This window comes from Falco peregrinus, chromosome Z (assembly GCF_023634155.1).
Source record: "Falco peregrinus isolate bFalPer1 chromosome Z, bFalPer1.pri, whole genome shotgun sequence".
In the NCBI taxonomy this organism is placed as follows: Eukaryota; Metazoa; Chordata; class Aves; order Falconiformes; family Falconidae; genus Falco; species Falco peregrinus.
This window is the reverse complement of record NC_073739.1, coordinates 54,807,477-55,095,834: the sequence shown is the minus strand read 5'-3', so window position 1 is coordinate 55,095,834 and position 288,358 is coordinate 54,807,477. Positions and strand designations below refer to the sequence as shown.

The 288,358-nt window shown below is 40.7% G+C and overlaps 8 protein-coding genes across 36 annotated transcripts; 5 read left to right on the top strand and 3 right to left on the bottom strand.

Annotated features, from left to right (window-relative positions):
- Positions 1 to 13,235: 13,235 nt before the first annotated feature.
- Positions 13,236 to 22,256, top strand: CDC37L1 (cell division cycle 37 like 1, HSP90 cochaperone). 2 transcript variants are annotated; one of them, XM_055791143.1, is made up of 7 exons: positions 13,236 to 13,455; positions 15,274 to 15,555; positions 16,947 to 17,037; positions 19,100 to 19,215; positions 19,520 to 19,642; positions 20,538 to 20,693; positions 21,526 to 22,256. In XM_055791143.1, the coding sequence occupies exons 1-7, from the start codon at positions 13,252 to 13,254 to the stop codon at positions 21,625 to 21,627; spliced, it is 1,074 nt and encodes a 357-aa protein (XP_055647118.1). In that variant the 5' UTR covers positions 13,236 to 13,251; the 3' UTR covers positions 21,628 to 22,256. The 2 variants fall into 2 exon arrangements, with proteins under 2 accessions (XP_055647118.1, XP_055647119.1); XM_055791144.1 differs by lacking the exon at positions 13,236 to 13,455 and adding an exon at positions 13,505 to 13,877.
- Positions 22,257 to 24,043: 1,787 nt separating this feature from the next.
- AK3 (adenylate kinase 3) lies at positions 24,044 to 36,573 on the bottom strand. Its single transcript, XM_005241599.3, has 5 exons — positions 36,345 to 36,573; positions 32,023 to 32,142; positions 28,968 to 29,140; positions 26,501 to 26,619; positions 24,044 to 25,127 (listed from the first exon to the last, which is right to left on the bottom strand). The coding sequence occupies exons 1-5, from the start codon at positions 36,490 to 36,492 to the stop codon at positions 25,004 to 25,006; spliced, it is 684 nt and encodes a 227-aa protein (XP_005241656.1). The 5' UTR covers positions 36,493 to 36,573; the 3' UTR covers positions 24,044 to 25,003.
- Positions 36,574 to 55,519: 18,946 nt separating this feature from the next.
- Positions 55,520 to 88,133, top strand: RCL1 (RNA terminal phosphate cyclase like 1). The gene is made up of 9 exons (XM_055791264.1): positions 55,520 to 55,708; positions 58,179 to 58,250; positions 59,059 to 59,234; positions 64,886 to 64,960; positions 66,224 to 66,348; positions 68,858 to 68,983; positions 75,773 to 75,929; positions 81,949 to 82,052; positions 86,611 to 88,133. Exons 1-9 carry the CDS (start codon positions 55,561 to 55,563, stop codon positions 86,759 to 86,761), a joined length of 1,134 nt encoding a protein of 377 aa, XP_055647239.1. The 5' UTR covers positions 55,520 to 55,560; the 3' UTR covers positions 86,762 to 88,133.
- A 14,113-nt stretch (positions 88,134 to 102,246) lies between these two features.
- On the top strand, positions 102,247 to 193,945 carry JAK2 (Janus kinase 2). Of its 14 annotated transcripts, none has more exons than XR_008744708.1 (28): positions 102,248 to 102,406; positions 103,130 to 103,196; positions 114,699 to 114,781; positions 137,647 to 137,791; positions 142,502 to 142,752; positions 151,958 to 152,081; positions 152,857 to 152,974; positions 153,543 to 153,688; positions 155,034 to 155,355; positions 157,674 to 157,793; positions 161,217 to 161,374; positions 162,755 to 162,866; positions 164,572 to 164,758; positions 166,210 to 166,337; positions 166,885 to 167,019; positions 168,520 to 168,607; positions 170,662 to 170,789; positions 171,601 to 171,739; positions 173,038 to 173,189; positions 174,237 to 174,387; positions 175,074 to 175,210; positions 176,387 to 176,576; positions 177,499 to 177,623; positions 182,017 to 182,189; positions 183,376 to 183,493; positions 185,282 to 185,395; positions 189,815 to 190,030; positions 193,219 to 193,945. XR_008744708.1 is itself a non-coding variant. In XM_055790254.1 (28 exons), exons 6-28 carry the CDS (start codon positions 142,533 to 142,535, stop codon positions 189,920 to 189,922), a joined length of 3,393 nt encoding a protein of 1,130 aa, XP_055646229.1. In that variant the 5' UTR covers positions 102,248 to 102,406; positions 103,130 to 103,196; positions 108,291 to 110,337; positions 114,699 to 114,781; positions 137,647 to 137,791; positions 142,502 to 142,532; the 3' UTR covers positions 189,923 to 193,945. The 14 variants fall into 14 exon arrangements, 13 of the variants coding, with proteins under 13 accessions (XP_055646230.1, XP_055646231.1, XP_055646229.1 ...); XM_055790254.1 differs by adding an exon at positions 108,291 to 110,337 and having other exon boundaries at positions 189,815 to 193,945; XM_055790255.1 differs by having other exon boundaries at positions 102,247 to 102,406; positions 137,647 to 137,695; positions 189,815 to 193,945.
- A 14,589-nt stretch (positions 193,946 to 208,534) lies between these two features.
- LOC129782774 (relaxin-3-like) lies at positions 208,535 to 211,451 on the bottom strand. Its single transcript, XM_055791464.1, has 2 exons — positions 211,199 to 211,451; positions 208,535 to 209,033 (listed from the first exon to the last, which is right to left on the bottom strand). The coding sequence occupies exons 1-2, from the start codon at positions 211,428 to 211,430 to the stop codon at positions 208,666 to 208,668; spliced, it is 600 nt and encodes a 199-aa protein (XP_055647439.1). The 5' UTR covers positions 211,431 to 211,451; the 3' UTR covers positions 208,535 to 208,665.
- Positions 211,452 to 218,031: 6,580 nt separating this feature from the next.
- Positions 218,032 to 245,899, bottom strand: PLGRKT (plasminogen receptor with a C-terminal lysine). The gene is given in 5 exon segments (XM_013302542.2): positions 218,032 to 218,193; positions 222,895 to 223,004; positions 224,020 to 224,055; positions 224,057 to 224,148; positions 245,801 to 245,899. Coding segments are annotated over 5 exon segments (459 nt in total). The 3' UTR covers positions 218,032 to 218,071.
- Positions 245,900 to 254,120: 8,221 nt separating this feature from the next.
- LOC101921755 (programmed cell death 1 ligand 1) lies at positions 254,121 to 266,803 on the top strand. Of its 11 annotated transcripts, none has more exons than XM_013302587.3 (10): positions 254,742 to 254,976; positions 256,635 to 256,681; positions 256,829 to 256,888; positions 258,804 to 258,872; positions 259,523 to 259,873; positions 260,360 to 260,641; positions 261,866 to 261,976; positions 264,184 to 264,234; positions 265,196 to 265,258; positions 266,463 to 266,803. In XM_013302587.3, the coding sequence occupies exons 4-10, from the start codon at positions 258,818 to 258,820 to the stop codon at positions 266,636 to 266,638; spliced, it is 1,089 nt and encodes a 362-aa protein (XP_013158041.1). In that variant the 5' UTR covers positions 254,742 to 254,976; positions 256,635 to 256,681; positions 256,829 to 256,888; positions 258,804 to 258,817; the 3' UTR covers positions 266,639 to 266,803. The 11 variants fall into 11 exon arrangements, with proteins under 11 accessions (XP_055646582.1, XP_013158041.1, XP_055646586.1 ...); XM_055790611.1 differs by having other exon boundaries at positions 254,742 to 254,980; XM_013302589.3 differs by lacking the exon at positions 256,829 to 256,888 and having other exon boundaries at positions 254,743 to 254,976.
- Positions 266,804 to 266,915: 112 nt separating this feature from the next.
- LOC101921924 (programmed cell death 1 ligand 2) lies at positions 266,916 to 287,821 on the top strand. Of its 5 annotated transcripts, none has more exons than XM_055790612.1 (7): positions 266,916 to 267,690; positions 278,709 to 278,777; positions 280,081 to 280,443; positions 281,510 to 281,794; positions 282,356 to 282,496; positions 283,241 to 283,282; positions 285,438 to 287,821. In XM_055790612.1, exons 1-7 carry the CDS (start codon positions 267,597 to 267,599, stop codon positions 285,518 to 285,520), a joined length of 1,077 nt encoding a protein of 358 aa, XP_055646587.1. In that variant the 5' UTR covers positions 266,916 to 267,596; the 3' UTR covers positions 285,521 to 287,821. The 5 variants fall into 5 exon arrangements, with proteins under 5 accessions (XP_055646587.1, XP_055646588.1, XP_055646589.1 ...); XM_055790613.1 differs by lacking the exon at positions 285,438 to 287,821 and adding an exon at positions 284,998 to 285,383; XM_013302543.3 differs by lacking the exon at positions 266,916 to 267,690 and adding an exon at positions 270,210 to 271,097.
- The last annotated feature ends 537 nt before the right edge of the window (positions 287,822 to 288,358 follow it).

Below are 288,358 nucleotides of genomic sequence, written 5' to 3'. Positions count from 1 at the left end.
ATTCATAGCCCTTCCCTTGGCTGTGAAGTACGTACCTCAGGCTTGGATCCGTCACTGAAATAAAAATCAGCGACAGGCTGAGATACCCTTCTGTATGCCAGTGCGCAACAGCAGGGTTGCGGGAGCCTTTTTGGAAGACAGGGCGGAAAGAGACACGTGGACTGTAGGGAAAGGCAATGTCCTATGGGCCCAACCGTTACTACTGTAGCCAGAAAATGAGAACAAGCGCAGTGATTCACCCGTTCTCTTGTCCATGACAGTGAGCTCATACAGACGCAGCTGCTTAGTCCTTTGAAGTCACAAGCGCTATTTAAACGTGTACTTTAAAATCAGACAAAATGTGTTCTTCTGATGCTGCGGACACCGCTGCTGTGCTCGTTCACAAGCAGAAATCCAAGGCACCCCCTCGAGGCTCGCTCTGTGGCACTCCGTAGCAACGGAGCGTCCTGGGCTCGGCCAGCCTTGTCAGGCAGACAACTGGTACCAGAAACGCAACAGGCGTATGGACGGCCCAAAGGCAGAACAGTAGCTGACGTGCCGGGAAGGGTGGGTAAGCAGGAGACACTGTCAGGTCAGCAGCAGTGGCCCTTGGCCTGTAATATTAATACTCAACAGAAGCAAGCCACTGCCTGGCCTGCACTGAGGTGAGAAGCCTCCACACCCTCTCGCTGATGTTCTCCCAGCTGAGAGCCAAACTGGAATTTAACCTGCCAAAAGAGATCCAGCAGCCCCATTTCAGTTCCCCTCTGGAGTGAATAACTGGATCCTTTTGGGTGCGTTACTTCTAATGCCTCGTTTGCCACATCCTCCCCAACCATCACACAAATTCACGATGATCCCCTCATCCCCTCATACCACGTCTCACGATCGGGACACACAGAAATAATTCCTCTTCTGTCCCCTTTCCCCCTTCAGGCTGCTGATTTCTTCCTGCCATTTTCTTTAGGGTTCATACTCCCAGTGGAGCTCTTGCACCCTCCCCTTTATCCCCAGTTCCAGTTCCATGACTGCCCTCCAGGCCTGTTGTTCTCCACTGCGTTCAATGCTCCCTTCCCTGTACAGCCATGCTTCCTTACTTTATCCTTTCCTCGGGTCCTCTCTGCTTCTCCGCGTCTTCCGTAAAGTCTCTTCCCCCACTCGTCCACCTCCCTTTCCTCTCTTCCTCCTTTGACACTCTTTTCACCTCCCCTCCTCTCTTCCCTGCCAGCTGCGCCTGCCCAAAGCAGAGGTTCCAGGGGCGCACCCAGTTGCTTCCACCCCACCAGCCCCGACCGTCCTGCACCAGCGGCAGGCCCTACACCTTTGAAAGGGCACGAGACAGACAAGCCTGCCAGGCATCTTAATGCATGCAGCCAAGTTAATGGGAGTGCCATCATCTCCATGCAGTCTGGGCAGGACACTGCCACGGGAACAAGTACCAGCGTAAAAACAGGAAAGAAATTAAGACACGGGTTAAGGCCAAACTGCATTACCTTCCTGCTGGGAGGTTAAGATTCCGGTGCCTAAATACAGGCAGCTTTTCTGGTGTTTCAGGCACAAAAGAGCACCCAAACGCCCATGCAAAGTAGGGATATAGGAAAGGACACCAACAGGAGGCTCCTGGACTCTGGAGACGGCAGCAGCAGCCACCCACACAGAATAACGCAGGGCATCCCAAAGGGTATCAAGCTCTGGTGCTCAGCACCTGAATCCCTCAACGGGTTTCCTGCCTGTTCTGCCATCACCTTAATGCCCAGCTGGGATGAAGATGAAGCATTTCCCTCTGGTTCAGCAATTTCTTTCTAAGGTGGACGTGATGCCTCTTATAACCCATCTCACAGAAATACCATGTGGTTTACTCAAAGCGCCACAAAGCCCAAGCAAAAGGTAAGCACCAGGACCCAGGGAAAAAACACAGGGCACGTGGACCAGGTGACCTCCCAAGGCCCCTTCCAACCTCAACCATTCTGTCATTCTGTGATTCCAAATGCAGTTGTGAAAAGGCTGACTAATGCATTTGCTTAGAGATAGGAGAAAGCAGGTTCCCAGACAACATCCACGCAGGTGAAGTATTGTCACGTGGCAGGAGTGTGCTCATATTTTTTAATAAAGGGCATCACATTTACAAAAGAAGACCCCTTCATTAAAAAAAAAACAAAAACAAAACACAAAAAACCCAACACAAAACCAAACAAACAAACAAAACCAACAAAAGAGAACCCCACAATTCTTACCACTCTTCTGCACTTGCCCTTGCAAGTTATGGATTAATGGAAATCTGTTCTCAGTGTCTGTAAAATTGGCATGAAAAGGCCACTCGTAAGGCTGAACAGTAACATTATATTCTTGGGGCTTCTCCATGCGAGAGAATTTCCCTAAGCTGCTAAAGGCACCCCGGCCCAGTCTAGTCTAGCCATCATTTTCACCGGTTCCCAGTCAGCCCTCATGTCCAACGGACTGTACTCAGGACGTGGAAATCAGGTCCCAGTCAGGCACAGAATGGTCAGCAAGAAATCATTCCTGGCCCAGGGACTCCTCCAGCAAAGCACTTCTTGGGAGCAGTCCCATGAGCCGTCTAGTTACTCCACCGCAGCGAAACTCGGATAACTTGTGTTTCGGTGCTGGGCTGAGGTCTCAAGGAGTAGTGATAAAAGAATTGCTTTACTTGGTAGAAGAAGTACTCTGTCCCGGTACGCCTGTGTGCGTGTTTGTACACAGATGCATGGCGGGTGCCGAAGGAAATGCGCACTGCCAGGACGCTTGGTACATAAAGGGAAACAGAACGGTCCCTTCAAGTCGTTGGTACGTGGGGCAAAGCTCTGTCACTCAGAGCCTAGCACAAGCAGATCCCGCTTCAGCATAATGGAGGCACAGCAAGACCCTTCCTCACGCAAAGCAGCGGCAAGATGAGGGGTTTATATGGGTGCAGCTCCTGCAGCACTTTTTCAAACGGTATCCTCCAGGGTCAGGCTACACTTGGGGCTGTTTATGTGGCCTGCCTAGAAGCTGACCTTGTCTGTGCAGTTGCTGTTTTCTTCTCTGGGGGAGCGAGTAACTTTTAGATCAGACCCAAGCCATTCTGCGGGTAGATGGCAGGTGCTGAACTGGAAGGAAGAAAACACAGCTGCAGAAAGTCAGCAACGTTATTTTATCTGTCTGTCTATTAAGCAAGACCTGCGAGCGTGGAAAGCGCTCTCTCACTCAGTAGCACTGGTAGAGGATGGATGCCTAACCTGAACCTTTGCTCAGAGAAATTGGTGTAAGCTTGCATTCCACAGCATACCACTGCACATTGATCTCCAAAGGTCCTGCGAGGAAACAGCGAAACAGAATTGCCCTGCTTCCATGAGAAGGAAGCGACCGTGTGTAGGAGGGAGAGGCTACCTGCTTTTCCTCCCCAAAGCTGACGGCCAGTCGTGTCTGAGCAATTCCACTGCTCAGGGTGGCCCTGTCTGGCTGGAGAGCTGGGCCTGAAGGAGGACGCGAGATAGATGCTGCACGTTCTGCAGCACAAAGCGAGACAACACTCCTCCAGATGCCCAGAATGGTGGCTCACGGTCCTCAGAAACTAATCCTAACCCCGTATGCACATCCCACAAAAACATTCCTGACCCAAACAAGCCTTCACGAATGGAGCGCGTGGCGTTCTTCCTACACAAATTAAAGGGGAAGGCCACCCAGTTCAAACAGAAGGACACAGGCAGCCGTATGCTAGAGGGGAGGGCAAGTGAATCGCGGTTCCTCTCCAGACGAGGATCCCGAGCACACACTGTGACATTCAGCAGCAATAAATGTGAAACCAAGGGAAGGGAATGCACCCATTGTGTTTGTCTACCTGAGGCATCATTCAGCTGGGGAACTCTCCAGGGAACTGCAGGACATTATTTCATGATAATGAAAGCGTATCATAAGGAGAAATAAAGAATTTGCATGGGACATAAATAGCAGTTTCAGGGCGTAAAGGAAACTGCCACTTGGCAGGGGTGACAGAAACTTTCTTTGGGGTGCTTCTTCACGCAGTTGTGTTCTATGTGGGTTTGCACACCCCCTTCTGAAATGTCTAGTCCCAGCCACTGAAGGAGACTTGCTAGGCGAGCCATGGCTTTTCCATGTATTCGTACAAAGAAAGTGTTTCCTCAGGAGTTGTCACAATTTTTCTACTGAAGTTTCTTTGAGAATCGTTGAGTTCAATTTGCCCAGGAAGTCAGAAAGCAAATCTTCCCAGTCATCCAGCTGGTGTTCTCACTGCACAAAGTCACGCAGGTAACCGATTCGATTCAGGTTTGGAAAGCTGTTTGGAAACACAGAGGGACTGCCAACTGGACTAGGTGACTTGAAGTGCTGGCAGGAAGCTGTTGAAGCTGCACAGTGAAAACCTGAATCCCTCTCGACTGGAAGGATAATGCATGCAACGCACAGGTCCACCTGTTGCAAGAGGTGATGACTCACGTCCAGAAGCAGCCTGTTCAGATGGTTCCTTGATCACCTGGGGAACAAAGAAGCAGCTTTCCATAACTAGAATTGACACATGAGATAACAAAAGAAAGTGACGGGGGGAAAGAAAAGGAGGGAGAAAGTTGTCATCCGCTTTATGGAGAGGAAGAATGAGGGGGATATTAGAGGTAAGCTGGCAAGACATAAACCAGGTACGCAGACCCACTGTGAGGCACATGGAATGGAAATCCTTAAAACTACGGCCCATAATTAAGAAAAAAGCCACAGATTTCCTCATGCTGACGAGGGGCTGACTAAAGCTAATCAAACTCATTATTTTAGCCAGATACTGCCTCATTAGCGGAAGGCTATGACACCACAGGAAACATGAGCAAGCTGCTCCTGTCTTTGCCTACAAAAGCTTACTTTTTTGCCACATCAGGCTAATGAGCACCCCTTCCAGCCAGCTGTGCTGGCCCTTGACACGTGAGGGAATCAGGAAAAACACGCCACACAGAAGGGCCCTGGCAGAGGTTTTTACAAAACCTGCATTTGCGTCTTCATTTGCAAAGTGGGAGTTCAACTGGATTGTGACTAAACAATGCAAAAGGCACAGAGCAGCAGCCCACGCTGTGATGAAAGCGGTTTACTTCAGTGAAAGCCAGGAGATACTGAAAGACCGTTTGATCTCATTTTTGATATCGGACATCATTAGCAGCACGCCTGATGTTTGAGAGAAAAACAACAGCCTGAACTGATAGGGCCTAAAACTGTGTGTCCAAAACTACTTTTGCTCATCAGACACCTACCTTACGCCTTTCAAGGATCCTTTACTCAGAGGACGATGAAGAAAACGGATGAGGGCAAGTTCTAGGGTCTAGAACAGGTGATGAGATGTGCTGTGCTTCACTTCAAAATTAATCTGGCCCCTCGACACTACTGACTGCAGGTTAGTACTTCTGCCGTTCATCTCGCTTGACACTGGCCACATGAAAGCTTGGCATCCACTTTTGACCGGTCGTCCATTTTAGATAATCGGTGAAGACAGGTAAGAACTGAGAGTGCATGATAAACGCCAGTTGCCTTAGGTGGTGATCTTGTGAAAGAACAAGTCACCGTCTTCCCACTGCCTACGGAAAGAGCTGAGACGTTTAGCTCAGGCTAGGCGTCAAACCTCATGCTGGCTGTGATTACCTTAGATGATCGCTACTCCGCTGTTGTCTGCTCAGTGTTCTTTCTGATGGTACAGCAGATACCAGTTCAATTATTCATGGACAGCCATTAAAAACAGATGAAATACCGTTACATTTGGACCTACCAGTCCCTTGCTACGAAGGCTGGAGTCTGACTGAACCTAGAGGATAGTTGATGAATGACAGGCGGAGAATGACCAAGAATAATGCACGTGAAGAGCAGACATTGTTTTCTGCCACAAGCCTGGTGGTTTGGTTGAGCAGTCCTTGGTAGAGATGGTCAGGACACAAAACCTTTCAGCACGTGGCTGTACCTGCAGATGCTGAGCAATGGCTCTAGAGCCTTTTCTCATCAATACTGATCACTTTCTGCTACGGCTAATCTGAGGCAGGTTTGAATTCACGACTGAGAGCAAAGCTGCCCTCGATCACATCACCGTAACGATATGCCCCAAAGCTACAGCTTTTGTCTGAAAGCCTTCTGCACATTTGACGCAGCGACCACTTCTTGGGTCCCACTGCCGTGCAGTCCGACGTAGCAATGCAGCATATGACAAAACACTGACCCGGTCTCAAGTTAGTTCAGGTCTTTTATCGCGCTGGCAGTGACTTTCTTTAGCAACTGGACAAGGAATCCTACACCAAAGGTTGCATTTGCACAAGAAACTCTCATTCAAGACCACACTAGGTTAGTTTTGCTGCTGCTAATAGTCAGGCAAGTCAGACTAGCGCCGACACGAGTGTGTTTTTACTTACTACGCCCCCAGGTGAAATGCAGGCATTGGCAAAGAGCCGTTTGGTCTTCTCCATTTCAGACTGGTTGTAGGGCACTTAGAAGCTAGACCTGTCTACAGTTTCTATTAAAACGTCATCTGTAAAGTTGTAAACAGTCGTGAACAGTAGCGTGGGGCAGGGAAACTTCAGTACAGTCTATCGCTGCCTTTTGCAAAATCAAGGACTTGGGGTGAAGTATTATTATTACTTCTTGTTAAATGCCTCTGCTTACTTCTGTGGGGCTTTCATCTTCTCTACGCCAAAATGCCATGCCCCTGACATTTTCTCCATGACAGGTAACCAGAACTACCCATTACTGTCTTCTGAATCATCAGCCTTCCCCCTGGAACTGCTCTGTTAGAATACGTGGTAACAGAAGAGACAGAATTTTCCACTTGTTATTTTTTAATTACCCTAACTGAGGTATTTGGTGCTTTGCAGTTATCAAAAGATGAAGCTAAAAAAAAGAAGAACAAAGTAGTTCAGCGGCTGTTATTGGCAATTAATCTTACAATGGTACTTTCAATACATTAGCACTAAAGTAGACAAGATAACGCATGGAATGTTTCTTGCAGGAAGTGCTCTGTGTAATCTCAAATACGTTACATACTTGTGGTACGGTCTTTCCACCTGGAGAAACTACTACTGGGAAAGTGCCTCCACTAGACAACGCCTCTTGAATTTCTGGGTGCTCCAAAGAAATATGCATGAGTAAGCAGGGACAATTTGCACCAAGCTGTTTCTCAGAACAGAAGTGCACAAATTTTCCTGGACTGTAGGACTTCTTTGCCATTTCCCAATATGCTGATTGGATTGTGAACAGTTTGCGTGTGACAAGGGGCAGAACAGATGCCACGCCACAAGCACGACAACGTCATACTGACGCAGGGATTTGGCTATCCCCCCCCAAGTATTTGTATTCATGTGAATGAACTGTGGGTGGGGACCCTGAGAGGTACTCGCTGAAACAACAAACAACTGAGGCAAGACATACAGCCTCAGTCAGTGAAGAAGACAGACATCGGGATCCCTTTTTCCTGGAATTACTTCAGGATTGGTTTTCTTCAGAGGCACATTGCTGCTTAACACAGGGGACTTGCTGGAACTCCCACCTATGTGTTCATGTTCCACCCCTCCTGGCCAGGTATTGCTACCTGTCCGTCCCAAACAGGTTTTTTCTTTTGTGGACAATTCATCTGAACCAAAAAACAACACAAGCCTGCATAGAGTTTTTAAAAGATTTGTTTGCAGCAGGCAGTAGTATCAACAGCGGTAGTAGCCCCGTTCTGTCGCTACTAGCAGCGAATCACAAGAACCTCATTTCACACGGAACCCAAGAGACGCTCTTGCTGGTCTGACGCTTTGCTTCACCTCACGATAAGGTAAGGGCGAGGTGACTTTGCTGAATCATTTAGAACTGTCCACCTAAAAATGGACAAGTGAGAAGAAGACGCACTGCTTAACATACAAACACTTGCTCTAATGTGAAGCATCTCCAGCCTGCCCAGACAACAGTGAACTCACCGGTTGTCCCTCTCATCTTCTTTTGTTTTTCTCCTCCAAAGCGCTAAAGTACGTACACGGCACGATGCAAGAGCTTTTTGTAAAATCGTCTCCTCTAAGAACCCAGTTTGCTCTGATTTTTAGATTTAATTTTTAGAACTGGAGACGTCTCACACAACGTCAAGTTTCAGGACAAAATGCACAGCAAGAAACACACACAAGTTTTAGGAATATAAAGTGACACATTGTTTCTGGAAGCGACAGCAACTCTTCTGCTCTCTGCTTCCTGCACCGGCCCTCAGCTCTGCGCAGTGAAAAGCATTCAAAAGCAAGGTGCCCTCTTTCAACAGTTCAGAAATGCTGCTGTGGAAGAAACAACCAAGAGCTGTCACTGTAAGAGGCATGTTCTCTCTTCCTCAGAGAAACACACCCTTGGCTCCCAGTTCCTGTCCTCTTGATCCCCGCTCCCAGGCAGGAAAAAGACTCCTCCTTGCCTTCTTCCAAGCACTGATTACATCAACAGGCAGCCCCTTGGCGCTAGACCAATAGTCCCGGTAGCCAGTCAGTGCGCTTTCTTGGCCTCCCGCGCTAAAATATAAATCCCCTCAAAGGTCTGGCAGCATTGCCCAGTGCCAGATACGGGCTGGAGCTTTTGTGTGATCTCAGCAGGTCTCACTGCTCACTTCCTCACTGGGGGCAGTGGAGAGGACAGCGCTGATCTCCTCTCTCTGGTGACCAGTGGTAAGTCACGAGGAAACGCCATGAAGCAGCATCTTTAAGGTCCCTTCCCACCCAAACCATTCGATGATCCTATGATACCACTCTAGGCATCAGGGGAAGTTCATGAGGACATTAGGAAAAGGCTCTTCACTGAGAGGGTGGTGGGTCACCAAAAAGGGCTCCCCAGGCAAGTGGTCACGGCACCAAGCCTCTCAGAGTTCAAGGAGCGTCAGGACGATGCTCTTAGTCATATAGTTTCGTTTTAGGTAGTCCTGCGAGGAGCTGGACTTGACGATCCTTATGGGTCCCTTTCAACTTGAGATACCCTGTGTTCCTATGGGTATGGCAAAGAGTATGAGGACAATAGTCAGGCCAGCAGCATTAGGTCTGATTCTGTTGCTAAATGGTGCGCAGATGTTTCAATAAGGTTGTGGCATGCCACGTTACTGCTCAGTTTCCATGGCAGGAAGAACTGGTCGTGGATGCGAAGGCCAGGGCCAGCCTCGGCTGCAGTGACCATGAGACACTGGAGTTCAGGACCCTGAGAGGCAGGATCGAGGCAAAAACCAGGAACGCAGGCCTGGATTTCAGGAGAGCAGACTTGGGCCTCTTCAGGAATCTGCTTTGAAAAACCCATGGAAGATGGTGCAGGAAAGAAGAGGCTTCTGTGACAGCTGGTTGATATTCAAGGATTACCTCCCCCGAGATCAAGAAAGCTCCATTCCAACAAGCAGGAAATCAGGCAGCAGGAAACTGGCACGAGTGCGTAAGGAGCTCCTAACTGAACTCAGACTTAAAAAGGTGGTGTATAAGGAGTGGGTGCTGGGGCGGGTGACCCAGGGGTACTATAGACTTGCCGTCCGATCTTGCAGCGATAGCACCAGGAAACCCAGGGCCGACCTGTAGCTGAATCTGGCAAGGTTTCCAGATGTGAGCACACGGAGGCAACTTCTTGTTCCTGATAGTTTTTCCCTGACAGTTTTTATAAAGAGAATCTTTACAAAGAGAAGCAGGGTCTTCATGGGAAACTAATCCTTGTGGGTTTTGATTTAGATTTCCTCTGAAAAAGCAGAAAGTGGCATCACCGTCTAATTATTTCTCATTTAATAATAAATTACCAAGGTATAGTGAGTGACCTGGAAACCCATGGAGCAGTCAATTGCTTTTATAATTTTAGCTCATATTTCTGCAGCATATTGACAGTTTCCTTATTTGAATTGGATTCCTGACTTGTTTTCTTGATTTGCCTTTGAATGGTGTGGTTGATGACACGGTTTCACAGGGTTTTGATCCCTAATGGTAATACCAGGGGATAAAGAGAAGATACAAATCCCATGTCTGCCTTTATTATAGAAGATAGCGGGTAACAATGTTCTTGCGCCATTCCGTTACACCAAGTCCCTACTGCCCCCTAAAGCATGCAGTCACTGCATTTTATATCAAAGGATTTTGGGTGAATGAAGGTCAGTGCCCTTCCCGCTAATGTGCACTGCAGTTCTTGAGTTTGCTGAACAGGAGGAGAGCCGTATTTTTGCCTAATACTGCCAGTGGTCTGGGATACACTGTCTGCAACAATGCCAATGAAGAAAAAAAATTGACAGATGTGAAAGGGAACAAAATAGGATTCTACAAGCACACAAACAACAAAAGTAAAAGTATAGAAAATATGGGGCCTTTCTGAATGGGGTAGAGAGGGGCTGATAACGAAAGATATGGAAAAGTCTGAGATATTCAATGCCTTCTTTGCTCAGTGTTCACCAACAAATTTTCTATGAGGAATCCCAAGCCTTAGAAACCAGAAGGAAATTCAGGAACAAGACCTAGCCTCTATGGATTGAAGACCAGATTAAAGAGAACTCAAACAAACTGGACATACTTAAGTTCATGGGGCATAAGAAGTTTCACCCAGTAGTGCTGAGGGAGCTCCATGAGGCCATTGCCTGTTCAGTCTTGATTATCGTTGAAATGTCATGGCAACTGGGAGAAGTCCTTATGACTGGAGGAAAGCAAATGTCATTCTTATGTTCAAGAAGGGCCAGAAAAAGATCCAGGTAACTACAGGATGGCCACCACAATCCCTGGGAAGATAATGGAGCAACTAATTCTGGAAGCCATTTTTCCACATACGTCACAAGACAATAGTCACAAATAGTCAGCATCGATTTATGAAGAGGAAGCCATGCATAACCAACCTGGTAACTTTCTACAATGAGATGGCTGGCTTGGTGGATGAGTGGAGAGCAGTGAATTTTGTTTAACTCGACTTCAGTAAGGCTTTTGACACTGGCACTGTGACATGTGACATGTTTCCCCTGATAAAAATGTGTTGCTTCATGCTAGTTAACACTAATAATGAAGGTCAAAGGCACAAAAACACAGTACTGTAAGGTAAGACAAAAGATGAACTTATCTAACAACATCTACTTCATGATAATTACTTTGATACTCCTTTAAAGACTCAGTAAACGTACAAGAAACTATTCTTCTACAGAAGTGGAATATATTACCCACTTCTGGACAGAACACAGCTATGGGCTTTTATTGCAGAGAGACAGAGCAGTCATGTTTTCAGAGCTCTGTGGATCTTGAGAAAAGGTAAAGGCCTTAATTAAAATTGTACTTTGTACCTTTCAGCTGTATTAACTATGTAGCTTTTCACTTGTGTAGATAATAAGCACTGGGAGGAAAGGGAAAGTAATCATGTCCCTCAAAGGAAAGCTTTTAGTGAGCCAGATGCAAAGAATTTTAGAGAAACAGACAGGTAGAGTCAGTCATTTGAAAAAGAAAGAGTCTGAAAGAAATGGATGAGAAAGATAACGTTTCTCTAAACTTCATGTATTGATGTTTTGCAATGCTTCAGCACAGTTTTGCTTGCCAATAGACATAGCCGTTCTGTCTTACACCACGCTTTAGAAACCTGTTTTCAAACACAAAATACCTTTCACCAGAACCGTAGCCAATGAACATACAGTGGATTACAGGAACAAAACATTGAAGACTCCTGTTCTCAGTAGTTCCAGGTGTTAGGTGTGGCATGTAAAACAGCAGCAAAGCCATGTTTATCATTTATTTGCAATTTCATTTAAATTACATCTGCTGTATTGACAAAAATCTTGAATAGATGACAGCCATATCAGAACTGAGGTATCATATTGCTTCCAGAACAATCATATCTGAAACAGAATAAATTAAATTAACCTCATATACACTGTTGCCATTCCTGAGATTAGGAAAGAACTGTCCATGTGAGAGATGACCTCTCATAACAATTGCTGTCAAAACTCCAGACCATAAAATCCTAAAGAAATGCTGAAGTCTACTCCATTACAGGAACGGGCCTAATAGTTCATCTTATTATGTTGAAATACATGTGAAACAAGAATAATCTATCAGTTGTAAAGAAAAACAAGATTACACACAAATTACAGCTTGTACACGGCTTAAGACGTTAGACTTTCTAGCCCGAGGCATCTAACAAGTGAAGTTACCTTTTCAGAGCACATCTCATGAAACAAGAGAGGGAAAACAGGAAGAAGGCACTCTGTCTCTTTGTGTTGACGCAAGATGCACACACTGAGAAAATGTTGCATTTCCCAGGCAGAAACAAACCAGGACCTGTAACCTTGGGAAATAAAAAAATATGTTCACATGAGACTACTTAGTCCAGTCTCACACACATGCATTCAGTGCAAGTCTGCAGGACTCTGTCTCAGAATGGGCTCAGTAGGCCCTTGGCTTTACTACTGATAATCTCAAGCGGGTGCCAGTTTAAGGCCTGTCATTGGGAGTTTGCTTGTTCTGTATTTTGGACTTCTTTTTAATCATGTCATGTAACAGGGTCTGATTTCATAGACCTTAGTGTAAGAGAAACACTTGATACCTACAAGGAAATGAAGGAGTGAAAACCAGTTTCTTTTCTTACATCTGATGAGAAGACCTGTTATGAGCCACGTATTAGCATCACCCATTGCACAACAGCAGTAATCCCCATAATTAAATAAATGTCACACAGCAAGGGAAACCCCACATTTAATGTAACCATTTCCTCACACACTCTTCCTAGCGGACTTTATACCTGCAGCCCCAAAGAACCAGTCAGTGCCTCCTGTTTGGAGGAAGAGCTAAACAACCCGTGGATGAGAAACCATGGCTACAAGGAGGGCTCGTTTTACCCTTCGCGGGGGTATTACACCGCAGAGGCATGGCCCACTGCAGGTTAACTTACACCCCAGCTGAGCCTCAGCCGTTACCCAGCAGACAGCTCCCCAGGAGCTCTGGGAGCTGAAGGCGCGTTCGCGGGTGTACGCGCACAAGCACCCACATGCAGCATACGCGTACACACCGCACCCCCGCGGAAGCGTGCTGCACAGCCCGGGCGCACACCCCGCGGGTACGCGCACCTTTCCTTTACGGCGCGGCACCGCGGGGTCCGGAGCGGCCGCGGTGGCAGGGTGCTGGCCCCCCGCGCCCCCCGTTCGGCGACCACCTCCCGCCGCAACGGGCTGGGCGGGACGGCGGCACGGCACGGCCCGAGCCGCGTTGTCACGGCGACCGCGGCGCCTCAACGGCCGCGGCGCGCGGCCCCGCCCCGCCCCCTCGCGCGGTGGCGCCCTCGGTCGCCGCGCGCCCGGCGGCGCCCCTTACGGCGATGCCCGGCAGCGCTGGGCGCGCACCGGCTCCCGCGCACGCACCCGCAGGCGCGCCGTCTTTATTTTTCTTTTTAGATACGTCTGGTTTTATAGATCGACAGACACAGACTTGCGTACGCACATACGTTTATTTTGCCAGCGTCCTGCGGCAGCCCCCAGGGAGGCGGCGGGCCCCCCGCCGGCACGGAAGAGCCCGACACACGGTACTCCGAGCAGGGGGGCGCGGGGGCGCCTCGCCGCCACAGCCGCTGGCCGCCGCGCGCCACCAGCGGCCGGGCCTCGCGGGGGCTGCGGCGCTCCCCGGGGGGCGGCCGGGGCCGGGCCGGGGCCGGGGCCGGGGCGGGGGCGGGGGCCGAGGCCGGGGCAGGCGGACGCGGCCCTGCCCGCCCCCGTCCGCTGCGGCTGACGCAGGCCCCGCCCACTTAGGCTGCCGGAACTGGTGCGCTGCCTCATTTCCGGTGAGGTGTGTGCGCGCCGCGGGTGGCGGGGGACGGCGATCGTCGGGGGCTCGGCGGTGGGGATGGCGCTGTGGCTCCCGCGCTCACGGGACGGCGGCCCTCCGTCGGCGGAGGACGAGGAGTGGGGTCAGGGTCCCGCCTCCCGCCCGCGCCTGCCGGAAGTGCAGGTACATCCGTGTCCCCCACCCCTCGCCGCCTCCCGCCCCCGCTGGCGCAGCTCCCCCGGCCCGGCCGGCGCGGAGCGGGTGCGGGCCGGTGCTGCGGGCGCCCCGCCTCCCCCGCGCCCGTCGCCCGACGCCGCTGCGCGGAAGTGGCCGCGGAGGGACGTGGGTCACGGCGGAGCCCGGTGCGTCTCGGGGCGGGGGGTGTGCGGAGCGCCCGTCCCCCCGCGGGGCCCGGGAGGGGCAGATGTGCCGCCGCCGCGGGGGGGGGTCTGGTGTCTGCCGCCACCCGGAGCAGCTCCGCGTTTGGCAAGCGGTGCGGAAGGAGCTGCGTGGAAGTTATTCCAGCGTCCTTACGTCTAAAAAGCAGATAAATAGGCGGTGTGTTTCTCTGTTGGCTGGGGCGAGGTGGCGTCTTACAAATTCGTTGTCAGGAATTCTGTGGGTTCTTGCAGGAAGCTGCCATGGCGCTAGTTTTCCAAACAGCGAAATCTTCATCTTGTTGTGAAAGAAGTAAAAATGCTGAAATTCCCAAACAGAAGTTGGCACAACTTTGATGTACCTGCGTTAAGGTTTCCTTCAAATAATCTTTCACAACTTGTGCTGTCCTTAACACCCCTCTGCCAGATGTTATCAGCACCACGAGTTTCATAATATGGCACAGCAAGGCTGAGGAACTAATGCGTATGGGTGTTTTTTCTCCGCTCTTGGTGAGAAGGCTTGGCATACACTTTAGAGGATAATTTCTTAAGTTACCCAGTATGAATGCCCAGCAGACACCTGGAAGCAATAGAAACACTGTTGCTAAGAGATCACTTTTCTGTCCCAGCTGTGAGTGGTGACCTCCTCAATAGATTTGACCAAAGGGAACATACGCTTCTACTGGGCCTCAGCCCACTTCATAACTTAAATTCCACTTTCACTGTCAGATCAGGGGAAGATGTTGGCCATCTGTTAAGTACTAATCCATATTGGAATGCAGGCAGCAGCAGTTCCTTTACTGTTGTGATCTGACCACAGAACCGATACTTTGTTTCAGAGGTACATGTTCAGGGTATTCTCACCCTTGGCTGTGGCTAGCAATGCAGCCCAAAGATAGGCAGAGGGGTTTCAGCTGTGTCAGAAATATTTTTACAGTCTGGAGGCTATTACTGATAGCAGTACATGATCCAGGATTTTGCAAATGCATTTAACAAAGTTCAGACAGCTTGAATTAGAAATGTTTTTCTAAAAAAAAACCAGCTGTACCATACCGTGCTTTGTCACTGCTGCAAATATAATGCTGCATATCAAAGGTGCCTTCCAGGCATGTTGGATATGGGACTTAGGCCTGTCTGCTCCTGTGCGAACTGTAAACTGTCAATTTTCCCTCCATAAATAGCATGTCTGATTTTTCTCACAGACATACAGCCAAAGGGTTGACTTAGCCTGCCAAAAAGAAAGGGAGTTCATGAAGCACTCTGTAGAATGCACGTGGAACCTAGCAGAAGCCCAGCAAAAACTTGGTAGCTTGGCACTGCATAATTCAGAATCCTGTGATCAGGAATTCGCTAAAGCAGAGACTGAAGCTGCAGAGTTGAGACAGAGAGAGGAAGAGTGGAGAAGAAAAGAAGAAGCACTAAACCAGAGGGAAAGACAGAATCTATGGAACACAGATCCTCTTAGTAAGGAGGTATTTAATAAGGTATGACCCATATCAGTGCATGAAAACAAGTGTTAGCCTCTTTTTTTTTTTTTTTTTTTATTCCCCTTGTTACTAGTCTTGAATGTCTTCTGTGTTCAGTATAGCACAAAACCACAGCATGTGTTAAATGGAAGATAATTTTTTTCTTACTTTGCCTCATGAAAGAGAGCAAGCCGTGCTCATACTACATACAGGATGACATTTCTCTACCAGCAGTGCGAATCAGAACTTTAGTGGGTCATCTAGGTATTACCAGCTGGCTATGTGCACTTGCAGCCCAGAAATCCTGTTGTATCCTGAGATGCATAAAAAAAACCATGGCCAGCAGGTCAAGGGAGGTGATTCTCCTGCTCTGCTCTACTCTTATGAGACCCCGCTTGGAGTACTGCATGCAGCAATCGGGTCCTCAGTACAGGAAAGACATGGGCCTATTAAAGCCGGTCCAGAGGAGGGCCATGAAAATGGTCAGAGGGATGAAACACCTCTCCTATGAAGAGAGGCTGAGAGACTTGAGGTTGTTCAGCATGGAGAAGGTGTTAGGGAGCCCTTATGGGCCCAACTGTCGCCTTTCAGTACACTTAGAAAGGGCTTATAAGAAAGATGGAGAGAGTTGGGGTTTTTATTATGGCCTGTAGTGACAGCACAAGGTGCAATGGTTTTAAACTGAAAGAGGGTAGATTCAGATTGGGTATAAGGAAGACATGTTTTATGATGCGGGTGGTGAAACACTGGAACAGATTGCCCAGAAAAGTTGCGGATGCCCGATCCCTAGAAGGGTTCATGGTCAGGTTAGATGGGGCTTTAAGCAACTTGATGTAGTGAAAGATGTCCCTGCCCATGGCAGGGAGGTGTGGAACTACGTGAGCTTAATGTCCTTTCCAACACAAACCAGACGCTGGCAAATGTGCTGAACAATAGTTCCTTTGCATGCAGAGTGTGCTTCTCTGCTGTGCCAAATTCTTAAAATGTGGAACTATGAGTTTGCCTGTAGTAATGACTACTATAATACATATTATTTAGCACAAACTTTTTTTTTTTTAATAGTAGAATCTCAGCTGTAATTTCGAAGTTTAATTTGAACAGCTAGCACATCTCCTAAGCTCACTGATTTAGCTGCATTCAGGCTGCAGTGTACATGATTCACACTGTTGACAGATCAGTAAGTTCCCACCTAAGGACAGAAGTTTCTCCGAGTTCTTTGGTCGGTAGGCTATAATGAGACGTTTAAACTCTTAGTCTGATTTTTAAAAGAAAACCTTCTCAAGAATATGACATGACTCTAAAACTAGAGCATACCATTTAAACAGTAATATATTAAAATACAATACTCCTTTATATAACAAAAAGTATGTCTGGAGTTTCTGTGATAGTACAATTTTTCTCTTCCTCAGAGTTTAATTAATCAAAAAAGAAAAGAAATAGAAGATGAAGATGTGTCTGAACCACTTATGCAAAAACATGAACAGAAGATTAGACACTTTGGTGAGTGTGCTTTTTCCAGTATTTTGCAGTTCACATTTCTACAGAATTTGTGTGGGTTTGCTCCTTAGTGTACTGAATGCTAACAAATGAAAGGCATGGCTAACAGACTGTTCAGATTTATTTTATCAGGGCAGATAATAATTTCAAAGAAAAATAAGGTCTAAACCGTAGAAGCTTGTTAGTTCTTGTGACCAATAAGAACTTAAATTTAAAATGGAAAAAAAATTATTACTGAAATGAGCTTAAGCCCCGGAAACTGAAGTTCTCACAAGTTTTTCTGCTGTTCAGTGGGAAAAAGGCATTCATGGAAATAAAAGTTGTGTGTGCGAAAGTGCATGGGATTATCCACAGCTGTCTCCTTTGAATCTATGTTTTTCTGGTAGTTGCTAAGCTACAGGGGTAATCATTGATTAAAGGGGAATGTAAATGCCTACTGAGCGTATGTGTGCATGAAATTGTGCATTTCTTAAAATTATATTTTATTATCCACTAGGTGTCACTTCAGCTCTCATAATTGTTGAACCCAGTTAAGCACAAAGCTGATCTTGTAATCTGAAATTTTGATGGTTCTCTGAAGTGCTTTCCATTCTTAGTTACGGTCTGGTTTCAGACTATGGTATAGTATGGCCGTATTTGGAATTCCAGAACAATAAAGAACAAGAGTGACTTGGGAAAATTCAGTTCTTCACACAAACTTGTTTCTACTGAGCTATTTGGCTTCTAAGGATCTTAAACTGTTTTAAAGAAAGGGTTCCTAGCCCTGTTAGCTGTAGCAGGCCTTGTGAGTACCAGGTACCAAGGTAAGGTACAACAGTGTCAGAGCATGCGAACAGCAGTGAGAGGCACAGGTACCTTAACTGCTAAGTGTAATGATAGTGGAATCAGAGGACATCTCCCCTGCTGTGTATTTCAGCAGAAAAAAAAAGAGGCTTTCTTGTAGGCTTCCTAGCTAAGAGTTGGGCAGAATACTTTTTTGTCTAAATTCAGATTAAGCTGTTACAGAAGCAACCTTATTACAGAAGGTCACAATTTTTTTCCTTACCTCCTAAATTCAAAGCCATGTTATTTTAATTCAAAATGCCCGTGTCCATTGTAAAAAGGGACAGTACATCAATGCTCTTTCAAGTCTCTTGTTCTGTGCTAGCTGCTGCCAAGGGGCACTGTGGACTTCGCTAGCCATATTGCATGAGTCCTGTTTCTGGATCCTGCTCTGGCTTCCAAGCAATAAAACTTATGCAGAATAGCTCTTAAAAACAGCCAAAAGAAATACTAGCCATTGCTTTCTCTTTAGGCATTTGTTTGCTGGAATTAAGATTAGCTTAGGTCATTACCACTGAATTATCTTTAGCCTAGTTATAATTATACGCTGATGGACGGGTAAAGCTGTACTTCTGGTACCTGTTGCCAGTAATGACTCAGTGATACACGAAGGACAATTTTAAGAAGTGGTCTGAGTGTCAAGTTCTGATTTTTAAACTCAGCTCTTTACATGAAGATAGCTTCATGCTATCACAATTCAGTCTTCTAGTTAATTTTCTGATACTGATGTGGCTGCTTCTTGAGTTCAAGCTGTTCCTGTAATTAAATTCAAATTTCCTAAAAACCTAGCAAATCATGTTAGAAGCACTTTCATTTTTGACAGATCACACATTCTTTTCTTTGCATTTTTATTTACAAACATTTAGAGAATTTGTGGTTGTGAGGATCACTGAATGTAAATCTCTATCCACAAACTTTTTAAACTATTTGATGATTTAACTAATAGATACCTACACCACTTTGTTAGTTTGTATGAGAACTGATTAAAAAAACTTGTCGACAATGCTAGAGATGCATTAAATATAGGAAATTGACTGTTAAAATCACTTTTAATATCTTCAAAGTCTGATTATACCTTCTGGTAATGTATAAATAAACCCCCAATATTTAGCTGCATGCTGTCATTCTGAGGTTAGCACATTGCAAAGGTGTTATATATACTGGGGTATCAATGCAAGTAACTTCCTTGCTGCATTAAATAATTTATCCATTTAGGATATCTTAACTATGTTTCTCTTACTAGGTATGCTGAGTAGATGGGATGATAGTCAAAGATTTTTGTCTGATCACCCATATCTTGTATGTGAAGAAACTTCTAGATATCTCATGTTGTGGTGTTTTCATCTGGAAGCTGAACAGGTATGAAGATTTTTGAAGTCTTGAAAGCATACAGTTTCCCACCTGCACTACAGAAGAAAGAACTCTATTTTAGCTGTTCTTCCCACCCTCTAGTTTTTTTAAGAAATACTCTGTAGTGCATTGTCAGATACATATTTCTACCTATGGCTAATTGTCACTCCTCTTGCCTCTGTGAGCATCAGTTCTCACCTACTTAGGAACAAGAGCAAAAGGAAATTATGCTGAATTTTGTAAATATCATCACAGGAAGTATCTTCAAATCATAACTTAATTTTTTTTTTGTTTGTTTTTGGGTTTTTTTCAGAAAAGAGCTCTGATGGAGCAAGTAGCACACCAAGCAGTTGTAATGCAGTTTATAATAGAAATTGCCAGAAGCTGCAATGTGGATCCAAGAGGCTGTTTTCGTCTCTTTTTCCAGAAAGCCAAAGTAAGTCAACCTGGGTAATGATGGGAGAAACCCTTGATGCTACACAAAGGACCAGTGTTATAGAGGAGGTTTCTTCCTAACCATAAGAGGCTAAATGTTTTTTGACTGACTTAGGCTTATGGGAAAGTGATTTGTTAGCAATTCTTTTCTAGACAGAGTATTTTGCTGTCATTCCAATTCTGAAAATGAAAGTTTAGTGGATTTTTGGTTATCCCAGAGGGAAAGCAAGATACAGCAGGGGAGCAACAGGATTGTTGCAGACTAATAACTAAGTAACAAAAGCGTGCACCAGTTGAAGGACTGATTTTGGCTAATTACAACTGTGTTTTCACAGTGTACCTGTGTATGTATTATCACAACTTCCCATGTCATTTGCAGTTTGGTGTGGTCCAAAATAGTGTCCCTTTCACATTACTGAAATAGAGCAATCCAGAACTATGCAGCAGAAATGTGGGAAGACTGAAACTGTGGTTTGCTGTAGACTATTCAGTTATTCAAGACTGATGGATTTCAATATTGCCTAAAGGAGTTCAGTTAAAGTGTGAATCAACTTGTCCTTTACTTTTGAACAGAGTGCTACAGCGAGCACCTGTTCTTCTAAGGGTACTGGCTTCTGAGTTGGAGTAAAGGAAAGGCTAAAATTAAATTTATTTTTACATGTCCTTAGATAAATCAGTTAATTTGCTTCTACGTATGAATACTACAGATTGTCTTAAAAAGAAATCTACCTGAAATTTTATTTTTAATTGACTAACATTATTCTTGAGTTGTTTGCAGTTGTTATTCCCAAAAGGGTGTAACATGCATTACTGTGTGGCTTTTTTCAGTGCTGTGTATGTTACAGCTGAAAAGTAAATGTGGCTGAAGTGAAGGCGTTTCATTTCTCTTTTTGCAGACAGGAGAAGGCTATTTTGAGGCTTTTAAAAATGAACTTGAGGCGTTCAAGACCAGAGTGAGAATTTGGTCACAATCACATGGCTTTCAAACTATGTTACTACATGACCTCAGTGTCAATCCTGGTCTTGTAGCAGAGCTGACATCCTTTTCACAGGTAGGTTTATTACTTTTAGAAATTAATTTAACTAAAGTAGCATTAGGTGCTGCCTTGAAAAGCTGTACCTTTCTGAAATACAAAGAAGATTATTCCTAGAACTGCTAATGCTCGGCATATAATGTGCAGTATTATCAATATGCAAGGCGTATATGGGCTTTCTTTTTACTTGCTGGAACTGACAAAGCATCAGCATAAGGTCAAAAGCATACGTTAGTTCAGTGCCCTTACATTTTCATGCTTAAATAAACACTGCATCATAAAACTGGTCAGATGCTAGAATTGTATTCAGAGTCTTTACCACAGGCAGTGAAATGAGCTTTCAGTGTAAAATGACTAATCCTGTTCATGCGATTGTTAAGGTAAGGGAAGCCTGCTGTTGTAAAAAAGGAAACTGAGGGTACTCTAGGTCTTTTGTTACAGTACCAGAGATGGCCACCATCCTGGAATGAAGAAGTGACTTAAAAGACTGTCAAAATTAGGTATTAGGGAAGCAGTCACAATGGAAACTACTTATTTGAAATAATTTGATTAAAATGTCTCTCAAGATCAAACAGCTTAATTTTAAGTAAATGTGCAGTCAAGTGCTAGAAATACTGAGACTAAATACAAGCTGTGACAGCAAATTTAAAGAATCCTTGACACAGTGAGATGATATTCATTGATTCATTTTTCAGACCTGACTTCCTTACTATTGCAAATCTATCTCCTCTTAAGATGGACAACACAAAGAATCCAACTTAAGCTAAAATCTCTAAATCTCTGTTTCCCTCTATCCCTCCCCCATATATGGTTATAGAGAATTAAGCTGTCAATTTTTCATGTTTTGCAGAACATAGGTGATCTACAAGGTTCCATAAACACAGGTGTCTACAGTTTAAACTCTGTGATACAAAACGATGAAGAAGAATCCAAAATGATGGACACAGTATAGTACTCTTTAAGACTGACGCCAAGTACTTTTTTTTTTTTTTTTAAACTCTTTTCTCCCCCCAAAGAAACAAACATGGCTATTTTCTTGACACTTATTTTTCTGGGTACTGCACTTTATTTTTAATGTCAGATTTTTGTTGTTGTTGTTTGGTTTTCAGGGGGAAGGGTGGGTAATTCAGAAAAACTTGTAATATCGTTTGAAAATGTGCTGCTAGGTTTTTGGTTGTTCTTGAAGAGCAGGGTTCTCATTGCCGAATGTGAAACTGGATGTGTTTTCTGCTACTAACCTTGCCTTTCATTACTTTAGAAATTAAAAGTATGAAAAAAAAATCTGCACAAATAAAATGTTTACAAGAAGCAGTAGATTCTTGGTAGAATCTACTATTATCTTACTACAGATGTGGACATGTTTCACTCTATGAATATTGGAGATCACAACTGTATCCATGCTACCTTGCTGACATTATAAGCTCTCAAATTTGATTCTCACTAATAGCAATAAATCAGTATCTGGTATCAGTATTTCAGATCTGAATGGATTAGATTAAAACACTGGCTTTCTACCTCTACTAAGGGGATTTAAATGTTACATTGTGCTTTCATTAAATGTAACTTGTTTTTGACCTAAAATGCAAGCATTGCTCGTCTCCATATGAGTGCTGGGTTGTGTGATTTCTGAAAGTCTGAGTCTCTTCGAGTTCATAAGGCTAACTTCAGATTTTTTTTTTAAACCAAGTTTAATTATACAAAGAAGAATTGATGGAGGGAACCTGAGGTACAAGGGTTAGGCTAAGACTTCCGTTTAAACAGAAAGCTTTGTTGCAGTTCATGTGGGGCAAGGTGTCATGCAGGGTTTGAAAGGCATTTCATATGCTGCTAAACTAAACAGGGTTTCTGACATCGCCAACGCAAAGTGGAAAATCATTAAAAACTTCTTGTTTGAGGAGCTGGAAATCCAAATAATTCTTCTAGACAAGGCCTTCCACTAAACCTGTGCAGTGTTCTACCTTGCCACTATTACAGCGGTTCTGTCTATAAAAATGTATGCTTCAGTTGAAAGACTCCAGTGAAGACAGGTTGTATCTCAGATAATGACATTGTCATTACATTGTCAATGTACCAACACTTTAGGTCCTTTACTGCATAGCTCTGATTGTATGTAAGGTCTGGAATGTATCTAGATTTCAATAGTTTGATGCACAGTCTACATGCAGTTGCTGATTTGGGCAAAAGCTGTGCTGATAATCCAGTAATTTTCAGCTTTGGCTATAGCAGAGGTAAGGAAACGTCTTAAGTCTGCAGTACATATGAGTATAAATGCAGCAGCAAAAGTAGGAACTCCAGATCCACTGACAAAAGTAGCTTTTCATGTGCCTTGTGTTCTGTAGCAGTTCTGCAGGCAGACTGAGGATGTAGGAGGCAAGCAGCAGCTCTGTCCCAGATGCAAATTAGAGATAACCAGCTTCAGTAGTCTTTTTTTTTTTTTTTTTTTTTTTAACGTTTGACAGATACTCCGGAGAGGATAACTAAATACTGCTTTCTCTTTAATAATTAGTTAATTATTAAGGGAAACTAATAACTTCAGGCTTTTTACCTGAATGTTACGTACAAGTGATGCAATTGCTACCATTAGCAGTAGAGCCACAACACAGAGCAACCTGTGATATACTGAAACTTATTTTTTAAGTTTTTAAGAGGCTAAAGCTGGATGGTGTGGGAATAAATAATAAGGACATTTCCTCCTCCTCCTCCTCGCTAACTGAAACTTATGTAGGTTGGCCATAAAACAAGCATAGCTGTTTTTTATTGAAATGAATGCATAAATAGAAGTGAGCAGCACATCAGGGTTTCTTATTGTCATGTAGCAGCTACTGTTTTCTAACCGTGACTCTTTCAAGGAAGTGTATGTCTAAACTCACTCAGACTACAGCCTCCATATAGACATTTTTGAATATGAAAGTACAGGTGGTCAGCCCTTCTTTAAAAGGTAAGGAGAGCTGCTTGCAGTGACAGCTGCTGCCTATACTGCTTATTTACTGTAACAGGAAAGCTTTAAAAATTCTACAACAACCACCTTTTTTAGGCTCAAATGTGTCTCAATATCGATAATGTGCTAAAACTAGACATGGAAATGTAGCCCAAGGTACATCAACACCACAGCTCTGCAGTTGTTCAGAGTCAGTGTGAAAGGAGGTTGGGACCTGCATTAGTAGGACACAGCTACTTCAGACTACGCCTAAGCGGAGTTGTTTGTTCCTCAGGTTTTGCTGACTCTTCTTGAAATTCTCAAATATGATGAGCATGAAAAAAAGGGGTTAGAGAGTTCACTTTAAAACAGCAGTGTCTGCATTACCGGGACTACTAGAAAGTGTGGCCTGTGTAACTCCAGTTATGTAGTGAATAAATACAAGAGCTGGTCAGAGACATGAATTAGTATGAACTCATGAAAACCAGTCAAACTCACACAATAAAACTTGGTACAGTAGTAAGATGAAGTTAATAATTTGACCACTGGAAATCTTGGCACATGCATCAACAATCAGTTGGTTTTTTGAAGACAGTTTTCACTAGTCAAGATCATCTAGCTACAAGCTTACCAGATTACACTTAATCTATTCAGTATCTGCTGTCTTTTTACTAATAGTCTTAAACAGCTGCACAAAGACAGAGGCTTTAGCAAACATGTTACACGTAATTGAAACTCCCATTTCTTGTGCCTACAAGATAGCTGCTCTGAGAGCAGAAATATAAACATAGTAATAAAGCAAATCATCCAAGCAAGTGTTAAGGGTAATTTAAACCCAGCAAAATCAACGAATATCTGTGCAAGCAAAGCTAAAAGAAGGTGACTGTCTTCCATGACATATATATATGTATCTATCTATATACCTATATATCAGTTCTGGTCTGAAATGACTTTTTGCAGGATGGCAGTAATGGTTCTGCACAGCTTCTGGCTGGCCCCAACCAATCGCACATGCAAGAAACATGCTTTCATATCCTTATCATTGCTTTGCACTACATTTCATAAGTGAGTAAATCAATGAACATGCTTTCTAATTAAGCTGTATTCTGAAATGCGTTTCCTTCACCAGAAAGTATTTGCAAACAAGTATTTTCTGAACAAAAGACAGAAGAGTAGCTGCTTTTGATAAATCAGTTACTATATTATAAAAACTAGGTATATTTAATACATAAAAAATACAGCATTAAAGTGAGAACCACAGGCAACAAAGTTTTATCATAGTATAAGTTAAGGACAACATTAGATTTTAGTTATTTATCAGTCTGGTAGACTACTTAGAGAAATCCTTGATTGCTGCTTCTTATGTAATCAAGTGTGAGCTATGACAGATGAGCAGAGGTTAGACCTGTTTTCACCTGGGTGTGGCAGCATCTTGCTGGCTCACATCTGGCAACTTTGTTTGGAGGAAAGCATAGATATGTGGCCAGATCTTATTGGTTTCTGTTCCAGAGAAGGATTTCAATAACCCTTTTTCCCTAAGAAAGAAAAAAAATAAAGCATTACAGAGGTCCAGCTGTTTAATTGTTCCAAGATCTGCACCTCACTTTAAGATTGCCCTGGCAGGAGTGTGTGAATACGCGTGTGATCTAACACCAAGAACAGCCATAACGTTGTTGTGGTTGTAACACTGCAGGCTGGGCATGCATCCTCAAACAGTGAGCTGTTGGCCACATCAGTTCATAAAACTGGCAGCTGTCCACAGAGTACTTAATAACAATGAAAGGCAAAAATAAGAAGCGATGCAGTTGTATAGCACATGCTACAGGGCACTCATCCAAACAACTGTGACTAACCCAGGTGTTGTAAAGTTACACCTCAAGGATTAAAGAAGATACATCAGAACAAGCAAGTAAACCAGGCCCAACCAATTATTCTGAATTAGTTCCAGTAGCTAGTTTTATCTGTGAAGTATGCTATTATCAGTAATAGTAATAGCTTAGGCCCATGTCTTACTGTGGTGCTTTGAGGCATTTTCACTTCAGAAAAGCCACCAGTCAGGAAACCCATTGTCAATCCAGAAAAACTCCTTTAAAACTTAACCACCCCAAAGATGGAGCTTCTAGTCTTCCACTCAACAGTTTCAGTAGAGCATAATGAAGGGTGGTAGATATGGAGACTGAGGAAGGACAGTCACTTCAGGATGTTGTCAAAGGCAGTCTTGTTTCTTTGTCTAGGCACGGCAAGACTACAAAGCTCTACATGGTGACCTACTATTATCTATATAGATTAGCAATGTGATATTTGCAGCTTTACATTAAGAGAAACTTTGTGTATAATTCTGGCTATTAAAAGAACTAATAATGTGCTATAGTTCGACAGTGCAAATGGCTGTATTCTTAAATAGCTACTTACTGCCAAAGAGTCTTGCTAGCTGTGCCCATCACAGTCCTGTTCTTAGAACAGCCAATTTTAAATCCCTATTAACAGTTCTTCTATTTATGTATTGCTTCTTGACCCCTTGCCCTTGTTAAGAGGGCTTCTACTTACACACCCAGAAGAGAAAGGACTGTTAAAATCTTCCAAAAAAAGGAACTGTCTGCTACCTTACTAACCAGAGCTATGTTGCTCGGAACAGTACTATAATGGACTGAATAATGCAGAGCACTCTTTTTAAAGCTAAATATGGCTACGGGGAAAAGGTCTTTTGCTAAGCAGGCTCGTGAAGAGGTTTCCTGCAACAATGGAAAACTACTAATTTTACTAGGTTGTTTTCTTACTGAGTTGATGAAAGATCCACTGCTACTCACCGCATTCACCGTTGCAGTATCTCTGTAACTGAAGAGATCTGTTCCTTGCTATGCTAATGGAGAAGCTTTTAGAGTGTGGAAGAATAGATTTTACTACTTACCGATAATATTCTAGAACAGGTTTTGTTTGCGCATCATAAGCCTGCAGCCTCTTGGTAACCGTCTCTGGTTTATCATCATCACGCTGAACAAGTGGCTCTCCGGTAATATCATCAATGCCCTAATTATGGTTAAAAGCAAACACTGGTATATATTTCTTATTTCTATTCTTCCTTTTCTATTTAAATTACTATCAGTTTCCAGTTAGTCAAGATGTAGATTTCTGCTTTTAAAGAGAAAAGCTATTGCCTATATCTCATCTGGAAATAAAGATGGACTGTTTTACTGGAAAGTCAACATCAGTTAAAAATATTTTCTCGGTATTGGCAATGAACACCAGGTCATAGTAACTTGACTAATTTGTCCTCTGGAACTTTCATTGAATATGGGAAATACGTAGAAAAAAGCCCTGCATATGAGGGAAAACAATATTGTTGGTAACGCGTTCCTGTAACAGGAAACAAGCAAGAGACCAACTGGTCCTTTGTTTGACAAGACTGAAATGGGGAAAGGAGTTAATGACCCTTTGATTTTAAGTTGCAAAACAGAACAACAGCTGTACAAAAAATGGCATAAAAGCCAGCTGAAGTTTTTCTAGCATTCAGTGAACAGTAAATATAGTCCTGTGGACTATGACAGCTTCTACTTTACTGCACCTCTCACCTCCAATTTACTGAAGTGCTTTAAGTGATCACAGAGCTTTTAAGCCTTGAAAGCAGCAGTGACCAATTTACTGAAGTGCTTTAAGTGATCACAGAGCTTTTAAGCCTTGAAAGCAGCAGTGACTGAAGAAATTACTGACCACTGGCATATCTTATGAATGACTAGCTAGTGACATAAAAATTGGTTCCTTCTTAGGGGCACTGAATCATCATGCATCTAAGGACAGGACATGACCCACCACAGATAGGAGGCTTTTTGGCCCTTTGTACATATTAACTAAATCCTCAAGAATTTTGATTTTCCCTAAAGACAAGTTTAATCTGACATTTGGAGTGAAAACATGAGTGATCTTGTAAGTGCAAAGCCAATTACACCACAAAAAGTTTTTCTTTCCTGCTTGCATTCTGGCAGTCAGTTTCAGAAAATCAGTAGCCATCAGTGTTCGGTAAGCTGCTCAGTTCATGAAGGTGTGAAGAAAACCTGTTCCAGAACATCTGTATCATACTAGAGATGGATTTATATGGTCAAACTTACCTTGTTTACATAATACAATCATTTAAAATACTCAAGTGTTTCTTTCTAGGATCTGTGCAGACAGCCATACCAGTGCCCTCACTGCCTATCAAATACTGAGCCTTCAGCCTTGCATTAACTCTAAAACCATAATCTTTTGGTTCTGTGCAGTAAGTAAACATTTTGCAGGTCTATTAGATAAGAGTCAATGGTGTTTCAGCTGTTCAGCTCCATTCCATGGTTTCAATTAAACACTGCAGTCTACTTTACTGTGTTGTGATACGCCTGCCAATTACTGGAAGGTAGAGTCAAGTGTTCCTAATGGCAAAGCTGTTGCAGCTGAAGCCTGCTCTTTGGTAGGTCTGGTAATTCTCTGTTGCAGCTTGCCTATGCTCTTCTGCAATTAAAAATAACCATGTCTTAAACCACCACATTTTAAACAATGCAAAGGCAGTGTTTCCAGTTACTCGCTTCCAGTGCCTACCTGCTATTTCAGCTTGCCTCTTTTCCTTCAACACCGAAATCCAAAAACTAGAGGGCCTGCTATGCTTCCCATGTAACTTAATAGAGCTTCCAGGTGAAATGTGATGCTGCAACAGGTAAGTTACGTAGAATTACGGATGAAGTACTGCTTAAGATGAGATACACTAAAGCTAATCCAAGTTCCTCAAAAATCTTAAGGTAACAATGTACAATCATTATCTTCAAGTTTACTATTCTTATTCAGGATATCTCGAGCCATAACCTCATTGATCCGTTTAGAAGGTTCCCTGGCTGGCAGGCTTCCACATTGAATTCCTTTGAAAATACCCACCCTGGTTAAATATAAACACAGGGAAAGCATTAAGTGGATTCTTCTAACTGATGATTCAGTGTGCTTCCTAGATACAAAAAATGAGTCCTCAGGAGGAAGGAAAAGGAGACTACGTTTTGGACTGCACAGGCTGCAAACTTGCAGAACAGGCTAAGAACATGTCCAACTCCTACAGCAGCATGCAAGACACAGAGCATTCCAGATCAGTGAACAGCTTTAACAAGAGCTTAGAAAACACCATGGTGTTTCATTCTGCAAGGGACAAAACACACTGTCCATCAGCTTGAGCTTCTACCACGTCACTAACACACCCTCAGATGCAGGATGTTACCAGAAAGGTTCCGCGCTCCTAAGGGATAAAATGAGGCTTTTTCTTCTGAGCTACTGTGTTTGCAACAACACAGGCAACAATATTTTACTGCAATTACCAAATGCAATGCAATGTTTATTTAGCACCAACGCCAACGTGTATTGCTTACCTGCACTTTGGGAGGACTGAATTCAAGATTGTATACTCTGCCACTGGCAGGGTGGATCCAACGTGCTGTGAGCCGACATTTTATGGTCTCAAATGGCACATCTAGGTCAATCACAGTGTCTATTTGACATTCTTTATCCAGGGCTTCTGCCTGAGCAACCGTTCTGGGGAAACCTTTTTAAAGGAAACAATTCCATAAAAATCCAAAGGCAGAGTTATAGCAAGAACTACCTGGATTCAGTCATTAAAAGAAAATAACTGTCAGAGAAAAAAAAAAAAAAAGCATCATTATACTGTAAAGGTTGAAGAGCTATCAGAGTTTCCAAGTATTTTTCAGTGTGTCATGGCATTTCAACTTGTTTAATGCCTCACAGCTTCCATTTCCTCATTTCAGTTAACCATCTTCCCAAAAGTATAACAAATAAATGCAAAAAGACCCTATACTCATATGTACTACATACCACTATATATATCGAATAAAAGCACTGTATACACATTTTGAACAGTAGAAGCTACAGGCAGATCACTCAGAGGTCTGCAACAACCTAGAAATGTTTATGATAACTCCTATTTCCACAGTTGTGCAAGTCTGGCTTAAGGAGATGACCATTACAAACCTATTTTATTCAGTTGCAGTAAGCCTAGTTTTCTACCTCAGGCAGTCCAGGATTAATTTTACATAAAAGAACAGCTTTAGAAAGAGTTCTGGAAATTCTTTTGTATTAAACCGTCCACAGGAATGATGACTGAGAACACTTCAGGCTGAACAGGAATCTCTCTTCATTAAAAGACACTGCATTTTGCCCCATGAACTCTATGGCTCTGATAGTGTGCCTTTAAAGGCCTGTGTTAGGAGGAATCAGGGGAACTTAAAGGAAACAGTGAACAAGAAGGGCAACTTAAGGGGGAAACAGTGAACAAGAAAGCTCTCCACAAATAATTTAAAATGAAAAATGCACAAGATTTTAGTAGTCAAAGCTACTGCAGAAAATGCTATAGCACCATAAATTCACTGAAGCAACACCTCTACCCACAAAGTTCTTGCACTGTCTCACATTCTTCAGGGCTTGTAATTTTCATCGTACTATACAAGTAAACTTCCCCATAAAGGCAAGGACTTATAAGTACATACTTGAGAAACTCTTATTTGCATAACATTGGTTGATGGGTGTTCCTGAGCAAGGAACCAGCCAAGAACTAGACTTACAACAGAAAAAAAAGAATACTTTATGATTTAAGGCTACTGTGTCTTGTCTAGCACATTGCAAAAGGAAAGATTTGATTAACTCAGACCAAGCTCTTGCTTGTGCATTAATGATGCACCTGCTTCGCACCACAGTCATCAACTGCCCTCGTCCTATTTCTCTCATGTTCACCTTATCTCATGGAAGTGCTTCTAAATGTTAAGAGAAGACTTCCTCAAGAAATCAATGTGCCTTTACAAAAGCATTTCATTGAAACGAAACCAGCATTTTCTGCATACAGTGTTTTCTCAATAGAGAAAAAATAATATACCAAATGCAATGAATAATGAATTCAGGAACAGAGAATAGTGCCCTAATTATACAGCACTAAAATCTAGGCAGATCATACCCACACACATGACTCAGACTGCTACATTCTGCTATGACTAGGAGCCACCAACCTATTGTAAGGTAGTGGAAATGAGTATTTGGCTAAGTGAGCACACAAGCAGCTCAGTGACTATTTAGTTTGACCTAACTGACCTCAACTGTTTGTTCTGAGTTGCAGTTACCAAACTAAAGACTTCTGGTTAACATATTTCAATAGAACAGTATTGTTTCTACAGAGCTGATTACGCCAGAGCTACCACTAGTTTAATTCACTAAGTCTTATTACAAATGCCGATGCAGACAAAATTTCTGCTCTAGAAGTTTAGAGAAGGCAGCACATTAGCATGCAGCAAAAATTGATTTATTCTCTTACAGTCTCCACACCGTCCTCCTGTTAAGAGTTGCCAGTATGCCCAGCTATACTGCTACACATCCAGATCCACAAGGCTTGGAACTGTGTGTACACAGGACCTGGAACTAAAGAAAAAAAAAACAAACCACATCTGCAGCTCTTTCCTTTACTGATTAAGTTTCATTGTGCTGTTCGCTGTGGGAATTAAGCCTTTGTCTTCACTAAAGAGGAACACAACTGTGACTAAAGCCACCAGAACCGATCACAGTACTAGAAGCAATTATAATAAACCACTAAGGGACAGAGAGTACTGTGGATTTTTCACTCCCTCTAAATAAAAAGGCACACCAACAACTTTTTACTTTTATCTACTGAGACAGGTTATGACAAGAATCCAAAAACACACGCATCCACCCTAGACATTATCTCTGTACTGCGCATCCAACTGTTCTCCCATGGGCTGCAGTAACAAGAGCCATTCAGTTCATGAAGACAACAGCAAATGCATTTTCTCTACCATGAATGCTGAAGCAATGAACTTATACTGCGGAATTCCAGAAGAATTCACTCTAGAGAACAGAACCACAGAGCAAATGAAAGAGCCCTTTTGGAGCACTTAAGCAGTGTTTTTCTTAGTGATTTAATACACCCTGCACTGCTGCAATTCTTGCTTTCCATGCTTACTTTGTTCCTGCATCACGTACCTACCTTTCTATTTAAATAATTCCTCAGCCCCATTCTTCTAAAGTGTTCCATTCCCCAAGGACTTTTAACAAGAAAAGGCTTTAAAAAAAAGAAACTTCTCAATGCATATTTTAAAGGGGAACTAGAGCATAAGAATGACCAGAATTGAAATTTTACTGGAGTGTTGAACTACCCTTTTCAACAAGAATTAAACATAACTGTTAATGCTCTGAAGGTGGGGTGCACCCAAAGCATTTTACAGCCAAAGAAACTGGGGCAGACTAGCTGCTGAAGGTTTCATAACAAGCTGGCAACAAATACTGTCCAGTTACTATGACTCGAGGATGGCTACTGGATTGTAGCTAACCACAGGTGACCAAAACACTCCAAGCTTTCCAGTGCAGATTTTCTGGCCATACGTTGTGATACCAGATATACTAACTTACCATCCAACAGCCAGTTGTACTGATCTAGACCTTTTAGTTCATTCAGCATTAGTCGTGTCATGATGTCGTCTGGAATAAGCTGCCCTTGATCAATGTAGGACTTGGCAAGGATTCCAACTTCTGCAAAAGTAAAAGAAGTTGCATTACACTATCTCTGACTGCCGGCAAGCAAAAAAAAAAACCCAACCCCACAAAAAAAACGAGCCTGCAAAAAAATTGTTTTGATCAGGATGGTACAGAACAGTAAAGCTGTAAACAAGACAGACAGTATGCTTGCTGTATCAGAATATGTATCAGATTGATTTGATCAGTCTGTAGTTCCACAGATGGCAACAGGGTATTCAGCACACCTCTATCCCTACACCCTCCAAATAATAACTAGTAAATATTTGAAATATTAGGTTCCAAAAACTAAAATCAGGAAAAGCCATTAGGTAAAAAGAGTCTTCAACAGGAGAAATGTAAATGATAACACGTTCGTTAAAATATCAGCCTGATAACCTTGAAAAAAATCCTGTCAAGAAAGCTATTTTCTCAGTTTTGTGGCTAGTACTAACTTAGAGCTTCACTACAAAGAGGAACACCTTTGGTATTTAAGAAAGCAGTATGCAGTGGGGCACACTTGCCAGATATGTATCTTTATGGCTACTAGAGTTACAAGAGGATGTTTATAGATATTGTACGCTATTTATGGGAGTGTGCCGACACTAGTATTTTCCCATGGAACTGACTAACCTTTAATACCAGTCATTTAGCCCACTGGCTCACTAAAATGCCATCCACACATCACAATTCCAGATATCAGACCATGCTCCTACATGACAGGCAGTAGCATGCTGTAGTTCACCCAAATCATGGTATAGCCACGAGGAAATTAATTTGCCTGGGCTGTGTCTCAGACACAAAGTCTTTGTGGCCTTTGTTTATAAAACAATTGCCCAATTATCTAAGTTACCCAGAACAGCAGCTAGATTGATTTTATTGTGTACCTCCAGAAGCCTTTACTTGCAGCCAATTCGTATCTAGTTACAGTAAACTAACCAGAAAACAGGATGGACTGACATACCAACACAAGATACAACCGCTTTCAGCAGAGAGCAATGAAGAATGCCAGGCCCATCACTGGATGCAGTACTGGCACATGTCAGAGTACAGGGGCCCTTCTTCAGACAAAGCAACTGAAAAGCAATATATGCCCTCAAGTAATACAAACAGTAGCTCTGGTACTGGGAGAAAAAAAAAAGTAATACAGGGACGATTTCCCCTTATTGAGTGTTCACGTCTACAGTCAGGATTTGAAAGGTTTGCAGACCATTGTGGAAAACAGTCAGACTCTCGTGCTTGAGTCCTCCAGCCCATCACAAACTGGAAGAAGGTCACAGTCTGCCTGGGTACAAAGTGTCTATTCTTTTCTGTACTTCCTTTCTTTGAGGTCAGCAAGTCATACTTCTTTTATTATTCTAGTGCACTTTGAACTATATGCCCTGAAAAAGCAGGCTGACAGAAGGAATAAATGACAACTAGATAGTTTAATGTGTACTTGACGCTTGGATGTGTTACTGAGCTGGGCTGCAGCATTGCTTTAGCCACAGTGATCTAAGAATAAGTACAAGGCAAGGCTGATAAGAGATTGGTACTAATATACTTTGGAAAGACAGGTGAGCTTTTGGGCCCAGAGAGCTTTAGAGTACAGCATGCTGTAAGGGCCTATTATTAGACCAACAGATCTGGAAACATGCTGCCTCTCTCTACAAACCTCAGTTTTTTTAAAAAGTCAGTATTACATAAGAAAAAGACAGGCACAACTGCACCCAAACAGTTACATATTAGGACAAAAGGTTTGTACACCAGACCATAGCTGCTTTTTTTTTGCTTTTTTTTTTCCCCCCCCTATTGCTGGGTGTGGGATTTTGTGACGGTTTTGTTGTTTTTATTTTGTTCTGTTTTTTTCAGCTTGAGCCTGAAACCATTACAGGCATGGCAATCTTTGGAATTAAAGGCAACACAGGTTTCCTTCCTGTCTAGGTGATAACAGGTATCCACGTTTCATGGTTTCTCAAAAGACTGGCATGTATTAACCACGGTACAGCAAACCAGCCCTAACCATATTCAGACAAGAGGTTGCTTAGCACTAGAGAGATGGTCATAGACTCTCCACTCTCCAAAGCAGCAGAGCGTGGTAGTAACTGCAAATCGCTAAGGATGCTCACATGTTCAACAGGACTTTTCAATAAAGTCCATTTTCAGAAGACAGCAAATGCCAAAAAATGGCACCATATAACTATTGTTAATTATATTTAATTTTCCAAGGGTTTTAACCACTCAACTTAGCCTAACATAGTTCCTGAAGAACTGGCAATTGCAGGACTCTTCGATGATAATCAAAACTCACAAACTCTTTGCCTTGACCAAACTTGTCAAAGCTCTCTGAGTGGCCTCTCAGTCCCTCTCCTTCCTTCACCACACTACTTAACTCCTGCTACCTCACTATTTGTCTCAATCCTTTGGAGACTTTTCCTGCAATGAGTGGCTCACTTTCAATAAAATTAAAACAGAGCTTCATCCAGGTTAATTAGTGAATGAAAAACTGCAGCAGATCCTGTAAGTTCTACGCTAGCTTATTCAGAGCAAACTTCATCATCTCTTACACCCTCCACTGGCTTCTCTCCTCATATTCAGGGTTTTAATGTGTCTGCTACACTTTCATTTCACATCTTGGTTCTCATTCTTTCATCTGTCAAACCCACCTAGAACACTTAGCCAAATCACTTTTCTTTCTACTGCTTCATAACTCCCTCCTTAAATCAAGCAGTGGGGTATTTTCCACTTCCAGTTTCCTCTTCTCACACACCCTTCAGCTCAATGGTGCTGCACTTTGATCTTGCTTCCGAGACGTATTAAAAGAGCACAAAACCTTAAGTATTTATTAAACAACCTATTTCCTTCATCTTCTGGGACACCTGCCATTCTCATTAGGTCTTACTTACACTGGAAGCTTGTAATAGCAACAATTTTGGTTCTCTCATCCTCTGTAAATAAAAACTTAAGCTTATGCAGCCAGACAGACAGAAAAAGCATGAATGTGATCAGACATGCCCGTGCAGGTGGTGCTCCTAGCAAATGTTTAACTTGTAGATATCAATTGTAGTGAAGTCAGTCAACTAAGCCGAAGTCATCGTTCTTACAGAGCAAACAGAATTTGTGTGAAAAGAGATGTAGAAATCACATCACAACTGATTTCATAATACAGATAATTTTTCACCTTCCAGCATGCTTATAAGCTTCCAAAACCAAGACTGCCAGTTCCCTGATCATAACACTGCAGTGATGCTTACAGGTCAGTGTGGTCCTCTGCAGCTTCAAAGTCCTGGAAGTAACAACACCCTCACTTCATGACATGCAACCTGAAACAGATCTGACAAGGCTTTCGACCCCATCACGTAGAAAAGTGGATATGGAAGTCAGGAGGGGACCTTTCATCACTGCAGCAATCCACTGGAGCTGTGGCATCTCCACAGAGCCAGGGGTCGAGCCTGGCTCAACCCAGCGAGTGTAACACACATCATCCCCTGACACAAGCAAGTGCGCGCATGCACAGGCCGTGCTGAAACCTAGGCACTGCAGGAGCTTGTGGCAATGTAATAATAATTTCAAAAACACAAGGCAAGCAGTTTGGAGATTCTGCCCATTGCTTTTTGAAAGCACCACCACTGTTATGCCAGTCACGTTGGGACTAGGCTGCCTAATTTTGGAATAGCTGGTAATGCCAGGCACCTCCACCTCCAGCCATCTAATGGAGATCCAAAAAGGTCCCATTGCCCAGAACTCCTCCTCTTTGCCCCATCTGTTAAAAACACGAGTATTTTCCCCTTTCAAGACGTTCCAGCTGGACGGCCGTCAGAAACATCTGCAAAGAACCTGGGTGCTTACGGCGGGGCGGTGGTGAGGTGTTACAGCGCAAGGAAAAGGGCATAAACCGCTGGGATGGCCGGCTGGGCTCGCAGCGAGGATGCCAAGGAACAGCCTTCAGAGGAGCCCCAGCCCGAGCCCGGAGGCTCACCGCCGGGGCCCCCCGCAGAGCTGTGTGACAACGCCCAGCCTGGGGGGGTGGGCACACAGGGCGGCCCGGGAGCGGCGCGGGGCGGGGGGCAGGGCAGGGCAGGGCAGGGCGGGTGGGGGAGGCCCGTCCCCCGGCCGGAGCGGGGCTGTGTCAGGCGGGAGCTGCCCGCCGGCCTGCGCGGGGCCGGTGTCTTGGCGGCCCGAATCCTCCCCACAGACACACATGCCCCCGCTCCCCGGCTCTGGAGCCTGCCCATTCCCACCTGTCTTCTTCTGCATGTTGTCTCTCAGCAGGTCGCCGCTGGAGAGGTGCTTCATCCCGAAGTGTTTGATGATCCGAGCGGAGACGGTGCCTTTCCCGGAGCCCGGCGGCCCCATGATGACGGCGCGCAGCAGCGGCGGCACCACCATGCTGTGCTACGGGCCGCGGCCGGGCGGGGCGGGCGGGGGGAGCGCCGCCTTCCCGATCCGCCGCCCTCCGCCCAGGGGCAGGCGGCGGCGTCTCCCCCGGCTGCCAGTCAGGGGCGGGAGGGAGGGAGGGAGGGAGAGAGGGAGCCCTGACGTCGCCGCGCCGGGGCGGGGGCGGGCCAGGGCGCCGATCGCCAGTTGAAGGGAGGCGAAGCGCCGCAGGGCGCTGGAGTCGCGGCGCCGAGCTCCCGAGCGGCCCCCTCGCCCCGCGGCCCCGTGCCGGCCGCCTCGGTCCCCGCCGCTGCTCCCGCCCTGAGCGGCCGTGCGGGCTGGCCGGCACAGCGCGCGTTGCCTGGCGCTCACCCGAAGGCTGCTGGGGCTGGCGGCACGTCCCGTCGCCCTCGCTGCCCTGCCCGGGCACGGCGGGGCTGCGGGTGCGGGCGCGGGCTGCGCTGGGCCCCGCTGCCGGCTCCGCCGCCCGCTGCCGCAGCCCCGTGGCCAATAACCTCCGACCGTGCGGTGCGGTGCGGGCAGCTACGCCAGCAGAATGCGGGGTCTGCGCTTTCGTTAAGGCGCTGGAATGTGAGCTGCTGCCGCAGCTGGCCTCGCGTTGGGCGGCGCGGCGCCCTCCCCGGGGACACCCGCAGGACCCTTGCTACAGGCGCCCAGCGGAGCGGCAGCTCGCGGTGCGTGCGCGCCCGCCCGCCCGCAGGCCGGGGCAGCGAGCCTGCCTGCCGCTCCGCTGGGTGCTGCTGGGCCGCCGCCGCCGGGAGCCGGGAGGGCGGCGGTGGGCAACTCCTGTCACAGAAAAGCAGAACTAAAGCCGAAACACGGATTAAATTCGGCTTTGCGTTTTACAACCTCGTCGAATTGCAATGGTTTCACAAAGATACCCGCTACAGCGATAAGAAAGCGTCCAAATGGACATGTGGAGCTTAACAACAGGATGGAAATGGGAATACAGCCCAAAAACTGCCCAGTCGGTGAAATAAATTGCCTTAACGATTAAGTAGGAAGGCACTGGCTTAGCATGGAAATCTTGGCACGACCATAAGCCTTAACTAGGCTGAGCACCGTGAAACTCTTAACTGCACCTAGTAGCACCTTCATTCTCGAGTGCAGTACGGTAGGAAGAAGGAAAACGTTCAGAGCTTTATGAATGTTCCCAGGGCAACACCCCAGTCTGCAAAAGCACCACAGTCTTAAACAAAATTTGACAGCAGAAAGCCATTTAAATGCTAGGAGCCATGCTGTTTGTTTCAAGCTTCACACTTCACAGACGTCTGAAAGGTGTAATTCCACAAAAGTGTAGACAACATCTGAGTGTTCCTAAAGCAAATCTGTGGAAAAATGGAAGGTCTTATATGAAAAAAATATGCAAGAAATAATTATACTTGTCAGAGAGATCATTAACCCTTATCTCCAAAATCACCATGTATAAAAAGAAGAAATAATTTATCTGCCTATAAAAAGGGAACCTGAGGTTCAGCCTCTTTACAGGCACTACTTGAGCAGCTGAGAAAAACCCCACAGACGACTGCTGAAATAAACCCACTATTGAAGACTGCTTAGAAGCCTGTCTGAATTTCATAAAGGATACCCAAAGAAGGGGTGGAAGTGGATAGAAAGGTCTCTCTTGCTCTCACTCTCACTCTCTGTGTCACACATAGGGCCCTCACAGGATGGAAGTGGGTACTTCTGTATACATAAATAAATAAATATTACATAGTAAAGTAAATTATAGTTCCCCTCTCCTTGGCTGTCTCTGCTGGAGTCCAAACCATGTCCTAGTGCTGTTGTGCAATACTTTTGACATATTCAGAAATGGAAAAACAAATCATGGGAGGAACTGTAGTACTGAAATATGTTTTACACAGCTATTCAAAAACATGCACATGATTTTTCCTCAGCAACCACTTTAACATTTGGAATAGGACATCTGATTAGCCTCATTCAGACTTAATTATTCCTATCTTAGCACAGTAACCAATGCTTCATTAACACAACCTGCACTGTGTACTGAATTAACCTTTTTCTGCTTACACACCAGATACCTTATTCACACATGTAGCATATAGGTATAAGTTAAAATCCTGACTCTTACTGAGCTTGCTGAAGTTGCCTTCATGCTGGCTGAACAGGAATTGAAATCTTGTTTCAAACATGTCCAAATGTTCTTTCCAATAGAAAGTCTTTCAGATTTCTCGGCATTTTTTTTCAAGCATAAGAAATTCTTTACAGAGGCTTGTTAAGACTTAAATTGTCAAAAGAGTTCCTGCCGTATCTTCTCCTTGGAGATCTAAACCTTCATTTGAGTTTGATAGAGAATTTGTTTAGTACTCTCAGGTATCTACTTCCCAAGTGTTCTATTTTATACCAAAATTGTTTCCTATATAAGATGTTAATATTGACTTTGGTAGGGCTTCTGACATGGTATCCTACATCATTCTGTACCTCATCTGAGTGTATCACTGAACAATTAGAGGGGTGAAAAACTGGCTGGAATCAAGGTCAAAGGGTAGCGGTTGAAGTTTTGTACCCTACAAAGAAGCTGTTAACAGGTGTAGTTTGTCAAGGTCTGCCCCGGGACCTTGGTCTGTTTATTATCTGTAAATAACCCCAAGAAGGAGACAGAGTGCACCCTCATCAACCTTGCAGGTAACACTAGACCATGAGACCTTGCTGGACAAGCCCAGGGGCAGGGCTGCAGTTCAGCAGGATTGATGTCTAGCTATGCCTTACTGTTGTCAACACGAAATTCTTTTCTTCTAGTGAAGTTAGGTTAGTCACATCTCTGTAGCTCTGTATTGATGGCTGTGCCCTGGAAGGAGAACTACAAGCCTGGTACGGGGAACATTCTGCCCCAGGAGGTGCCAACAGCCAGCCGGCTGCAACAAGGACAAGAAGTCGGCAGAATGGAACTGTAACTAGGGGAAAGGCAAAGGCCGGGGGGGGGGGGGGGGGGGGCGGGGGGTGGGGAGAGACTGTGACCACTGACTCAATTCAGGACTACAAGACCCACCCCCCACCTCCCTCGGATGTGTAGTGAATTAAAAATACACTGTAACTTTAAACTGAAGTGTGAGATATACAGACCAATAGAAAGCTACAGTGAAAAACTAATTACCAATAAATAGTATCTTTTAAGCAAAGATTCAAAAATATGTATGTATAACTAGACTGTATAAATATTATTCTTGTTCTTCTGAGTTTTGGGCTTGCTTTGTGGAATACCACCTAGCTCCCAGCTTTGCACAAATCTGTAATAAAGAAATACCTCAACTCTCTGTGTCAATTGATTGGGTGAATTATTCCACTTTTTTGGACAACAGGATCAGGCGGGAAATTGGCCAAGCAGGAGCCCGCCACCTGTTTGACAAAGGCAGGCGCGAAGTCCTGCACCAGGATGAAACCTACTTGAAACAGTACAGGCTGGAGAATGGCCAGTGAGGTAGCATCTCTGCTGAAAAAGTCTGGGAAGCACTGGTGGACAGCAAGCTAAGCACAGCCCAGCACATGACCTGGCAGCAAAGGAGGCCAGTTAACATCCTGGGCTATCCTAACAGGAGGGTAGTCACTACATCAGGGGAAACAGTTATCCCCCTTTAGTCTTCTGAGGTGCTCCTTAGACCACATCTGGATACTGTGGCCAGTTTTGGGCCCTCTGGTACAAGACAGACATTGATTAGTTGGAGCAGGTTTAGCAGCAAGTGACCAGCATGGTCAGGGGCTGGAGAAGAGGCATGCCAGAGGCTGAGGGAACCACACTTGCTCAGCCTGGAGAGGAGAAGGGTCCAGGGGTACCTAATAGCAGCCTTCTAGCACCTGTGGGGAGGCTACTGAGCAGCCAGGGCCAGGCTCTTTACTAAGGTGTGTGGCAGGACTCATGGAGTCAGGCAGTGGAGCCAAAGTAGCAGCAGTCTCAGCCTTTCAAGGTTTTTAAGACCCAGCTGGATAAAGCCCTGAGCAACCTAGTCTGACCCTGCTTTGGGCCACAGTTTGGACTAGAGATCTGGATCCCAACCTGAATTAGGTTGGGATGTTATATTTTTTAAACAAGATACCCCATTAATCATGATTTTTAAAAAAGGCTTCAAATACTTATCCAATGAAGGGTAGCACACATACGTAACAAAGCTGCAAATTGTCCCTCAAAAATGTGTACCATCAAAAACATTTGAGGGGCAAATTTTTCTTTTTTAATTAGATATAGGATGAAATATGTAGTGTGAAAAGTTGTTAGCTTTAATTATTTGCCCATACTTAAAGTAGCAAATGTACCCTGACAAGTGTTCCAGCTGGAATTGCTATAGGAAGAGGGTACCGGAGAGAAGGGAAGGAGCAGAGGAAGGGGCAGGTTGCCTCCTTTCACACAATCTATGCAACCGCGGCTGGCAGAAGACTGATGTGCAATCTGTAAGGAAAAGGGACACTGGAAGAAAGAATGCCCTCAAGGCGGGAACTTGGATTCTGCTTTGCAGGCCATTAAGTTGATGACATTAGAGGAGACCTGAAGGAGACCAGGGGAGTCATCCCCAGCTGAATCCCTGGTTATATTAAAGCTGGGGAACGATGAGATAGAATTTTTGGTAGATACAGGAGCTACTTACTTTGTACTCAATACTTGTAAAGGAGATCTTAGTCAAGAAACTGTAAATGTTGTTGGTACCACAGGGAAAATCGACCTTTCCTGCAAACCTTAACATTTAAGTTAGGAAATCAATGGGTAACTCGCCAATTTTTATATATTCCTATATGCCCAATGCCTTTGGTGGGAAGAGATTTATTGAGTAAACTAGATGCACAGATAGTCTTCAGTTATGGAGAAGCACAATTGTTAATACCTGAATCAAAAGCTGTGGAGGCAAAGATTTTTATGTTACAGAATACACAAAGATCAAAGGAAGAAATCCCTGAAGAAGCAGAAGATGTACTTAACCCCTTTGGTACAGGCTAATGAACTGTCAGGACAATACAGGTTGACCATGCCAGTAAGAATCATTTTAAAGTCTAAAACTAAACTTGTAAGACAAAACCAGTATCCTGCTAAGTGGGAGGATAGGAAGGGATTGGAAAAGTTAATACTGAATTTTTAAATTATGGATTATTAGAAGAACATGAATCAGAATATAACACTCCAATAGTGCCAGTAAAGAAACTGAATGGGGAATAGAGATTAGTTCAAGACTTAAAAGCTATACATCAGCTTGTTCAAGATATTCATCCAGTGGTAGCTAACCCATACACCTTGCTGACATCCTTAAAGGAAAAATGTAACTACTTGGTCTTAAGGATGCTTTCTACTGTGTACCTCTAGACAGAAGTAGCCAGGCAATATTTGCCTTGGAATAGGAAAGCCCCACCACTGGATGCAAAACTCAACTTACTTGGACAGTATTGCCACAAGGGTTCAAAAATAGTTCAACAATATTTGGCAGTCAGCTGGTGAAAGAATTGGAATTGTGGAAAAAGGAAAATCCAGAAGGAACAATATTACAGTATGTAGATGATCTTTTATTGGCTGCAGAAACCTGGGGAGAATGTTTGCAGATGACTATAAGCTTGTTGAATTTCTTAGAACAAGAAGGCTATCACATATTGAAGGGCAAAGTCCAAATAGGAAAAGAAACTGTGCTCCATCTGGGATTTGAGATTTCCAAGGACAATGGAAACTGGGAACTGACAGGAAAGAAGCAATCTGGCAAAGACCAGAACCAAAAACTGGGCGGGAGCTGAGAGCATTCCTGGTCATGGTTGGATGGTGCAGACTGTGGATCCTCAGCTATGGACTAGTGGTATGAAACCCTGAAAAGGTCAAAAGAGAACCACTTACTATGGACTCCCAAATGCCAAATAGCCTTAAAGAATTTAAAAAGAGCTCTGATGTCGGCATCTGCATTGATACTACCCGGTTTGTCTAAGCCTTTTGAGTTACTTATATATATGAATGACTACACCTGGCCTTGGGCATGCAAAAGACTGGGAACACGGAGAAGAGCTGTGGGATACTTCTACAAATGATTGCACGATGTGCATAAAGGATGGCCAGGATGTTTGCATGCCATGGCCACAATTGTTCTCTTAATTCAAAAAGCAAGAAAATTAACAATGGGACAGAGAATTATGGTGCATGTTCCACATATGGTGGTTTCTGTTTTAGGACAAAGCGGGGGGGCATTGGTTGTCTCCAAGCCACATACTTAAATATCAAGTTATCTTGTTGGAGCAGGATGACATGGAACTTAAAACCACCACAGCAGTTAATCCAAAAATGTTTTTGAATTCAGAAGTAAAGGACTCCGAATCCTTGTATCATGATTGCCTGCAAACTACAGAATTTGAACATACTAATTATATATTCAAGTAGACATGATCTGATCTGAGAGATGAACCATTAACTGATCCTGATTTGGAACTGTTGCCTGATGGTAGTAGCTTTGTACAAGATGGGGACAGATGGCTGGATATGCAGTGGTTACAGCTACACAGGTGACAGAGGCCAGGGCTCTACCCGTCAACACATCAGCCCAGAGGTCAGAACTGATAGCGCTATGACAAGCCTTGAAAGTAGCTGAAAGAGAAAGAGTAAGTATTTGGACTGATTCAAAATAAGCATTTGGGATAGTCCATGTGCATGGAGCTATATGGAATGAAAAAGGACTATTGTCGGCCCAAGGATCACCTATTAAATGCAAGGAAGAAATTCTTCAACTTCTACAGAATATCAAAAAACCTAAGGAAGTGGTGATAATGCATTACAAAGCACAGCAATTCAGACAAACCACAGTGAACATTGGTAATGGATTGGCTGTGCTGAAAAGGTGGCTGAACAAAGCACCCTTGCATTAGTGCCAGTGAAGCAGATACAGCTCCCAATTCAGAAGCCCAGTTATAGCGAGGCAGATCAACAACTGGCATCACTGTCAAAAGCAACCACTAAGAGAGGGATGATTAATAACCCCCACAAAAAAATATCAATCTTTTGCCACAAATAATGACTGAAATTGTGGAAAAGAGACATGAAGAAACACACTGGGTTAGTGAGGCCATGATCTCTAGTCTTCAAAATGTGATTATGTGTGTAGGAATGACTGGAATAGTGAAGTCTATAATAGCAAAGTGTCCCATTTTGTTTAAAAAATAATCCCATGAACAGGAAAAGACCACCCCCAGGGACCACTAACTAGGGAAATTTGCCTGGAGATTACTGGCAAGTTGATTTTTGTGAACCACCAAGGCAGAATGGGCACAGATATCTCTTCGTATTAATTGATACCTTCTCGGGATGGCCAGAGGCTTTCCTCTGTCACACCAGCAAAGCCAGAGGAGTAACTCAGGCATTACTCAAAGAAATAATACCAAGGTTTGGGGTGCTGATAGGAATGCCCTCTGATCAGGGTCCACAGTTTGTAGTAGACATTGTTCAACAGTTAAGTAAAATTCTTGGTGTCAAATGGGATTTACATACCCAATGGAGGCCCCAATCAAGTGGAAAAGTAGAAAGAATGAATCAAACTTTGAAATGACAGATCAGTAAAATACATCAGGAAACATCTTTAAAATGGCCACAGGCCCTCCCACTAGATCTTTTGAGAATTAGGACACAACCACGACCTAAAAGTAGAGTGAGATACTATATGGAAAACTGTATCAAATGCCATTAATTCCAGGAGAAATACATGTACAGGGCAAGACAGATTTAAAGTTATACTTGATTTCTCTAGGAAAGATCCTTGTGGCTCTCTGATGATAACATTGTTCTAAAAGGACCACTTGCATTGGACACCTACGCTTTGTGTATATATATATATATATAGACTTGGAACTCTGAGCATTCACAAGAGAAGTGGAAAGGACACTACGTTAGAAGGAACTGATCCCTGGATCCATTATACTGGAATTAAGAAAATTCCATCCAAGGTGTTGACTGCAACACCGACAGAACCACTGAAGTTGGTTTTGAAATGGTGCAACCGCACAGCCATCACTGAATAATTTTCTCCCAAAGAACACCAACTATGGAAAGGAGTGAGATGGAACAATGGATTGGAATAATTTTATTTGTACTTTCAAATAAAATTCAAATAGATAGTGAGAATGGTCAAATTTTTATGCCTAAATGGAATAGAAACCATGACATCTGGGAACTTTTAGCCAGAGAGGTAACCAACACATCATCCTTTTGCATTTTAGTTGAAAATTTGGTGGAAAGGATATATAGCTCTTGCCTAATAGGAAAACCAACCCCATTAGAATTACTCAAGAATTATACTACACTACAGAACTTTGACTTTGCTTTAACCTATACAACAATTAAAGGAATTAGCAGCAGAGATTAAGGAAAAAGAAGGATTAGACTTTTCTTGGTTACTGTCTTGGCTTCCGAACTTGAATTGGTTAAAACAAGTATTTCTGTTTGTATTGTTACTAATAATATTGATCATTGTCGCTTGCTCTGTGACACAATGTGTTCCCTTGTGTAGACTCTGGATTTATAGGGCAATAATGTGAGAATGGTGCTGTGAATAACATCATAATTCTCAAAGGGGGGAATTGTCACCATGTACCGTTTGTTTCAGTATAATGGATAATTACCATCAAACAGTAGTTGTGCAACATTATATTGTTAAGGAAATGTTAATTAATAATTCCAAGGAGGAACTAAAACAAAAGATCTTCTTGCAAAGCTGGATCTGAAACCAAACTTGCCAACAGAAGTTGAACTGTGGTCAAGACAAGTCCCTGTAGGGAAAGGTTGAGGTTCAGTTCTTGGTCAGCTGTAACTACAGGGTCAACTACTGTTTGAGACCCCCAGAAGTTTTCTAAAATACCTGTAAGGAGCATGCATGACAATTAATATAGTGTCCTTTACTGAGTGAATATGTATGATTTTTCCAAGAAATGTAATGCATAAACATATGTATGATCTATATAATCTTGCCTGAATGTAACATACATTAGGTGGAGCAATCCCCCTTGTACCCAGTGCTGCAATAAAGGAATGTCTGCTTCTTAATGCTGTGTTGGTGTTAAGGAGTTTTCTTATTCCCAGTTTCAGTGACAGTTGCACTAAATTGAATTTCTCGTGTCTAATTGAACTTTGCAAGTAGAACAGAGCTGGCATGTTCACATGTGCAGATTTACTGCTAACATTTCCAGACACCCTGGCCTGTCAAGTATCTGGAGTCTTGACAGACCAGAACCCAGAGCATGAGAATCTGCGGCCAGTCAGTAGTGTTGACAGGCCTGTGTTCCCCTCCATTAAGCAATCCTGCTCTGGAGCCCAGAATACTGTCTAAATAACTGAAGATGCCTCTTTACAGGCCAGTGCTATTTTCCTAGCTGTTTGAACGCCCACTTCTCACGTCACCGGTACTGTCTCCTTAAACCCAGACCAGAATAACAACCTTCTTGGCAGAGAATGTCAAGCACTTTGTATCTCCTACCATTCTTGAGCTTTCTTATAAAAATGATACAGAATTACAGTGTTAAGACATGCTCTTGTAGAGAGACGAGGGCTTTACCTCATTTCAAAGCACTTTACGACAGTTATGACCTTCTCTCCATTAATGCCTTGGGTGGAATTAGACTGTTCTGATTCAGGGGCTTTAAGAAATATGAACTGGAACTGCAGGAGAAATTTTGGCTGGTGCAACTTACACTTTTTGTATCATCCTAGAAGTACAGCACAGTTTGTAATAACAGGTCTGGATGAGATGCTGATGAAAGCCAAGGTATCAACCTCTAAGATATATATACATAGATGCCCCAGATCTTTTAAACTACACTTTATTATTTCAACCTGTAACAAAGCACAGAATGTCGGGAATAATTTGTGACTGTCAACTACATGAAAACTGTACCTCTGAATCCTATCCTTAATAAGAATGCAATTTTTCCAGGAATTTTTTAACCTATACAGTTAAGTCCCTTTTAGAATGCATGTTTCATAAGTTACAAAACTGAGGGAAATCAAGATAATTTAGTACTTCAGACTGGGAATTACATAGATTCTCCAGGATCATCCGCTTATATTTTGGGGAAACTTTTAAACTTAAACTTTGGGTAAGTGTTTTATCTTCAGTATATCCTAGTTCAAGACAAACAGTGGTCCCTTCTTTTTCATAAAGATACGCATTTTTACACATATTTCTGGATTTTCTGCTGACCAAGATGTCCTTCCTTTGTGCTTCCCTGGAGTTTTTTACTGTAAGTAACAAATACATGGAGCATTGCGCAGGTGTTCCTCTGAGGATCACACAGCAAGGGTCAGCATACATGTGAGGATGCACATGACTAGTTTAAGCAGTTTGCACTAGTATATGACTTTTTTTGTACAAAAATCTAAAACCTGTATTTATAGCATTCCTCCCTTACATGTTAATGACTTCAAACATTTTGACAGACTGCTACATAAAACTCTCCCAAATTCCCAAATGTTCATGTAATGTGTTTTACATTACTTGATACTTATTTCAAAAGACAACTATACAGTTGAACAGCTGATTCAAACTTGTCCTCTCCTCAGTGCTGGTGAGGCCACACCTGGACTGATGTGTCGAGTTCTGGGCTCCCCAGTACAAGAGAGACATGGACATATGCCAGTGAAGGGCCAGGAAGGTGTTGAAGGGACTGGAGCATCTCTGCTGTGAGGAAAGGCTGAGAGAGCCGGGACAGCTCAGACTAGGGAAGAGAAGGCTCAGGGAGGACCTCATCCATGCATATCAATACCCGAGGGAGGGTGCAAAGAAGGCAGAGCCAGGCTTTTCTCAGTGGTGCCCGGTGACAGGACCAGAGGCAATGGTCTTATGGTTCATTTGGAGCTCTAATATTTACGAAACCACATCCTCTGTAAATTAAACCTTCTATTATGCACTCATTAGGAAAGAAAAGGAACAAGGGTTCAGTCCCCTTCATACAGACTAGTATCGCATGTTAATTGACTAATTTATCACTTAAGTCATGAGGTTTCTAACTCACAATTTCTCTAATTCGTAACTCACTACTCATAATCTGTGCAACTACAAGCAAAACAGTTACCTAGCCAACGGTGACAGTGCTTATCCTTTGTTGTCTGTCATGATGCAGGCATCCCCTCTACCAGGAAGCACAAAAACCTCACCAGTCCAGCTGCTGTTGGATCTGCTTCAAATACTTCTTGGGCAAGCTGGCATATTTACACCTGCCAGCTTGGAAGTTTGGTCTGCAACATTTCCATGAGTTAGCAGATCCTGAAGAAAGTACCAGACAACCAATGCAAAAGGATTATGGCTGTAGGAGACAGCAAATTGCAGGTGACAGATTGCATAATGACCTTTAGCCCTTTCTGGCCACCGTGTGCTGCCTACATGTTGCCCACACTTTGACTTAACGGCACTGATCCCAGTGTGCATCAAGCCTTAGCATGAACTGTGTGTTAACCAAAACCTGAGTGGGAGAGTGAACATTCACACAACGGGTGCAGACTGAAACACAGAAGGTTCCTCCTGAACATCAGGAAACAGTTTTTTACTGTAAAGGTGACCACTTGTCCAGCAAGGCTGTGAAGTCCCCCTTCTTGGAGATACTCAAAAGCCATCTGGACATAGTCCTGAGCAACTGGCTCTGGGTGGCCCTGCCTGAGCAGGGGGGTTGGACCAAGTGACCTCCAGAGGTTCCTGCCAACCTCAGCGACTCCGTGACTCGGTGCTATACAAAAGGGGATAGGGAAAAAGAAGAGGAAGGGGAAAAAAAAAAAAAAGAAGAAGAAAAGAAAGGAACAGGATAAAAAGAACACTACAACAAAGTCATTCCAATCACTAAATTTGATTCATTCTCCATCTCCCACAGGAGAAAAAGCCATTTACTCCTAAAAAATATGGTGATATCAGTCTAACCTCCATGTTTATATCATACATTGTCTAGCAAGCAACCAGAATGCAGACATATGACAGACAGCAGGCTTAAAGAATGAGATATTTTACTACAGTTTGGTTTATAGCATGCCTCCAAGTATTTAAACAAACTCAAATGGCAATATTCTAAATGTTGCCCTGTCTATTCTCAGTTGGTCCAAAATATCACATCTGACAGTCCAGGTTGCCTCGTAAGTTTACCAAAAGAATGAGTATCACTTCATATCTCCAGCCTGAAAAGACATTATTCATTGGGATAAGCATGCAGTGCAAAACTATAGTCACATTTGAGGTGTAAGAATATTTCCTTCTGCCCATCAATTGCTGTCATATGCTTTCTATCCCCATCTCCATATAATTGGTAATGCAATCAGGTGGTTTAATTTTTTCCCCTTGGTGATATTAGAACAAGCAGCCTTGACAAAGGAACTCTGTGACTGTGGACACTCAAGGCATAAAGCCTGGGGCAGGTGTTTGGTCAAGTTGGCATTTATTACACTGGTAGTCTGCAGAACATTTACCTTGGAGGTCAATACAGCAGTTAATGAAACTAATCAACAGTGAGGAGAGGTTTTTCAGCTGGTATAAACAGGAACTCATCAGAGATGAACTGCATTGCAGGGGAGATAAGATGGTGTAGGGAGGATGTCTCTGAGAAGTCACATGTGCAAAGACTCCTGAAGTGTCTCGAATTTACCAGATGAAACATGCCCATTTGTAAATGAAGTCACTATGTTCCCATTAACAAGTTCAACTGGCAAGACGTTCGCCATCAAGACCAGGTCTGTCAATTGCTTTTAGGCAGTTCTACCTGGTACATTGGAGGTACATTGCTTCAAGGCTAGATTTGCCTCCCTATAAGAGTTCCTATTCCAAATTCATCATATTTACTTCTCTCAAACAAGCAACTGCTGTAATACCCAGAAGACTGAGCTTGTAAATGCCATATTGCCTATTAACACTGTAGACAAGAAGTTTCCTGTCCAGCCATGCCTGGGGTTATTCTGCATTGGTTCTGCATTAGAGCACACTTACGTCAGTAAACTCAAATGTCACCAAATGGCTTACCAATTATTTATGCATAGCACCACCCCATGTCTGCACTGACAGGCAACAGAGGTTTCCTTTAGGTTAGAGGCATACCAGGAAGGAGGTTTTCTAATGTTTGGACCAACTGCTGAATCAGTTGTGTCACTTCAGGTCTACTTGTGCTGCCACAGGTCTGGGAGGAAGCGAAAAGCCCGTTATTGGCTCTGCAAAGCATAGGTACAGTCATTCCTGGCTTCCTAGGAAGCACTGTTATACCTCCACCAGCACTGTTAGCCTTTCACAACCTTATAGACATCACCCTGGGGCAACATACACTCTGACACTCACAGCTTTTGCCTCTTTCTTTTTGCCCAGCTTGCATTTATTTACTGTAGGAACTTCCTGTTCTCCCTTCCTTGATCCCAGCTAGATAGTTACTTTTTCCTAAAGAAAACAGAGAGTCTTCCCCTACATTGTGTAAACTCTGCCCCAAAATAGATAGCCATTGATGTCTTCTAGGAATTTCACAAAGCCAGGCCACCAGTTTACTGAAGTGAAAATGCACACTGACTCCTCTGCTGCGCTACCCAGTCTTCAGCTTTCCTCATCCCACTCTGGAAACATATCGTGCTCTTCCAAAACTGCTTTCCCAACTAATTCCTGGGAAGATCCACCTACCCTTCCCTCTGCCACTTATTTCTTAATTTATGCCCATTCCACACACCCCACCTGTAGAGGGATTTTTAAAGGACTGAGGACATATGTTACCATTGTGCGGGTTGGACAACCCAGGCCTGTTAGTTGAAGCTGCAGAGCAACTTTAAATTGCCCTTGGAACAAGCGGTGTGAGAAAGAAAACAAGCTATGCACAAACAGGAAGCCAGGTGCGGAGCAAGTCCTGGGAACCATGGAATCAACACACTCTGATCAGGCGCCTGCAGCATGCTCACCAGTCAGCGACACGGACACCCGCGTGGCCAAAGACTTTTATCCAATCACCTGTGTAAAGTCGTGTGAGTGGTTGGTTTAAGTTATAAACATGACCTGTTTGTTTAATAAAGTGAGCACAGCATGTAGCCATGTTGGTGTGATTGTCATGACTTGGCCAACTCTCCACGGTGGAGCCTCTTCGCCCACCCTCTTCTAAACAGATCCAGCTGAAGAATGCAGGACCTTATCTTAATCCTCCTTTGCTTGACTAGAAAGCCTGACAGTTGTAAGATTTGACCTGTGGCAGCTATCGATGTTGGCTTTTCTCATATTTCTTTCATCATGTCTCTCTGCTAGAATTCAGGGGAGAACACGTAGTCGCTCAGGATGTGCACAGAGCACAGATCAAGATCAGGGTTTGTTTGGGGCCTTAAAACTGCTAGGAACAGAAGTAATAGGACAAACAGCTGTCTGTACTATTGCACTACCACCCTTGCTCAGCCAAGGAATTTCAGTTTGCTGTTTTCTTGCCTCAGCCAGCTGAGGAGGAAACAGAGTGGGCTAGTGTAGGACAGTGCTCCAGTTTATTTAAAACAAACGAACAAACAAAATGCAGCAACTTTATTCACAGTTCTTGTGGGAACTATTGTGTCACAGGGGATATGAAGAGCTTGTGAACCTCTCATGGGTTAGCACCAATTATCTGCTGTGGACTCTCACTGCTAAAAAGCCTGCACAACTATAGTAGTATTGATCTTATTTCAAAAAAGACCTTTGTGAAACAGATGGAAGTTCTCACTGAGTGACTACTATGATGTCCTGGTGCCTATAGCCTTGAAACACTACTCACTACCACAATAAATATGTGACTAAGCAGGCAAAATATCATGTAGGCTGCAGCCAACCTAAAGGACAGAACAAAACCTTAACACCACAGAAATCTCATTTCAAACTTCTTCTGTGCTTTTATCTGCCATAGCAGCTTACAGAAAGGCAAAATTGGCTTGTTATAAGCTAGTGTGTGATTCAAAGGCATCACGTGTGTTTCAAAGGCATATTTTATCTGCAATCCAGAACAAAACACAAAAAATATAAACACAGATGTATGAAAAACATTTGTAGGCTTAAAAGCAGAATACGGCATATAGCTAAAAAATACAGAAGTTACCCATTTAAAATTGTCACAGCACGTTTAGCCAGGGACAAGTCCTGGTTTGGGATACATGCTTACTGCAAGATCCAGTAATAATCTAAGTGTAACTAGATGAAATCACTCATTTCACAACAGGAAACTGTACAGGAAGGTAACTGTCAGGCAATTTCCATAGCTACTAGTAAAGACAAAGTTTCTTTCTTGAGAACCGTACTAGTCAAATTGTGACAGACACCACTATACTAAATTTGGCAAGGGATGCAAAGAAGAATAAGAATGGCTTTTATAGGTACGTCGGCCAGATGAAGAAGATTAAAGAAAAGGCACCCCCTGTGGTAAATAAGACAGAAGAGCTGATGACAACCCACATGCAGAAGGCTGAGGTACTCAACAATATTTTTGCCTGTTTCCAATGGCAATCTCTCTTCCCACTCCTCTCAAACTGCTGAACTTCAAGACAGAGACTGGAGCAATAAAGCCCCTCCCATTGTAGGAGAAGATCAGGTTCACAACCACCAGAGGAACCTGAACATACACACATCTATGTGAGATGCAGAGAGATACATCCCATGGTCCTGAGGGAACTGGCTGGTGTAGTTGCCAAGCCACTCTCCATCATATCTGAAAAGTCATGGCAGACAGAGAAAGTCCTCAGTGACTGGAAAAAGGGAAACATCACATCCACTTTTCAAAAAGGTAAAAAGGAAGACCATGGGAACTACTGAGCAGTCACCCTCACCTCTGTGCCAGGTAAAGTCATGGAGGAGATCCACCTGAAAGACATGTTGAAACATATGGAAGAGAAGGAGGTGGTTTGAAACAGTCAACATGGCTTTACCAAGGGCAAATCCTGTCTGACTAATCTAGTGGCCTTTTACGACGGAGTAACTGCATCAGTGGACAAGGGAAGAACTACAGATGTCATCTACCCAGATATAAGGCCTTTGATACAGTCCCCCATAACATTCTTGCCACTAAATTGGACAGATACGGTTTTGTCAGATGGCCTGTAAGATGGATAAGGAACTGGCTGCTTGGCTTTCTCCAACAAATTAAAGTCAATGACTCAGTGTCAAAGCGGAAACAGGTAATGAGTGGTGCCCACAGTGGTCCGTACTGCAACCAACAATATTTAATATCTTCACCAACAACATAGATACTGGGATTGAGGACACCCTCAGCAAGTTTGCAGATGACACCAATCTCAGTGGTGCAGTTGATTCACTTGAGGGAAGAGATGCCATCCAGAGGGACCCTGAAAGGCTTGGGAAGTGGGCCTGTGTAAGCCTCATGAAGTTCAACAAGGCCAAGTGCAAGGTCCCACACCTGAGTCGTTGAGATCCCCGGTATCACTACAGACTGAGGGATGAATGAACTGACAGCAACCCTGCAGAGGAGGATCTGGGGATACTGGTGGATGAAAAACTGGACACAAGCCACCAGTGCGTACTTGCAGCCCAGAACCTGGACTGCACAAAGAGCAGCATGGCCATCAGGCTGAGGGACATGATTGTCTCCCTCTGCTCTGGTGACACCCCACCTGGAGTAATGTAACTGGCTGCTCAGGGGTCCCCAGCTCAAGAAAGGCAAGGACCTGAGACAGCCAGTCCAGAGGAATGTCACAAAAAAGCTCAGAGGGCCGGAACACCTCTCCTGTGAAGACAGTCTGAGACATTTGGGCTTGTTCAGCCTAGAGATGAGAAGGCTATGGGGAGACCTTATTGTGGCATTTCAATATATAAAGGGGCCTTATGTTGGAAAAGTTCACAGTGAGTGGCAGAGAACAAAGGGATGCAGCACAGCTTATATACACTTGTCAAATCATTAGTCAATGTCCAAAGTTCTTCGAAGTTTCCTTTAGTCTTGTCAGTTCTGCAAATCCATGACCTGACTCTGTCCCAGGTGATTCATCTATTCGGTTCCAGTCTCTGCCTTGGTTCCAAGGTCCTTCTTGGATCACGATCTTCTTTCTGCTTCCTTTAACTCACACAATCCTTCAAGCACACTTAGTCTTTGAACAAGCAATTCCTATTCACATATATTAATTTTTCTAAAAACACCTGTGTTTCTGAGAGCACCTGTGTATACAAATTGATCATCTATTGTTTCTCTATTCTCCTACTGATTAACTTGACTAAATTTTAAACCAGCCTTGGATTAGGGCTATACAAGGGACAAGGCCTGGTTCTGCCATTTAGCAGCTTCAGCACTTTAAATTGCTTAATTCAAAATACATTTTCTTTAACACTTATAAAAAATATGGAGAGAGAAGAGTCTGTAGTGGCAGAACAAGGGGCAACAGTTTTAAACTGAAAGAGGGTAGGTTTATTCTGGATATAAGGAAAAGAGATTTTATGATGACGATGCTAAGCCACTGTATCAGGTTGCCCAGGGAAGTTTGAATGCCCCATTCCTGGAAGTGTTCAAAGTCAGGTTGAACAGGGCTTTGAGCAGCCTGGTCTAGTGGAAGGTGTCCCTGCCCATGGCAATGGGGTTGGAAATGGATGATCTTTAAAGGTCACTTCCAACACAAACCATTCTATGATTATATGATGCATAGCTTGTAGATTGATTTATCAAAATAACAAATGATCCTTATGCACACCGATCAGAAAAGCTGAGTCAGCAAGCAGCTAACCGAAGGAGGTCTAATTCCTGCACAGTTCCTATAAAGCATCCCTATCGTGATTAAAGAAAGGGTGGTTTAGTCTCTGGGAAACAACACTGAGGGGGAAAAAAAAAAGTGTTGTTATTTGTAAGGAAGATTATCAGACTTTTTCTGTTCGTGGGTGATGATACCAAACTGGAGATCCTGTTGACTCTCTTGAGGGAGGAGAGGCCTTGCAGAGGGATCTGGATAAACTGGAGCACTGGACAGCCAACAGTGACATGAAAGTGACAACTCAAAACGCTGGATTCCACACCTGGGACAGAGAAATGCCAGGCACAAGTTCAAACTGGGAGAGGAGTGGCTGGCGAGCAGCCCTGGGGAGAGGGCTCTGGGGGTGCTGGGTGGCAGCAGGCTCCGTGTGAGTCGGCCACGTGCCCTGGCAGCCCAGGGGCAAACGGCACCTGGGGGACACCAAACACAGCGTGACCAGCAGTGGAAGAGGCGACCAGCCTGCTGCGCTCAGCGGTGGCGCAGCTGCACGCGGGGTACTGTGTGCACGCAGCTCTGGGCCCTCCACTTCAGCAGGACGTGAATTCAGGCCCTTGAGCGCATCCAGAGGGCAACAAAGCTGGTGACAGGGCTGGGAGGAATGTCCCGTGAGGGGAGCCTAAGGCTTCGGGCTTGTCCAGTCTGGAGAGAAGGAGGCTGAGGGGTGACCTCGTGGCTCTCTGCAGCTCCCTGAGGAGGGGAAGTGGCGGGAGGCGCTGAGCTCTTCTCCCTGGGACCCAGCGACAGGACAGGTGGGAATGGCGCAAAGCTGCGCCGGGGGAGGCTCAGGCTGGGCATTGGGAAGCATTGCTTTACCGAGGGGGTGGTCACACCCTGGAACAGGCGTCCTAGAGAGGTGGTCAGTGCCCCGAGCCCGTCCGTGTTTATGAGGCGCTTGGGCAATGCCCTTAACAATGTGCTTTAACTCCTGGTCAGCCCTGAAGCGGCCAGGCAGCTGGGCTAGGTGACAGTTTTAAGTCCCTTCCAACTGAAATATTTGATTCTATTCTATGAAACTTCTGTGTACACGAGAGTGGCCTAGCAGTTGGCACTGTCACACCACTCCTGTAAATCCATATTTCTTTTAAAATGCAGAAGGAAAGCTTCGCTCAGCCTCTCCTTTAGGGACAGCCGGGCGCTGCCACGGCCGTGGGGCAACGGCAGGCCCGGAGGCTGGGCACACTCGCCTCTCCGTTCACTTTCCCCTACCACAGCCCGCGGTAACGGGCCAAGGCGGCGGACGGGCAGCACCGGGCCGGCTGGACACGCCGCGGAGCAGCACCCCAGCGCCGCCCGCCCGCCGCCCTGCCCCGCCCCGCCCCGCCCCCCCCCCCTGCCCCTTGACCCCGCCGCTGTCGCCGCGCTTCCTGTTCCCAACCACGTGGGCGCGGCGGGGCGGCGGCGGCATGGCGGGAAGCGTGGCCGGCCAGGCGCAGTGCCTCAGCTACGCGGGCTGCAACTTCCTGCGGCAGCGGCTGGTGCTGGCCACGCTCAGCGGGCGGCCACTGAAAATCCGCAAGATCCGCACCAGGGAGGAGGACCCCGGCCTCCGCGGTGAGCGAGGGGGCACCGGCATCGGCGGGGGGGGGGGGGGAGAGAGGTCAGGGGTGGGGGGAGGCGGAGCCCCGGCGGCGGCCGTGCCGGGGGCTGCTGCCGGGCAGGGCAGGGGCGGTCTCGCACGGGGAGCGGGGGCAGCCCCAGACGCTTCCCGACGGGTCCTGTCAGGGATGCGGGGGTCCCGACTGCATGCCGGTACCCCCGTGGAGCAGCCGTCTCCCCGGGGCAACCGCACAGCCGGTGCGGGCGGCGGGCCGCCGGTCGGGCTGGCACACGTGGGCGGCGTGGGAGCGGCGTGGGAGCGGCGCGGGGCGGTGACAGGCCGAAGCGAGGAGCGCGTCCCCAGCCCGCCGGGCTCCCGCTCGTCGCTCAGGCGCGGAGCCGGCGGGGGAGCGGTGCCCGCTCGGCCCCGCAGCGGTGCCCCCGCGCTGGGTCACCCCCGCCGGCCGGCCGGCAGCGGGGCGCACCGGGGACCGGCGTGTGTGCCAGCCCGTCCCCGCCCGCCGCCGGGCGGGGCTGCCCCGGTCCCCGCCCCCTTGCCGGCACTGCTCGGTTCGCTCCGCGGCGCCCCGGGGCGTGCGGGTGGGGGAGCGGGGGGCCGAGGGGTGCCGGGCACGGACCCGCTGGCCGGGCTGCGGGCGGGCGGCGCTGCGAGCCCCGGCGGCTGCGGGAGCGGGCTGGCAGCTCCGGCCGCCCCGTCCCGGGAACGCGGGTTCCCGCGGGCGCGGTGGGTCAGCTTCTGTGCCTTGAGGTTCATCGGTGTCTCGCCCGAGCCGCGGTGAAGGTGAACGACGTGAGCTCCTTCTGCGGCCCCTTTCCGCAGGCTCCCAGCGTGCGGGTCCTCTGCGGGAAGCCTTGCCCAGGGGCACCCGCGCCGTTCCCAAGCGGGACCTATGGCGCCCAGAGTAAATGGAGCAGAGGCGAGAGGATGGGGACTGAGGAAGAAACATCACTGTGGTCTTCAGTTACTTTCAGGGCGAGGTGTGAAGTTCAGAACAGGGCGGGAGCAGGACCAGCACAGATGCTGCTCTCCTTCTGAGGGAGCTTCAGTCTATAGCTAGAAATTCTCCTCTGAAACTGTAAAAACATTCTTGTCGACTTGACTTGATACTTACCATGACCCAAAGTATTTATTACCACCACGGGATGATTATTGGTGGTGAAGTTTGTAGCTTTTGTCTTGGCTTTTTTTTAAAAGGTGTTTGAAGTACCTTTTTCAAGTAGGGGTTAAAATGTAGACTGTGACTGTAACAGAAAAGTAACAACAACAAACACTCATCTCTGTTGGTGATTAAACATGCAATTCTCACTGCTTTTCATGACTGGAACATTTGCAATGAAAATGTTCTACAGGTTTGTTCTCCTAGAGGGAAATGTTTATTTGCAAGGATGCACTCTTGCACTGGAAGAGGTCCCTGTCCTGTATTAGAAACTTTTAAGTTTAGGGATTATAACAGAGAGCAGAACCAGCATTGTGTGACTGGGGCATCAACCATCTAACAATAGGTAGCCCTTCAGTTTATATATTTATTGCTTCCTGGAAGCTTACATGGAAAGAAAAATCTGATTACTGTTGAAGAAGTAACACACAGTTATTGTTAAGGAAGCGCTGCAGCTTACCAACTGTTACACAGGTGGTTTGTCCTTAAAACTACCTGGGTTTTGAACTCTGCATATGTTCACATATTTTCCTTGATACTGAGTCAGTACCATCTTGGGATACCTGAATGCTAGAATACTAGCATATTATTATTATTTTTTTTTGGTTAGGTTTTTTGTTGTTGTTTTTTTGTTGGGTTGGGTTGGCAGAGGGTGGTGTTAGATACACTTGTCTTTTCCCTTGTCTCTGAGCAAGAGTACACACAAACAATAGGAACTGAGCAGTGTCAATGATAGTTTTGGAAATGTAAAATTTGAAAGTCTGTGGATAGCTAATTGTGTTTGTGGACAGCTGTGCAGCAGCAGCACTTCACATTTGAATGTCCCCTTCTTTTAATGAAGACCTTTACAGAGGATAATGGGAAGCCATTACTAGCTTGTCATGCTTAAATATAAAGGGCCTTTTTGGCTAGGATTTGTATGTTTTGCTTCATACTGAGCAAAGTGTAAGTTGTCAAAGGTATTATCCCGGGCTTGAGTGATCCTTCAGGTCACTGTGGTCAGAATTGTCAACTTGTATCACTCACTGTGTGCTGGGGAGAGGAGTCTGGCTAACCCAGGGGTCACATCTGGGGGCATCTTGACTGATTTGAGATGCCTGTAGGCTCAATTTAACATCTCTGGTTTTTTTATAGTGAATTGCCTTTTCTTGTGTGGTAGAATGACACAGGTTGGAGAGTGAAGGTAGCCCTACTGTCATGAAAGGCAGGAAAGGGAAAATGTATGAGTATGGTGTTGAAGTTTTGTATTTTTTTCCAGGGGAAAAATTAAAGGAACGTTAAAATTCTGTCGCTGTTCTACCCCTTAGATTTTGAAGCAAGTTTTATTCGCCTGATTGACAAAGTGACCAATGGCTCTCGGATTGAAATAAACCAAACAGGTGAGGTCTCTTTTCTCTTCTTCCTCTGTTCTGGTCTTCTGGGCTCTACCAGTTGCTGCTATAAAGTCACAGTTTTGGCTTGATGGAGATAGGTGTTCAGATATCATTTGCTGAGAAGTTTGTAGTAACTGATTGCATGCAAGAAGAGCAGTGCCTCACCATAATGCAGAGAGTTGAGGAAACTGTATTGCTCAAGAGTTGGAGTTAGTATTTTGTTGGTATGCAGGATTTTGTGGTGGGGGAAGGTCCCATTGAGCCACAGTGCTTTTTTGTAGAAGGCAAAGTTGGTCTTCTACAAAGGCAAATTTCTGAACAGGACTGCTTGCCTAGTCATGCTCAGAAAAGAGGTTGGTTTGAGCAAGAAACACCCCACATGAAAATCGCATCTGGTTCTTGTCTTTTTTTTTTTTTTTTTTTTTTCCCCCCAAGTGGTTATGGTTGGTCAGTAAAGCAGATGAACTACCACCAGATATGTCCAGACAACAATGACCCAATGGTCTGGTGAAGATTAGCTGCTGTGGAGGACGATAATTCTTTGTATCAGCATTTTGGAGATTGCTAAGAGATCCTTTATTTTTGGAGAGAAGGGGAAAGGAGGAGAAATTATGTGCAAGACAGACAGCCAGCCACTCATATGTGTTTTTATTTATTACTGCAGACATGGAAATGGCATGCTGGAAATGCTACCGTAAATTCTTCTGCCTCCAGTTTGCCTGTATACATCATTGCGAAGTGTCTTTATGTTGTAGTAATGGGCAGTATGCTGAAAGCACTCTCATTTGGTTTGGTCCCCTGGCATCTTCCGCAGGTACTACCTTGTATTATCAGCCTGGTCTTCTCTACGGAGGCTCGTTGGAACATGACTGCAGTCCCAGTCGTAGTATTGGCTACTGTTTGGAAGGTCTGCTCTGCTTGGCACCTTTCATGAAACATCCATTGAAGATTGTCCTGAGGGGAGTAACAAATGATCAAGTAGATCCTTCGGTAAGTAGTAAGATTTAAGTACCAGAGGAGGGTTATTTAAATAAACCCAAAATATTAGGAAGAAGTGTCTAAAACATGTTGCATTTTTATCATCTCTCACATCCAGAAATATCCAATGTTACTGCATGTCAGAAAACTCTCTGAACAAAATAAGCATCTGCTAAACTGTTCCCTTTCTGCACCACACTCTAAACTGCAGTTTATAATCTACCTTTTGGCTTCAAGTTTTGTACTACTTCTGTCTTCTTCCCTGGAAACTCCCTTTAAATGCAGTGTCAGGCCCTGCCACTGGTTTGCTTCTTCTGTTCTCTATGAAATTAGATGAGTTGTTTCTCCTTCCCCACATAAGTCTTTACTGTAAGAAAGGGAAATTGAATTCAAGATTTGAGTGTGACAAGGAAGGAATCTTTCTTTTCTGTTGGAAGATGTTAGAAATAGAAGTCACATGAGAATTACAAAATTACAGTAGCAAAAATTTGTAATAACTTATTCCTCAGTAAAATAGTAGAAGGTTTGGTAGATCACATGACTATGAAATGCTTGCCTTTTGTTACTGCTCATTTACAGTCCTTTGTTTTAACAGTGTTTTTACAAAAATGAGCTATGGATAACACGGGATTAAAACACTGAAATAATGGTTAGTGGTTATGCTGGTTGGTTTGTTGTGGGTTTGTTGTTTTTTTTCCTCCCCCCCCCAAACATAACGGCTTTTGGAGGGCAGCGCCACTGTTTACCTTTTGAATGGTGACTGGAAAGTGCCTGAGTAGGTTAAGGAACCATTGTCATCTGAAAACTTAACCAGTTTGAATTAATACAAATGCTATGAATTATAAGTGCAGATATTACATGAACCTTTGAGTCCTGCTGGTATTTGCGGCTTGTCAACTGCTTCTCTTGTAATTTAGAAAACTTGTTCTCTCATGTGTGGACATGAGTCAAAGCATGGTTCAAGTGGGTTATACACAGAACTGTCAAAAAAAACCCAAAAAACAAGTAAAATGGGAAGCATGTTATGCTAACCTTTCAGTGGCCATGATTAAAAGTACTTAAAAGTACGATGGCAAGTAGTAAGAATCAAAGAAGTCTCTTTTGGTTGATTGCATGTTTTCAATCACAGTGCAGAAATTCTTGAACAATTTGGAGATGAAGACAGTCCAATCTTAACATTGCTTTGCAGTAAGTTTGGACACTCATCTAAGCAACTGACTTGATTCTGGGAATTACCCCTTTTCAGGCATCAGCCATATGAACCAGTAAAGATGAAAAAATCTTAGTTGAAACAGGTGCAAGAATTTGAGCCCATTAGTTTGTGCTCGGAAGAGGGCTTGTACTGACTGAAGCTTAGACACAGATGGGTGTTGGTGTACATCAGCTGAATCACCATAACTGACACTTAAGTGTAAATAAAATGCAGATGTGCAACTAAGGAGTTACACCTTAAGTTCATTGTGCTGTAGAAGCACAACTCTAATTACTGTGACTTAACTTGTGTAGTAATTTTTTAAGTGATGATAACTGAATACCAATTCCTAAACCTGGTTTATGTCTGTTTAACTTGCCTGAGTAAACATTAAGCCTGGTGCACACTAATAAACTACTTCAATTAATTTTACAAGATAAAGCATGTATAGCATGTAGCTCTGCTGAGACTAAAAGCACAAGTTTAAGTGCTACCCTAAGTGATTATTATGTGCTCAAGTAGAAATTTGGTTTTAAATTGATCTGAGCTTTTATTTTTCGGTAGGCAGAAGGTGTTTAGAAACTGGGTGAACATTTGTTACCTGTGCTTGCCCAAAAAGGGATGCTTAGATTTGTCTGTCAATCCGTACACTTTCTGGCTTTCCAAGGAGAAGGGGGAAAGGCAAACCAGTGTAAATATATTTTGGGTAGTTTAAAATGGGCAAGGAGTTTTCCTTGCTGATGTGCACGTAAGAACCTCCCCATCTCAACTTAGTAGGTACAATAGGCAAGGCCTGCTCATTTGCTGTGGAGTCTTTTTATTGTTTTTCTTTGTAAAAGGGATACCGTGTGTTGTAAACATGTGTCTTTTATGTTGGATGAACTCTGTGGGATGTAGCCTTGCATGAGTGCATTCAACATCTGCAGATAAATGTACAAATCCACATATGTGTGTGTGAAAATACGTATTTGCATACACACACGATCCTATAGCACGCTGTTTGTGCTTGAAAGAAGGTAGTCCTGCCCATCCTCCTTCCATACCTCCTGCTTTCAGCTGCACAGTCCTGTGTACTCCAGCACGCTGGACACTTATCAGAGCCTCCTCTAAGCCAGTTCAACTGACTGGCAAAATGGCAGAGAGCTGTACCCCAGCATTTTCTGGTGGAGGCATCCATAAGCCAAGTAGCAGGAATGCGTGTGCAGCCAGAGAAGGCAAACCTTTCCCTTGTCGTAGCAGTAAGCATGTGGGCTGACTCACCGGGCTTTCTGAAATGCACTTTCAGCACTGAACTCTCAGCTTTTACACAGCCTCAAAAATACCTGTTGGATGTGATTTTTGTGTTGTGGGTTTGAGATTGTTCTTTGCCAGAGAGCCCCTTGTCAGGAGGACAAAGGGGAACATGGCAGGTCTGCTGTGGGGAGAATGGAAATGGTCAAGGCAAGAGGAAGGGTGATTTCTAGAGGATGGGTTGTGGAAGAAAAGACCAGCTGAGTTCAGTGAGGCATGGGTCGGGCAGACTTCCTGGAGTATAAATAGTATGTCGTTATGCTAGCATTTTTTTATATACGTAATAGTCCTTCAGTGGGGTGCAGTGGAAAGCTCTTTGACAGCTGGGACCATTCTGAGAGAATACTGTGGCCACTGAAATACAGGGTAACGTGCACTTGCTCCAGGTTGGACTGTGGTGATAATAGTGTGTGATACATCCTAAATGAGTAAGAAAGGTTCTGCTTTGATCGTGCTTGTCAGGAAGAGATGTGACTTTGGAATACTAACCTGAACTGTTCACTGGCAGCCTGCATTTGCATTATGTTTTTCTGCACACTGATGAGACCTGACCATGTAGCTTGTGAGTCTAGCATACAGTGTTGAGGTAGTTTCAAGCTTCTCTGTATAGAGAGTATGTATGCAGTGGGTATCTTTGCAAAGTGCCTTTTTGAAGGGAATGGAGGTGGCACACAAATAATAGCTCTTATTTTGCTTTCCTTCTCTGCGTCTTGTTGGTCTGACAGACACATAGCTGATTTTAGAGTAATGGTTCTTAATGTTTGGGTTTGCAAGTGTTGAATTTTTTTTTTACAGCTGTGCTGTGGGGCTTTCAACTGAAATAATTTTGATGCTGCCATGAGACTCACATGTGAAGTTTTGGCTTGGGAGCAATAATCAATCTGCAATGTTAATAAAAAATCAGCAGGTGTCTCTAAACAAGCAGTTTTTCCTACTAACTTTTCTGTCTCTCCCTGCCCGCCCCAATTTGCTGAACTCTTGTTTCACTCTTCCCTTCCCAAGTCTAGGTCCTTCTCCCCAGAACATAGTACTGTATGTATGGCAGGGATAAATGCTGTTCTGTGCAGTGCTAATGCCTATGCAGGCCAGGTAGCACCTGCCTCTTTCCTAGGCAGCCATTTGTTGTAGGGTCTGTGTCTGGGTTTTTGCAGCTTTGGACTATCTAAAGGATTCTGCAAACCACTAGAAGTTACTTTTTTTGTTGTTTAATCATTGTAGATTTCCTTAAAGGAAGGAGGTTTGTATTTATGTTAGTTCGTAAGCAAGCAAGCAATGTCTATGGTATTTAGGAAGTTGCTGGCATTTGTGGTAAGGTATGCCCTCAGTTGTATGATGCATTTGCTTTAGTACAACTTGGTGTTGTGTTCTTTGCTCTGGGAATGGAATAACTGGCCTTCAAGGGGAGCTGAAGGATGGTTTTATGACTGAGTATTGGCAAGAGACTGGAAAATATGGTGTTAAGTCTCAGTTCTGCTACCATCTTGTGATTTCCAGTGAAGTACTTAACCTCCCCGGCCTGACATCCCATTTGTCTGCTAAGCAAAGCAATCTTTTCCACTTCTTCAAATACTGCTTATTACCTTCTCTATTGAGGCTGCAAATCTGGAACAGGCAGTCTCTTACTATATGTCTGTCTGGTACCTGGTAAGTATTGTGCCTGGAAGTTGGGGACTAAAAACTATGGCAAGGCTTGACATTTTTGGGAACAGACGAACCAGACTCAAAGTTGATGCAGCTTCCTAGTGCTGGTGTAACATGCTTTCTCCAGAGTTACAGACTTCAGTCCAAAGAATTGCAAAAGTGGAAGTGGAGGCAGAAAAGGGAGTTCCTAAGCTACACAGAGAAGCTCTTTTTTTTTTTTACTGGTATATTTTGTTTCATAAGAAAGGATAAATATTGTGTGACTTTAATGTGAACCACATCAGCTTGTTGGAACTTCTGCTGGTGGTATTCACCTGTGTCTGGGTATGTGCACATGCATGTTAGTAAAGGTTTTTGCTCTAAAAAGTCAGTTTTGTGTGATTAATGAATACTACTGAGGGGCTGAATTAAGGTAGCCTGGCTGTAAAAAATATAGAATATATAAATATAAAAAATTAATCTTTGACTTAACAGGGTTTTTTTAATGAAAATGTTCAAATATTGATAATACCATTAAAACCAACAGCAAATGCCTCCCTGTAAAGGAGAAAGTTTGTTGGCCAGCAGGATTTAAAGAATGAGAGTTGCACTCGTAGCTACTCAGGTAGCTCTTTAACAGGTTGTTCACAGTTTGTATTTGACGTATGTGCTAGTACTTCCTCAGTGGCTCACATCCTATGCAAAACAGAGAGAATGAGACTCGGGAATTGTGGTTCCTGGCTGAAGGCAGGGGAAGGAAGGTGCTTTTTTTCCTGCCTCCTCAGCTGCTGTCTACCACATGCCGGTTTCCTTCACCTGAATTTAGTTCCGCTTTGGTCATGCTGTTCTGGTCCTGTCTCTCCCAAGCTGCCTGTCTTGGGTAACTGTGTGTGCTTTTGCACTGCTAAATATTTTTTGTCACCTTTGGCGATACTACTGAAGTTTCAACAGGGGAAGATGATGACAGTCACTGTTGTCTTGGGTCAGCAGCTGGGAGGGTCAGCAATTAGGAGGAGCAATGGCAAGGAAAAACCTGTTCAGACCTGGATCTGACAAGGATCTGCCTCAAAGGGAGTACACGGGTGATGTGTCACCCAGTTCAATCTTCTAAGTATTTCCACAGATGTTAACCTAGAAGTTTTTCAGAAACATGAAGCTCTTGACAGAAGGGTGAGGTTCTTCTTGCCACATCAAGGGTCTGCTCCAAAATGCAAAGGTTATTGTAATCATCATTTACTTAGCTGTAGGAATTTTTTAGCAGTGACAGAAGATTATAATTTTTTCAATAGCTGTGTCCAGAGAAACAAATGGTTTAGCTGAACCATAATAGAAGTAAAAATCAGGCCGAGGAAGAAATCCAGGATAGGAAATTCCATCTGCCAGTAATTTGTTCTAGCAAATTTTTTGAGTAGTGAGACACTGGTGGCCTAAGAGTAGCCAAAGGTTTCTTTTACATCGTTATGTCTTCCCACAGAATACCTAGTATGGAGGAGCCTTTTTTTAAATTAGTGACTTAAGTAACTTCCAGTAAAGAGTCTGCTTTTAATTCTGTGTTCTATAGGTAGATGTCCTTAAGGCAACAGCTCTACCCCTACTGAAGAAGTTTGGAATTGATGGTGAAAGTCTGGAAATCAAGGTAAGACAATTTGTTGCTTTCTTTTCTAGCACGTGCTGAAATGATACTTTTGCACTGCTTCACAGGGCCACGTGCTTGCTGCTGGTGTCTGTCTCTAGCAGATACCCAGTTGTAGCTACACACGTTTATAAAACTGCCTTTTGTTCTTGACGTGTTTTGGCACACCAGCCACACAGTGATTGAAGTTATCGTAAGAGACATGCAAAGGCTATGGCTAGAAAGGGTAAGGAGAAAGTAGTGACTTTTCCTAGTCTCCTAGATCTCCACAAACTAAGAAACATTTTTGCTTTCTTGTTCCTCTTCAGTTAATTGAATTTCTTTTTCTTTCCGCTTGCTCTTCCTGCCCTGTGCTTAGGCTTAGGGAGTGATAGTAAAATCTTTTGCCTCCTTCACCGATAGAGGAGCTGGATCCGTGTTTGGGTGATTGAGGCTTGCTTCCAGTATGGAAAATACAGGAAAGAAAGTTAGAAAGACTAACTTTTCACAGGCCCAGTAAGTCTGGATGTAGAATAGATTTCTTTTTTTTTTCTAGGCTGGAGGAAGAAACTATAGCTTTTCAAAGTTAAAGAGTGCTCATTTGAAACACTTGAAGGCCCTAGCTGCACTGCCAGTCTTCGCTTGCTCTGCCAAGCGCCGTGCAGGTGCCTCCCTCCACCCTGCCTGTGGCCCTGGGGCTGTCAGCCCCTGCTCCAGCAACCCTGTGGCAGGGACAGTCTCCACAGCCCGGCCCGGCTCAGCCGTGGACCCCCTGAGCCAGACCCACCCACAGGCCCATGTACCACCCCCGTCCTCGTGGATGTTGGCTGGGGTGGTGGGACAGGGTTGGGCTGGCCAGGCCTTTTTGTGGGACTGGTCTGGTCCCCCATGTATATACTTCATATATACATCAAACACTTCCAGACATCCTTCAGCAGTGAGGTACAGACTGTACCGTTGGAGTTGAACAGTCTTAAGGCGAGGCTGCCTTCCTGGAAAAGGTGGTGGGGTTTGGTTTTTTTGGGTTTTTTTTGTTTTGTTGTCTAGTGAGAAGCCATGTCCTACTGTACTTGAAAGAGAGGAGGGAAAAAGAAATCAATTTTTGCTTATAGGTTTGGTGCAAAATCGGTTTCTGTCTTTAGGATGTCTTTCTCACCTGTGTTCAGGTAACACCCCTACTGATAACATTTTATTATATGTGAAATAAATGCTGTCACTTTTGAGCATGTAAATACATTCATTTTGCTCGTTACTAACCTGCTTTTGTCCCTCCGTTATTGTTTCTAGATCAACCGGAGAGGAATGCCTCCCAAAGGGGGTGGAGAGATACTGTTTGCTTGCCCAGTGAAAAAGGTCTTGCAGCCTATTCAGTTCACAGACCCTGGCAAAATCAAGCGCATCAGAGGAACTGCGTATCCTTTATCTGTTTGTTTTTTCTTCTTTTAAACAAATTTGCCTTTAAAAAAAAGTGTCCCAACTTGAAATTACAGAAGTACACCCATGTTGCTGAGCATGTGTCCAGGTAATACGGCGTGACACGAGGATCACACAACTAGGTTTTAGGACCATTTCTCAAAACTGCTGTGCTCACAACACTGCTGTTCAAAAAGCTATTAGTAGATAAGTAAATAGATTAAAAACTGAACACTACTATTTAAAATATTTCCAATAGCAAGAAAACATTAAAACACCTTCCATGACATAATGTAGCAGCACCAAAAGGGATCTTACCTGTGTGTAAATCCAGTAATTACAAATGCAGTTTTGTTATACATGGCATAGGTAGCATCTTGGCTGTTAATGAGTCCAGCAGGATGTCAGATGGGAGCTTAAATCTTAGTTCAGTTTACACCTCACTGCACGCATGTGAACTGAGCTATTTGTTGTGTTAATGAAAATAAGTTTGTTAGCTCTTCACCTTCAGTAGTACCATTGGAGATGGAAGTGGTGGAAGTTGTATTTCTGCACAAAAAGCACAAAATAGTGTTGTGAAGTACTCACTTTTGCAAACGGAACTGCACATCTAGTTAACGTTTTTGTTGGTGGGGATTTTTACTTTTTTTTTTTTCTTGTGGTTTTTTTTATGGTATCTGTCATGAATCTGCTGTCACTGTAGGAAGAAAGCAGGTACCTTACAAGTAAGATACTAAATGTTGTATTTCATGAGGTCCTGCTCTCTTGAGCATTGGCCAATTTGTAGTTTAATTTGTGATTATGAGAGTCCCAAACATGATCTGGCTTTGATTACCCAAAAGGAAAGCAGGAATGGGAACAGTTTTCCTGCCAGGGGTGCAGACTAGCAGCCTGTTCTCCTTTTACTTTACGGCATACCATCATAATTGTGTGTGAGAACAGGACACTTTGACCTCTGTTTCCAGTTGCAGCATTTGGATGAGTACAGCATTGCCAAGTGAGAGCAATTTTACTGAGTGCATATGCTGTAGAATGAAAACAAGGCAGCTCTTTGTGCTTTTGCTGGTGTTTGTCATGGTCTTTCCATGAAGTAAGTAATTTCTCTGTGCCCCTGTCCACCTCTGTAGTAAGTGGCGCTATCCTGTTTCTGTGTGAAGGAGGAAGCAATGATCACGGCTTTAGTGCCATCTTTCTAAATCTGTGTTAGTACACAGCACCATTCTGGGCCACTTTGACTGGATTTGGTCAATGTATGTCAACTACAGGTTTTTGAAATTCCACTTTTCATTAGGTTTTTCTGTGGTTTTTTTTCTCAGGGATGAAGGTTTGCCTTTAGTAAGCCTGGTGAGAGGCAGTCTCAGTTTAGCCATTAAGTGGTCCTTCAAGCCAGCAGAAAACAAAACATCAGGAAGGATAAGTTGTTAGGTCTTTTATGTGGGGGTTTTGTCCCTTCAAGATTCACCTGGGCAAATCAGCTTCCTTCACAGCTGAGGAGTTTGTGTTGCAGCAATCTTTTATAGTCATCCAAAACACTGAGTGTACCAGCCATGCAGAACAATCAGTTTTCTGATTATTATTTACTGGGTTTGCCCTTAAGATCTTAAAGCCTTTGGTTTACCTACTCCACAAGAGAATGCAATAGAAAATTGTAGAAGAGGAAATTCCTTTCTGCTAGCTGGGAGGTTTGCTTCATTGCTGTGTGCATGTAGGTGCAGATGGGTTGTTAAATGTGCAGAGCCCGAGTCTGAATTATAATCGGGGTGGAATTTGGAGTACAGTGTACATTGGAAGATCTGTTGGGAATACCACCGAAGCAGCACCTGAGTAAAAAGGCAGAAAGTGAGTTCGTCTCTTGTGTTCTGCAAGAAGGTGGGTTGGGGTAAGCAGGAAGGTGGTAATTTCCTCTTCCCTGGAACTATTACCTTCAGATGTTGAGTGACTAGAGGACCAGTGAACTTGATAGCCTCACAGCACTGCCAAATACTTGGAAAGAGCAAATATTTTTTTCATCATTATTATTTTCAAATTAATTTCTTTTTTTTTTTTTGTTAAAACATTTTACCTACCCAACTTCTGTTTGATAGAAATGGGAAGACAGAATTTCTTGCTGATAATTCAGAGAAACTTCACCCATCACTGTCTTTTGATAGTATATGAAGAGCAGAGCATGCAGGACTTCTTCCATCACAAGAAAGCACAGGATGACAGAAGAGCAGTTTAGAATTATTGAAGTGCGTTTTTAAATAGATATTTACCTAGTCATAATAAGCTGTTCTGCACATGTTCTGTCTACCTCGCTTCAAGGTATACCAGTGAAAAGACTGTAGAAAGCACTTATACACACATACTTCTCTAAGTACAGGAAAATGGACCAGTACTCATGAATGGTTGTATAGGACAAACCCACATTTTCCAAAATAGCATGTTGGAACCTCTTGGCCACTTTTGTCAGTCTCTGGTTTAAATTTCTTTTGTGACCACAATGAATTCCTTAGCTCAGAAATGTAGATACTCTGTCAGAGTGTCACCACAGATGGCAAACAGAATGGTGGAATCTGCAAGGAGTATCCTGAATAAATTCCTACCAGACATTTATATCTACACGGATCATATGAAAGGGGTCAGCTCTGGAAAGTGAGTATCCACTAGTCACAGGGAACAGAAATGTAATTCTGTATTTGTTCATCTGCTAGGGTATTCTGATCTGTAATTAAATACAATAAAACTGAGTATTAGACCATAATCTTATATTTTGCTGACTTGAAATAAATATTCCTCACAGGGAAAAAATGGAATTATTAACTAGATAAGTTTGTTTTACTCTTGGTGCAAGGATAAAACTTGTGTGTTTTCTTAAACAAAAAATGTAATATGTTACTGCCACTAAAGACAACTTGAGCTCTCCTCAGTTTTAAACCTGTTCCTCCGAAATGAGATTAAGATGAGAGGTGCCATGGTATGTTGTGAAAACCAGCGTTGAAACTTGACTGTACACCTTCTGATGGAAAAGGTAGTAGGGACAAAACTGTTTCAGAAACTGAGCTGTATGGGTTGTCCTCTGCTTTACATAAATAGCTGAAGGAGTGTCCAGCGAGGACTGGAAAATAGAGACATTCATTTACTTCCACAGATTTTGTTCACCAGCAGAACACAGAAGTGGTGGATGTACGTCAGACAATTGTACCGATAATCTGTCAACTTTGTTGGCCTCTTACCACTTTTCATTGAGATTGAAGGAGGTTTGGGTAACTAATTTTTGTCTTCTGTCTGTATGCTCAAATCCAAGCATGAACATTTTCTTTCACTGTTGCTGCTTTTTGAATTACTACCTTAAGTAAAACTGATTAGGTTTCAAAGTTAAACAAATCTAAAACTCATTGACTCATTCTTTTTAAGTATTTTTCTTCTTTTCCAGTCCTTCACCATATTTAATATCCCAGGTTAGTAAGCTGTCTTGTTCCCCAAAAAGTGGAATCATTCACCTGGTGTGCAGGAGCCAGTTGACACAGAGAGTAGAGTTATTTCTTTATTACAGATTTGTGCAAAGCTGGGAGCTAGGTGGTATTACACAAAGCAAGCCAAAAACTCAGAAGAACAAGAATAATATTTATACAGTCTAGTTATACATACATATTTTTGAATCTTTGCTTAAAAGATACTATTTATTGGTAATTAGTTTTTCACTGTAGCTTTCTATTGGTCTGTATATCTCACACTTCAGTTTAAAGTTACAATGTATTTTTAATTCACTACACATCCGAGGGAGGTGGGGGGTGGGTCTTGTAGTCCTGAATTGAGTCAGTGGTCACAGTCTCCCCCGGCCGCCTTTGCCTTTCCCCTAGTTACAGTTCCATTCTGCCGACTTCTTGTCCTTGTTGCAGCCGGCTGGCTGTTGGCACCTCCTGGGGCAGAATGTTCCCCGTACCAGGCTTGTAGTTCTCCTTCCAGGGCACAGCCATCAATACAGAGCTACAGAGATGTGACTAACCTAACTTCACTAGAAGAAGAGATTAATTTCATGTTGACAACAGTAAGATAACGGGGATGGAATGCATAGCTAGACATCATTGTGGATCCAGACTCTTAACAGTGATCAGAATTGTGAAAACTTTTCTGAGATTTTGGGATGATATTTTGGTTTTTATGCATGTTTAAAGTGAAAAAGTCAAATTGGGGTGGCAGCATTGAATTTACTACTTGCAAGGATAGCCCTTGCAGAGGGATAAATAATGGCATGGGAAAAGGAGCTCAATCCCTTTTTGCACTGCTGGTGCGTGTGGCTTTCTGATGCTGCTGTGCTGTCACATCCAGTGTGTTTTAACCCTGATGGAAATGGGTAACTGGTGTATCATCAGGAAAGTGGCGTTTTAATGCAGATACCAGTGTAGTGAAGGCAAAGTCTGTGAAAGAAAGATCAAATACCCTTTAATATCCCCCTGTCATCCTTTTATATACATTTGGTTTCCTCTAGTAACCAAAAGAGTTGGGATGGGGAGGGGGTATGGGCTTTTCCATACACAATAGCCGTATAATTTTCATGTTAGTAATGTCAAATTGATACTACGTTGTTAGGAATGCTAACATTTTGAGTAATAATCTACTCTTCTAAATGAACAAAAATACAATTAGCTGTAAAATTAATAATCTTAAAAGGTAAACTGTCCTTGAGGACAGTTTAATTCTCTGTAGGTATATTCAGAGTATCAGGCAATTTTTATGGATTAAATTTACAGGATACTTGATATTAAAATCCTTTTGAAAATATCAGTTTCAAATCTCCTGCAGGCCTAACGGTCCACTTTTTTTTTGGAGGTTCTTTCTTCACTCTTGTGTAATGTATCCAAGACTTCATTCCATTGGTCTTTATCACTGTAGGGGTAGTTGCAAGAACGGTGTATGGTCCCTTCCAGGTTTCTTCTAATGGTTCTTTTTTCCAAATTAGAACGTAGACAGAATCTCCAGGTTTGAATCCATGTGCGGTAGTATCTACAGGCAGTGGTCCTTGTTTCTTTAGATACCTGTGCAGGGGTGACAATACCTTAGAAAGAGATACCATATAAATTATATAACTACTTCCTGTTACACACATCTGGTCACCTTTTCCCCAAAACAGAATTAACTGGGTATGGTTTCCCGTAAAGGGTCTCAAGATGGCTTAATCTTTCTATACTTCTAGGAGTAATTCTGATTCTCATTAATGCTATTGTTAATACCTTCACCCACTTCAAATGGGTCTCTAGCAATTTGTGATTTGAGAGTTTTGTTCATTCTTTTTACTTTCCCATTTGACCGAGGTCTCCAGGATGTATGCAGTTCCCATTTAATCTGAAGGAACTTGCGTATTTCTTGCACTGTATCAGCAATAAAATGGGGTCCATTATCTGATGATAGTACATCTGGTATTCTAAATCGGTGAATTACTTCTTTTAACAATACCTAAACTACCTCCCTTGCCCGACTGTTGTGACGCAGGACAGCTTCTGGCCAGCCTGAAAAGGTATCAGCCAGAGCAAGAAGGTATTTATGCCTGTTGTGATTGGGCAACTTGTAAAAATCTATTTGCCAATGTTCTCCAGGAGTGATTCCCCTTTTTAGGTTGCCACGTGCTGGCCTTTGCTTAATTTTTTTATTATTTTCACAACAAAAGAGGTATTTCCTAGTAATAATGTCCACCAAAAATAATGTCTGTATTTTTGGTCCTGTTGCATATTGTTTAACACTATTGACCATTGCCTCTGCTCCCATATGAGTTTCTTTATGCAGGTTAGCAAGGATAGAGTTCATTAAGTGGGGAGTGACTAGGACTTGGTGGGTTGGCATCACCCACCACCTTTCTTTGTTTTTACTGCAGTGTAATATTTCAGCCTGTTAATTGTCTTTTTTCTGAATACTGGGGCAGTTCTATCTCCAAATTCCTTGCAGGTATTAATGCTCCTTGGATCTCTTCTGTAAGGCTGCCTTTTTTGCTGATGAATCTGCCTTGCAATTGCCTTGAATTATATTCCCTGGACCCTTTGCTTATTTTGGTTCCAATACTGCTTGCAAGAGATCCAAAATCTCACATCCATACCTAATGGGAGCTCAGCAGCCCTTTCTCCTTCAAGGTGGCTCCATGAGTGCACACCACTCTAAATGCGTATTTGGAGTCTGTATATATATTGATGCTCTGACTACGTCTAATGCTTAAAGCTCAGGGAAGAGCTATCAGCTCTGCCTTTTGGGCCAGAGTGTTTCAGGGCAAAGGCTGTGTTTCAGTTTCTTCATCAGTGATCATTACAGCATACGCAGCCTTTCTTGCTCCTTCCTGCACAGAACTGCTGCCATCAGTGTGTAATTCTACATCTCTGTCCTCCAAGGGTTGATCCTTCAGGTCTGCCCTACTGGTGCAAATTTGTTCAGTTGTAGCCATGTCAGAAAACTTTTTTGTTCAGCTATAGATAATAAGGTAGCAGGATTTGAAGATAACATTGTAGAGTTGTGTCATCCTGCTCAGACAGTAAGGCTTGTTATTTATCTAACCGGCTGGGAGAAATCCAGTGATGTCCTTTATGTTCCAGTAGTGCTGTCACAGTATGTGGGACCAATGCTGTGATGGGCTGACCCAGGGTGAGTTTGTGAGCTTCTTTGATTAGCACAGATGTAGCTGCTACTGCTCGCAAACACAGTGGCCAGCCTTTACTTACCTCATCCAGCTGTTGTGAAAAATAGGCCACTGGCTTTTTCCAGACCCCAGGGGAACGGGCAAGTGCTCCCAAGGCCATGTGTTGCCTGTCGTGCATGTGAAGTTGAAAGGTTTACTTAGATCTGGTAAGCCTGGGGCTGGGGCCCACATTAATTCTTCCCTGTCCTCATCAAAACCCTTTTGGCATTCTGGTGTCCATTCAAGGAGAATACCTGGGCCTTTAATAGCTGAATGTAAGGGTTTTGCTATCATTCCCTAATTTAGAATCATATTCTACACCAGCCAGCCATTCCAAGAAACCCCCTCAATTCTTGTTTGACCTTGGAACCATGATTCTACAGATTGCTGCTTCTTGTTCCGTCCTCAGTTCTCTCTGGCTTCTAGGAACTCCGTATCCCAAATACTGGGCTCATTCTGGTACTGTCTGTGCCTTTCCCTTGGACACCCAATCTCCAGCTAGAGCCAAAACGTTCAGTAAATCAACAGTGGCTTTCAGACAGTCATCTTTCCCCTCCACCCCGATTAAGATATTATCTACGTATTGCACCAACGTAATGCTCCATTGGTTACCTTGCCATTGTTCCATCTCTTTTGCTAGAACATTACCAAATAGCGTAGGCCTGTTCTTGAATCTCTGTGGTAGCACAGTCCAGCAAAACTGATTTTTCTCCCCGTCTTTGGGTTCTCACATAGGAAGGCAAACTGCATCTGACTCTGTTCACTCAATGGATTGCCAAAGAAGGCATCTTTTAAATCTAATACAGTAAAATATATGTTAGTCTCTGGAACCACATTCAACAAAAGGTGTAAGGATTAGGTACCACTGCATGAACATCAGCTATAACCTGATAATTGCCCACAGACCTTGCACTAATCGGAGTTGTTGGGAATTAGGCTTTCTCCTGGCAAAATTAGGGTATCATATTCTGATTGACATTCCTGAAAAAGTCCAGGTTCTAGAAGGGAGGCAATTAGGTATTCTAATCCCTTCCTAGCCTCCCACATTATTGGATATTGCCTCTTTCTTATTGGCCAGGCTCTGGGCTTCAGTCCTAGTTTTATGGGACTCACGTTTTTCATTCTTCTCTTCTTGTGGCAGCAGTACGATTGCAGTATATCTGATGCTAACAATGTGCCACTTTGGCAAAGCTTTTTTGATTACTTGGTTCCCAGTACTTGTGTGTGTATCTTAACAGGATAAGGAAAGAACACAGTATGCCTCTATTCTAGTGCTGCTTCTGGTGGTGATTAAGACCTGCAAAGACTAGTCCAGCCCATCTGCATCCAGTGCAAACCAAGTCCTGATTTCAGAATATAAAGTGTTGAACTATACCCCTTCCACAGTACCAAAAGCTTGAGGAAATACATTGAGTGTCTTCTGCCATCTAGAATGTATCTCTGTTTTGAGATCTGCTGCTATCTAACACTTAACAAAATCTGCCAGGGGATATAGGTATTGAAGGATACTTGTCCAAAGAATAACATCTTTGATACTGTGCTTATCTTGCTGTTTAGATCTCTTTCTTACAGGAAAGGAGAAGAAAAGAATCTTTAACATACCTTTTGTGCTACTCAGCAAGTGCAGGCAGTTAAATATGGGTGGGAACCACCGATACCTTTCTGTTCCTGCCCTACTGAAATGCCTCTGGAGGAACTGTTGTTTTTCTGGCACTGGCAGAGTTTATTTGTATTGGAGTTTGGGGCTTGGTTTTGTGGTTTGATGTTGGTGACATTCCATTTTGGGTCAGTAGGACTATTTTAATTTAAAATTTTGGGTGGTGGAGGCAGCAGGAGTGCAGAACTGTGGAAGATGCTCTATGTGGAGTATGTTTAAGTTAACCTTATTTTGAACGGCTAGCTGTTCCAGAGCCTATAAATAAGAGGACTGTTTTTTTTTTATTTTTCCTATTCTTGCAACTTTCTGTTTTCTCAGCAAGCTGTACTCTGCCATTTGTGACTTCCCTGGAGCAAAAGTTTTTCTTAACTCTCACAATAGCATTTTGTAGGAATCTTACGGTCTAAGTAAAATAGGGGGAAGTTGTTTCTTCCTTCAAGTCATATGTTCAGAATTCTTATCTGGTTGTAATGATTTGAATGGTAATGAACTGAAAGTGAAAAGAAGCTATTAGAAATAAAAGTAATGTGGATCAAACTTTCCTTTTTTTGTTCTCCTTCTTGGTGCCATGGCTGCAGTCTAATCTTGCTAAATATTGAAGCTTCCAGGAAAGAGCTCAATCCTAAAGAAAGTTTTGGTTTTGAATGTCACAGAGAAGAAACTCCGGATACCTTTGAAATGCTTATCAAATGTGAATTAAATAAATAGAAAGGATAGTGGTTTGTTTTTTTAGTAGAGAAGAGTATTTCTGATGTTTAAATGGTGGGGGGTTTTTGCTAGGGCTTTGGGTTTGGTGTTGTTTGGTTTTTTTGTTATGGGTTTGGGTTTTTTGGGGGTTCTTTTTTTCTCCTTTTTTTCATTTTTAAAGAGTTTCTGCTAGGAATAGCCGGCACAGTGGATTTGGGGCAACTGGTACAGGGTGCAACTTTTAAATCCTGTTGTTAAAGTTTTTTTGTGGGGCGAATCAAACGTACAGAACAGGAAATTTGTCAGCAAGTCCAGATTCCCAGTATTGTCCTATGACAGGAGCTGTTTGTGACTTGAGGAGGAGGTTGGCTGGGAGTAGTTCTTGGCTCGTTGCTTGGTTCTTGTCTTTAAATCATACACACTTTTCCCTTTCTTTCAGATCACCAGGTTTTGGCTTGTGCCTTACTGCAGAAACCATCAACGGTACTATTCTCAGTGCTGAACTAGCCTCAGACCCTCAGGGCCAGGGAAAAGCTGTTTTTCCCGAGGAACTTGGCCAGAATTGTGCTAAACTGTTGCTTGAGGAGATCTACAGGGTAAGCAGCCAATATGTTTCATCTGTATAGCTGTAGGGGAAGAAGATGATGACCTTTTGCTAGTGGAAGAGGTTGTTTGGGGGCACCCTCAGACAGACTCAGATCCAAACATAAAAGTGATCTGATGCTGCCAGTGTCGTCTTGATCCAGGTAGGGAGTGCTTTGGAATGGTTGTTAATAGTGTAATGATTTACTGGGCCATGTTGGTTCCTACGTCTGGTATCATAGCAGTGGCAGATTTTTCTCCTGTTGCTTTCTGTCTGCAGCTGAATTCAATTGGCTTCACATGGGCTGTTTTGGGGGGTTTTTTTAATAGTAAGTTGCAGGGGTGATAGTCAGTGCTCTTAAACTAGTGTTTGGAATGTTGCATTATGAGTGGGAGAACATATGAGGAAGAAGGGGGAAAAAAAGCAGCTAGCCTCAATACTGGCCGCTCTGTGGTGATGATGACAAAGTCAGATGTGCTGAGATCTGTTTGGTTGTATGAGGAATCTGCTGAATGGTTTGTTGGAAAGGAACTAGGACAGTGTTTGCATAAGAATCTTAAATACATTGCAGTCTTTTGCAGTGTAATTAATTTGTTTTAGTTATTAAAACGTTTTTTTATGTGGTGAGACTTAGTGGATAGAGCAGTTTTCAGTCTTACAAATGATTTGGCAATTAGCATCATAGTATGTTTCTGATTTGATAAAGAACCTACCTGCTTTTGTGGTGTATTTCCACAGACATTAAGAATTGACGAAACACATTTGGCCTTTAGGAGGCAGTCACCTACAAAGTGTACTCACTTTAAAAACAAGTCATTGCTCTGAACTTGGAACAACCTGCTAGGATTTTGCAAAGTATTAAAAGTGCCATTAATGAGATTCTGTATTAGGTAATGTAGTAAATTATAAAAATACCCCTTAACCTCATAAATCACATCCATGCCTGTAGTAGATTGTTTACCTGTGCTCATGTCATCTTTTCCTTTCCCTGCTGCCAACTCTTTGTCAGTCTGAATTACCAGTTTGCCCACTTGTTTCAGTCTTCCATTAATATTTTGTCTTTATTAAGTATATGCACCATGTTGCTAGAGGATTTTCCCTTTCTAGTCCAGGGTTCTTATTGCATAGGAACTCCACAAACAAATATTGTTCCTAGGTACAGTCCAGACGACCCCTTGCATTTGAAAGTTCAGCATGCATGGAGTTCAGTCATGACAAGTGACTGAAACATCTGCCCGTTTCTACAATTATGTAGTGACAGGTAGCTGTTTTTGAGGGGTGAACTGTTAAAATCTTCCAGCTCCCCCACCCCCAAACCAGATAAAAACCAAGCAACAAAACAAAATAATCACATGTAATTTGGTACATTTGTTGCTTTGTGTAAACCTCTTGGAAAATATCTTCAAGTAGTCAGATGTTTGGAGGCATCAAAAATCCAATTTCCACATACTTTTTATGAGCAGCAATAGATATTTTTTTCCTTTGAAAACCACCTTGACAGATTGAAACCAGTGAGGGAATTTGTCCAGATAATACACTTTTTTCAGAGTTGGATGTTGGAGAACTACTGAAATGAAGAGGGGTAGAAAGGCCTGAACCAGGTAATATTCTGCTTTTAGTGTACTGCAGCCATGTGAATGTGATGAGTCAAATTCTGCAGAGCACCAGGAGAGTGAGGTTCTTGGGACAACAGGGAAAAAAAAAAAAAAGCATTTGAGGAGGAAACAGGATCAGGCAAGTCTTTGAATGATAAAGGCCATGAAGTTTCAATGTCTTCAAAGATCAGATTCTGAGCGAGTGAAGTTGTTGGCTGTGGCCTGCTATGGTACTGCTGGTACTCCTGGAAGGCTCTTTTACATGTGGGCGGCTTCAGTCCAAGAGTAACTGACAGGTGCTGAGCAGTGAGTGTTCAGACTACTAGCGGTCCTCCACTGCAGCAGCTCATGGTGGAAAAGTTCTTGTTTGTTTCCATTTTTGGTTGTTGTACTGCTTATCCACGGGAGTGCTCAGTCCTTGCTGTTCATCAGTTCCCTGCCCCATCTGTCATAGGCAATGTGGTGGGTTTGTTCTGTAGCTTTCGGAATGCACACTTGGAATTTGTGTGTGACTGACACACACGCTCACACAGTGCTAGCCAGGAATTTGGAAAGATGGGCTCATTTTCTCTCTCTTGTTTTTTGGGGGTTTGTTTGAGTTTTTTTGAGCTTAGGTCAGTTTGATCTAGTGTTGACCCAGACAGGACATAAAAACATGTTGCAAAATGTGCAGTGTTTGTTTAGTTTGAAGATACTGGTGGGTTTTTTTTAAGTCTCTTTGCCTAGATAAGATGGCTAGTGAAACAGTAAAGATTTGGGAAAGCTGTGCATGGAGCAATAATAGGTTGCTCTGAACAGGCACTCTTTAAGTCCCACTGTCTTTACACCAGCTAGTCACAGAATACAGAGCTCAAGGGAGAATTTCTCACCTGGTGTTTAGATCCTTTCTTTATGAGACTGTTTCTTCACCTGTTGCTTTGCTTGTAGGTACTGTGCTGCAGGAGCCAAGGAGGGTTGACCCGAAAAGGGCATCCTGGGAGCACTGGAGATAATTCTATATAGAAGGGCTTTAGCTATCAGGATCACCCACAAATCTGCTGGAGTTCATTACTGTTTGAAGGGGCCTCCTTATTGTATTTGTTTAATTCTTGCTATTATGCAAACTTTACCACCTAGGTAATCTAAGGATTTGAGTCTTGCTATGTTAAGTGCTAAATGATCTCTTTTACTAAGCCTTCAAAAAGAAATGAAAGGGATCGTATGATTCTTGGAATCAGTGGACCTTTTTTTAATGTACCTTTGTTGATGGAAAGATGTGGGAGCTAATTGACTAATAAGTAGGCACAGTGATAATTACAGTGGCTCTGAAAGAGGGGGCATGGAGTGACTGGCTAGCATTGTCTTTTATAAATCCATAAGCAGTTCTTACCTAAGCTTATTGTAGAATGCCAATAAGGATTTTCCTTTTGTCTTTGAAAGGCGTTGATTATGGGAGCTTTATATAGCAGGTGATTGGCATAATGGAAAGGCCTGGAAGAACTGCAAAAGGATCGAATGTTTCTGTTCCTTGTGATCATGAAAAATAGGGGAGGATGCAATATCTGTTTAAGGCTGAGTTCTTTAATGCAGAAAGGTTGAGTTGTTAGGGGGCTTGAAGGTGCAGGAGGAGTAAGGCTGAGTTTTTTTATTTAACTAGAAGTAAAAAGAGTAAAGCATTTCACTGAAGGCTTAATTTTAGAGATGGTCTTTCTACAGTATGACAAGACTGCTCCATTCTTCTAAGGAAAACCCAGAACACCCAAAACCAACCAACCAAACAACAACACCCCCCCCACCCCCACCCCACCCCAAACCCTCTGTACTTCACGTAACAAATTATTGAGTTAAGCAAGTATGTACTGCACAGGTAAGAGAGGAAATTGTGTGAGTATATGCCAAAACATAACCAAGACTAAATCAAAGCTGGGGTCAAACTTAGAAGAATAATCCTCTCCAAAACAGTGTTATCCAGTACCCAGTACTGTGATATTTGTACGTGCGTATCAGCTGTGGTATTTGTATAACGGCATTTCAAAATGGAGTGATTAAGTGATCCGTGTATCTAATTTTCACATCCAGCTGGATCTGGCTCTGTTGTCAATGGAAACGATAATGGAGAAACTGCAATGAAGTGAATTAATATAGACTAGAAGATGCATCCTGGGTTGGTAACAAGTGCCAGCTATTTTTGGAATAAATGTCAGTACTTTGGCTCTGACTTTGCCCATCTCACTTCTCATGGGGACGTTGGTTTTTATTTTGTACTCTTGAGTAAGTGGCAGGGGGACTGAGAGAAAAAAGTTGGCTTCCTTAAGAGTGGCATGTCCTTCCTTTGACACATTACTGTTCTGTCATCATTAAATTACAAGCAAATTACTTAATTTGTCTGCCTGGCAACTGCCTCTGTGGGAATGGGCATAACAGCACATTGTTAATGCACAGCAGTAGTAAGGACAACTGACTCACTGCAGCAAGAGAGTTCACGTAAGCATCTAGGATGTGATGGATGCATCATGGGTTGCTATATTGTTAAGGACGTGGTTATCTCCATGCTGATTGGAGCTTTTGTCATAAAAATAGATGTTTTCTGATTTTTTTTTTTCAGCTTTAGAAAAACAAAAAGAAGCTCAGAAAATTTAAAGTTTTCATCCAAGTGTTTAAAACCATTTTGAATTATTAACAGAACTACAAATACAGGAAGTCCTGTGTCAGGAATACTCCTTACCAAACTCTTATCTGCTTCTTATACATGTTTCAGATTGGCAAATGTTGCTGGTGAGAGCTGTGGCTCTAGATCACATCAGCCAATTCTGCAGGTACCCTGTTTGCTCAAGATAAAGCACAATTTTTATCAGCTTCATAGACGGCATTAGGTTGAGTGCATTAACTTCACTTTTGGTATGTCAGGTTCACACAGTTAAAAGGGCAAGGGCTGCTGTAAGAGCATGTTGCTAGGAGTTAGGTCATGGTAGTGAATGTAATGGAAAGATGTTCATTCACTGTGGTGTATCTTTTGTTGCATGAAGTGCAGAGGCTTTTTTCAGAAGAGTGGAGCTGAGATGTGTTACACTGAAGCAAGGCTATCTTGAAGATTACACCTTCAGTAACTCTTCTTGGAAAGGTCCTCCTTTCTGCCCTCGCACCAAGTAAATGTGATGAGGTTGTCACATCATTGCGTTTTCTTAATCTGTGTAGTCCAAAAGTTACTTTGCCCCTCCTTTGCCTTTTTGGGTTATGGTTTTATCTCTTAAAGCAGAGGTCCTCAAACTTTTTAACCAGGGGGCCGGTACGCGGATGCAGTGGCAGGCAGCCATCTGCGGCTGCTTGGTTTCCCCCCCCAACCCCCGGCGGGGGGGGTCTGTAAATACCAGGGGCCGGATTGAGGACCCTGGGGGGCCATATCTGGCCCGCGGGCCATAGTTTGAGGACCCCTGTCTTAAAATGATGGCAGGTTACTCCTTGCCCACAAAGGTAACTGTCAGTTTAACTCGCTAGAGAATTTGGTTTTATAAGAATGAATTTTTAGTTTTGCTCTCTCAAGAGAGCCTATTCAGAGGGCCTAGCATTAGGCCTGATCCAGCAGGAAACTGTTGACAGATTTCACCTGCCTGTGGATCAGGATGAATAAGAGGACAGGCTGAAATCGTGTTATGCCAAATATTTTTTTCTATTTGCAATACATTTGCATAGTAAATAATTAAAGGTAAATTCTCTCTAAAGCAGTTTTGGCTGAAATTATCCCTTTTAATTTATGCTCAAGCTTTGTAAACAGAGAAAGCCTTCCAGTTCTGATTTATGTATGCATCATAGTTAACATGTTCCACATACAAAACAATTTACCATGCACATGTGACTTACTGCAGTCAAATATGTACAGAAGTGTGTAGTTCTACATAATTTTATGAATGGCTCTTTCACATAGCAATAACAGAAAAATATTCCCAATTTAAATATGGGAGGGGAAATGTTTTAAAATGTAATACCACAAAAGTTAGCAGCAAGGGCTTAAGTGGATATATGTGAAACAACTTTCAACTTGCTGGTTTGCACCGCTCGTGCTAAACTATTTGTCCAAATGTAACTTTATAGTTTCCATAAAGTGCTGCAATTCATGGTATCTTCAAATGTACACAAACTATAATTAATATCTGTTTTCAATTTACTGCAAACAAATTATTTAGTGCTTACAGTCTGTGATGTTAGAAGAGAACAGGTTGGGAGAGATGGGAGGGATCTTTAATGTGACCTTGTTACAGGGTTTTCTTTTAGTTCTGTTCTTTCCCAGCCTGCCATGTGAAATCAATTTGTCATTGTTACAAAATCTGGATTTTTATCTTTCTGGCCCTTGAAAATTGGGAGCGGTAATTCAGCTTTTTAAGTATATCTTTCTCCTTCATTACTCCCATCCCAAGTTCTAGTTTGTACAGAGATTAATTATTAAAACATTTTTGTTTGCAGGGAGGCTGTGTAGATTCAACAAATCAGAGCCTTGCTCTGCTCCTCATGACCCTTGGACAACGAGATGTTTCCAAAGTCCTGTTAGGACCTCTGTCTCCATACACGTAAGTTGTTTTGTTCTGTTTAATTACCCATCTTGTTTAATTCGCTAGTTTTATTGCACAGCTGTTTTTTGTATATGGAAGACCTTTGCCTGTGGCTATGAACAGAACAACTTGTACCCATCTTCAAATGAGACAGGTGGTGTAAGTTACCTAGTGTTTATTTCTACATGTTAGAAGATGATTCCCTTACTGTTCTCTGTTATGCCGGGTTCTGAGAATTGCAGAGCTGGGGTTTATTGTTGGTTCCTGGATTGTAAGTGTACATCAGTTTGCTTTTTGTTGCCTAGCGTACACTACTGTGTTTTCCTAGTGATCTTTCTGTAACTGTGGCCCCAAACAGCACATTTCAAATGGCTAGCCAAATGCTAAAACTGTGATTGTCCATCAGTAAGGAAACAGCTTAAGAGTTCAAATCATGGAGGTATGTGCAACCCCTAAGCTTTAGTCCTACCAGGCAGTGGACTGCTACTTAGTCCTTCAGTCTCAATTTTTGTTAAAGCTTTGTCTGTGGGTGGTAGTGGTTCAGAGGATAGAAAAAGACTAAATTTCTTATGTTGCTAGTTGCAGCACACAGGTTAGGGGAAGGGCATCCAGTACCAAAAATCTCATTTATCTGATTTTTGATATCTGACCAAAAATCTGTCAGACTGACAAGTAATTGACTAGATCACGATTGTTCCTAGATACTGAGCAGTTTTCCTTTAATAAAATGGAGGGAGGGTTGTTTAGCTGACAATGGCATCAAAAAATAAGACTATGAACTGTCCTTTTTCGGTTATCATGGTACCGGTGCTGTATATGTGAAAGGTACAGTACTGTGATAACTGAAGAATGGTGGTGCCATCACATAAGAGCTAGAAATTGCCTAACTGCTACTCTCAACCCCTGATACCTTGGAAACAACATTGATCAGATTTTGTAGGTAGCCTGCAGTTGCACAGGGGTAATCCCCTGTAAAGTAAGTATCCATGTGAAAGGCTTACAAAAAGCAGGTATTGGTGTCTGAAGTGCGCAGTTAAGCATGTGAAACAAAGCAGTCACTTCTCATTGTCCAGTGGGGTGTTTTGGGTTTTTTTTTTTTTTGTAATGCTGTGAAAATCATGCAAACATACTAGCTTATTTTGTAAGCAGGCTGATTTCAAGTGAGTGGGTTGTAACTTCTTCCAAATTAAGAGTGGCTGGCAGGGATGAAGGTCAGGAGCATACATCCTGAGGCAGCATGTGTTACAGGAGATCATACAATCTGTGATTTCTGTGATTCATTGGTCCTATGAGGGTCTGTTCAGAGATCACACAGCTCTGTCTGGAGCACCCCTATGCCCTCACCAAGGCTGCTTATAAACGGTGGGGAAATTTGCCTCCTGAGCAACTCACTGGATGCACAGGCTTTTGAAGTGCAACTGTAGCTCTGTCAAGTTCCACTTCGTTGTCTCCTTTTCTCTCTTGGCTATGAGATCCCTGCATTTAACTCTTTCACCCTGTGGAATCTGAAGCTATTTATAAGCCCTGTTAAACTAGATTGACTTCCCTGCCTAGCACCGTGCAGCGCACGTGCGTCAGTTCAGCTGGCAGATGGGAGCGCTGTGTGGGGACATGGTGCTTTGGAACACGTCCATCAGAATGAGGAAACATCTCCCAGACGGGTGCATTTTCACAGGAGACATCCTTTGCCCCCGCTAACGCCGGGTGGGGTGGGGGCAGGGCTTTCCTGAGCGGCCTCGGGGCGCCAGTCCCAGAGACCACCTGGCCCGCGGCCACCTGGATTAGCGCCTCCTGCCTTACCCTCCCGATTTCGCAGCGGTAAGCGCCGCTGTCAGGCCGAGCTTAAAATCAAAGGCAGGGTGCTGGCGGCGGCGGCGGCTGGCAGAGCGGGCTGGGCTGCGCGCCGGTGTGTCGGCGGGGGCCGGGCCTGCGGGAAGCCTGAGCGCCCCGCGCCTTGGTGCGCTGGGTTTGGGGGCCGCTAGCCGGGGGCGGGTAGGGCGCCTCTGCCCGCCCGCCGGGCCCAGGGCCTCCCCGCGGCGTGGCGCCCCCTGGCGGGCGCGGGGCCCTTCCGCCGCGGGGGCGGGCGCTGTGCCCTGACAGCGAGCTGGGGCGGCGCAGTGGTCGTGTACCTTTTGGTGTTGCTTACCAGGCTCCTGCGAAAAGGTAGCGCTTAGGTAAACCAGGCTTTTTAGTCTTTTTCTTACCCCCCCCCCCTTTTTTTCTTCCTTTTTGTTTATTACAATGCTTTTTTATTTGAAGGGAGCGGTCCCTGAGGAACACCTCCAGTGTGGCTCGTGTGGCTGTCCCTCAACCTGAGAAAGAGTGTTCAGCTCTGCCTTGTTCTTGCATGAACACACTAAATTTCCAGCAAAATAAGATGTCCTTGTACCTCACGCCCCCCTCAGTCCCCGGGTCCATACAGCCTCCTGTTCCCTGAGGCGCAGACTGCCACATGCAAACCGCTCAGCCCTGAGCTAATTCCAGCTTGCTCTCTGCTGCGCTGCCGGCTCACACCCTGCCTTCCCCCCTCTTTTTTCTCCTATTTCCAGGGCTCTTGCCACTTGTGCTACTGCTGCTGCAAGACCGAGCTGGCTTCTTGCTGCTCCCAGGTTCTCCCCGACGTCCCAAGGCAGCCTCCCCCTCGCTCCCACTCCCCCTGAGGCCCTCGGGTGGACCCCGGGGCTGCAGCAAAGCCCTCTGGCTTTTCCTCACTCAGCCCTTATTCAGAAGGGAGAAGAGATGGGAGAAGCACAGTGTGGTCCACATACATGTGAAGGGAGGTACAGGCTGAACTGATCCCACTAACGTGTTGCAGAGTTTGCTGACCAGCTGTTATGATTCTCCCTGAGTCCCTGGCTCCATGCTGCCTCTGGCATTTGTACGTTTTATGCTCTGCCCTCTTTGCAGTTCGGCATGCCACTCCTGCTGTTTTGGGCTTGGCTGCTTTCTTGTCACACTGCCAGAGGTCTGGGAAAGGACCCAGCTAAGGAGAAGGCTGGTACAGAGCTTGTTGCCCATCAGCTTTACTGAAGCATTTGTGCCAACATATGCCGATTTGCCTAACAGCAGAAATCAGAAACCTTGCAGTTGAAGAGGCATGGAAGAAAAGGGGCTTTTCAGTTCTCTCTTCCCACTGTTAATCCATTTTGACATGAGACAGCTGGTGTTTGTGCAGAGGCCAGTTACCACCCCAGGAAGGTGAGATAGATGTACATAGAGCATGGGGTGCCATGTGCCTGCATTCACCCTGTAGAGGTGTTGACTGCTCCAGAGATAACTCAGATCCTGCTAAGTACAGTGTAGGTAATGGCAGCCTCTCTTCATGCTCATACCCGAGCACAGAGTATCAGCACTTACCCACTGGAGTGGGTAAGGCAATTCTTGCTCCTGCAACTTTTGTTGTGCTTATTGACAATTTCTGTGAATAGGAGCTGCCAGGAGGATTTCAGAGGCCTCATGATGTTGCAGTGGGGACAGTCCTGTCCTCTTGGTCCTCTGATTCCCATTTTGTGGGTACTTCGCCTTGATTTGGTGTGATGATATAAGTGTGATTAGCTTGTGATTATTGCTGTCAGCATGCAGAGCAGAGTTTTTTTCCAGATTGCCAGCAAACTAATGTGTGGACTGGACATGCACATGCACAATCCCTTTCTTTAAAAGTTAAATTTAACCTGAGAAGGGCACATACCAATTGCTGCAGGATTTTAAACCTTAGTTTAATACTGCAGGCTTGCTTGTGGCCCTGCTTAGAAGAGACCAGACTTCTGTCAGGAGCAGTTGCCAATTTTGTATTTGTAGCCTTTTGGTATAATTGCTTGTTCCGTGTTTTGGGGAAGCCAGTAGGAATGTTTTCTTAGCTGTTTTTGGTTTTGTTTGTTTAATACTTTTTAGTAGCTTTTCCTGTCACCCTCTAGTCAGTGTGCATTGAGGAGCACTGTGTCTGTTTAGTCTCTTCATGCCTCTCATTCTAAAATTATAAAAGGAAAATTACCTTTTTTCCCCCTAAAAATAAAGAGAGAAAACAGGAAGAATTCTGTATCTGAATGTGATTGTAATAAAATATTTAAGAAGTGGACAAGTTAGTAATACAAATCAAACATGTTATAGTATCTGACATGTCTCTCTCGAAGTATGCACCCAAGGCCAACCTTTTGCTATCCCTGTTTATCTTTTATTTCTGCTTTAAAAATGGGGAGTGGGGGTTGGGCTACAGCACGTCAGTATGGGGTTCATATAGCCCTGATGGACAGTCAGCAGCACCATGAGTAAGTGACCTTGCCTGGCTACATCTCTTCTTTCTCTGTTCTTTCTTCTCTTACCAGTTTGTCTTGCTATGTTACCAGGCTTCCCTTCTCTTTCTGCTCATACAGAGGGTGCAGTGGTTTCAGTAGGGGTCACTAGCCACATTCTACAACACGAGGGAGGAGAGGGCAAACACCGTTTGGAGCCGTTTCTCTGTACTAAGCAATTGTTTTCATGTTCTATTCACTGTGCTTATTGCTAGAATCTTCATTAGTACATACTGTAATGGGCTTTCTGTTCTGTTTTTAAAACTTTGTTGTTTTCTCTCCTTTAGAATTGAGTTTCTGCGACACCTGAGAAGCTTCTTCCAGATCATGTTTAAAATTGAAACAAAGACCCCTGAGGAAGAGCACATGGGTGGGGAGAAAGTCTTAATGACATGTGTTGGCATTGGATTTTCCAACCTTAGCAAAACTATCAGATAAGAAACATCTGTAGGCTTCATGAAATAGGATGACAGAAAACACTGCAAAGATCTGATAAAACCTGCCTTTCCCTGTGCCTTTTCTGGCACAGGGAAACAAATGATGATTCCAGTGCAGAGGTACCCAAGCTTGCTGCATGTAAACAATCAAGCTGACTTTAGGCTATCTAAACAGACCTGTGCTGTTTATAAATGCAATGCCAGTATTCTGTGCTGCATAGAATGCCCAGCTGGAGCCTCAGCTGGCTTGGGACTCTTTGCACTGTATTCCACTGAATGGGACACAAATGCCTCTTCTGTCCCTGTGCTCTCAAGCCTTATTGCAGTGGGTGCTCTAGTTTTGTGTAACCAGGCTTCAGTCATAGCTTTTTCTGAAAGGTTTAGATAGAGATGGAAAACAAGGTTGACCAAAACGAGCTTTGCAGTGCAAAACAAATGATCACAACAGAAACATTAGCTTCTTGAGGTAGTTGCAGAGACAATATTGGCATGGAATTGAAAGTAATAAAGGTGTGTCAGTAATTTTCTTTGTTTATGCATTGCATATGTATAGAATTTGTCAGATGCTTCACTCCTGACTAAATTACATTGATTAAATTACAGTTTCACAGGAAGAAAAAAAAACCAACTGTATTATAATTTTCCTGGATGTGAGAATACTGCAGAAGAGATCACAGCCTGTACCAACTTGTTTTAGCCTCCTCTGCAAAGACAGGCATGGGAGGAGAAACCTCCTTAACAGTTTTTAACATATTACATGTATTTTTTTAGGTTTGTTTGGCATGCCACACTGTAGTTCACAATGAGTTGTGAAAGGTAGCAAAAAAAGCTGTAGGCTTGGAGGGACAAAATTAAATTCAGTAATGCCATCACATGTTGTGCAGCTGCTTCCTTTTGAAAGAGAGGATAATGGTGTATGGGCGCTGCTTGGATTGACAGGTGCAAAAAGTTTCTACCAGGATATAAATATTTACCTAAGAAAGGCTTTTGGTAGATTCCAGGCAAACCTGCTGAAGTTAATACTGAGCTCCTGACAGAAGGAAATAAATTCATACTTGACTTCAGACTACACTCAGTGTATCTACAGTAGAATAAAACAATGTCGAAAGCTGGTATATATATAGACCAAATACTAGTGACTGTGTTATAATGGTCTTAGAAACTTTATCTGATGCCACCGTAAAGTGGGCATTACCTCTGTAATAGGAAAAATGTATATTGGACCCAAAAGGACTTTGGAAAAAAGTTAGGTATTTTGATTAGTGTTTTACTAATATTGCAGGCCGTGTGAGTCATTTTTGTACTGTACTTTGTTCTTGTTGCAATCTATCTAAACATGTTTTGGAAAAATAAAAGTATTTTTTCCTAAATAAGTTTTTATTTCCCTTCAAAACAAAGCAAACAACAACCAAAAAAAAACAACCCTGAACCTTTTCTCCAGCCCTATAAGATGGCAATTCAAAAGATAAATGGCTATTTTGTACTGATACATCTAAAGAACAGCTTTGGGAGTTGCCAGGGTGGGAGGGAGAGGGAGAGGCCCTTCTTAGAATTTACTAGCTTTCCAAAATTTTATTTGCAGCTAAGGGAACCCTAAATAAGATGGTAGAATGTGAAATAAAACTCTTTTACTGTATGTTTTAAATTTCAAGTTACATTAGGAAAAATGCAGGCAAGGAAAAATTTACCTTGCTTACCTCTGTCACCTGTGCAATCAAAAAGCTAGAAACTCTCCCAGTCAAAATTACCCTAAACACAGGGAGCCACTGATCCAGAAAGTAAAATGTACAAGTTAAGAGTAATAGCCACTGAAATAAAAATATAAAGCTGATGCTAATTAAAGATACAAGTTTGTAGCGCAGCTCAGATTTCTAAAATCAGTGTAAGTAAAAATTTGTAAGTGTTGTCACAACTTCAAAAATCAAAAGCTTTATTGTTTTTAAACTTTTAAAACTCAAACTTTGAAGCTATGACAGCTTTTGCAAATGTTCCATTTGCACCAAACTGAAAGAGCAATGTGTTACCCAGGTAGAAGATTGTTCAGCAATTGTGTAAGGTAAGACTATGGTTCTGAATGGTTATCCCTCAGCACTTTCAGGGCTGACAATTCTCTTCCATGTGTCTGGAAAGGTGCTTCTGATTTCATACAAAATACTATGCATCTGCAAGTTGGGTCTAGATCAAAATATGCATGAGTTTTGATTATTCTCTTTTTGTCTTAACATCACAGAAGTGAAAAACAGGGGGAAAAAAAGGATTGTTTGTGTGTCAGCATTCAGAAGGCACCTGATTCAGTAAGGCTTCCTGAGAGGTTTATTTAAGTATGTGTATTTAGAAACACATCTACAGATTCAGAATGTCTGTGCAGGAAGGGGTTTCTACTGCAGAATGTTTCTGAGCACTGACTGTAAAAATCTTCATAATTTACAGCACGAGTGTATTATCCAATATTTTCACCTTGTTCCTTGTGACTTAAATAATGTATGTAATGTACTTTCAGAGGAAACATCCACAATAAATCAGGGCTAAATAAGGCAGCCTAGAAAACATTCCCATTTCTTTTGTATGCATGTTTGTCAGGTTTTTAATAAAAATACTGTTTCCTCATGCTTCACTATTAATGTCAGTAGCAAGTTTACCTCTAAAACAGTGTCAAGATTTTGTTCTAGGCTTTTCTAAAGGAATAATATATGAATTCAAAGTGAAGAAGAGCTGATTTGGAAGGATCTGGCTGTTTCCACCTTAGAAGAACCAGCTATTACAGAATGCACAGGCTCCTTAACAGCTTCTTACTTAACAAAAGCAGGGGGCTAATCTAAAGCTACACCATCTGGGGCTGGCCTTATCACAGGAAGAATGTGGCAGCTCCCTAAATAGTTTTTCTTAATTTTCAGTTTCAAAGTACAAATAAGGAATGAACATCTGTTTCAGCCTGCAGAGTTAAATAAGCATTGTAAGCAGATGGTTTTTAAGACTTGAAAATTATGGTAAGAAGTATTAATGAAAAACCAAGGAGGTGGGTATTACAGAATTCTATTACCCTTCTTTTCCCTCCCCTGTCCCACAGATTTACACAGAAGAGATCGATTTGGTCAGAAATGGCTGAATAGCTGTTGAGACATTGTAGGAAAAATACAGGAAATTATCAAAATCCTCACTCACCTGACTAAAACACAGAGTAAAAACTTAACCATGCTTATTAAGTTCATGGCATTTTCTTCACTGACCTAGCTTTCAAAGAAAGAGCTGCTATGAGAGAACTTGACTGAAACTTCTGTTTTCACACCTTTTCAGATTTCAGTAAAATCTCTCATTGATATCCTTTGCCTTATATCTTCTCCAAGCAAGAACAATGCGATTAATTAACTATTTGAATTGGTTTTGCCAAGTCATAAGCACATAAATTTTAAAAAGATGCATTGTTTGCATTCATGTAATGAAATTCTTGGCTTTACGGATTTTTATCCTCTGTTCCAAAGTCTGTGTTTTGGAGAACTGCCTTTGTGCCTGTGGTGCAGAAGAATGAAGTGACTCATTTGTATCCCACAAGGAGCTGGACTAGAAAATATCAAGATCCACAGATTCTCAGGTCTGTGCAAACATTTATCTCACCTTACAAGTGCTATAAGCACATTGTGGCACTACAAGCCTGTCATGAATGCGTGGTTTAGGTTGAGTCACTTAAAAGCATTACCATGAAATGTATGAGCAAAAAAGTTTTAATAGGAGTTTGTGGGAGTGTGACTTCAGAAAGTTTGATGGCAAGGTTCGCTCTATTACTTACTACTTAGATAAATCACAAAAAGAATTAAGTTAAAATTAAGCTGGAATGGTTTACACAGACTAAAACTGTGAAAGGCTAAGGGAGACCTTCCCACTGAGTCACAAGGTTCGGAGTGGACCCCCTTGCTTTCTAAACTCTTAACAGAGCTTAGGTGCGGCTGGATCCACTCTTAGTCTCAGACCTGGACAATGGTTTATGTCTAAAGAATATAAGGAATATTCACAGTTTAATGCTGGTCATAGGATGTTAGCAGTGCTTGGTCATAGACTAATTTACCATTTACAAAGTGAATTGAATGGGATTTATGTAAATTATAGAAATGGCTTAAATATGGATTCAGAACAATGCACTTCTTATTATGAAGTTACTAAATCAGTTCACACACACATGCACACAGACACGAATGAATAGAAGTGCAGAGATATATGTACAAAGATACACCTGTTGCGACTTCCCCTCAAGTTCAGTGCATACTCACGTCTGCTGCCTTCGCATTTCTCCACAGATGAAGGGCTGAGCCTTGAGGCAGAGGAAAATTAGCCCAGGTGTTGTCCTCAGCTTTCTGTGGTGGTCCCTCTTGTACCACAGACTTGGGAGACTGAGTTCTGAGAAGCGTCCTGCTCAGAAGGAGATGCTGCTTGCACTCTGCTGTGGTCCAGGAGAGCTCAAAAGGCCTCACTGAGGGCCTCTTTATAGGGTTGGAGATGATTTGCTTTAGTCATCAGTAAACTTCTATCCTGACCGTGATCTGACGTAATTAATGGCGTTTTCCCCAAAATTCCATTGACTGTGGTATCATACCACTTGGAGTCATAATAAAGAGTGTTCCCAGGCTTGTTAGGGATGTTATAGTCCAGATAAGGAATGCTCTAAGGATGTCAGGTGGTGGTGGTGTTCAGATAAGGGATGTTTCTAGTACAGCCAGTGCTGTTTCCCACTTCGGTCCTGCAAGAGTTGCCAGTACGGTCAAGGGACTCTTAAACAACTGCCGAGCTCATGACACAGAGGCTAAGGCCTAATGGATTCCAGAGTTTGTGGAGCAGCCCAGGGGAGGGAGGGAGATGTACCACCACAAAGCCTAAATCTCCCTGGCTTATTTCTGCTCTTTTTTTCTGTTTTTGTTTGTTTGTTTGTCTGTTTTGTTCATAGGAGTTGTTTGGGTTATTTTGTCTACAGTCAGTTCTTGCAAAGACCAGATCCTGCCATTTTTACTTAATAAAGATTTCTTTTGTGATACGTCCCTTTCTCTGCTGATCTGTTCTCCAGCCTCCTGTTAGCTCCATAGCTTTTCCTATGTTGTACAAGCTGCTGTGGGGTTCTGAGTTGCTGGATCATTTCCCTGCTCTGTCCCCTGGTATGTACATGGATTTCTCTGCGAGCGAGCTCTCTGGCCACTCACCCAGACAGCTTCCCTCTCTTTTGTCCAGCTGTCACTCCTGTGACTCACTGCAGGGACTTTCATCCAGGGTTTATAAAACAGAGAAGTGAATAGATAACTTGGAGTTCTTCTAATGTGCCCTAGTAGTCCCCAGCTGTGGAAACAAAGCATTGCCCTTGTCTCTTCCATCTCAGATGTCCCCTTGAAGGCTTGCCATCTTGAAGTCGGAGAGTTTAGGACCAAGAGGGGTTGCTAATTACACCAAGTCTGACCTGTGTGTTAGTACAGTCTTCCTCCTTCGAGGGAAATGACAGTTTTCAGAAGGGCCTCCACTCTTCACCAGGAAAACTGAGGCATGGTATTTCCATTACACAGTTCTGTGAATTTGTTCTAGCATTTAATCACTTGCTGTTTAAAAACAAGTACTTATTTTACCTGGTCAGCTTTCAGGTCCTGGTTCTTAGAGTACTCAAGAGCCTTGTGTGATCCAATATGTTTTCACCCCATGAAAGACCTCAAAGGACAAAAATTTTTGCTTTGGGATCAGAAAGCCTTATCTGACACACAGACAAAAGGTCTTCTGGCTGAATCCCCTGAGTTTTGAGGTGAAGCAAGAAAGCAAACTACTTACTAACACTCAAAGTTTCTTGCTGATTAGCATTAAAAGATATGGGCTGCTTTAAAACCAGTGGCACATCATGTTACTAGACAACAGGCTCATTCTTACAAAGTCCTGGGCCTAAGGGTTGCACAAGAGAAAATCTTGACATTCAGCTCCACTCTTATGAAGCTAAAAGACTGTACTCTTTCAGGACCCTCTGTTAAGTAAGCAGACCTAGAGTTGCATTTACTTAGCAATATTGTGGGGGTTTCTCCCTTTAACTTCCACTGGTGAAAGTCCTGACTGTATTTCACTATATAAGGTGTCTACCACTGCTACTACAAAGACTATTTCTGACACAAAGACAGCATTGGCTGAAGAGTTGGAGATCTGGGGACTTGATACTACTTTTTATCTCCTTGCTTTTCACAGAAGCAGGGCAGGGAATACAAATTACCTTCTTACATTTAAAATATTATAAAATATTGTTCTTTATGCCACTAACATTTTATAGGGAATAAAAAAATATATTCACAACCCTTGTGTACATGCCAGAATATTTTTGCAGCACTAGCTCACATAACAAATCAAGAAATGCAGATGCTAAGGATTTCAGTAACTGTGTGTCAGCTACCCCTCTCATGACAATCCACTCCTGCCGGTGTTCCTGCAGCTGCTAGCCAAATATTAAACTCTGCAAGCTGTGTGTGGCATGATATGTTAGTTTCACTTTTGGGGGGAAGCAGAAAAGTGGCGATTCCAAGTAAAATCAGCCTCCTTTGCAATCTTTTCAGCTTGCTTCCTCTACCATTTACTGAATGGTAGCCCATTCATAGATCAGTAGAGTATTTATTTAAGTTGCCTGCTGCAGCATCTCTTCTACACAAACTAGCTGCCATTTTCACAATTTCTGCTGACTAAAAATATCTCCAGCTGCGTTTGCTGGTAGTTGTAGGCTTTTCACCTATGGCTGACTCAATTGCATAGCAGCAGAGCAGGCAGAAGAGAAGACATTAAAAAAAAAACCTGGAGGGATGGATTCAGGTGGCTCACCTCAGGGGACCAGGTTTGCCCCCCTGGTCTAGTTGTGCCAAAGGTGGTTCCAGGGCTGCAGGGCATTTTTGTGGCTTCTCTGGCCCCAGGAATGCCAGGTTCAACTGTGCTCGACACTGGATATGGCATTTAGCAAAAATAATGAAAAACAGCTTTCCTTCATTTCTGTGGATGAGAACTAGTTGTACTCATTCAAGCAGTTAGGTAAACACTTCTAATTTTTTTTTTTGGTCCTCCACATGAAATTTAGCTTGGAAATTACATATTTTGAAGCTACTCTCTGTGAGGGCCAAACTGAGTTAATTACTGTTTCTGCCTCACATACAACTACCTCAGCAACATCTGTTACATCAACACAGAAGGCAGGCTAGGAAGCTTGATAGCTAGCGATGTATTTCCCTTTAATTAAGGGAGAACTTTCAGGCCTTGTTTTTCATGTTTGCCTACGTGTGAGGAACACTTGCTGGAACTGCTTATCGAAAAATCTTCCTCCTCCAAGAAGAGGAGTTTGTGGAAGCTGTTTCTGGGTCCTATGATGTTCTCTCTGAAAGCTCAAACATTTCCATTACGCTACAAAGAGTGGAATGGGGAACCAATGTTTTTAAACATAATAGTTGCTGGGTGCATTTTTTTTTAAATAGGAAATGAAAACAGTTGGATTTAATTTACTGTTTTAATTACAAAGAAAAGACCTAATCAACGTGACTGGAGTTCAAAAGCAAAGGAGAAAAATAAGAGCGACTGACACAGGTTTGATGTTATTTGTGCCGATGTAATTCCAGAGCAGCACTGACAGTTACTAGTTAATTAAAATTATGTACAGTCTGACCCCACAATTAACTAATTAAAGCAGTGTTACCAAAGTGGTGTCCTGTGGGACAGACCTCTCTCTTTACAAGTGCTTCTTAGCTGGTTTGCACAGATATTTAGCAGGGTACCTTTCTGAATTCAGACAGGGAAATTTACTTCTCTGTGAAAACCCTGTGCTTCTGCTAGTTTTAACTGGAATTGGTCAAAAGGTTCAAAAGCAAAACAGCTATGCTGAAGATACTTAATAATTTATTTTTAACCTAAAATGTTTTGATGTTACAGTTTTGCCAGTGTGCATATTTGATATCAACATTGATATCTAGATGCTTCCTGGAGTAAATTACTTTTTCAGAAATACTGATAAAGCAAAGCATCTCATACTGACTCTCACTTCAGCAATAATTACTTAGGACTTCTGAAAAATCAGCACAATGCATATTTTTATAATTTCATTTCAAACTGAAATGTGTTTCTGATTTTAAATTAAACTCTGCTCATTCTTTTTGAGGACTGACTGTGAACGGTAACACAACTTGTTATTACTTTGTACTATCAACCCAACCAGAAATAAAACTGAGTAGAAGCAAAAGTGAAACTCAGTGTCTTTGCTTCACTCTCTAGTACTAAGATGAGAATATCAAAGTGGAAAAAATTACTACAAACAACTGAAATGTTTCACTTTGAATTTACAGTACGCAATTTAAAGAGTTTTAGAATCTTCATAAAAGGTTCTTGCTTGTATATTTATGTGTGTACCAAAGATCTTGCTCTTCAAGGTCTCTGGTGATAGATGTGAATATAGTAGGCAGTTTGGAAAATGTCCAAGATAAACTTGGTTCAGTGTTACAACATTAAATTCCATACTGCATTAAAGTAGCCTTGTAATTGTATCTTAATCATACACAAAAGTGCAAAAAAAATTTTCAGAAATATCATTACGGTTGAGATCTCTAGAGGAAGATCCCAGAATTTCAACAGCAGACCTTGAAGGGATTTAGTTCTCTGTTCTGTTGTCTTCTGTTCTTTTAGTTTCTAGCTGTATCACACTCACATCCTGTCACACTGGCTAAAGTGGATTAAATTACATTAACAGATTAAATCATAATTAAAAAACCCAACAGGATAAGAAATTACTGACCAAAATGAATTTATATAAACATTAACTTTTGAAGCTTCCTGACTTTCACAGATAGTTGGTGCTGCTAAACAAGTTCAGGAAGGGTAACTTTCTGTAACAATGCAAAGCAAAAGCACCTTGACAGAGCTGCAGTCCCTTGCACTTAAAATCAGATATCAATAATTAGTACATCTTTAACTTCTAGAAACCTTAATTTGAAAAATCCTTAAGAGAGGGTTCCACCTCAATGTCCACAGTTATCTTGAAACATAAAAAATTCCAATATATGTGCACATGTGAAAATATCTGTTTCAAATAACAAACGTACTTTCCACAGACAGATGCCTGGTCATTATACAGTCCTGAACACTGCACAGGGTGAAGCTATTTACATGAACCTGGGCTGGAAACTTTTAATCTTGCATTTCTCAGATTAATCTCAATTTCTGAGTCCTCTAAGGGTTTGGAAACTCCAAGGCTGAAAGAAGAAATACTAGTTTGTTTAGTATGAGGGAATTGGGCTGCTTCCCATGTTTGACTAATGTAAGAAAGGCTGAGGTGATTCTGCTTAGATTTTTCAAAAGAAAAAAAAAATAAGCCCGGTCCCCTCAAAATATGTTACAAGAGGTTTTCAATTTAGTAGACTTCCTGACTCCCAAGGGATTTTCAAATACATTTTTTGTGTGAGTTATGAACTATTTTCCTGGTGTTAGACAGACTCAGGAAGGCACAACTTTAGCTCCTCTTTATTATTGAATATAAATACATTCGATTTGCATAACAGTGTAACCAAAACCCATATGAAATCACATATCATTGTGTTTAGGAACCATTTAAACATAGAGGATATACTGCTCTAAAGATGAAATAGTCTTGGGGGAAAACACAACAAAATGAAACAAAATTGAAGGAGAACCTTGAAGTGGAGACAATCCAGATTTGGTTAGGAAATAAAGTGCAGCTCAGTGGAGACTTATACTGATAGCCTCCAGAAGCATCTGTATTGCAATCACTTAGTTTTGACTGCAGAGCTGCAAACAAAGACTGCAAGACTAGCAAACACTGGAAGCAGAGGCTTGCTTTGTCTACACTTCCAGGTTCTCCTTCAACTGAGATTGCAGTTTTATTAATTTTGATTTGTTTCATACTGTTAGCAGGTTTTGTTGAGGAAGGACAACCTCAGCCAAACTTTTCTTACTGGCTCTTTTCCTCACTGGATGGTGCTAGCATATGTATGTATCTGTTTACTCCAACACTAAGCAAAAATCTCTGAAAGTCACAAAGTGACAATAAATTTGTGGTTCCCTGTAATGCCATTCATACCTAGACATTTCCCATCAGTGGACTGCATTTCAAACTTCGTTTTCAAGAAGTTCTACAGTTAAGACAATCACTTCCACTTACTTGCCTGCCTGCTTTTTCCAGCTACATAACTTGGCTGCACACTGGTTTTTAGCCTATAATAGGAGGAAGGCACATGTTCCTTAAAAGGAAATCCCATGCCGCTGCTGCTCAGTTGTGACCCAGCTAACTTGGCAAGAAATTAATGTCTCCATCTCCAAATCAGATCCACACCAACACATGGATGAGCGTTCAAAGGCTTGGAACACTCAATAGAACCATGGGCAGTGTGGAGACCAGTGCAGGCATTGCTGTTCACATGAGACAACTGTCTTCATTAAAGAGCAAATTAAAAAATTACTTGCTCTTTCTCTATTTGCAGAAACCATACCAGAAACTAGTGAAACCAACAAAACAAGAATAACTCAATTTGAAAGACACAGATTAAAATCTTATTCACTACATGTGGTTGATCTGTGTATATGCTACCAGTATAGGTAAGAAATATAGCAATACCATCTTTTTTTCATCCAAGTTTTATTGCCCCTGCACATCCAGCGCACACACACACACACATCACACAAACCAAGAATCTGTAACATAGAGCACTATTCCTGTTCACTGCAGGCTGTAAAGTGGACTTCTTCACTGTCTTCTCCTTGGACCGCTTGGAGGGAATGCCAGAGAGCTGCTGGAAAGGGGCAGCTCCTGGAGGACGTTAGGGAAGGGAGACAGGGCAGTTACAGACACAGAGGAGGGGGGAGCATTACCTGATTTTATTCCTGTTTTCTAGAAGTCCTTATACAGCAGTTAGTCACTGTAGCATCTGAGTGCTTTTCAGTTGCTTAGCAATTGAACTGATGCCTGTTCTTCGGGTGGGGGTGTGTGTGTGTGTGTGTGTGTGTCTGTGTTGGTTTGTTTGGTTGTTTGGGTTTTTTTTCCCTCAAAGACTGTTGTATGATACAGCATTTTGTACCTCATCAAGAACACAGGAGGCTGTTAGAGAAGGTAGTGGCAAAGAAATGCATCTTCCACAGGAGCAGTGTTCCAGGGTAGAATTAGTGTCTGGGGAAGTACCTTCTGCATTCTTTGGTATATGCTCCAAAAATCAGTCTCTGCAGAAATATATTGCAATGTTTTTTCAGGTGCTCTCTACTGTCTCTCAGAGGAACAGTTATCACATGAATGCCTAGAGTAGGACAAACCATAGGAACCCTCAATGCCAAGAGATGGCTTTTTTTCCCTAGGTTTTTTTTCCCCCAAATGGATGAATTAGAAGTGTGTCCTTTCAGGAGCTGAATCATATGCAAACCTATATTTACAGGTATTGGTTCCTCTTTTCTCCTCCAGGAAGAAGGTATTCACTCCTATTGCTCAAGGAAGTAGGTTTCAGAGAATGACTCTAAATAGTGACAAAGTTTCCTTCAAGGGTGTTCCTTATTACATGTATTCAACGAAAAAGCATGGGTTTTCAACCAAAATACATTTTCCTCTAAGGCTGGGTGTACACAGAGAAGGAGAAAACCCACCACAACATATGTACTTAAGCATTAAGTATTTTACGCCCAAAAGTAGAAAGAAAAGTGAAATACATGCAGACAGTCAGATTTCACTGATTTTACTTAAAATAAGTAACTTCCTTAGCCTAATTTATGAAGGTTTTACAGATAACTCCCCCATCCTGAATACAGAATGTGCTTTGATTTTAATTTCAGCTGAAAATGATAGATCTAAATCCAACTATGAGAATTCTTCAAGCAACTACAACAAAACTGCTTCTATCTTTTTAGCTGTTTGAATATGGAAATAAAACAAAATCTATTTCCTGGTTTGTAAGCAAATCTCAAAGTTGGAACACAGGAGTACTCAAGAAACAAAACTAAGCCTTTTGCACATGTGGCAAGTTTTAAAATTTGCCTTGAAAAGCAAACCAACTCTGAAAGGAAGTTATTTCAACAGTTGTAAAAATCACATTTTGTGTATAATTAGTAGTATTTCTGTCCATTATTTGGGGATATGTTTACTAAATTTAGTGTTTTACACTATGTTTACAATGTTGTTTAATTTAGGATTCTGTGGGTATGCCTGTGTTAACTACATTGTTCACATATCTGTGTTTCACATGACATGAATATGTGAAATGAAATGTGCAAACAGGATGACATTTCAATCCCTTTAATTTCCCACCTCACAGGCTGACAGTTCTACATAAGTGCATTGACATTCAAACGTATGGAGACTGTGTATGGTCATTTAGCAAAGAAAAAAGGAAAGTGGGATGCTTAAATGGTAATAAAATGCAAATCTGAGACACTGACAGTTTTTGGGTGCAAGCTGCCTTTGAAAGGACTTGTTAAAAAAATAACAGAGTAGCAGGAACACTGCTGAAAGTAATGAACAACCCTGAACAGACTAAGGGTATTTCGTAGGACAATAATGTTCCTTGCTATACTATGCTAAAATGTGTTTAATTATTACAGAAGACAAACAAAAGTAAAAATGCCTGGTATCAGTAGATAAGCTGTAATGTTTGGAGTCCCAACACAGATAGGTCTTTTACAGCCTTGCCAACTGATAGCGTCCTTTACCAGTTAAGATTTTAGGAAGTTTTGTGAGTACAAGTAAACCTGAACCTATCAAAACATTGAAACTTAATCATATAAGGATTTCCCATCAATTTCAGCAGAATTCTTTGCATTTGCAGGGTTCTGTCCACAGAGATCTTTATGAGCAGAGTCTTAGATATGCAGTGAGCACAACCAACCTAGTACACTGCTCTTCTAGTCTTTTAAGTGGTCTGGATAGTGGTGGTATAGTAAGTGATCCTATTTCGGAAGATTCAGGACACTTTTATTTTGCAGTTTATTTCCTTTCCCTGTTTGCAAGTTTTCAGTGTCACTGCAGTACATGCTTGTGTAAGTTTTCCACATTGCAGCCTGGAGAGACATTAGAAACTAAAATCAAATCATTAGAGGATGTAATACTATGGAAAATGTTCAGTGAGATCAGGGTCTAGATATCCTAGAAGAAAACATGCTGTAATTGACTTTATTTCAAAATCACCAGGTGTCCTTTTGTAGTGGGTTTTCATGGCAGGGCTTCGGTAGCAGCAGGGCTTTCCAGGTGGCTTCTGTGAGAAGCTGTTAGGAGCGTCCCCTATGTCCGATAAAGCCAACGCCAGCCAGCTCCAAGATGGACCCACCGCTGGCCAAGGCCAAGTCCATCAGCGACAGTGGTGGTGCCTCCGGGATAATGTATTTAAGAAGGGGGAAAAAAACCTGCTGCGCAACAGCAGCCAGAACAGAGAAGTGAGGCTGTATAACAGAGAAGTGAGGCTGTATGAGAGCAACAGCTCTGCAGACCCCAAGGTCAGTGAAGAAGGAGGGGGAGGAGGTGCTCCAGGCACCCGAGCAGAGATTCCCCTGCAGCCTGTGGTGAAGACCATGGTGAGGCAGGCTGTGCCCTGCAGCCCATGGAGGAATTCACACAGGACCAGGTGGATGCCTGAAGGAGGCTGTGACCCTGTGTAGAGTCTGCTTCTGGCAGGATCTGTGACCCTGCTGGGGACCCACGCTGGAGCAGTCTGTTCCTGAAGGACTGCATCCCATGGAAGGGACCCCATACTGGAACAAGGCCAGAGCATGAGGAGGGAAGTGCAGTAGAAACAATGTGTTATAAACCAACTGTTAACTCCCCTTCCCTGTCCCCCTGCTCCACTTAGGGGGAGGAGACAGAGAAGTTGGGACTGAGTTGAGCCCTGGAAGAAGGGAGGGGTGGCGGGAAGGGAAGGTATTTTAAGTTTTTGGTTCTCATTATCCTACTCTGATTAGAATGGTAATAAATTAAACTGATTTCCCTAAGTGGAGTCTGTTTTGCCCATGACAGTAATTGCTGAGTGATCTCCCTGTCCTCATCTCGACCCAAGAGCTGTTTGTTAGATTTTTCTCTCCCCTGTTCAGGAGTTCAGGAGGGGAGTGATAAGAGTAGCTTGGTGGGCAGCTGACATCCAGCTGGGGTCGAAAACCACCACACCTTTAAACTGCATGTTCAAGAAAACCAAATATGCAAAGCAGTGTATGCACTGCATTAAATTCTAGTTTTGAATTGGCATAGATTTTGTTTTCTGTAAGATGATGTTATGGAACACAGATATACTCTTTTTGTGTGTAAAAAACCCGCATGTTAAGACTGCAGAGATGACAGTGATTAGCTTGTCCTTGAAGAATGATATGACAGCACCAATTTGTTAGCTGACAGCAGCTTGCTTTTGCATGACTTAAAGTTACAAGCCTGAGTCTGTTGGTAGTTTTGAGACTCATCTATCAAACTTTTACATGACCTTTTAGTTCTTCCCTGTCCCACCTTCTGTTCTTCCTTTGTCTCTGGATAAAGACTTCACAGTATGTATTTGTAGCTCAAGGCCTCTGACTCTGGCGTTCTTTCCTTAACCCTCATTTCTTCACGTCAGCAGTCAAGCTGTTTTCTCTTTTTGTTTGTAACAGACAGCCTAGGTCCAGAGCCTTCAGATGAAGCATGTTTATTTGGCATGGACAAGAAGATAAGGAACAAACTCATCCCGTAGGAAGTTACCAGAAAAGTGGGTATCTGCAAGGTTAATACTGTGCAATACATCCTAGGAGCTGGGTCAGAACTAGCACACATATGCGTTGTTTCAAAAGAAAAAAACAAAACCAGAACAAAACAAAAAACCCCCCAAACCCTGTGCATTTTTCCTTTGGCCCAGATAACACACGCACTACTGTAAACGCAGACCACAGCAAAGATGCGCTGCTTTTGTTTAGCACAGCTGAACAAGGCAAGGTCTGTCCCTCAAACTTGCTCTTGCCGGTCCAAGGCCCTCTGCCTCACTGCAGCTCGGGTTTTACCTCACAGCGGCTCCTACCGGTGAGGACAGACCGCAACGCGGGAGAGAGAGGGCGCCCTTGCTCCCCACAGGGCGGGGGGGCGGCAGGCAGCAACCGCCCGCGGGGAGATCCCCCCTCCCGCACCGCCCAGCCCCGCTGCCCCTCCAGCGCCCGCGAGGGAGGCTGCCGCCTGCGCGGGCCAGCTGCTCTCGGCTTGACCTGTGGTGGCGGCGCTGCCGGCAGCCGGCGGGGCTGACAACCGGCCCCAGGTCGGTTTTCCCCGGGGCGAGTGACACCGCGCCGATGGCCGGCGGGGCGCGGCGGACGCAGTAGGCGAGACTCGTCGTCCCCCCCCCCTCCCCCCGCGCCGCCGCGCCTTTCCGGCAGGGGCGGGCAGCGCCGCCCCCAGCCCCGCCCCGCCCAGGCCCCGCGCCGCGCCGCGCGCCGCCCTGCCCCTGCGTGCTGACGGAGCGGCGGGAGCGCGGCGCCCCGCCCAGCGGGAGGGCGGATGCCCCGCCCATCCCTCCCCGTCCGCTCCCCGGCGCGGCAGGGCGGGGCGGGGGGGCCGCGCGGAGGCAGCGGGCAGAGCGCGGCGCGGTTCGGCTGGGCTGGGCGCCGCCGCCGCCGCGCATGGAGAGCGAGCGGGCGCCGACAGGGGAGCTGCCTGCGCGCGCCGGTCTGCCCAGCCGCCGCCGGGGTGAGTGGGGCCAGCGCCGCCCGGCGGCCGTTGCCCGCTACCCGCGGCGGCCGGCGAGGGGGGCGAGTAGGCGGGGGGCCGGGGCGGCGGTTACGGCTCGTCGCCCTCCGCGCCCCGTCCCGCTGCTGGGCGGCCCCGGCGCCGCGTGTGGCGGCTGCCGCTGCCCGTACTGCGCGGCGCCCGGGGGCGGGGGCCCGGGGGGGGCGGGGGCGCGCGGCGGGGCCGGCGCTAGGCAACGCGGCGGCGGGGCCCCGCGGGGGGCGGCACCTGGGGAGGCGGCGGGGCGGGGGGTCGCGGCCGGCGCGGAAGGCCCTGCGTGCCTGGCGGCGCGGGCGCGGGGCGCCGCCGCGTGCCCCCTGCCCCACGTCAGCACGGCCGCTCCCGGCTGACCCGGCCCGTGTGCGGGACCTGGAAGCCGCCCCCTCGCCGCTGGGCGCCGCACCTCCGCCAAGGTGCCGTGCTTGGCTGGCGAGCCTCCTCCGGAACCCGTACCGGTGCCGTTGGTGGGGGGTGGTCGTCCTTGCAAACAGTCACAGAAGCATCTGTGGTTTGTCTTTATATGTCTGTATTGAATTTGCTTCTGGGTGGGGAGGTGTTCTGTTAGCTGTGGGTTATGAATTAATGAATTTCACTTATTTTTGCAAGAGATTTTTTCTTTTTTTTTTTTTTTTAGAAGAGAATTGCAGATAAAACTTCTTCAGTTTAGTGTTTTTTGTTCTGCAGCTGAAGTCTAATTAGAACCTGATTGGCTCTGTCTTCAAGTTTTCCCTTCTAACCTCTGCTGTGACAGGTGAGAAAGTAACACTTTGCTTCAGTTATTCGTAGATTATTTGTCACCAGAGGGACACAGACTGTATTCTTTTTCATTGTTGGGCAGAGGGAAATATAACTAGGATGACTGTGATGGCTACTTACAGTTTCAAGTGTGATTTTTGCACTTGAGATTTGCTTAATGATCAATGTTTCTGACATCTTAGCCCTGTACAGCTTTCCAGTTTATCATGTACTAATCCATTGGTTATATTGTTAGTCAAATTTAATATATATGTAGTTTAGGTTAGAGAGAAATATTTCTAAATTTTGTGTTTTGTGAAAAATCAATACTGACTGGAGATTGTGGAGAGGTTATGTGCACTGTTGAAAAGGGTAGTTTGGATCAGTTGCATGGATTGACTTTTTTTGTCTCCTCCCTGCCCAATCTTCTTAGTAATTGCTGTGGGAGTAACATTGTAGTGATGTTCCTTGGGCATGCACATTTATCGTGCCTTCTTAGGGTTGGTGCCTGAGGATTCAGTAGGAACACAGTAGCTTCACTGTCTTCTGCTTGATGACAATAAGTCCCAAGTGACTTAAGTGGTGTAAATGGAGAATTTTGTAGTAAACAGCTTCACTATTATAGTGTGAAACGATAGAGATCTTAAGCAGTGGTGCACTTTCCAGAGAAGCCTTATAACTGAGCTATTTACAGAGTCTTTCATTTTCATAAGTGCCTACAACAGCAACATAAGGAAGTAGTATTTGCTGCTGGGAGGGGAAGTTTAATGAGCAAGGAGTTCACAGAATGCAAAAAATGGTTTGACATTCTTGTTGATCAAATCAGATTGACTGGAACTGCAGAATGGAAAACGAAAGGAGGCTGCTGCTGCTTCTCACATGTAGCTGTTAAGAGTGGTGATTGGGCTAATAAAACCCAAAGTTCCTATCTCTTTAGAATAACCATTTCCAGACTATGTGGAGTTAATGTTGTGCATGACCACATAGTACTACTAAAGCGAATGTCACTGTCATCTTGTACTAGCAGTAGCGTGTTCTTCCTGAAGTTGTAAGAAAAGCAGCTGCTGAACAACAGGGTTGTCATTTTTGCTATTGGTCTTTTATCTCAGCCCTGGGGCACTTTTACAATATGACCTTAGGTGAACAAAAGCTAAGTGATGATGTTTGCAGTTACAGGAAATAACCTAGCATCTTGGCTGAAAGAACCTTTAGAGGGAAATAAACAAGATTCGGAAATACAGTAATATTAAACAGATACATGAATTAAATGCTGTTAGTTATGTATAAAAGGAAACTACTATCAAAAGTCACAAAACTTTCATTAAAAAGCAGATTAACATAATTAAACATGCAATATGTTTTTATATATAACATGCAATATAAAAAATATTAGTTTTAATACGGTGTTTTGAAAAAACAACCAATGTGGAAGAAGGCAGCCAAAACCTTGTGGCTTTTTAATAAAAATTAACTGGAGCTTTGAGTAGGAGGTTGAAGTAGATGACCTCCTGAGGTGCCTTTCATCCCAAATTATGCTATCCTAGTGCTACTATGCTATTATAGGCTAACATTTCTGTTGCAACACACACGCCACACACCAGACCCCCCTTCTTTTTACCTAGGCTTATATGCAAAACAACATTTTTAGGCAATGCACAGTTATATGTTTTCCATTTAACTTCATAGAGCTGCTTTTTGAAAGCCTCTGACCCTGTCTGTGCACTGATTTCAGTAGGTTCCCTATGAATTCATATGTCCACCCACAGGGTTCTCAGCATGAGCACAGCAGGATGACTGATATGAGTAAGAGTAGCATGATCTGAGTCAACATTTGAGCTCATGCTTGCATTTGTGTTTCTCTTAACTTGTTTCAGATGTGATTTCTTTATCAGAAGGTAAATGAGGAACTTTATGAATTTCTGGATAGAAGGTTTTGGAGATTATTCCATAAGGTAGATACGTTTTTATGGAGGCTTGAAAAAGAAAACCAAAAATGTGTATATACAATGAATTTTTTTCACAGCAGTTCCCCTGGAAGAACTGTAATCAGTTCTATTTGACACATACAAGTAGGTGCTTTTTGCTGCATGCTGTATTGGTTAGGGTGTACATTGTATCTCTCACTTGAATGGGCTGTAGGCCTTGCAATAATATAAATAAAGTGAGAGCTACAAGGTACAAGTATAAGGTGTCTTGTGTAAGAAACCTGTGAGATGCTGGGAGAAAAAAAGTGATGCTTCAGTCCAGTATTAAGCTCTCTGGGTTATGCATTACTGAATGCAGAGAGGTCTGATGCATGTTGACAATGATAGAATCCCCTTGAGTTTTTGTGGGTATTGAGGTACAGCTGATTTGATCTTTTAAAAGTAATTCCTAGCTTTTGTTCTGCCCTGTTGGCCTGTACTAGAAGGCAGTTTTCTATGGAGGAAAATCTTAAGTACTTCCTGAGTAGACAAGGAGAATGACTTGCCTGGAAGATAATTGTCAATATTAGTTATGCAGTCACTGTATCACTCAGTCAAACATGAATATTTAAATCTGATTTGTAAAAAAAAATATTCTAATGTAATGCAGCCAGCTATTGATTTTAAATCAATACAAGCATTGTCCTTTTGTGGTGTCAGTTGTCTCTGCATCTGTGTCTTTGACAGTCACTTCCAGATTAGTATTATGCAGTTCCTTTTGTTGTTAGTAAGTTGCTTTTTAGTCATGGTCAGACATTTCCTTGTATTGGGAGGAGAGGCATCAGCTGTTGATATTTCAATTTTCTGTACCTCTGTCCTTTCTTCTGGGCTTTCTTCTGTTTTTTGTTGGTTTGCTGGTTTGTTTTTGTGTTTTTTTCCCCACTAGTATCTTTAGTATTTGTCCATGGTTTTCAGTTTTTTCCTGTGATGTCACAAAAGACAATATTCCAGCTGAAATGAGACTGGTTTTGATCCTATTCTTTGCTCATTGGAACACTTTTTGTTTCTTATCTTCTGTATGCCTGTATTAAGCCAGAGATTCTTTTGACTTGCACAACCTGTGCATGGTTATTTTGTTTATCTGCTTACATTAGTCTTAAAATTCAATCCTGTGTGGGAATAGGTGCAAGTTATTCTTCCAGTAGTTTATTATTTTTATTTATTGATGCCAAATGTTATCTGTCTTCTGGTTTTTTTTCCTTGGCTAGCTCTCCATTTTGATCCTGCTCAAGTCTCATGTTAACCAGTTATCACCAAAATTGGTTTTGGATTGTTTTTCAATACTCACTAGAAAGCTGAAACACATTTTCAATGCCAAGCCTAGGAAATAGAGCTGGAGCATTTTACAGACTTACCAAACTGAAGATTGGTTACTTACGCTGGGACTTTAAAATTGCTTATATGCTTGCATAGGTATGTATAGTGTAGTATTTCTTGCTCTGTGTGCACACCCATGGAGGAACTTTTCTAGTATTTACTTCAGTTCTTGAGCTCTGTGTTGTTCATAATGTAAAATTTTCTATTGACAGTCTAGTGAAGGTATCTTAGCTGATATTCCTGTTATCAGTTTGCTTATGTGCTCAGGCAGTTGCAGTAGATTTCAAAGTTTAAGTCTTTTACAGGCATTTTAAATAAATGTGTTCAAAGTGATGTGATTAAAACGATTTGTGTGCATAATTAAGAATTTTAAAATGTTTCTTCATGTGACTATTGGTCTTAATGATTTCTTTTTTTTAGCCTTTAATAAGAATAATTATTGAATCAGTTGAAATCAGTTTGTGAGACGTTTTCCTGCAAATACAAAGTCATCCTGTTTCCCAAAAACAGAGTATGAGGACAAGAACTTTGAGGGGTTTTTTTTGGTTTCATATATTAGAGGAATAGTGTTAACATTTCTTTGTCTAGCATTGACACTTTGCGTATATAAAATGAATCTTTAAGAACATGTCTAGTATGCCTTACATGAGTATTTTCAGTCTTTGTTCTACATTAGTCTTGGTTGACTACTAGGATTTTGTAGGTATGAGCAAGATGTTTGTCATTCTTTAATGTGTTGTCCTACAGCCTGGGTTTCCAGCACTGTGAGGTATTTTTAAAGTAAGAAGAACATTGACTTCTAAATGTGTAACATTTTTGATGTCTAAAACTCTTGATACGTATAGCTATACAGTAAATTTGGTACCTGTATTTCTTAGTTTTTAGAGGCCTCAGTTGTTCAAGTGCATTTAGATTGCTAGCCCTGTTAACTTCAACATAAGATGATGGGATTGCTTGCATGGATTCAGTTACAGAGATAGGGCCACAGGTGGTGTCTGAGTTGTACTGAACCTATTAGGTAAAACTTGTCTAGGAGGCTAATGCAAGGGCACCTGAGGACAAAGACTGTTGGAAAACAACCATTAAGTCTTAGTAAAAGAGAGGGTTTTGTGCCTTGAAAAGGTGCTTTGGAAACCTATTAAGATAGTCAAATAACATAGGAGGCTCTGAGGTTATAGAGACAAAAGCCTCTTAAAAATGCAGCTTTCAAGTGAGGGTTAATGTTGGAGCATGATGTTCAGAAAAAAAATGTAAGGTCTGTTATATGTGGTATAGTTGGTATACTGCATACTACAGTAGGCAGTGTAAGCCAGCAAAATTTTTCTCTTCGTAGTGTTTCCCATTTGTGAGGGATTCTGACATTCTGTAATGTCTGGTACTGGTTCTGCAAAATGTAACAATGTTGTGTTATGTTTGTTCATAATTTAACTACAATATGGTTGCAAGGGACAGCAATACCCAGCTTGCTCTATACTTCTTTCTGAAGCAAAGGAGCAAAAGGTTGCAAAAAATGCAGAGGGGGGGGAAAAAAGGCTGCTTACATGATTGTTGCCTCCCATCTGTATGAAGGAGTACTCCCATGGTGCTCAGAAATGAGGAGCTGGAGCCAAATAGTGACTGGTCTGTATGAAGGGGCATCCCCTCAGGGACAAGCAAAATCAAAACCATTCTTCCAGTCCTGTAATCTACAAAGGTAAAGAAGGCAAAATGTTATCCTCAGAAAATGGAGGGAGTAAAAGGAGTTGAATTAAGTGAAACCTTTAAAACCCTTTCCTTGTTGTCGAAGGACTCAAATTTGGACACAAAGCCAAACTATTTCCATTTTATAGGTTATGTGAAGACTGCCAAGAGGATTGGTGAACCTGAAAGCTTGCATGTTTTTCAGCTTTATCATCAAACTACTAAAGACACTTCCTCACTATGAAATGTATCTCACATGGAGAAAATTGCTTCTTGTACAGACTGGTTTTGGAAACTTTAGCTGGCATTTCTGATCTTATTACTGACACTAGTTTGCCATACTTTGCAGCACTGGCACTACAGGTTCTCGGGATTCTTTTTTGAACCACTAGAAGTTTCATTTTAATATAGACTATTTTATAGTCATATAACAATATGTACATAGAAATACCTTCAGTTTTTACTGTCTTGTAAAATCAGATTTAAGCCAGTTCTACAAGGTTTTACTATTTAGAGTCTCAGATTAGTTGTGAGATTGGAATGTCTGCTTCTGTGTGTTAAGGATAGTGTTAATATGCAGCTTTTAAGCAACAGATTTATTTTCATTATATTGACAAATTATCTGCTATGCATAGTTTTCAGATTTCTGCACTGAGTAGACCGGAGACATGCTTTTGGGTTTTACTATATTTTGATACCTTGAGGTTTTGCTCTTGGGAGCAGTAGAAAGCAGGCTCTACCTACTTAGCGACCGATGGCTGAGGGACAGAATTCCTAAAGCTGGGGAAAATGAGTAGCAATCGAAGCAGAGAAAGAGTTTTGGCCTTTCTGTCAGGGTTTATAAACCATGAAGTTGCTGTACTGTAAACTGTGTCACAACTGTGACCCAAATTAAAATAATTTTTTTTTCTCTCTCTTGGAACAAGTGGCAGGAGGGAAGGGGAGCGGACAGGATAGCTTCTTAAGCTGGCCTGCAGTGCCAGAGAAAATGTTGTGTAACCACATCCTGGATAACCCCAAAGATGGACTGAGCTACAAAAGAAATTTTGGGTTCCCAGTGGGATCTGAGGACATGGGATTGCACAAGACCCAGATCCTCAGCTGTGGGCAATAAAGCATGTGTCAAGCCAACAGCTGGCTCCCAAAAGGTTGAGACTTTGGAACTGTTCTAACAACTGTGTAAATAGGTGCATGGTTATCTTTTAATTGCTCTATACCTGGGTCTTCATAAACCTTTGTAACTGTGCTGTCTATGAGGGATTTTGTGAACATGAACTATTTTTTGAACAAATACTTCTGGTTGCTTTTATCTTAACCTGGCTTCAGTTAAAGGTGGTTTCAAGGTAGCTGGCTAACATTAGGACATTCTGTTCTTGTGAGTCTTTTGACCCTTAGAACTGGAGCCTAGCACACTAAAGTGGTGGTTTGGGCATGGAAAGGATGATGGAGCTGCAATGAGTTCCAATGAGTATTTTGGAAGCATGCTTGCAGAAGCTGGGGAGAAGCATGTTAGGCTTAAGTATGTGATAATGAGAATGCTAAATTGTTAGGACTTAAGAGCCCTGTGCAAGGTGGGTGTAAAAAATGAGCTGGAATTTTCACTTCTCATTGTTACACCCTGGCAGACTTAAAAGCAGTGTGATGAAATAGGTGCAGGTCAAAGTGGCGAATAAATAAACCAGGACATTTTGGTTAAGGTTAATGAGATTACAGAGTCGGAACCAAATCAGTTTGAAGCTGTGTCTGCAATGTAGTTGCATGTAGGATTGTAACACACATGGATGTACCTGAATGAGCTTGTATTTCAGCAACTGGAACCCACAGCAGTTTAAATTGCATTGGACACCAAAAATGTCATGTTGCTTTTGCTACTCAAGCTAGCTGAGGTATATTAACAGTGTTTAGAAGGATATCTTTAGGTTGCAGCAGACTAAAGCCATACCATAATTTTCTTGGGCTTTGGTACTTTTCCAAGTCTGTTTTCTAAGAGCTCTGCCACTTGCTCAGACTGATAACTTATCAATATTTTTGCCTGTAAACTCTCAAAACTGAGTTTCAAATTAACTTTGCTAAATGTTTAAATGTTTTTACTTTGTTTTGTAAAAAAAGATTGTAATACTTGACAATTTCGTGGTGGTTCTCCTAAGTTTTGACACAATTTTTTTGGACTCTTGAACCTGAGATAAAAATTTTTGGGTAAGTTGATAATACGTGATGTCTGTTTTTATCATTGAAGATATTATGCCGTGATTAGAATACTGTGCAAGGTGGTGAAATAACATTTTTTACAGTCAGACTTTTTAGAAGGAAGTTTGAAGTTTGCCATTACCAGATATTACAGCAAGTTTGCTACGTGCCATAATATGGTAGAAGGTATTGTCTGTCTGGTTTCTCATTCCTGCAGTAGCCTTGTGGACTGCTGTGACTTCTATGAATTGTCTTTGAGCAGCTTTATATTTAGATTACTTGAAGCCGTTTCTGGAAATGTAGAAAAGCTTTACTTTTAAACAGCATGTAGGGCTTTGTGTTAATGTGTCAAACTACTTTTCTCCTTCCACATCTGAAGTCTGTCTTGGCTAAGAAACCTGGTATTGTTTTGACTTGCCACAGTGTAGCTGAAGTATTTCTGGCTGACTGTGCCTAAGCGGAAGTGACCTCGAATGCCCTTCATCATACTGTTAAAACAATAGGTTAAATACATGTGAATCGTGGAAAAGTGGTGGTCTCTTTTCACGCTAAGGGGACCTGCTGATGGAAAACAAGAAAATACCATCCCTGATCTTGGGTGGACAGGCAGTTAATTTAGATAAACAGTAATTTCAGAAATCCTTTCGTTTTCGAGAAAACAGTTGGCAGTTATTATTACAATTCTGCTAAGGCCTAAATTTAGTCAAATAATGTAATTTTTCATTAAACAGAGATACTGTGTTCATAGAATCACAGAATAATTTAGTGTGGAGAGGACCTCTGTAGGTTTCTGGTCCAAACTCCTGCCAAAAGCAGGGTCAGTAGTGGTGTCAGAATGGATATCGAAGCTGTATCCAGTCAGGTCACAAAAACCTCCAGAGACAGCACATCCAGTACTGGGCTGTCCTCAGGATGACAGTCTTTCTCCGTATATCCTCTCTGAACCTCTTGAGTTTCAATTTATGCCTGTTGTCTCCCACCCTGTAGAGAGCCTGGCTCTGTCTTCTGAATAACCTCCTTGTTGGTACTGGGGGCTGCTGTTAGGTTGCCCCAGAGTCTTCTCTTCTCCAGGTGGGACAGGCCACACTCTCCAGTCTGTCCTCACAGGGTCTGTGTGACAGTCCCCAGCTACGCTGGTGGCCTTTGCTGTGAACTTGTTCCTGCTTGTCAGTGTTTTTTATGTACTGGAGGGAGGAGATGGGGTAGGCCTGGACACGAAAGTTTAAATTCAAATAAGATCTGAATACTGGCAGAGTTCTGCAGAAAAGCCAGGACAGTAGGTGGTCAGAGACTTTTTAACAACAAAACTGGGAACATTTTCCTCTCCCAGTTTATGTACAGAAATAACCATAAGATGATGAGACACCTTGGTTTTAAACCCTTGAAGGACATTGTGACCAGAAAAAATCTGTTCAATTCAGATAATTATAGTGCTTCCCTTCGTTAATGAACTGCTCACTGTAATGAACTGTAAAATGTGTTCTGATAAATTTATTTGGTTATGTAGCGTTTCTTCACAAGTGTTGTATTTAATAATGTGAACTGTAGATTTTTTCTTTAGTTTTGTACATGATTTTGTTACATTTCAATTTTCTAAATGCAGCATGCCAGAAATAAGTTTAAAATTACTGTCTTGAAAACCATAACCAATGTGCTTGTTAGCATAATTTAATTAATTAAAACTCAAAGTCTAGATAGAACACATTAAGTTCTGTTGCTTCTTACATAAAAATGCAACATAATATATCTTGTTTAATTAAAAAAAATAGTACAAAGAACTATTTGGCTGCTTCAGTGATTAAATATGCAGAACAACAGCTTAAAAAATAAACGTGCAAAAAGTGATTTATATTAAATGTTCTCTTAAATCTCAATTATAACTTAAAGAAGCTATTTTAAATTTATTTGAATAAATCAATTTGTCTTCCCCTCTGATTTCTGAGTACTTAATTATACATAGCTTATATGCATGTGATACTTCCCCCTGCCCCTGCTTTGGTTCTGTAAGATTCATGGACGGTTAAACTAGCTGGAACTTTTGGAGTCATTAAACTTCAACCAGTTGAGACCAATGCATTCTGTTGTGCTGAAATGTCTTCTAGAGCTAGTTGCTAGGGTATGCTGACGGTATTTGGTTCCTTTATCAAGCCTGGCTTCTTGAGTACAAGTTCACAAGTCAAGTTAGTTTTAATGTTTGCCTTTCTTAAAGTTGCTCTGTAAACCTTTTTGCTTACAAATAAAGTTAATTGTGGAATGTAAGTTTCTTCTGTTGGGGAACATCAATGGATGAAAAATCAGTATGCCATCTTTTGCATCATGTAATGATATCTAAAGTTGTTTAATAAAAGCTTGTACTATTGATATTATTTATTCCTAAAATTATTTGATTTCTTACTGATATTTACTCTTGTGCTTGAGAAGCTAGTTATATCTGTAATGTTAGTACACTTGCCCTCTGTTTCCACTTTTTTATATTGCTTTTTAAATTTCATTTTGCTGCCTCTGTCATCAAATTAAGTTGAGCTAAAATATTGAGCTGTTTGCTTGATTATTTAAGATTAGTTTAAAAGGCAAAAGAAGAATTTTTAAGAAATCCCTAATTAAGCAAAATATCTTTGTCTTAATTATTTTCCTCTCTCTGAGAAATATATATGTTCAGAAGCAGTAAGTATGCATGTATTACCTCCACAGTGTTATTAGTTGAAGCTATCTTTTTTTTTTTTTCCCCCCTCTGGCTCAAAATCAAATACAGAGTCTCATCTAATAGTTAATTTGTTACAATCCATTACAATGAATTTAGCATACTTGTCTATTGTTTGGTGCAGTCTCTGTCTCATCTTGACATAACATCCAGTTACTCACTGAGCCTTTGAAGAAGGAAACAAAGCAAACAGAACTGATGGACATCCATTTGCCATCAAAGAAATAAGAGAGGAAATCATCCTCCCTGATAACACCTTAAGGAGAAGAAAGAGAGAATAGGGGAACAAGAACAATATAAAAGCCTCCCTGGCAAAAATATACACCATGCAGCAACAGAGTTAAATGAATTTGTAGAGTCATTTCATAAGTTTACACAGAAGATGATAGAAAAAAATAAAAGTTTTTAAAAATTGTAAAAGCGGACTTTTTAATGTGAATGATAGAACACCACACACAAGATAACTCTTTTGAATCTGCAAATAGAAAAAGATGGTCTCAGTCAAAGGCACTGTCGGGAGTGCATAATATGTCCTTAATGCTTCTGAACGGTTGTTTCCTGTGCTGTAAGAAAAGGAATTGTCTTTTCCCACCATGGCAGAAATGGTGTTGGTTTCCTTCCTGAAAGTAGTAAATCAAGAGATGAGTTTACAGGCAGAAGCTGGAACTCAATAGGATTCTGGAAATAAAATGGCTTAAGTAAGGAGGGAACAAGTATGTAAACAGCTTTGTCTCTTCATCCCTCCAGATGCCTCTCTTGTTTACCTTCTTACCATCTCTTGACTCTTTTTGGTTTTTTTTTTCTTCCCCTCCAGAACTTTTCTGTCATGTTCCATCACAAGTCTCCTATTGTGGGTTTGTTGCTTTCTTACATTGCTTTCTTCAGTCCCATTAATAAAAGAGTCAAGTAGGTTTTAAGATCACTTCCTGATCTTGACAGTAGTCAAGGTCTGACCTACTTGGAACCAAACTTGAGGGCCCAGATCCAGCTAAGTATTTGGTCTTTCAGTTTACACTGGTGAAACAACCTTTTGTCTTTCTGGATCCATTGTCATCCTTAGAGTTGCTAGAGCAAGCTCCCCAGTCAAGTTTTTAGCATCTCTGGATGGGAAAATGGGAAGAAAATAAAATAACCAAAAAGCACATGACATAAAAGAAATACTAAGGTCAGAAACTATATGCTGGATACATTTACAAGCTGGGATAAACTATATTAATATTGTCTGGGAGGTTGGGAAATTGATTTTCAATTGAAGGAGAGCTGTTGCTGGTTTTGAAGAGGAAATTAGTTTTGATTTGTTAGTGGAAGAAACAAATCGCTTGTGAAAAATTGTGAGAAGAGTCAGTTCTGTTCACCTCAGTGTGCAAGGGCGTGGTGGTGTGATTAGAATTTATTTTGAAATGTAGGGAGTGAGAAGAATCTGTTGTCTGGAAGGAAGAGAGACTGGCTTGGCAGTAGACTGGATGAGAACTGATGTGTAGTCTGAAGTACAGGGATAATGGGAAGAAGTTGAAATGTGTTATAAATGAGGGGGGAAAAAATCCCGGAGGGCAAATGGGTAAAAAGGTGCAAGAAAATGTGTGGTTCTCTACTGGAGGTGCAGACAGTGCAAGTCCTTGTATGTGTCTTTTTAACCTTAACTGCTAATGTATATGTTCCATTATTCCAGCAGGTACAGCTTTTGGAAACTACTGTGTAATTTCAAATCTCAGTGAGGCTGATGTGTTGAGAACACAGAAGTCCTTTCTTGTGGTAAGACTTTGGAAATCTTTTGTAACCTCGGTATAGACAACTGATGTATGAAAATATCTTCGTAGGCTTTTAGGCCTGCTGTTCATGCTGTGTTCAGAGTGTCTTGCTCACTTGATTCACCATGGTTGAGGGCCAGACACTCTGTTCTATATGCGAGCATTAAAAATTCATAACTTGAACTAAAATTATCTCTAAAATAAACTAGTATTAATTTCCCCAGCAAATTATGTATCTAACACATGTGTGCACACATTCATTAAACATTTTTCACCAATAGCTTTTTAGTTTCTTAATGGTGGAATGAGCAGAAATACCTATTTCAGATTGTGGTCCTTTCCTTATTTAGACTGTGTGGTGGAATAAAGTAGCAGTTTTAAGAAACCTTTTTGTTTATCACATTTCTGTTTTATTCTCACAGGTGGTGTACAGGATTAGTTTGCAATCATAATTTGTGATCTCTCCTTTCTTGTTTGTTCCTACATACTTTTATTTCCTTTTATTTTATCTGTGTAATGGGTCACGTCCTTTTGAAGGCATAATTATAATATCAGATTAATAACAGTACTAACAATGGGTAGTGAATTGTTACATAAGGCTAGGACTGTTTTAAGTTACTGAAACAGTTTTATATTTATAGATACCTAATTGTACATGCATTTTTTACAGTAAAATGTTATAAAATTATGATGTTTTATATGAGACGGAATCTTTAGTAGAGTATCATTGCATGCATTTATTAGTAGTTAGAATTGTAACATGGCTCTTGGTTATAGAATGTGAGAGTTAATCTAGGTCATGATTAGAATATTTCATATGCTTTCAAAATTGAATTAGAGCATTGCAAATTTATTATTACTAATGTGACTGTTTCTGCTGGTTTCAAAACATCTGAAAAGTATTGAAACAGGCTGCCCAGGGAGGTGGTGGAAATACCATCCTTGGAGGTGTTTAAAAAACTCATAGATGCAGTACGTAGGGACATGGTTTAGTGATGAACTTGGCAGTCGTGGGTTAATGGTTGGACTTGATGATCTTAAAGGTCTTTTCCAACTTAAATGATTCTATGATTCTATTCTTGGTGTTTAGCAAGTAGATCATCAAAATGCTACTGTTGGACTAGTTCATGCAAAGTCTGGCTTTAGCAAATCTCATTATATGATTACAGCCATACTTAAAGTGTTAAATGGTGTGTACAAGTAATGAAAGAAATGGAAGGTCAGCTGTGGATTACACAGACTGTATGTAGGAATGTCAGTTTGTTAATTTTTCTGGTTTTTCGGTTTTGCCCTTGTAACCTGTAACCTGTAAACCTGTAACACTGATGAGTAAAGAACATCATACTTACTGTCAAAACTACTGTGATAGACTATTTATTTGGAACATGCATGGTATCTAGACTCAGTATCAGTAACATCATTTGACATGTGCAGTTGTGTGTTTCTTTCACACAAAACAGAAGATGAAAGAACTTACGTGATTTTTAGCTTACTAATAGTGCTGGAAGTAATGAAAGTAACACTGTAATCTGAACTTGATCATGGTTTGGTAGAAATGAAATAATTTGCAGCATAGGAACATGAAAATTTTGGCAATGCTACCCCTTGATAGCATTAAAATGAGTTTTCTGGAACCTCTTTCTAGATATGTTTTCTATATATATATTTCTAGGCTTTGCATAAATTTCTGTGATAACTTATTTTCCCACTGGAAGTCAGTCTCTGAGAGCAGCCTGTTGGCAGATAATCCTGTCTTGTGAAGTACAGTGGTCACATAAATAGCCTGATCAATAATTTATACTTTTAATGGATTATTTCTAGTTACTGACTTGACAGCCGTTACACAAGAAGACATTGCAGATTATCAACTCCAAAAGCAACTTGTATGCTCTTGAGTGATAAGAAAATTAAATACTAGGGAGAGCTGGCTTCTTTTGTCTTCTGCAGAAAGACAAAAAAACCCAAAAACCCTCAAACCTCTCAAAGGGGCAAAATGATCTCCTTTGAGGAGTCCTGCTGCTAGGGGAGGAGGGAGGGAACGGAGAATGCCCAAAATAAACAAAGGAAAAGAAAGTTAAAGTGGGGAACTTTTACAAAATATAGAGTAGAGCAGGTGTATAGATTAAAGTGGAAAGAACAGAAGAGGGTGTGGGGTTTCTCCCTGCTGCACAACCCCCACCCCCCCCCCCCATTCCCCTCCTTTTTTCCTTTTGTCTTTTTGAGGGTGCGGACAGGTTTATGATGTATGAAAGAGAAGGGAAGAACATAAAACCAGCAGAAAAAGTTAAAGGGGTTTAGCTGCCAGCATGGTTATAGTACTGCTGGACTGGAGGATCAGCTTGAGAAGCATTTTGAGCCTTGCAGGCCCAGTGTAGGCAGTATATATGCATTTGTCTGGTAAAGGGAGAAATATTTAGTCACTTGTCATGCTAACACACTGGAAAAGCTTGTGAAATGATGGGCCAGTAAAGGGGGGTCCTCAGCAGCTGAGGAAAGGTAATATGGGAAGGACTGATTTGAGAGCAACTGCAGCTCTTGGAAGATAGTTCAACTACATATGGGACAGCTTTGGGTTTGTAAAAGGAAGAAGATGTAATGACATTTCAGCTGTTTCAGCCATAGTGGAAAATACACTTGTTTCAATGAGTGTATTGTCCATTCACCAGTCTCTGGGCACTGGCATTGAAGCTTTTGACTGTCTAGCTCATCTAGTGGTGAGACAGAAGTTGCCCTTCCAATATGTCAGCTACTCACAAACACATAAAGGCAAAGTGTAAACAGCCACAGGTGTTTACTGGTGTTTTTTTTTTGTTTGCTTATAGAGTAGAATTGCTAATAAGGTGAGGTAGGCAGTGTTGGGGGGGAAGGGTTTTGACAAAGCCAGGATGAGAAGGTAGGTCACCATTGTCACCACAAGCCTGATAAACAAGAGGAGTGACATCCTTCAGCAGAAAGCACTGAGATGAGAGGGGAAAAAAAAGAGAAAGGGTTAAATGTTTTGAGTGCTGACACTTCCTTCCATGTCGGGCCTAGCAGACAGGTAAGGCTGTGCTGCTTCAGCTGTGCCTGAAGAGCTCCACAAGATGGGGGGTTCAGTGCTGCAAGGATCCTCTATTGATTGAGTGAAAGGACAACTGAATTAACTAGCGTTGAGTAGCATAGATGGAGAAGGCTAGTGGGTTTGTATTTAGTCATTGTTTTGTTTCTACTACTGCTACAGTGATGAAGGGTAGGCATTAAGCTGACAAAATCCTTGCACCTAGATACACAGTATTGTAGTATTTAAAAGAACTCAAAGAAATACCATTTTAGAGTTGCATATAGGATTTCATTAAAGCACTGATTCTGTTATTTGATTGCATTCAGTATAAAATAAGGTCCATAAAATGTTAAGAACAAAAGAACAGTCGTAACTGCATATCTGATTACAGCCCTTGAAGCAGAATTTTAACTGCCTTTAAAGAGGGTCTGCAGCCAGATTGTATTTTTTTGCTCCTATGTATTTAAAAGTAACCAAACACCTCTATTCAAAAGGTTCTGTGTTATCACTAGAAACCTAGCTTCTGATGTTTGCCTAGTTTAAACTATGCAGCTCTTGGGACTCAAACTGAAAAATGCATTAGTTTAATATGCAAAAAACAAGTCACCAGACAAATGTTAGGCTCCTTAATCTGACTGTACTGCTGCTTGTTTAATTTGATTTCTAATTTTTTTGCTGTCATGATTCAAGTATTGTTTCATTGCTTGGGCTTTCAGTCAAAGCCTTATGAAATCAAAATGAATTTGAATGCTTCTCCATTTTCTTTTCAAGCTATGTGGACATAAAGTATTTGAGTAAGATGTGACTCAGCTAGTAGCCAAATAAATCTAAGCAAGTTTTATGTAGCAAGAGTTTCATTTTTAATTAAGATTGGCTTCTGAGTAACTGCTGAGGTGATTAAAAGATGATGGCTCTAGACAGAAGGTACAGCCTTCTGGAGGCAATGACCAGTACATTTAGCACCCACAGGACTTGTTACTGTGGGAACATTTCTGTGTATCAGCTCTTGTTTATTATTAAAGCCTTGAAGTTCTTGGTGTAAGTTTTAACAAGCGTCCAGGTCCCAGATCTTTCTTGCGGTGTAAGCTGAGTGTTGTGAGGAGGTGTGGGAGAACTCTCATACCGATTTCCACTTGACTTGAACCTTTCAAAGGTAACAGAGGGCTAGGGGCAGGAGGGCACAGAATGGACAGCATGAAGCAGGTGATAGTCTTTGCTTGTATTTACTGAGAGACTAGATTGCAGAGACAGACGAATACTTTGTTGTAGTTGCAAAGGGAAGAGAAGAATTTAATCTCCAAGCATTTTACAATTGGGAATGTCTCTCACTAAAATGAATTTTCTATGAGATGATTTCATTTTATTGAGAGTACTTACTTGCTGGCTGATGTAACCATCACATGACCTGTCCTGGTGAAAACAGTGTTTTTGAATCCTCTTCTACCTTTATGTAGAATCCAAAATGGTACTGTGCATTTTCAGGGGTCAGTCTGTTGCTATGTTAACTTTTTTGCCATGTACAGATTGAATTTGCTGGCCATTGGTGTTACATGGAACAAAATACAGGTTTCTGTCATGTAGTCTAGCTAAGCGTATTGTAGAGTACTATGAAACATCCTTTGAGTTTGAAGAAAGGGATTGTCTCATTATAAAGTTTGGTCTGCCCTGCTTAAAAAAAATAATTATTAAATCATATGAGCCCAAAGACAGTTTTAAAAGTGAACCAGCCATTTGGTGTTTGTTTTTGTTGCATAGCAATGTTCCCGTGTAAGAGCAGAATTACGGGTTACTGTTCCTTCCTTCTCATGCAGGTCTTGCAATTGTTTTGCAGACTTCTGTGAGTCAGAAGCTCCTCCACCAAGTTCAGTGATTGTCAAGTGTGTACTTCAGCAGTAACAACAAATGTTTATGAACTAGTTTTATTCTTTGATGTAGTCTTGAATTTTTGCAAGTGTTAAGCATTTTAATATTTGTAACTTATTGTCTAATCTTCAAATTAGAATAATCTTAAACAAAATGTCTCTCCTGCAGGGACTATAGAACTGTATTTCTGTTTTGGATTTCAGCCAGGCAAAAATTGTCTTGATGTGTGATGACTAAGCCCCTTGGTTTAGATATATACTTTTTTATATATGAAGTATATAAGTAAAATTGAGTGTGCAGAATATTATACATGTTTGTGTATAAAGAAGACATAATTTGATCCATATGTATGGGTGGTGCTTATAAAATGTTTAGTGCTGAATTATATAGAAAATTTGTATTGAATTCATTCTGACTATATCAGTAGTTATTATAACTACTACTTTTCAGAGCATACTCAGTTATTTCTTAGGTGTAGCCTGCATTTTTCTTGGGTATCTAACTTTTCATTTGTGTCATTAAAATAAATCTATTTTGAAAGAACATTTTGTTTGAAAGGGCAGTTATTTTGTCTAATTGTGCTATTCCAGACCAGAGCTTCGTAGTACTAGGTCAATACTGGCCTGCTGGAATGAGTCTAGTGAAGGAACTCCCAGAGATTAATAGGGATGGAGTACATGATGTATGAGGGGCTGAGAGAACTGTGTGCTTCCATTTAGAGGAGTCTGAGGGGACATCTATCTGTTGTCTTCAGCTACCTGATGGGAGGCTATAAAGAATATGGAGCTGGACTTTGTGTCAGGATGAGAGAAAACAGACACAAGTGAAAACATTGGAAATTTTTGTTAGGTATTAAGGAAATTTTTTTCAGTAAGAGGGTGGTCAAACACTGGAAGAAGCTGTTCAGAGGGGTTCTGAAATATCCAGCTTTGAAGATGGTAAAAATTTCAGGCTGCATTAACCTTCATATTTGAGACTCTTTTTAAGTAAATTTGGTCCTAGAGTTAGTTAATAGTTAAATAATTAGAGTAATCTTAAGTTTTGGTGATGATAAAAAAGGAGTGTGGTTGGTTTTGCGGGCTTTCAAAATCACTTGAGCTGCTGGTTCAACCTAAAAGGTAGCTGTCTCTTGCAGGTAAATTTGCCTGTAAATGCATTTGGTTCAGTGGATTTTTATTTCTGTGGCATGTTTATACAACAGGTATCTCAAAGGAGGGTGTAGCTTATTAAACCCTTTAGAGTAGGAGAAAAAGCAGGCTAGTATGGATGTTGCTGCCATTTGTAGTTTTGTGTTGGTCTGTGATTAATGTCTGCTCTTGGCTCCTGCAGTTCTAAATAGTTCCGTAATTTGCGATTGAAATCGTGAATATCTGCAGTCAACATACACAATTCTTTTAGTGATAAATCCTTATATTTGAGTATATGCTTGCTTCTATTAATTTAAAGTTTCTTTGCTTTTTCATGGGGTTTAAAAGGTTAAATGGATCTGTTTATGTACTGAAAAGCTACCATATAGAAGAGTTAATCAGGGACACATCCTGAAAGATAGAGATTCCTTTGAACTTCATAAATTACATGTTGTTCCCCCATGTCTTCAAAAGATTTCATTTGAAGTTACGATAATGGTAACACTCTCCTCCCCTGCTTCCACAGCTTTGCCAACAGCTCACTTATGTCAGTACTGTAAATTGTGTTGCTGATTTTGAGAACACCATTTTATGTAAGAACTTCTTCAGAACTCTGACTCTTCAGAACTGTCTGCATCTTCTCATATGTCAGCAAGACGTGTAGCATTTGTATATGTGTTTTTGTGGGTTCAGTTTTGTTCTGGTCTATTTGTGTGTGTACCACATATGCATACCTAATATCCTTAAGTGCTGTCCCTACTGCTGTTCCTGTAAGTGCGTGTTGACTAGTGCCCTATTTGAGATGCAGACTTTCCAGTTCATGCAGCTCTCTCTGCTGGTCAACCTGTATAGTCAGATGTGCTTTAGTAAAAGCACAACCAGGATTTTTCCTTTAGTATATGCCTGTCTTTTCCTGCTTAAGGGTCAGGAGGCCTTATTGGAGATCAGGTGCCTTCCTCTTCAAGTTCTTTCAAGATCTCTGAATACTTAAGTTGTATAATTCTGCCTCACCTCATGTTGTGTTTCACGGTGAGTCATTGTTCTTGCCAAATGGATTTGCAGTCCTGTCTAATCTCGCTGCCATGTTCTGTGCCTTCCTTTGAGAGGGAGGTGGCCTGCTTGCTTTCTTTTCCTTTCTTGCCCTACTTACCTAGTTATTTTAGAATGGAGTTGTTATTTTATAATGGCTTGCCTTACAAGATGCAAAGACTGCTCATGGTAGGTATTTTCTTGATGTCTGAAAGCATCTGTCAGATGTGCCACTTTGAGTTTGATTTCATGACTTGGAAGTGGACTTTTTGCGTGGCTGATAATGATTATGTGTTTTCTAAGTAGGATAAGTTACTATGATTCTCTTTGCCTTTTGGGTCACACAAAAAGCAGATTGCCTACCCAATAGGGTGCGAGAATAACATGCAGAAAGTTTTTTTCCTTCAGAGAAGATATGAGGGAGGTAACAGTAGAAGAGAAAGAGAAAATTATATGGGAATTGGGAACAATGTGGGATCTTAAGGTTAATCGTTTTGGGGGGGAAAGATAGCTCTAACTTAATGCTAGAGCTCAAATATGTTCCTGTCTGATGATTTCAATGTTTGAAGGCCAGAGGGATTTTCAGAACTGTCAGACATGCTTAACACCCATTGAAATCAATTAATCTTTGAGTGATTTTTATATTTTAATTCAGCTAAGTGCATGCTTGTAAACTTCTGCAAACATGGCAGAAGTTGGCCAGAACATTAAGCAGCCCAAATCTGTACTACACAATTTACAAGATAGATTAATATCTACCTGGAACATTAATCTAGCATAACAATGCCTGTCTGCATATTCCTGCAAAACATATTACTGAGATTTTTTTGTTCCCATCAACGTACCTTAGTGATTATTTCAATACAGAGTCATCTTTATCCTGAGTCTAATACTAGCCTTGTGTGAGAAATAAACACGGAATTGATCTGACAGCGTCGACAGAGGCCTGGAATCTTGCAGGTATAAAACCCCCTACAATACAGTTTTTCTCTTTTAGCATAGTACCACATAGGATTTCTAAAAGTGTAACCTTTTGTATGTCGTCATTATTATAAAAGCAGATGATCAAAATCAGTCCCATTCCATGTACTTCACTGTGCATGTTTTGTTTATTTTAGTTTACTTCTATTTGAATTGTATGCTTAGTTTGCCAAATGCTGTAATTCTCTTGTATCGGGAAAATGGATGAAAAAGTTGAATCTACTTTGCAGATTTTAAGTATCCCAATAGGAGTGTATTAGCTCTTGTTTTCTCCCTGTCTTCATTCTTCGTAGGCAGGGAAACACACATTTGTGGAAACTTAGTAGTGCTCAGATTTGTATTACTGGTCTCAAAAGGCCAGTGATTATCATCTGCCTTAGAAATTAGAACTGAATGTTTCATGCAGTTAGTTTTGTTTCAACTTGCATGAGAGAGAAAAAAAAAAAAAGAACGTGGTTGGTAGGAAATTGAAATATTGTCAGGGTGCTGTAGAAGTAAATGACATGTGGCAATTCATACATGTTTGGAACAAAAGTAAGAGTCATTTTAAATGTTCATATAAAAATGTCCAGTTCATCTTGGTGTTAGCATTTATCACTTAGCAGGGAAGCATATTTTTAAAGTTAAATAATTAAGGGAATGGGTTGATATATATGTGATTCATCCACCAATCTGTTGTGACAAATGAATCTAAGACTTAACAAATGTACTTACCTAGGAGAAAGCAGTAACTCTCATTTTGCTGCTCTCAAGCAGTTATATCTGTCCTACAAGAATTCCCTGAGCTTATTAGGTAGCTTTAATTCTGCAGTATTTTCCTTATAATGTATTTTTCTGGGTATAATCTGGTTTTGTCCAACTTCTCAAAAGCTCTAAACTTGGCTGAGGACTCTGCTGCATAGGTGATACACAAATCCAGAACAGAAAAATTGACCTAGACTCTACACACAAAACAGTATACAGCAAATATAGCTAGATGAGGAGGAAGGGCAAGGGGTCAGTAATGGTCAAGTTGGCAGGCAGCATTTAACATCTTTTTAGGTTTTTGGTGGTTTTGGTTTTGTGGTTTTTTTGGTTTCACAAGTGTTTGGAGACACAAGTTCGTGGAGATGCTGAAGTGAGGTGAGAGAAAGGTAAGAGTGAGAGCAGATGCTCATAATCATTCGTAGTTTGGCTGATTGTATGTTCCAGGTGATAGCAACACCGCTACTTCCCTGTCTCTCTGTTCCGCTTGAGAATGGCAGATCACAGAGTACCTGGCTGGAACCACAGGCATTAGAGCTGCTTTGCAGTTCTGGAGGAGCATGTTGCTACAAGTATTAACTATTCTTGTTTCTTTCATTAAGACTCTTTGGCCCTGGAACAGGTAACGTTTGTCAGTAGTTGAGACTCTAAATGCTCTTTATTTTGTCATTGGGAATATGCATAGCATATCCTCTTGTGCCGTGCTGGCTCAAGTTTATTGAGGAATAATAGTCACTTTTACTGGTAGTTTTACGAATGGCACAAACAGAAGGTTCAAAAGGTAATTTGGACATCTGTGTTAACTTGGTCTTTCTCAGGTGCTCTACTGAAAGACTCCTTAAGCCTCCTTTTTCCTCTCATGAGTCACCCCAATGGTCCATAATTTCCCGTAAAGATCTTTTCTTCCAATTCTTCTCATTTTCTGTCTGTTTAACATATGATTTTTATATGTTTCCTTTATTCTACCTTCATAAGAAAAAAGTCTGCAAATGTCAGCAACAGGAGGGCAGCACTTGTAATTTCAATGCTCAAAGGCATTAGCTGCCTTTGAGGTGTCTCCTGTTTACTCCCCATGCTTAAAGAGCAAGAAATGACTGAAATCCTTGGCTTAAAGATCCTACTCGCCACCCCTGAGGCTCAGCAATGTGAGCAAATCCTTCTCCATCAGCTTTTTCCAGCACCCTTAAGGGATTAAGTAGATGTTGCTTGGAGAATGATGGAAGAACTAAAGAAATATTTGATAAGGATTCAAATAATAATTTCTCATTCCCTCCAGAAAGGAGAGGGGGGAAAACCCTACCCAACCACCTGTGGTGTATTGTTAACAGCAGCTATTCCTGGTTCTTATTTCTGCTTACATGTAGTTGTGATTTGGATACCATGGGAATGGAAAATTAATGAATTTTTTACCCTGTGGTATGGGATATGATCCTTACTGTATGCTCTGCAGTATGCGATTTGGTAGCCTGGGGATGCTGGGCAGACTCAGAGAACCTAAGGGAACTGGGAGAGTCCTTGGTGGGGAGTCAACATAGGATTCGTTTACTTGAGTGAGTTTGGGACCTGACTGAGGGGACCATATCAGTCAGAGATGGGAGGGGAATGAAAGAGTAATATATACTCGTTCTTACAAGTATGTAGATGCGCAGGAGATAAAGTAGGACAAATACCTACCCTTTTCCTAGTTTTCTTGATTTCTGTCCCACATATGACTCAATGTGCAATCTCTATCTTCCACTTGAACTGAGGCTCCTGCTTTTACTTGACTCCTTTCCCATCATAGAGTATGTCATCCCTCTGGTGTCTGTTCCTGCCTCCTAGCAAATAATTGCTATGAGAAGGTATTTTCTTTCAGTAGTAGTTTAAACTTCTTACCAAGTTTTCATTTGTGTTCAATTACATTTCCAAAGGTTAAAACAGAATGCTTTGGCAGAAGTCGATTGTGGCAGGATGCCTTCATTTCCTTCCTCTTTTTTGATTTTTCTAAGAATCAAATGGAGTCCAGAGTTTTGGTCATTTTCAGTAGTTACTATGTATTTTCCTGTACTTTCTAAGATCAAGCAGGTCCCAGCCTGCTAGTTTTTTTTCATTTGCCTGTATAGAATCATCTGTTTCACCTTGCATGTATTAAGATTATGCCTGTCTAGCAGTCTGCTAACTTCTAGTAGTTTTAAACAAGTTTCATTAGTTTTTAATTAGTTTTAAACAAGGTGGATTAAATGCTAAGTGACTGAGGTTATTTCAGTTAAAATTCAAACATAGTCCTGTACCCAGTTATGGGATGGTTTGGGAGAGTTTCTATTAAAGAAGCTTGGCAGAGAGGAGGAATTGGAATGGGGAAAGAGGAGAAGCAGCTGTACTTTGAGATGTTTGGGCTCAGACTTGGCATACTAATCTATGCTTTTGACCTAATAATGCATTCCAAACTTGAGGACGTTCAAGCAACATTCAGGTTTTAGAGTAAGGGATTCTCAAGTCTTTGTAGAAGATTTCATGTTCTGCTGTAACTGTCAGTTTCTGATACCTGTCATCCTGTCCTCTTTTCTCTCTTGATTTCCCACCCCCTGCCAAGGATTTGCTTGTTTTTCTTGTTGCCCACTCTTTTTCTTCTTTCTGGCAGAAACTGTACAACACATAAAATGGGCTGAAGTGTCCAGGTGTGACTCAGCTGCTGTGCTTAACAAGATATAGTCTGAGAGAAGGATAATTTGACTTCAGGAAGTTTCCACATCGTATGTGGTGGAGTCCTTCACCAGGGGAGGAATCCTTCCATCACACTGTCTTGCTGTCCACAGAAGCATGCGGCTGGTAAAAAGAAGTGCAACGGAAGATTGTGTTATGCTTTACCACTTCTTATATTATTTTGGCTTTAGGGGTCTCTAATGTAAGTCTTTGTCAATTATGAGTCATCAAACTACCTTAACTTCTTAAATTCTCAAAAAGAAACCGCTATACCATTTCTTCCAACTCTGACTGTGTCTGACTGTAGTGACTGACAGGATCTGTCTCAGCTTATATACTATCCATACATGTGGTCATGGTGACATATGCTGCTTATGTCAGTGGGTTGATGAGGTCAAGTGTTAAATGGTGATACTGTCTATGAACAGTTTTCAGGGGAGTGGGAGGGGAAGCATCTGCTAAATGAGATAAACTTAACTTCTTTTAGAAACCATCAGTCCTGAATGGGGGTGGAAGAATAACAAGAGCCCATTTCTGTGACCTTGTTTTATTTACTGCTTGGAGTAATGCAGAAGCATTAAGTCTACATAGTAATGGCATTTAGACTGGGTCAGTACCACAGAGCCACTAAGAATCCTGTTTCTGTTGAAGGCATATCTTGGTCACCTATGCGGGTACTGAACAATAAATACACTCATAGGTTTTGATATAGATGTTCATAGTAGTGTCACGTTTGTTACCTAATTCTCTTTTTACTGAACTCTAAAGAGTAAATGGGAATGTAAATCTTAGGCAGGATCATGGTGTTGTGTTACTCTGAGACGTGTTAAATATATTGCATCTGTGTCTTTCAGTCTTAAAGCTTTTTTTTTCCTTGGTGTGTTTTGTTTTTTTCTTACACATGCCCTTTGTATTGAACTCTGTGTTCAGAAGAGTTTCTTTTTCTTTCCCCTGCCTGAGGTTTCCTCTATACACTAAAACTGAAAAATGAAACTGGGACACTGTGTATTGGGGAGAGTTCAGTAAGGGTTGAGTTTTAAAATGGATTTTCTTTTGCAGTATTTAAGCAGTTTGGAGATTTCAACAGCACTTCCTTTATGGTGTTGCTTAATATTTCAACTATTTACCTTCCTTGAAAGGAATTATGAGGTAGTTCTTTCTTACAATGAAATTTGTTCTATTTATTATTTTGTGAAACAAAGAATTGTGTGTATATCTGATCTACCAGCAGCTCACAGCATGGACTTGGGCAAATAGTTTAGGCCCTTGTCTTACGTCTGGAAAACAAGAAAGGTGACAAATGTCTTATATAAAGCACCATAGTACTGAAGTACAATGCAAACTGAAAATATGAAGATTACTATGCATTTGTTATGGGATTGTGCAAATAGGTAAAGATTACCTAGAATAGTGGAAGTGATCTGATGGCACTGAGGCTAAGTTTGTTGCTGACAGAAGTATGCTCTGCCTTCTGCAGCCAAAAGCTGCATTGTAGGGTTTTGTTTTTAAACAAATTTGATACCAAAGAATGCTATCAGTGATCTAATAAATTAAGGCTATGGTCTGGTTTCTCCTGTTATTTGGCTGGGGGTTTTTTACATTTTCTTTATGTCTGTGTGCCAGTCAGAGGGGTGTAATTGCTCTGTGACCTTATTTGCTTTAACAAAATGAAACTCAATTCAGTTAATTGATGAGCTGGCAGACAAATATCTTGATGTTTAGTTTGGATGTAGGTGTGGGTGGACTATTTCTTGCATGTACTAGTGGTCAAAGTCCTTGCTATGTACCAATTAAGAAAAAAAACCCCATCTATTTAAAAGGTTGTTTATTGGTAGGTGAGCAGATGTGGCAAGTGCTTAAGGGCAGGAGAGTGTAGAGGGATATCCATTTATAGGTACTGGAATGCTTTGTCAGAAGTGGTCTGTTCAGGCATTTTTAATTCCTGCTTAGAATTTTAAACTGGATTTAGTTTGCTAATTGGAATATACATTTAATAAATCCAATAACTAGTAGTATTTATAGTAATCTGTAGTTGGTTAGGGTTTATCTTCAGGAGCTGAAAGCACACATAAAGAGAAGAAAGACCATTGTCAATTTTAAACTTCTAGTTGGTTTTAGCAGATCTCAGCAATTTATCTTACACCTGAAAATGTATGCACAAAAATCTCTTTTAGAGTGGCTAGTTCAGCTGGAGACATCTTATTCATTGTAGTTTGCAAGTTACAAAAAACCATGGCTGTCATACATTGTATTTCAATTCTATTCTAGACTTAGTTCCAGTTTATCTGATTAAAAGTGATTTTATTCAGTAAAATAATATCAGTGAGCCTGCAGTATCTTTACAGGCCTTTTGGGAGAGGCTAGCTGTGGTTTTTATTGCATCAGGGTCATAGCTTGGTTTTGTCATCTCTTCGTTAGCCACATGTTAAGTAGTGTGGCATACACTAATATTTTTCTGCTTTGCCTTAGAAGTGGTTCTTGAGGTCCATGAAAATCTACTCCTTTGCAGCAGCTTATATCAAGCCCTGGCAGAGAGGTCTGAAATTCTTAGTTTGGCAGAGCTGAGGTGAAGCTGCAAATAAGTATGTGTAATAAGCTGAAAAGTTCTGTAGGAAACTGAAGTGGTTTGTGAGTTTGAGATTGATCTAGGAAAAAGCCCGTCTTGTTCTGTTATTTAGAAAATAGCATTTCCTAAATTTTGAATAGATGACCTTAGGTAGCTTTGAATTTTCCATCCAAAAGTGGGTGGGAAAATACCACCTTTAGGCAAGACTGAAACAGTATGATTTCAGACTTGGAGTGGCATGTAGCAGGGAGAATTAATGTGTCTTGGTTTGCGTTACTGAGTTGATACATCTGCAGAACTTGCTGTAGAGTCTGGGAACTCATCAGAGATTGAAATGTACATGAAAGCCCTAGACATAAGGGCTCAGAAGCAAAGCTTATGTTGGAATTTGATTTATGTACTGAGAGACTTGAGTGTTCTAAAGTTTTTTCTGGTTTTCTGTCATCAGATAGACTTTTAAAACTAGTTGAGTAATTGTTCAGTAGGCATTTTGTAATGAAACTTTTTATAAACAACTTATCAATGTAAAAATACTGTCATTCTATAAATGTGTCATCTTTATTTTATAATGCCTTCTCATAGAGGAACTGATACTAGCGCAATCTATAACAGCAGATTCTGAAATCCAAAAGAGAACACAGTCATCATCTTCTCTGATCTTCTGTGTATCATAGACCAGTTACATTTCAGCTTTCTTCCGCCACCAAGTTCAGTAACATGAGTTTATCTAAAGGCTCTTTTGTAATAGTGCATCTAACCATGACGTTTTAAAGTCAAGAAATACAGAATTTACTGCTTTCTTGACTGTTTGTTCTGGTAGTTTGATATTCTTGTTTCTGAGAGAGAGGGAAAAAATGTTTGTTTCAAATTTGTATTTATTCTACAACCATTATATCCCCTATTTAAATCATTATTTGCTTTTCCATTATGTTTTTTTCTTGAATCCATGTCAGATAGTGTGTTGGAGACTTTTGATCTATTGGGTCACAATTCTCATGTTTTTGCTTTCTGCAATTTCCATGTGCTTTTTTCAGATAAAATATCAAGAATAATGAAAAAAGTTTTGTGTCATTCTTATTTCAGAACTTGGGGAAATACGCAATATGAGTATAGGGAGCTCTTTCTAAGTGTGTCTTAATTGGGAATATTTCCTTTCTCATTAAAAGTAAAGCATACAATTGAACTGCATAATCCTACTTAAAACAGTTCTGTAACTACTGGACACATGACAATATGACTTCTCTTTAGGGAGGGGAAGCACCAGTCTATTTACTTTCTTTTTTTCTTCCTGCCCCCCCCCCCCCCCCCCCCCCCTTTTTTTTTTATTTCCCCCCCCAAAAATGACAAGAAACCACACAATATTTGAAATATTACATTGTGAAGATATGGTTGTCTTAACTGAACTTTTCTTTTTCCCTGTGATTTTCATTAGCGTTTTGCAGAATCTCTGCTAATGGTACATTTTATGATGAACTTTTGTTTACTTTCAGAGCCCTGGGGTTTTTTGCTTTCATTTTTTTCTGACAGTCTGTGTTTATGGAGATAACATGATCTTGGCACAGCATGTAGTGCTATATCTTTGCAAAAGCTGGCTGGTATTTCAGATAGGGAACAAGTGGAGAGCTCTCACGCCATTGATGATTAAGGAAGCATTAAGTAAGCTATCAGGCAAGTACATTTTCCTGAATTAAAAAGATAAAATGTCAACATTGCTATCATAAATTATTCGACAATATGAAACATTAAAATAGGGTTTAAAAAAAGAATGTATTCCTTTTTTGAAAATACTTCAACCCTTCTATCAAAGAATAGCATGAACTGCAATATTTATATATATGGTAATTGAATTCTAAATCATTATTTGATAGGCTTGTTAATGCCTTTGTGTAGTTTTGGGTTTTAGAGTATTAGTATTTAAACTTCCATTAACAGAAATCGGTTGATTCCAAATATTTCTGTGGCACTGTCTCACAAGATTATTGCTTGGATGTCTCAGAGGGTCTTTTTTATGTTTTGTTGTATCATGTTATGCGACCAGGCCATTGTTCTGTAAGGGTTTGTAAGTGTGGTTCAGTTCGTGCACAATGCCCTTTTGTAGCTAGCTGTGTTGAATCTGTATGGGATCTAAGTTGGGGGGCAAGGAGGGAGGTGTTGTGGTTTTGGTGGGTTTTGGTGGTTTGGTTTTTTCTTGGTTTCTGGGGTTTTTTTAAGGCAGGTTTTTTATTAGCTGTTTAAGAGCTTCAGGCTCTAATCTGGCCTAGGTTTTGAGCTGCTTCTGCAATACTTAAATAAAGAAAACTTTAAAAGTGCAAGACTTTATATATAGATTACATTGTATGGAATTATGTTTTCTACAAAGGAGCATTATTTAAGGTTAAACTCTTATAAATAGTATTAGTGTTCCAGGTTTTTGTAACTGGTGTGACATTGTGAAGAGCTAGCTTTGCTTCCTCTTCACAGCTTCAAGCACTTTTCCAAACTGAGCAGGCGGGGAGGGGAAGCCATACCAAAACCCCCTAGAAACCCTACACCTTGAGGAGGGAATTTGTATGTTAAATTAGCATCAGGTCTGACATATTGATACACAGTTTCTAAACTGGAAGCTGAAAATGAAGAGAGTCTTTCTGGAGAGTCCAAAGGAGACACTGGCACCTACTGCCCTTGGCTGTCCAGTAGAGATTGCTGGTTAACCCTGACTTAAAGGTTATCCTGTTTGCATGCTGACAGTTATTTCAGCAAAGGGCTAATTTGCTGTGTTTTCGGATTCGCTTCAGATAGTGTAAAAGCTGGGACAGAAGGAAGGGAATAACTTCATTTATCCAGATGTTTTCACAATTTTGATGACTCACATATACTAGCCTTGCCTTCCCCCACATTTTTCACTGGAAAATGTTAGAGGAAGCAGGGTCGTGCGTGTTTTATCATGCAGCATATTATGCAGTGTTCTTTTCCAAGACCACTTTACCCTTTGCTTTTGTCAGGTGGTGAAAACCGAGAGAGGAAAGAAAACAAAGAACACAGAGAACAGCAGGGTGGACATCACAAATATTGTGAGGAACGTAGTGGATCTTTTTTTGTTTTCTCTTTTTGGAGGCAGAAAAGGTAGTTGGGGTTGTGATTATAATCTCCATGGTACTTTAGCCTGTATGGTAAATTGTAAAGTGTACTTTTAATCTCTAAAGGTAGATGTTTGGAAGTTTGACAGAGAGGAGTAGTCTCTGTCAGATGTTCTGGTTGCTGAAACTGGAGACACCTTTTTATGTAGAGTAATATGGCAAAGAGACATAGAGATACTGTGCAATTATTTCTCACTGTACATAAGGTGACTGCAAATTTCTTTAATCCATCTTTGAGGTTTGGGTAACAGGGTTTTTTTAAGCTCTTCTGATACTTGGCCAGTAATCAGGATCTTTCTATATTTAATTCATTCCTGTTTCGCACCCCCCATCCCCCACCCCCACTTTTTTTTTTTCCTGATGATATTAAATTCAAGCTGTGTTGGAAGAGAATGAGCCACAAAAGTGGCTTAACCCATGGAGGGGAAAGGTGGTTTTTAAGTGTTGTTTTGACACTTTGTCTTGTCTTTGGTTCTTCATCCTCCTGTGCACCTCCTCCTTGCCTGCAGGAGACTAGTAGTGTCACTGCCCTTCCTTCTGCCACATAATTACTCCTGGTTTTGGGGAAGAAAATTCTAGCTCTTCAGCCCTCGTGAGTTTCTGCAAACAGTGTAAACACCACATGACAGTTACTGTAGGGGCAGTAGTTTTATTAACCTCTGAGGAGGGAAGTTGCCAGACTGGGGAAGTGAGATAAGAGGGCAAGAAAACAGAGATGACAGAATTCAGAGGGAAAGTCCAAATGGGTTTAACTTTTTAAAATCCACGTCTCAGGAAAACTTCCTGAACAACCACAAACTGGGCAATTTATCCTAATAGCCAATGGCAACTGGAAAGAGTTATGTTTGTTTTCCCTCACAGAAACATTTGCTGTGAGAAACCCTTTATCTTCTGCAAAGGAAGAGAACCTTGTATTTTCTACCAGGATATAACTCCACTTGATTAAACTGTTGCGTTGTTATTTGCCTGGAAGATACCTTTTTTTATAGACTCGGCTCTAGCGCACTCCCATAGCTGAAGAGGATAAAGAACTTAATTGAAGGTCTGACACCCTTCAGAAGTACCAAACTATGGCAAGTGGTGGGTCTTGGCTGTTCTCTTTCTTCCACAGTTAAAGCTGTTGAGAGCAGACATTTACCTGAGAGATCCCTGCCTGCCACAAGAAAAATGACAGGTCTTTGGAGGCTGAGAGACAAGTAACAGTTTTGAAGCCTTTTCCATTGTGATACAGCTGGTGTCTGCTGTGCTGCTGTTCAGCGCTCTGACTGCAACATGGAGCGTGTATGACTTCTGATAGCTTCGTGTAGCCTGCTTGACAGCATCTACTAAACTGGCATCTGTTTTGCATCTGTTGGGCGCTATTTGTTGGCCGTGCAGCTGTAGCAACAACTGTTGGTTCATGTTTTGGTTGTGGTACTGGGAATTGCATTTGGAAAAGGATACCTTGCTTTTTCAAAAGTGTCTTTTAGCATGGCGTCCCCACTATCTCAGTCTTGCAATGTTTAAGAAAGCCAAGCAATTTGACAGACTGCTTTGCTGACGTTGCTGTTGTACTTTTGCTTTTGTTTACACTTTCGATATTTATTTTAACTTAATGAGTATAGCTATAACTGTCATACATATTCTCTAGAGTTCATTGAAGAGGTTTTTGCCTAGATGGTGTTTTCAACAAAAATGCCTTTTAATAGAATTTTTTTTTCTGTTTCAGTGGTGAGTTAGAATATATTTTATATTTCAAAATGTGATTTTTTTAACCCATTTTTATTGTCTTTTAATGTCTTGTCAATTCACTGGTAGTTGTTTTTAAATAGAAACCAGTGCTTGGATTGTTCAATGTAGGGCAGTGGTTCTGCGTTTTCTGTAACCAAAAGCCAAAGGCAGAATGAGACAAGTAATGAGCAATCCTCAGAAACACTTTTTACGTTGACTTAATTCATTCCATGCACACATGAGCATTGGAAACTCCTTTTTTAGGTCTTTTTGAAAGAAATCAAATAATCAATTTAGGAAGACCTATGTGCTACTAATTAGCCCTTATTTATGGTCTGAGTTATAAAGCAGAATTCAGTTTTCACTACAGTTCACAAAACAAAGTCTAGTATGATGTGGCATATTTGTGAAAATATCGCTTAGTCCTAATTTTGCTGTTGTCATCTTTTATTACATCACTTTACAAGAATTTGAGATATACCAGTAAAGGAATCATGGAAAATCGGTGACATTTTTCATGCTTTATACAAAAGGTCTTTCTAACCCATAGTGGCTACTTTTCCTATGTCCTCTGTGCATACAAGGCTGTGCAGAATAATAGTGGCCCTGAATGGACTGAGGATCCTCACATGCCACTGTCTTGGGAGATAATCTTTGCCAAAACAATTGGGCAACCATTTGAATTGCTTGGAAATTTTCTGATGAAATAGTCTTTTGCTGAAATTTATCAGCATGGTGAAATTGAAATGTTTTGCAGATATGGACCAACTTGTCAAAGTTCTGATGGAACCTAAGCAGAGCTGTTGCTTGTAGGCAGGTCTTTCATTTTATTGCTTTTCTGGCAACTTACCTACTTGGCAGGTTACTGTGGTTCTGCGGCTTCTACGATACATTGTCCTTTCCCAACAGCACCCCCAATTAGTGTTCTTCCTGCGATAAGCTAGAGCAAGGGCTTCATTCTGTTATGAAGAAGTAAGAAATCATACTATTTTTTTTATTTCTAATCAGAATGAAGAGATTACAATCCTTATATTAACAGCTTCTATCCACTTAGTCCCTGTGTATTGTGCAAGTGGATCAAGCCAGGATCATTACTCTTTCCTTGTGCAGAAGTTTATGGACTCTTGCTGAACTGCTGATACACGCAGTGGTTTGCCAAGTGAAAACTGTAAGCAAACGTTATCTTTACCTCTCCAGGTTTTTTAGCATATGTTTTGTCATTGATATGTTAGTCTGTCATCTTGCTATTGTATCTGCTTGCTACCATGTGCATTCAAATTTTGATATATTAAAAATCCTTGTGTGATACTAATGTATGGTTGATAAAATGGGAAAATTCTTTTGGAGTCTTTTTGGAGTCTTTTTGCAGTTTTTTGTTTTTTGTCTCTGTAGAACTTGGTGATATTCTCCCATGACTACTGACTACTGTAAGACCTGTTAGCACTTTTTGTGAGTCTTTACTAGACTCTTACCTACAATCTTAACCATCTACCTACCATTACTTACGAAGGCTTTTGTAATTGATCTTTACAACGTTGATTCAAATTCCTTGAAAGAAGGATGGAAGCAGATGGCAAGTGCACATTTTTGTCACCTTCAGTTTACTCAAGATGTCCTAGTCTACTGGCAACAAACATGTTGAGTTGTTGGGAGACAACCTATATCTTCAGGGCCTTACTTGTCAACAGAAAATGCTTTTATGGTCTTTCTCCTCTCGCTAGTAAATAGAGTATTCAAGATAGTGACACAGGCACAATAAACACTCGCTGTATAGGAATTCTGAAGGCTTGCTGAGATGTGACTGTTTCGGGTTTTAGAGCCTCCTCTGCGTAACATTCTGTATTGTGTATTTTGCAGATAATGGCAACTTGGAGAAGACTGACTAATTTATTTTGACAGAGTTTCATTAGACTTAGTTCATTTTGAAATTGGTCATTTAAATGCTTGCAGCTGCCAGAAATGTAAGCTGGTGTAGACTTGAACAAATAGGAGGGAAAGAGGTAGTGGGGGAGCTAGGTTGCTGGCAAGATAGTGCACTGTCAGGTTGGTACAGCTAGGAATGTAGGTAATGGTTTGTATATGAACTGAATGGTTTTATAAGGTATTGATCCAGATCCTATAAATACATACGTCTATAAATGTGTGCAGAAGAAAAAGTGGTTGACTCTCAAAAAAACCCAACCAACCAACCAAAAAAAAAAAGTAGGGAGATGTTACTATAACCACTGTGAGCCTGTTCAGCTTGGAGTTTTTAATATCCAAATTGCCTTGCTTTTTGTCCAGAGCTATAAGCTGCTCTTTCATAAGCAAGTGATCATTGATCCATTTGTCATGTGAAGAAGAATAGACTTGATATTAGACTGCTTTATCCACTTTTTGCATTTGAAATGCAAGCTGCAGTGTCACTGAGCTTATTCAAAATATCGTGACCCTTATTCCACTGGGCTCTGCTAAGCAGAGAATAGAAGTGATTTGCGTCCTTAGCTTAACCTGCTTTGTCTCATAAGTTCAGTAGCAGCTGTCTCATATAGCTAATGATGCTACACAGTTGATCTGGGGTTTATGGAAAAACTACATAATTAACTACAGTCAGGTAAATCTTCATGCAGTTTTGTTCAAAGTCAAGAGCCTGACTGGCAATGATGAATGCAAGGCAGTTCTGAGCATGGAACAGTATGTTTAAAATAGAAAATAATTTGATTTAGAATACCCAGCAATGCCTCTTAATCTAAAACCTGCATGTGCAGGTGGTTGGTTCTGTGCTTCGTTTGAAGCTGGTGCTCTCGGATCAGTGTGCATACAATGTGTGCTCATAGGTCAGCAATGGACTGCTCTGCCCCAAACAAACCCCTCTCCGGCCCTCCAGTGCTTGAATACAGGTCTGGAAAACTTGCATTGATTGTACTGGGCTTTGGATCAGATCTTAATTAGCTGGCTAGACAGCATTTGAAGGAGAATCCCTGGAGGTGCATACAAAATACACAGCTGTCCAAACAAGGCAAACCTGATTACTCTAAAGCCAGTATTGCAAGGGGAGCAACACTAATCATTGCTGTAACAGTCAGACTTCTGTGGGAAGAGAAGCTGAATTTACTGCTCATTGAGATGGGTCGCTTTTTCTTGGGGAATTGATGATATGCTCAGTAGACACAGCACATGGTGCTGAGGAAACTGTTGATTTCCTTCTCTCCTACCCAGGGAGGTTTCTGTCCAATACAAAACTCGCAGAGCTCTCCCTGTCTGAATTCTGCCTCCTTTGAACTTCCATTTTATTTTTTTTCAACTCTGTTGACTTTTAAGGTTCATTTTTGCTTCTCTAGTGGGCCCTTTTCAATGTTGAGAGGGTCAAAACATAGAATTTATCATTTTTTTTGCTGGTACAGGAAGCTGCTGTTGTGTTTTAAGTGCTTTCAAATGGTGTTTCTTGCAACCACGGAAATATTGTGCAAAGTGAGCAGGGGTGGGCGTGCCCTTGTTGTTCCTGCTATCAGACAGTTGGTGTTAACTTCCACATGAATTGAAGTGGGTGCCTGTTGTCAGTTTTCAAATAGAGTAATTGTTCTGCCTAAAGGGAGTGTTCCTACATGAAGTAAACATACCATGTCTCTTTTTGTAAATACTTTTTCTTTTTTGTTTCTCTTTTCTTCATGTAATGCCATCAGCAGTTTTCTTAAACTGATACTGTATTTACAGAAAAGAACATGGTGAGTGCAAAACAGTATTGGTAATTATATTTCAAGTCAGGTGTCAGTTTCATACACCAGCTTCTTGCCAGAACTGAAGAGCAGTGTCAGTACCAAAAAAATGTGTGTTGTTTTTTTTTTAATGAACTTTGTATTTAAAAAAAATAATTCAAAAAGTTATTGGCAAAGACGATGGGAATTTGGGCAAATCAGGAGTGGATCATTCTGTCTGTACTTAAACACAGATTTGAATTCTTCAGTAATGATGCATTATGTATTGGTCACAGCCTTTAACTTTTTTTTAATGTTAAGTATGTTTTTATTACAGGTACACTATGTTCCACCACTGCTTGTGTGCCTGCTTTGTCTGACCTCCTGTGAGTACCAGCAGCAAGTGGGTGACTTGTGATGTGCCTATTTAAAGGGCTTCATCACACTCATGTTTCATACAGAGATTTCTCAAGTGATAAAAGGTAATTAACAGTTGGGGATTTATCTGTAGTGAGACAATGCTCTGATGTTTGAACCTCCAAAGTTGCATGTTTGAAGTGGTATGGGTTAAAAACAAAAACAAAACCAAAAACCAAACCCCAACTAAAGGTGGTGGAGGATTATTTTCAAGAAGAGAGTTTAGATTTTACAAAACTGGTAGACACCATAGCTCAAATTGTCCGTAAGAACAACAACAAAAAAATTGTTCTGAATGGGGCTGTGAATGCTGTGTATTATTAAATCATCAGGATTTTGTATGTCCTTCACATTTTAATGAAATTTCTTGCATAAGTGGTAGGTTTCAGTCTCATTAATTTCTTCCTGGTTGACTTGAAAAGAACCATATGAACTAGTACAGTCTGATGTGGCTGGTAAAATTAGTCCTCAGATGCATTGGAGGTACAGACAGTGACAATACAAACATGTTGCGTTGTAGGTGCTGGTGATTGTGCTTAGAGCAATACGGGGAATGATTAATCTCATCCTTTAGAAGCTGTAACTTGAAATATTATCCAGATTAGGAACATTAAAATAATCCTATTGGATCAAATACTCTGTTCATTAGCATCAGAATCAGAGCTTTTATAGTTAATAGCTTTGATCTCTAGATCAAGGTGTTTATGTTCCTTCCAGATTTTATTACACATTCTTGTTAATGTGGATAAATGGACAGGCCATTTTTCACTTTCACTGAGTCTTGATTATGTCAAACATTGACCTTCAGATTTGTGTAGGCCTAGCTCCTTTTTGGCAGACAATACCTCTGCGGTACTGTGGGTAACTTGCTATTCTGGATGTATTAAATTCATTTATACAACTATGGGAATTCTTTACATGAATGTTTACATTGTTTACACAAACAGAAATTCTTTTGAATTACAGTATGATGACAAATATGTTCTGTATACCCCAGAAAATGATAGTCAAATATGTTCTGGGAACAGGTAGATTAATGTCTCCCAGTATATTTAGTCTCAAATTGCTCAACTTTTACAATGGTCAAAAGAATAGGTCATATTTTAAATATTCTGGATGAGCAGAAATTACGGTTTTTTTGCCACGTGTAATGTTTCTATTGTGCTGGGGCAATGGTCTCTGGATGGAGCAAAGAAAGGAATACACAGCGTGTCCAGCTGAAGGCTTGTCTGCTAAGAAGTACAGGTGAAGGCAGTTTTGTTGATGGTGAGCTCTTTCACACCGCTGCTGAGTGGTGATTGTGTGTTGCAGTTATTGCACATGTGAAGCTATACTTGGATGTATAGGGCAAAGGCCAAGAAAATATGTTTTCTGGTTTTCAGTCAAGCAACTGATTTAGGGGATATTTCTTGCTCTCACCTATCGATTTCATCAGCACTTTGACATAAAAGATGAACTTGAAACTTGAAAATTATTTAGATTGAGGTGGTAATACAATTATATAAATAGTGTCTCTGGAGATTATTCTCATTGTCTCATGGAACCTTTGAAATTAGTGCAACAAAAAGAGTTGAGTATTCTGTTGCAGTATTTACTTTGCTTTTTTTACTGCACTTTGTTGATACTTCACATTCTTAGGTATGATAAAGTAAGGTTCCCTGCTTGGTTTATGGCGTTTTTTATATAGCAACAAGGTGGGAATGGTGAGGGTTTTCTGATACGGCAAATGTATTTGGAAGTACACAAGCTTTATGAAGGAGAGCTAGGCACAAGCATGTCTGTTGAGTTCGCTTTTGAAGTTGGCCAGGTTTTCACTTAGGTTCTGTAAGCAGTATTTCTGCTTGGATAAGACATAATACCAAGTGACCAAGATGAAAGGTGTGTTGGGTCTGTCTGAGATGGAGTTAATTTTCCCACAGCAGTATGAGGGCTGCTGTGCTTTGTATTGGTAGCCAGAAAGGTGGTGATAACACACCAGTGGTTTGGCTGTCCCTGAGCAGTGCTCACACAGCATCAGGGATGTCTAACATTCCCCACCTCACCAGGAGGCTGGGGGTTGGCAAGGTCTTGAGAGGGGATGTAGCTAGGACAGCTGACCCAAACTGGCCAAAGGGGTATTCCATACCATATGGTGTCTGCTCAGCAATAAAGCTAAAAGAAAGGAGGAGAAAGGGGGGCATTTGTTATTTGTGACATTTGCCTTCCAAAGCAACTGTTATGCTTACTGAAGCCCTGCTTCCTGGGAGGTGGCTGAACATTGCTGATGGGAAGCATTATCTTGGCCCACAAGTTTTTTCATCTTATTTTCTCCCCCACTCCCTATCCTGCGGAGGAGGGTAGCGATAGAGCAGCTTGGTCAAACCACCACAAAGGATCTGTCGGTTCAGGTGAAGGTTGTATTCTACAAAGGGTTAATGTTAGAGTATTTTAGAAAAATTACTGTGGTAATTAAAGAAGCCTTCCTCTGGGCATTAAAGCTGTGAATGTTTTGTATAAGTAAGTGGTAAAGCACAAACATTACATCTTGCATATTGTTGAGGTAGTGAGAAATCTTTTAAACACAGTGTCTCTAGGGAGGTAGTGGTTATTTTATTTGAAGAAAATACTTGTTACCTGTGTGTTGCTTTTTGCAGCTGAAAGCACAGATTTTCTCATTTAAAGGTGGCTGGCTGTATAAACGAGTCATAGGGAATCCATATACCCCCTAGATCAGAGCCCAGGGAATCGTGTGAGTGACGCTTGCACCTCGAAATTCAGATTTGTAGGTCTGTGGTACACTGGCTCTTTGTGTTGCTTAGTTTGGAAAATAACATGATGCGCCTTTCTCATGGTGATGGTAGTTGGTTTTTTTCTTTCTCCCAGAATTACCGTCATGGTAGCATAGTTTTATACTCATGTATGTGTAATTGATTATTTTTGTCTATCATGTAGCTCATTAAGTTAATGTTTTCCTCCTTTAAGGCGTTTAGCCTTTGCTGACTTAACTGTTGTGATCCATTTCTTTAGCACAAATCATCTTTAGCCCACAGAAATGTGTAGTCACACACTTACCCCTTCCTCAGTAATTGTAGTTAGGAGCAGAAAAACAACTCAAGTTCTGAACAGCTCTTTCATGATAAAGCGACATAGTTCAATATAAACAAAAGCTGTTGAAAAATGCACTTAGAGACTATAACACCCATCTGCCTATGCAAAACAAACATATTTATGAGTTAAACCATAGTTTGAGTTAAACCATAGCATTTTCATGTTCAGTGTCTTTATTATCTGTTCAATATCTTCATCAACAACACATAGTAGGATTGAGTGCACCCTCAGCAATTTTGAGGATGACACCAAGCTGAGCAGTGCAGCTGATGAGCTTGAGCAAAGGAATGCCATTCAAAGGAACCTTGACAGGCTTGAGAAGTGGGCCCATGTGAACTTTGTGGAGTTTGGCAAGGCTAAGTGCAAAGTCTGCACCTGGGATGGAGTAATCCCCAGTATCAGTAAGACTGGGAGATGAGTGGGTTGAGAGCAGCTCTGCAGAGAAGGACTTGGGAATACTGGTAGATGAAAAATGAGACATGAGCTGGCAATGTGTGCTTGCAGCCCAGAAAGCCAATTGTATCATATAAAAAGAAGTATGGCCAGCAGGTCAAGAGATGTGATTCTGCTCTTGTGAGACTCCACTTGGAGTCCTGCATCCAGCTCTTGGGTCCCCAGCACAAGGAAGGTGCAGACAATTAAAAGCGAGTCCAGAGGTGGGCCACAAAAATGATTCAGTGGGCTGGAACACCTCTCCTCTGAGGAAGGACTGATAGAGTTGAGGTTGTTCAGCCTGGAGAAAATGCAGCCCTGGGGAGACTTTATTGCAGCCCAAAACACTGAATCAAATCAGTGATCAAATCTTTATAACTGATGTCTTGTTTAGACCTGTTCCGCTTTTTTCAAAATATGAAATGCTGAATTCCAAGTAGTAGTTACTTGCTATCAATTTTAGTAAAAGCAAGCCTTATAGACCATGGTCAAAACTTTTATTTTAAGCATGGATTATACTGACTAAAATTATGATGGAGTCACACTAAAGACAGTCTTCAGCTGCCATGTGGAATATGCTGTCAGTCTCACTTGTTAAAAAAACCTGGTGGTGTTTTTGCATTATCAAATATATATGGTAATATATTGGGGTTTTAGTCTCTTCTTTTCTTTGATTACATTTATCGGAGAAGAGGTCTTAGAAGTCCTCCCATTTGTAGATACAAAACAAGTCTGCTTACTTAAGAGTCTCACCTCAGCACGTTTTAAGTGTCTGCTTAAGACTAAAACTCAGCTGAGAGGTGCTATTCCTACCCTTATTTTCATCGGCACCAGTTTGTGACCTAGGCAGTTCTGTCTTGTATGTTCTTGGTGCAGCTTTTGCTTTTAGACTGGGAATATAATGAGTTACACAGATGTCACTGAAGGGATTATTTTGACTTTCAGTTTTCATTAACATGTTTCAATTGGGCAGGTGAGCACATGGTGTCTAAAATCCAGTTAAAGGTAATAAATCCTCTAGCTGGACTCCCAGTTAGTATCTTCTTTTTCCTGTCTGTAGAGTCTGTTACTTTTCAGACTAGGGCTGTGTAGTAAACAAAAGAAAACCTCAACTTTTAGTAAACATTCTAAGCCATTCTCCTGTTGTCAGCTTAGCATTTTTACTGTGTCCGAACAGTACTATCATTAAATAGCAGTATTACAAGCAAACCCAGCAGATACAGTTAGTCAAGAAGTACTCCTTACGTTTCTTCTAGGCAAATGCTCTGAAAAGAACCAAACCAAACAATGGCCTGTCTTACAATGACAAATATGGAAGGTACAGCAACTTCTACTGTCCACCAGAATGGTGACATCCATGGGAATACCAATGCACCCAAGCAGACAGAACCATTACTTCAAGTGTACCTTTATCATTCTCCTGGGAAGACAGGAGGAGATTACCTTCAGTTTCCTGCTGGAGAATATGTTGCAGAAGAGATTTGTGCTGTTGCCTGTAAAGCCTGTGGTAAGTATGTATGCACCTAATTGTTTTCCTAATGAAGGAGTGAAATTCAACTTAATGCAAGAAAGTTTTTAATAATTCAGAGCTCATCAAAATGGTGCCATTTTAACTGAAATGCTAACCTGTCCATTCTTTCAGAAGTACAGCACCAGGCTGCAAAAGTGTCCCTTGTCAGAATGGTAGTGAAACTGAGATTATAATTGGGTGACTGCCATCTTTTTTCAAATAATTTAAGGGTATACTATCCTTTACCTGGAATTTTTCTTTCATTGAGCTGAGGTATAGTTTGGATAGTTAAATCACAGCAGAAGGAAATAGCTTGAGTTACATTCTGATGTGAGCCTGCAAACACAGATTGATCCTGGAGATTATGCATGTATTGTATATTATACATGCTTAATCATTTTGCACATGGAAACTCTTCTATTAAATACAACATGACTGCTTGTGACTGTGTGGTCAATGCTTTTTGTAATCATTTAAGAAATAAAGTGAGTGACAAGGTAGTATATTTGAAATAGAGAAGCCGTATTTATATGTAAAAATGCCTTTGAATTGTTACATTTACTCAAAGTTTAACATGAACAGGTGGTGAAACCCATAGTAAAATAATTCAAATATTCTTTTTGCGAAGGTGGCTTTCTTTCATTGGAAAAGCAAGTTTAATTTGTGCCTTAAAAAAAAATCAATTCCAATAAATTAAAGCAGTTCTTTTCTTGTTTCTCATGCATATATGCACACAAGCACATGTACACAGAGTCACCCTATATCTTATTTTGAACTGTCAGTGGTGCAAAGCTGGATTTGGCTTTTAGCTTTCCAAATGCCGCATTTCAGGTATAAATGAATTTAAAAGAAAGGCTTGTAATTCCAAATCTTTATTTTTCAGTGGATCACAAATATGAAGCTGCTGACTCTGTACATTTTGTTATCTCCGAACATCTTATATCTTAGTGATTTTGTCCTTTGATTGCTATACTGTTACAAAATATGGTTTTAATACTTCTGTGAGCAATCTGTCAGTTTTTTCTGTGCTGTTGAATGTCTTCTACTGACTGAATTGCATTCTGTGAGTTGATAATTTGCTTGTATATGCTAGTTTCACAAAGATTCCTCTGGGTTTAAGCTGTGTTTGTTGGAGTTCTTTAGGCATGGCAGAGTCTAAGATCCAAGTCTTGCAGAGCTGCTTTTCATGTAATACTAGATCTTTATGGAGATAAGCACATACGCATTCAGCAGAAGCACTGCCTGGGATTAATTCTGGGGGACCATGAGGAAGCGGGTATGGTATTCAGAGGTCTGCAAAGTTCCAGCCATGTGAGATTTTGCTGCTGTAATTAACTTGTAGGTCTGAGTTTGACAGATGGACCTGGGAGTGTTCTTCAAGTTAACGTTATCTTTCACTGTGTCCCCAAGGTTCTATAGTGTCTTTTCTCCAGTTGAAGGAAAAAAAGGAGAAGTATTGTCTCCCTGCTTTAGAAAATATGCCCGTACTCATTTCTGTAATAAAGACCGATTTCTTAGCACTGGTGCCCATGATTTTGGGGCTTCAGTTTTGCCTCTGTTAGGTTTGTCTTAGTTCAGACTTTCAGGTACAGCATGTAAAGGTGTATAAAGCTTGGGGCATGGCAGGAAGTGAAGGTTCTTCACTTCCTGAGTGTTAAAGTGGTACTGCATTTTTACGTTAGGTGATAGTTAAATATGTACTTAATGAAAATAAATACTGTTGTAATCACTGAGGATATTGCTGAGGGAGTGAAACCAGAGACCAGTTTTACTAGATAGTAATGGGAAAACTTGCTTCTTTAACTTAGAAGTTCATATACTGACTTGCCAGAATATTAAACTGATGAGAGCTTCAGTATTTTCAAAATAATGGGGTCTTTGAACGAACATACTGTATCGTCAACCATGATCTCATGTGCCTTGCTTCCTTTGCTTCCTATCTGACTAGATTATTTTTTTGTGTGATAGGGCAATAACAAGTCATCTGAACACTAACTGAAAATATTTCAGTTAGTCTTCTAATGAATCAGTCAGTTAAAGCTCACCTTCCAGAAAATCTCCCAATCTAGTCTGAGTTCACTGGAATAGTAACTACCTTGGTAGTTGTATTAGCCGTTTCTACTGTTATTGCTGGTCTGTCCACGTTTTTCCTTCCTTTTTCTCTATTCTAAATATTCCTTACTTCAGTTTTCAGAAGTTTGTTCAATTTATGTTTTTCTTCTCCTTTCCCCATCCCCATCCTTTCCCCATCAACCTTAGGGAGATATTTATATGCTATAATCAAATTACCTTTAGGTTGTCTTTTTGTTAAAACCTGATTAAATAGGTTGATTCCTTTAGCTTGAATGTTGTTAACTGTTTTAATTTTTTGGCTGCCTTCTGCACTATCACCAGTTTCCCAGGAAAATGTGCCGCCTGGATGATACAGTTCTCACCCACATCAGAGACATACAAGATCCAGTCCTTGCTAATGCACAAATTCAGTTAGTCTTGTTTCCTGTGACATAATCTGAAGACTTCATACTCTATTGCTTTTTGTCTGACCTCACCAATCCTTCTCAAGTCTTCTGCCTCTTTAGGGTACCAGTTTCTGTTTTGCTTTTATGGCTAGTACCTAGCTCTTAGATGCATCCTCTTATACTTGACTGTTTTAAAAATAATTTTCTATGAATGGTACTCCTTATCGAGTTCTTATATTTTTCTATTGTTTCAGCATTCTTCACCAGGGTTTCTAAAGTATATCAGTAGTGACTTTGTATATTTGATTATTTGTATAAATAAAATAATTTATGAAGTTGGGCCTTTATCCTTCTAGAGCTGAGGTAGACAAAGTCTGCTGAAGAGTGATTTCTTAGCAGCTACTATGGCAGTATTATAAAACCTTTTTTTCAAAGGAATTTTTAACTTCATTTCTTTCTAAGTTGGTGGATAAGGCTGAAATGGCTGCAAGTTTTTGTTCCCTTTTGTGAAAGTTGTTAGTGCTTAAATCATGAAGTATCACTTCTTATTTTCTGGTTTTTCTAGGAGGTTTTGTGGATGTACAGCAGAAATGTAGGTCTGCAAAGCTTGTACAGTCAAGTAATGTTTATGTTGGCAAGACTCCTCTTTATGAAGTATTCTTATTCATAGAAAGAGGAGAGTGGTTCAGATAGTAGGCATGTCTGAAATATAACAACTTGGTAATTGTTAATGAACTTTCTCTCTGGTCTAACTGTTGATAGCGAAGCTGCTTGCATTGAATTATGACTGGATGTTACGAGTGGCAAGCAGGACTGGATCTAGGCAATATTGGCAGTCAGAGAGACAGTATTGTTATGATCCTTTTGCACAGTTCAAACGATTGAAGGATTTCCAGTCTGTGCCGACTTGACTTTAGATCTCTTGTATATGGCATGTATTGGCTATATAAATAGAGTCTGTCTAAATATTGTTCTGTAATTGCATGCCAGTTTGAGGCATGCATGCAGAAGCTAAGCAGTTTCTTACTTTATTTAAAAATAACTTTCCGGTTTTGGAAAAATATAATAAATACAAAATTTTTTGTAGGTTCATGTTTTTATATGGAAAACTGTCTGAACATGAAACTGAATATCACGTTTTCTAAACAGAAATGCAAGAATGAAGTGTCTTGAAATTAAGTTTAAATTGACTAGTCACTGTCATTGTTGAGCTCTTGTATGCTAATCAGTATGTTAATTGTCATATAAAAAAATTACAAATGTCACACCAAAACCAGGGGAAGCATTTGTGCTCAGCCAAAGAGAGAAAGTGGTGTTAGAGGAGCTAACTGATGGTGGAAGTGAAATATGATGGAGAAATTGTTCTGGAGGTTACAGAACCATTGTGTTAGATGTGTCTTTTGAACTCAGTATCTGCGACTTATTTTCCTAAATCGTGGTTTTAAACCCTTTTATTTTCTCCACTCTTTCAAATAATCTTAAATGAAATTTTAAGCTGTTTCCTATGTGTTTACAATCTGTCTATAAAACTATCAAGCACTGAAGGCCATTTGAATGCAAGTAGTAGCTCAGGAAAGCCACTAGAGCTGGTACGAAAGAGTGATAATGAAAGCTTGATGTGGTATTTTAGAGAACTAATAAATGACTATAAACTTTGTTTATAATTTTGGTTTTACTCAGTGTAAGTTATGAAGAAAATGTAGAAATCTGTGTTTAAAAATTAGCAGATGTAATTGAAAGTAACATGAGCTGATTTTTGTTGTGGTATAGGTAAATCAGATACAGACCAATGGGAACATCTGAAAACTTTTTAACAATTTTTTGATTTATTCATCAGCTGAATAGTATGAGTAAAAAATATGTGCAACACTTGTCTGTATAATCCAAATTGTTACTGAATTTAAGTTAACAAAGTTAAAAAAGAAGATATTTTTCTATTACATAGATAAGTGATTTGGTAAATGTTTTAACTGTGATTTACATTTATAAGTAAAGCATTGCTTTGGTGTTAGCCAAATAAATTTGTTCCGTGTTCTTGAAAATCTTAATAAATTAGAAAGTATGCAGAGCTGGTGACTTTAAATGAAACTGTAACATTTAAATAGCACACTGAAAAATGTTTTGGCAAAGGCAACCAAGGAGCATAGTTTTGTTTAGCACCTTGCATTTCTGTCATTACTTGTCCCCCTGGTGTATATGAACCCTAAATTTCTGTAGGATGTTTCTGACTTGATTAATCTCCTTCGACAGCTTTGTTTTCTGCTTTCGCCCCTCCCGCTCTGTTAAGACCATTAAACCCTGAACTCATAACTTCTAAGGGAACTGGAATCCCAAAAGGGAACCAGTTTGATAATCGTGACTGGGTTGCTGAGTTACAGGTGGCTACAAGTTAATAAAACACTTGAATCTGTTGGCTTCAGTATGTGTTAGTTCTGTTCGTTGGTTTTTGTTGTTGTTTTTTTTTTTACTGTTGATATCCTGAAACTCTGCTTTGGAACCTTTTCATTCCCACCCATCTGCTTTGCAAATAGATTGAAAGTTCCACGGTACTTTCCTTGAAGACTGTTGGTGCCACCCAGAAAGCCCTAAGACCACAGAGATTTTTAATTATACCGAAGTAAAAACACTGTTTCAAAACACTCAGCATGACTAACCACTGACAGTGTCTGCAAACATTTTCAAGGGAGCAACTGTGTTGCATAATGTGATGATTGTGGTGATGGTAGTACCTCTTCGCTTGTGTGGTTCAGAGGAGTTTCCTTGTTAGTAGCTGAATGATTTTAAGCAGACTTATACTTAACATGTGGAATTTCCAGAATACATGTGGCTTAGAGTTATTGTTGATTATAACTGCCCATTGTGGGGGCTTGGTGTGTGTGTGTGTGTTTTGTTTTTTTCTGAAGTGTTGGCTTTCCTGAAAATCTGCACACAACACACTGCTGGCTCCCCTCCCCGCCCCAAGGTGAGGAATTAATTAGTCAGAATTCTGGGCAATTCTGCTTTGCCAAGAAAGGAAACACGTGCTTTGATGAACTGCGCAGAAAACACTTTGTTGATAGGATAAATACATTGAATGTGGTGTCAGAGTTCAGTAAGTCTCCAGTTTGTATGAAAGATGAGGGAAAGTAATATTTTTATGTAAAAAAACAAGCAGTTTTCTATCTGGTATGTGCAAGACTTTTAAAGTGTTAGATAGTTTACTTGACAGGTATGTGTGAGTACTGACTAATGTTTGTATTAGACTTTGAAAATTGTTTTTAATCATCAACTCCATGCATCTAATTGCTTTCATATGTGTGTGTCTAATGACTTTTTATATGCTTGAACTGACAATTTCATAGGAGTATTTCTACTGCAGACTGTGCATGGCTTCGACATTTCATAATAGCTTTTTGTGATGCACAGTTTCTGGTTGTTTTTTTTCTTTAGAGGGACTTAACATAATGAAAGCATATTGTATAGGTGAGAGGGGACATAATGTCATTGAAGGAAGAAGTACAGAAAAACTTCAGCTGCTTCAGGGTGAATGAAGTAGTGCAACTTGTCTGGACATGGAGCTCTAAAATCACAATGAGGAAAAGAAGAAACTATGCACCTCATTCTTTTTTTAGGCTTGAAGTAGAAGTTTGAGGAATAAACTTCTGTGTTACAGCCTTTCATAATGTTACTTGACTGTCTGTGTAGCATTATGAGGCTCCCTTGTTTAGCCTTACATACTAAATAAAACGATTGCCAATAGATTGTCATGTTTTTGTCTTTTCAGTAGTGCAGGAAATTTATTCACTAGCTCTTGCTTAGAGAAGCAAAATGTAGAACAATTCTGCTTTATTACGTCTTGAGTCACTCTCCTCTCCTAATTAATTATTGATTGATTGGATAGCATGGTTAATGCAGTGCAGAAATCCAGGGGAGGCTTTTTAGTACCTGTGTGAACAGCTTTTCTGATTTCACTTGTGTGGAAAATACATTTCTCAGAAATTTTCCCTATTGTTGACAGGTCAGGGCTTCATCAGAAGACTTTGATTCCTCATCAGTCCCACCCCCAGTCTTGGTTTTCATTGCTTCCAAAGAAAACACTTAAATACTGCAATTATCATTCACTTGAAAAGTCCCTGCAATTAATAGTGCTAGTAAGAATTACATGAAAAGAGACATTTCTGGCCCCTCTGCTTTCATCAGATCTTTGAGGACAATTTTTAAGACTCTTATAAGGGTGTTTGCTCTATATGTATAATTGTTGAACTTTTTGAAAAGTAGCAATATTCTGGCACAAATGCATAATTCTTAAGGGGGAGAAAAAAAAGGGTAACTCCTTTTCTTGAAAAACCCTTTATGATTTATATGTCACGGAGCACTGGCAGTGAAAGAAGGTAAAAGCTACCATTTGGAATTACATGTGCTAAAGTATGAGGGATGGATGAGTGCACAGTTTACGTTTCATACATAGGAAGACAGACAGCAAAGAGGATTTTTTCTTTTTTTCCCTTAATGCCAACATTTCTGATTCGTAGGTGTAATTCCAAAGTCATGTTCCTTGCTTAGTTAAAAGTTTCAAAATGGCAATGATATGATTTGCATATGAGTTTTTTGGTTTGTTTTTCTTGAGAGGGGGGGTGGTGGGTTGGGGTGGGTCTGTAATGTATTTGGTGAAGTATTATAACATTTGGATTTAAGAATATGACTTGGAAATTTTCTCTTGTTCAGTGTGCTTACATGGGTTTGTTAATACTTAGGGGAAGTGTGTCAGGGAGACTAGGTATTTAAATATTCAGCATTGTCTAGAATGGTGTTTAGCACCTAGTTAGAATCCTGAAATGGGCTGGTGAATTGTGTGCATAACACTGAATTGATCTGAAATTATTTGGGATACAAACACAACAGCCTTAAAACTGCTAAGTCAGTTGCTACTGATTTATAGACAACTGATCTGTAATGTAATCTAGTTGATCCCACTTCACATAGCAAATGAGAACCATGTTTGGTTGCATGGGGTTGGTTTCTTTTTAACTCCATAAAATGGAGTTAATTTGATATTTCTCAAAACCCTGATGGATCAAGTATGTCTTACTGCACCATAAATTTGCAATATCTAGATTTACAGCCAATCCTTCAGTTACTAATCCCTTAAGAGTTACTCATTTGGGGGAGTTTCTCTAGGTTTTGTTTTGCTTTGGTTACTTTATATAATGCTTTCCATTTCTGTAGTCTCCTGTAAATCTATGATTCCTTTCCATAGAAAATCATGTGTCAGCACCTATAGTTCTGGTATATTTTGATGAGCTTAAGTTTAAACAAGTGTCAGATGATAGGCCTATAGATTTCAGCATTTTAATCTGACATATGCACAATAAGCCTCTTGTTTTTAGCCCTCTTACTGACTCCTTACAGAGAGAACTCCCATTTTGTAATGAATTTAAGCTATTTGTTATTTAACACTGCATTACTCTTTGTTCCACAAAATTATGCTGGTTTATATGTGGAGTTGATGGGGGTTTTCTAACTGATTGTCTTACATGCACTTTAGACGTGATGAAACAAATTTGGGTCTGCACCCTTCAGAAGTTACCTAGATGTTGGTCAGAGCAGGAAGAAAGGGTGTGGGTGTTGTCCCCCCACCCCCCTTGGTTTCTTGTGTGTATTTCAGTGATTTCATTCTGACTCTTTTGAGCAGGGTTGTGGGTACTTTGCATTTTCCCAGAATTCTTTTGTCTCTTAAGGTCATTTAAAGTTATTTTTGTTGTCTTTGTGTTATGTTTTCAGTATTTTTTGCCTTCTTTCCCTAGTATCTTGCATTAATGTGAACATAGTTTTCTTTCATTATGGCCTGCTGTGACTTTAACGCCACCCTTTTCATCCTACTCTCTGACCTCTAGACCTGTTATCTTTTCCTGTCTTCAAAGTATGTTTGTCAGTGGTTGAACTTCATCCTTTTGTGCTGTCAATTCTTGGGCATGTAACCTGTTTTCAAAATAGTAGCACTGGCATTGCATGGATGCGTAACACTACAGAAAATACAATGCTGTGGCATCTCTCTTATGTTAGGCTGTACTGTCAGCTTGGAGCCCAAAAGCCAAGGTAAAAATCTGGTGCTGCTGAAGAGTGGATGCTCAACCAATGTCCATAGTTTGTGATTAAGTGGGATTGCTTGTCAATTCTCATTACAACAATCCTGAATTGGGGGTGGGGGGGGGGTGCGGGTGGGGGTGGGTGGAATATTTCCCAGTTTTGTTTAAGAATATATATTTGGGTTTGTTCTCAACTGAGCTATGAAAATGTAAATGGCGGGTCGTTGTCCTAGTCATCATGACAACTTCCTTTGTATTGCTTTACTTCTTAATTTTTCATCTAAAATCTTAAAATCAATGCCCAGATCTGTTTTTTGAAAAAGTAAGGAAAAAGGTTATATAGTGTTACTAAACTGAGATGCTAAGAATCCATTGTATTAAATGCCATACAGAGAAAATATTGTAGTCTAACAGTGAAGTACAGGATAACAGGTGAACACAGTCTGCAGTCAGAGAACATAAAGGAAGAATGAGAAAATAAAGCAGCAAAAACAGTCTGCAGGTTATGGGATGGTGATTTGCAATGCTGTTGATAGTGATAGAGTAGTGCAATGCATAGTTCGAGAACATATGCCAATCTACTACTTGATCATCTACCATGATATTTTTTTTAAAATAAGGTGGACTCTTTGTGAAAACCATTTCCTATAAACATTTATTTCTCTGTTCTTTGTTTAGGTATCATGCCAGTGTATCATAACATGTTTGCACTTATGAGTGAAACTGAGAGAATGTGGTATCCTCCAAATCACATCTTCCATATAGATGAAGCAACCAGACTCATCCTAATTTACCGGATAAGGTAATCTAAAACAAATATTAAGTACTTTTCATGGTAAAACAATACTATGTGAGGAAACACAACCAACAAGATACTTAGTTGAACTATAGTTTCTCTAAGAAGTTATGGACAGATGTTGGTGATATTGGGTAAGAGATAGATAGAAGTATCAAAATTATTGGAGTAGGTTTGAATGGCATTTTATCAATTGTCTATATACTATGTTTTCAATGTCAGACTGAAGAAACAAAAATGAAAAATACAGCAGAAGTAAAAATAACATTTTTCTTAGTAATGATACCTCTTACCTCCTCTGTGCTTGCCTATTTGAAGTTCGTGGTAGTTCTGAAGTGCAGAGTAATTATCCTGTGTAGCCAGGCAGATGACTGCAATAGAATCATTTTTCTCTAACCTGATTTTTGAATATGGACACCTAAAGCTACAGTCACAGTTTTGTTCATTTACCTTGCGTAGTGTGGCCTGAATGTTTCTTTAGGAACTCTCTCAAAGGAAACTGGAAGACAGTAACACAAAATTCTCTATATTCTGATTGAGGAGGATAAGTTTGCAGAGCTCCTCATCCTTACCAGTATAGCTTATCACCCTTCTTAATTGCTGTAGTACTTTTAGACATCAAGAACTGGATCCAAAGCCTTTAGTTGGCTAACTGTGGCTTTATATTGATCCTCCAAACCAGCCAGCATGAATTAGATATCTGTCTATGAAAGCGATAATGTCTGGTGCTGGTAAGCGAAAGAATCTGTTCATTGATGTTTGCTTAAATATTTCCTAACAGGTTTTATTTTCCCCACTGGTATTGCAATGGCAGCAGCAGAGCATATCGGTATGGCGTCCTTCGAGGTGCAGAAAGCCCTGTTCTTGATGATCTTGTCATGTCTTACCTGTTTGCACAGGTATGATTTGCTTGTTTATTTTTTAATGCAGATTGGTAAAGCTTGTTAGTATTTATTCCCTTCCATGTCTTCTGATAGTAGCTGTGTATGCTCTTTGACAGCTTGAAGCCCACTCAAGATGAAAAATAAATTCCATGTCATATTGTGTATTTGGAGAGATGAAGCTTTAATAGCACTTGTGGGGGGGGGGAGTGTGTTGCTCCTTTCTTGTGCCACTACATTGTGGAAGTCTTTTCAGCGTGACTTGCATTTGGAACTGGCACAGGGTAGAACATCCTCTCCATATTGACCTTTTTGAGATTTAAAACGAAAATGCTTTGAAAACTGTTTCTAAACATGATGGTAGCTGATACCTATTATGAATATGTGCAGCTTTTTGTGGATGAAGGGGTTCATTCAGAAGAATGCTGTCATTACAAAAAAAACCCCAACAAAACAACCAACCACAAAAAAACCAAACCCAAACAAAACAAAAAGCCAAAACAAACAAAAAATGCCACACCACAAAAAAAACCTTTGAGCAGAATGCTGCAGTTTTAATTTGCTTTCTTGCCTTCGTGTTTCACAGTGGCGAGATGATTTTTTGGATGGATGGATACAGATGCCTGTTACTCATGAAACACAGGAAGAATGCCTTGGAATGGCTGTTCTGGATATGATGAGAGTGGCCAAAGAAAAGGACCAAACCCCACTGGCTATTTACAATTCAGTCAGGTGACTCCGTAATTCATAGTTATGACACCTATCTGATATCTAAACCAGTATTTTTGCATGTTAGCATCTAGGAGGAGATGTACAGCTGTTGACAATTGATTTATTCTGGTGCAACGATTCCATAAATTTACCTATAGTGTAAACTATAAATTAGTAGGAAAATTGTATCATGGTTGCCATTCATGTTTTTGGCTACCAGGATTTGATTCTCTTAATGAGAGGTAAGGCAGCAGCTACTCAAGTGGGAAAGGTTGTAAGCAATTGTTTGAGCTGGGAGACAGCTCTGGAAGTTATCAGATCCCACCTGTGTTCAAATCAGGACCTACTTCAAAGTCAGATGAAGTTACTCAAGGCTTGTCCAGTGAAGTTCTGAAGATGTCCAGAAATGGCGATTCCACCGCATCTCTGGGCAGCTTTATCCTGTGTGTGATCACGCTTGCTGAGGAAGATTTTCTCTCTATCTAATAATCTCTCAGCTATGATATTGACTCTCCTCTTGTTGCCTCTTGTCCTTTCACTGTGCATATGTGAGAAGAGTCTAAGTCTTCTCCATAACCACCTGTTAGTTCAAGACAATTAGTAGAACACCATACTTGAGCCTTCTTTTCTCTGGGCTGAACAAATCAAGCTCCCTTATGCCTCTTCTGTCATGTCGCGTGGCTCTTAACCATCTTGGACCAATGTCTGCTAAACTTGCTTGAGTTTATCAGTTCACTTTGGTTAATCAACCTAATTGGTTTCCTCTCCAGCTGAGTTAATTCTGTCCCTGATTAGTACTTAATGCTTGATGTTTGTCTTTTAATGAAACCTAGCAAAAGTGAAAAACAGAATGAGACAACAACTTGGCCAGCTCATTGAAGGTGACAAAGTACTCTTTTGCCCTCTTCATGTAGAATACAGACTGTGATATAGGAACTTCAGTGAGAACCAACCACAAGTTCCACCTGCTGTATTTTCAGCCAGGAAATTTGTCCTATATCCATGTAGTTGTCTCTGTCCATGTGGTATCCTCTTTCCAGCTTCTACATCAAAGCAAGCAACTGTGTAACTTCTGCTGCTTTACCTCAGTACTTCAGCAAAGACTAGAACAGACATGTCTGGATTTATGGAAAATGCATTATGTAATATATATTGAAACTTGAGTGAGGGGGAAAAATGGAAAATGGAAGAAGACAGGGCTGTATTTTAAAGAACATACAACAGATTGAATAAAGGATACTTGTTATCCTACAGTTCAAAGAATAAGGTTACATTTAGAGGAAAAGATGTTTTCATATTGACTTGTTTAGAGCAGAACTAATTATCTTTGCTGGATTTAATTTTTTTGCTGATTATGTATTCACAGCTACAAAATGTTTTTGCCTAAATGTGTGCGAGCAAAAATCCAAGACTATCACATTTTGACGCGAAAAAGAATAAGGTACAGGTTCCGCAAATTTATACAGCAGTTTGGCCAATGCAAAGCTACTGCCAGAAACTTGAAACTTAAGTATCTTATAAATCTGGAAACCCTTCAGTCTGCCTTCTATTCAGAGGTTTTTGAAGTAAAAGAACCTGGTGGAGATCCTTCTGGAGAGGAACGTTTTGCAACCATTGTAATAACTGGAAATGGTGGTATTCAGTGCTCAAGAGGAAAACTTAAAGACTGTGAGACACTAGCAGAGCAGGTAATTTCTTTTATTATTTTAATAATGGTGCAGTTTATCATGTAGCAGAGTGATTAGCTTATATTGGAAATTCTGATTTACCCCTGGTAAATTTGGTAGGTAAATTTTACTTCACAGTGATGATCCAATTTGTGTTTGACTGAGGCTCACAGTAATGTACTGACTTAAACAGGGTAGGATTTCGAAATTATTTTTTATTGAAGTATTAGAAGAAATTCAGTACTTGAACTTGTAATACATCTGTGCTTGACAAATGAAACAGTGTTGCAACTTTGTTACTGTAAAAAAATGATTGCCAAAAAGTAATGACCATGTCTCCAGGTGTACGTAAAATGCACAAATTCCTCAAATTCTCTTTGAAAGCAAGGTTTTAAGGACTCCAAAGCCCAGGTAAATTTCCCTATACCTATTTCCTGCTGCAGTTAGACTCCTACCAGTGTCTGAGCTAGCAAATTTAAAGTGACATTTCTGTGACTGCAGAGTCCATGTACTCTTTGTTCAGGAATTAAATGCTAAAATTATTTGAGTAAGTGCCAGTAACAGTGTGCTGATGCATTTTTATTCATCAGTATTACTTCTTTTGTGTGTGATTTACCAGCATAACTATTCATGTTGTTGAATTCACCAGAATCTGATATATGTTGAGAGTGGGAGTTTTCCAAAGGTAAAATTAAAGGCAAAATGGAGCATGTCAGTTTTCCAAAATACTTGTGTCCATTATTTTGGTAGTTTTGATTCATAATATATAGCAGTCAAGACCAAACTACCTGTAACAATTTGTAAAAATACTATTTTTTTTTTAATACTAAAAATCCAATTACATACCCAGATGCTTTGAGTGTGCTGTTCTTAGAATATTTGTAGATTGACGTTAGGTCCACTTACCTCATTCATAGTTGTTATTTATCAGCCCTCTACCTTTCCTAATTTGCATGTAAATGCCAGTTATTCTGGCGGAGCTAACATAAATGTCACATTTTGCAATTTCTAGTTTTATTTGTACAAAATTGATGCATGCAATGCTTTTTGGGCCTGGCAACCAAGCCTGTAGTAAGAGTAGTGTTTAAAATGATCATATTTCCTATAGAGAATGCCAAATTATTTTTTTCATAATTAACAGTGTTATCATCCCACTTACAGAGACGCAGTGTAGGCTGCATTTATTTTCATTGGTGCAGAAACTGTTTATAAAATCGGTTATGAAAATTTAGTAAATTAATAAGGCTGCTTGAAATATGATCATAACTCTTATTTCAACAAACTGTAGTGATGTATCTTCATTAAGATACTGAATTGAAACAAAATTTTCATTTTTTTTGAAGGCAGGAATGACATATGTATGGTAGATTGTGAAGAAATTTGTTTGCCAGTTCACATCTCCAGCAACTAGATGGCCAAATACAGCTTCAGGGTCTTCAGTGCATTTGAGCTGATTTATTCTAACTGATACCCACTGAGTCTTACGACCTTGATTATTACACCTGTTTGTTTTAGGATAGGATATGCTTGCAGCCATATAAATGGGTATTCTGACTTGAATAAAATCTAGTTGCTTTGGAACAGTAGTTTTAGATAGCTAAATCTGCCTTCATTTAAGGATGTTAAGTTCTATTGAAAACAAAACAGTGCACGATTTATAAGATATTGTAATTTGGCTTGTGAATGACTGAAGGAAGTGCTACAGATCATCACAGTATCAAAGACTACCTGAACTTCTTATGAAAAGTAAAACGTGTCATGGATTTCCCATGTAATTAGGATTGATGCTTCAAGCTGCCTAGTCAGTGACAACCATGGCTGGTGGGACAGCCTTCTCTTAGACCCTTTCTCCATTCGTACTACATCCATCTCTTTGGTAGCAGATTCTGCAGCTTGTATCACTCTGATGAAGCTATGACATTTTGGATTGTTAACAAACTTTCTAAGCCTCTTTAATCAGGATGTTAATAACAAGTTCTCAATTTAAAAAAAAAAAACACCATACAACAAAAAAACCTCCCCAAAGATTAATCATCATGTTCCAATGTTAATCCTCACAGAATACTACAGAACAATGAAGTATCTACAATAAAAAAAACCCTAACCCATAAATGAGTATTTCCATTCATGGTTCCTGATCTTTGTGCATTTTTTAATTGATGCTTCTAGCGATGGTCCCATAAACACAAGACTTTGTAATAGTGTATTTAAGGTTTTATAATCCTCTTTGTTGCTAGTTTATAAATTGAGATTTGTAGGAATTCTGATGCTGCAGATAGGTTGGGGGTCTTTAGTTGCTATTTATGTTATTACTGACATGTAACCAATATTTATTGCAGGATTTACAAACATACTGTGATTTTCCTGATATCATTGATGTCAGCATTAAACAAGCAAGCCAAGAAGGCTCCAGTGAGAGCAGAATTGTCACCATTCACAAACAAGATAGCAAGAATCTGGTCTGTTTACTTTGCTTGCAGTTTTTTCAAATACATTGTTGTTTTGAGCAGACTGTGTGGTTGCTGTGGTATTTATACTGTCGTATAAGCAATTAGCATGTTAATTAACCATGAAGTAAAACTACATGCATTTCATCAGTATAAACAGTGTATTGGAACACCAAGGGTCTTTTGCATTCAAAGCTCTGTGCATGAACTGAAATAAAAATAGATTTTATAGCTGAGGGTAATTTCTGATACACAGATTGCTTCTTCTCTTTCTTGGAGTCTTAAATCTGAGTCTGTGGTTTGATCTATTGAACATACTGTTTCCTTACTGTCATGGTAAGCTGTCTGCCAGTGACCAACACATTGAGAAAGGCTTCAAAAAACGCTGAAAGTATGATGATACACAGAAAATGAGTATTGGCGAATTTAATGCCATTCTGATAATGTCATTGGCAAAATTAATGTAGTTGCTTTTACAAAGTATTTTATACATGAATGTAAAAAGTAAAGTTGTTTCAGTTTGAACTCCAGCGTTACACTGGAGTCAGACTTTCCAACAGGTATAATTCACATAGTCATGTGGTGGATTGACTTTGGCTGGGCACCAGGTGCTTGACAAGCTGCTCTATCACTCCCCTCCTCAACTGGGCAGGGGGAGAAAACATGACAAAAGGCTTGGGGGTTGAGATAAGAACAGGGAGAGATCACTCGCCAATTACCATCACAGGCAAACCAGACTTGACTTGGGGAAATTAGTTTAATTTATTGACGTTCAAATCAGAGTAGGATAATGAGAATTAAACCCATATGCTAAAAAACCTTCCCCCCACCCTTCACTTCTTCCTGGGCTCAACTTCACTCCCTAGTTCCTCTGCCTCCCCCACCAGCAGTGCAGGGAGATGGGGAATGAAGATTGCGGTCATTTCATCTCCTGTTGTCTCTACTGCTACTTCTTCCTCACACTCTTCCCCTGCTCCAGCATGGGGCCCTTCCCATGGGAGACACCCCTCCATGAACTTCTCCAATGTGGGTCCTTCCCATGGGCTGCAGTTCTTCATGAACTGCTCCAGCATGGGTTCCCTATGGGTCCACAGGTCTGTGGGCAAACCTGCTCCAGCGTAGGCTCTCCACAGGGTCACAGCCTCCTTCAGGCATCCACCTGGTCCAGCGTGGGGTCCTCCATGGGCTACAGGTGGAGACCTCCATGGGCTGCAGGGCACAGCCTGCCTCACCATGGTCTTCACCACAGGCTGCAGGGGAATCTCTGCTCGGGTGCCTGGAGCACCTCCTCCCCCTCCTTCTTCACTGACCTTGGGGTCTGCAGAGCTGTTGCTCTCATACAGCCTCACTTCTCTGTTATACAGCCTCACTTCTCTGTTCTGGCTGCTGTTGCGCAGCAGGTTTTTTTCCCCCTTCTTAAATACATTATCCCGGAGGCACCACCACTGTCGCTGATGGACTTGGCCTTGGCCAGCGGTGGGTCCATCTTGGAGCTGGCTGGCGTTGGCTTTATCGGACATAGGGGACGCTCCTAACAGCTTCTCACAGAAGCCACCCATGTTAGCCCCCCAGCTACCAAAACGTTGCCACTCAAACGCAGTACAAGTTGTTGCTTCCTTTATCTCCATGACTGATCTGTGAGCCTTCAGGGCTCCCCAGCTCAGGCATTTGTGTGATAGGAGAGCTTCCTTCTTGTGTGTGTTTGAAAAAACTGTGTAGAGTTTAACTACTACTTTTCTGCAAAAATATTTTTTAAAATTCAAAAAATATTTCAATAAGCCGTTACATATTATTGTCTAATGGTGCTCTGAAAGAAAAAGGCATATGGTTTACTTTCATTTATATAAGAATTATAATTCACTTTCATTTCCTGCATTAATAGCACAGGCCTGTTAGGAATTTGAATCTTTTTCAAGGCTTTTTACTGAAACGTAAGAGTAGCTGGAGTATCTGCGATGCAGGTCGGTGGTGCTGAGAGCGTATTTCAGATTGGTGGAGGAGGCTTCCTTAATCTTGAGCCATTAGAATTCTCTTCAAAAATTTCAAATAGCAGTAGTTAGGTACTTGGCTGCATATTCTTTTGAGGCTAAAAGTGGCTTTCTAGGAGCTTGTCTAAAAACTGCTGAAGAGTATGGCAGACTAGGAAAAAGCACAGTAGCTGCTGGTTTGCTTGTGACTTATTTGTGTGTGGACACTTACATACCAGAAATAGCTGATGTGTTAATTAGAATTTGTGATTTAGTTCAATCTGTTACACAGCAACTAGAACTCATGATAGAAATGTACTTTAAGACTTTTAGGATACATGGATTGATTAAAATGGCTGGATTTTTAGGTCTGTGGTTTGTGTGGGTTTTCTGAATATGTCGAAACAACTGGAAAGAGAGTTGTTTCCAGGTCCTCTTTTAATAAGGAGTTCGAAGACTCCAGACAAATTCTTGGCATGTAATCAAATGCACCAGCTTTTTTATTGCTGTCTAGCAAAGAACTTGCCAAGGAATTGTGTTCAGGTACTAGGCATGTCCCAATTGTCATGAGCAAGCTTGTACAGCATGTACTGAAGCCTGTTCTGTTGTGCTGTGCTACCGAATGAAATCTAGCGTGACTCTGTAGATGGTGAACACTTCTCTGTTGAAGTGGACAGCCTTTTATGTTCTGATGCAACTGTCAAAATACTAAGAAAATATAGATAGCTAGATAAAAATAGACTGTCTTCCTTTATTGGCAGTAATAAGTATGTTATGTAATTTTGTCCTGCTCTTACCTGTTCAGTGTATTCTGCATAGACGTTTTCCACACACCGTTTTCCTTTGACCACATTATTCTTCTCCCCATTTCCATCCATTGCATCTCTCTTCATAGCAGTTAAAGGTTAGCTTCTATCTAGTCCAGCTCAGGATGTCAGGTTCTTCTAACTACTAATTTAATTTTTTAGGCAGATCCTTTTCTAGAGACTTTTCTTTGCTACTTGAATGTAGCCCCTTAGATAAGTGAAGGCTTATCTATAGGATATCTATAGATAAACCTTAGATAAGCAAAGGCTTTCCTATCAGAAAAAAATAACACTGTTTCCAGTGCAGTAGGGTCTGCCACAGTGTGTGGTATCTACTCAGTTTTTCCATTCAGATGTTCCCTTTTGTCAGCATTCCTCTGCTGTTTGATGTATTTAGAGTAAGGGGGTTTTATGGAAGATTTGTTTAATTTGGATTTACTTTTGAACACTGAAGATTGCTAACAAGTTTTGGATGACACCAGGAAGGTAGAACTATACAAACAGTAGTTAAAAACTATTTTTATATCTTTACTGTATGTATATATGTTTGTAGCTTTTATACCATTACCATATCCAGGAATTTTGTGTTGCCTGCTAAAAATGGAAATTCTCTCTCTTTCTCTCCCCCCACCCCACACCTTTTTCCCCTGACAATTTAACAGGAGGCTGAATTCCAGTCATTAAGAGAAGCTCTCTCCTTTGTGTCGTTGATTGATGGATATTACAGATTAACTGCGGATGCCCACCATTATCTCTGTAAAGAAGTAGCACCACCATCAGTCCTTGAAAACATCCAAAGCAATTGCCATGGACCAATTTTGTAAGCAATTTTTTAGCAATATAGCAAGGTGATATATTTTTGAAAGATGAACTTTAGTTGACCGTGAACCATGATGGACATCTTGAATTGTGTATCTATTTCATTTACGTAACATAAAATGTTTTACATTTTTCCTCTTCTTTTTCACTTTGCAAAATAAAATACCTTCTTCACATAATTTTAAAAATAAATTAAAAGCTTCTGGTTTTAATTTTCTTCCCTTAGAATTCTTTTTGAGTGAGATGGGCAGCAAAGTCTTGATGCTGTATTTACCGAATTGTAGTTACTACCATGGCAGCAACATACAGTGTCCTAGACAGAGGATCTCATGCTGTCACTGCAGCCCCTCTAGCAGTTTATATTATCTAAGCTGTCAAAGAGAAAAAGGCAAATTCAGACAATACGATACTTGAGCAAGGATTGCGAGCCATATAAATTGGAGAGTTGTTTTGTTTTTAAAGGATGTTGTCTCTTTGTCTGCTTTCTTTGTTACTTGGGGTTTGTTTAAAGGAAGGTTCGTACCTTCACTGAATTTTTAAAAAATCTTTTTAATTGTTCATATGGTATTATTTATTGTTTGCAGATAGAAGTGTTTTTGTTAGGCAGAATAAAAAGGGTATTTGCTTTAGCTACAGAAAGCTCGAAAGCTGATACATGTATGAAACTAGCGTACTCTACTTGGCTACTACAGAATACTTCTGTGAATTTCCCAATGTCTGAAAGAGGGTAGGTGCTATAACCTTCAGAAAAAGGAGGACGACGACAGGGATGGAAACCTATACAGTTCTAATCACATTTCTTGCACTAATGACTAATGCTGTACATAAACTGTTTTTTAGGGCTGTTTAGAAGGATGTGCAGTGAGTCTAGATCTTTCCAAGCCATTCTGTTCCTCATTCCCTGAGATAAATAGAAATAGTTATCTAGCAAGACTTGTTTAAAGGGAAATTGGTTCTTATAGTAAAAAATGCACCACTTTATCTCAGCACCACTTTCTTATTAGCCCTTTCCCAAGTTAAACCCACCTACACAGATATTTTGTCAATTTTAGCTTCTTTTAAGCTGGTTTATTACGGCTTCTTCCATAATGGATGTTTAAAGTCATATCATAAGCCATGGGGAATGTAGTTCTTTAGGCTGTAGGATTTCTCATTACATAAATAATTGTGGTGTTCTCAGTATTAAGAATTTTTAATATACTGCTGTCTGCATAAGCAGCCACCCTGAACGCTGGAATATAAAAGGGAAAAAATATTAACTTAGCTGTAAAAAGTTGGGAGTTTCAATTGTTGCTGTATTAGAGATTGGCATTATTATCAGATATCTAATGTTCCTGGATGTTGAAATTTTGCAATATTAAATATTTTATTTTTACTATAGCATGGACTTTGCTATCAGTAAACTGAAGAAAGCGGGTAATCAGACTGGTTTCTACGTTCTTCGTTGCAGTCCTAAAGATTTTAAAAAATACTTCCTCACCTTTGCTATAGAGGTTTGTATTCTACCTTAGATAGTACCTGTATAATCCTTACTGCTTTATGATGATGAGCCTGGGAAGTTCAGTAAATTATTCTGAGAATTCTTCAGAATGTTTGTCTGATGTGTATTCTGTAGCTACTTCTGTCAGATTAGCCAGCTTTGAGGGTCTTGCGGGAAACATCAGAATACTTGTATGGTAAAGAATCACTAATGATACATACCGTATGCTTATGAGAACAAGACAAGTAGAGGGAAGAGAGCTTGAGAGTTCTGGGAGTGGTGACATGGCTTTTGGGACTGTAGTAAATGTTTGGGTGGTGGACCAGTTTGGGGTGTTTTTTCTTTTTATTTTTAAGTCTGAGGATTTTTTCACTTGGATTTTTTTCCTGGGATTTCTGCCTACCTCCCCGCTCTGGAGCGGGGCTTGGTTAGGCTGAGATTCAGTTCTTGGCTATCTGAGAGTGGCACTCCTTCATAAGTTCTTCTGGGTTTGGGTTCTGTCCACATCCCCTGTACTGGGCCAGCCACAGTATTTGGCAGATGTTACATCAGCACAGATAATCAGGTGGATATCTGGTGTTAGATAGAGTGGGAGCCACCCTCAAAATGCCTGCAATTCTCGTGCAGCTAAAGAACCAGATGTACCTCTTCTCTGTGAGATTGCAGTTAGTGATAATACAGTACCTTAATATGGGTGTTAAATCATTGTATGATCTTGTTCTGAGAATGGCCTTCTCTTTAATTAAATTAACACAGCTGCCTTCGGGTTTTTAACTAGGAAAGGTAATACCTGGGTTTTCCTGCTGGTTTGCAGCAAGCTAGTATGTTTGCTAAATACTGTCAGAGATATGTGCATCTCTGAAAACAATAAAATAACGTTGATATGTGGATGGAGAAGTAAATGGCCATTTTAAGATCAGTTTCACAAAAAATGTGACATCGGGTCAGTGAAGTACGTCTGATAGGGAATTTTTTAGTCTAAGTCCCTGTCTTAGTCTAAAGTCTTAAGAGTCAAGCTTGTCAGTTAAGCCTGCTGTTAAGTGACCTAGCCATATTTGGATGTATTTCTTTCTTTTTCTGAGTCTTTCTGGGCAAGCGACTAAAAGGTGTTTGAGAATCAGAATTTCTTGAAACATTTTCTGTAGTGTTGATGTGAAAGACCATTGAAAGTACTATTAAGAGCTCCTCTGGTTTAAAAATGTTTAATGAGATATTTTCAAGACTCATTGTAAAAATAACTCAGTGTATATTGAAGATCTGCCCTAGGAACTAATTGCTTAGAATTGTACTGTAGACAACAGAAAAATAGAAATACAGATGAGACGTCCAAATGCTTGTCAAAATAACGTGGAGCATGAGCATTTGTGCTATTACTTTCAGCAAAATTTTGTTTTGACGTTGCCCCTTGTAATGGTGAAGAAGCTTTCATAACTAGCTCTGAAGGATTTTTTCCTAGGATCTGTTATCTGTTTTTTGAGCTCCATCTTTGCAGGTTTCATAACATTTGTTTTTCTTAGCATCAACATGCTAATTCCAGTGATCGGGGTAGAATCATGTTTTCTCAGTATCAGTATTACATAGTGAGAACAAAATAACAAATTATGGTAATATTTTGCTGAAGCATTCATTCTTTATTTAGTAGAGTGCTATACATTTAAATAAGCTTTCAAATACTAAATATTGATCAATTTTATTTTTAATGGAAAAAAACTTCACAGCGTGAGAACACCACTGATTATAAGCACTGCTTAATTACGAAGAATGAGAATGGAGAATATAATCTTAGTGGAACCAAGAGGAGTTTTGGTAATCTTAAGGATCTGTTGACATGCTACCAGACAGAAACGGTCCGTTCAGACAGCATAATTTTCCAGTTCGTCAAATGCTGTCCTCCAAAACCAAAAGGTAAGAGAAAGATTATTTCCAAGCAGAGGGGTTTCCAACTTCTAAAGATTTAAAAATAAATTAACACTAAATGACTCTCAGCTAGGTAGAGATATATGTTTATGTGGGATTTTATAAATTTCACTGACCTATTTGTTCATCTTCTTAGTCATAGTTTTCAGCCCTAGTGTCTGCCAAATTTTACTTCTCAGATGGTCTTCCAGAAAGAATCATGGTAGCTGGTTTCCTGATTAGAAGCAAAACTGGTTTCTTAATTGCAATGGATTGTGTGCAGCAGCATTTCTTCTTCAATCAAGTGTTTTCATGTCTTGAAAAGGAAAGAGCTACTAAATGATACATTTCTCTCTGAGGATAGTTCCATGAGCAATGGAACCAGCAATGCCAGTGAATTCTTTCATTGTTTGTTGGCATCTTAGTCAAATTATGCCAAGGCTGCCGTGTGATTTCAGATCCTCTTCAACACTGAAAAATACACAGAGAGTAGAGCTTCTGACTGGGGACTGGATTTTTCTTAAATTTGTGTTAAAGGTCCTAGCTTTGGTATTCATAAAATCTTTCTCTTTTATGAATTCTGATGTCTGCCCTTTTTGCTTATGGTAAGTAGTACTACTTACAGTCAATATTAGTCTTTGTATCCAAGTCCCTCTTTAAACAAAAACTTTAGATGACAGACTGATACCACTTTTACCTCTCTCAAATTTGATTGAAATTAGCCATGGATTCAAAAGCTTAGACAAGATTTGACAACTGAATACATATGCACATTACAGAGAACAATTTTGTAACCTCATTTCCATTGAAACAAAAAATTATACCTGTATCAGGTATATTATAAATTATTGAATAAATATAATTGCACATGCATACACACAGATATCCACAAATACGTACTGATCAGCTTCAGTTTTACTAACAGACCTTCACTACTTTGTGGAGAGTCTTTTTGCAAAATCACTCTAAGAATTACTCTGGTAAACATAAGGCAATAAGGATCACTAAAGTGTTGGCTAGGGCAAAAATATGTAAAACCTTTTAAGAGACATCAGAAAGATGCATGTCCTTAACAGAATGACTTCGTAATTTAAAAGAAGAAGGTGATTTATGTCCCCCTTTTCCACCCCTGATTGTTATTACAAATACAGCAGAAGTTAAAATATGAAAGGAGGCAGGAGTAGTTTCAGAATGTTTGTCAAAAGCAGGATTACTTCAGAAACTTAAAATAGTAGAGTCAACCCAAATGCTTTTGCTGATTAAAAAAAAAAAAAAAGCAGACATTTGAATTTGTTTAATGAAATTTTGTGTGGGTTTTTGAACAAACTGATGTTGATATGATACCTTCTTGCTGGGTTAACATCTTCTCATTAATAATCCTTCTGAAATAATACTGTTTGAGTTTTATATTTTACAAATTTACTTAGTTTTTCTTTTCCCCACCCTCTTTCTTCTCCCAGATAAATCAAATCTCCTGGTTTTCAGAAGCAATAGTGTTTCTGATGTACCTTCATCACCTGCGCTACAGAGACACAATAATGTCAACCAGATGGTCTTTCACAAAATCCGGAATGAAGATTTGATATTTGTAAGTGCATTGGTTGCTTCTTCCATTGCAGATAGTTGGTTTAATACACACTAAATTTTAAACTCAGTATATGTTTAAAAGAGCTTACCTGAACGAGACTTTGCTGTAATCAACCTTCCCTTAGTTAAAGTTGTGAGAGAGAAGACTTTTTAAAAAAAATTTCCATTAACACAAATAATTGTGGTGTGTTTTTTTTTTTTTAAATAAGAAGCGTCCTTTTGACTGCAATAGGAGTTGTTTTCTTTACTTCTGTACTTCTCTGGGGATGCTTAAATATATCTTTAATAGCAATTCCTTCCTCTCTGGTTCTTGCAGCAAGTTATTTTCTGAGATCCTTGAGAACTCAATAGAAAATAAGCAAGGATTTAAGCTGTTTCTCATATAGTTGCTTCTTTGTCTGCTCAGTCTGACTCTAGAGGTGTGATAGCTGTCAAGATTTGCATATGTGTTACTTAGGGTGGTTGTTTAAGAAGTCTTTTGCAAAACAGGCAGAGATTTTATTTCACACACACACACACACACCATCTGTATCCTTCCTTTCTTTTAGGAGGAAAGTCTTGGACAGGGCACGTTTACTAAGATTTTCAAAGGTGTAAGAAAAGAAGTGGGAGACTATGGCCAGCTCCATCAAACTGAAGTTCTTTTAAAGGTGCTGGATAAAGTGCATAGAAACTACTCAGAGGTTGGTGTGATTGTTGACCGTGGTATGATGCTTGTCCATGCTATGTTGAGCCTTGCTTTTCTTACAGTAAACAAGTATTTGTTACATGGTAGAGAGTGGTATATTGAACTGAGCTTATTCTTGGCCTTGTGACACTGAGAGCATGTATTTGGGACAGGTCTACTTCCCAAAGCTGATGTACATTATTTCCCCTCTCCCCACCACCCATCAGAGAATTTGGGGCTACCTACTGAGAGCCAGAGAACAGTTTCTTCATACAAGAACCACAGAATTGCCTTTAGCGGTAAATTATATACAGATGAGTGACCAACATTTATGAGAAAATACTGTTTTGGTGGACTGTCATCAATGTTTTGGAGTCATACTGATTTTCCAGTAGAATCAACAGTTCACATCAAGTCATAAAAAATTATAAGCGTTTAGGTGTGAGAAACACTTGCCATATGTAGAATCATCCATAGTCATTTAGACTTTCACTGTTTGAGAGAAGCTGCAAGCAAACCTGAAATGTCTTTTTGCAAAACCTAATACAATGGTAATATAATTGAGCCCTGGATTGTATATGTGAGAATTTAATTTTAAAGACTTCAACAAGATGTAGTAGTGGTTAATATATTAATGTAACTTTCTATGGTTGTTTATGTTGTATATATAATTGTATCACATTCCTAATTAATCTAGCTGTATTTATAGCAAGCCAAGAGAATCAGTGCATTGTTCACGGAATTTTTCAGTTACTTAAGACAAATCTGTATGAAAATGTGAGTAAAAAAGGAAAGGACATTTTGAATAGCTAATATTTATAAGCAATGTAGGCATACATGTTTGACAATTGAAAACAATAAAAAACTGAACCTCATATTTTAATTTTAATAAACTGGGTAATATACTTACATTCAGTGTTAAAAGGACTAAGAGTACGGAAACACAAGTATAATCACCTGAAGGAAAATTTGCTATTTTTGACCTTGTTTCATTTGGTGAATAATCAGTACACAAGCAAGCATAGCTGGAGATGCCACTGAAGGGAACAAAATATTGCTATAGAAATAAAAGCATCTGAAACCTTCCTGACAAGGTTGGGTAAGGTCTCATAGTAGTGGATGAATTATATAATACTTTTAACTTAATGATGTGCTTTGAGGAAAAAGTTGGAAAGAGAATAATTAATTATGAATTCACAGTTTACTTTTATTCCACGTCAGTTAACTTAGTAAAGATTCTTTTTAAAATGTTGAGATACACCTGCCTGCAGAAAAAGGGATTGCTGACCTCTCTGGAGTGTGGATTATCAATTATTTAAATTAAAAAATACAACTCATATCTACAACAACCACAATGTAATATATGTTACACAGAGTCTTTGCAATGAAATAGAAGCTGAAACATTTTTAAAAATACACATGGTTTTAATGAATTTATTAGAAATTCTGTGTTGGGTGGAGGAGGGCTTGTGTTTTCACTGATACTTATTCTCTCAATCTCTCTTGTTTCTCAAAGTCCTTCTTTGAGGCAGCAAGCATGATGAGCCAGCTTTCTTACAAACATTTGGTGTTAAATTATGGAGTCTGTGTATGTGGAGAGGAGAGTAAGTAGAAATTATATTTTTATACTAATTTTATACAGCTGTCATTAGAGTTTGTCATTGGTACTGGGGAAAAAAGGGGGGAAAAACTAAACAAAACAACTTGTCACACCAGCTGGAGACCCAATATGTGTTCACATTGCAGAGATATTAGTCCTGGTGTCTGAGAACTGGTTAATATGGTCATAACAAAGAAAACAGAAAAACTGTAAATACAGTCAGCGTGAACAGTAACCTCTGTAAATGATTCTGTCATGTCTGTTCAGAAGTGAGATTTTCTGATGTTTTGCTATATTTCTGGAACAAGCTTTTGAAATGCCAGAAAAATTGTACCCTTAACATTGTATCGATGGTGGTTAGCTAGAAAGGGAATTGCTTGGCTACCCAAGAAAATCTTTGTTTACTGTGATCAGGAACACAGAAACTGCCACCCTTTCCCACCCACTTGCTGACTTCGTGAGCACAAATATAGCCTTGGGAAGTTTGGTTTAGAGATCCCATTATTTCAACAAAAACACCACAGAATATTAACAAAGGTGGAATCTTTGCATTGTCTACAGAAGTAGAATGTGTTTTCAGTTTGGGTTACTGCATTGTGGCTATGTATTAATAAGTTTTTTTAAGAATGCCTGAAATACATTTATAACAACTTGTAATGACCTCTTAAATTTGGATGGGTATCATATGCTTATGTATGCTATCTTCGAATATTTGCTGTCTCACTTTGGCAGTTTTTCCTCTTCATTCAGTATTTAGGCAGAAATGTCATTTTGCCCTAAAACATTATTTTTGTGTATGTTTGTAGGTGTTTTATAATAACAGTAAAAGCATATTAGGTAGATGGTTGTCTGTTTCAGAGTAGGAATTTGCAAAAGGGAGGGTGAAGTCTGTATCAGGAATTGCTTCTTAGGAAGATGGAAAAGGCACAACGCATTTGGCCAAGAACTTGTTATGCCATTAACACATTAGTGTTACTCGTGTTACACCCATGAGTGTTTTTTGCCTAGTTTATTCATTGTACCAAGCTTGGGGACTATATATAAAATTTCAGGTAGATCAGGTATATAATTAAAAAAAAAAAAAGTAAAGATGTGTATGGTTACTTGTTTCTTCTTTAGGTCAGTTACCCTCTATAGACAGTTCTATTTCTGAAGGCAAGAGACTTATTACAGCTTAGTAAGAGGCAGTTACTAAGAAATCAGAAGACAGGCTGTTATTTTTTCTGTGGGTTACATACTTGATGTACAGATTTGATGAAAATAGCTTCGCATAATTGTAAAAAACCAGTTTGCTGTCTATAAAGTAAGTTTGTTATAGAAACCAGTTTATTTGTTATACCCAAATATAATACCAGTAGTTTCCAGTATCTTTACAGTCTAAATGGGATCATTGCAATGTGAGCGAGCATCTTGTAGCTGAAGGCAAGAGTTCAGTCATGCAGTGTGAAATCATTGTATTAAAACTGATGAAGACTGTGCAGTACTACAAAATGGGTCTTGTTTCTTAGGTTGTTCACTGAACAACTGCATGGAGTCATATGTATACACAATTTTTTTTTTTAGTGGAGATATTAGCCTGTTTTCAAGAAGCCTGTGTCCTTTGTCAGCAAAGCACCATATTTTTCACTGGTAATATAGATTGTAAACTACTATGTAGTGAATGACTTGAATGTTATTTGACTCACTACATTGATATTGCTGTTACATTACTGTATCAGAAGTTAAAGTTACTTATTGTGCCTTTCAAGTGATGGTGGAAAGATGCTCACTGGATTTATTAAGGTGGAAAGCTATTCTGTATAAAAAACTATTAAATCTAGTAATTTTGCATATGAGAAGAAATTAGGTGTGCTTCCACACCATGACAAAGCATAAAGAACATAGAATAGTTGTGGGAATACTGAGATGTCATACAGATTTGAATTTAGTTAGATCACCAGCAAGGTATCAGAAAGATAAAGAAAGAGATGGGTATTACCAGAGTAATGAAGCTGTCCTGAAATTCCTTTATTTGTTGTTGGTTTTTAATTGTTAACTCCTGTTACTACTTTAAATCAGACATCCTTGTACAAGAATATGTAAAATTTGGATCCTTGGACACGTACTTGAAAAAGAACAAAAATGTTATCAATATCTTGTGGAAGCTGGAAGTAGCCAAACAGTTGGCATTAGCCATGCATTTTCTGGTAAGTAGTTTGTTCTTCAGTTTTGTTCATGATTGAATTGAAGTGTTTCAGGCTAATAGAGGTAGAATGGCTGAGCTTATTACCCTATTTCCTGAAACTCTGGAGGGTATTTGTAAACAGACTGGTCATATACCAGATAGTGGATAACCAAGGACAGACCTTTGTATCTTGCACAAAGTGTAATTTAATTCCCAATTCTTTTTTAATGCTTTATGTTTCAATGTGAAATAAAAACACATTTCCAGTAAAAATTCTTCCCTCCGCACCTCCCCAGGAATCAGTCCTCCTTGATTTTTCCATGTCAGCTCGTGATGCTGAACATAATCTATTTCCTGGTAGTGGTAGTAGTTAACCACTGGGAAAACATTGTACTTTTCAAACTGCTAGTACATTCTTTTTGTGCATTAGGTCCCAACCTTACAGTCTGTTTAATTGTACATAAAGGCCATTATTCAAGACAGGATATGTGATTACATGAATCTTCCCTTTTTTTTCCCTTTAACAGTTTAAATGTTTTTATATTACGTTTTAAGTGGATCATACTGATGGATCAGTATTCCTCTGAGTTAACATACATCAAATATTTTTTAACTCAAACTTTAGTTAGATGCATAAAATGAACGAAAACTGGCTAGAAACTGTAACTCTTCAGAGGAACTGATGAAATGTCTGAGGTCTGATCAATACAATCTATGATCATTATTTTGTCTGCTTGATGTTTCCATCATGCTGTGTAAAGTATTGTTTTTAAATACCTCTTCAACCATAAGATTTTTTTGTCAGTATGCAAAATATACATTTTTATTCATAGGAGGATAAAGGCCTTGTTCATGGGAATGTCTGTGCAAAAAACATATTGCTTATCAGAGAGGAAGACAGGAAGTCTGGAAACCTTCCGTTTATAAAACTAAGTGATCCCGGCATCAGTATTACAGTTTTGCCAAGAGACAGTAAGTCTGTGTATCAGCTTTCTTGTTTAATGCTTCTGACTTGAAAAACAAGTTTGGTTTGGTTTTTGTTTTTTTTTCTGGCCACTGTCTAAGGTACTTCTGTTACGTAAGTTCCTTCATCTGTCTTTCACTTTAGAATAACCTCTGCAGTCCTAGTCAGAAGTTTTATGTATATTTTATATCAGTGAGTAGCTACAGAAGAATTCTCTGTTGTGTGAGGGGTTTTTTTCCTGCTGTTCTAATTCTCAAACTTTTTTTCACTGGTAGTGCATTTAGTATTCTATAATGTACAGCATGTAAGTGCTGCATCTGCAGGTAGCTGCTGGACTTGGCATGGTATGATTGGTCAAGGTTAAATTGTTGTATCTTATGGTTTGGAGAATCTTCAGAGCTGAAAGTAAATGCACTGTTGAAAATGATGCCGAGACAGTTGAAAATCATCTTCACTGCTTTTCTTGGTGAACACCTGAAGCCACTTGTGGCTAAAAATACTGGATTGTCATCTGCCATTGGAGCCATTCTGATGCTTTATAAACAGCAGAATTAATTACATGAAAAGAAATGGAAGTGTAAGATTGTTACACTGATGAAACTGAAGTAACCTTCCTATTCTTTATCTAGTCCTTTTAATCATTTTGGAAAAGTGAACACACTCTACGCTTGGTAATTTTATACATGTCAAAAGAAATAACACAACTAAGAGACATTGCAGTATCATTATTTTCCAATAAACTGTTTAAACTCAATGAGAAGCCTACATTAATCTTATGAGATCTCATTTTAAGGAGCTTTAAATCAAATCACTACAATACTATCTTTTAATTTGTTACTAATCAATATCAAAGGTTTTAAAATAAGGTAGTATGAAATTCCTTGTTATGGCACCTTTTGCTGTGCCGCTGTGCCACTGTCCCAGAATGTGCCAACCACTAACAAAGTACTTTTTACCCTTTGCCATCTAGTTCCTTTGTGGTAGCTGCTAAATCTTGGTAACACAGAGGGAAATAAAGAAGTTAGAGTGAAAATATGATGTGGGAATGATGTTAAGGCAGTTTTATAACATAAGATTTATTTTACAACATAACTAATGGTCGTCTGGTCTGGCGCATAAATATTATTTTTGTATATATTCTGTAGCTTTTTTTTAGGCAGGAGCAAAACTTGGAAAGGATTTAAAAGCACATTACAGAATGAAATAACCTGTGTATACTGAAGTAATTTTTACTAAATCAAATATCATAGAATTTTCTTTTTTTGTTATTCATCTTAACATGATTCATCTTGGCATGATTGCACAGTTCTTCTTGAGAGAATACCATGGGTTCCACCTGAATGTATTGAGAATCCCAAACAATTAAGCCTGGCCACAGACAAGTGGAGTTTTGGTACTACTTTGTGGGAAATCTGCAGTGGAGGAGACAAACCTCTGAGTGCACTGGATTGTTCAAGGGTAAGTATTGTTTTGCAGTCAAAGTGTCCAAAGAACTGTTACAATGTAAAACATCAGCTGTTGTCACTGTATCAGCATGTAAAGTGGTGTGTCTATGACCACTGTAGGTAAAGGGCACTTTCACTGGAAGATGATGATCAGAAGTGATGATTTGAGGGTTTTTTTTATCTTGGTTTTGATTTTTATGGGGGCAAGGTAAGTTGCCAGTATTACCTTGTTCATGTTGTTGTTGCTTTGTTGCAACACATTATCATTTTAAGCAAAAAGTATTCCTAACAATGTATATGGATTTTAATTGGCATTATTCTAGCCATTGAACTTCTTAGATGCTGTAAGACTTTGTTGCAGACAGTTCTACTGTTTTAGCTAACCAGAAATGTTAACTTGGTCTCAACTAGGGGCAAGGGAAACACATTCCATAAAAATATTACTTCTTATATACTTGCTTCCTTAGTTGGAAGCAAAAAGATCATCTTCTTTACTGCACTACCAAAAGACTTGTAGTTCATTTTTATAAACAGACTGTTACCTTCTCACAAAACCTGATCTGATTTCTCAGGTGTTTTAATCAGCTCTTACAGTAAGCTACAAGGTCTACCTAGATCTACCTTATAGATACCTGGGTATTTCAGAAGCTGCCCACATCTACTGTACTAATCCGCATTCTTTCATAATATTTATGAAGCTTTTTACAGTCGGAGGCGCTCAGCCAGCGCATAGGTAGATAGAATTTTCTGCTGGGCCAATCCAGTTGAATTTTTATGAAATCATCAGTAAAGGGGAGACAGTCTTTCTCATTCTCTTTCTCTATCTTGTTATCTTCCACCAGTAGCTGACTCTGAATTTCTGAACTGATTACTCTAAATTATGCCAGTCTTGCTACATTGTCACCTTTGGCTTTCAGTGTAAATTGGTCAGGTGTACATTCTGTGAGGTAACAAGTCTAGGTTGAGAGCTGTATTTTTTGGCTGCTATGGTGAAAATATTAAGGCTTCTGCAGCTCTTCATGGTTGTATATTAAAATGGCTTTTATCTATTTAATTCCAGAAACTACAGTTTTATGAAGATAGGCACCAACTTCCTGCCCCCAACTGGACAGAACTAGCAAACCTTATAAACAACTGTATGGATTATGAGCCAGATTTCAGGCCTTCATTTAGAGCAATTATACGTGACTTGAATAGCCTGTTCACTCCAGGTGAGTGTGATAGAAGAACTCACTAGACAAAAAGAACCCTGATTCAATTGGTTCATTTTCATCTGGTACCTTCCTTTATGGTATGTTGACCCACAACCACCCTCTACAGCAGCCCCAGAAGTCTTAAGTTCATAAGGACCCTATATTACTGCTTCTTAGCTTGTTCTAAAATAGAGCACATTAAAAGTGAACATTATCATTCAAAGCAGTTTTCAGGTTTGATTGACATCTTTCCCAAACATTCTAATTCCTCTTAATCAAGTATGTTAATGTCTTCCTTTCTTTCTTTTTCTTAATAAAATAAAGAGGTATCTATCTTTTTTCCAAGTGGAAGACGCATGTTATCACAAGCATTTGTGAAGTTTACTTTTCTCCCCCCTGCAGTAGTGGAGCTGTTGCACAATAGTTGCTAAATTTGAAGTACAGTAGGTCTGCAAAAAAGAAAATCGGGAAATTAAAGTAAGACTTGCTATGAGTCAAGACAAATAATTTGACTTTTCCGTAATACTACTTTGACTTTGCAGATTACTGTATAGAAGTTAAGGTGGTTGTTAATATTCTACTGAATTTGGGGTATGCCAAGCAAAGGTAGACTATGCCATGATTGTAATAAGTTTCTTCATTCTCCTGTTTGCTTCTCTGTGCCTTCTGTTCCCTTTCTCTCTTCCTTTCCTCCTACCTGTCAGATTATGAGCTATTGACAGAAAGTGATATGTTGCCAAATATGAGAATTGGAGCACTTGGATTTTCTGGTGCTTTTGAAGATCGGGACCCAACACAATTTGAAGAAAGACATCTTAAGTTTTTACAGCAGCTTGGCAAGGTAGGATGTTTCAAAATTCTCTAATTGCCTAGAAAAATAACTGTCCTTTTTCAGTTATCTTCCCATGACCCCTTATAAATTATTCACTTTGAAACTTCTATTACAGAAACTAATACGTATCTGACCTCAACGTGCAGTTCCTTTTAGATCTCTTTCTTAGTTTCACAATGTCATTAGCTGAAAGAAAGCTAGCTGACCTCCACAGTGAATCCAGTAACAACAAAAAGCTAAAATCTTTCTTAGTAATTCAAAGTAATGCAGAGAATGGTATTAATTTTAAAATTTTCCAGAGCAGTCTTGCATAGAACTAGTGGGGTTGGGGTTTTTTTGTGCATGACCATTCTGAGAAGTCTGTATATGCCGTCCCTAAATTCAGTAATGTCTTTTAGAGATATATGTAGGCCTTGAACTTTTTTGGCTTTAGAAATCAGCATTTGGTTACTAGTTTTGCAAGTCATTGCAGCCTGGCTGTGTGAAAGCATGCCTAGACAGAAGACCAAGCGCAGCTGGCAGATCTTAACCAAGTAGCGTTTTTCCAGAGTGGTTCTGTGCGGTGTTATGTTTTTTTATTGTCATGATAGCTATATATTGCTTTGTCTTCAAGTACTAGTGAAAGCAAGCCTGAAAGTGAAGTAGCAGAACTATTTCTATTTGCAGAGGGTTGGTTGTTGACTGTAAATGGTAGCATAGCATAGAGGGAGTGAGGACTGCATAAAGGAAGATAAAGCAAATACAAATAGAGAAAGGGAAGGTAGAACACTGAAACGAGTGGGGGAAGAACTGCCAAGGAACAGAGAATTAAGAGCCAAAAGCAGCCTAAATGAAGGGATCTTAGCAAGTGCAGGCAAAGGAGTATGTCAACTGACAGTTTGCAAGTACGTGTGGAAATATGTGAAGAAGGGAGAGAAAATGAATGGACATTGCCCCTTCTCATTGTCTTCTTTTCCTCTTGTGCTGTTTGCTTTCTTTCATAAAACATGTTTCTTACTCTTTTAGAACTGTTACTTATGATCCCCTGCACTCTTTTTTTTTCTTCTCAGGGAGGTTTTGTGGCATTTTACTTAATTGTGGTCACCTTAATGATGCAGTAAGCACTGAGGCGGTATGAACAAGCACTAAGAAAAAGACAATGTTGTGGACTTGTTTTTAATTCAAGTATTTCCATTTGTCATATAGGGAAATTTTGGCAGTGTTGAGATGTGCCGGTATGATCCACTGCAGGATAATACGGGGGAGGTGGTGGCTGTGAAAAAGCTGCAACATAGCACAGAAGAGCACCTTAGGGACTTTGAAAGAGAAATTGAAATCCTTAAATCTCTGCAGCATGATAACATTGTTAAATACAAAGGAGTATGCTACAGCGCAGGTACGTGCTATATTGAATGCACCTTCAGGTGTCCACCTAAGTTTGCACACTTAAGACATTCAGAGAGGTAAGTGTGTTCGTGAACCTCACTGACTTGTCCTAACTTCCCCAGGACTTGGTACAAATCAAAGGAGGGTAGTGTCTGTCATATACTACTTCTCAGTACAAGGTGGACATTTTATTCAGTCAGCTCATCGCATTATCTGATTGATTTAGAGAAAGTACTATTTTGGCCAGTTACCCAGTTTCTTTATCTTAAAGCATAAAAGTCTTCCTAGGGAAAGAATTTAGAGTTCAGCGGGAAAATGCAACCATTTTATAACCCTTGGTTTTTGCTCAGTGTAATGTCTTACAGTGGATATTGCCAATTCTTGTACAGCTTATAGAGTAAAAGACTAGACAGGAGAAGATTTCAGAAATGATGCATTTAAGTGAATTGCTGATGTTATTGAAGTTGAATGAAAGCGTGTGTTCTGCTCAAAATCTTACTGTAAAAAGAAAAAGATTGTGTTCAAAATCGTACTGAGTTTTTAAAGTTGGTAAAACTGCTGACCAGTTGATGTCAGTTGCCATTCTGGATTTCATTTCAGCAACAAGGAGGAATTACTTAAACACAGATACACACGTGTGGCACTTCTGCTTTGCTTTAGCAATGGTAGCTAAGTATTGATGAAATCATCTTGATTAGTGATGCTCTGTATGTCAAACATATCCGCGTTATTGTTGTATTTAAATAAATAGCAAGTTAACTAATATATGAAAAATTGTATGGTGATGTACATACAATAAATTAGGGTTTTGGTATTAAGACTATTTTATATAACTGTAATTCATAGATGTTTGTAAATATTTACATTTCAAAACTTGTAATTGGGAAATGACAGAAAAACTAAGTGTGATTTTTTTGTTGATGTTGTCAAAGGTCGTAGGAATCTAAGATTAATTATGGAATATTTACCATATGGAAGTTTACGAGATTATCTGCAGAAACACAAGGAGAGGCTGGACCACAAGAAGCTTTTGCTGTATGCGTCTCAGATATGCAAGGTAGGAAATCTCAGGTGATCGGTACTTTTCAGCAAATTTTTGTCTCTTTGGTCTTGTCTCATTTGTCTCAAAACAACCAATGATGGTTTGGTTTATCTTTTATAATACTGTTGGGCTGCTAGCACCACATAACCCTAAAAAAAGTAGCAATACATATTGATGTGCTCTGAACACACCCAACAAACTTCTGAGTAACTTTAACAAAGGGTGATGAGATTGGCCTATCTGCTGACGGGGGCAGAATATACGCTATTTATTTTTCTGTATTTTACTGTTTGCTTAGCTTGTAGTTTGTTAAGAAGAATTAAACTCTCTTTTCTCCCTAGGGAAAGCTGAAATAAAATTTTGCAGGAGTTAATACACTCACTCAGGCAAATTGTTTGTGACGTACCATAACTTATTTTAAAGAACATGGATATTCAAATCTAAAATTACTGTAACAGCATCTGTATGTTTAAGAATTTACTTTAAACTGTAAATAATATTAGCTTGTTTAGCAGAAAGAGCAGACAGAGGTAATTTCTCTATGAAGAACTATAGGCCATAGATGTGACCAGAGCTGTAGTAAATGATTTGCTAGTCTCAGTGGCTGGTACTGAACATCCTTCATAAAACTCTGAAAAAAGGGGGCAATCATCTGATCTTTATTGTGATACCCAATTTCCTCAGAAAGAGGCCTTATGCCTACCTTAGTTTTATTTTGTCATTATGCTTTAGATACAAGAAACTACAGACACTTCAGTTTTTGTTGCATGTTTGGTAGTTTGGGGAAAGGGGAAAAAAAAACCAGGGAGGGGTGTAGGAGGAAGAGACAAAAAAACCACCCCCACACACACTCCCCCCCCCCCCCCCCCCCCCCCCCCCCCAAGGCATGTACTACAAATATTCTTAAATTCCTTTCCCCAGTACCCAAATTCCTTTCCCCAGTACCCACATCAAAGACATGGAAACAATAATTTACTTAAAATTAGTGAGTATACTTTGGAGTATGTAGCCCGCATGTCTGGTAATGTGTGCCCTGCCACATTCGGAGCAGAAGCCTTTCCTTCTGCAGTACCCACAGAAGAGGCCTGACGAGAGTCAGGCAGGAGAGTCTGTGCCAGAGCCAAGATCTTCTCCAGGCATTCACCTGGTGAATAGAGCTTGATAGTTCCCTGCTTGAAATTTGACTGGCTCAGTAAACCTTTTAGCTACTGAACCTGGGGCAGGTACAGAAGGATGCTGCATGCACCTTTAGCAGCTGATCTCACCTACTCATGTGCTTCACTGAAGCAGAGCTAGGTGAGTAGCCTCCAGCAAAAACTCCTTGATGGGCAAGCAGTGTGCACTGAGGTTGGAAAACGGAAAACATTCACAAGTCTGTGGGAAGTGTCAGTCTTTTCACAGAGAGGAATAGTTGAACATGTGACCACCCACTCAAGGAGGGTTAAAAAGCCCTAAAGCCCTCTGAGCTGTGTCTCCAGAAAAAGAAGTCATTCTCCATAACAGGCATAAGAAAATATCTCAATTTTATATTATTATTAGTGCTGGTAAGTCCCTAAAAACAATGTTCCTTCAAGCAAAGAGCTGGAAGAGTCTCATGCTCCGCACCACCTCAGAGGACAGTGACAGAGAATCTTGGATGGAATAAAGATGCAACAGGGATTTTTGGAATGCGCAAAGGCTGCAACCACTTAGCTGTTTTATTGTGTGGCCATCTCAGCCTGTTACCTGAAGGATTGTAAGGTACCTGCCCTGTTCACTCTTATAAGCAGCTGCGAAGCTTGCACATGTAAGTCTTCAGGCCTTATCCAAAGCCTGAAGGAACAACAGTGGCAATGTATCTCACGGTCCTGGTCTGTGAGAGAGGTATCTGGTGGGAGGACTGGAAGGTGAATTTTGGCCTTTGCAGGCAGTGCAAGTATGGCAGGAAGCTTTAGGAAAGGAACTGTATTCAGAAGGTATAAAGAAAAAGGTCCTTAATGTGTGTGTGTGCTTGCACATTTATAAAAGAAGCCTCAAAATATTACAGGTCTTCAGGATGGTGATGAAAAATCAAAATAGCAGATGAAATGACTGCTTCCTAAGTACCAAGAACCACCCAAGAGGAAGGGAGCTAGAATATGTATTCTGCAGATAATTAAGTGGGAAAACATTGCTTTCATGTGACAAAGCCATGGGTACACAAGAGTAGGAGAGTAAGGGAAGTCCACACATAGACTTGCTCTTAAAGAAGTATCTTTTCTTCGCTTCTAAGGGAACCAAAGTGTATGTCTGTTGCTTTGCACTGTTGTTGCTGTGCAACCTGCAAAGCAGAGGTTGTACTGATCATTTTAAGATCTCACTCTAATCTGCAGTATTCTGTTACCTCAAAACAACTTAATTAAAAACATAGTATCTAATAATTATGAAAATGCAATCTGAGTGCTTTTCCTTCCTCTTTCAGCTGATCATGTTTCCCTCTTTCCTTTAGGTGCTTTTGCTTCTCTTGCGATGTTTGCTCTTTCAGCGTCTCACATCTTTCTGCTGTGCATTTTTATCACTGTTACTTTGAGTTTTCAGTCAAAAATCTTTCTCCCTCTGCCTTGCTGCTCTTCTCTCAAATGTGTGAAAGAAATGAAGGCATGCCCATACCTGAGTGTTAAGATAAGTGTGCTTGCTTGCTTGCTTGCTTGCTGTGTTTTGATTCCTTGCTGCTATACTGGGAAAGACTTAACCGTGACATTTTTTGTGCATATCTCATGCTGTGAAAAGCAGCATTTTCAGAGATGGCATTTGCTAATGATGTTTCTGTGGATCCAAAGTAGTGCAGCTGGTGCAGCATGGGGCTGATAGTACAGCTTGTCTGGTGGCAAGCAACAGAACTCTGTATTAAACTTTGAAGAATCCTGGCAACAGAATGGCAAATAAGGAAGTTAACATCCCCATGCATCTGATTTTTTGGGATGTTATTTTTTGGCCCTGCATTTTGTTAATGCTGGCTGGTAGGAGAGATGGCTAAGAATAAATTTATTTTTCCATCTCTTAATGCTTAGAGTGCTTCAGGTGTCCTTGCTGGAGAGCCCAACTCGAATGATAAGAACATTCAAAATGACATAATTAAACTCAGCTCCATTGTTGGAGTAATGCTACAGGATTATGCTTCCCAGTTAGAATTTGTGTGATTTCAATTGAGTAGCTCTGTGTTTTCCAGGCTAACAGAAAAATTACTATCATCCGAGAAGCTTCAGGACTGTTTTCACTACAGTATGTAGTAGCAGTAAAAAGTTACGGCATTTAGATAGACTGGTTGTAGCAGAAACCCAGGAGTCTTCCTCTGGAAAAGCTATAGGTTTGGTATTTTTCAGGGTTGCAGGGGTAAGTGGAGTGGGCTATGAGCAAACAGCGGTGCCACCTAGCGGTGCTAGGAGGTAACAGGAGGGTGAGAGGAAGGCTTCGGAGTCCACCTATTTCAGGTGTTTCTCAAAAAAACAGAAAGAAAACAGAGAGAGAGAAAAAGAAATCTTCTGGCATTAATAGTATAACATTGGTGTTCAGAACCTTTGAGGTCAAAGATGCCTCTAGCATAATGTATTGCACTTCGGTTGTGTTGAAGGAGTGAGATGCTTTCTTACGAAACTCAAACTGGTAGCCTGCTTTGTGTTTCCTTTCATGTACAAGTTGGGTACCTCTTGGTGTTGTGCAGTGTCCACTTATGTCCACCACTTACTGCTGTGTAAGCAAGGCTTTCTTTTTTGAGTAATGCCACTACACACACTGGTTTCTTCCACATTTTCTTGTTAGCAAAAAGGTTAATGTGTAAGAATAATTGTGCTGCAGCAGCAGCAAAAGACAAAATGGCTTCAGACCCGTGTTTTTTGTTACAACAGCCAATGGAAATTTAACAATAAGCAGAACTGTGTTGGCGAGTAATGGTCCATACAGAAGAGAAACAAGACACACATGGGAATACAGTCAGAGAACAGCTGTCAGATTCAAGGAATCATAATATAAAGTTTCATAAAGCAATCATGGAAGCAGATGTATGAAGTGAACAAAAGATTAAATGAAATGGGTAAATAGGACAGTCTTTTCATCCACCCGGGATTGTATAGCTTTGCCCAAATTTTGTTTTCCTTCCATCACCAGTAAACTGCATTTGGCCACAGAAAGGAACTGTAGCAGCTATCCAGCTACATAATCAAAAAACATTTGGCTCTGGCACATGTTCAGTCTGTCTCCCTTCAGTTAAGGGAGGTCCCTGCACTTGGAAGAAGTAACTCCTCAGAAAAGAAAAATGTTCAAGAACACTGGTTTTGGCAACAGTTTGTGTTTGATTTTAACTTTGAGATTAATTTCTACCTTTAGGGAAAGTACAGCTGCTTAATGGTAAAAATAACTCTTTTCCTGTTACGTTTGTGAACTTTACACCTAGGGCATGGAGTATCTGGGTACAAAAAGATATGTTCATCGGGATTTAGCAACAAGAAATATCTTAGTGGAGAACGAGAACAGAGTTAAAATTGGAGATTTTGGATTGACAAAAGTCTTGCCACAAGACAAAGAATACTACAAAGTAAAAGAACCTGGTGAAAGCCCTATATTTTGGTAAGTCTGATACTGGATATATGAAATTGTGGCATATTTTCAGTTTTTGCAGCTTCAGCCAATTGTTTTGCATATTGTGGAATTTTTAAGTGTGGACTCCAACTAAGATGCTCAGCATCGTGAAAGTCACATGTATGATGTTTGAATTTACAGAACAGCATGTAGGACTTTTCAACCTATTTTCTAGAAAAAGCCTCTAAAAATTACTAAAACATTTAAAAGAAATAGTACACAACAGGAAAGATATTCAAAAATAAAAGAAATCTAGAAGGACTGATTCCCCAGGATGCTTTCAGAGTTTTGAATCTTTTGGTTCCCTAAACACTGGTGGTTCATATCTTCTAGCTGAGATCTGTTGGATGGACCCTCTGTTGACCAAGTGGATTTATGTCCCATAGACTGTAATAAGCAAGGCTAAATGCTGGGTTGAATAGTCGGGTAGATGCCTGTATTCGGGCATTGACCTTCCAGAGAAGGGCAGTTGTTCCAAAATACAGTAATGCTCCAAAGAGCTACACTTTGCTTGGAAAGGAGAACACTCTGTAGCCTGGGGGAGACTGAAGGATTATGAAATGGAAATTGGTAGACTGTATTCATAATGCAAAATATATGCTTCAGTTCTGTTCTGTGAAGACGTAGAAGTACCTTAGAAAATATGCTGGCAGATAACTGTGATTAAAAAGCATTTTATGTTTTAACAGCAAAAGAAAATGCTATTCCAGATGTGATTTTAGTCTACACTTTAGGCTGCCTTAGGCACTTGTAAAAATATCATATCTAAAAGATAAATAATACAAGATGGCGTCTTAGTAGATGTTATTGGGACACAGTTTAAGGCTCACTGAAAGTGATGGGAGGATGCTTACTAGCTATAATTGTCTTTCTTGCCAGGTCTTATCAAATTCTTGTTTACTTGCACCACAGATAAAAAATACCTACAACTTCAGGGAAAAAAACAAACTTGGATATAGTTATCACTAACTGCGTTTAAAGTGTTTGTGTTTTCAACATCAATTAACTATTATTCAAAAAACAATTACTAGTGAAGGTAGAGGAAGGAAAAGAGAATGTGCTAATCCCTATGAATAGAAAAGTATCATGAAAAGAATGTCTTATTAGAAGAAGTGTCTTCAAACCGAAAAAGACACATTACACAGAAAAATATTCTCTTTACCATGTGTTGCAGGTATGCTCCAGAATCTCTGACAGAAAGCAAATTTTCTGTGGCCTCAGATGTGTGGAGTTTTGGTGTGGTGTTGTATGAACTCTTCACATATATTGACAAGAACAAAAGCCCACCAGCTGTAAGTATGTAGTTAATGGTTTTCAGAGGGTTTTTGTTTATTTAGATTTTTTTAAAGGTATATGTTGTTCCTATACCTAAATAGGTTGATATTTACTGATCCTTTTCTGGAGATACCATAATGTTTATTGAGTCAGCATCCAATCAGAAGCATTAACATGCTAAAAAGTATTAGTATCAAGCTGTAAGAAGGAAAGGAGATCTGAAAATTACCTGATAGTCTGTGCAGATCTCATCCATCCTGTAGCTCCTACCTGTTTGAAAAAGGTTTTAAAATTTCTCATCATAGTTTGTCCTTTCTCATCCTTCGTGGACAATAATCCCAAATGCAACTGTTCCATTGCAACACAATGTGTATTTTTAATGTTATTCCACATCTGAGACTGAGCCAAACAAATATGTAAGCATTAAGTTGATTTAAATAAGGTAACTTAAAGGGGTTTTGTTATGTTACCAGAACTCAAGTTATTGAAGTTCAAGAAAGAAAGGGAGAGGCTTTTTGCAGAGTGTTGACAGGCACCTTTAAAGACAGATTTACAGTGGACAGAGAAGAATACTACTTGTATGCTGAATTATAGTTCTCCAGTTGGAAATAAGATTCACAAAGTTACTTATACCTAGCCATCCTCTGCAGACTTAACAGGAGAGTTAAACCTTACATATTTACTGGAGCTGTCCGCACCCTTGGCCAGTGTGTCAGTGCTGGCAAATGTAGTTTTGATAGCTGGACAGTGATGCAAAGGCAGAAATGCACGTGACAGTTCTCTGCATTGGCCTCAGTGGATCTCTTAGTAATTTGGTACAATGACTAAGCTGTCAAGGAAGAACTCAAGGCAGTGGCAGTACTTCCTGCATAATAACGAACATTGCAGACACCTGGAGTTCTTCTTCAGAAGGATTATGAAATGGAAAGTGGTAGAGTAAGCCACGGGCTCTGGTGGAACATACTTAGAATAAATCAAATCTACATGTGCATTCACCACTTAATCAGGTGGTTATCGTATTGGTATGTATAAAAAAAAAATAAATTCTACCAAGTAGCCAAAGTGGTCTGTTTAACTGTCACAGTCTTTATAGCTACACATTGTTTGCCCAACTTTAGCCATTTGCACATTCTGCCAACATTTTCAAGTTCCACATTTTCAAGTCAAGGATCATTGAAGGAATTTATGTAGCATTGGAGGAAAAATAATTCCCTTGTGTTGCGCTTGGAAATTATTTTCAGTTAGTAGTGCTTCCTCATTTATTTTTTGATCTCTAGCAATCTGAGTGAGATTTTAATCTACTTTTTGGATTATGTTTGAGTTTTGTATAACAAGATCTATCCAGTCCATTTTTGCTGGCTTTAATTATGCTACAGTTTCTGGCCTGTAGTTACTGATTAATCTTGTTAATCTTTGGCTTATACATCAGTATGTTATTGTCTGTTTTCTGTTTGACTGGGATTTTTGAAAGCACAAAGATCTTGTTTTAATGTTTCAGGGAGCAATTTAGAAGTAGCTGTGAGTTTTATCCCTTTAAAACTAGTTAATCATCAGATAATCGACATTTTTTAAGAAGATTCTTCACTTACTGATTTAAATTGTATATGTATCATCCTATTTTTGTACACATACAAAAAATTATTAGTATATTCTCTGGACTTGTAATTTATAATTTTATCATTGTTACATACTATTCTATTTGTTCTTATTATTTAATCTTCTTACAAAGAATTTTCCCTCAGTAAGAATGTTGCAGCATCTTTTCTTCCTTCAAAATTTATTTGACAGTCAGCCTTCTGTTTCAGGAATTCATGCGCATGATTGGCAATGATAAACAAGGGCAGATGATTGTATTTCATTTGATAGAGCTTTTGAAGAATAATGGACGACTGCCAAGACCAGACGGATGTCCTGATGAGGTGCAGTATTGTATTAATATGTTACTATAGTCTGAAAGGTGCTCTGTCAGGGTGAGTACCTGGTAAATGCAAAACTTGTGTTTCGTTCTGCTTGGATTCCTAAAGTATTTGCACAAGTGGAATGGTTGTGCTGTTACTTTATCAATTGCATGATGAGTATAATCACATTTATTTTCTGATTCTTTAGAGTGGATTCCTTCAGGAGCCTAGAATGTAGTCTTTCTAAATATATGAAGTAGGACTATTATGACTGCTGTACTGGGGCACTCGGGCTTCTATTTCAAAAACATAAATTTATTAAGGCAATGAGGTTAGCATATAGAACTTTTTCCATGGAAGTCTCATATAGATATTTTTGTTCAAAACTGTGAACTGTGGATTCTTCTGAAGTCTGTAACATTTAACAGAAGTATCTTAATATCTACATAAGGTTTTTCACATTTAATTCCAAGATCTAAATAACTCCTTATCTTGATTATTTTCCTTTTTTTGCTTTTCCATCCTTAAGCATGGGAATACCCATGTTTATTATGTGTACAAATCGCTGTCAAGCACTCTCAGCCAAGAGCTACCTGCAGACTGTAGGCACAGTTAAACATGAATCAGATTTTGTATGTTCAGGGCCTTCAGATCTGTATGTATGTTCTTTATAGATACTGAAGTGTGTATCTATGTAAAGCCACCCTCAGAGCACACAAAGTAATTCAGTGTTCTTTTGGTTTTGCTAATACTCTAGATGTTTTACAAATATACTTTCATACTGCTTCTAAGTCTTGTAGTTCTCTGTTATTCAGAGCAGGGTGCACTTGTCAAACTGGTAGGGTTGGGTAGATGAATCAGCAGGGAAAGAATGTAAGTGAAATAGTTACGCTTTTTAACAGGTATAACTTTCAGCTCAGATTAATTGCTGCATCCCTTTAAAATCAAGCATACTTGGCAATAAGCCAAGAAATATTCCATTCAAAACTGGAGACAGATGAGCGATCAGAGTCAAGTGGTCTAGCAGAGAAGAGAAAAAATGGTACAGGTGGGTCAGGGGAGCCACAAGGCAAAGAGATAGTCTATAGAGAATCAAAAGAGAAGTTTATGAAGTAAACTTTCTTGCATTATATGTATGAATACAGCAATTCTTGAATTGCAGAGGTTTGGCTTTTTGTAGATAACCAGAATGTCATAATCTGTTTTACTGAAGCTGTATCCAAACTAATGGAAAGATTTCAGTGTCTTTGACATTTCTTCAGATACCAAAGCACAATGGAAATGTCTCTCTCGTCAGAAAATGTGCTCTTCTCATTTTGATCCTGAGACACCAGTCATAACTGATACTAAATCTTCCAGATGTCTGTAGCTTACAAGCTGCTTGAGACTTGGGTCTAAAGCAGCTTGGTCAATGCACACATTTGAACTGCTGAAAAATAAGGAACTGCTGCTGCTTTTCTTCCTGGGAACAGTGCAGATTGTTCTTAAGCAACACGTAAAAAATTCTTGGAAGTATAAAAAGTTGGTAATAATGATCCGGGTTAAATTCTGTGGGGAATGTGAAGGCCAAGGGCAGCCTTGGCTGCAGTGACCATGAAATGGTGGAGTTCAAGATCCTGAGGACAGCAAAAGAGGGCACATGGCAAGACCACTACCCTGGGCTTCAGTCGAGCAGACTCTGGCCTCCTCAGGGGTCTGCTTGGTACAGTACCATGGGATAGAGCCCTGGAAGGAGGAGGGGCCCGAGAAAACTGGTTAATATTCCAGGATCACCTCCTCTGGGCTCAGGGGTAATGCATCTCAACAAAGAGGAAGTCAGGCAGAAATGCCAGGCAGCCTGATGGATGAACACAGAGCTCGTGGACAAACTCAGACACAGAAAGGAAGCCTGCAGAGGACGGAAGCAAGGACAGGTAGCCTGGGTAGAATACAGAGAAATTGTCTGAGCAGCCAGGGTTCAGGTTAGGAAAGCTAAAGCCCTGATAGAATAAAGTCTGGCAAGGGACGTCAACGGCAACACGAAAAGCTTTTGTAAGTATGTAAGTGATAAAAGGAAGACTAAGGAAAATGTGGGTGCTCTCTGGAAGGAATTGGGATACCTGGTTACCTGGAATATGGAGAAGGCAGAGGTACTCAACAACTTCTTTGTCTCAGTCTTCACTGGCGAGTGCTCCAGCCACACGGTTCAAGGCATATAAGGCAAAGGCAGGGGCTGGGAGAATGAAGAACCAGCTGCTGTAGGGGAATATCAGGTTCAAGACTATCTAAGGAACCTGAAGGTGCAGAAGTCCAGGGGAGCTAATGAGATCTATCTGCATGTCTGAGGGAACTGGCAGATAAAGTGGCGAAGCCACTGTCCATCATATTTAAGAAGTTGTGGCAGTCCAGTGATGTTCCCACTGACTAGAAAAGGGGAAGTGTAACCCCATATTTTAAAGGGGAAATAAAGAAGACCCAGGAAACTGCAGGCTGGTAAGTCTCACTTCTGCCCAGCAAGATTAGTGAGCAGATCCTCCTCGAAACTACGCTAAGGCAAATGGAAAATAAGGTGACTGTTGACAGCCAGCATGGCTTCACTAAGGGTGAATCATGCCTAACAAACTTGGTGGCCTTCTACAACCGGGTTGCAGCACTGATGGGTGAGGGTTGAGCAACTGATGTAATCTGCCTGGACTTGTGTAAAGCTTTTGACACTGTCTCACACAACACCCTTGTCTCTAAACTGGAGACACATAGGATTTGACAGTTGGGCCACTCGGTGGATTGGGTGCACTCAGAGGATTGTGGACAACAGCTTGATGTCCAAGTGGAGACTGGTGATGAGTGACGTTTCTCAAAGATCTATACTGGGACCAGCACTTTTCAACATCTTTATTGGTGAGATGGACTCTGGGATTCAGTGCACCCTCAGGAACTTTGGCAACAGCACCAAGCTGAGTGGTGCGGTTGACGTGCTGGAGGGAAGAGGGGGACATCCAGAGGGACTTTGACAGGCTGGAAAGGCGGGCCCATGTGAACCTCATGACATTCAACAACTGCAAGGTCCTGCATGTGGGTAGGGGCAATCCCAAGCACAAATACAGTCTGGGCAGAGAATGGATTGAGAGCAGCCCTGAGGAAAAGGGCTTGGGGGTGTTGTGGACAAGAAGCTCAACGTGAACCGGCAATGTGCGCTTGCAGCCCAGAAAGCCAACCATATCCTGGGCTGCATGAAAGGAAGCGCGGCCAGCAGGCTGAGGGAGGTGATTCTACCCCTGTACTCTGCTCCTGTGAGAGCCCACCTGGAGTGCCGCTTTCGGATCTCGGCCACCCAACATAAGGAGGACATGGACCTGTTGGAGTGAGTCCAGAGGGGGGCCACAAAGATGACCACAAGGCTGGAGCACCTCTGCTATGAAGACAGGCTGGGAGAGTTGGGGTGGTTTAGGCTGGAGAAGAGAAGAGAAGGCTCCAGGGAGACCTTGTAGCAGCCTTCCAGTGCTTGAAGGGGGCCTGCAAGAAAGCTGGAGAGTGACATTTTAGTAGGGCTTGTAGCGATAGGACAAGGGTAACGGTTTGAAGCTGAAAGAGAGGAGGTTTAGATGAAATACTAGGAAGAAATTCTTCTCTATGCGTGTGGTCAGGCAGTGGAACAGGTTTCCCAGAGGAGCGGTGGATGCCCCATCCCTGGAAGTGTTCAAGGCCAGGCTGGATGGGGCTTTGAGCAACCTCAGCCAGTGGAACATGTCCCTACTGATAGTCCCTACGAGGTTGGACCTGGATGATCTTTAAGGTCCCTTCCAACACAAACCATTCTATTATAGGATTCTATGATACAAATTAGTGAGAAGAGTACAGGTGAAGAGATTAGTAAATTGGTTTGTGACCAGGTATTGGGTACACGTTTGAAAAAGAGAAAACTGTTGCCAAATGCCTATTGTAGTGAAAATCGTTTAAATTTACTTCTTCTAGAAGTGGGTTCAGTTTGCACAGTAACTTTTCTGGCTTATATGAAGAATAATTAAGAATTTAATATACAAATGTGGAGAAGTGTATGTTAGTGTTGCAGGGAAGACTGAATTTAGAATCTGATTTTTGGTCAGACTTGTAAAGCATTTGTCATTTTAAACATTTTTTGAGCTTTCCAAAATGCAAAAGGTAAAAGCCTAGCAAAATAACATGTCTCTTAAAAGTTTCAAAAACTAGCTGTGTGAATTTCTATACTAACTTTAAAAAAGAAATCTTTTATTATAAGGGCTTTTGCAGACCTAGCTATCCTCGCTTCTTTCTGTTACTGGGATCAAGCAGGTAAAATGATTGATATAGAAAGACTAGGTGGTACACTTGTGCCACTGTTGCTTGCAAGCATAAATTTGTTAGGTGTTCTTTGAACCAGTTCAATGTAACTATTAACTATTTGTAACGTCTGTTGACTACCAATTTTCTTTGTTTCTTCTCCAGATTTATGCTATCATGAAAGAGTGCTGGAACAATAATGTTACCCAGCGCCCCACCTTTAGGGATCTGGCTCAACGAGTGGATCATATAAGGGACAACATGGGTGGATGAGAAAACTGTCCCTCCATCAAAGGATGCGTTGGAATGCAGAACAAGATGTACTTGGTCCGCTGTGTATAATTGACATACGTACACATCTGCATCTTACCTTTGCTGAAAGTAAAATCTGTGTGGCAAATTTCCTATCTCACTCTGTATACTGAGGAATCCTGCTGGTTTTCTTTTTCAGGATATATTTGTTACTATTAGAACATGCTGAAATTCTCAATAGGGAGAGAAATTATTTTTCTAAGTAAAATAATCTAATATATGGTCAGTCTACAACACCATTGTTTGCCTTACTTGGCAATGCAAAAAAGAGGTGATTTAAATTGTGGTGAGATTGAGATGAAAAGACAGTGTATTTCCTTGTTGAAATGGAGATGCACAGAAAACTTTTAGAAGTCTTTCCACACTGGGTATATAGTGACTTGGCACCCTGTTTTGTGTGTAGCACAAGGACTTGTGTGTGTTAATACAGGTTTATGATTTTTTTGTTGTTGATGCAGAAATGGCTTCTCTGTATAACAAAATATAAGTGGTTATGAAACCCAGAAACTTAATGTGCCTGTCTGAATAAGTTATCAGCCAGCAATACATGCAAAGAGATACAATAGGCTCTGTAATGTACTGTAAGTATTTTTAGGGAAAGGGAGCAAATCGTTCTTAATTTGGAGAGCCAGAAAACCTATTTATCAATATGAAATTTTTAATTTTAAATCAAAAAGGAAACATCCAGTTTTTCCTACCCTTCTTTTCCTTTGTTGAGTATTAGATTCCCCGTATATAATTGAAAACATAATGATAACAAGTAAAAATTAAGCCATTTTGTACAAGGCAGTGTCTTCAGTTTGTTTCTGAATGCGAAAAAGCTAAACATAACTGCTTTTAAATGCTGCTCTTTCATTCTTCCCATCTTTGTAATTATTGTGCAGTCATAACTGTATTTATAAATCGGGAACTTTTGAAAGCAGAATTAAAAATGTAGAAAATGCCTTCCATTTCACAGTTCCTCACTTTGCTGTTAAGATGATCACCTTATACCTTCCTTCCAGTACACAAAAAAGAATGCTTATGGCTCAGCTTCTGATGCAGCCAGTCACAACCACATCAAGTTTATTTTGTAATGAAGTAGCCCAAGTCACCTCTCATTTCTTTCTGTGGTAATACCCAACATAAGACTCTTTGGAAGGAGGAATTACAAGTGCAATTGCTTCACACTCAGTGGGTGGCCAGGACATGATCCCAGTTACTGAGAACTGGAAGGAGATCAGAGCTACCTGAACAGATTATTTATGCTGTATGATTCAGCTTTTGAACTAAGTCTAACAAAAATTTGTGGACAAGACAGCTCTTCGGTTTTGCCGCCAGGCATAAAACTTGGGGATAATCTCATATCTCAATGCAGTAAAGTTGCAGGTTTTGTATATTTTTAGTTCAAATATTTTTTTCTGTTTTGTTTTTACTTATTATTAAGCATTATTGTTTGCGAAGTACAATGCTTGTTCTTCTTGGACTTTTGCTGAGAGGAGTTCAATTAAGGGGATATACAACTTGGCAAACTGACCTGACATCCAGATTTGTTTTTAAAATGAAGTGCTCATTTTTAAAATCTGTGGCAGTGAGTCAGTGAAGCTGAGGCCTCCTGAAGTTTTCTGGTTAACTACATCCATCTTAACAGAATTTTAAGTACCTCAGCTTTAAAAAAAAGTAAAAAATAAATCATGATGTAGTGCAACATAGTGCCAGTATAGCAATCTTGTAGCACTATGATGTTTCTCTCCCACAAAATTATGATTTTGTAATATGGGAGACTGCTAACCAGGGAGTGTAGCGTCAGCCCTCTTTCTGCCCATTGCATTTCATAATATTTCTGTTGGTTTTCTTGCCACTGGGCACTTGCATAGATAATTTTTAAAACTAGTTTCACAGTCAGTTTTTAAGCTGCAAAGAACTTTAAAGTGCTTTGTTCAACTTAATGTGTTCTCTCCATTTCTATACATTGCTTTGAAGATTCAAAATTTTGTGCAAAAAAGTCTTTGCATTTGTAGTCTGTTGTGTGTATGTGGTTTTTGTAACAAAAGAAAATAAAGCTTTAATGTATTGAAACAGCATTTTAGCTGGAAAACATGCAGGAGTTATGTAAAATTTGCACTGTATGACACTCAGTAGGTTTCCAGTATATAGTAGACTCAGCATAATTTATCTACAAATCTCAGGGAAGTTTGTGTAATGCAATGAAGAAATCTTCTAGTCTGCTATTTTATCAGTAAATACGAAGTCTTTTTCTTGTTCTACTATGCTATGACTGATTACATAGTCTATTTGATTTGCATAAATATAGTGTTGAACTCAAGGATCTTTTTTAAGTGTCTTGTGGAATTATTTTTTTTTTTTTTTTTGCTTTAATGCTTTATATTTTTAGAGAAAGCCATACCTTTACACTGCAGTATACTTCTGTGCTGTTGGTCAGGAACATACAGTCTTTTGTAACAAGTCTGTCGGTGCAAAGGGCTTATCATTCAGGATGAGTGTTCTCAGCTGGGAGAACAGGACCAAGTAGTGCTTAGGACTCTGGGGCAGATGTGTGATCATCTGCAGTGTCAATGCTTAGGTCCTGGAACAGGCAAAATGGTTTTCTCAAAAAGCTGTTGAGGATGTTAATACAGTGATTTTGCTGAATTTGCTACTGCCAATTGTAGTAACCTACTTAAACAACAAACAGAAAACACTGTGTTTTGAAAGCTCTCAGATCTATAGAAGCGCTGCACAATGCCGTATTTTTATATAGCCTTTGTATTAACGGGTTCAGTTCTTTGTTTTAGAAACTTCCTTAAGTTGGCATTGCATTTGTCATACATTAATGTAATCACTATGCTACCCAAAATGCTGTGATTTTTTTTTAATTTTTTTTTAAGAAAAAGTGCTGGTTTATGTATACATGACTGCTGCTATGATGTAGAATTAACAACTACTGCTTTGCACTTACCTTTGAAGTGAAAGAATTTTTCTGTAAGTGCACAATATATCTTATAGAATCTCTGCAAACAAGCATTGTCTAGTATAATATTGGTTTGTTGTCTATCAGTATAAATGTGTTAAGTTGCAAAATTCGTTTTTAAATATATTCCATAATCTTGCAACAGTCGTGTAATAAGCCAGAGAGAGAATGAATTTTCAGGAAAAGAAAACCCTATTCTTGTCAAGTCCTAGATTAAAAGCCTCCGTAGTTGAGATAATTGTTACTAAATATAGATGAATATAACTGTAAAAAGATATGTAAAGATCATTTTAACTTTTTTTTCCAGAGATTAAGGTTTTGTTTCATTTAGTTGAGAAGTTGACCAACTGCCTTGAAATGTATGGGAAGAGGTGTTACTGTATGAAGTATGAAGAAGTGTAACTCTTGTGTGAAGAAAGCAAGCTTTTCAGGAATGTATGTTCACAGACACCTGGAGGATAGGATTCTGAGAGCAAAAGCAGAAGCACAGAAGAACAAGACTGATGGGAAAAGGCTGATGTTCAACACTGAAGAAGCTTTCTGAAATGTGAAATTCATAATGATTTATGAAAAACTGATGTCTACTGAAAATGCCATACCATGACAAATATGTGCTAATATATTTCTAAACTGTGTATTGTCTGTCTTAAATCTAAAATACTCACAGAGACGTAACCTGACTGAAAAATGCAAGAATTACTATACCAAAAGAAACTGCTGAAGGTTGTGTCGTATCAGACAGCAATTTTGAAAAGGCGTTTGGCTGAGAAGTTTTTTCTGCGTTACGCTTTTTGAATAAGAGGTTTACAGTACTTTATATTAAAGTAGAAACAGGTCTGGGGGGTGGGAGTGAGGAAGCACAAGACGGAGATGCCTGCTACTTATGGTTGGACTGCAAGCATTTGAACACATGGTTTCTTGGAGAGAACATGAAAGGGATATTTTTTTCGAAAGCTGTGTATTGATACCCGAAACTTAACTGTGCATTTCTTTTGAGTTTGGATAGTGAAAATAAAATAACTAAATACAATGAATGGCACATGCCTGCCAAGGTTTTCTTTTATATGTAATACGTAAAATTAGTTACGGGTGGTTTGAGTTGCTACTGAAGAGAGCTGGTCTGTTTAAAGGGGTAGAATCAGCACATACAACCTTGTGACCTTCCCAGAACAGCCATAAGTAGTGTTTATCTTTTGAAAGGAACTTAAATGTATGAAAGTAGTGGTGATACATTGGGTGCTCCCAAACAATAAGACAGTTTTGTTTGTTGGGGTTTTTTTTAAGTTTTCATTAAGCTAATTATTTTGGGATAAAGAAGCACTTCCCTTTACTCTCAGTATTTAGAGAGAAGCAAGTGTGTAAGACAGGGACCACTAACAGATCGGCTGTTGCCGGACTGCAGTTCTTCAGAATTTCTGACACAAGCTCTTAGGAAACCACTTCTTGAATTGCGTTACTTGTACTCTTTTCGTATGACTTTTCTGTAACTTCACATTAAAATTACCACCAAATACCTTGAACAGAGTTGAATGCTGCTGCTAATTTTTGAGAAGTACAATGGCAAAATTGAAAATATGCTTACAAATACAAGTATGCAAATATATACTTAAGCTACTGTGGTGGAAGTAAAAACTAAGCTAGTTCAAGTTACTCCTTCCCACACATGAAAGGCTTCTTATTCTCAGAGCCTGAAGATTTTATTTTATGTGACAAAATACCATCCCAATGAAGCTTAAAGGATGTTGTAGGTAGTGTTGCTGCTGTTCATCCCAACACCTACTGACATAATTGGGAATCCTTAATTTTTCTAGAGAATAAATTTTTGGGAAAATGAAAAAGTTTAAAGAAGAAAATGCTGTAGGAGAATATATAATGTCATGAAGCATGTTGTCCCCGTGTCATGGTGTGGGACAATACAGCCTTCAATTCATTCTCATGTTATGCAGTGGCGGGTGTTCTGCTTATACTTTGTGATACATATTCGTAGTGGTTTTAATGAATTCTGAGATTCCAGTTTAGAAACCTTTCAAACTGCAGTCGGACTAAGTGAAACATTCTTTGTGGGTAGTAGTAAGAAAAGAAAGAAGAATGTTTAGTATTTGCAAGGTTTACCCCAAAACATTATGTCATAACTTCAGGAAGGATTCAGGAAGGCATTGAAAAGAAAAATAGAAACTGATGATGTTAATTGTATAACGCAATCAAGGCAGCACATAAGATATTTGTCTGTTACCGAGTACTGACACAGTGAGTCTGCCCTAGAAATGCAGACAAATTAACAGGTATTCTCAACACCAGTCACTAGGAACAAGTGCAGAAACATTAAATATGGTTATAGCTAAGTAATACTAATAAAAGCAGAGCAACAAGGTAAGGCTTAAAATGCTTCAAGTTTTATTTGACTGATTATTTTGAGCAATACAGAAACACCCAGGAGTGCAAAGAATTCAAGAGCTTTTAGCTAAATTAATCCTGCAGCACAGCAATGAACTGTGTTGGATTTGGGTTTTTTGGTTTTGTTGGGGTTTTTTTTCAGGGCGCAAGAAGTACTGGATAACATCTAAACTGAATTACCTTAAACTTCTGCAAGACTACAAAAGCTAATTTTATGTGTATCTGGTTTTTTGTGTATTCAGTTGCATTTTACATGTGGAGCTCTGCTATAAAACCTCAGCTCATTGAAGAGTATCAGTCAAAAAACCCAAAGCAACTCATGTATAAAAACAACTGTGCAATCACTTATGTTTAAGTATTTTCCCTTTCACGTTATAAAGATGTGAAACTTCTAGTAAACAATAAAAAAAAGATCACATCCGTGTAAGCTTACTTTAAGAAGTCAAATAGTGGTCTCTGCAACAAAATAAGACCACTTACTGAAAGTCAGGGTGGTAACAGAGCTGTTCTGCCCAAGCCTTACCTGAGACATGATTTTTTGGTCTTTTGTTTTCTTTTTGTTTGTTTTGTTTTGTAAAGCAACTTACTTCTCTGAATTACACCAGTTGTCTAGAGGAAGATTCAACTTCATAGGATTCTTCAGCCAATGCAACTTTATAGCCTTTGTCAAGTTTGTTCTGAGACTCTGGAAAAGAGGCTGAGCAGCCTGGCAGGCTTGAAACCCTGTAGGGTAGTATGTCCTGTTCTGGAGTTAAACCAGTTAAGGTACTGGTTTGGGGAGGTGCATGCACATGTGAGTTGCCATATATTTTCCAGAGTTTCTCATCTGAAATGTATAAAGGGACTGTGTAGCACAGGAGTTACAAGCTTGGTGCTACAGGAGCAAACACAATTTCTGTTAGCGCCTGTGTTTGTACAGGAGGTGGCTGGTCTCAGAAAGCCATACAAACTTTGTGGCTGCACCGCACATCTGACTGGCACTCATGTGAAGCAGGCCATACGCTACACAGCGTTACCTCTAGAAGAAGGCAAACAGCAGCCTAGAAAGCAAAAATTCTCATAGTAAAGCCAAACAAAATTGGACTGAAAGGTAAAACTTGGGGAAATCCAGGTGTATAATAGGTCCGTGCATGCAGTTCACAGAGCCAGATACTGATGGTGCAAACAGGTTGAAAGAAACAGGACTGGAAGAATGAAATCTGGAAAACATTACAAGCAGTAAGGTCTGAAAGACATGCCCCAGTCATAAACCAGGTCATTTTTTTAACTCCTTCCTTAGGTATCTGTAAAGCTGTAGTGCTGCTGAAACACCTTCAGAAAAGTGCTGGAGCTGCATTTGAAGTAATGGTAACTCAGAAGCTTCACAGCACCCAAGAGACACCAAATGGAAGAAAGGGGATCTGGGCAGCTCGATGCTTGCTGGCGCTGCCAGGTCATACCTGAGTGCTGGTACCCTGCGTGGTGGGGACCTGCTGCTGTGCGGCACCCACCCACACCACTGCACTGGAGCTGCAGGATGCTCTTGTTGGGGGTGGTCCCTGGGGTGGCAGAAATGCTGGTTGCCACAGCAGGCAAAAGCAAGAGCCGTGTGCTTCAAGGTGGTTTTGAAGGGAGTTCGCATAGCTGGCAGTTCTGGTTTGTAGTTACCGCTGGGTCACTGCATGCACAGATCCCAAGGCATGTACAAATGAGCTCTGGGAGCAAGGCTAGACTGCTCTGTCAGGCACAGCTGGAGGTCTAAGGGGAGGTGGATCCTCCCCTTAGAAGGGGAGGGAAGAGGGGGACATCCAGAGGGACCTTGACAGGCTGGAAAGGCGGGCCCGTGTGAACCTCATGACATTCAACAACTGCAAGGTCCTGCATGTGGGTAGGGGCAATCCCAAGCACAAATACAGTCTGGGCAGAGAATGGATTGAGAGCAGCCCTGAGGAAAAGGGCTTGGGGGTGTTGTGGACAAGAAGCTCAACGTGAACCGGCAATGTGCGCTTGCAGCCCAGAAAGCCAACCATATCCTGGGCTGCATGAAAGGAAGCGCGGCCAGCAGGCTGAGGGAGGTGATTCTACCCCTGTACTCTGCTCCTGTGAGAGCCCACCTGGAGTGCCGCTTTCGGATCTCGGCCACCCAACATAAGGAGGACATGGACCTGTTGGAGTGAGTCCAGAGGGGGGCCACAAAGATGACCACAAGGCTGGAGCACCTCTGCTATGAAGACAGGCTGGGAGAGTAGGGGTGGTTTAGGCTGGAGAAGAGAAGAGAAGGCTCCAGGGAGACCTTGTAGCAGCCTTCCAGTGCTTGAAGGGGGCCTGCAAGAAAGCTGGAGAGTGACATTTTAGTAGGGCTTGTAGCGATAGGACAAGGGGTAATGGTTTGAAGCTGAAAGAGAGGAGGTTTAGATGAAATACTAGGAAGAAATTCTTCTCTATGCGTGTGGTCAGGCAGTGGAACAGGTTTCCCAGAGGAGCGGTGGATGCCCCATCCCTGGAAGTGTTCAAGGCCAGGCTGGACGGGGCTTTGAGCAACCTCAGCCAGTGGAACATGTCCCTACTGATAGCAGTGAGGTTGGACCTGGATGATCTTTAAGGTCTCTTCTGACCAAATCATTCCATGATTCTGTGATTAAGCTTAGCAGTGTCAAAAGGTTTGATGTTACCTCCATCACCCGAACAGAAGTGTACTGTTGCTTCAGTGTGTGCTTAGCATTACCAACCTCATCCACCAGCCTGAGAGCCTAAGGCAGACCCATCAGGTGCCAGGTAGGAAAACAAACACTTCCCTGGCGTTGAACTGAGCTTTACCGTATGAAACAGCCACGAAGCCACTCACTAATAAAAGGCTTTTGGGCATCAACAAAAGCCATGGGAGTGCACAGGAGCTTAAGAAATAGGAATGTCTATGAAACTGAGATTGCTTTAAAACTGAGGCTTAACTAAGAACCAATTTCAAGGATTTTAAGTTTAGAATTAAAGTGTTAACAATCTTTTTAAAGTACCTTTCCCTTAGGCATCTAGGCAGAACTTTTGGATCTCTGCAAAACAACTTTTAATTCAAATTATCAACTTTGCTTTATTTTGTCTCTATTTTCAGATTTTCAAATTGCATGATTGAACAGAGAGGAAGATGTCAAACATACTCTCACAAATGATGGAACGAAAAACAAAATTTTCAGTCTATCTTGGGTCTTGAGTAGTGCATCTGTGAAGACAAATCTGATTATACAGACAAGAAGTTTCAAATAATTTATTTGTAATAATAAGAATGTAATTATGTTAGGTGACTTCAATAAATACACCCACCACCTTGTAAAAGACTTTCAGAACAACCAGAAATGAGGACAACTGAAAGCTGTATTAAGTATGCCAAAAGAAAAAAAGTTGCAGAGTTGTATCAGAATTGCAGTTGTATCAGACTACCTAAACAAGGATAGCAAAAAAATCCTGTTTGAGTTCAAAATCTGTGATCAGTAGATATTTTAGGTACACACAATCAATTTTAGCTGGGTGGTGTGTGAGAAAATTAACATCGTATTTCATTGCCTCTGTAATACAGCTGCTATTATATTACTGATTTCTTAAAGAGAAAAAAATAAATCCTACAAGTGTAATCTATTCGTGTTGCTTTACTGTAATAATCGTCTACTGTTTTACTGAACCTAGGCAACTAATTTTTGTAAAATTTTATTAAGAAGTTAAATATTAACAAATGAAATATTTAACTTAGTTAAATATAAGAGTATATACCTCAAGTGTATTGCAATTCATTTAAAATTGCAGTAATTTCCCCGCAACAGGAATTCCTGTTAGCAGTCCACCAGTGTGTTATTGAGTATATCTAACCTGAACGATGAAACAACAAAAGCTAAACCACTACATCATGAGGAGTTGAAAAGAACAGCTATTAAATGTGAACGCTTGATGTGTTGCCTGAGCTACAGCTGATTGAGCTCTAATCAGATCAATGGGCTTTTCTAACTATGTTATTAAAAACTCTTGGTCAGGTCACTATTAGAAGTGGCTTCTCCTCAGAAATACTGGTTTATCAATTAAAAAGGTAAATCAAACTTAAAGGTAAATCAAACTTAACATCTTGTCCATGTACAGCAGGTTCTGAATGGGAAGTGTGGAGCTTACAAACAAGCACATGCAGGTTCGTACCTCCGAAAAGGCCTAAAATAAAATTTAAGCTTGCCTTCAGCCTTCAACAGAAGAGCATCTGACATAAGGGCATGAATCCCTCTACTTAGGCAAATATATTGCTATTTAAAGGCATGTTTTGCTAGCAAATGAAAAGAAAAAAAAAAAAAAAAAGGTGTCCAAAGGCTAAAAGAACTTTTCCATTAAGGAATTAAGGAACAGGTTGGAATCCTACTGCAAACTGAATTCCTAAACAGGGGAGAGGAGACAAAAGTTTGGCAAATCTTTCAGAAATCACAAGAGAGTTCCCAAGATGAGACAATGCCAAATTCCTTAGATGTGAGGACTGTCAAGTGGATTTTAAAGAAACTAGCATGTGTCTTTTCAGTATACATGTATGGTTTAGACTAGTGACAACGGAGATTAAATCAGGTTGTCATAATTAAGTTCTTTTATTATACCACATACCACTTACTAAGTACCCCAAACTGATAGTTTTCTGCTATTTATAAAGAAGTCATAATTATGAGATCCTGTAAAACAGACTAGGAGGGGTTTATATCTTTGTTGATCTATCTCTCCTGCCATATCTAAGTTATTCTTGATAGATATTTATCCAATATGCAGTGAGGATCCCATAACATCTATGGTAAGTCTATTCCAGTGATTAATTTTCCTTGATCTTGAAAAGTCTTTCTGGATTCTAAAATACATTTTTATAGTCTAAACACATTGCTTTTTGTCCTGCATTGGTTGTGTAAAGATTTCTTTTTTTTCTACATAGCTGAAGAATTCTGAGAGTTCTTACCTCAGTCATTTTTGCTCTGTGTAAAACAACTGCCAGTTCTACATTCTTTCTTTATAAGCTGTATTTTCTAGATCTTTGATAATTCTTGTTATTGTTTTACATAATTCCTCCTTCCTGAATTATGGCGTCCAAAACTGGGCATGGTACCGTGGGCCTTATTTGTTCTCAGCAGCAGAAATATTTCACATATCTTACAGGTAAAATTCTCACTGTATGATGTTTGCCTGTTTGTACGACATTATATTGTTATCTCATTCTGTGATCATCTACAACCCCTAATTCTTCTGTATAGCCAGACATCCCTTGTATGTACACTTTGGATTACCCCTAAATATATGAAATAATTTCCCTCATTTTTGAAGACCAGTCTGAACTCTTCCAAAGTAATTCCAGTCCCTTCCTCCTTAATGCCATCTGCAAATTCCTCTGCATATTTTCTTTAGTTTTTTCTGCATCTTCATTTCCTCTCTACCTTCACGCAAGCAATTAATGAAAATGTGAAATAGTACTAGACCAAAAAGAGGGTGCTCTGAACTCAGTTTGGTCTGTCCTCCTTGACAGCACACCCTGTATAAACGGCTGGAACACCATACTAATAGGCTCTGGCAGTACTCCCCAGTTCTGTTCGTTTTGTGTTACCCTGTATTATTTGCCAGGATTGTCAGTTTTGATGCCAAGATATATAACATCTTACCCAACAAAAAGATCTGATTATTTTATTTTTATTCCATGAGAGTGTTGTTCATCATCTTCTGAGTACCTGCATATTGTTTGTTTGACTGTTTGCTACATTTCCTCTTGCCCCCTGAGTTACAGTTGGACTGACTGATCTGTAATTCTCTGCCCACTTTTTAAACAGTGTTTATATCTTTTTTTCCTACTGCCTGAAAGCTCTCTGTGCTCTTTGGATTCTCACAAGCAACTGTCAATGGATGATTCTGCAGTCTCAGCCTGGTTGCTGCAAACTCCCAGCTGAACAAGCCCACCCGGGATCACTCTTTCCAGAGCCCTGGCAGAGACACTTCGCCCCTGGCCAAGCTTTGGTTCAGGCTAAAGAGCAATGGTCCTCAGGCCTGTGGTGGACTGGTCAGCTGGAAAGCTCCTGGCTCACATACAAGGGACTGAAGGTGCTGTGGAAAAATATTTTGAAAGGCGGTTTTGAAACCCAAAAATGCAAGATAGCCATTGTATAGAACAAGATAATGAGAGCTGAAATGAAGATATCTATCTTGCCTATGCTATTGACCAGCAGCCAGCTACTTAACCCTATAAATATGACCGTCAGGATGGGCCCAGCTGGAGCCCTCTGTAAACTGCAGCAGGACTGCAGGACAGGTGAGTCTCCCCTTGAGCAGGGATGCTCTCCAGGTTTGGGATTCCTTACCCGAGACCAAGAGATCCTTCCTTACCCAAGGTGAAGAGATCCCTTACCCATGACAGGTCCTCAGTAAGTAACTAATAGCATGCTGAATTAATACTAATGAAACATTACTAATCCATGTAGCTACCCAACGTTATTATTAAACACTGTATAGATAACCCCAATAGGCATAAACTGTTGTGCAAGCCTGAGACCAAGATCAGACCTAGCAACACCCAGGCTCCATGAGGAGTTTAGAAAGCAAATAGGTACACTCTGAACCGCGTGACTCAACAGGAGGGTCTTCACGCTTTTCATCTCCTGTGTCTGTATGAATTATTCTAACTCGATTCTACTGAATTTTCCTTTTTATGTTCCTTCCATGCAGTAATTAATAAGGTGAACCTTGCCATCAAACTCACTGAACCTTGTCAAACCACTGTTAAACTTTGTTAAATTCCATCAAATTTATTGAACCCTGACAAATTATTATTTTATCTCAGTAAAACATATTGCTGCTTCTCTCTTTTGAGGTGCATTCCACTCATCCCTGACATTAGCCTAGTCTCAATTCTCAGTCCTAGATCACTGGTGCAGCTGTGCTAGTCGATTGCACTTGGTAATTTCAGTAAACACTGGATCATGGAGAGAGACATTAAATACTTTTCCCCCCTTCTCTATGTCATGACTTGTTTTAATGCTCCTTTCTTTTCTAAAAATGATGACTATATCATGATCATTCTTTCTTATGATGCCCGTGATGTTCACATTCTCAGCCACAGCAGCTTTTGTAGCAGTTGTAATGAAATAGCACATTCCCCTCCATTTGTTTTCTCCGCCTTCTACAGAGTGCTTCAACACCTTTCCAGAGTTTTCTGGGTAGTCTGTGTCCTTCTGCATTGCTTTCTCATCAAAATGATAATTTCCCATTGGTATGAAGTTTTTGAAGACGCATCTCCATTATCTTCTTTATTTACAGCCTACAATAATCTCCTATGTGCCAGTAACATTGCTTTTACTGAGAAATATTTAGTCACTCTAGGCTCCAATAAACCTTCTAGATTAAGTGTACACATCCTTGAAACAGCTTTTTAGTTTTAGATAACTTTCCTGAACAGACCATACATGTCTGCATGAACTATCCAACCAAATCTCTATCGTGCCAGTTAAGACACAAATTTGAATATTATTTAAGACTTCTAGCCATTCCTGTTTCCTATCCTCTTGCATTACTACATAACAAACTATTCAGTGTGTGTGTGTGTGTGTGTGTGTGTGTGTGTGTGTATGGTAGTTATCTATTAGTATATAATGAGCATATAATAAATATGTATTTGTATATAATGAACTAAGATGTTTCTGCTTACCCCTCTCAGTACCAGATCAGGAAAATACTTCCTTCCACATCTGTGTCTTCATACCAATTGCTGTCTTGTATGGAGCTCCTTGGTTCACATGCTTTAGCTGTTGCCGACTGCAGCCCTGCAGCGGAATCCCAGGGGAGCACAGGCTGGTGGTCAGTGTTCAAGGAACGTTTGGATGACCCGCCTAGTCATATGGCTTAGTTTTAGGTAGTCCTGTGAGGAGCTGGGAGTTGGTCTCAATGGTCCTTATGGGTCCTTTCCAACTCCAACAAGATATTCTGTGGCTCTGTGACCTCAGCAGGGCTCCTGTCCCACACCCTGCCCACAGCAGGCTCAGCTGCAGGCTCTGACCAGGCTCCTCAAGGCATTCCCCAGCCAGGACTTGAAAACTCTCCAAGGCTGGAGGCAGCACAGCTTCCCTGTATCCTGGCCCCACTGCCAGGCTGTTCCTGTGGGCAAAAGGCTGCTTCTTATCTCTGGCCTGATCCTCTGGTGTTTCACTTTATCACTGTTGTCCCTCACCCTTTCACCACATACTGATGTGAAAAGCCTGGCTCTTCGTAGATAGCAGGGGGCTGTGTTATGGGGGTTTTGGGGGTCCTCCAAATACCTACTCAGGTCAGCTAATTTAGTTTACCTGTAATCTAAGTTTATGGTTAAATTTAGGCTCAAAGGAAAAATGGATGCTGCAAGTCTGAAAGAGAGCATAGTTAAGCCAAGTTAGGAATACTAGTGAAAGTCCTCTTACATACACTTCCATGCAAAAGGATTACACTGTGAGTGGGAAGGTGCTTTTCTGAAGCCCAAGCCACTGTGATTTAACAAGGCTTGAATTTAGAACAGGTACACAGCTCTGATCATCACTGGAGTCTATTTCTTAGCAGACTCTCTCCTGATTGATTAATGGTCCTTAGCTTCCAGTGCAGCCTTTCTGTGTGGCCTGGGACCCTATGCAAACTCAAACCCAGCTCGCTGACAAATTTTGAGATGGACAACATTGCCCAAGTAAAGTTTGGACAAGTTTGGAACCACAATAAGAGAAAAAATCTTGTGTGTGCTCACAGGTGGATTAACAAAGCTGTAATTACTGAGGGTCTGCCAAAAGGGGAGTCTGAGGTAGACAGCAAGAAATTGGAAGGTGTGCTTCCTCATATAAATTTTGGAAAGATTCTCAGGACCACCCCCCGTACACTGTGATCCCTTGCTCAGTTGCAGAACGTGCCTGCTCTACAGCTGATCGCTTCAACGAGTGATTGTTGGTGGTGCTTACACCACGTTGAAATTGTCCCAGTGTTGTGAGATCAAATGAAAAAAGCACAGGAGCAAAAAGCATATCATCACACTGTGCTGCTGTATGGGAAACCCCTCAAGACACTCCATCTCTTGGCACAGGTACAAAAACACGCAAAACCACAAAGACAGAGAAGCACTTCAACAGTGGCCTTTGGTGCCAAGAGCAAAGTCTGAGCTCAATATTGGTGCTGAGCTCAATAACTTCTGCAGCGCCAGAAGCATATAGTCACAGGCAAACTCTTTACATCAGGTTGCTGACATGGGGAACAACATGGTAGCAATGAATAAGCCACTGAAGAATGATACCAGGATTGCTGAGACCATGGTGATACAGTTCTGATGCAGAGGCAGAAAGTGTGGTCTTACTGCATTTTGCTTTCAGCTTGTCTGGACAAAACAGCTCCTGAAGAGGCACTCCTCAGTGCCAGAAGGGCTGAGATTTCACAGAAACTGCAGGGACCTGGAAAGTCTCTGGTCAAACAGTATAATCCAGAGTGCTGTATCTAATAGCTATCTAACAGTCCCCAAAGTCATAGATAAACATCTGGCTTTCCACACTTTAAAACATGAGCATAGGCTGCAGTTGTGGAACCTTTAGGAACTTCCAGGAAAAATGTACATAGCAGGGAGGGTTACATGGAGGAAAAGGAAAAGAGGCTGATGCACAGACTATCAAATTTGTTTTCCTTCCTATTAGTGCTGGTTCTGTAGAGTATATAGGTAGAAAATAGTACTGGACAAGCACACTGTGATGGTGCGGTAATTGATATCAAGACCTGACCACAAAGCAGGTGGCACAAAGCGGTCAGAGTGACCATCAAGTAACTCTGCTGGAGCTAAAATCAAGGGAAAGGCTCCAACAGCTCAGCTGTTTGTTCCCAGCATACAGAAAAGCTGTGCACTGAAAAAATTCATTCCACATGTGATGGCAACACAGAACAAATGAGAAAGGGATCCTCTTGCAGCTACTGGTGGTGACTGCAGAGCAGCAACAGATGGGTTACAAATCCATTCAGGTTCTGTTCTGCTGAGTTGGAAAGAGTTTGCATTTTCTTTTGAGTCTGCTGCCTGCTGAGGAGGAATGACGTAGTCTCAGAAAGTCTTCAGTGCTAACTCTAGGTCTATCTTTGGCTTTGCCAGAATGTAGAGATAAAGATAACTTTTTCCCTGCCTGTCATCATTGGATAAAAAAAAGAAAAAAAAAAAAAGATAACACATCTACCCCAATAATTACAGAATCTCGATTTTTCCTGCATGGTTTAAACAACTGGCAAAGTAAGCAACTGACCAGACAGAACTAGACATAGAAGGCAGCCATGTCCTCTAGGTCTCTGGGACCTAGTTCTGTGCTCTGTAGCATGTCTAGCATTCTATGTATTCATTTGAGGTACTTGGCTCTAGCTATATCACAGGCTTCACGTAGCTTAATGATTCCAGCTCAGAGCTGGAAAATCTGTCATATATACTGCTGTGGATTATGTTCAAGGAGTTCATAGTCAGACCTGAATCAGACTACACCCACAGTGAAAAAAAAAAATCCCCAAACCATCCAGAATAATAAACTCTTGCAGACACAAATAGCAGTTCTAATATGGAAATGTGCTGATGTACCATTTTCTACTCACAAACTCACAGTAACTGTTCAGAAGATGGCTCACACATCTTAACAGATTATCCAGGAATTGGACACTTTCTGTGGGTTAAGACTGCACCAATGGGACTGCAATTTCTATAAGCAGCAAACTGCGAAAACAATGCTTTTCTTGATAGCTAATTCTCTGTGAATGAAATGAGTGAAAACAAAAGGCTTATTTCTTGGGAAAAAGTATGTTTCTGAAGAGTTGTCATGGTAAGCACAGTGTGTTGCTTTGAACTGCTGCACTCATGTCTGTGCTGCTATATACATATGGCAGTATGGCCAGAGGAGCTTTCAGCAGAGAAATGTCCTTTTGGTCTGCTATTTGAACCAATATGCCAACTCAGTAATTATTTTACATTTTGAGAGTCTGCTCTAAAACATGTTTGCTTCCCCCATGTAACTAGTCAGACACCTCATTTTGCATAAAAGGTTCGTTTCCAGTCTTAAAAAAAGAATTTGGACACTGAGTCATGTGAACAGGATGGCATCCTCTAGACCTGTTACAACTGAGTGATACGTAACTGCCACCTTTGGCTACATTGCAAAGAAACCATTATAAAATATGGCCTACCCACACAGCAAACTTCAGTCTTTGAAAACTCAATTTGCTTTAAAACAAAGAAAACTTTTGCATGCTCTGGTGTATGCACAAATACTTCCCTACTCTAAAATACAGACTGAATTTCTGTCTGTGCCATGGCTTACCTGCTGAAGCTGTTACAGACTACAATGAAGCCTATCAAGAAACCAGCCTGTTAAGAAACCACATGAAACCAGATTTCACCATACCTCTGGGTTATGCATGCTGACGTATCTTGACTCATACCTCTGAAAAAAAGACTGATTTTTCTATTTATAATTCAGTCTCAGTATGAAACAGTTCATCTTGAACTCTAATTTCCACCCAAATTATTTCTAGTTTTACCAGTGGGTTACATCTAACCTGGCAAGTTAAACTCCAGATTTTTCTATTCAAGACCGAAGCTCAGAAATTTAAGGTTTTAACTGCATCTTTGTTTCGCTTAGGATATAAGAAAGCCTGCTCCTTGTATATGAAGCTTTGTACCTTGACAAACCAAGGCTACTGGAGCAAGCAAGCAGAATATACACCATATTTGCCTTTCCCAATATTCCTTTTTAAAAGCTTTGTGGAAAGTTTTCTAGCAAAATGGATCAGGCATACAAGATAATTTTCAGTTTCATCAAGCACTGCATTTTCATATTTTCCCTTTTCTCAGGGATTCTATGTATCGTTTAGTCTTCTCCTTACTAATGAATCCTAACACCCAAACCTCTGGGTCCTACTCAAAAACAGGGAATACTTCCCCTCAGACTACTCCTGTATTATTCTAGGAAATCCTGATCTAAACTAGGAGTCTCCAAATCCAAAATTATATCTGAGGTGAAGTTTCTGGAAGCTAAGCTGTAGAAGCTCAGCTAGCCTGTTGTAAAGAAAAGTGTAGCAGAACTTTACACAGCTCTTCACTCGAGAGTGACACCTTAACAGTCACTGCAACAACCACGTGGAAGAAGGTAACTCATTTCTTGCCAAACATTGTTACAACAGAAGAGATGGTGCTTTTCATCTAGAAGGTAACAGTATCCATCTTGAATGCCCATTCTGCCCAGAGTCTACTGAATAAAACTGACATGGCTTAAAAAAAAATAAAAAAAAGATAGATGCCTAATTGACAGAATAATAATATCATTTTAGGAAAAGGAATGCAGAAGTGCTGCAATAATCTCATTAAGCACTAGTTCAATCAAAGAGCACTTTTCAAAACAGAATTTGAAGAATGAAGCCAAAGGTAACAACTGTGCAAAGCCATCAAGTATACTCTGAATAAGCTACTGCTACAAAGCTAAGTTACCGTGAGCATTGTGTCAGGAAAAAAAACCCCAAAACCTCAAGTCATGAACAACAACTTGTTACAGCTAGGAAAAACAGCCAGGGAGGCATAAAGCTTAGAAACTACAAAAATTAAATTAACAATTTATAACTACAGAAGCAATTAGTAATTTAGAAATACAGCTGAAGTAGTGTGGACCAGCATACCATAAGAACACACAGGAAGATGTCTGAGTGTTTGCAGAATTAGTTACTTGAAGCACATCCAACATCAGTTTGCAGTAGCAGGGAAATGGGGCAAGTATGGTAAACAAAGGAAGTATTAATACTTCACCCGCAAACTATTTAAGCCCATACATGAATATAATGAAATATTTAGGCTGCAAGTGTTGTACTGTGGTAAAGTTTCTAGGAAGATAATATCACATAAACCAATTCAGCAATTACAAGGAAAAAGTGCAAAGCAGTCAGCAAGCAGAGTCAGTGTTGAGTGGAGTTTCAACTAGCAAAATATCCTTTCTGTACAGCTTTGTACCATGATTCTCATTTCAAGAACATCACTGGATGTTCTTTCTGTTGACAAGGAACAGTTCGGTAACACTTAGTATAATTACACTTTAATGAAACATTAAAGTTCTTCCTAAAATGTTATAAAGATATAATACATTTGTAATATAATGTAAAGGCTCTACATGAAAATGAAATGTCTTGGTAAAAAATACAGATTAAATGTTACTGCAGCAAAACAAAGTCATTACAATTACATTTGTGGATTTATTTTTTTTTTTAAATAAAACCAGCACTACTGACTGGCACATACAGACAAAATACAGAGAGAGTTTTCTTCCTTGGTACAGTATTCAATCAAGTAGCACTGCAACAAACATTGATTTCATGCATAAGTGCAGACAGGATTTTAAACTCTGCATATAGTACTAATTTCAGCTTTTGTACAGCCCCATTTGCAACACATTCCTGCCAAACCCAGAGATTCTCGTTTTCTTCTGGGATACGTAGCCCAAAGATAACTGTTTGACCCCATGGGGTTTGCAATTCCTGTTCCTCCCCTGTCCTTCTGAACAGCTTCCTCCAGCTGGTGAACAAGTTCTTTGAAGTCATCTGCCGCAGGTACATATTCATTATAGTAATTTAAACTATACAAGTCCTTAAACATCTCCCATCCAAGAAGCAGGCTGCTTCTCTGCAACTGCTCCACTTCAGGACCCAAAATTGATTGCAGCTTTAAGTTTCCCAGTAGTTTGTTACTTGCTGTTTGTGTAGACTCTGTTTAAAGAGAAGACTTTTGTTACTGCAGGACTATCAAGAGGAGCATGGAGCTTTAAGAAATAGCAACAAAACAAAGCACTGTTATCTGGCAGAACTGTCAGTACTGCATAGTCTCCACTCCATGATTTACTTACAGCTTACTTTTAGGGGAATCTGTGTTTTAAAGGCCACACTGCCTGTCAAACATGGAGAGCACATGGCTGCAACTGTACATCTTATCACATCTGCAGTGCAACTGATACAGAAGTGTCAAAAATGCTATAAAAATAAAATTTTGTTGTAAAGACGTACCCAGAAACCACACAGACCTATGTCATGTAGGTCATGAATTGGGTTAGATCACTCCTCTCCCATGCACAATCACACAAGTAGCATCATATGAAGAACAAACATAGGGAGGACTAAATAAGCAAATATTGTATGTAAACTGCTTCTTACAGATTGTATATTTCTATAGCTATATTCAGCTGATACTTTCCACTCATTTCTTTCATTTCTCAAGGTCTCAAGGTATAGACCAGAGGCTTGTAGAATTTACTTAAACACCCTGCACCTTGCTGACTGAAGTGTTCTCAAAAATCCAGCAACTTCCTTTCACCCTATGCGTTTCTCTTGCTTTTACTTATGCAAGGCAATTAGCATTGCTTATTTCAGCTAATGTGAAGAAAAGAAGCTACTTCAAATCCTTAAGTTTAAAAAAATCCAAAGTGTTTGTCTTGTGGTCTTAATGCTGTTAATAAGAGGGGTTTTGTTTCAGAAAGCTGAAAGAACTTGAGAACATCTGGTAAATGTTATATTAATATGGCTAATTAATATACAGAAGCTAACTTTCAGATTGAACAGCTGCCTGAATATGTACAAAAACAGAAGTGGTTGTAGCTACTTTACTAATTAGACAGCAACTGCTACTTAGTAGTCTTTCAGGGCAGGTAGGACTTTTAGTTAGACAGCAAGGCAGCACGGTGGGGGCTCCCCATGACAGTGACTGATGCTCTCAGAAACGACTGTTAACAAAAAGGAAAACAAAGTTGGCTGGGAAAGAACACAATCTCAGCAGCGGCTGTACATACATAATTTCTTGTAAGTACAAAGGTGATTTATTTTCTACTCAACCTGTTGCGAGGAAAAGCAAAAAAAAAACCACTCTCCAAGAAATCCAAAATACCAGCTTCATTAACCGCCTGAGGTTAACAGCCCGTTTGAACAAGAAAAAAAGCAGTTCTTCCATTACGCATTTTACATCTAAATCCAATTTTTGTCCTTGTCAAAAACGTCATTTTCACCATTCAAAATACCGACATAAATCAGAGTCATCACTTAAAATAACTGTTAACATTACTGTAGCTTGACAACAAAGCCCAGAAAACATCAGCTTACACTTTCTTAATATACTGGACTTGGAACACGTGACACTATTATCTGAGAAATATTTCACCAACCAGCCGTTTCACCGAGTAACCCTAAAGCAGTTCTTGCCGTTTCAGCTGTTACTGAAGCACCAGAGCCCCATCCACGCTCCAAGGTGCCAACTCCTGCACGGAGCAGCGCAGGCGAGTAATAAAACAACCCCGAACGACCCCGCACCCTGTAACGGCCCCAGCACAGCCCGCTGAGAGGGGCACAGCTCCCAGCCCCGGGCCCCCCAGCCCGCGCCGCACCTCCCCGCACGGCCACAAAGGCGGGGGGGGGGGGGGGGGAAGGTGTGTTTTTTCGTAGTTTTTTTTTTTCAAATAGAGAGTTCAGCGAGCCTCGGGCGCCGCAGGGCTGCTCGGGGCAGAGCAACGTCTCCGAACAGACCGAAAACTTCGCAGGTTGCCCCGGCTAACAACGCCCCACCGACGGCCGCGTCTTTTCCTCCGATTTTGCGGGTCTCCCTTCGCAAGTCGCGGGAGCGCGGCCCGCAGCGACAAGGGGAGGGACGGGGACGCTCCCGCCGCGGCTCGGGGGGGGAGAGGCGGGAAGCGCCGCGGGGCGCTCGCCCTTCCCCGCCGCCCCTCACCGCAGCTGTCCCGGGCGAGGCCAGAGGCGCCCCGAGACCACCTCCGCCCGGGGCTTGGGCGGGCGGCGCCGCGCCCCACGGCCGCCTGGCAGGGCTGAGCCCTCAGGCCCAGCCACCGCCCGCGCCCCGTCCGTCCCCGCCCGCTCCGCGGACACTCACTCACCGGCCGCGGGCGCCGGCTCCATGGCCAGCAGGGAGAGCCGCTTCCAGCGGGACCCGCCGCAGGTGAAGATGACGGCGCGGATGAACTCCCTGCCGCACAGCTTCACCCCGTACCCGTCCCCCTCGCCCGCGGGGAACGCGGCGGCCGCCACGCCCCGGCCGCGGAGCTGCCCCGGGGGCGCCGCGCAGAGCAGCACCGCCGCGGCGCAGAGGAGTCGCAGGCTGGCCCCCATGGCGCGCGCCGCCCGTGCCGTGCCCGTGCCGTGCCGGTGACCGTGCCCGTCCCGCCCGGCGGCTGCCCGCGCTCACGGCCTCGAGGCCACCCGCCGCCGCCCCGCGTGCCGCGCGCGCTGCCGCGGCCGCCGCCGCCTCCCGCCTTTTATGCGCTGAGGGCGGCGCTGAGTCACCGCCCCCGGCTCGGACGCCCCGCTGCTGGCCCCGGCTCCCTGGCCGGGCAGTCCCTGTGCCTGAAACGGGCGTCGAGGCACCCTCGGGCACAGCTCCCTCCTCTGTCCGCCCGTTGCTGGCTGTCGCGGCTCCTCACGCCCCGGTGAAGATGTACCCACCTTCGGCCGCCCTCCTCGGGCTCCCGGCTACCCACCGACCTGGAGACATACTCCAGCCCCTCCGCCACACCACTCCCTCTCCATCTTTGCTTTTCCTGGTGGCGGTCATGTACCAGTTGCCAATGCCCTCTCAAATGACCCTTAAAATGTGAAAAACTTTTTTGCTCCTCTGTTATTTTCCCTTGCAGATCCAGAATCTGCATAACTACTGCTATCTCCTAAAAAAGCTGGCTGAAGCAAAAAGACAGAAGCAAGTAAGGTAAAATAAACATGCTTCTGCAGAACACAAGCTGTGGACCCCTGAGGTGGGATTTAATAGCCTGAATTCCTCTCCAGTTTGTTTTTCTCGAAACCCACGTTCAGTGGCAGCCATGGGCACCCAGGCATCAAGAGATGCCCCGGCTGAGATGCGTGTCCTGGGGCTGTGGAGCTCCATGCCTGTGTTTCACCAGCAGCCCACAGCAGGCTCTCACTGACACAGGTGGCATTCTTTGCACTCACCAAGCAGAACTATGCACCCTCTGAAAGTAAACTTTGCTTTTGTTTGTTTGTTTGTTTGTTTTCCAGAACAATAGTAAGAAGGGGATGCTGTTCCCTTTTATAAACAGTCACACTGTGGAAAAGCAGAAAAGTTAATCTCTAAAACTGCAACAAATCTGTTGTCTATAGATCCTTTTGCATGAGGGCTATGCATTCTAGCCCTTGAATACTGTTAGCGTACAGAGAAAAACCCTCAAAAGTCAATTTAGAAGGAGAGCACAAAGCAGACAAGCATCCACAGCCTAGTGTACAAAGGTGAATGATTCACCTGTGCTGGCAGAGAAGACATAAGACTCCAATCACATTTTCAAGGACTTGGGTGTTTTACACTGAACTGGATCTGGAAAGAGGCCGTGGAGAGCTAAAATAGTGAGCAACCTGCAAAGGTATCTACAGTTGGACTTTCTTTTTGGCCCAGTCTTAAATCTTTTAGACTGTAGTACCACTTCAACAGTAGACAGCGTCATCCAGACTGTTACTAGGATGCAATCCACGTAAGTGGAGGCTGCCAGTCCAAAAATCCCGGAGAACAAAACCTTGATCTGTTTCTCCCTCAGTTAAAGTCTTAACTGCTATTCTGTCACAGACAAGTTCTGCAGGATCACAACCTGTACTTTTAAGGAGAGCAACAGCAGCTTGATCTTGTTAACATCGCAGACTTTTTCTGAAAATACCCATCGTATCAGGTGAACTTACTCGTAGACTGTAAGTAGTCTTATAGGCAAGGGAATTGTTTTCAGTGACTGGAGAGCAGTAGTTGTGTGCAATAGCACTACCAGGACTTTCAGGGCAATAAGGAAGGTTCCTCTGCCTCAGGCAGTGACTGACCTGGTGACTTACTTAGCTTGCAAACTAATGTATTTTATACCCCACTTTGATGCCCATACCCAATACTGGATCCAGTCTTTAAAAGCAGCAAAATGTCAGGTATGTCTTTCTCAGAGTTTTTACCAGGGATTTCTGAGAGAGGTCCCCAAACAGCAGGCTGATTTGTCAATCTAGCTGGAAAACTCCTGATCCTCCCCATGCTTTACTTTCCAAGTTATCTGGACCATCAGTTACTGTGGTGCCACATCTAACTCTCCCTAAGCAAAGGCTGGCATTATGGTGGCCTTTAGGTTTTTGGTAAGAACCTCATTTTTACAACCGTCAGAAGTATGTAACCTCTGACTACAGCTGCTACATGGCAAGCCCTCAAGACTGGAAAGCAAATTGTTCAAAACATTTTCTCTGACCTCGTCTGCTTTTTTGTCAGGGCTACTGAATGTGAAAAACAATACTTTCCATGCTTTCCATTGTGCTTGTTGGTAGGTGATAAAGCACAAGTTGCCAAAGAGGCCTTGGAGAGAATGTCTTCTCAAGACATTCATAACTCCTCAGGGGAACCCACACCGCAGCGCCCTCCATCACTCTTCTTGTTGAAAAGCATTGGCTACAAATGCTCTTTTGCTAGGATTAAAGACTGCGACAACAGGCAGCAGGTTAATGAGTTTTATTAAGGATCATATCTGAATGACTTGGCAGTAGTTTGACGTTGCTTAATGTCACTACGCTTAATGCTGTTTCACTAGTAGGATATATTGCTCAGTATTTTATCTTCCAGACATATTTTAGTAACATTGCCTTTGCATCTAGGTCTTTCTATTACATCTACTATGATTTGAACTTACTATATTAGTCACATAATCAACCATACAGGATTTTATACAAATATACAATCTCTCAGTAATATGTCATGAATTTAAATCAAGTCAGAGGTTAGGTTTATCTGTTCATCATAGCTAGAAAAACTATTTCTATTCAAAACAATGCATGCAGAAGAAAATTAATTTAAATACAACCAATATGAATTAACCGTCCACATTCTTACTCTTTGTATTATAAAGTAGAACAGACGACAGCAAAGAAAAGCATTTTGATTCATGATTTGTAGGGTCTTGCAAAGTAAGTACATCCAGTGTACTGTCTCAATGCAAGTATTTTGTATTTTTAAGTTTCGTAAAATAAGGTAAAGGTAATTGTACCATTTCTCTCCCTTGCACTAGATTTTGAATCTGCTGGCCAATAGCAATCAAAGTTTGTTAGAGGGTAGAGGATGTTTCATGAGAACAAATGGCTAAATAGAAAAGACACCCTTTAACAATACCTTGATAGCCTTGAATACCTTGAGTGAAAGGCATATTCACATGTTAAATGTCAATCTACACAGATGATCAGAAGTAGGACAGAAATGCACAGACTTCAGTAGTCTTTGTTTTCAGAGACTTCATTTCAAATTCATACAATTCACAGCTGCAAACTGCTCAGTTTTTGAAAGCTGCCCAAACCTGAATTTAAAATATTTTTAATATTTTAAGTTTGCTTAGTACCAGACAGAATTCTGCAAGACGTGAACTACAGCTGCATGTATGTGATTGGTGATGAAGTACCCAGCTGTCTTCATTACATGTGAGTTTTAGAAAGCAGTTCACCTTTAATAAAGCTAATAGTTAAAAAACGAAGAAATCCAAGCATTGTTATATGTATGTGTATGTGTAAGTGCTTTCCCCTTCTACTTTTAAAAGTAGTGATATGCAGTCATAGTCATAAGACAACTTCAAAACATTTAGGAAGGGGCTGTAAGAATCAAATTTCCCCATTGCAAGGAAGGGTTCAGAAAAGTTACATCATTCATCCCAGCAATGAAGGAAGGAGCCCAAACTGGACCCCCAAAGTGACTTTGCTTGTTTCTCAACAATACTCATGTCCTATCAAAACCAGATTAAGAAGTGTGGGGCAGGCAGTTCATGGCTCACAAGTAGTGTGCAGTTTCTTGGATTCTAAATAAGTCATATCCATAATGAGAACATGAAGAGTTTAATTTTGACATCCTAATCAAGACTTAGCTCTTGCTTTCCTGGAAGAATCCTGCTCTGAGTGACATTGATTCAGGATACATGGCTATCAGACATTACAACCAGAAAAACCGACAGGATTAATGTAAGAATAGTGCCCTCGGGTCAGAACAAGCTCCCCCTGCAGTTACTCTTCTCTTCCACAGTGATTCATGAAAACAAAGACTGTTGCGGTTAAGTCTTACAGCTGAAGCCAGGTGACCACCAATGACAGAAGGCAGCAGGATGTTTTAGGTGTTTTATTTATTTCCATGAGTACAACTGGTATGATGATTACAGACAACTTGTGCTGTAAGCATCTATTTCCCTGAAGCAGACCCTGTCAAAGGTAAGCTTTCCTGCTTTCTTTCATTGTTCTCTGAAGGAAATCACACAGTTCAACCACTCTGCGGCTGGATATCTGTGTGACAGATATGACTGGGCTTGGCACATGCAAGCAGTAGAATAAATACTCTGTAACAAAGAATGACCATCTTCAAATAAAAAACATGTATTTATCAAGAAAAAAGTAAAGCTAACAGTAAAAAATAAAGGCAGTAAATATGACTAACCTTTAATTTGTTGACAACCTTTGGCACATTCTACATAGCCTGTTCAAATCCATTTCTGGGTTTGGCATTAGACTGTCCTGCTTAAAGCCTGTTACTTTTCCCTTATAAATTTGGTAACTTTCACTGATACTTGCTGTGTAACACTGAATTAAATTTGCCCCATTTCCATCACTTTTTAGTGTAGACTCTTGCAATGGTTTAAAACAACTGATCTAAGTTTAACCTTTGGGAGAAAAAAAATCTCAAATTTAGCTAGGATGGAGTCATAAATGGCTATTCTATTATCTCTTAAAACTCCTGTATAGGTCATTATTTTGCTTAAGTCTGCTTGCTTTAACACCGCTTGCCTTTTGATCCAACACCATAGCCAGCAATCTATTGCAAACACAGAGATACCAATTCCTAATTCACAGTGAATAGGACTACGGTATTTCTTAATTTTCTAGGACTTGTAAGTAAAACTGCTGTATGGACTTATTACAAATGCTCTCTTGTAAAACTGTCTTTCATAGGATTAAAAGGTAGGTTAAAAGGCACAGGTGGAGACACACAAATACCAAAACAAGCTGGCTTATTGTTTTTCTTTCTTGGAAGAAAGAATATCAATAGATGACAGAGATTGAAACTTAAAAGGCTGTTAAAACTTCTTCAAAATTAAAGCAAGGTGGACTTCAGAACTTGAAGGAAAGGTAGCAGATGATCTGTTGCTCAAAACAAAATAAAAACAAAACAAGCAGGGATACATATGCCCTAATGGTAGTACGTAATATAGCAGCAAGTGGTGAGGAGTTACACTACAGGACAGGCAGAAAATGTGAGGTGGTCTTGGGCTGCATTTTGTGAGCTTAAGAACATGTGTAGTACCATAGGCTGAGTTAAGGCATGCCTTCCAAGACAATTAAAATCATTGCCTTAAATCCTAACCAGCCAAATTTTAGACCAAGCTATTGTAACCAAACAAGCTATTATAACCCGTATTTCACTCTGCATGTTAAAATGCATCACATTTGATACAGACTGAATGCATTGTTAACACGCAGAGGACAGAATCAATTACAGCAGTGATTGTATGCAGAAGTGAAAGCACTTTCAGAAATCAATTGTACACAGTTATGGAAACTCTGCTATTAATTTCTTCTATGTTGAGAACCTTTTGTTTTATTACATATTCACCTGCCTTACTGTAACAATATTCTAATTTTAGTCAACTAGTCCTCAAAAACTGATTTGGGGCATTATATCCAGCTGGAATTTAATGTTTGACTCAACAGATTGTCAGTGCAAACTTAGTTCATTACTGGATGTTTTTTGAGCATCTGTGTGTTGATGAATGATGTTTTTCATTTCACAGTTAGACTATTGCTAGAAGAGTTTCCATGCAAAACACAAAATAATCTGTTTTTAAACAAGACTTCCAACATAGAAAGATGCATTTTTTGCCACATGTAGCATCAGAAACATTAAAATATACTAAAATTATATTCTTAGTATATACCATGCTAGAGCAAAGACATGCAAAAGTCCCTCAGTTTTTCAATACTTGTAAGGCTCCTTGGATGTACCGATTACAAAATCATACAGTAATAATTTTGCTTGCTGTTAGCCTAAGTTAATATTCATCTTAGTAGTGAAACTCCGATTTCATGTAAACAAATTATCCTGAGTTTCAGAATGTCAAACAAGCATGAAAAAGATTCAGGAAGCAGCTACATAATCTGTTTTCTCTTTTTGAGAAATTATCTCTTCTCATACTTTAATACAGATTTTCCGAAGAGTAAGACATACAGTTAGCGAGTGACATGTTTACTTCTGAAGCTACTTCTGATAAAAGCTGTTTATTTCAGAATTCGAAGCAGAGATGGTGAGTTTACTGCCTAAAGAACAGCAAATAAAAAGTGTCTTATTTATCAAAGAAGCTGTCTATTCCTGACTTCAAATTGAGCTGTGCATCCTTAAATATACTAATTATCACCATGTTTATACAATTTTTTAACTACCAATTACTTTATTTTTGTTGATTATAGTGAGTTTGTTCAGCACCAGACATTTTTACTACAGGTGAAAGTTATTTTCAGACTCTAAATAAACAGTGGAAATTCAGTATTTCATTCTAAACAAGAAAAATATACCACAGCAATAATGGATATTTTCAAGACACACATACAATATGAAAATCATTGCTTTAGAAAGTAATGATTTATAAAAATGAATTATATTTTTATTTTATAGTATCTCATAATTTTCTCAAAAAATTAATGATTCATTTCTGTCCAAAACCAGTATTAAAATCACATCGCAGATATTAAGCTTTAATACCATATTTCTATTTTTCTATGAAGAACTTGCTCTGAGAGTTACTGATTTTCTCCAGAACTTCATATGTGAGTGATCCCTTCAGCAATTCTAGCAAAGTGCTCTGTGTGTCCAGTATGATCTCTGCTTCACCTTAAAAAAAAAATGAAATAAATTTCCTTACACAGTATCTGTGAGAAAGAAAAGGAAGTTAAAAAAAAATACTGAGAAACTGATTTAGCTATTCTTGTTTGTGCCAGAACAACAAAATACCAGGTCACGACTATGTTATTTTACAAATGAACTGATGCCAATGTAGCACTAAAGTTCTTTTAAGGAATTTTGGACTGGTGGGATAACATGGAAGTGTTTGATCTGAAATGAGTATGTGCATTTCTTTGAAAGAGTTTCAGCCAAAACAATCAATTGTGCTGATGTTGTTCCTGTTTGTTAGCCCCTCTCACCTAAAAAACACACTGAGTTATAGTTACTGTTTCATTCAGAAGTTTATTATACATGTCCTTTGGAATGGAGGCATGGGATACAGCAAGGACTTAGCATCACCATGTACTTTGTACCAACCCCATACTGTATTTGGCCAATTAAGAGCCTTAAGAAGATGGTGGATCAGACATATGCATGAAAGCATACATAAGCTTTAACAAGTACATTCCCTATATATACTTGTATGTATCATAGACATGCGATATTTGGGCACAATACTTCTTGTCTCAGGCCTAGGCTAAAAGACATAAGGCTACAGGCAGAAAGTGGGTAGCACAGGACTTGAAGAAGTCAAGTATGCTTGGTCAAAGCATACTGCTCACAAAAAGATTTGTTAAGACAGTTACCTAAACATGCAGTCTTAACAGCACAACAGAGAAAAGTTGTATGGTGCAGAATGCTCTGGGTAAGGCTGGAATGAAAACAACTAGGACAGAGAATCCAAAAAACAAAGATACAGATTGAACCTCATACATAAGTATAGTGGTCTGATTGTGATATAAGAAAGGATGAAGATTAGGCAAAGAATGTGTTTGTTTTGGCTGATGCCATTTGGTACAAAGTCAACAATCTTGTTTACCTATGCCTTAGCTCCTAGCTTGATTATTATTACAGCAGTGATTTGAAGCTATTTATATGCAGTAAACCTGACTGAATATTGTAATGCAATCATGACTGTGGTCATTCTTTAAAACAGGTCTGAATGCTGAAATCTCCAACTGCAATTTGAGTAGTATTACATCTCCAAATGCAATTTTGGTAGTATTAGAAAGCTTGGGGTCTCTACATGTCAGTAATACCCAAGAGGACGACACTGGTTACCACTCCTGGTAACTGGTAATAACACAACATCAGTCATTTGCATACAGCATCTGATTATGGAGTAGCAAGAGATCTTAGGTGACAGAAAGAAACAGTCAAATCTCTATGCCTGTCACTCACATGCACTAGAGCAGACTGCCCAGTCACCATCCTTCTCTCACATGCCTCAGGATACAAGGACTGAACTATTTAAATCTTCAAAATGGTACTCAGAGTTTCATTGCTTAGCGGATAAGTTCTGTGCAGTTGGAGGCTGGCTATATAATCCCTCCCCTCCTCTAATCAATTGTCTGAAAAACACCAGCAATGTGTACCTGGACTAGGACGAAAAGCAGAAAAGCAAGGCCAAGAACACAGACAGCAGGTGCACGACTGATTCTTAGTGTCCTCAGCCATTCAGAAAAGATAGTGCACTTAAGGGCTGTTCTGTAACCCTGCCATACCCAAAATATTCAGCTCTGATACATGGCCCTGGAAGACTTACAGTTTTTCAACAGCACAAGCAGAACGCAAAACAGGCATTTCTCCCCATGTCCTCAGTTTTTGCTTTAATTAGCCCAAACTATAAAGCAGGGAAAAAACCCTCTGATTCTGTGTGGGAGAATAAGCAAGTCATGAGAAAACATTTGGACAACAGGCTAAAGAAAAGAGAAGAACTTAACTGTAAGCAAGACCAGAGACAAAATTATTGATGAAAAAGAAATAGAGAAACCTTCCAAGGGTATAAACTGATTCCAAAGAGTGAAGAACAGCAGATGAAGGGCTATTTGATCAAGGTTGTTCAGATACAAGGAGGATTATGCAGCACAGAAATAATTTCAGATTAGTTTATGAGAGGGAATTGGCTGTGAGGCTGAAGATAGGCATACCGTAGAGGAAAGAGATCAGTTAAAGAGGGTACAATCAAGGAAATGGTGTATACATTCATTATTATACCACAGAGATGAAGCATGGTATGCACCAACAGAATACATGGGCAAGCAGAGAAGTGGCTGAGAAAGCAGTATGAGAGCAGACACAGGGATCAGCTGCATAATAAGAACATGCGTTGTGGCTGCAGGTCTGTTGTGTCAGAAAACCTCCTCTTCAACTACTTAATCTTAAAATAAAAATGAACCCTGGAACATGATTTCCACATTCGTTATGAACCTTCTTCTGATTTTCAGCCCAGATTTATTCAGGCTAGTCCACTTGCTTTTATTCTAGTCCTGGTATTAGTAATTAGTTTGACATCCTTTTCTTTATCCTATGCTGTAAGTAGGGTCTGTAGACCCAAATCTCTCATGTCTTTTTACAAGGTTGAACTAACTAATCACTTTGTTTTCTTTTGCAAAGCACCTTGGCATTCCCCAATAATTTAACTCTCCTAGATTCCTTACACAGAAGTGATCCAAATTATGTATACATTTCCAAGGAACATATTACTGTTTTCCTGCATCAGTATCTTCCTCTCTGTACTCTCTATTTCTACTTAGGTTGGGGAATATCCGTCCCTGGAGATACTAAAAAGTCATCTGGACATTCTCCTGAGCAACTGGCTCTAGGTGATCCTGCTTGAGCAGACAACCTCAACCATGCTATGATACTAGGAAACCTCACTGGATTTTTCCAGACTTCGTTTGACTCTCACAAATTCATCACACTATTGGATTATACTCATTCTGTGATCACCTAATACATTGTCAGGTTTTCTCCTTTTTCTATCATTTCCAACTGGTGAGCTCCGGTGACAGAAATCCCTATCCGTCTCTAGCTTCTCGCTGACGTTAACAAATTGAATCCTATTCTATTATCTCAGTTCTTCAGGTCATCAGTTCTTCTTGTACTACAGTTTATTTCTTCTCTGTTGATGACACCAGTCATGTTTGTCATCCACAGATTTGATTAATATAACTCACTCCATTTCAAATACAAAACAAAGGCAGATCCAGACCAAATCTTGAGGAATATTGCTAACAACTCTGCTAAAACCTTGCCTTCTTCTTTAAACACAGACCTTTGACATCTTCTCTTTATGCCAGTGCTTACCCGTCTACTAATTTCCACATTTTTCATGCTAACTTAATCTTCATGTGATACCACACTATATACTTTCATGAGTTTACAATATATCTACCACATTTCTTTTGGAAAAAAAAAATATTTTCCTGGAAAAGACAGAGCTAGTTTGGCATATTTCATTTTGCCTTACTGTGCATTTGGCTCCACATCTTCTTTCCTCCAAAACCTTTCCACAAGCCTTGCACATGGCTGAAGCTGCCCTAGTGGATCTAAAGTTATGACAATGACTTTTCCTATTTGGAAAGCAATGGGATACCACATTGCTCCTCTTCAACCTATGCAAGACCACATGGTTCTCAGTAAAGACATTACATACTCTTGCCATGGGGTTTGCATTATGATACGCTCACTCTTTCAGAATTCTGGAATGAAAATTACCTAATTTAAAGAAAAAAACCCAAACCCTAATAAATCCTAGATTCCAAGCATTTCTTCTGCATTGTATTAATCTCCTTTTCAACAGTCTGATTTATAAGAGCCACCTAGTTTTCTCTCTGGGTTTAGCTGCCTCTTCATATTAAAATCCAGAGAAATTTATTTAGTGGGGTAGAGGAAATGTTTGCAGATATACATTGCTGCATCACCTAAATATATCTGCACATGTATGCAGCTGGAAATACCTGCTTTTCTAATTAATCTATCATTATTTTTTCAATGAAGTACACAGCATTAGGAAACCTAGCTCTTAGATCTGGTAGCTAAGACCAACAGCTGAAACAAATCTTTATTTTGTTTCAGTATGTGTGTCAGTAGCAGAGAGAAAAATCAAGGTAGTTAGCTAAGATGATTTGTGACGGTGACAAGCCATGTTCCAATGCTGTCTCCACTTACAGTGAACACTCTCTTAGCATCTCTCCTTCACTAGGAATCAGAACTGACATAAATGCACCTCCATAATCCTCAACACCCATCACTTAATTAGATCTGCCACTGGCAACTATGAGGCAAGACCGCCCTTTCTCTGGGCCTCACCTTCCTTTTATCCATCTTAGCAGGGCACTGGGGCAAGATGATCAGCTGATAACTGTGTTTGGTCATGAAGGTATAAGGGCATGATTCCTGTCTGTATCCCTTTATCTGCTCTTATCATCCCTACCCCTTGCCAAAACAGCAGCATCAGGGAGGAATATGGATGGAAATCACTAGATTTGCCATTTCTCCCAAATATGCAATACTTACTTCAGCTGTATTTATAGCCTGAGAGTTCAAATTTTCTGAAAGAGGGGAGAAGTTAACTCACAGTCTTAGCTGGAGGGAAAGGCTGCAGAAGTAGAGTACTCTTGCCTGAGAAAGTATCTGATGGTAACAGAGAAGAAAAGGAAGAGTAAGATTTTTTACCAAAAAAATGGAGAAAATCTATTGCAAGTATTCTCTCAGACATTCTAAAAATATAAGAGGTTATCTGAAACATTAGGATACATTAAGGTCTGGTTCTACAGTGAACCCGACAGACATATATACACATACCTTTTATCCTTTGCAATAGTGTCCCACAGCTCATATCATACTGATAGGCAAATACGAAGCTCAAGGGAACTATAGGCAGTAAAACTCCTGGGTTCTTCTTTTTTATTGCTCTGGGTTTGTTTGTTCAGGTTTTTTTTTTTAAAAAAAAAAAAAAGAAGAAGGAAAAAATAAGATTATTTAGGACATTCAGTACATCGGCACTGTTAGTTTAGCTGTTAGTTTAGATTGACCTTGACTGTCTAGGACTTGTGCATCCTTCTACAATCTCTAATCAAAGAACAAGTCTTAATTTCCTCAGAAGCATTCATCTTCTGGTTGCCTTCATGTTCAACTGTCAACCCACCGGTATTATAAAAAATATTTCAAGTGAGTTTTGAACATATCGAACAAAAATGGGAGTATCTAAGTCATGTAGCATGCATATACATATGCATATATCCATCCAGCCACATGCAACATGTAGCAATCAAGAAATTATGCTCAGTTCCAAATGCATCAGAGTCCACAGAGAATGCGTAATGCGTATGGTGTATTTCATCTGTACTATGTACACAAAACTACAAATATTTTCTAAATTCCCTCTAATCATGTTATAGCACAAGAAAAGTATGTTACCAAACAAAAGTCCTGTAAGGCAAGTTCTTCCCCATGCGACACAGCTTTATTAGCCAGATTTTTATTCCCCTTGGGTGAGTTTCTTTACTCAGATTTTAGAATATGTCCACTTGTTCACTGACATATAAAAACCCCCAGATAATAGGGAATTTGTTACTCATTAACAGTTCATTAAATCACAATATGGAGAAGAAAATAGCACAGCTTTTAAACAATCCCTCCTGTTCCACACACAACTTTTATTTTGCACTGAACTTTTGGTACCTCAGCTGTATCATTTTACTGTCAGCTCACATGTCTCTGCTTTTATATAAGTCTGCAGTACAGACATAACAATAACACATCCAAAGGCAGACAGAAATCAGAGTCACTTTGTCATTCGATCAACCTCTAAGGAGATACTGGATAAAAATAACTACCTGTTATAATTATATGCAAAAGGAAGATCCAACAATATAGAAATATAAGTGTAATATATTTATATTTTCTGTTATGAAATAAACTTCTTACCCACCTGTTAAACCCACAAAAGCAAGCAAAAACCATCCCAAAATATTTGAGAAATTCCTGTGTCCAAGCAATCTGCATGGCTGTTTGTCTCTCTCTCACCTGGTTCTGCATCAGCAGTTGCCTTTCCAGCTAAAAAAAGGGAGGGAGGTTAAACAAAATCAAGTAATCCATTTGTTTTAAAGACTGAGTCAATCTCTCTTGGTCTATAAATCCAAAACTCTAATTGAGAAGGGTTTGGTTTTGGTTTTGGTTTTTTTTTCCTTCTACTTCAGTCATTCATAGCTTTCAATTGAGAATGAAATTCAGTACTAATATCTCAGAATAGTTTATACCAAGAAAGCATTCAGGTCAAATTAGCAAATGCTTTAATGCAGAATCTGTCTAATGCTGTTTCTCAAGGTCAAGAAAACCAAAATACCAGTATTGGGTTTTGAGAGCTCCCCAAGTCTCAGCAGTACTCCCTAGGTTAAGGTTCTCTGACCTTTGTATTTCCATGGTGATCCAAAGAGTACCACCTATCTGCTTGCCAATTTATTCTGCTTGTTTTTAACTTAGCTGATATTATCTTTAGGGTCAATCCTGATACTCTTTGCCCTTTGAGGATTTCTCTTTTTCATAATGCATCATAAAGTTAATAACTCCTTTGAAACACCATCGTTTGCAAATACAGAAAAAAGATGTTGCGAAGGTATAAGATCTTTTAAAGATACTGGAATACATATCAAAAGTCCATAAGAGAATACTGTAACTACAGTTAAAAAAATCATGCAGAAACTACAATCTAGACAGTATATTCACACATCAAATTAGGGCTTTCTATGTCAAATAAGAATAAAGAATAAAAAGGCAGACTATTAGATATATTTTTTTTTTTTTTTTTTAATTATGTGCCCCATCTAAACATACTGGTACATTTCCATTAAATAAAGGTAAATCTAGTATTTCTTAAAAGTTCCCCTCTACTGTACAGAACACCAAAAAACAATTGTCCTTAGAGGGATGCAAAATTTAAGAACTTTGCCAAAAATAAGCATTCTCAAACCAGAATACAGAAATTACTTAACACAATAAGAAGTCTGCTTCTTCGCATTAATGTTTGTAACTAATTTTTTGGGGGAAAAAAGCAGAGTACCTGAGTTGGTATATCTAACCTAGCTAACCAGGTTGCATAAAACATCCAACAAGGTACAGGAAATGGAATACTAGCTGCCTAAAGAATGTATTCTAGAAAAGAAAGAACAAAGCGCAAATTCAGAAAGTTCTCTTCTCATGCATCTATAAAAGTAATTAAATCTGTTCTTTTCTCCTCCTTTTAAATTCAAAAATAATTTAAAGGATTTGTAATTACTTAAGGTTCCCACCCTTTATTCATCTCCATTACTGTTGACTTAGCCAGAACAGAACAATTTCTGTTAAATTGTTACTAATTATTTTTTCAGACTCTGTTGATCTTGCTATCTTATTTACAAGCGTATTCAGTACCTACTAGATAGACAGAATTAATTTTTTAGACAGCATAATAAAAAAAGGACAGATCTAATTACATATAATTGTACACAGTAGGAAAAACAACATTCACTGCAGTCTCACAATACTGTTCATCTGTTTCTCTTTCCTCAAGATTTATACTGTAATTGTTGTTCTTACAAAAAATACCAACAGGCTCTACCTTCCTGATATCTATAAGTTTCAGATAACTTTTTTCAGAAGTGGTAATTATATGATGGCTATCAAACCACTTAATAAAATATCAAAATAATTAGAATATATTTTGTCACCTATGAGATACTTGGAAATTCTGCAGTAAACAAGCACACTGCCCGTTGATTAGTACTGTGGTCCCCAGTATCCAGCCTGGTAAACTGCCGAGGGGTTGACGTGACGAGATAAAATAATGACATGTAATATCAATTTAATGACCTCTATTTTCCTCTTCGATTTGATTATGTGTGTAGTTTCAACACGTGTGAAAAGTATTAAGGGATCCTTTGTCTGCCTGTCAGCACAGAGCCTACGCTTCCAAGATGCACAATATTACTCTAAATGAGCTTCAATTTGAAGAGTACGTGGGGAGGAAGTGGGACAAGGATATGCTGATGAAATATAGGTCATGCTAAAAGGAAACTTAATGCTGCAGAAAAGTTTAATATACAGGCCATAGAAAGAAGTAAGCATAGAATAAAAAGAAAGCTGTAAGTCTGTATCTACAAAAGTAAACTTCAGGATCCTAACATTTTTTTTTTAAACCAAAAAAAAAACCCTCAACAAACCCCCCTCACACAAGATGTACTGAAAGACAAAAGACATTACTAAGTCACAGATGCTAAGGACAAACACCTTTCTGTAGGAGCCTATCATATCAAATTCCAGAAGCCCAAGGATATTTTCACATGTATCTATTATATAAATAACTTAGTATAAATGAAAACTAAATTTTTTTAATATTATAAACAGCAGCCAGATTACATAAATCAATTTTTATATTCTTTTCTATAGAGAAGGATTTCACACACACACACACACACTTAAAAAAAACCAAACCAGCCCTCAACTTTCTACATGGTCACCCATCCAAAAATAAGGGAGGGCGGGGAACACATAGAAAATGCTTATAATTTCTTTCCTTTGAGCAAAATTCTTGAATGTGGATGTCAAATTTTACCTAGGTGAAACCCAATACCGTATTTAAATTAAATTCTTTTAAAAAAATGTGTTGGAGGGAAGCTTTAGACTGATGAATCTTAAGAGATGAGCACTTTAGGTACATGGGGAAATGTGGCACAGCCAAGAAGAAAAGGTTTGAGGGGAATCTTGATGCACAGAAGGCAGTAAAAAGTAGACCTAGTGACATTTAGCTAAATTAATAATTTAATTCTTGCCATTACTGAAGTTGTATGATGTTACAACAGTTTACTATACAATATCTCTATTTTGTCCATAAACTTACAATGTAGCATCAAGAAAACACTGAGATATTTTCAGGGATGCTATGTAATCTACAGTACTGCTGTAGAGGTTTGATTTTTATTTAGTCATAAGTCATACAGATAAAATCTAATAACAACACACAAACATCACTAAATGTGCTCCAAAATCTCTCTGCACCTATGCAATCTCATGCCAAACCTAGGAATACCTCACCAGAAACCTGCCCTTTCTTCTGTCCTCCTTCATTCTGAAAAAAATCTTCATTCCTGCTTTCCATTGCCAAGATCAATTTTGTCACTTGTCATAGTTTCATCTTGCCAAAACAAAAGACTATAGTGGTAGCTGTAGGACTACAACAGAAATTTGCATAACAGAGACTTAGTCAAGGTGTTCCAGGGCAATTCCACACTGACTTCACTGGATTTCAAACTTTCTTCAAGGAAAGGAAAAGGGAAAACTGAGCAACAATTGTGGCCAAAGTTGTCCCAGAAGTTACGGTTTCATTAGACAAACTTACTGAAATAATTGTAGAAAAAAAGCCCAAACAAAACAAGTTTGGAGAATCCCTGAGCCCTTTGCAGAGTGGCAACAGCATGCTGCTGAGTGACACGGGTCAATGCTGCCATCACTTTCCAAGTGTGGGCTCCAGCAAATACGTGTTCAGGACAGCAGGAAACACCCCTCTGGCAGACTGACACAGCAGACATAAGGCAGGGCACCTACCTACCCTGTGTCATCAAAGACTGCTTTAACATGTTCAGACCCGACATCTGATCAGCTAAATGGGTTTATGAGCAATGTTTGACACTAAAAGATTAAATGCATTTAAATGAATTCATTTAAATGAATGCTCTAACTTGCAAAATTAAGCACCTACATGGGCACTCAAGCACGTCCTATGTGCCTCAGTCTTTCAAATTTTCAAAAAATTCAAGGACAATATCCTTATGCTTACCCATTTAACATGCCAAACTGAATCACACATCTTGAGCTCCGACAGTTTTGAATGACCAGGATACCCTAATCCGCTGACTTTACACTAGCAAAAACTATTGGTAGATCATAAGGTAGAATTATTACATTAAGATTATGTTAACCTTAAGCAAGTCGGGATTTGAAAGCAGATCTATGTAGGGAAAGACTCAGGAGTCCACCACAAAAGATGATTCCAAATTAGATGAAAGATAGAAAACCAAATCATGTTTGACTGCAGTTCAAATCAATATCCCATTTTCAGCTGTTAATTTCTTAGTAATTGTGTCTTATTTTCCTCCACATGTGTTCTATTGAAAATGCCAGCCACACTGGGCTAGTGAAAGGGTGGAGAAGACTTTTGATCTATTAACATGCAGATTTTATGACAAAGGCCATGTGTACTCCCTTAGGACTTGCTTTGCAATGCCATTTAAAATTACTTCCTTTCCCATTAAGGCAGATCAGAAGCAAGAAATAAGAACAGCAGGTATTAATTTTACTGCAAACCATAACTTCATACATAGAACTTTATATAGGATAAGATTTATAAAAAAAAATGTATAATTCAAACTTAGTAACTTAGTAGAAGTGTGCTGTAGTTTATTTAAAATAATCTCACTGATGGGAGAACTTGATTATTGAGGAAACAAGCCACAGGTGCACATCATACACATCAGGTGAACAACAGTTCTAAGTGCCACATCTTAGGGAATAAATTTTATTAATTTTAAATACATAAGCCTCCCACCTATATAGCCACAAAACTTCAATAGGGACTTTTACATGATTATGCTTGCATTAAAACTATAGGTAAAGAACCTCAGGAGCAAGTTCACCATGGGAGGAAGGGAGATGCTGTAGTTTTCCCAGCCAGGTTGCTGCATCAGGCACAAAAGAGCTGAAGCCGTGATGTGGATGCATTAGTACACATCCAAGCATGCTTTTTCATTACTGTCAAGAAATCACATCCTACAACAATCAGACCATGTTTTACAGACACATACATCATAATCTAAAAAAACCCCAAACTATATACATTTCTGTGTGTTTAATTCCATAGTGAACATACTTTCTTAAATGACAGTAGCACAACTTCCTTACTGGTAATAAATATCAATGATGTAATTTTAACACTTAAGTTTAGTATTTCAAAGTAAACCCGGTATTAGTAGCAAGTAACATTTTATATATTGTAACACTGTTAGGGGGATCCAATTAGAAATAACTGTCCCATTTTTCTTTAAATACAGCTAGTAGTTTCTGGACAGTGTGAGAAACTGTAAGGGCTGATTAGCATTTGAAGTCTGCCACATACCAACTGTTACAGTAAAAGGAAATCAATCTGACAAAATGAAACATGACAGATGAAGATAAGTGAGGCGGAGAGGGAAAAGGTCAGTTACCGTGAAACTGATAATGCTAATAAACTAGTCAGTGGTAACCATCCTTATCATTTCTATTGATTATTCTTCAGGCTGTCACAATGATGTCAAACCACAGAAAAGGGCATTTATACTATCATTTCATTGATTAAAATCCAGTGGGAGAAAATTCTCATCTGAAATAGTTTATTCAACTCCAACAACTTGCAAAAAAATAAACAGTCCCCTCTTGATTACAAGCCACATCAGCACTGGTAGATAGGTTGGGAATTTCAGATACTTTAGATTCTTAGCTTGTTTCCTCTCTTTCTGTCCACCTTTCTGTTTCATGTTCAGATGCTGTATGAAAGAAGGAACAGATGGTACTTCTGTTTTGTATTAAGGGGATGCACAAAGCAAAACAAATGGGATGCAAGGTGGTCTACAAAGGCTCAAAAGAAATGGAAGGCAAAGCCTATGCAAAATGCTGTCTCTTGTGTATAAAATACAATTTCTTTGATGTATTTCCTGCAGGTTAAGTTGTATCTGGAGAGAGGAAGACATAGCAACCACCCTTGGATAAAGCCTCTATTTGCAACCTGATACATTTAATGGCTCTCCTGGCAGACACGCTATTTTCCCCTACACCTCTAAAAGCGTGGACAAGGGCAACACTTGGCCCGAGAGTGGTCATAGCAGCAAATCTGTTTAGGGAACTGTATTTCATGTCACCATCATTACAACATAATCATGCTGACAGCCTGGTAAACTGATATGCAGGCAAGAAAAGGAACTAATCTACCTTAGAAGGAATTATCAGCCAGGTAAATATACACCATCTCTACTTAAGTTCTGAAACTCACTATCAAAATCTAAGAAAAGAGAAACATGAAGAAACTGTTGGAATATCCTTACACTCATGTTAAAAGAACCTTCAGTTTTGTCGCAGGCTAATCTCTTGTACATCTGTTACAGGCCGTGGCTACTGTGGCTATAATAGAAGGTCATTTTCACTTACAGTTTTTCAATGATCATAGATGCTGAAAGCATTCTTTGAATAACTAGTGACTTTTGAGTACTCAGAGGTGCAATGAAAATAAGACTTAATTTTTCAAAAATATGACAGTTTCACCTACAAAAATCTGCAAATCACTTACAAAACACATATGAAAGCTGGTGTGCAGGTAGTATACCTAAGTAATAGCACAAATCCCTTGCAGGAGCAATGCAACTGGCATTTCATAAGCAAACAAAAGATTAAAGGCTTATGTAACTTGTCATTCCTCATAAATGTACAAAACCAGAAGCTGCTACAAATGGGTGTTTAGCAAAAATAAATGGAAAATAGAATAGTGATACCTATGTTTACACCTCCACCGTAAGCCACCAGAGTGCAATACAGAGACATTAACATGTAATAATTATGCAGTGTCTGCTTGTTTCTACGACCAGCATGCACACAGAAGTGTCAGGAAATGGGCCTCTAGATCAAACAAAACAAATCAGACTCAAATGTTTTATCCTGCTGCTTCAAAACTTGTTTGCAAATATTCTTCACATCAAGTACACACAGCAATTAAAATTATTAGCATTGCAAGAAACTACACTCTGTACAAAGAAATCTCAAATTTTAAAGCTTCAGGTGCAAAGACACCTTACAAAACATTCACAAGCTAAGAGCTATCATAAAAAGAAAGGGGTCTCACAATATTAGCCACCAGCCAGAATGTGAGCTGCACTGAAAAAAACTCCTTTCTATTCCTGTTGTTGTCAATGAATTACTGGAATTACGTGCCATATAAAAAGAAAATAACATCAAAAGCACCTAAATCCATTTGATGTTTTAAGCTTGCAAAGGAGAGGCTCAATCCAACAGACTGTAGTATGAAAGTAAGATTTCTTGGCAGTAACCTAGCAATTCCATGCTTCTGACGTGTGGCCTTTAAGCAACAAACATGCAGCAGAGTGAGGAAGGGTGTCTTCCACCTGCATTTAATAATCTTATCTACAGAGTGAGCAAAGTTGTAAGGTAGTATTATGAGTATTTAGAATTCTCAGGAGTTTTATACAAGTTCTAAAAAGACAAATTTGGATAGCCAGTTATGTAAAAACTTAGCCATGCTGTAGGAATGGTAAAGTAGATCAGGCAGTGTAAGACATGGAGTTAACAAAATGTGACTTATAACTCAATAAGTAAGAACTATTCAATTTGTTATTTCCATTCCCCAATAATGCCTCTAGGTACACTCCTTGTGTGCCTCAACCTGTTGTGTTGTTTTTTTTTTTTTAAAAAAAAGAAATAGAGACTCAGAGCATGGAATCAAAAATGAAAACCAGAAGAAATGGCTGTAAAATGATAGTGGTATAAAAGGGTGTTATAATACCAATAAATTATGCAAATATGATGTTTGTTCCTATCCATTTCAGATTCTGACTTGCAAAACTACTGTGGCACTCTCTATACCATTTTTGTTATGGAATTGAAATAGGTGTAAAATCTCTTTCTTACCCATTGTACCTCCTGGGCTCTTTGAGTTCTGCTCAATATAGGGCTTCTCCATTGCCCCCTCTTTTTCTTTTTATTTCTTTTTTTTTAACTTAGCATTCAAGAAATAGTATTTTATAGAAAAACAAATACATTACCAGATTCAACTTCAGTGGACTTAACAGCAGAAGAATAAAATGGTATGTTTGCTCTACTAAGGAGGAAAGAACTGTGGAAAATTCCTAGCATTAAAGGAGGCAGCTTCAGAAGGCATTTATTCTTGGAAGTCAGTTAAATCCCCCCTACAACTAAGTCTACATGTGTAAGGGTTAGCTGCAGGTGCACCTCCAAGCAAGATAAAAATTTTACTTAAGCAAGCTGCATTCACAATGATATGTACTAGTCACAGATATTCCCAAGCAAAAACACTGGCAGAACCAATTCCATTGAACAGATTTAATTAACATTTTTGTCATTATCAGTGGAGCAATCAGTCTGTTTTGCATCTTTTGATGGTATTGCTTGCATGTTAGAAATAGTTATTAAAATCTACTCTGTAAACCACTGGATTTCTTTCTTTACAGTGATCAGGCAGAGTATACAATCTCTCAGCTAATACCAACCAAACTGCTTTCTTCCTCTAAGATAGATTGTTCTAATCTTCCTCAGTACAGATATCATTCATCTTGTTCTGTTCCATTTGATGCACACAAACTAATAAGGATATAGGATTGTTACCAGAGAGCATTTATTTCCTGAATTAAGCCCAGATCACCTAAGGGGCTAAATAATTTTTCTAATGCTTCAAGACAAATGCATTAGAGATGCTATAAGCGCTACTAGTACCTTGTCAATAGAAACAAATCTAACTACTTCCCACCCCAAGGGGAAAAGGGTGGTAGTAGTCAGGAAAGGGGAAGCTTGCTTATATTTTGCTTCACATGGAAGAAAGGGAACAACTGTTTCCATTGTAATAGAACTTTAAAAAATCCTTTTGACTAATTATCAGTGAAAACTTTAGAGAGGAAAATGTTAGGGACTTACAAAACCCTGCACAAAATTGCTCAGTGTCTAAGGCATTAGGAAAAATCACATTTTTCAGAATCATCATGGATGTGGCTGATCTTTTACTAACAATGATAAGTTGGCAAATCTGTAGATGGGAAGAATGTCACCACGCAAAGTTTTATTATCCACAGGAAGGATTCTATAGAAAGCAGCCCATGGAACCATGTGTCTTTTTTTTTTTTATCAATGAAAGTGATAAAGCATGAAAATAAGTTTTTTTATTGCTCAGAAACATCCTGACATTTTAACATTAGTGACTCTTCTTCCTGCCAAGAGTCAAAACATAGCATACATATGCCTTTCAGCAGTCACCTCATTTTATGATCAACTGATAAATCATCAATAGTATGTAGAATGAGTAATGAGTTAATTGAACTTTTTAAGAAAAAAACCCCAATAGGATCCCACAACACTATTTGCAAATATACTTAATCTTCAAATAAAATAGATAGTATCTCCCCCTGCCCTGACTCAGATTTTCTTACACTCTCTTTGCCATTCCTGCTAAAAGCTTTGAGCTCGTTACTCAAAAAGAATCCTGGGATAAGGCAGGAATGTGTAAAAGATAGACGTCCTTACCAAAAACAAAATGATAGGCTTATTATGTCAATTCATCTCACCTGCCTCAGATGGAGTACTCTTAGTCTACTACATATCAAACAGACATTAATATTTTCCCTTTTCAGAAATTTTGTTTTCTTCTTCGGTTTTCATTAACATTTTGTGTTAGTATTTAAGTCAAATTACTAAAACCAAATGTGGCCCAGTATCTACTTTCTCATAAAAATCCTACTGACCTATCTTGTAATAGCATCTTTACATTCTTAACACATTTTTAATTTACCTGAAATAAAAATTATGCATATAAAATCTTCACCTCAAATACAAATTCTTTCCCAGTTTAAAACTGGGGTGAGAAGGGCAGAGATCATCAAGCTGCCTGACAAATAAGTCAGTTTTTCCTCATCTCTCCCTCACAAAATCCTCAGTATCTGCAGTAGTAAAGGAAGTTTGGCAAAGTGGTATGTATTACAATATCCTAAGGTCAGTAGAATCCATTTTTCAATTCAAATCTCACAAAACCAATAACTTAAGGAAGGTGTATGTACTGGTATAGAAAACATCTATCTTCTTAACTATGCTTGTACTTTATCTATGCTATTTAATTTTTCACTTGAACAAGTGCTTAAAATGCTTCAAATGTCTCTTTCACTATATCCTATCACATAAGTTACCATAGAAATTTTTGCTTCTTAGAAAGTAAGAACTTCAAAAACCACTAGGAGGATAACTAGCTTATCAGATACTTCACAATAAGAAACAAACTTAAAACTCCTGTTGAAAGGTTCAAACTTATTTCTTACTGGGCATAAAATTGTTGTGTACATTTTCAAAAAAAACATTGAGATGGAAAACTAAACACCAATAACAAACAGCTGTATAATTGAAATGACAATATCTGTAATCTTTGCTAGGTAGCATTCACACAGAAATCAGTGTTAAGTCCTGAAAGGCAGGTATGTTCTATATTTAAAAAAAAAATATAAAAAATTTCACATTTACTGATGTGTTTGAGCTGCTCAGAAATTGTAAGGTTGGAAAAGAGATGTTGCTAAAGGTGACACAGTATTAAGTACAAAATAAATCTAGAAGGAAGAATTGTTACGTATTAACAGACCTCAGTTAAATGGACCTGCATTCTGTTCAGGTACTTGAGCTTCAGCATTCATGAAGTCAAGAGGATAAGGCATTTAGAGGTCCTTTAATGTTAGCCTGAAAGCAGGGAGATGAAACAGACATTTATTTACCCCAATCAAGACCACCAGTGGCAGATTTCACTGCCTTTCTTAGTAACCTATTGTCCTGGTTTCAGCTGGGATGGAGTTAATTTTCTTCCCAGTCGCTGGTGCAGTGCTGTGTTTTGGATTTGGTGTGAGAACAACGCTGGCAGGACATGGATGGTTTTGGTTGTTGCTGGGTGATGTTTATACTAAGTCAAGGACCATTCAGTTCCCTGGTCTCTGCCAGCGAGAGGGCTGGAGGAACATGGAAAACTGGAAGGGGACAGAGCCAGGACAGGTGACCTGAACTAGCCAAAGGGATATTCCATATCATATGATGTCATGCTAAGTGTATAAACGGGGGAAGAAAAAGGAAGGGTGGGGGGCCATTTGGCATTATGGCGTTTGTCTTCCTGAGTAACCATTACGGGTGATGGAGCCTGGCTTTCCTGGGGATGGCTGAGCACCCGCCTGCCCATGGGAAGTGGTGAATGAATTCCTTGTTTTACTTTGCTTGTGTGCATGGCTTTTGCTTTACCTATTAAATTGTTCTTATTTCAACCCTCGAGTTTTACATTCTTTTCCAATTCTCCTCCCCGTCCCTCTGGGTGTGGGGGAGTGGGCGAGTGGCTGTGTGGTACTTAGTTACTGGCGGGAGTTAAACCATGATACCTATATAATGACAGTTAAGCAGTCAAAGTCTCCTAATATTTATCCCAATTCTTGCTTTCTTGCTGTTGCAATGAAAAAGACTCAGTATCTCTAGACAGACACATGAGAAAAATGAGCGGATTAAAAAATATACCACCAACACACACAAACTGAAAATTCATACCAGACGTGTTTATAGCATCAGACAAATATGATTTTTTTCATTCTTTCCTCATGGGTTCCAACGCCTTTACTGCCATCTTCTGAACTTTTCACAGCTTGTCTGCTCATTACAAGAAGTATCAATATTTTTTTCCCAGCAAAGTCATCAGTAGTGCAAATTGAGTAATTTTATCCCCTGGTTAATAATTCCACAATTACATTTGCTTTTACAAGAATCTGTGCTGTTGAATCAGCTTCTTTATCAGTACATATCTATATTAAAAATACACTTATAAGTATGCACAAGCATATAAAACCTAGGTCTTTTTTAAGGTTCTGAAGTCTAATCACTTATAGTCAGTTAATCTATTTCACTTTTCCTTCTTGAATATAATGCTCTGGACTGCCTTTTATCCTATTACCTATTATACCACTTCTTATTACTTCAGTGCTTTCCAATTCATTGAAACAATCAGAATACTAAACCAATCCTCCAATCTAAAATTTTACACAAACATTTAATTGAATTATGGCCATATTTATATTGATAAACTGCTGAGTGTCTGGACATAAACTGAAATGTTCTAGTCCTTTTCTATCACTTATAATAGGTCTGACTTTATTTTTTTTTACTATTATTATTTTAAGTCAGACAAAAACCCAATATACTTTGGGCATAAGACATGGTTTATTAAGAAGCTTGCTACAGGGTACTTCTATATTTTCATTTAAGATTTAAGGACAAATTGTTGAATATGATAAGAAAACTTGCTTAATTCCTTTCATTTATTGCCACTCAATGCACACCTCTTAAGGCAATATAACCCTGGCAGGAAAGTAATGCAATTATGCTATGTTTTGCCTCTAACCATGTGCTACAGTGTAGAGGAAAGAAAAAAGATGATATTAAGTTGCATCTATCCAGGCTTTCACTGAGTTTTTGATAGTTTTTCCAAATCCAAATACTTTCATCACACATCTTTTAGAACATCAAATAACAGTCTAATGAAATTAATGTTTACACATTAATGTTATGATGGAATAATATTCCAAAGCATATTCTTATGAGTCAGACCATTTGCAGACATGGAAACAGCACTCATCCGCAGTTTCACTTTAAGCTGAATCATGAATGCATGTGGCATATCTCATACATACAGTGTAAAATGCATACATCTTTCCCCATAGGCAAGAACTGAAGAATAGATGAAAGCACAGAACACTTAAGAGTCATTTTTGGAAGTAGAAAGCTTGTGATTTACAATTTGAGTTAATTAACTTGTTTCTACAGGTACAGAATCTGCAAGAGTTAAATATGTTTTTGGCATTTCTGTGCTGTGTTCAGAAAAACATTTCACTTACAGAAGAAACTGCTATATTCTTTTTCATTGTTAAAAAGAAAGACTACACATTATTGAAGTGGAAAATGAGTTTCCCTGACCGTGTTTTGTACTAAACTGCCCAGCTATTCAGCTCAACAATTTTTACTAACTGGGTGAAAAAAATGTCTGTAGTTTTTATTTCCCTTATTTTGCATCACTGCCAAAGCTTTAAAAAGAGCTGTTAAAACAAGGCAGGGAAAGAAAAAAGAAACCAAACAACACATCACCAAAGGGAAAAAAGGAGCATAAAAGTACCCAGTTAGGTACAGAACTGCAGAGGAACTTCAGTACCACCACTGGCCCTCATTAGAATAGGATAATGTAGACTACTCATGGCTCAAAATGAACCTGTATGACACTGGGGTCCCCAAAAGAGGGAAGAAGATTTGAAAACAAGGAAAGGCTGACACAAGTTTTCAGAAAAGATGTAATTGCACTGCATTGTCAAAATATAAAAATCAACCCCTTACTTTTCGAGCATTACTTGCTGTTGGCATTTTTTTCCACCAAGGAGTAGGGAACCTCTCCCATGACCACACGGGGAGGAAGTCTGTAAACCCCCAAAGACTAACTGCTACGAAAGCAGTTCTATGGCTGTTTCCTGGCTATCCAATATTACCTGGGGAGAAGAATGCACTTTACAATCTGACATAATGAAATTGGGAGAGAAGAGGGATAGCAGGAGAAGGGAAGTGAGACTATCCAGAGATGCATATTACAGACAGGAGGTTATAATCAAACACTTTTATTATGGGTAAATACAAGATTTGTCAAAAGTGTATTATTTTCCTGGCCTGTTTATTTTCTCAAAGGTTATGTGGCTCCCATCAAAGATTAATTTGGAGGATTATCTCTGACTACTGAATGCAATTATGCTATCCCACAGACAAGATTATCCTTTCGTCTGATAAGGAATTCTCTTGCTGGAAAAAAAACCCCAAAACTCAACTGAACAAAACTCCAGATCACTATGAACTGCTGTCCCAAAACAACAATAAATATCTTGTCAGCCACAGAAACAATGATACACCCTAAGCATTAACTACTCTCTTTTCCTTCCAGCGCGTTCACTGATTTTTGCCTTCTTCTGTGTTACCTTCACGTTTTTCAAGAATTCTAGTCCTCCAGTCTTCCACTCTTAACAGTCTGATCTGCCCTTGAAAGCTTAGCAGAGCCAACCTGCTGTAATCTTAAAGCAATACTTTTGTAACAAGTTTTGCTTAAATAATGGTTATAGCTTTTTACTGGAATTGCTGATTTAGAGGGATTGATGTATGTGCTACTGCTGGATACATAATATTAAGCAGTGTTGGGGAAACTTACCTACAAATACAGCAATAGGTATTATAACACTTTCAAAATTACGGGAGATTGTACAGTTCTTTTTCAAGTAAATTATTCCCACAGACAACAAGATTCTTGCTATCTGACAAGCAAGGCACACTGAGGCTTTAATCCTGAATGCCCTTCCTTATGATGTTACTTCTGTATCAGTATCACACATACCTGAAGTCTATCTAACAACCATCAGTTAAAAGTGAGACCAAGTCACAGCTCGTTTCAACAGACTGTTGCTGTGCATGTGGTGCTTGACAGGAGTGCAGACATCAAGCAGGAACTCATAATAATTCTCAGTCTGGGAAGAAGCAGATGTGAGGAAATCCTACCTCATAGGATTCAGAAAATACAGTGGTCCACTACCTGCGCCTACTTCCATGGTGGTCAGAGCATCCAACTCAAGTTGGACAGGACTTACGCAGGGTCAGCTGATGTGATCAGACCAGGTTGCTGAGGGCTTTATCCTGTCAGGTGTTGAAAATCTCTAAGGATGGAGGTTGCACAGCTTCACTGGGCCTCTGCTCAACTGCTTGGTTGTCCTTGTGGGGGAAAAGGTTTCTCCATATATTCAGTCTGAACTGCTCCCCCCATCCTGTTTCAATGTATACCCACTAGCTCTCACTCCCCTCCAACGCACCACTGTGATGTGAAAAGTGTCCTCTCCAGTTTGAGTAAGTCCAGCTCACTTGGCTTCCTCTAAAAAAGTGCTTCCGCCCTTGACCATCTTTCTTGATGGTCCACTGCTAAACTTGCTCCTTTTCACCTGCATTTTTGTTGTATTGGGGAGGAGAAAGGGAGCAAAAATTGGATGCAGTATTTAAACACATTTAAAGCAGCACTGAACAGAAGGCAACAGTAATTTTCCTCAACGAACTGGCTTCACTACTGCTTACAAAGCCCTCACTGTTGGCCTTTTTGACCCTGCTGCCAGGGCACACTGCTGGCTTATGCTCTGGCTGCTGTTTTCCAGTGGCCCCTCCACCTCCACAGTGTTGTCAGCCCTCAGCCTGCACGGTGGCCAGGGGCTCTATCTTGCCAGGGACACTAGGAGGTGGTTGTCCTTAAACATGTCAGTTTTTCTGAACTCCTTTATCCTCCAGAGCTGCCTCTTAGGGCATCTCACCTACCAGTTTCCTGAAGAAGACAAAATCTGGTCTCCCCATTACCACCCTCAGGACCCTGATCTCACCACCACAACCCAAGACTCCTTTGATATTACATCCCCAAATCAGTTCTTCCCTATTTGTGAGTAACAAATCCAGCTGCACATGAGCCCTGGATAGCCCATGCAGTACCTACCTGTATCAAACACTGATTCCTCACATTTCCCAAAAAGGTACTCAATTGCTTATGTCCTGCTTTATGACCCTTCCAGCAGACGTTAGGGAGACTGAAGTCTCATGAGCAAAATGCTCCTCTGGTGCTGCTATACAAGGAACAGTTTTTACAATGAAGGAATGTGATTTATTGGTTCATTTGGAGAAAACAGAGGTTTTTCATTTTCTGGGGCTTTTTTTCTTTATTTTTTTTTCCAAACCAGAGTAAAAATGCCCTGCAATAGTTTAGAGAATTTCTTCTGACCTAAATTATTGGAGAAGTAAGATCATTATTTCAAACCTGATCAGAATCACATTTAGCAATTCAACAAAGCTAGGAATTAATCTTCTCCACATGGCTTAAACTCCAGCTACACAATTCTTGCTTTTTGAGGTGACCCACTTTCATTTACTTCACTAGGTAGTCCCCTATACAACAGACTTTTCTCTTATATTCTCTGAAAAATTCAGTGTTTTTCTCCTAATTGCTTTTTTGCACAGTTTTCCCACAAGGGTATCTAGGTGAAAACTTCAATAGTTAACATCAAAAGAGTGCTTAATACCTTAGGTATGATCAGTCAAGATACTGCCTTGCCATTTCGGTCATCTCATGTTAAAAAAAAATAATTGTGATATAACAAAACTGTAAACTAGTCATCAATTCAGATGTCATTATTAATGATGTTGCACACTAATATATGAAAAAGTAAAAAGGTTAATCATTAAAGGACTATTAAAGGACTTGGTGTACCACCAATTCTCTGTGGAGTTCCAATGAAACATTTCTTCTCATTACTCATTAAGAAAACACCTTATACATTGAGATATAAATGAAAACATTTACCAAGGGTTTCAAATGCTATAAGAACTTACATTTTTTTAATTTCAGAGACCAAATCCCACTGTTCACTATGTAGTATTATTCCCACACACATCAAGAGATCTTCACGTCATCAGCGGAAAAATAACCGCCACCCCCCCCCTCACCCCCCCCCTTATATAACAAAATCTCAGCTTCTTCTTCTGACAGGTTACCTACCTTTCATGTAGTTCACTGAGTACCTGCAGACAGGCTATATACAGGAAACCTGGGGACTGTCTTGGTTTCCCACGTGTAGAGTTCCCCAGGCAAAGCCAGGAAAACCAAATGTCTAGAGACAAAAGTGATGTTACCTCTATAAAAACAACAGCAGGGGATAAACTGAAAACTAATCTGGGGTGGGGGTAAGGAGGGTGTGTCATGGTACATTTTTATTTGGAAAACAAAATAAAGCATTTTTAATTCCTCTACATGCATGAGAAAGCTTGGCAAAAATTTCACGGAAGAACTTAGGCTTTTTTATATCTATACCCTAAAGTCAAAGTCTTTCAAGCTGCACTTAAAATGCCTTTTACACATTAGCAAAGAAATATTCTTCTGTAGTGCAAAGTTAATTTAGTAAGCTTTGCTCTGTGTAGTCCTAGAATCAAACTAATTAACAGTAAGAAATAAAATTTAGAATTTTTATCTGTACTGTGCCACGACCTTCTACCACGATTTTGCTTCTTATCACTCTAAGTAACACTACACAGAGCATTCAAGGTTAAGATTTTTTTAATTACCTGAAGACAATATATCATGCAGTAATCATACTTATGCCTGCCTCATCACAATAAATTCTTTAGCAAGCTTCAAAGTACACAAATTCATCCAATTTCCTATGAAAAGACCCACCTGTTGGTCAAGGAATGTCACTGTCTAGAAAGAGCAAATAAAAAAAAGTTCTCTTTAAAGTGTGCTAATCCATACTGCAGAATGAACAATCGGCCACAAATAATGCTTCATTCTTTGTTGCCAGTTTAAAAATGTGTATCTTCTTCCAGGTTGTCTTGTACATCTTAAAAGGGCTTTCTTAGTAAACAGTTATTGAAAGACCTTTTTCAAGGTATACATTTGAGTTGTTCAAAAAAAACAAACAGCAAGAAATAAAAGTCTGACCAGAACAGAAAGTACAGAACATAGCATTCAACAGGAGAATTACATTAAATTCCTGCTTTTGTGTTAAGAGTACCCACTCAGCTCATGAAAATAAATAACCTGCTATAAATGCTCTGAGACCTGGAACTTCCTCTTACCCATGCAGCCATGCTAAAACCACTTAGCAAGGCCATATACTAGGCTTGAGCTGTAGGTCTGATATATTGTTTGGAAATAATTTTGCTAGTTACGCTTTAAGGAGAGGCTCATGATAAAAATGAAGCCTCAACAAACTTCTACCATAAACAGTCCCCACTTGATACAGATTGGTATTTCATTCTGGAGCCATACCAAGACAATACAAACAACGGGTAAGTCCTTCAACATCAAGGCAAACTGACAATTGAGTTTTTATTATTCTTCCAAAAAGCATTAAGATACAGTTTACAAGGCCACAATCCCTTCTTTTCAGCTATCCCAAGAAGGGTATAAAAAATATAAAATGCACCCAACTTTACAACATGTTTTAACATTCTCTTATTCTGAAGTAGACAAGCTGGCTTGGGGGTCCAGCACAGATCAGAGCAACGCTAGGACTGACCAAGCTTTAGCATGCACCAAGGCTTGGTATTTGGAGGGGGTTTTATCAACTTCTGTCATCTCACTTGCCTTCCAAGGTTTTGCAATGGACTCCTCCCAACCAACAATTTTTCACAGAGGGTAAGTCAATGACTGAACAGCTTTGTATCTTCTCTCCATCCAGAGGAGAGCACATACCTAATATTTCTGTTAAAAAAAAAAGAGCGGGGGTGGTGGGTGGTGGTAGTGCTCTGTCATGGAAACTGATAGCACAAAAATGCTGTTCCAAACAATTTACAGTAACTTTATGATTCCTCCTCATCTATAAGGAACTGAAGTCTTCACAGATTCTGACTGTGTCACCATCACCTGCTGTGTTTTGTTCCAGGGCAACCCAAAGACTTACTAGTTCATTTCTGAGCAGTGTCACACCATCACTGATAGCAGGGAGGGCATTCTAGAAGAAACAGTTTTGATGACTTCTTGATCCACACTGATTGGCTTCGAGTAACAATAGTAACCTGTATTCTCAACATTCTAATCATGGGGCACTCCAAAGTACATTCAGAAGCTATTAAAAGCTTTAAGAGGCTTTGAACCCACGTGCTATTTTGGGATATATAGACATCTAAAACAAATTAGTATTTTTTAAACTCTCATAGCATATACATGATACTGCTTGCGGTGGAAGCTTCTATTATATTAATAAATATGATGGTTTTCAGAGGACAATGGGAGAACTGATAGCATCCAAATCCCAGTATTTCACCATAACACAATATCTAATGCTTTAAGTCAAGCTATTTCATTCTGGTCCTAGCATGACGTAACTTCTCCAGGTATTTCTAGTTACAATTTCTATCTAAAAACAAATAAATCAGGCTATACTCTTTCACAAAGAGCCTGGAAGTAGTTTGTCTAACAGTAGACTCCAGACACATCACAAGTTTTATATAGATATGGAAAAGACAACTGGCAGTCTTTCCCTCTTCCCTACACTCCCCCTAAGCTCAGAGAAAAGGTATTTTCTTCCATCCTCTTACGACACAAAAGTTAGTCCTCCTCTTGCCCTCATTGCATCTTTTGCACCTGACATAACTGTGCACTTTATGCATTTTTAAAAGATGCAGGTTTTCTAACATGGCCAGCATGTCTGCAAACAGTACAAATCAGATACAATCAGGCATTTGTAGTGTTAGAAAGAAATCTACTATGTTACTATTACTATTGTCAAAAATAAGAAATACAGCACAGGGAGAGCTCCTAAAGAGCAACTTGCAAAAATTTTGCATGCAATCTTGAAAGGGCTTTTTTTCTAACTATTCTCAAAGAATTTCGGTTTTTATGTTAGCCTGGGCATTTGGGCTAGAATTAGAGTTGCTAAGCATCTGGGGTCAAGAGGCCAAAGACTGCCGTTTAAAGCCCACAGCACCCTACAAATGCTAGCCTGAATTCAAGCTGTTTTCTCAGCTCACTCTCATTTTTCACAGCTGAGAAGCAGATCATGAAGCAAGCCTTCATTTTAATTTCATTACCATTCTCTCAGACTGAAAACCTTCCAATCATCTGGATTTCCAAAAACTTTATGGGTGGGAGGAGCCCCTCTGTATAAGGAAAAAACATAAATATACATTGTTCGTACACAAAACCTGTGGTTGCACCTGAGAAACATACAACCCAGCACAGACAGAAAATTGTTTACAAACCTTGCAAAAAGTTGATTTTTTGTTAAACAGTTATGTAATATCCAGTATTTTAAAATATCTTTCCTTATGCTATCTTTCTCTTTCCTAGCCACATTCCCAGGGTCACCCCCAGAGTTCAGTCTACACTGATCCTACAAAACCTACTATGTGCATGCTCCTTTGAAAACTAGAATATGCCATCTACTGGTAATTTAATAAATTGGAAGTTCATCCGTCACTAAACTTTGTAAATTTTCCTGTATTCAATTTAAACACAAAACTAAAGGAACAAGCTCCAGCTAAGTCCTTCAGATTGCATTCTAGCATTTAGTTAAACAAGTTACAGTTCACAGGATACCCAACAACAAATCAGAAAGCTATAATAATGCTACACTGTAAATTTCGTTCAGCACAACTTTCTGAGTCTTTGTCGAATTCATTTTCCTTCTCTTTCTCTGCTGCTATTTTATTGTTTTATGAGAGGGAATAAACAATCTGCTACGCCCTATTTAGTCTGAGTTTTTTAGAACAACAATGCAATGAACAGCTGTGTAGTGCCTTCCTAGCAATGTCGAATAACTGCAGTTGCCTAACTGAACTTAAAGAAGGAAGTTGTCTGAAAGATTTTTGTATAGTGGAAGTTTACCGTGGGGGTGGTGAGGCAGTGGAACAGTCTGCCCAGAGGAGCTGTGGATGCCCCATCCCTGGAAGGGCTCAAGGCCAGGCTGGACAGGGTTTTGAGCAACCTGGGCTAGTGGAAGGTGTCCCTGCCCATGGCTGGGGGGTTGGAATGGGGTGATCTTTAAGGTCCCTTCCAAACCAAACCACTCTACAATTCTATGGTTTCAAGAGAATAGTATCCCAGTTTTAGTAGCCATGCTGTTACTGATTCACCTTAACATGTATGGCCCAGTTGTGCTACAGGGGACGACAGTTCAAGGTAAGTTTCCAAAACTGTGTTTTTAGGGTCTGGCTACCACAGGGATAGCTTCCACCTTCACAGCTTGTTAACACACACTTCCGAGGAAGTTGTTAGATCCAGAGATGAGGTGCTCGACCTGCAGTCAAGTGCAGTGGGCCTGGCAGGGTGTGCAAATGGAGGAGCACTTTTAGCCCTGGGAGGAAACCGAGCCTCCGCGGGCGAGGCCGCAAGCCTCATACCTGCGGCGTGAGCTCATGAGCACGACTCCTGCTGCGCCTTCAGGCTGTGGCTCACGGGCTTCGAGAAGACGAACCCCATCCTGCCCTGCAGCGCAGAAGAGACGAGGCAAGTGAGGCCGGCCCGACCGATAACGGGGGCGGCACCGCGGGAGGCTGCCCTCGGCCTCGGCCGCCCCCGGGAGGGGCTCGGCTCGGGCGGGGGCGGCGGACAGGCCGCAGGGCAGCAAGGCCGGGCCGCCTCGCGGGAGACCCACCGCGCCTCCTCCTCTGCCAGCGGCCCGGCCCACCCCGCTCCCGGCGGCCTGGCGGAGGGCGCCGCCCCGCCCCGCCTCGCTTCCGGGAAAGGCACCGATCGGCTGCTGGCAGGCGGCGGCGCTTACGGAGTTCAAAGGGCCGAGGCCGGGCCGCCCGCCCCGCCCCCCCCGCTCCCACCGGCGTGGCTGGTGCCGCGGGCGGCCCCCGCGCTGCGCAGCCTCGTGACGCGGGAGCGCGCGGCGCTCGTGCTCCCTGAGGCGGCCGCTCGGAGCGACTGTGTGGGAGCGGCACCGCTGCCGGGGGCCGCGGCCTGGGCCGCTGGTGTCGGTAGCCGGTGACACCTCGCCTTTGTTACTTTCGAGCTCGTTTCCAGTAACACCCCGTACTTTCCAGCAGCCCGAAAGAAACGCGGTGCCGTGCGCGCGGGACCAGTGCCACGCACGTCCTGAACCGGGGGGGCAGCGCGGCCCCGACGGGACGGCACCGGCGTCGGGCAGCTGCAGCGCGGGACCCGCTGGTGCGGGCAGCTGGGGCGCGGATGGACGTGTGCTGGGCGGGGAGCGCCGGCCCTGCGGTGGCCCGCACGTGTCGCCCGCCACTCCTCCCCCCCCGCCCCCCCCCCCCCGCCTTTTTTTTTTTTAATGTGGAAACTGTTGCAAGAAATTTCCCCGAACTCTTCTCCATGTTCAATGTGTACGCAGGCCCTGGCGGGTTCACAGCTCGGGCAGTACACATCGGCAAAGAACGGCACTACATGCCTTGGCCGTCGGGCTTCTTGCCGTACTCCTCCTTTCATCGTGTGTCAGAATGTTTTCATGACATCATCACCCGTAATTGCAGGCTGACTTTGAAATCCGAAGAAATTAAATTTTCGTAATTAAAAAAGTGTTGAGGTAATTATTCTCTGGCAGTCGGCTTTTTAAACAGTGAAACAAATATTGTACAGGATTCCTGGGATTCTTTTGGCGCTGAAGATATCTCACTAAACGTTTCCAACGCCAGAATATGCAGCACCTCAAACACCAGCTCGCAGTGGAATCTGACACCTCACCTTACAGCAAGAGTCTTGTAGTTCAAGATGCAGATGCAGTGAGTGTCATTTTCGAATACTTACATCTGCTAATGTCTTGACCTGCACCTGATTCTTGTTAGTATTCATTCCTTTTCCAAATGCATGCATTTTTCTTTTTTTTGCTAAGATTGTGTTTTTGAAAAAAATGTCTGAGAAGACAGTTTTCTTCCCATTTTTCCTCCCTTTTTTTTTTTTAACAGCACAGCAAAAATAGGAGAAAAGTAAGGGAAAAAAAGGGGTTTTTTCTATTGTGGAAAATTGCTTGACATTTTTATTTCGAGTCTTTCCTAGAATTTGAAATTTTTTTGTGATATTTTGGAGATGCCTGTGATTTTTAGAAGTATTCAATCTCCTGACCACACATAGTTTCAGTTTTTAAGGAGATACGAATTTTAAAAACATGATGGTAGGATGTATTTTCAGCTCCAGAGGTTTGGCTCTGGTCCAAGTCAAACTTCTACTGTTAGAGTATAGTGTAAGAGTTGATTTAACTTGCAAGGATGAAGGCATCTAGCCCAAGATTCTGCATACAGTTTTGAAAGTGAGGGGTTTGTCCCCAGTTAATACCTTCCATAAAAACGGAAGGTATTATATTGCTTTCTTGAATAAAAATCCTTGCATGAGTCATGGTTTATCTGAAATAACTAGACATCATTCATAGGAAAGGAACATTGACAAGCCCTGTTCTGGCAAACTTCTCTAGGGTTTAATATGTGCATAAGGTTATATCTAGAATCAAAATATTTTCTGCCATAAAGATACAGTGAATGGCAGAAACAACCAAGGGAGTGGGAAATAGGGGTGCTGACTCACAAAATCACAATCCTGCGCAGAGAACTGGAGGATACACTGGACTATATGTGCTTAATTCTAATTGCTTACAATCCAAAAAGGTTAGTAAGGTTTTGTAAAAGGATACATAGAAGTCTTTTAGATACGTGAGTGATGGGTGATTGTGTAAAATGTTACGAAAAACTGAGATTATTGTAACCATGGGAAGGAACTGAAAAAATTAATAAATGGTGTACTGAGGAGAAAAAGAGAAATGCTGTAATAAAGGATCAGAGCGTGAGAAGGCAGAGGAGAACAGAAGAAATTGTAACTAATAGAAATTACGCACTGCTGATAACAGACCTGTCCACCCGTGAGTAGAAGAATTCATCCTCCAAGTGCGTTGGAGTAGTGGCTTGTGTGCACGCAACTCCCTGAGGTCTTGCCTGCTACTGGTGCAGCAAAGACCCAGGGGAGAGATCTCCGGCTATGCTCCAGCTCCGCGCGAGATGGCAGTACAGCCCTGGCATCCACTGACAGGAATTTCTTCAATTCGGCATCATCGGAGAAAATTGTGATTGATGGGTCTCTCACCGGTAAATTTGAGTGAATGTAATTTTCCTTCAAAGCAGGTTACTAAAGATATCATCCACCCCCACCCACCAAGCCTCTTTCAGCCAAGCGAGCCATTTTGGTCTGTCCAAATTCCTTTTCTTGAGCAGAAGGATATTTCAGAGCGCGGTAGACCTCTGTATTGCAGCTCTGGTATACCTCTGTACTGCAGAGGTCTGGTTTCTGTGGAGGGGTTAACATGATGGGGCAGCAGATTTCAATAATACAAGAACAGAGAATGGGGCAGGGGGGCAGAGGGGGAACTGTGGCTGACTGCTAGGGAAATGGGACTAGTTTCTGAAGAAAGGATTTAGGGTTTAAGAAGTAGCAGGAAGAATGGAGGCTAGTTTCATATAGGGCATGAAGAGCCACTGTAGTTTATATGCGTGGAGGAGAGGCACGTTTGAGCTACACCAGACTGCAGACACTGGGGTGGAGACCATCTGCAACAGGGCCTGCAGCTCCTGCCTCTTCTTGCTGGTACCTGCTTGCTACTCTAGACACGAGCTGAACAGTATGATTTCACTGATACTGTGAATATTCACAGAACCTTACTGGGGGACATTGCCTATCCTGTTCCAGTTCCCACACCCCCAGTCACATCACTGCTTTTCATTTGAGTGGCTGTCACAAGAAATCAGAAACACCTCTGAAGAGCCACAATCAAATCCAGAATCTCTGTCCCGCTTGGCTGATTGATACCTGTCTTACCCCTCCATCAGTATCTTGCTACCACTGTGTTTCAAATGCATAATAAAGAACAAGAGCTGGGTTAAGTGGTGCTGCCAAGTCTACTGTGACACAGTGCCAAATTCATTATGCTCTGGCACATTGTCACCTGGGAAACATTGTCCTGTGGAGTACAGCAGTATAAAACCTAGGTTTAGGCATGGGCTTAAGTACTTGATCCAGTACTCCAGGCTATAGCCTGTTGACCACCAGTCCGACAGGTCATGATACGGAGTCCACAGTAAAAATCAGACAACATCACATATTGCATGGTGCTGTCGGATTGTTGGCATTTCTGAAAGCAGGCAATGTTCCATTAGTCCAGAAAGCTACAGGGATTGCTGCCGCTGCAGAAGACCCACACACAGTCTGAAAGACATCTTGTAGTAATGCAAAACTGGCAGCCATTAGCCAGGCAGTCATGCCTCCTTCATCCTTGTCATCTTTTTAAAAAGATTAAATTATAAGATGTATTTTCTCCTCAAATAGTTGGTCCAAAAAAGATTTAAATCTTAGAAGTTTTGATTCTGGTACTTAACTGAAAAATTAAGTAACCTGAAAGTGAAAATAACTGTAACTTGTGCCAATGCAGATGTTTATTGGTTAAGTTAAATGTGATTTTTACAATGGAAGAAAAAAAAACCCGAACATAGAACCAGAAGAAATGTCTGAAAGAAAGCAAGCTTTTTTTTCTTATCTTTATACGTAGCACATTTAGATTAATCAGCTTGAATTTTACTACAGTGATTTGAGTATAGAACAATTCATTACCCATTTCAGTTTCACAATCCAGATTAAGAAGGAAGCAAATCATGCTAGAGATAGATAGCCTGTAGGATTAATATTTGGAAAGGAGGTTACATGTGTATCAGTCTTCCTGATTGATTCCATTGAACTGGAAAGTTTATCTACAAAATTAAATTCCAAAATCTACCAACATTTTCTAGAACAGAACAGCAAATGTTTATTTAATACCTTATAACTTTAAAGCTGCTGGATCAAAATAGTTAAATAGTTTGAAAGAGATAAAAATCAGTGCCCTGAATAGTCTTTACCAAACCAATTTCCCTGCTTTACTGTAGTGTATATATGTGAGTACACTAGAAGTGGGCTGACTGCAAACACAAATGACTGCTAGAATTTTTTAACCCTGTGACAATTAATTCTTTAACTTGTGACAATTGCTTATTTTTATTTTGGGAATGAGTGTTCAGCAAAAAATTCAGATTTCTACTATCTTACGTTAATGACAAAAATTATTACGTCCTTGAAGATTTTTGGGTTTTGTTTTCATCTTACTATTCAACTTCTGAAAAAAGGAAGTGTATGAATGTATATAGATATGTGAACTTTGAAAATCCAAGCACGTACACAGAGTGAATACAAACTTTTAGCTTTGACACAGCATTCTTTGTTTGCAGTAAGGGAAGTCCCAATGTTATCTAATCCTCTTAGTTATCTATAGCATTTATCAGCTGACTAAAGTTGCACGTAAACTAGAAGCTTCCTCTTCATATTGGGAATGTTTTTGTAGTTATCTGTTGCTGTTATTGGAAAGAGCCTTCTCAGACTGGTTTGTGGCTGTTTTGTCTGAGCTTGTGACTGTTTGTAGCTGTATTTTTATGTAGCTGTACAAGTAAGTTTGCCATTTACAAATGGCGTGTTTATTACTAAACAATTTAAAACTTGCTAAAATATGATCTGAATTAGTTGTACTGGTTACCTTCATGTCTGACACCAGTTCCTTTGAGTAGTGTGCCTCTTTCCTGAACTGGACAAAAAAAAGGACAAAACTGGTTGAGTAATTTCTACTACTACTCATCACATTCCTGATTTTTTAAAATAAAAATCCAAATTCCATTGTTAATTTAGGTGGTGAAATCTGCAACTGGAGAGGAACCCACTGGATAACAAAGTGTGGAATGGGTTTGTTTCACTCTGTCAATTCAAAGCTAAGAAGTTACTAAAGAGATATGCTGCTGCTTGATAATTTCCAGGGATAATGACTGCTTAGCTCATATTTGCTCATTTTGATTTTCCATTTGGAAAAAGAATTCTTGCATTGCAAGTGCTGTAAATGCTAACCAGGTGATACCCGCTCCCATGATCTGATTCTTTTCTTCCTTTCTAAGTGGGATTTGATTTACTGTTTATTAGAAAGCACCTTCTTCCCTGTAAGAAACTGAAGAATAGAGAAATGTTTAATATTTCATTTTTGTGCTGTCCTTCTCACATTGTCACAGTTTGTTAGTCTTAACAGAGCCTTTCAGTATCTAAGCATGCTTGATACCATTAGAGGGGTTCCCTAACACTTCTAGATTATCACCATGGAGTTTGTAGAGGTTGCTGTCCTCTCCTCTGTGGTATACACTGAGGTCACAGATGCTGTTGTTGGTATTGCAGTGGGCTCTGGTTACGCACTGCAGCAGTCCCTGTGGATGTTGGAAGGATTTCAAGAGAACCAGATGTGTTCCGAGGCATAGTCTAGTAGATACTGCTTGCCTATGCCTTTTAGCCCTTCCGGTGATGAAGGCAGCTTCGTAAAGCCAGGTGTTAACTTCAGTCACCAATCCTCTGTTTGACCTGCAGTCTTCATATCCACAATTTTACACATGTAACTGCATATTAAATACCACATGTGACCAATATTCAAATTACATATGCCCGATACAGTACAATACACTATAACTACTGCAACTAACCCCCCTGGTCTCAGGGAGCTGTTATTACCATGTACCCCTGTGATACCATATCTCCAGTCCTAGTAGCAAGCCATACATTTTGTAGTGAGTTTTTAAGACTTTAGGGCTGATGTTTTTTAGGCCTGCTTTTATCTAAACTTTTCTTGACCTGCCTGCAGTTGGTGTTATTTGGCTTGTCTGTGGCAGAAATTTTGCTAAGTGATTGGTTTTCTATGGCTAATTTGTCTTATTTTTGTTATCTTTGCATGGTACCACCATGACTTTATGACTAATGTAATTATGTAGTGTAGACAAATGCAGGCTTTGTATGATAGTGAAAGGTTCTTAGTTTTATATAAAAGCTCCGTTTCCCCTTTGGCCATAAACAACACTTTAAGTGTACCTATCATTAAGCTTAGTCTAATCTGTATTATTCATTCAGTATACTGAGGGTAAATGCACCTCTTTTATACAGTTCCATTGAGGTAGTTTTTTGACAACAGGAGAGATGTGCAGCAAAACCAAATGTGACTATCCAAAGCTGCTTTCCTCTGCTCCAGGAGCCTCAGAAAGGATGCAATTGTATTGTGCATAAGGTGCTTTTAGTTCCCAATATGGAAAATGTTTCCATATTCCATTTCCATATGGAAGATGGAATTAGTTTCAGTAACTCACGCATTATAGACACCCAAACTTGTGCCTTAATGTCAGGTTCAGCAACAAAGTGCAACCAAAATGGTACACCGATACCAGAGCAGGGGATGTATTGAGGTTAGGGTAGACATCAGTAGGCCAAGAGGAACAAAAGTGGAAAGATGAACTCCTGTACAGAAAAGAATACGTATTTTTCAACTACAGCTAGTAGTTTTGCGAGTGCAAATTCAGTAGTAAATTTGCAGGAAAGTGCACAAATGTTTTTCAGCATATACAGCAGAATACAGCAAAGCATTCCAGCTATTTCATTCCAAATGCAGCTCTGTCTTTCATTTTGAAAGGTATCCAGCACAAAAAGAATGGGAATGACAGTTGTTGGCATTGTGATTCTGACTGAAAGGAACTGTTGTTCTGCATGTCAGGGAAATCAGGTGGATCTGACAGCCCAAGAAAGGTGAGTCTGCTGCAGCCCCATGCCCATAGATCCAACCAGTATGAGCTGACCGTGTATTCCCAGTAGGCATATGCACGCAGAACTCATGAATGCACTGCATTACATACATATGTACACACATGGCCAGCCACATAGGTGACACAGAAAGACACAGGGAGCACTCACACCAGCTTCATCCTGTTCTTCTCCCTGGATGAGCAGGACAGAGGTCTGGTGGTGGGAATATGTACAAGGTGGATTCCTCCCTCAGCTGTGCTCGGCCATTCTGATGACTAGCTGCTCCTGGACCCCAGCCACCTAATCTAGCATCTAGACACATGAGCCCATGAGGCCTGCAGCCCCTCTCCAGTTGCTGGTACCGACACCTCCCTCAGACATATAAACTCCACTCTAAACTCCACTCCCCTGACACCTCCATCTATAGCTGGCCAGAACTCCCCTGCTCCCCCAGTACCAACCCTCCATGGTCTCTCCCTTAGAGACACAGACACACCCACACCCCCAGTGGGTGTCTCCCCTATAAGCTCCCCAGACCCCATGGTCTCTCCAGCAACTTCTCTGGGACTTCCTTGGTCCCTCCACTAGGGTCCCAGCTCCTCCAGTGATCTTGCCTTCACAGACACCACCCCCCCCCGCCACTGCCTCCCAGGCCACTGCACAGCTCATCCAGCTGGATCTCACAAATTCAGGCACCCTCGTGCTCTGGCTGTTGCACCGAGGGAGCATGGGCCCTGTCCCATTCCAAGGATAAGCACTTGGTGACACTCAGGTCTGCGCAGCTGCCAGCACCTAGGCACCAAGGCTCTCTTGCCCATGGTCCCTGTCCAGCTGCTGCCATCATATACACAGAGGCCCTTGTAGCTGAGGTCTTTCTCCAGTTGCTGGTGCTGAAGTCCGCTTACTCCAGTCTCTAGTTGCTGCACCATGGACACATGGGTCCTCCAACCCATGGTATGACTCCAGTTGTTGGCACGCAGACCCCCATATACACACACACATGCCCTGAATAGAGTCCCTCACCCATGAGAAGAGTCAGAAAGCAGTTCAACGAGAAGAGAAGACAGACTGCACTAAGTGGGCACAGGGCACGGCCAGACAAGCGCATTGACCAGCAGCTGTCTATGGGTAACTGGTCATTTTTATCCACTTACCCTTCTATTGTCTTATACTTGTTCCTCCCAAAATCACTTAGATCCATCCCTTTCATTATCCCTTTGGAACCTTTGGTTCCTTCCCTAAGCATCTCATAATAAGCCTTGCGCTATGTCAAAATGCATCCCATAATGTGTCCCACAGGGCACCACCAGGTAGCAGCTCCCTCAGTCCGAAAGGTGCTGTGGTCTTGTCTTATCCTGGTGGGCTCCAGACCTGGGGCTGAAGTTCTCCTGGGAGAGCCCTGGGAGGAGCCCAGGTAGGGTGTCCCTTTCTCTGAGTCTTTTGTTTGGGTTCCCACCTGCCTTGGGGCCGCCTCTGTGCTCCTCTGTGCTTGTGGAGATGGCTTTCTGATGGGCTGGTACCTCCTGTCACGGGCCTTGTGAGCATCAGGGACCGCAAGTTATTTGGGCTCACTCACCTGCCATTGCCTCTCCGTGGGGGTGTGGAGGAGGTTTGATCATATAACTTAACATTCCACATTGTCCTTTCTGAGGGGCTCACACGATTCTGAATATTTGGACCCAAGTCAGTGAATGAAACCAAACTTTGTCAAGCACCTCCACGGCAATGTGCTGTATCAACATAAAACCTGATGGCTTCCAGGTAGGGATCCCCGTGGCTTCTCAACCACCTGCTGGCTTATGGCCCATGAAAACATTAACTGTGTACTGCAGATGGCCGTACCTGGTGCTTATGGCAGAGAGAGAATGAGGGATCGCGCCCACCCCTTCCTCCAGCGCACACCTCTGCCATGTGCATGCTGGCCATGGGTTACAGCTTTGGGTTTGCTTTGTATTCCATACTTAGAGGGTAGCTGCTCAGTAGTAAACTGTTCTCACGGTGGCTCCTTGGTCCTTTGGTAGATCAGTGTCCTGAGTAATATTCCTGTTTTGGGGTTGCTTTCTTTTGGGAAAGTTATGGCAGAGATCTGTCAGGGTTACGTTTTATAACAAAAGAAACATTATCACAGCAAACAAACTCTATACTGGACTGTATTATCAGATTGCACTACCAGGTTATTGAATTGGAGTTGTATCCCCCAGCAGGGTCGTTAAGTGGCAGGGCACAGAGCTATGTAAAGTTGGAGCAGCAGCGCACCGCTCCCGGGCTTCACGGCCACCTCGGGTGCTGCTGGCACCCGCCGCACTGCCAGTGGCGCCCGCCTGCCCGCGCGTGGAGCACACTCCATAATGCCACCCGCCCGTTCGAGACCGAGGGGTACCAATTCCCCACGAAAGAGCGTTTCCTGTTAAGAAAAGCGAAAGAAAGCACAAGCGCGCAATCAGCCGCGCGGCCCGAGCCACGCGCCCGCCCCCTCCCCCAGGGCCGCCCGTGCCCGCCCGCTTGCGGTTTCGTTTCCAGCGAGCCCGCGGCGGGGCGGGCGGGGACGGCCGGGCCGGGGCCCGGCGCACAGGGCCCAGCCGGGAAGGGGAAGGGCGGGCCGGCTGCCGCCGGGAGCAGGCGTCGGGCGGCTGGCAGCTCCCGGCAGCGGGGAGCCGGGGTGGGGCCGGCCGGGCGGGTCGCTGCCCCACCGCGCCCTCCGGAGCGCTGTTTGGCCGCGCTTCGCCGACCCCCGGCCCCCCTCCCCCGGCGCCCGCGGGGGGCGAGTGGTCGCGGAGCCCGCCAGGCCGGTGCCCGGGGGCTGCGCCTGTTACCGGCCTGGCTGGGCAGCGCCCGGCGCGGTTTGCCTGGAAAGCCTGTCGCAAGCGGAGGTCGAACGGACAAACCAACCCCCGCCAGCCATAGTAGGTAACTATGCTGTAAAACGTGTGGGTATGTATAGATGCGTGTGTGTGTTACGTATATGAAACAGCAAGAAAACCAGCCCAGACACCCTCTCACCCACCCACCCTTTCCTGGTCTGTTTGCTACTGAATACCCCAAGGTGAGCAATGAAAAGGAGGAAACTAAATTAATGATATTGAAAGCCTGGCTGCATCGGTGGCTTCTGTGGCCTTACAGTCAGTATTTTGCAGATTCGTTTCAGTTTCTTCTTGTTGCATTTTTTTTTTCTGAGCAAATGTCGCTAAACCTGTTTTTAAGCACAGATGAAATCACTGGAAATTAGCCTTCATCAGTCTCACCTGTTTCGGGAAATCCACCTCCGCAACCTACTAAAGTAGTTTCAGGTTATTAGAACCTAAACGTTAACACTTAGCTATTTCATACACCACCGTCTCCGTGCTCCTCCTACACACCAAGTGAAAAGGTTACAGGTTTTCTGTATTACGTGTTTTTGCTTCCGTGACAAACACTGTGAATGTGCTGTCAAGTGGAAAGAAGAAAATACTTTTTGAAAACTTTTCAGTGGTCATTGCACAGTATTTTAACTCTTCTGAGAGGCTCAGCCCTTTTTTGAGACAACATAAGCGGGTGAACTTACACTGAAACATATGTTCAAAGTTGTGTTTGGTGCTGTTGACCATGGTATCCCAGTACAGTCTGCAAGTTAATGCGAGTACATCCTTCTAATACTTGGGTTTTTTCCTGTATTCTTGAGTGACTTCTAGAATCAGTAAAAAGAAAGCGCTCTTTATTTTTGGCTAAGCTAATGCATAGGCTGAACAGCTCTTCTTGCCTTACACAACAGCAAGGCAAGGGGCCTTCACTGTGCTCAGACCTTGGGGAAGGGGTATCTGTTCTTAGCAGAGAAGGGTAGGCAATGCTCTTCCCGTTATTCCTGCTTATGACCTTTGCAGACATGACTAGTAAGTTGTGTAGGAGATTTTTGGTCATTGTTAGCAGCTGTTTGGCACCATTTGAGATTAATGTTGTAGGGACCCTGAGTTTGTGTAGATGGATGACTTCTTGCTACTGGTGTTCCAAGGACTGTTGCTCAGATACAGCTTTGATCAGATGACATGTTTCTTAAAATGCCTGTGGCATTTTGTGTACTAATTTTCCCAACATTTCTGTCTCTGGTTACAGTGAACCACTGTTAGCAATAAAGAATTTTCCCTAGTGGGGAATTTTCCAATAATGGGGAAGTTTCCTGAAGAAGTAGGTGGAGTTACATCAACATTTAAATTCTGTCACAAGAAACCTTTGGGCAAATAGTTCTGTTTTTCCTGTCTTCTTCATTTGATTGTGATACAGCAGTAATACTGAAGAGCATTTTGCACAGTAAATTATCTTGGTTTTTATAAAACTCTGTTTGCATAGATGTCAGAAGCTGGCAGGAGGAGAGAAGGGGAATTGTGGCAGGTTCTGTAAGAAACAGAAGATTGCAGCTTTGCTAAAGTTCTTTCATTGGCATCTAGGTCTTGAGCTGCTTCAGCTGATCCAGCCAGGGGATTGTTCTTCTCAGGGTGAAAGAGGAGAAGGGTCTGTAATTGTTATTGCAACAGGTTTTTTAATGTGCATCTGGATTTGACCTGGACCTACTTTTTTTCCTCTCTGAAAGTGAAAAGTTGAGCCCAGCAGCAGACTTTCTCGCTCCTGCAGAATTTTGTAAGTAAGAGTCATACTTCTTTTTGTGTGCAGTAAGGCTTGTTTTCCTCTACAGTGGGAGAAAGTTTATGAATTAAAATTCAGCAACTGCAGGATACAATCTTGGGTCTTAGAACTGTAAAAGTTTACTTGTCATCCATCTTACAGGAGTTAATCAGAACACCTGTCCTGGAGTTCACACCAACATTCAGATTTCCAGACAAAAAAGTGGGTATGAGTTGCACGCATGGGTATGGGTATCTTTCTATGACTACAGTGCACATGTTACTTGTTCTGAGCAGTCTCTCAGCTACAGTGTCCACTTTAAAAAAAAAAAAAAAAAAAAAGTAGAAAGTATTTTGGGGCTGGGTGTGCTACAGCTCTGGTCATTCTGGCATGGGGAGTGTAGAGAGGTTGCACACTCACTATACCCATCAGTCTCAGCGGCTTGCTCGTCTGCAGGCTAGCCTCTAGAGTAATAGCAATCAGAGCACACCTGTGAGATTGGTATGCCTCTGTCTTGTTTGAGAAGCTTTACTTTGGAGCTTAGTTGGTGCTCTGGACTGCTTGTTACACATGAGGCAGTGGCATCATGATGGAGGCACTCTCATGCGTTACCACCAGAAAATCTTAGGTACCCACAGGATTAGGCAGAGGTTTGCTAGTGCTTTTAAGAACATCACTTGTCATTAAGGGCTGAATTGGGTACCTAACCATCTCAAGAAACCTAGGATTTATTTATCAATGAAACAGATCTTTCACCCTGAGAATCTTTTATTTTCCTGTCCCTGTTAGCAGAACATCCTTTCGTAATTGCTCATGCCTGCCTCACAATGTGTTAGACTGACTCACTTTCTCAGCTCTGTCTGTGTTGGCTTCTGCAAACCTGCTATTGGCATCAGCCAGCAGCAGCAATCTGAGGAAAAAAGTAGCTTGAATCAATTTTTTATAAGAAGTCTAATTCCATTAAGCCGTAACACTGCAAAGGCACATGCCTTGTGATTGAGGACAATATTGTTACCTTATTATCATCTTAAAGTTGAAACCCAGAGAAAGAAAGACAAACTTACCAAAATGGTAAGAGTCACAGTCCAGATAGATTTTCATGAGTTAGGAAGCATGATGGGTATTACAGTTGCCTAATTTCTTACACAAATGCTGACACTACCACTAGAAAACAGCTGAAGGCAATCTTTCCTTATTTTTCTGGGTCTTTGGGTATCCAAAATGAGGACTTAAGATTCTACAGTTTTCTGTACTCACCGAACACTTCCCTTACAGTGGGTTGAATATTTCTTGACAGTAATTTGAAAAACGATGGCAGTGTTTGATACCAGTATTCCTCTGACTTAAAACAGACACTTAGCAAGTGCAGGGTGTGTGTGAAGGCTAAGTGTATGAATTGACATTAATCAGTGTTTTTTAACGTTGTAGTATTCTGTAGGAGTATAAAAGCTATGTCAGTAAAGAGGGAAAAAACTTCTGATGGAAAATTGAAATAATTTACATGTTCAGAGGTAAAGCAGCAGAAATTCAAGAAAATAGATTGTCTTCGTAGGCTGACTGTTTTTGTCACTGTTTTACAAAGGCACTATTGTGTAAATACTCATAAAGTGATTAATTACCACAGGAATTCTGTTGGCAGAATATGTAACTTCACAAGCCCCATGATAAGTACTGTGAGATCAGGTGTTACAAAACCAGGTATGTTCACATTATGTTAAAGTATGGCAAACAGGTGGGGAAGAACTAAATTCTTTTTCTTCCACCGAACATATATAGAAAACTTCTCCATACTCCTAGGAGGAACAGCACTCCCTGCTACAGTTTAGGGGAACAACTGGGGATTTGTCAGTATTTATTTACTAATTGACAGATAGTAATAAAGCATATGTTTTGCCATAACCAAGGGAAAATGTTTAAAGCAAGTAAAATCGGATATTCTTCCTGAAACTGTGCAGGAAGGTTTCTGCCTGATCATCTACTGTAGCTAAAGGTGCAATTTTGTCATGTTTTCAGCCAGAGTGGAATTCAGTGCCTTCTGTCTAGTTCTTTGCATGGAGTGACTACAAAGCGTATTTTACTGTGCAAATTAGAAAAATGAGCAGATACTTATACTTACCTATTATTTTTATCATTTTAGGTTCTATCTACATCATGGAAAAGCCTTTGCTTTTGTTTATATTTATATTCTACTGGCATTTCCTAAATGGTAAGAAGATGAGTCCTAAGAAGCAGTAGAACTGTTTAAGTATGTTTCCGTTCCATGTGTAAGCACAAAAATGTTAATTCTTCAGTTTTCTTTCAAGTGCTAGCGTCTGGAGTTTTTCCATTAATGTTTTAAATAAAAAGGTCTTAGCATGTTTTTACTTTTAACTAAATATGTGTGCTTTGATACAGGGCCAGGTTGAAATCCCCAGTGTTTCAGCATAGACATAATTTCAGACAAGGTACCATTTGCATTACACAAAAGGTTTTATTGGCACTGTCAAACCTGGGAGTTGTCATGTATTTAACATTGTGTGTAAAAACAATTGCCTTTTGTATAAACAGAGCATTCCTATCCAAGGCACTAACCATTGCCAGTTACTGTGGCAGTGTTCTGAAAGCAACAGGCTATGCACACATTTGCCTATATTTAGTACAGCATCACGTTGCATGTGTGCACAAAGTAGGTGTCTGCAGGTATAAATAACCCAGTTTGTACCAAAATTGGGCAAGTGCATACAAGAATGTTTAACTTTTTTGAACAGGGCAGGTACTTTTGGTCCTTAAAATGTCCTATGTATATGGTAAGGCATGACTTGAAAGATTAGTCTTAAAATTGGAAAAGTAAGGTTTCTTACAAATTTTGTTTTTCAGCTTTATTCACAGTTGAAGCCCCGCAGTCACTCTACACTGTGGAACATGGGAACAATGTGACCATGGAATGCACATTTCCAGTGAATGGGAAATTAAAGTTTGGAGATTTAAGCGTCAGCTGGGAAAAGAAAGATGAGTTGAAGCAGGTTTATGCACTTCTTAAAGGAGAGGAAGACTTCAAAAGTCAACACAGTGACTTTAGGGGAAGAATAAAATTGTTGAAAGAAAATCTGAACTTGGGTCGGTCTCTCCTTCACATCACTGATGTGAAGCTCAGAGATGCAGGGTTTTACCGCTGTGTTATTGGCTACGGGGGAGCTGACTACAAGATAATCAATCTGAAAGTTAAGGGTGAGTGTGCTACTGCAGGAGGTTCAGTGCTCTCTGATACTGTTAAAAGATTTCGGAAGAGTCCCTGAAGTAAGACATGACTGTGTTAGCATTTAAAGAAACCTTTCCAGGGGTAGAAGCTGACTCATGGCCCTTGCACAGCTATTTATCTTTGTGTTTCTGTCTGGGTTGAATCCATGTTCTGTCCTTTATTTCCCACAATGCCATATGAGGAACTGTGTTGCAAACCCATTTAGACAGGATGAAAACCAGAAAGCAGATGTACTTTTCTAAATAGTGTCAAGACTGTAATAAATCCTGTACCTCCAGTTACTATGGAGAGACACAATAGTGATATTTACTTTTCCTATCAAGAGCATTATTTACAAAATCCTAGCTGATGTACAGAAACTGGACCGAGGGGCTAATGATAAAGAAATGCTGTCTTGCTAATATATGCTGTTCTTCTAGCTAACTACTAGTAATAATTTTCTTCCATTTGTTTAGCTCCTTACAGAACTATAACCCAAGGAGTAGTGAGCACGAGAGACAATGAATGGAAGTTGACATGTCAGTCAGAAGGATACCCACAAGCTGAAGTGATGTGGCGAAACAGACGATATGAAGATTTGACTGATAAGGCAAACACAAGTTATGAAACTGGAAGTGACCAGCTGTATCGTGTGACAAGTACCCTTACAATCAAAAGTAGGATCGATGAGTTTTTTTACTGTATATTCTGGAATAAAGAGCTGCAAGAAAATACATCTGCCATTTTACACATAGCAGGTAGCTTTTCTGATATTCACTTATGGCAATATACTTCGAAGGTACTATGTAACTTTTTCCCAGTTGTATCAGCTGTGATTTGGTTCTCTTTCCTATATATTTTTGAAAATGCTAAAAAGAAATTCTCGTGTTGTTATTAGTTATTAGTGTATAGTTTCACCATAATAACATGTTCATCATGCACGTCTGGACAGAATTCAAGGGTAGAAATTTTGCATGACGTACAGTTATGTGAAAATTGACTCTGAGTGTTAAAAAAGTTCCATTATTTGAAAAGCACATTGCTTAGAGCCTAGAAATTAAACCCTCCCCATATAAATTAAACAAACCTTTCAAGAAAATTCTGTTTTGATGATGGTAACTGTCAAATAACTTTGAACACCGTTTTGTCTTTTTCTGCAACTAGAGCCTTTGCTTTGAGCAGATTTAAATTTAACAAATTGTACACAGATATTTTTTTTCTCATAAAGTCTGGATTGAAGGAAGATGTGTGAATGGAGAAGACCAATGCAGTTTGTCATTAGACCTTTTAACTGGGCATCACCCCTACTGCTTTTGATTACTCTTAATTTCTGCATTGTACCCTGCTGTGTTTGCACAAGCTTTCAACCAAACTGGAGACCTGAACCAACCCAAAAATAGTATTTCTGTTTATCAGACTTACTTGGTTAGGTCATTTCCCTGGTTCATCATGCAGTTTTAAAAACACGTGCTGGCAAGCTTTTTGGGACTGACAAGGGGTGGAAACAGGCAGCTTGAGAGTGAGGAAAGCCAGGCCATCCTTTCAGTGAGCGGTGAGCAGGCAAGTATGGTTTTAACAAGAAATGTCTCTGGGATTCAAGGAAGCCACTTACCCTTTGCATTCAGAACTTTACCAGCTGAGAGGCACTCCGTTCTCTTTCTCAGTCAGCTCTTTCCTGTAGTCCTCATGGAAAACTAAGCTTCTAACACTTCTAACCGTGGTGACAGGCAGGATTTGTGCTGGTAGGTAAAGACACTATCACATGGAATGAGGAAGGCAAAGATAAATATGAATGTTCCTTCTTTTCCTGTGTTGGGATGAGATATGGTGAAGCGCACCATCAGCACCTGACCTTAGACAAAATCTGAAATGCTGTTATCATGTCAGAACTGCTCATAGCAAAAGTAACGTGGTGAAAATGAAAGGAAAAGGGAGAAGCTTATGCAATTATGTAATGTTTTGCCCCCTTGATTTTCTTGAAGATTCAGCTGATGGTCTTCTGTGGCCTAAGAGCAGACGCTTTGTTGGACCAATTCTCATTGTGACCGCTTTCTTTGGATCAGTGCTTCTATTAATGCTCTACATAAGAAAAGGTATTAAAATTATTTATTTTAGTGTATCTCAGTTATTATCAATCTGTTCTACTGATTGCAAACCAGAATGCTAGGAGAAGACAGGGTACTAGAGTTGGTTTTTTTCCCTACATTCTCTAAAAAATTTCACTGAACTGTTAGTGCATGGGTTTTTTTAAGTGATCTAATTGTTATGAATTCTACATACATCTTGATTCTGGTTAAAACACCGTATAAACTGCGGACTACATATGAAGTGATAGATCTAAGGTTTTGAGTCTGAAAGATTTTTGTTTTTTTCTTTTCCTACAAGAGCGAATATTCCCACTGTGGCTTCAGACAACTGGATTTATACCCTTTGAGCTTTTTCAATTCACTTCACTGGTTTGAATTGGACATTTTCAGCATCACAGTATGCTGAAGAGCTGAAGCATTGACAATGATTTGTTTTCACTTGCTAGCTAACCAGAGAAAAATCTTGGGGAAATAATTTTGAGGGTGAGCATGAAAAGAATGTGGTTTGCCCCCAAGTTAAAGAAAAATGTTTGAAATGTGTTCCTTAACCTGAAATAAGTACTGCTACATTTTGTTCTTTGGTTGTTTGTGGGGTTTTTTCCCTTGGAGGCAAAGTAGGTTTGAGGATTTTATATACAGGTCTATTTTTTAGTCTTTTTTTTAACAGATACAATAAAGTCATGCAGGTCTCAGAACATCCATGGGACTCATCCAAAAATGTCAAAAGGAAGGTGGTTTTGCTGAACATCCTGGTTTTGAGCAGAACTCTTCCTCTGTATAACAGATTTGTGGATTTTTTTTAGCTGATGTGTAGCTACTTCTTTTTTTCCAAATAACTTTTTGAGTTTGGTGGTTGGGGTTTTTGGTTGTTTGGTTTTTTTTGGTTTTTTTTTGTCCAGTTGTCTGCAGAGAAAAAGTACAAGAGGCATTGAAGCCGATACAATACTCCTAGCATTATATCATACTGGCATGACTGTGTAAATTATTACACAGTCGTGTAATGTTCCAAAAACCTGAACAAGATAGCTGACTAAATGCTTCTCTTAAAATTCTTGAATTTTATAGATGTACATATGTGTAGGTAGCATGAAACTCAGCTGGAATTAATGCAAAGGCTAGTTGAACTCTCTTTTAAAGTGGTATCTCAACAGCTTCCACACTAAAAGGTGTACTTTCTGAGGTGGTGTAGCAGAACTGTTGGTTTTCCTGTGTGCCTGCTCTCTTTTCCACAGTGAAAACCAGAAACAGCCCTAATTTCTGTCTAGAAACTACACAAACTATCTATGAATAAACTCCAGACCGAGCATTCACGTTCAAGTTGCAGAAAATAAATACAAGATAAAACTAAATGTGTTATATTCTAAATATGTAATATAACTGTGTAATATTCAGTGTTTTGGTCACAAACTTATCTCCTGCATTGGTGCTATGGAAACAAGTCCTGGGAGAAGTGTTTGTAAGCTTAACAGGCTTGCAGGTGATGCTAACAGACTGCAGAAGGCCTGTATATAACCCTGCATGTATAAGAATACACTGGCCTAATAACACGACAGGGACGTGAGCAGAACATGAAAGTGGAAGGAGGGACAGCAAAATCCTTTACTTCTCAGAAGATTCCCGCTGGGGATTTCAGTGAAGGTCAGAAGTTTCCTAGGTTGCTTGAGTAATGTTTATTGTTCGTGTATATACATGATAATGTGTATATGTCACAATGTATGTGATTATCATGATTATGTTGTATATGCATGTGTGTCATAAACTACAAGTTGATTCAGAAGCTAGAGCAGTAGCAACAGGTTTTTGTTTTAAAACGCAAGCTGTCCTAGATGACAAATGATTCTTTCAGAACAGAACCTCCTTGGAATATGGGTGGTTTTCCCCTCAAAAAGCACTGAGAAAGTGATCCCCTTTTTGTTCCCTGTTGCCCAATATGTTCAAATTCTTGGTTATAATATACAATGGGAAAACATTTTCTACCGATAGTAGTGTATAGTATCAATGAAGTTCTGTCTTAGGAATGAAGAAAGGAAAAGGGAAAGGACACTGACAGGTCGGGGGCGCTCAAGAATATATTTTATATTCTTTGAAGAAATGGAGGGGTTTGAGAACACTATGCTAAGCATGCCCTTCCCACCAGTGTGCTTAAGCTCCCATTAGCTCTGAAGTAAGTATGTTGTTGGTTTTTTAAATTTTTCTCTCTTATTTTCTTTCAGCTAGAGCAAATAAGGACACTGGAACACCTGTGGCTAGTTCATCAATAGCAAGTATGTACACACAGTATAAATATAGATCAGTGTAATTAATGCAGAAATAATTGCTTGAGAATTTACTTTGTAATGGTGCCAACCAAACACAGATTTACATACAGCTTTCATTTTGCTTTCTACTTTTCCCTTACGTAACAACTATAAATTACAATTGATCAGTGACTTTTTTGTTACTATGTCAACTTACTGAAAGGAAAACATGAAAGAAAAGCATATTTGTTCCAGGACCAGATGTAGTCCTGATATGCACAAGGACAGGGCGGTGTGCTATGATCTGGGAAGTCTGTGATAGGATAGGACATGCTCCCTGGGACATGTACCTCACGATAGCAGCATATTCTGGTGTGCAGACTTTATGCTGCAATTCAAACCATGTTGGCACAATCCTGTGTTTCCCCCAGTATTATAGTGTGCATTTGAAGGTCTTTGTCACACCATTGAGGACAGAGGGTTTTGCCCTATTGAGAAGAAGCTTTAGCTTCTCTTAACAGTTTCTTTTTCCTCCTGTTGAGATACTGATGCTATTTGCTATAAGCAAAGCTCAGTGAATGGCCAGTAGAAGCATGGCAGTCAGAAATAGAGGAAAGAGTGGAGAGAGAGTTAATATTTACAGCAGGAGAGAAGAGACTAAAATCCTTCAGCCTCTTCTCATGATGGCTCATGTATGGTATGGGATATTCTGTTTGTTGTATGGTTTTATTTGGAGACCACTATAAATTAAACTACTATGTGAAAATTAGTTCATACTGGCAGTTGGGGGTTTTCCTAAGAAAACCTCTCTTGTGAATACTTGCCCAAAATGGACACAACACTTGGTATTAATCTCTCCTCCCAGCCTGCATTTAAGTCACACCATTCCTGGATGACCTGAGATAGCAGCTTTTAACACAGATTTATCACTACATGAAAAGTTCAAGCTATGCTGACTGTTCTCTGTATGTGTGTAATTTGTTTAAAGAGCTGTCAAAAGAGAAGGATACACACGACTGCAGAGATGCTTCTTTTGAAGATGAGTTGAAATGTAAGTATAAATTATGAAGGGAAAAATAGTAGCAAATTGCACACAGTGTAAATCATCAGTAGTTATCAGAGCCTTGATTCATGGCTGGTTTGTTCAGTCCCCTGTTCCAACAGACAGATGCTCCAAGTCAGAGAGTTGAGGCGTGGGGTGTGCTGCTAGGGGTACCAACAGATAGAACACTGAATGTACTTGAAGAACTTTAAAATAAGATTTTTTAAAAAGGGCGACCCAAGCCACAGCAATTTCACTGTATTTGCTAAAGAGTACTTCCCACCAGTGTGTTTGAACTATCACTGTATTTCCTCCCATGATCAACTTCTTATTCTATTTGACCTTTTAATTTCATTTTAGTTCTTTAATTTTGACAATAAAGGAAATTTTTTTGGTACCTCTGAGGTCTAGGAAAGAATCCCAATACCATGAAATGGTCTGCAACACCATATTTTGTAATTTGATAATTTTTTCATGTAATTCTTCCTTTTACAGATATGCAAATTGAGAAGACCTAGGGAAATCGGAGGAAGCTTTTTTTCCTCTGTGGTGAAGGTTTGACAGCTCAGATGTTCTTTGTTCTGTCTGTTAAGGGGGATATTAATTTTTTATTCTCATTTTGTGATGGCAATCTTTCTCCACCTTGTTGTAACTCAGGAAGAACTGCAATGAAGTACTAGAATCATTATAGCATAAAAAGTCCTTGGATTCAGGCTTCTGCGTATGAGACTAGGTGTGAAGGTATTTATTTAAATATTAATGTTACATCATTCTCAAGTTTATGCACTTTCAAAGACATGTTTAGTTTAAAATATCTTTAAGGTAAAGCACTTTAGGTCTATGACCATCATGAATTTCATGGCTAGTTCTTGAACAGGCCATTTTCTGGGCTTGTTTTTTTCCTTTTTTTTGCCGCCTCCCCCCACTGAGCTCTCACTTCTTGAAGAGGTTTTGTTTTCCAGCCTTTGAAGAATTTTTTCATTACTTTTAATCCTCATAAAAGATAAAGGTACAACAAAACAAGATGCCATGCAGACAGGGCATTTTTTGTCCCTACTATAGATCGTAAAAAACCCAGATACTCACAGTTAAGCCTGAAATAGGTGCTCTAACCCTCTTGGCAACTATGGTTTGGAAATTATTTGATAATACAGAGTTTCTTGATCTCTTTCTCTGAAATGTGTTTTGGGTTTTTAATTTCCTTGTGATATAGCTGGAGTATACTTAGTTACTGCTCATTACTCTTCTGACTTGGGGATAATGCAACTCTTCAGATATTTGAGAAGGACAGCTCTTGATTTGGACTGCTTCGTTGTTCATCTTGCGAATAGAAGGAAGAGAACCTTCTCACGGCTAGAACACGAAATACACGCTCATGTGATTACTTAAGAAATGCTGAGGGAATGGGGTCCTGGATCGCATTTCTTAAGCTATTGCTTTGTGACATTTTGCTAGGTGCATTTTCTTTGCTTTTATTGGGTCATACACAGATTAAAATTATTTATTACAATGCTATTCACAATTACATTTTTTAAATAAAATATGTTTGTTTTTCATGTGTTTTTTCCTTCTCACTTTGACTTGTCAATAAGTAGTGTTGGCACTACTTGTGCTTTTTCTGGGAAAATCATGTATCTAAAATTTGGGTGTAGAATAGTACCTACAACCATGTCATCCCTCTAATGGCTCCCACAAAGAAGAGAGAGTAGAAAGCTGGAACCTCACTGGGCTCAGGTTTTATTTTTCAGTTTAAAATAGATGGGTCTATTGTGCAGTCTTAAGAATGAGAATACAGCTCTTGGCCCAGGGCTTCACTGCTGGCAGTATTTGATCTAGCTAACGTAACATTGTGTTTAATACATCTCAGCAAACTGCCTTATATAGTAGGATAGAGAAATGAGTCTCTTAACCATAATGGAATTGGTAGACCCCAGTTAAGTAAACTAGATACTATAAAGTGATCTCCTAATTCATTGCAGAACTTGCATATTCTGATACCAGTTCTTGCCATTTGATCCTTTAAGGAGCTAACTTGAACATCCCATCCTGCTTCCCAACATGCTTTTTGAAGCTACAGTCTGGGTGTCACTGAAGATTATGGCCAAATCTTAACTGTTCCCAGAGTACAAGAATGGCTTTGGGAATGTTAAGGCCATTTCTAGAAAAAGCACTGACCCTCCTCAACACAAAAATGTAGCTTCATATCACCATGTGATGGTGGTGATTTTGGGCAGCCTCTTCATTTCCTACTTCCTCTTTAAGACTACAACAGCTGTTTGCATATTAAAGCTAAGAGTGTACTCCTGTCAGTTATTATCAGCCTTTGCAAGGCAGTGCTATTACTGCCATGCTTAGTATCATGGAACTGAAGTTGATGTCTTTATCAAGCTCCCCCGGACAGCAGGAACTGTTACATTTATCTTTTCCCAGCAGGAGAAGAGGTAAGTTACTACTGGCAGTACTGTATGTCAGGTCAGTAAGATAATGAAATGAGGGGATATAAATATGTTTTTAAATTCTGTAGCTGAATGCTGCTGTCCAAAATGCAAGTGCTTGAATTCCTGAATGGTTGATAGGAATCTTTAAATTTTGCTTCTTCATTAGAAAAGCAGGATGTGTGGTAGATAACAGATGATGTGAAAAGACCTGTCCTCTCTAAATAAGCCTGACTTTGTATTTCTCTAAAATCCAAACCAGAACTTGTCTAATCTAACCTTAGTAGTTTTACAAATTAGGGTTTTAGGATAAGCTAAGACTTTTGGCTTCATTCATGTGAATAGAGAGAGACAGGCCCACACACTCATCCTCTGGTGCCATGAGTTCTTCCTGCACAATTGCTTTCCGCTTGTGACAGAGGGAGAATGCACACCTAACTGAAAATACAACACAGTGAGGTCATGAGAACTAGGAAAAAGGAAACCTTTCCTATCCTAACAAAAACTGGAGTTAAGCACCATATTTGCAATATTTTTTTTTTTCTTCAGTTAATAATTTTTGCATGCTACTTCAGTGAGTTTGGGTATCTGGAAAATGAAGCAGGAAGCTAGAGCAGACTCAGCTTCAGTAAGCTTTGTTTTTCTTCCTAATAGCCAAGCATTGTTAGATGCCCAGACATGCTCAAAAAAGCCTGGTTCATGTGCACAGTCAAAATTGGCTTGTTGGTATGTGAGTTCAGGATTCATGCATTTGAAAAATATAATTATGAACCAGTCTGGTGGCCTGTTTTGTGATGTGGCATTTAGTTCTGTAGAATATGAATGCTATTACTAATAACAATTACATTAAGGAATAACTAATAAGAAAAATAGAATCACTGCTGTTGGCCTGCAGGGCTTTTCATGGAGCAGCATGGAAGATGCATGTCCCTTTTCCCTTTTGGCCAAAAAAAGTAACTTTAATGTGGGTGTCGTATCCAAGCATGGGCTAACCAGCAAAATGTCAGAGATGTTAACTCAATTTCTGCTTTTGCACATATCAGAAGTCCACAGTGGGACTTCTGGTTTTGCTGCATCTTCTCCCTGATTCCCTGTCTCACTCTCCATCCTGCAATCTAGGAGATTGTCCCAGGCAAGTCCCTGCCAGTTGCTGCTGAGTTCATGAGATGCCCGAGGCTGGTCACTGACTCTGAGGCAATTGCACTGAGCTTTTGTCTCCCTGTCCTGAAACAGGAACACATCAAGAAAACCCACTGTGGCCAGAGCTGGCTTAGAATGAGTAGGTGGTGATGGTAACTGAAGTAACTTTGAGGTACCTTTTCTGTCAGGTGGGAAGAGAACAAGGAACACTTTTGTTTTCCTTCCATAAGTCTCAGTACCTGCAGGGAAGCTAGAACTTAAGACACAGGGGGTGTAGAGATTCCCTAACAAACAAGTGGGGAAGTTGTGAGTGGGGTAGGCAACCAGAGGGCTAATCAGAAGGGAAGGACAGCAATCAACAAAAAAAGGCTTCCCCGAGGACTTCATGCAGCTAGACAGCCTTCCTTGGTAGGCCACTGGTGCTCTGCAAAGGCATTTGCTGGGAATCACCGTGACTGCAGCTGGGATGTCCATTTTTCACGATGTCCCTGGCAGAGGGCTGTCTCCTGCCTTTCCCACTTCAGGATGCCTGTGGGCTCTGCACAGCTTGCAGATCATTCATAGTTTTCTGCCTTTTTCTTTATTTTATGATTAAGAGATCCTTTGAAAACCGATATTAATGGCAAGGTGTGGTTGCATAAAAAGTCATCCCTAAACAGGCTATTAGTCTTAGCATGCCACAGAGCAGACAAGGCCTTGGAGAGTTGGTGGAGGGAAAAAAAGTTTCCCTTACTGTTAAGGGAAACAGTAAGCACAGGCAGCAGCCGGGAAGAAGTGCCCTAGGAACATTGAATTCTCCTGTTTCTCACCTACAGAAAGAGCACAGATTTCAGTTTGCTGCCATCTTTTCCCCTTTGCTTTTAGTGAAAGTTAGGACATCAGGCTAACTTGATTTTGATTGTAAATCATAGATCAAGCTCAGCTCTGGCCCTATGGGCTCTTATCTCCCTTTCAAGTGTCCAATCATCCAAACCATTGACTTCTGACAGCTGTCCAAGGGGTCATCGGAGCCTTCCTGGAAAAAAGGCAGGCTACACAGGAATTACTGTATGTGGTAGGGTTACACAGGATAAGTTTACTGAGGAAAAAAGAAGTAGTATAACAGTGTTTTCATTGAGATGGATTGCTCTACACCAGGCAGCAGGAGACATGATTTCATAGTCTGAGTTGGGCTGGAGCTCTGAGGCAGGCAGTCATCCCACATCATCCCAAACCAGCCAGGACCCATGGGACTCAAGCCACAACCATTATTTCCATGGAGATGGAGCACTATTCTCCCAAGTCATGAAGAACTAACTGTAGACAAAAGAGTATGTGTGTCCCACCTGAAGCACCAATACATCCAAGAAACCTGGGAAGAAACTGTATCCTCTTTTATGTCTCCTTCTTGCGATCTGGTCATAAATTAAAAGGTAGAGTGATGAACAACAGTATGGGAGTAAATTGTACCTAGTAACAGTAAAATGCACAGAGACATCCATCAGTAAGGTTGTTCAATAGAACAGAATACTTTATGCTGAAAAAGAGCCCTGGCAGTCACCTAGCCCAACCTTCCACTCAAAGTATGGCCAACTTAAATCCAGTTGCCCAGGCTTTGTCCTGTCAAGTTTGGTATATTTGCAAGAGTGGAGACTGACAACCTTCAGCTGGGCAACACTGTTTGACTATGCCTCATTGTGATTATTTTTTTATAAATGATGTGGATATAGATGAAAAATGTACAGAAAATGTCTTCTGCAAATGTTAGGTAATCTCTCAAGGAGTTATTGTAAAACTAATCTGATGAAAATTGAGAAAATGTAACTTGATAGTTTCATGAATGCAGAACAGTCCTAGTAAATGCTAGTTCAGATGCCAAGGCTGTGTACTACTCTAAATGGGTATAAATCCAGCAAAAAAATATGGCTGTAATTAAAAGCAGAATTTGACCATATAAATTTTACAGAATCCTTTGAGTAAGCTTGTTTGAATGCACATTCTCAGCAATGCAGAGCATTGAACTCAAACTATGAAATCTCAAAATGAAACTGGAACTGCTGACAAATTCCTATGAAACTTGGTGGTTTCCTTTTAACACAGTCAGTTGTTCTGTGACATAGAGCCTGGATAAGATCAGCCTCCAAGTTATGCTGTCGGTACATGTTTTAAACTGATCATGAGAACTGGATAGTTTCTGCTGTAGTGCAAAGTAGCTGATAGAGCTACTTGGTAAAACCAAAACTCCTAGCTGTTGCATGAACCTGATTCTTCCAATGCCTGCATAAACATCTAAAGTGAGTACAATGCTGCTAAAATGCAAATTGATATTTACTGTATTTCTGACTGGTGGATTGCAGGGTTTTTTCCTATATTCTAAAGATTTACTTAAATTAAGTTTATTTTTAAATGATATGTAGGAAGTAGACTCTGATTCTGAACCAGAGATTGGATAAGTCCCAGATCCTAAAACACAGGTCCATATAACTTCAAACTCTGGGGAATAAAATGTTTTAGAAGCTGAACCTGTCTTGCATCTCAATCTTCTGTCATAAGCAATGGCAGAAGAGTGGTGCTAGCGAGCTTCTTGAGCTTATGCATTGGGATGTTGCTGTTCCTGGATCTTTCATTCTGAATTTCAGGGAGGAGTTGTATAGAGAACAAAATCTGTACATGTTTGTATCTGTATGTTCCTGCTTACTTTCTTTTAGTTGTTATTCAACCCCTACCTGCAGGTGGTAGGTTGTTTTAATTGTACAGCAAGTCTGGAGACCTTCACCTTCTGCATTCCCAGGAGGAGCACAGGCTAGGAAGAGGAGAAGTTCTTGTGCTCCTCTGAAGTCTTTCTTTCTGTAGAAGCTGGAGATATGAAGGAAGATTTGCAATGTATCACACCAAAGTGTCAGCCTGTATTGTTCTGTGCTGCTGCTTAGAGCTGAAAAGCATGCGTTCCCTAGATACGCAGCTGCATTTTAAATATTTTCTGTAACAAGTTTTCAACCCAATCTTATCCTAACATTTATGGCAAAAAATGTATTTATTTGAGGTTGTACTCAAATTATAGTAGTTAACATTGAATAAAATAACAGTGAAAAATATACAACAGGTGATAGTTACACAATGGAGGGAAAGTGAAAATGCGCAGCATGGGTGAGCAAAGAAGGAAGTGAGAAATGTTATCTCTTTATCTGAAAGCTGAAGTGAGATGGAGAGCTGACTGAAACAATGCAAATAGGCTGTCACAGGTGATGTGAACATCAGATACAAAGCAATGGACTCAACAGTAAATTAACTGCATATTGAGGTGGTGTGCTGGTTTTGGCTGGGACAGAGTCAACTTTCTTCATAGTAGCTGGCACGGTGTTATGTTTTAGATTTGTGCTGGAAACAGTTATTTTATATCTATATATAGTAATAAATATATATATATCAAGAGTGTTGACAATACAGAGGTGTCTTCGTTATTGCTGAGCAGAGCTTCACAGAGTCAAGACCTTTTCTGTGTCTCACCCCACCACACCAGCGAGTGGGCTGGGGGTGCACAAGAAGCTGGGAGGGGGCACAGCTGGGACAGCTGATCCCAACTGGCCAAAGGGATGTGCTGTACAATATGATGCCATGCTCAGCATACAAAATTGGGGGAAGAAAGAAGCGGGGAAGGTTCGGAGTGATGGCTTTTTTCTTTCCAAGTAACTGTTAATGCATGACGGAGCCCTGCTGTCCTGGGGATGGCCGAACACCTGCCTGCCCATGGGAAGTGGTGAATGCATTCCTTGGCTTCCTTTGTAGTGTGTGGTTTTTGCTTTACCTATTAATCCATCTCTATGTTAACCCATGAGTTTTCTCACTTTTCCAATCCTGTCCCCCAGCCTGCTGAGGGGGAGTGAGTGAGTAGCTGTGTGGTGCTTGGCTGCCACCTTGGGTTAAACCACAACAGGTGGACAACAGGGGACTGCAGTGAGGGTGCAGCAGCAGAGGAAGAACAGCAGGTGAGAGGGTGTGTGGATGAGGTGGGTTGGAGAGGATGAGGGCAGAAGACAAAGTCCACAGAATGTACTAAGACAGCCTGAGAAATGGACCTTGAACAAATGTTAATATGCATTGCTAGTTTTTTTATGAAGTCCTTGAAATGGAAGCAAATACCTTCTTTCTGACAGTGAGATATAGAACAGAGGTTATTTGTATAAGGATCTAATGCTGCTAGGAATTTTAAACTTTTTTTTAAAACCTTTTTTTTTGTTTAAGCTGGATCCTTCACTGAAAGAAAAATCAGTTTAGTCATGTCATGAGGAGGTTGAAAAGGTTGTGTCTTTTTGCACACGTGAGAGTTTTGGAAGGAAGCTTCTGAAACCACAAGATGCACCGAAGGCAAAAGAGTTTCAGTAACAGAGAAAGACAAAGAAAGCAAACAGTGCCTGGGACCCTTCAGTCTTTTGCCGTGTACATATGTGTATGAGAAGATGGTCTGTTTTCCAGAAGAATAAGCATAAAACTCAGTTCATGCAGGAAGATCTGAATTACCCCAAAACAAAGTAGTTTAGGCATGAGCAGCAGCACAGTCACATTAGCCTGGTATTGCTCTGATGCTTCTTTTGGCCAAATGGAGCCAAGCAGGATACCATGTTAACACAGCTTGTTTGCTTCTGGTATTCAGATGAGTTTGTCTTTCTGGGATATTTCCAGAGGGGACTGCATTGTGCTTTGCACAGACACTACCTTTGCAGTACAAAAATACAAAGACTTTAGAAAGAGAAGGAATAGGAAAAGCATGATCTGAGCTGATCTCTGTAATTTTATAGAGTGTATCAGTGGCAGAGCAAAAATGTTGAATGTAGGAATGAGCAAATCAATTTCAAGTTTCAAATCTATTAACAAAATGTATCAGCTCAGGATTTTTCACTAGTCTTTCACATCACTTCCACTACCCTGTTTGCTGAAGTGCATTTGAGAGTTTGTGCGGAGGTGGACACAGGGCATCTGGCCAGCCTGGTGAACGGCCAGCCTCCTCCCATCTCCCATCTGTGGAGTGCAATGAACCTGTATTCTTCCAGGAACTTTGTAAGAACATGTGTCTTATACCTGCTAAAATGGAGCATGATCACATAGCAAGTGCTGTCAATGTGCTAACTTGATCTGCAGGGAAATACAATACAAGCAAGGGTGTGTCTACAATACCTGCTTAACTTTAAAAGGGCCAAGTACCCTTTCCTTGGTCCTTTAATTTTTCACACTGAAGTCTGAGCGATTATTGTGAACTTCTCTGTATGTTTGACTTGTACTCTACACCTGGAGAAGGGCCAGTGTGCCTGGAAACTTGTTTAGATTTTCCAGCAGTTCTCGTTATTCTAGTGGAGGATACACTCTTGGTCTACAAACTCTTCTTGCTTACTGCCACTAAGTGTCATTATGTAAATGCTAAATGTTTTTGCTGTTCTTAATTGTCCCTTCACTGGAATACAAAATATTTTAATAGCTGAAATGATGTTTCCAGGAAAGGGTTATCCATGGCTTTTTTTAGGCTATGGAGTCCCTGAATGACTGACTGTGCCTCTGGTTGTGTTCAGCTGTGTTAGCGGACAGCATAAAAAAGATTCATCCGGCACAGGATCCTTTGCTACCCTTGTTTGGCAGCAATCGTAGGATCATAGAATGCTTTGGGTTAGAAGGTCATCTAGTCCAACCCTCCTGCAATGAGCAGGGACAACCATAGCAAGGCTACTAACCAGCGCTGGTGCCAGAGGGTCTTGTACTCATGTCTTATACTAAGATGTTCCTTTTATTTAAGAAAACCACTATGATCTTTCCGATACACAGATGAAATCAATAAAACTGAATTCACAGTTCACATTATTCAAATGTGGGTTTGGATTCTTATTACTAAGCAGTAAAATGCAAAATATTCTGTGATTTCCATGTTCCTTTTCTTACAAAGCTTCTTGCAAATTTTTCAGTATTGTCAACATTGTAGGAGTTGTCAGTAACTGAGGTCAAATCACTCTTAACACTTCTGAGCAGATTGTGCCAATCTCCCTCATCAAATCACTGTGGTTCATAACATGAGTGTTCCCCAAAGATAAGATCCACCAGCCATAACAATAAAGACATCCCAAAGAGATCTACACAAAGCACAGCTGCTTAAAGGAAGCATCCCAGCTTTTGCTCAAGAGCTCCATGGTTTAGGCATATACCAGAGTTTAATGTTCCCCTTTTGCCACCACTTGTACCTCCTGTAAGGACAAGCACCCCTTCACTTCTGTCTGTAGAACTGAATGAAGCCTATGCTTAATATTGAAAATTGAACACTAAGTTGAAAGCCATACTGTGGCCTGGAGCACACAGCTTGTGCAGTTTGAGATGGGAATGCTGAGCCGAAATTTTCAGAGGGAAAAAGAAATATCTTTCTCACTCTTTGCCAGGAGAATTTTGAGCAACTGCTTGAGATTTTATGTGAACTGGGGCATTCCACTGGCCAAAAAATTCTTTTTTTTTTCAGAGATGAGTGTTATAATCCCTGTGGGTGTGTGAGCTTGGGCCAGGACTAAAGTCATAGATGGTCAACTGAATCAAAAGGAGGCAAACTACATAGTATTGTTTTGACATTTTGGGGAATTTTAGCTATTTATTATCATTGCCCTCTGAATTTCACTCAGCATTCACTAAGAAAACTTACCAGAACATGTTTCTTTTGGGCCAAACAAAGTCAAATATGAGTTTCAACTAAGTACTTTTAGTAAAATAAAAAAAGCTGTATAAAAAAAGAAGAATATATTCCTCCCTTTTCCTATTCATATTGTCATGTCTTTGTTTTCATTGTTTCCACTTAAATTTTTAGGCTTGGGCCCCATAGCCTCATTGGAACTCTTACAACTCATAAAAAGCCATGATGGCGTTTAGATGTCTGATGCTGTGGGTTTTATTACCTCAACCTTCAAAGGTTTATTCAGCTTCATTTTCATAATCACACAGCACTGTGTGAAAACTTGCTTTCTCTTCTGCAGGTTGGTCTGGGAAATTCATTCATTTACTGACAGGATCCAAATTGCTGTTGAAATGTCATGCAACTTCCTTGTGTTCTTAGATGTGGATTTCAATTCCTGACTTTGCTGCCAGAACCACCAAGTGCTGATTTTTATGGTGCAGTGTTGCTTTGTTACATCCCTATGAAGTTGTAACAAAGAGATGATAAATGCACTTTAGAAATGGCCTTTTGCCTACAGGAAGAAAAAGACACAAGTGCACAAACTTGTTAGGATAGTTGTGTACAAGGATTACTGCATGGCACATGTTTCACAAAAGGTAGGGAGAACATACGGGCTATTCTGTAACAGCATGAATGGTTGGTACTGCAAGCTCAGAAAAAATCACCTTCCAGATGCTGGTGCAGACCTTCTTCATGGAAGTGCATCAGGATGCCTGGCAGAGCCATGTGGTTGAGTTGCATGGGTAGATTGTGCTGAGATTGCGCAACAGATTGATGTACACTAGTAAAATCATGGAAAAAAAGAAAGATGGCTTCTAATACAGACTGTTGCTTCTAATACAGATCCTTGCTGGTCACCACAAGCATTTTATGACTCTGCTTTCAATATCACAAGCAAAAAGTTTCCCTCTTTGTATTCTTCTATGTATTTATGGTATATGTCAAACTCTTCTCCCTCTAATCCATCTGGCCAGGCAAGATTTACTCTTATTTCATATTTAATAATTACGATTGTTATCTGCTGGGGCTTTGATTATGTATCCCCTTATTTTTATTCTACCCTTTTACTCTCAGTAATAATGTATATTTTAAAAAGTCCCATCCCCTACATTATGCAAGGTACATGGTCTGCATTCTTAATGTACTGTGAGCTATAGAAAGAGAGTAGATCACTTCAAATGCCCCACAGGAGGCTAATCCAGGGATCTCAACATTGATGTGAAATAGTTGCATTCTTCATTCAGTTCTTCCCTCCATGTCCACCTGTTTCTAGGTAGGCTGTGTGGAGAAGTGAGTATAGCAGGAGATTGAGGATGGTAAATTTCTTTATAGTATTAACCAGGGGTCCTCAAACTACGGCCCACAGGCTGGATACAGCCCCCCAGGGTCCTCAATCCAGCCCCCGATATTTACAGACACCCCCCCCCCGCACCACCCCCCACCCCCAACCCCCCCACCGGGGGCTGGGGGGGGAAACCAAGCAGCCGCAGATGGCTGCCTGCCACTGCATCCGCGCGCCGGCCCCCTGGTTAAACAGTTTGAGGACCCCTGGTATTAACTGTGAAATGCTGTGTTGGCTACATAATGAATGAAATCTAACCCAGCTGTCAGGGATGGGATCTTTGTTTCTACATCCAAGAAATGGAGATAGTGATGCTGATGTTGTTTATTAGCTCCTTTCTCATACAGCTAAAATAATTACAATTTATCACACATTAAGTAGTGGAAACTCAGTCCTCTGATAAAGCTAATTTGCTTTTATTTACATGTAATAAGCCTGCTTACTGTAGTTTGCACACACCCCTTTAGGGTGACATAAAGGTGACATCAAACAATTAAGGCCTACATTTCCAGGAAAATCTTGGCTGCTAACTTTACTAAAGCTTGAGCCTAACTTTCTGGGGTACGGAGGGCTCAAGAATGGAAGCAATCACAGAAATGCAACACCTGAGAAAATCAGAGCCAGAATGTTTCAAGCTGAGCCACAAATGAGTGGGGAAGTAATGTTAAAAACCGTCTCCAGTAAGTCTAGCTCCGGGGAAGTCTAAAATTGCTTCTTCTCTTCTTTACTTCCTTATGCCTACTTCTGGATCTCCTTCGCTGATTTTTTTTTAGAGTATACTCTATGTTAGCATGCTTTATTCAAAGTAACTCTTCCTTCTTTTCTATTATCTCATCAGTTTTGTTATAAATGTCCGTGGGTTTTGTGCTTGGCTTTTTAGTTATGTTGATCTGTATACAAAAGTACAGTTTGCTTGTTACTGGAACAGTAAGGTACTCTAAAACTGGACTTTCTTCTATTGCATTATTTCAGGGCTGTTGGTTTACTGTCAGTAATACAAGGTACTTTGCATGTGTCAGGCGCTGCCACGTGCAAAGCGAAAGAATTAACAGCAGTAGGTTTTCACATCTAATCCATTCTGAAGCAAACTTTAATTTACCCACCCTGAGATTTCCAAGTATCTCTTGTTGAGTTCTAGGTATCTGCTGGTCTTGAGGTTAAAGAACTTGGGCAATAAGTATCCTCAAAAAAGTATACAAAGCAGAGTTGAAACAAAATCAGGGTTAGCAATCTTGTAAGCTAGATCAGGCATTAGTGCAGGCAGTTAAAAAAGTCTGCTTGTGCATGTTTCTGAAGCTCTTCCACATGTGAGAAGCCAACTGCAATTGATTTTTATTACTGATGGGTAGAGGTTCAGTGTGAAGTTGTAAAAGCACTGGCCTGTCAGACTAAGACTGCCCTGCAAGCTACAGACCCTGAAAGCCTCATGGCTGAAGTAATGGAAGTTTTATTTCCCTTCGTTGCCACAGGTCAGTAGTTCACATTCCATGTGTGTGCACAGGTTGTTTTAACCAGGATTTTCCCTGTTTTTAGTGGTAGCCTAGTGTTTGTTTTTATTTTTGCTGATTTTTAGCTGCGATGGGTTTTGAAGGCTAGCATGGCTCTAACCCAGGGGTCCTCAAACTTTTTAACCAGGGGGCCGGCGCGCGGATGCAGTGGCAGGCAGCCATCTGCGGCTGCTTGGTTTCCCCACCCAGCCCCCGGCGGGAGGGTGCGGGGGGGTCTGTAAATACCAGGGGCCAGATTGAGGACCCTGGGGGCCTGTGTCTGGCCCGCAGGCCGTAGTTTGAGGACCCCTGCTCTAACCCATCTCAGCAGGAGGAGGTAGCTGTGGCAAGTTCTGGTGCAAACCCACTTCTCTTTCAGATCCACCTGACAAAATGCTCCAGATCCTCACAATGCTGTTGCTGGAAACACAGCTCTCCATGGTTTCAGGTGAGAGAGAAACTGCCTTTCAATTCCACCAGTAGAACCAATGCAGCAAATATCACCACGCCCTCAGTACACGGGCTTCAGCACTTCCAGTGACACCTACACGAACAGCCGGCGATGTCTGCAGCCTCTGCTTTGCAGCGTTGTGCAGAAGGCACTGCGTACTAACTCAGCGCAGGGCAGATGTCCATCGCTTTCCACAGTCAGGCTTCTTTAAGGCACAGTGTCCTGCCAGCTGAGGCGCAGAGCAGCAGCGGGCACGGCCATGAGAGGGAGGATGCCCAAAGCAAGCTAAGCCAACTGTGAGCAGAACAACCCCAGTGTGAGGCAGAGTGAGCGAAAACCCCTGTCCAGGCCTCCAGCGCGAGCAGCTTGGCTAAAACCCAGGAGGAGCTGGGCAGCTTTTTAATTACTTTTCCCTCATTATGGTTGTATTAAAATACATAAACAAACATTCCTAGGAGGAATTGAAGCTTTTCCTGTATTTCACAAACACATGAAATAACAGGAATGCATAAACAGGTGCATGAACTTCTTTTTTAATGTCACTATCAGTAATTCCAAGTGTTTCTGAATTAAATCTACCAGTATATGGTACATCCAATATGGAAAGTAGTAACAAGGTATATTGAATGATGTATCATAAATAACTCCGTTATCAGGTACACTTTAAAATGGTAAACTAGTCATAACTATTAATTTCATATTTGGTGAATAGCTAAGAAGATTATTTTGATATACTTTCTGTAACACTGTTGCATGTATCTGAGAAGATGTGTGGGATAAAGTTATGTTCAGGTGGTCCTGGGCTTGTAGAAGACTGGAATTGCTAGGTACCAATTCTTCCAAGTTACATGTGCTTATCCAGTGCAATGCTGTTTCACAGGAGTTGCACTGTTCTCTTGGTAAAGGATAATGAAACCAGATTTACTATTTCCAAAATTAACTGTTGCTTTTACTAGAATCTTAGGATTTACAGTTCAATCACAGTTCCACAGAGGTACTCCCTGTGTAATCACCCTCTCAGCCTTAACTTATATCTAAAACGTGAAAATAAAACCTTGCTCATTTTGTCCTTGGTTTTCAGACTCTGTTATCAATAGAGAATATAGAAGATTTGCTATAAATACTATTGACATGGTAGAAACGTTAGTGTGATTAGGAACAAAAAATGCTAAAAACTTTTAGTTAAACCAGTAGCCATATGCCTGACTACATGTCACGTTTTCACCCAAATTTAAAGAAAATCAGAACATATTTTAATACCAAAAAAACCCACCAAAACTCTTTTCTCTTCCTGTGGCAGCTTTATTTACAGTTGAAGTTCCTCAACAGCTATACATTGTGGAGCATGGGAGCAATGTAACCATGGAATGCAGATTCCCTGTGAACAGTTCATTAAACCTAGGACTCCTGACGGTTGTTTGGGAGCAAAAAAGGCAGGGCCAGTCGAAATCAAAAGAGGTGTACACGCTCCGCAATGGGAAGGCATCGCTTCCATCACAACATCATGATTATGTAGGAAGAGCAGCACTTCTGCACAGCGAACTGAAACTGGGACGAGCTATCCTTCAGATCACCAGCGTGAAGATCACAGATGCGGGATCATACCTTTGTCTCATTGACTATCAGGGTGCGGACTACAAGTACATTACTTTGGAAGTAAAAGGTTAGTGGCTGGCTTGAATGTTAAGTATATATTCATTGCAATGTCCCCCCTAAATTCCTACAAGATTGTAGAAATTGACTAATTGGGAGGGATTTGTTTCTAACTCTCTCACCAACACCTTGTGTACAGCCCCCAGGGCCATGGAAGTTATCTTTGTGCTGGCTAGTCCTTGGTTCAGTGGCCAGCCGAGCTTCTCCAGGAGCAGACTGCTCTGCCTCCATCCTTCATCCCTCTGACTTCTTCCCACACTCTCCTCCAGTGGCCCCACCCCATACCTCTCATTTGACCCCCTGCCCTTTTGGGTCACCTCTGGCGATTCCCAAAAGTTTCTCAGAGGTTCTTTAATTGACTTACAAGCCCTGCTGCAGCTACCTAAGTGGCTGGGAATTCCCCGAGTGACTGCAGCTCCCAGAGCAAGGACGTGATTTTCTGAGCTTGTCAAAGCCAAAGGGACATTAGTAATAGATGCGTACGTTACCGGAGAGCATGACAGACCAGTCCTTTGAAAGGCCTCTAGTGTTTCCCTCTAACTGCAGTATGCCTGTGTGATACAAAGCAGCGTTCATTTCCCACCCAGGCATTTAAATACGGATTTTTGTCAAATGCAAAAATGGATACAGCTGTTTTTAAGACCCGCATTTGTTCCTCTGAACTGTCCTTACAGAAATTCTAAGTTCATTTTGTTGTAAAATGACTAAAATATCACACTTGTCTATAAGCTATGGTAAAACAAATATTAAACCCAGCCTTTTTCTTAATGTAGCATATTCAAAAAGTGGAAATAGGGTCCTGTGAGACTTCACTTGTTTCCTGTGTATTGATAAATTATAAATTCAGTGTCAACTTCTGCCTTGTATAAAGTAGTGAAGTAAGTTCTGTCACTGGAGGCATGAGAAGGATTGAATAACAAATACTGAATTGTTCTAGAGAACATCCTTCACCATTTCAAGTCAGTGTGCCTCAGACACAGCCATAGACAAAACATGGCATTAAAGGGAAGGAAGGAGAGCGAACTGGGAAAATGATGATTGTTGCATAAAGGAATTTCACTCAACTTCTTATGCAGCATCCTACAAGAGAATAAACACTCAAGTAATGAGAAAACCAGGTGAAGACAAGTTTGTTTTTATATGCCAGTCAGAAGGCTTTCCTCTGGCAGAGGTTTTCTGGCAAAATGAGAAGAACTTCAGTCTCAGTGGATCTGCAAATACCACCTATACACTGACTGCAGACGGTCTCTACAATGTCACCAGCATCCTGACATTCAAACCAAACCTGAGTGAGAACTACAGCTGTGTGTTCTGGAATAAGGAACTGAATGGACAAACTTCAGCTCATATTTCCACTTTAGGTTTGTATGACTTTGAACTTATACAAGACAGAGAGTGTTAGTATATACATTGTACCCTATAACCCATCACTGGAATTTGGTTCTAGAAAACCGTGTAATATTGATGCTCTGGAAAAGAAACAAGGCTATTATTTATGCCTTTGAAGCCTCAGCTATCTCACACTCCAGCAAGCTAGTCTGTCATTTTTTTGGTATGTATTTTAGGTTCAGGGTAGCTCCCATTATTTGGCTGCTAGTACAGAGGAAATTCTTTAATCTGCATAGGTGTCTCCCCTGATCTAGACTCCTAATTAATTGTTCTCCAAATGGGATACAAATTGCAGTAGTGCTCACTCAAATGCCACACAAATGGAAGATTTTACTCATGTTTTTTAAAGCTTCCTATAGTTATATTGCAGAATGAACTATTCATAAGATGAGTGTAAGCCACCATGTTGATAAAGTTTAAGAATCTTTCGTTCAGTCAGAGCAAGACTTTGGAGAGTTAGAACTGATTACTTCATAAACAATGCCTGTTTTGTAAAAGTTATAAATTTACTTTATTTTCATGTTTTTTGACAGCTTTAATAAGTACACAGTATAATGGACAAAAATCCCTGGTCTTATTTATCGTCCCCACGTGTGTGATGGTGGCTGTTCTTCCCTCTGCATTAATAATCTTTCAAAAGAGAAAATCATTTGAGAATGGGCAACCCAAAGAAGGTACATTTTACTTCAGATAGTGGATCTTTTCACTTAGCCTGACCTTTTGGAAGTTTTAGTAACTATAGGCACACTTGTGTGATGTTAGTCACATTTTATTTCTAGATGCACTCTGTTCTAAAATGAGATCTTGGATCATTTGAGTTGGGTTTTATTTTCCTTACCTTGTTACTTACATGAGACAAGGTATGTGAGAAGATATATTTTTTAATCCTATCAGCTACTATTCTGTAAAGAATACAAACAAAGCTTTGGTTTGGGTAAGAAGGGCTGTCAAAACATAGTTTGAACGATGTTTTTCTTCATGGCTACAAAGTCACCGTAGCTACAGCATACAACACAGAATTTTTATTTTTGATTCCCATTAAGGCTGTATAATTAAAATGGTATGCTGTATAGGACTATTACAAACAGTGTTTCTTTCCTTGTTTGCAAGTGCAATAGTGGAAGGTAATAAAAGAAGCAGGCTATTATTCTAGTCTTGCATATGGATAGACTCTAGTAAACTCAGGCAAATGCATTTACTGTCATGAAATTAAAGTCTTGCTATTAAGGACGTCCAAATTCAGTTCAAAATTTGTAAAAGAAAAGAAGTGTAGAGAAGTTTAGGTATTTGGTAGGAGTTAATAAACTTAAATGTGCTTAAAGCTCGGTTTAATCTAAAAGTTTGTTGAATTGTTTTTTTTTTTTTTTCCAAGTCTAGAAATGTTTAATCTAAATTTGTATATGTATTTACTTTAACAGACAGGAAAAGAAAACATAACCCTAACCCGAAAGATGAGAACAGTAAGTCATACGGTTTTCTATATTTATGCTTACAGCTTTTTCTTTCTTACAGCTAAAATCTTATGGCAGCTTAAGTAGGTAGCAGCTTACATCAAAATAGAGACTAGCTTTGAATTTGGATTCAGCTTTTCTTCAATTTTCTAAGAATGCCAAATCTAATGGTATAACTTTCTCACAGGTGATTTAAAAATGTGTAAATGTTTGTTCCCTTTCACTGAGCTACAGATAGCTTACACACATAGGTCGGTATACACCTCCGTATGCTAACTGCAGTTCTAGTAGCCATAGCTGAGTAGGATACACACAGAAATCTGGTTGTTCTAGAAGGCATCAAGATTTTTCTGGTAATAGTCTGTTATACCTGTGGCTCAGGCTACAGGTTTTGACAACAAAAAAAGATACCTCGTTTACATGGAATATTAGATCAGCAACTGAGCCAGAGCCACTTCTCATCTTATGAGTGTGTGCCTGCCCTAGACAACCAGGAATTTTTGCATTGCAGAGGGAAGGTAATGCCTCAAAAAGTATCAGGATGTATGTAACTGTCCTGTACTAAAATGGAACTGAAAAAAAGAAACTACCATAGAGAACTATAATGCTATGGTAAGAAAGCTCTTAGAATACCTACTTACATAAATCGCTTTTGTTACCTATACCTAGAAGTCTGACAGGTTAATGTACTGTCAGAAGAGAGGCTGTGGCCAGTGTTAGGTATGGTGGTACTGGGCTCAGCTGTAACTCCTTGGTGTCCAAACAGAGCCTAACACAGCCTATGGAGATCAGGCCTGAGGCTGCCAAGTGTGTATATCTAGGTATATAAATGATTCTCCCCCAAGGAGCAAAACTGGAGCAAAACTGTGATGCTGCTGACCAAGCAGCCTGAAGAAACAATACACAGCAGTTTCTGGACACATAGGCAGCTTTGGGCTTTTCCAGGGACAGAACTGACTTGAGAAGCCACCTGTGTTTCTCACTGCTAAACAAAAAATAGGTCAAGAAGTCATCAGCCTAAAAAATAACTTCTGCAGGTAAAATGAAAACTAGGGATTGGATGGAGAGGGCATGAATTCACTGATTCCCACATCACTTCAGATTGCGGTGCTTGCATCTTACCTGTAGCTGTCCAATCCACTGCCATTGGTAGGTATTACAGTCAAAATGACACTTTCAGAAAAACACTTTCATCTTTCGGAAGTCAGCACTTGCTGTAGTCAAAGCCCTTTCTTATTTTTCACGTGATGGTGTGATTGCCATGGGCAAATGAACAGAAGCTCAAGGCAAGCAGCAATCTGAAGGACAGCGTTGGTGCATGTCTGGACGTGATTCCAGTGCACGTTGTCTGAGCGTAGCGTGGCTTCCCATGGCTTGTTGTATTACTGTTGCAGAATTTTTTCACTTTGTGGCCGTAGCCGCCTCTATGCACTTACTGAAATGAAGAAATTAAAGGAGAGGTAGCAGCTTTTTGTGGTCTTGTTTTACTTCTTCATTTTAATGACCGAAAGTCTTTGTGCAACATGCAGTAAGTCATATGACAAACATTCATATTTCTCAGCATCATATATTTTTAAGAAACACTGGAAATAACCTTTTTTCCATGATGAATAGGTAGTTGAGGCATAAAAGCCACAGATACTTTACCAGAGACCCTTGGAAATGACCCACACGGCCTTGGTTACAGGAACAAGGATTGCTCATGTTATCATTTTATCCTACAGCTCAAGCTGTATCAGCACTGAAGGTGTAGGACATTTCACCTCATCACTGAAGTCCCAGTTCTGCAAACTTTTATTCAGATGCGCAGATTTTACCCATAAGCATTCCCATGGATGCTATCTAACCAGATTTTGGTTTTGTTATTTAATTTATATGGCAGATAGTGATAGCTCTGGTGTAATAGTAAATTCAGAATTTGGACAACAGATAAGAGAGAGAGAGAGAGAGAGAATTCTTCCCTCAAAAAGAATTGCAACAGGATATCTTTGTAATTAATGGCTGCTTTAAGGAGCCATTTTAACTTCAGCATAGCCCAGAAAAGTTTGCATACAATAAAGACATGGCCTTCACTCTTTACCACTCAGTTGTTAAAAACAGTTCTTTATTTGCTTAAACTATTGCAGATTTAAAGAATAATACTAATCCATTTTCTTTTTTCAAGGAGATGATTTTAACTCTCAAACTGAGGCTTTATACTTATCAACTGTCACAGCTTCAAGAGACAGTGGGAGTGTGGGTCTCTGAAAACGCTTCATCTCACATGCCGTAATTTGCACTTTTTGTATCTGTTTTTGGGGACTTCAAAGGACAGTTACAGCACTTTATCTTTGGCATGAACAGTGAACTCAAGGGGATTTATTGCTACTGTAGCAATGGAAAGCTATGCTTCTTCAGATACCCTATTTTGAAGTTACTGAGAATTATGTGGTCATGAAATGTGGTTTACCATTGCAGAGAGGGTGTCCAAGTGCCTTTGGTACACTTTTGCACTTACTGTTGCTCAAGTTTGTTTAAGAATGCCTTTATTAACTGTTCCAGTCTCAGGAATGGTGCTTGGATTCAAACATCTTTCGGCAAGTTGAATAAAAGCTGTACATACTCTTATTTCTAAACAGTCATCTTTCAGGTGGAGATATCATTACATGCTCCTATCTTATTTCCAAACTTCCCAGCACATTAAACTGGAAATTACCACAAGCACCCACCGGCATGGCAATATATGGAAGGCGTTTCACATCAAAAAAGCAATAAAAGGTTGAAGTTAAATCAAAGGACAGACAAAAAAAATTTCTTAGGAGGAATTTGGAAGCAGAAGTGAAAAGGAAGCTCAGAAGATTTCTCCAGTGACTGTTTTTAAACAGTAATTACAACTTTTCTCAAAGGAAAAGATGAATCTTTTCCATGCCAGGCACTTATCTGTCTTATTTCCTATTACTGGAACACCTAAAAATGCCTCATTCAACTCTGAACACACTGTGCACTGGGCATAGCTTCTACAGTGCCAGTTTTGAAAAAATGCCCAACAGGAACCAACTCTGCATCTTAGTCATCAGATAGTGAAGCAAGGGCACTGGGTAGAATCTGTCACGTTGTTTTCAAAAAGCGCTGGCTCTGGTCAGCTGTGTTTTCTCTTGAGATGTAACAAGATTGAAGGAAGGTGTTCACATGGAAACTACTTTTGTCATTGTCTTGCTCTTCGAAGACTGTTATCTGTTTCACAAAAAATATTGTATCAATTATGTTAAGGTTTTCTTCATAGCACTTGCTCTGGATTTAGATGGGAGCTGCTTCTCCAGGGTCACGTTGCAGCTATTTACTTCGGCACAAAGTGGACCTACAGTGCTGCTACGAGCCCAGAAGGACAAGATGCACACCCCCCCCCCCCCCCATCTATTTTACCAGGATAGCTGATTTTGAATAGCAGGGCTGCTGTTGATTTACCTGTAGAAGAGAAAACCGAATGTCTCTCTCTGTCATCACTTCAGTTATCCATGTGTTGTACCTTTAAATACTCATTTGAGGCTATAGGATTTAGTTGAGACAAATCCCTGCTAGGATTGTAATGTCCTTGCTGACATGGCAAATCAGGTAGATGTCAGAGAATCAGAGGCAGCTTCTTGAAGCACTTGTGTAGCTTCAGATGCAATAGCAGCTTAGGGACTGCCCTGGCTTGCACCACCTAGCAACACTTAAGGGTGAGTACATAAGGTCAAGCAATTTCTCCCCGTGCCAGATTTGTATTCTGCTGGGAACTATGAGCCCCTTCTGTCAGCCACAGTGAAAAATCTAACCCAGTGTATTCCTGGAAGGACTTAATTTTGCATTTTTCTATTTCTTTTTTCCTTGTAATCATAAAATGGAAGTAATTCATACTGAATTTATGTGGATGAACAGTGTGGATATACTAACACCACAGCCTTTGAAATTAGATTATGGTGATTATCATTGTACCTTACTGAAATGAAAGTCATCCTGACATCATCTTACGCCGCTGAGCAAATGCTGCCTGGGTTTGGGCGGGGAAGAACAGGTGTGGGCAGCACTTGGTGCCCGTTTTACAGGCATAGCAAACACTGTCCTGCTTCCCTATTCATGGTCTGTATACTGCTAGGTTTCACCCAGTATCCCTAGGCAGAGGCAGCCCAGCTTTGCACAGCAGTCCTATGCCCTACCCACCCCGTTTCACATGAAAGGAGCAATAGCACTATTTGCTGTGATAACCGTAAGAACATCCAGAAATATATCCTTGGTTTACAGGTTTCTGTATTTTTACCAGCTCTTACTGGGTACTTAAGAACTGCAATAAAAACTAATCAGGATGGTTGTCACATTTTAGTTTGTGAAACTTAGCTTGTCAGCAGCTTGGCCAGTCTATATGTGTCTATGAATTCATGCATGAGTTGTTTTTCACTGTAAACCATGGAGCATATGATACGGGTGTGATACGATGAGTCTCTGTTCTTCCTGCTTCAGCTACTGTTTTACATGTGGGTATCCTGAAACAGCTGAAAAGTTTTCAGATACAGATAAACTGTCTGCAAACTGTTTGGCTTTTTTTTTTTTTTTTAATAATTTTGAAGTTTATAGTAAGTCAAGACCTGATATTATTAGACCATAAAATATTAGATATTTTTAGATGTACTATAAAGTTTATTTTGTAGGGACTGACTTTAATACTTACACTCTCAACTCTCATTTCGGAGTGGCATAGTGGACACCTTGCATAGGAAGCCTCCATTATCTTTTCTAATATGTACCTCCCCTATTCATCTGCATAAGTTTGTCCCAGCTGGGAGACTGTCATAAGCAATAGCATGTGTCTGTATTGTGTAAATGTACAGATTCAGTGAACATTGATGGAATGTTTGTATGAAAATCTGTGCAAAGAATCTACTCGCTGGTTTATAGTCATCAAACAGGCTACTGAATATTGAGGAAGACCATTTCTCACAATGCGGGTATAAAAAAATAGTTTCTAAGCATTTAATTCTTGTCTGATTAAGGAACACTACTTTTGCAGTCCCCTGACCTCCTTTACTGTGAGTTATTTGCCATTTTAGCACAGGAGCAATGGGCAAATTA

What these genes read in the sequence shown, in the direction of transcription:
- CDC37L1 (XM_055791143.1), top strand. Translation starts at nt 13,252, where the DNA reads ATGCCCGGCAGCGCTGGGCGCGCACCGGCTCCCGCGCACGCACCCGCA. An exon ending in TTCATCTGGAAGCTGAACAG is followed by an intron (nt 19,216 to 19,519) that starts GTATGAAGATTT and finishes GGTTTTTTTCAG; the next exon opens with AAAAGAGCTCTGATGGAGCA. An exon ending in TCTTTTTCCAGAAAGCCAAA is followed by an intron (nt 19,643 to 20,537) that starts GTAAGTCAACCT and finishes CTCTTTTTGCAG; the next exon opens with ACAGGAGAAGGCTATTTTGA.
- AK3 (XM_005241599.3), bottom strand. Translation starts at nt 36,492, where the DNA reads ATGGTGGTGCCGCCGCTGCTGCGCGCCGTCATCATGGGGCCGCCGGGC. An exon ending in GTACAACTGGCTGTTGGATG is followed by an intron (nt 29,141 to 32,022) that starts GTAAGTTAGTAT and finishes TCCTTTAAAAAG; the next exon opens with GTTTCCCCAGAACGGTTGCT. An exon ending in CCTGTTCTAGAATATTATCG is followed by an intron (nt 25,128 to 26,500) that starts GTAAGTAGTAAA and finishes TTTCTTTCTTAG; the next exon opens with GGAAAAAGGGTTATTGAAAT.
- RCL1 (XM_055791264.1), top strand. Translation starts at nt 55,561, where the DNA reads ATGGCGGGAAGCGTGGCCGGCCAGGCGCAGTGCCTCAGCTACGCGGGC. An exon ending in AAGCGCATCAGAGGAACTGC is followed by an intron (nt 66,349 to 68,857) that starts GTATCCTTTATC and finishes TCAGAAATGTAG; the next exon opens with ATACTCTGTCAGAGTGTCAC. An exon ending in GGACCTCTGTCTCCATACAC is followed by an intron (nt 82,053 to 86,610) that starts GTAAGTTGTTTT and finishes TCTCTCCTTTAG; the next exon opens with AATTGAGTTTCTGCGACACC.
- JAK2 (XM_055790256.1), top strand. Translation starts at nt 142,533, where the DNA reads ATGGCCTGTCTTACAATGACAAATATGGAAGGTACAGCAACTTCTACT. An exon ending in CATTAGCCATGCATTTTCTG is followed by an intron (nt 170,790 to 171,600) that starts GTAAGTAGTTTG and finishes TTTTATTCATAG; the next exon opens with GAGGATAAAGGCCTTGTTCA. An exon ending in CAGACGGATGTCCTGATGAG is followed by an intron (nt 185,396 to 189,814) that starts GTGCAGTATTGT and finishes TTTCTTCTCCAG; the next exon opens with ATTTATGCTATCATGAAAGA.
- LOC129782774 (XM_055791464.1), bottom strand. Translation starts at nt 211,430, where the DNA reads ATGGGGGCCAGCCTGCGACTCCTCTGCGCCGCGGCGGTGCTGCTCTGC. An exon ending in GGAGCCGGCGCCCGCGGCCG is followed by an intron (nt 209,034 to 211,198) that starts GTGAGTGAGTGT and finishes CTCTTTAAACAG; the next exon opens with AGTCTACACAAACAGCAAGT.
- LOC101921755 (XM_055790610.1), top strand. Translation starts at nt 258,328, where the DNA reads ATGATAAGTACTGTGAGATCAGGTGTTACAAAACCAG. An exon ending in CTACTGGCATTTCCTAAATG is followed by an intron (nt 258,873 to 259,522) that starts GTAAGAAGATGA and finishes TTTGTTTTTCAG; the next exon opens with CTTTATTCACAGTTGAAGCC. An exon ending in AATGCTCTACATAAGAAAAG is followed by an intron (nt 261,977 to 264,183) that starts GTATTAAAATTA and finishes ATTTTCTTTCAG; the next exon opens with CTAGAGCAAATAAGGACACT.
- LOC101921924 (XM_055790612.1), top strand. Translation starts at nt 267,597, where the DNA reads ATGCTTAGTATCATGGAACTGAAGTTGATGTCTTTATCAAGCTCCCCC. An exon ending in CATTACTTTGGAAGTAAAAG is followed by an intron (nt 280,444 to 281,509) that starts GTTAGTGGCTGG and finishes CTTCTTATGCAG; the next exon opens with CATCCTACAAGAGAATAAAC. An exon ending in TAACCCGAAAGATGAGAACA is followed by an intron (nt 283,283 to 285,437) that starts GTAAGTCATACG and finishes TCTTTTTTCAAG; the next exon opens with GAGATGATTTTAACTCTCAA.